The sequence below is a fragment of the Argiope bruennichi genome, chromosome 1, assembly GCF_947563725.1.
Source record: "Argiope bruennichi chromosome 1, qqArgBrue1.1, whole genome shotgun sequence".
Lineage (NCBI taxonomy): Eukaryota > Metazoa > Arthropoda > Arachnida > Araneae > Araneidae > Argiope > Argiope bruennichi.
This window is the reverse complement of record NC_079151.1, coordinates 84,540,916-84,765,444: the sequence shown is the minus strand read 5'-3', so window position 1 is coordinate 84,765,444 and position 224,529 is coordinate 84,540,916. Positions and strand designations below refer to the sequence as shown.

At 27.0% G+C, this 224,529-nt stretch overlaps 10 protein-coding genes across 12 annotated transcripts; 4 read left to right on the top strand and 6 right to left on the bottom strand.

Annotated features, from left to right (window-relative positions):
• Positions 1 to 6,155: 6,155 nt before the first annotated feature.
• Positions 6,156 to 26,392, bottom strand: LOC129957388 (tyrosine-protein kinase CSK-like). The gene is made up of 13 exons (XM_056069726.1): positions 25,978 to 26,392; positions 24,257 to 24,311; positions 23,238 to 23,348; positions 21,296 to 21,396; positions 19,768 to 19,987; positions 17,692 to 17,860; positions 16,144 to 16,246; positions 14,859 to 15,020; positions 14,035 to 14,134; positions 13,096 to 13,191; positions 11,781 to 11,867; positions 8,329 to 8,513; positions 6,156 to 6,714 (listed from the first exon to the last, which is right to left on the bottom strand). Coding segments are annotated over exons 1-12 (1,383 nt in total). The 5' UTR covers positions 25,980 to 26,392; the 3' UTR covers positions 6,156 to 6,714; positions 8,329 to 8,336.
• A 277-nt stretch (positions 26,393 to 26,669) lies between these two features.
• Positions 26,670 to 48,475, top strand: LOC129957205 (uncharacterized). Of its 3 annotated transcripts, none has more exons than XM_056069464.1 (14): positions 26,671 to 27,031; positions 28,251 to 28,374; positions 36,610 to 36,708; positions 36,801 to 36,866; positions 37,102 to 37,167; positions 38,422 to 38,513; positions 40,510 to 40,604; positions 40,880 to 41,010; positions 43,141 to 43,197; positions 44,694 to 44,768; positions 46,094 to 46,204; positions 46,351 to 46,485; positions 47,437 to 47,567; positions 48,092 to 48,474. In XM_056069464.1, exons 1-14 carry the CDS (start codon positions 26,916 to 26,918, stop codon positions 48,201 to 48,203), a joined length of 1,410 nt encoding a protein of 469 aa, XP_055925439.1. In that variant the 5' UTR covers positions 26,671 to 26,915; the 3' UTR covers positions 48,204 to 48,474. The 3 variants fall into 3 exon arrangements, with proteins under 3 accessions (XP_055925516.1, XP_055925439.1, XP_055925586.1); XM_056069611.1 differs by having other exon boundaries at positions 26,899 to 27,031; positions 28,219 to 28,374; positions 48,092 to 48,475; XM_056069541.1 differs by lacking the exon at positions 36,801 to 36,866 and having other exon boundaries at positions 26,670 to 27,031; positions 48,092 to 48,475.
• A 4,352-nt stretch (positions 48,476 to 52,827) lies between these two features.
• LOC129968762 (E3 ubiquitin-protein ligase CHIP-like) lies at positions 52,828 to 87,026 on the bottom strand. The gene is made up of 7 exons (XM_056082992.1): positions 86,723 to 87,026; positions 85,217 to 85,415; positions 79,361 to 79,526; positions 78,002 to 78,071; positions 60,238 to 60,294; positions 59,167 to 59,283; positions 52,828 to 54,369 (listed from the first exon to the last, which is right to left on the bottom strand). Exons 1-7 carry the CDS (start codon positions 86,822 to 86,824, stop codon positions 54,244 to 54,246), a joined length of 837 nt encoding a protein of 278 aa, XP_055938967.1. The 5' UTR covers positions 86,825 to 87,026; the 3' UTR covers positions 52,828 to 54,243.
• Positions 87,027 to 94,877: 7,851 nt separating this feature from the next.
• LOC129962811 (uncharacterized) lies at positions 94,878 to 112,344 on the bottom strand. Its single transcript, XM_056076811.1, has 6 exons — positions 112,104 to 112,344; positions 111,720 to 112,016; positions 107,376 to 107,678; positions 100,749 to 100,833; positions 98,231 to 98,433; positions 94,878 to 95,390 (listed from the first exon to the last, which is right to left on the bottom strand). Exons 1-6 carry the CDS (start codon positions 112,165 to 112,167, stop codon positions 95,122 to 95,124), a joined length of 1,221 nt encoding a protein of 406 aa, XP_055932786.1. The 5' UTR covers positions 112,168 to 112,344; the 3' UTR covers positions 94,878 to 95,121.
• A 237-nt stretch (positions 112,345 to 112,581) lies between these two features.
• LOC129964652 (histone H2A.V-like) lies at positions 112,582 to 116,426 on the top strand. Its single transcript, XM_056079118.1, has 4 exons — positions 112,582 to 112,763; positions 112,863 to 112,940; positions 115,602 to 115,715; positions 116,140 to 116,426. The coding sequence occupies exons 1-4, from the start codon at positions 112,761 to 112,763 to the stop codon at positions 116,332 to 116,334; spliced, it is 390 nt and encodes a 129-aa protein (XP_055935093.1). The 5' UTR covers positions 112,582 to 112,760; the 3' UTR covers positions 116,335 to 116,426.
• An 8,255-nt stretch (positions 116,427 to 124,681) lies between these two features.
• On the bottom strand, positions 124,682 to 130,791 carry LOC129967818 (rRNA-processing protein UTP23 homolog). The gene is made up of 3 exons (XM_056081913.1): positions 130,461 to 130,791; positions 130,013 to 130,182; positions 124,682 to 125,173 (listed from the first exon to the last, which is right to left on the bottom strand). Exons 1-3 carry the CDS (start codon positions 130,678 to 130,680, stop codon positions 124,814 to 124,816), a joined length of 750 nt encoding a protein of 249 aa, XP_055937888.1. The 5' UTR covers positions 130,681 to 130,791; the 3' UTR covers positions 124,682 to 124,813.
• A 300-nt stretch (positions 130,792 to 131,091) lies between these two features.
• Positions 131,092 to 137,370, top strand: LOC129980316 (protein CLP1 homolog). Its single transcript, XM_056090789.1, has 2 exons — positions 131,092 to 131,253; positions 134,707 to 137,370. The coding sequence occupies exon 2, from the start codon at positions 134,711 to 134,713 to the stop codon at positions 135,992 to 135,994; it is 1,284 nt and encodes a 427-aa protein (XP_055946764.1). The 5' UTR covers positions 131,092 to 131,253; positions 134,707 to 134,710; the 3' UTR covers positions 135,995 to 137,370.
• Positions 137,371 to 158,207: 20,837 nt separating this feature from the next.
• On the bottom strand, positions 158,208 to 160,394 carry LOC129954278 (nascent polypeptide-associated complex subunit alpha, muscle-specific form-like). Its single transcript, XM_056077842.1, has 2 exons — positions 159,696 to 160,394; positions 158,208 to 159,583 (listed from the first exon to the last, which is right to left on the bottom strand). The coding sequence occupies exons 1-2, from the start codon at positions 159,846 to 159,848 to the stop codon at positions 158,213 to 158,215; spliced, it is 1,524 nt and encodes a 507-aa protein (XP_055933817.1). The 5' UTR covers positions 159,849 to 160,394; the 3' UTR covers positions 158,208 to 158,212.
• A 7,673-nt stretch (positions 160,395 to 168,067) lies between these two features.
• On the top strand, positions 168,068 to 177,033 carry LOC129958710 (UPF0389 protein CG9231-like). The gene is made up of 3 exons (XM_056071732.1): positions 168,068 to 168,244; positions 174,883 to 174,970; positions 176,605 to 177,033. The coding sequence occupies exons 1-3, from the start codon at positions 168,112 to 168,114 to the stop codon at positions 176,783 to 176,785; spliced, it is 402 nt and encodes a 133-aa protein (XP_055927707.1). The 5' UTR covers positions 168,068 to 168,111; the 3' UTR covers positions 176,786 to 177,033.
• Positions 177,034 to 180,204: 3,171 nt separating this feature from the next.
• Positions 180,205 to 217,444, bottom strand: LOC129975954 (uncharacterized). Its single transcript, XM_056089264.1, has 27 exons — positions 217,254 to 217,444; positions 212,918 to 213,458; positions 210,475 to 210,618; positions 210,268 to 210,350; positions 204,173 to 204,267; positions 203,937 to 204,070; positions 203,548 to 203,630; positions 203,352 to 203,393; positions 201,043 to 201,103; positions 200,670 to 200,753; positions 198,450 to 198,526; positions 196,004 to 196,098; positions 194,964 to 195,097; positions 194,516 to 194,607; positions 193,778 to 193,838; positions 193,622 to 193,696; positions 190,496 to 190,572; positions 190,047 to 190,141; positions 189,683 to 189,813; positions 189,056 to 189,150; positions 188,629 to 188,725; positions 188,262 to 188,344; positions 188,009 to 188,105; positions 185,861 to 185,946; positions 185,698 to 185,781; positions 183,554 to 183,622; positions 180,205 to 182,898 (listed from the first exon to the last, which is right to left on the bottom strand). The coding sequence occupies exons 2-27, from the start codon at positions 213,285 to 213,287 to the stop codon at positions 182,839 to 182,841; spliced, it is 2,604 nt and encodes an 867-aa protein (XP_055945239.1). The 5' UTR covers positions 213,288 to 213,458; positions 217,254 to 217,444; the 3' UTR covers positions 180,205 to 182,838.
• Positions 217,445 to 224,529: the final 7,085 nt, after the last annotated feature.

The window sequence follows — 224,529 nt, the reverse complement described above, 5'->3', positions numbered from 1 at the left end:
AAGTGGCAGACTGAATTCGTTGTATTTGTTCGCTTTCATTGCATCAGCCATATTGAGTAACAGTACGAATGTCCACCATTGTGTCATTCTTAAAGTAGATCTTTATACTTCTGATCTTATACTGATCATCCCTCTCTTCTTTTCAGTGAGTGGTTTTCGCAAGCCTCGTCACTTATACTGTTGTTTAAAGATTGCATAACCAGCCAACAATTCTTAACATGTTCAAAAAGTATTTAAATCATGTAGTCCATCGCACGAATTCCTCCAATTCCCGATTCATGTTTCTGTTAAGCTTCTTCTTTTGCAGAATACAATCCAACTTGACTAATTGATTCTAAAACCGAAATTTTAAAATCTGACACAAATATGCAAGTCTAATGATCAAAACTGTACAAAATGTCATCCATCTAGTCTTTTTTAAATTTATTATTAGATTAGATTTAGGTAATGAGAAGATAAGTCTTTAGACGATTTCATCAGGGCTTGACTTAGCCTAATTGGGGCCCGGGGCGAAAACTTCTTTGGGTCCCCCCCCCTTTGTCCTTTTTGCTTTTGAAAAGCAATGTTAAAAAAAGTTCATTAAAGAAGGAAACGTAAAATAAACTTTCTATTTGATTTGAGGGCCCTCCTTTGATGTGGGGGCCAGAGGCAACTACCCCTGTCTTAGTCAGGCTCTGGATTTCATCCAAAACTTCATTCAAATTAATAATTTAGATGTACAAAAAAATACATTATAAATTTCAATCTTTTTTAATAAGGATAGCAGCATTTCAATTACAGTAGACTCCCGATTATCCGCGGGCGGGTTATCCGCGCCTACCGCACTAAGTTTTTTTTTTTTTTTTTTTTTTTTTTTTGCTTCCAAGCAAAGAGAAAATGCTTCCAAAGCAAGAAGCAAACACAAATGATTGATTTCTTCAAAAAGGTGTAGTTTTACAGTTATGTTTTTGTAATTACATAATACATTACAGTATTAAAACAGTACATATGTATTAATTTTTCTGTGTATCCTTGACGCCTCTCGTAAGTACAAAGCACTTTTCTGTTTTCATCAACAAAATCCATTTTGGGTTAGTTTTGAGTTATACTAAAATATTAAGCGTTAGTTAAACATTTCCTGCTGTTTATTTTACGTTTTATTGTACATAAAACGATTTTTCAAAGTTGGAATGACTGTTTTCTCTTTTACTATACCCGTTTTTAGCTTTTTTCGGATTATCCGCGGCGGCCGCGCCACCCAATTCCGCGGATAATCGGGAGTGTACTGTACTTTATAAAATAAGTTGTAATTCAGCCATTTATTTGATTCCACTCTAAGAAATTAACAGCCAGCTTAATTTTTATGGCTAATAAAATACAGTTTAATATCTCACTCCCCCCCTTTTTTTTAAATCTCTGAATTGAATGATGAATAAGGTAAAGACATTTTGAGCCAATACAATTACAGGTGTTTAAAAAATAGAATTTTATTTTCAGAAAGGAAACAATTGTTAATCTAATAGATTTATTTAGTTTCATAAAAATTTAATTATAATAAAAATATTACAAATTTAGTTTTTACTAGAATTCAAAAATATTTTAATTATTTCAATGTTAATGCAAATGTTAAATATTAAGAAATTTTTCTAATAATGCTATAATAACATAATTTTAAATTGCAAAAATACTGCTTGAAGTAAAAGATAATTATCGAAATGAAATTCTACTTATATGGTTATACAACTACATGAGGGTAATATTTATGATGATAAAGCATTATTTAGATTTTTTTTTGGTCCATATATGGATAATACAGGGCAAAGAGCTTTATATTTCAAATAAATTGATCACTAGATTTCAGTGAATATCACAATTCAGACGCATATTTCATCCATTTGTCAACAAACAAGCGCTGAAAAAAAAAAAAAAAAAAAAAAAAGACAAATAAGATTAATCGAATGTGCTTATGTGTAATTTGTTAGCTGTCAACAAGTCAGATTGCTTGATCTACAGCTATCAAATTCGACACATGTATATCCTGGAGGTCCGCATATACACCTCGGACAGATTTTTTTAAAAAATTTTAATAAGAATTTTAAGTAGTTATAAATTAAAACGCAATTTTTATGTTTTTCTATGACAAATGGCGAAAATATTACAGCACAAAAATAAATTTAACATCATCTTAACATTCAAAAAATTATCTCTTTAACGTTATCAATTTAATTGTCGCAAAAATACTTTAAAATTATAGCAATTAAAACATTTCTTTTTTTTTGCCTAGTATTCAATAATAGATTATATTTTTATCCTGATATTTAAAGCGTTTTCAATGTTGCATAAAATAATTAATCGCGTAATTTTCATAATTGAGATAATTTAGCGCGTGTTTAGAGCTAAAGAAGGATGATTTTAATATCAAAAGCCTAGTTGGTCTGGATAATGCCCAATGAAATTTTCCATTAAATATTTATGTAACCTGATCTCTAATACTTTCTTCAACAAAATATTTCTAAGCTTCAAATCTTGATATTCATAACGCATACCACTATAGAAACTTTAAGACGTTCTGTCCATTGTGCTATACATATCTATTTAATTTTCTGTCTGTTCCCGTAAGATTTCATTTTTAAATTAGTATGGAAGGTATTAAACTTCAATTAAACTGAAAACATTTTTTTAAAGCTAAACATGTCTTCGTTTTCTTTACTTAAATCGTTTTTTTTTAGAGTTGTTTTACAATACAGTTTTATGTGCGCTGTAGAATAATTTTCATAATTTATGCAAAATCTCAAAGAATTATTTAATAAAAATTCCTTCGGGTCATCATAAAATTCAATATTTAGTTTTATTTTCAAAAGGATTTAAATGGTGCAAATAAAAATATTTTGTTTCGTTCAATAAATATACTTCAAAAAATTATGAAGTTTAAATTTTATGCATTCCTTTATGGTCAGATTTGATAGTAGAAGATAGAAACGTTTATTTATTTATTTAGAAGTTAGGGTATCAATATTATTTCACAGAATATAACTTTGGACTAAAGGAATGCATAAAATTTAAACCATAATTTTTTGAAGTATATTTATTGAACAAAACAAAATATTTTTATTTACATCATTTAAATCCTTTTGAAAGTAAAACTAAATACTGAATTATTCTGCAGTGTACTTAAGATTTTACTGGAAAACCACTCTTAAAAAAAAAGGATTTAAGTAAAGAAAACAAAAACATGTTTGGCTTCTACAACAACAACAAAAAATGTTTTTGATTCAATTGAAGTTCAATACCGTCCATACTAATTTAAAGATAAAATCTTATGGGAACTAACAGAAATTAAATAGATACATATAGCACAATGGACAGAACGTCTTAAAGATTCTATAGTGGTATGTGTTACAATTATCAAGAATTGGAGCTTAAAAATATTTTGCTGAAGAAAGTATTAGAGACCAGGTTACATAAAATATTTAATTGGAATTTTTAGCAAGCATTAATCCTGGCGAACCATCCAGTAATTATATAAAAACAATAAAATATTTATAATTTGAAAAATCATTCTCATATTAAGGATAAATGTGAATCATGTTGTTCATTTTTGAGAAATTTCTGAATAAAAATGATAAAGTTTTTTTTTTTTCTTTCTTTTTTTGCTAATAACATATCGAGATTTACTTAATATACGGTCCCCTGCGTTTGGTGTATTCAGTAAACAAAACAGTAATTAGAATTCATAATTTACATTTCAAGAATTATTGCAAACTTTAAAATGAAATTTGATGAACATACTAAAAGAAAAAAAAAAGCCTATTGCATTGAGTTATTGAACAATGTGGATATTCATAGTATAAAAAAATTTCGAGATACCAGTTCATTAAATTGGCTAATCATTTTGTCTATCTAAACAAACCCGTCTCTTTAAGCAATTTCCAATAACACTAATTTTTTTCAGAGATGCAATAATAATAACAAAGTTACAGACGTGGACTATTTTTTTGTCATTGTTGTTAACAACTATACATAAAAGGGATCTACGACTGTATGATATTACTAAATTTTTAATGTAAGAAATGTGGTACATAAAACAAAAATTAGATGGCATTTTCAAATCCCATTATTATGATGATTCAACAATGCAAGTTTTTAACTTTAATAACAGCAATTATTATTTATATAGTTATAACCCTTAATATTCAGCTGTGTTCAAGCAGATATTTGTCAAAAAAAAAAAAAAAAAAATTGTAAAAACAGGAGAGTAAAAAGTTTCTTTTAAATTACAAATTATATATATATATATATAATGATATTTTAATATCTAATTTAAACCAAATTTATTTTCTAAATTTTCCCCCTAATTCGGCCCATGTCGGGGTCATTCTAAAGTGTTCTTTTGTTCCTTGTCCAAGGTTAACACATGTTTTCAATTGACACGAGGCCGGAAATCCCACGTTAATAAGACTAGTGATAATTTGTTTTGCGCTCTTTCTTATTTCTGCTTTTGTGCCGCACTGCACCTTCTAGTAAAGAAATCATACTTGTCTCCTCGGAGAGAATAAAATGAAATTAAAAATACAGTCTCTTCACTGCTTGTCAAACCTGCATTCTGCTTCAAACAAAATAAGCTTACATATATATACATAAATATTTGTAATTTAATTTTTTTCTTTCAAATTATTAATTTGTTCTTTGTTTGAATTTCAGGTTAGAATAAATAAAAACCATTCCAGAAAGCAGCTGTGATTCAATAAGACCATCTTCTAGTATTCATATTTAGGGAAAGATATAATTTGTATCAATATTCAATTAATTTTTTTTTTAATAAATGATCAGAAATCTGATGGCTAGATAAAATATAGTTTATGTTTCTGTATTTTACAGATGTGTAGAGTGATTAATATATCTCTCTGGAAGGTATATAAATGAACGACTGCAGAAGCCCTAGTCATTTGTAAGATGTAAGTGAGAAGAGTTTTAAGACAATGATGAATAACAAAAGGCATTTCAAATGCCTTATTAAATCCTGATAATGACATTATTGTATAACTATTTGGCTATATGTAATAATTTAAGTTCATTGTACTTTTCCTTTTGTGAATAAAATGTTTCTGTTTTTAAAGTAGCTCAAATACAAAGCTTATAAATATATGAGTTATCTCAGGAAAATTTAGAAACATGATTTTAATACACATTAAAAACAAATTTATTTGAATTCACTTGAGATGAAAAACACAGTAATATGAATTTGGCCTTTAATAGAATAAGCAAAATACAGACTTCCACTGCATAGAATCAATACGAATACATAGTTCTGAATCTTACAATTGTATAAAGTAATGACCTAATAATGAAAATTGATTATGGAAAATATTTAAATTTACCCTATTGCCTTATTTTAATTGAAATACATTTGTTCACATAGGCATAGTCTATCGTTAATCATATCTAAGCAAATTTTAATATATTACAGATCAAAGATTTTATTTTTTTATGAGATAGTAATAAATTTTATGTAGAAAACCAAACATGCTACTATATAAAGACAGTTTCTGAAGATATCAACTGGAAACTAAACATTTGAAATTTTTCTTCCTTCTTCGTTTTACTGAAGTCTAGTAACTACTATTTTATATAAAATAATTAAAGAAATAGATTGTTCTATTACATAGGAGGGAGAAAAGCAATTACATAAGGCACAATGCTCACAGAAACTTTCAAAGACACATATGTTTTTAAGTACAAAAATTATAAATATATATGCTGTGAAAGCAAAATATTTAAAAACATTTTATTAACAAATTTCACAACTGAGAACTGCAGAAAATTCCTTATCAAATATTTTACAAATAAATAACTGAAAAAAAAAAGAGAAAGGAAACATTAACAAAGAAAACAAGACAATGATAAAGAAATTTTAGATTTGAAAGTTAATTTTGATAATTGATCAATTTAAAAATAATTGGTTGATTACATAAAAATTATTAAATTCAATTGAATTCATAGCAGACATATTACATTTTTAAAAAAATAAAACTTCCATGTAATTTTAAGTAGTAAACATTAAAAAAAAAAAAAAAAAACTTCAATACAAAAATACTTCTAATAGTTAAGAATTTTACTAAAATAACATGAAATCAACATTCTCTAAGAATTTTCAAGAAAAAATATTTAAACATATAAATTTACAAAAAATATCCATATAAAAATTGATTTAAAAATTTTTAATCTGCAAAGACATGAGCTAAAATTTTTCTCTCAAAAGGTAATTAAAAACATTCACTTTCAGAAGGAAAAAGAATTTTTCCTTAAAAATATTAAATCTACAAAACTTTATGATTTCACAGAATGCTCTTAAAAAAATTTCAGTCACGGTTTGTAACATGTTGTATAAAACACCAGTCGTGCATATCAAATTTATCAACGATGGAAGAAAAAAAAAAGCATGAAAATATTTTGACCAAATATATGATATGGCTCGGTATAATGATGCAAACTTCCGCACAATGGATGAAGTAGGATAAACTTTCATAAGTTAAATATTCTCTATTCATTCTTTCAACGATATACACTCACACAGTGAAGTTGCAGATGAGGCCTTGTGATAATAGTTGCTGTTGGAAGCACCAGCAGTATAAGTTTACTTTTTATCTCTCCTTTTAAAAAAATTCTAAACACATTTCACCAAAACTGGAAGGCACTGCAAATCTACATTACATTCTTCATAGAAAAGGATATTATCTAGAAAGAGAGAAAAAAAAAATTGCTTTTGGAACCAAATGAAATAATTAAGCATATGCCAGAAATCAAAATAATCAAACATATAAATTATATAAGTACACAGCAAACATTAAAATAGAATGCAGCACTTCTATAAATTTATATCACTACAAATTGAACTATTATATATATATTTTTTATTTAATGCTGCACATACCATAGAAAACAATGTATATATTTATTAAGACACTAATAACCTCTGGCGACCAACCGGTTCACTAGGAATATTAGCTGTGTTTAGTTTCTAATTAATTTCTTATGCATAAATATACATTAGAACTGTGCTATTTTAATAGAATTTTATTCATTCCCTTCATACATAAATAAACTCCCTGATAAAGCCAAGTCCTCTGACAGCATACTGCTATTAAAAATGTAGCCGTCAAATTCATCTGTCTTCTACTTTTTTTATCACAAAGTTTCACTTTATTATTCCTCATGTAAATTACACAGGACAAACAATCTTCCATTGATTTTCACAGTGTAAGAAATATGTGCAGTTAGATAAAACAATGAAAGTGGTTTGAATCACTGCAGCAATAAAATATAATCCAGAAAAATCATTTAAAAATTATCAAAACTTACAGAAAAATTATATGACAAATTTATAAGGCAAAAAGGGTAATTCTCTAAATTTTAAAATGAAAAAAAATAAATTATTATGTGATAATATTTTTGCGAGTTATCACAGAAAAATGTCAAAATTTAACAATTTTAAATTAAAAAAATTTAAAAATAAATCTTTAAAGTATGTAGCCACAACCTTTAAAATGTATCAACCAAATTTAGTAACTGAGTCAAACTGTCTGTGTTTACAATGCAATTCACACATATACAACCCACCTCTATAATTAGTAAAAATAAAGATTAATAACAAAGGTATAATAAAAAAAAACACTTCAGTATAAGTTTTAACTAATTAGCAATGGAATAACCTAAATTATCCAATAAAATACTCACTATTTTCTAGCAATATTTCAATAAGATTTAAAATTATCTTTTTTTATATTCATTTAAAAGTGCTTTGTATCAGAATTTTATTGGTTCAAGAATGCAAATTTTACTGCATGACTACATTATTTGATAATTACTATGAGTAGAGTAATCCAATGGTAAATCAATAGAAATGTAAATATAAAATACAGCAGAAATAGTTGCTATATACATATTAATTATGCAAAATTCAAGCAAGCCACTTCATTGAAATGACTAGTTGGTCATATTATACACAGAGAACTGCAATTCACATATAAATATTCTTCCCACTGGTTACACTAAGCAATTACCATTTTTGGAAAATAATTTGTAACATAAACTTCAAGGTATATTTATAAGTTTGTGAGAAAAGATACAATACCATAACAAACAAGGAAAATTATGAAAGATCAGTTTTATTCTTATAGCTAAACAATTAAAGTCTACAAGTATTACTATTACCCATTGTAATTTCATATGAAATATAAATATATTTAAAAATAAGCACTCAAACATAAATATATCAATCATTTAAGAGAAATATATCAATTTCTATAACTAAACTCAGCTATAATTGCACACAAAAATTGTTTGATATACCTATTATGTCAATCTGTAATTGCCCTTATCTGTTCAAGTCTCTTTAAGACATCAGCAAATGTAGGCCTGTTATCTGGTTCCAAATCCCACGCTTGTTTCATAATATCATAAATGTCTGAAGGACAGCCCTCAGGAGCTTCCATCCGATAGCCTTTCTCAACATGTTTCACAACATCAGCCAAAGGCTAAGAGAAAATCAACTAATAAATTACTGTAAAACAAAATTTTTCAAAATATTTTACATAGATATTTTTAAATTAATTGAAATCATTGTAAAATCTAATTAAAAAAATTCATTTCTGCAAGTTAGAAGGCAGATTTAGTCCTTTCCATCTATGTTACTGTTTTCATACTCTTTTCGACACTTGAGCAAAAATCAGCAAGAACATTCTCACATTAATCAATTAATCTCCCCCCCCTCTGTCCTTCATAAAATTGTGGACTAAAGTAATCATGGATAAGGTCATGATTACTTTGCAAGGTATTCCCCGTTGTCATGCAAAGTAGTTACAAAATACAGATCTTTGGCATGAATTTATCATTTTTACTGAACCTATCATGTAATCCTTGAGAAGTTTTTTTTGTTTTTTTTTTGACGATTGATGATATGTGGTGAATAGAATATGAAAATTGAATTTGTGCTTTATATAAATTTTTCCCCAACCCCAATTAACACCAAAATTGAAAATAGAATTAAAATTGTAGTTGCAAAATCAAGGGAATTTTTTGGACGATTGATGATATGTGGTGAATAGTATAAGAAAATTGAATTTGTGCTTTATATGAATTTTCCCCCAACCCCAATTAACACCAAAATTAAAAATAGAATTAAAATTGTAGTTTCAAAATCATACATGAAATTTGATATATTTAAGTCTGAGTTTTTGAATTATGGCATTTATATGCATCTGAAAATACAGACCAACTTACCATCTTTTATTGGATTTGGTTCAAAATTGGATATGTGTCAACACTATAGATGTTAAATCTGTGAACTGAAATTTATTTATCTAGCTCTCTACATTTTGTAGTAATTGTATTAACATACATCCAAACAGCTGGACAGGCAATCTTCATCTAAATAAATTTGACTGAAATTTTCCAATTTTGTGCAAAAACCATACACCATATTTCATTCATATGCTCACTCATATTGTTTGCATTTAATTAAAAGAATATTGTAAATTATGGTTAACCTCTTCAAATATGTTTAAATTCCAGAAAGTGTCATTTCTTGCCGACTTGTATAGATTTTTGGCACTAGCTAAAAATTCAAAGATTTTCAATAATATAAACTATATTTTTTCATACTTTATGATATAAAGTTATGAATTCATCATTTTATTTTTCATTTATATTGGTAGGAAAAAAATCCTCTGCTCTTCTGAATTAATATTGAAACCAAGACCTTATCTCTTGCGCATTTAAATACTTCAGTTATAACTATTAATTGGAGTTAAAAAAATTTATCCTCAGGTTTATATATATATATATATATGTATGTGTGTATTCTTCGGCATTTGCGCATTAAATGAATGTCATTGGCGAACTTAGTCTATTCTATTGACTATGACAATAGACTAATATGATATCCTTGCATATCTTTTTTTGGTAATTAATCACTATTAGTTGGTTAATAAAAGTGCCCATATTTAGGTTAAAATCATAACAGTTGTCTTTTATTATTATAATATTTTAATTGGGCAATTCTCTTAATATAGTATACTGTCAGCGACATGGAAGATATCCATCCAAAAGACCATCAAATTAACAAAAGCTAATTAACAAATAATGAGATTTTATTTTCACCAATATTTCAAATAATTCCGAATCACCACTGTGCAAAATGAGGAAATTCATTAAAAAAACAGAATTTATGGAAATTTTTAAGCTGACCATTTTCATAAAATGTTGCTATTAAATTTTTCTTTCTTTTTATTTAATTAGTTTTATTCAATTTTCTAATCTTTTGTCCACATGCATTTAAACAACTTCAAAGTACAAAAGTGAAATAAAGGTTTAAGTTTTATCTCATTTTTTTTTCAGAATTGGCAACATAAATTTTTGATATTAGAAATAGTCAAAATTAGAACATGAAAATCATTTATTAGCTCCTAACATCAAAACAATGGCAGCTATAAAAAAAACACACCCTTAAATGCAAAAGTTGTTCAACTTAATGAGGTGCTAATTTGATTTACTTTTCTATTTTCAATATTAAAGAAGTTATGCCAAAATGAAGTTTTCTAACTCCCAACATTTTCATGCAGTTCGAGTTTGATATCCCATCTACAAACTCATCTAAGAATTTTACATTTCTTACAACATATTCTGAGCTGGTTCAAATCCAAACAAAATTACTCTGGTAATCTTGTTAATAAAATAACATGGGCAAAGCATTACAGATGCACGCACACACAAGTTAAAAAAAAAAAACTTGTTTGTAAATAAGACCTTTCTTAACATTTAATGTTTAAGTAATTTTTAAAATCAAATACATTCAAAAATTAGTGATTAATAAAAATACAAAATGACTGTTAAAAACTTTAGATTTCACTGTTATTACTTTTTATTAAAGTTTTATAAAAGTCTATTATTATATAACTTATTTTAATTATTAATAATATTTTATTACTATTCTACAGTTCTATATGTTTATATTTAGAAACTTAAAAAACACACACACTTTTGTATTGATGATGGTTTTGGGTTCTAGAGTTCAAAATTGATGAATATCTACAGAAATTCTTCCAAGGTCGTGTCATGAGAACTACTGAAATAGGTAGTCTTCCTATAAGATATATAATCTTCCCATAAGATATTCCTTGATATTTTAGATCAAATTTTAGATAATTAAGTCCACTGATAATTCTGGAATTATGGCTGTAAAGTTGTATATTAATAGCAAACCACAAAAGTACAAGGCCAAATTAATAGCATAATTATTTATATTTAAAACACTACTAATTTGCAATGGAAAAATTAGCAATTGCTAAGTTGATATTCTAAAGATGTCAGCTATGCTTTCTGGAAACAAGCAATAAACTAAAAGAGGAAAAATTACAATAGCTTAACATTAATAAGTGTAATTCAAAAATTACTTAACACACAAATACCTTTCTTAATTCCTCTTAAATTATATTAGAAGCCTTTTGATTTTTGCTATTTTTTAAAATTATCAGAATGCAGATTAACATCTATAATTTCCTTCAACAAAAATATTTAATATATAGGAAGGCAGTGAAAAGCATGAAAAATTAATTGCTGCAATTTTACAAGAAAAATATTCAAAAAGATATTAAAGTATGTTTTTCGGCCAAATTAAAAATATTGCAGAAAGCAAATCACAAATAAAGATGTTCTATAACTATGAAGCAAACCAGAAATTAAATAAATAATAAACATATTTTAAAATTTTTTGTAAAACTAAAAGAACCACAGCATATACTTACAATCCTTGGATAAGGCACTCTGCCAAATGAATATATTTCCCATAACAAAATTCCAAAACTCCACATATCAGATTTGTTAGAAAATTTCTGAAATTTAAATATGAAGTTTATTAAATATGTAGGCATGACACAGGTAAAATTACTACACAAAAGAAAATTAATTGATCTTAAGAATGATAAAATTCAATTTCAAAAACATTGAAGACGGCAGAAATGTATTATGTCTGAATATAGGAGCTAATATTAAATATATATTTAAAAATAATATAGCAGTATAGCATGGTATTTATATTATTCCATAATAAACGTGAGATTAAAAATACAGCACAATAAAATTAAAACTGAAAAAATTAAGAAACAATAAACAAATTCGAAACCATATATCTGGCACAGGTTTTTTTTAAGATACAGGAGATTGAAACTGCATGTATATAAACATAATGGATTTATTATATTTTTATATCTGTGAGCAATTTAATACACAGGAGGCTTCGAAAGGCTAACTTTTCAAAGCAAAATACTTGGAATAATGATATTGGTCTTGGTATCTTTCATGATATATAAATATTTCAAAAATTTAATAATGAATAAATGAATTATAATGAGTAAATGAACATAAAACAACTTTCCTTTCTTTTTTTAATTTGTGATAATAAATTGACTGTGTGTATGTTTGTTTTCAGGCATCCCTATGATACCTTATAAAAAACACTGTAGTAGTACTTTATATTGTTTAGCATTTCAATACTAACACAGTTTTAAAAAATTACAAAGCTACATGCTTTTAAAATTAATTATTGAGTTGTATGCCTATTATACAGTTGATTCCATTTTACAAAGAAAACCCATTTTTGATACAGTTTTCAATAACCCGAAATCCATAAAATCATGATTGATTCATAAATGTATATATGAAAATTGTTATAAGCTACTTTTTAATGCAGAACTTTAGTGAACAGAAGGAATTTTAAAGAATATCACATTTGTCATTTAAAGTATGTTTATATTTTTTAGTACAATCAAAACTGTAATACTTTTTTTTTTTTTACATTGAGGCAGGACAGAGCAGAGCAGAATATATATATAAAAAAACTTCCATAACATTATTTTCTTTAAAATTTTTGATTGAAGATCTTAATTTAAAGTGGCTTCAAATTGACATAAGCAAAATTTTTCGGGAATCCCAGGATAGATTAGTGACTTAAAATTTAGCATGTTTAATAGCTAATATTGAATTTTTGTCATAAATGTTAACACTAAAATAACAAGCATCAAAAATTCACTAAAAATTTCCAAGAGAATTGAAATATCTTACACTATGCCTCAGGGCTTCTGGTGCAGTCCACTTGATAGGAAATTTCCCTCCTTCCAAATTGAATGACTTTTCTCGAGCTAGACCAAAATCACATACCTAAACAAAAATTAACTCAGATCTAATATAAGTCTAGACTTTTTTTTTAAGTTAAAAAAAATATAGTTCATACAAAGCTACAAAGAACCTCCCAATATTGGATACTTATGCTTTTAACTTAATTTCTTTACATGGGAGAAAGCTTTCATGCTTAATCTTATAAAACAGAATACGTTTTTTTAGGGGGGGGGGTGATAGATTTGTAAAAATCTATCATCAAAATCAAAGTAACATTATTTCAAATTTTTGAGAACTATCCAATAATCTTAAAACTAACATCAACCGTAGTCCTGCAATTCAATATTAAACAAGTGAAATGATTTAAAATTCAGATTGAAAATATTAGCAGAAAAACAATTTTTCAAATTTCAATGTATAGCAAAACATATAAACTTTGACTTTCATTCATTTTTTTCTAAGAAGGGAAATGAAGGAATGCTGCTTTCATAAAATATTTCCTTTGAAGACAAAAAGTGCAACAGATATTAAAAAAGACATTTGGATATTTAACAATGCATATTATTTGAGCAGAAATATATACAATGACAAAGAAAATTATTAATGTTAAAAAAACAATTGAGGTAAAGAAGAATCATGTTCACTCCTAACTTATTTTATAAACGGACTATATCTATAAATAATATTTATATGAATATAACAGCATTAATATAGGGTACACTAATAATTAATGAGGAAATAAAAATTTTCCTTTTTAATGCAGCTATAAAATAAATTATAATTGAGAGTGAAATAAACATTAGAGAAAAAGGTATCATATATATAATTATTTAAAAAAAAAAGAATTTGACAATGAACCTTTTCTAAACAAAAATAGTTTCATACCTTAGCTACATTTTCATCTGATATTAAAACATTTCGAGCTGCCAAATCTCTATGAACTACCTGGCGGGACTCCAAATATTCCATGCCAGCACAAGCATCTCTAAAAAAAATTTTTTTTTAATGTTAATTAATCTTTAATAATTGAGCAGAAGTAATTATATACACAATTTTTTAAAATATTAAAATGCTTCTTAATTTAAATTGTCAAAGGAATACAATACAATTTCAGTTAAAGTAAATATTTTATATTATAAATTTCACCCAAACATTTTTAATGTAATCAAGGAATTAATTTTCTTACAAGTTAAAAGAAACTGTTTAAATTTCACTGGTGCTTTAATCTACTAAAGAATAAAAGTTAAGAAATGATTATTTACATGTAACATTAAATTTCTAAATATAAACAACACATAGAACTGTAGAATAGTTATAAAGTATTATGAATAATTAAAATAATTTATATAATAATAAAGTTTTATAAATATATACATATATATAAAACTTTAATAAAAAGTAATAACAGTGAAAGCTAAATCCAAACATTTTACAGTTATTTTGTATTTTTATTAATCACTAATTTATGAATGTATGGAATTTTAAAAATTACTTGAACCTTAAATGTTAAGATCTTTTTTACAAGCAAGTTTTTTTTAAACTTTTTTTTAGTTTACAAAAATGACATTATAAAAATGAAAGTGCTGTGAGCTTTGATTGGAAAGAATATATTTTGCATAACAAATTGAATATATGGCAATGTAGGAGTCATCAACCAATATTTTGAATTTTTTTGAAGACAGAAAAGGGGGAAAAAAAATTGAACTTACGCTGCAAAGTTTATCTGGTCTTTCTTTGTAACATGCAATCGTCCCCTTGATCGTAAGTAATCTACTAAAGACCCTTTTGACATATATTCAGTGACAATATAAATGGAAGGCCAGTTAAATACCACACCAAGAAGCTGAACCAAATTTCTATGGGACAAGGAACTATGGGGAAAAAAAAAAACAAAAAAAACATTAAATTTTAGAAATTTTTTTGGTAATAAATTTAAAAACCAACATTACAGAAATACTAAATAAGCAGATGAATTGACTAATGACAATGATTCAATTTTTGCTTGATTTTTTATTGAGTTACAAACTTCCCCCTTAATTTTCATATTAAAATTTTCTTTCTTTATTCATCAATTTACACAGAAACTTCTTAGGATATTTTTAAAAAGTATTTTTTAAAAATAAACTTCATAATTATTTTAGAGATTCTTGGGAAACTATGATAAACTTTTTTAAAAAGATGAAAAAAAAATCAAACAAATTTAATTGACAGTTTGATCTTGTTTCTTTATACATCTGTATTTAAACAGGTTCAATTAGTAAAGATATTTTCAATGAATAATTATACTATTATTATAATAATTATTATAATAATCACATATATTATAATAATATACTATTATCATAATATACATGAATTATTATAATAAAATTCAAAATATTTGTTTTTTTGAAGAGGAATATTTCAGGCATTCAGGAAAAACGGTTTTCTTAATTTGAAAACTGGTCTTCAAATGTGACAAATTTACTTTAAAAAACCGAGTATGGAAAACCGTCAAACCCTATGCATGATCAGATATAAAAATACATCTCTGATTATGCAATATCTTTACACATTTACAATTAATAATAAATTCATGTTTACATATTTACAACTTTAGAAATTAAATTATTCCAAGTAACATATAATAATTCCAAAGCAAAACTTACATCAGAAAATATAATATATGTAAACATTTTTACAAGACGAATTAATATTTATAATTATATAAATAATTTTATTGTCTTCATAAAAGTTTAAAAAAATGGAAAGCACTTGAACTGCTTTAGTTCTTTTAATTTATTTCTTAAATAAAATATTACAAATAACTTATAGTTTTAAAATTTTGTTTCATTGATTTCACTCATGCAAAAATATATTCACACATGATTTACAAGAAATCGGTATTTTAGAATTACAAAAAGAGGAAACATAACTTAATGACATTTTTTTCATTTATTTCTTTTAAACAATAAACTAATAATCTAGAAAATGCATTAAAACAGAAATACTTACGTCATGACAGATGCTTCGGCTAGGAAAGTTTGGGCAGCTTTACTATTATCTTTCAAAACTTTCACAGCCACTTTTTGACCTCGAAAGCAGCCAAGAACAACATCTAAAGAATGAGATATAAATCTGATATATTATACTATTATTATTCAAACAATTGTTTTGGAAATGGGAGTTGAAATAAAAATGATCTTCACAATTACATTCTTTAAAAACTCATAAAAATATTAGGTGTACGAATTTGCCTCCACCATCTTTTTTCTTCTTCAAAATTTGAAGCCTTATTCTTAAAAAGTGATTATCTATTAATGATTCAAAGTAATGCCTGTCACTAGCTACTACAACTTATTGCAACTATGGATACCAACTTGAAAAACAATATATCATTTGAAGCGATCCACGAATCGATCCATTTATTGGACTTCATAAGAATGGAAATACTGATCACCCAGGCCATGTGCAATGGATCGAAACAAAGGTAATCAGAAGGAGTAACACTAGGAGAGGATGACACATGGGGCAAGATCTTCCATTTTAGCATTAACCAAGAATATCTTCATCAATCTTGAGACAAGTCGAACATTGTCAAACTGGTGTATAATTTCGTTCTGTCTTTCTTGGTCTTCAACGCTCAGCTCAAACAAATCAATCGTGTCCAAGACAAATCCCCTATAATGGTTTCACTCAATTTTAAGAGTAAAAAATTTATTACACCTAACTTCTCCTACCAAATGTAGAGCATTAATTGGGCACTGTAAAAATATGGCCTAGACGCCGACACGTCTCGGCATTCTCCTCTGATCTTCTGCACATAGGAAGATCATAGTGGACCCATCTTTCATCACCATCAAGATACAGTGTAGAAACTCCTTCAAATTCTGTCTTTTAAGCAGATGCTTACACACACAGAAATGTTATTCAACATCTTTCAGCTTCAACTTGTACAGAAAACAATTCCCCTGTTTCTGAATCCTTTCAGTGACTCTGAAGCGTTTTGAACCAGTTTGTCGAGTCACTTCCAATAATTCTGCCAATTATCCTTCCATCTAGCATGAGTCTTTATTATCATGTCATTCCAATTTAGAATCTTCCAAAATTCTCTTTAAGCACTATGTCAGTCCTTGCTGTCAAAATCGCCACTCTTGAAGAGTTGAAAATACAAAAAGTTCTCCATCTAAGAGCAGACTCACAACATGTAATCAAAATCCTTTAATTTACCTCAGCCACAGGTTTCTCCAAATGGAAGCAGAGAATCCTGTAAATGATGAGAATTTTGTTCAATAACTAATTCTCCGATTCTGAATAAATTTTTTGATGCAAAATAAATTCACTAATGTAGTGCTATCATTATGTTACCAGATGTCCAAGCTTACTATATGACATTTTTGAAATACCTATTTCAACCAGCACTTCCGCTGCACAACCTACTTAAAAAATGATGGAAGCAAAGTTGTATACCTATAAATTACTACAATTATAAACAAAAATTAAGTTTAAATCTTTTACACAACTGATGTATGAAATCAACTTATTTTGAAATAAAGAATATACCACCAAATTCCCCCTTTCCTAAAACTTCTCCTAGTTTTAAGTCATCTAATTTTATTGTCCATCCAGCCTTTTCAAATTCCTGTGAATCCACAGAAAACTCTGGCCCTCCTTTCTTAGGAACAGAAAGCTTTAGTCTTGTACAGAGACCATCAGCATCCTTTTGATAATGCTGCAGAAAAATAATAGTCTTAATATCAATTAAAAAAAATGAAATAAGGCATTATTAAAATGTGACATATGATTTCACACACAAATGCAGAAGTCATTTTGTATTAGTAAATATCAAACAAAATAAAAAATTATGAGAATCTATTTCAAAATTAATTTTTTTTTTATTTGGTATACTATAAACAGAATGCTTAATAGTTTATCAACAAGGATAAATTTTTCTAAAAAGACAAAATGCTTCAGACAAAAATAATCATTTTATACAATTGCGTTAATTTTTAGACCAGGAATATCAAAATCATTTTTAGGGCAAGAGAAAAGCTCCTTCCCACAAGAATTTTCACACCAACTATGCTCAGCACACAACTTTTAATTAGGACCGATTATATTTTCTTTCTTCATATAAGTATTATTAATCTTTAACCTTTCTTGGAAACAATGTTCACTTTCATATAATTGAAAAAAAAAAAAAAAAAAAGAAACTAAGACATCAGATTCTTGATTACTCTTTCAAGATTGGAATTTATATAAAAAGTTATAAAAAAAAAATTTCAAGATACCAAATGTTGAGAATACCCAAATCCAAAATTTTCGTACTCAAATCAGAAGTCAGATTCTGATTCAAGACACTACATACTTGAAGGAGCAACGATATTTTTAATACAAAAAATGCACAAGAGAAAGATAATGAAATGCATATTAGCATGAAAGTCTATATTATATATATATATATATTCATGGGTGTTAGTGTTTATGTTGTATTGCATGTTTTAAAACAAACTTTGCTATTATCTGTATTCTTTGGCCGGATATTTTTATAGACTAAATTCACGATTAGAATATTAAGTTTATGGGGTGTAGAATAGCCGAATTTACTGAAATTCAACCAAGGATACCATGAATTTAGCCTAATTAGCAGAGACTAGTAAAATTTATTTCAGTTTAGCCAGCATTTAAAACAACTGATCTTATCTAAATTGATAAGCTCAATACCGGCATTTAAGCATCCCAGTTAGATGACACTGAGGTTGTTCTAAAGGAAAGGAATCTATGGCAAATTATAAATGGTACTGAAATTGCTGCAGATGAAACACTGTTTTCAAAGAAGTACAATAAATTCCAAATCCACAAGAAGAAAGCCTATGCAATCGTCTATTTAAGTATTTAAATAAATGAAGAATTTGGTTTTCCAAGGCAGATGCATAAAAAATCTTGCAGAAATATTCTCCACTGGATTAATATGCAAGAATAACTCTCTGATCAAACACGATTTTATTTTGCAAGATACCAGAACATGATGGCATCAAACTGTATACAGGAAGGTAGAAAAAAATCATAATCAACTTAAAGGATGCTGACAAATAGCAGATTGGTATCAAGCATTTCAGTTAATAAGCTATCTACATGCAGATTAATAAAGTATTGAGCCAATAATTTTTAAATGGTTTCATGACCATTTTAAGTTGATATCAATGTATTAAATGAATTAATTGTTGAAGAAGCAAGACTTAGAGTAAAAAAAATTGGACGTAGTAGCTTTACATAGTGTTTATAAGAAATTAAAAAGCTGAATTAAAGGTTTGATTAGAATATCAAATTGATCACAATTCACAACAAATAATTTAAAATAGTGGTTGACTATAATATAAAGATCCTAATACATAATATATTAGAATAGATAGAACAAATTCTGTAGAAAAGAAAAATTACCAATTTATAAATGCTGTCTTGAAATAACAAAATGTGACAAAAATCTCTATTTATAAAATTACATCTTAGTTTTTGTAACTTTAAAAAGATAAGTAAAATCTGATGTTATTTGAATGCATAATCTGATAAAAATTGAATTTCATGATAATTTAAAAATAAATTTTGAAATAATTAAAAAAAAAAAAAAAACATATATACCTCAACCAATCTTGACAAATTTTCAAAATACTCTTCTTCATCTATTGTTAGCTTATTCTCTTTATAGATGACTCTATAATGTTCCACCTTATTTTTGTAACAGACACATAGAGTATAATCACCAGGGAAGTTGGTACTTTCTCGCACTAGAAAAAGACCATCTTCCCTCGGTTGTAGAAGTTGTTCAGCCTCATCTCGAGTAATTTTACCATGAAACCAGCTGTAGATATATAAATAACAGATTATTAATTATGCTTCAAAAAATAAAAAGATAAAGAAAAGCACTTTAAAGAAATATTTGAGTAATTTTTTTATTAAGAGACATTTTGTTTGGAGATTTTTAATAAATAAAAAGGTAGAAAAAGTAAAGAAAAATCATTTATAATATTATTTCACTAATTGGATGCAATTCAATATTGATTACTACAGTTATTTTTCAAAATTCTACTGGAATTTGGTCTTAATAGTAAAATTTCTTCTCAAAATAAAGCACACACACACACAAAACAATAGTATACTTTAATTAAATATATAAAAAGAAAAAAGATGATACATAGCTCAAAATAAAATGATGCATAAATCAAATTTGTATCTTCATATTATTGTAAAAGATCTTCACATGAAAATTCTATCAGTTAGATTTAATAGTAAAGCAAGTATTAAAAACAAAACTTTTATACAAAATATAGTAAAATATAATAATGTTAGTGCATTATAATAAAAATGCACCAATTCCTACAAAGCAACTAATTCCTCATTGACTTGGATAGTTTCACACACCAGATGGATTGGGATTTAAAAATATTTCAAGTTCTATCAAGACAATATGCAATATTTCCTGTATCAAACTATAATGGTTATAAAATTTTTTATTACTGAATACTAGGGAGAATAAATTATTAAAGAATCTAGTAAATATAACTTTTTCTTGTTTTTAATCTCCCGATGACTCTATAATGAAAGAATAAGAAGGAACAATACAAACACTCAAAATCCAATTTTTATGACCTAGTATATATTATAACTTAATATGGCCTTGATATTTTCAAATTAAATTATAGTCTATTAGATACATAATTTCAGTTAATTTGAACTACTCATTTCTTTTGGCTTACTGATTTCCTACTTCACATAATTTGTAATAATTTACATTAATAATAAACATAATTGTATAAAATGACATATAAAAAATTTTTAGTTACTGGTTCATATAGTTGAGCCTAAACATTGCCTTTAACATTTCTAAAACATTGCTTTTAGAAATTTCTTTAACAAATGGTCTAAAATAACTTTTAGTATCAATATTTTTAAATTATTAAATCTAGCTGAAATAAATTTAAAATGTTAAACAATGCAAAAGTAGACATATAAGGAAATAAATTTTAAAAAAATTCTAGATGTACAAAAAAATAACAATTCCCTAAAACAAATTCTAAAAAAACTGAAATAAACAAAAGAAGTTCCAAACATCATAAATAAAAATTTACAAAATGGGATGAAAACAAACATTAAATGAGAGATAACTTACGGCATAGCATGCAACTTAACTTCTGATCGCTTTTGTATATAGTTTGCAGGAATAAGCCCTTCCCTACAATCCACATGCCGAGCTTTATACCAATTTGGATCCTTTAAAACACATATAATATACAAATCATAAAACACATATATTATATACAAATCAAATATTCAAAAAATAATACTTGCTATAAGTAATTTTTTAAATTCTAATAAAGTCCGATTACTTAAGTTTCCAATTTCTAAATCTAAATTTCTGTCATCTATTCACCAAGATGAATAGATCGTAAATTGTCTTTTACAGGGATGTGACTGACCAAATTTTTAAAAAAGAGAAAATACAGAAGTAAGACAAAAATGATGTGTGAAGGTAAAACATGTAAAAAGTATGAATTAAATAATCAATGCACAGAAAAAATTATTAAACTGCAGCCCAAATGGCTTTTATATTCATTTCAAAATATTTATAAAAGTAAGAAATTAATAGCATTTAGTTTTCTCTTTTTAGCACTTTAAGAAGTATATTGTCCAGAACAAATTAAATGTATATAGAGCAACAAACATGAGAGAAAAGCTAATACTTTATTGTAAATATATCTTACTAGCAGATTCTAGTACACATTTCTTTAATGCTCAATAAATCTTTTGTGGTATATCTCTGACACATTATTGGCCTTTTGTATTTTTTTACAGCTCTTTCATTGATATGATTCAAATGGCATTTTATAGTTTTCTTTTGAACATTAGTCACATTGGTACACAATAAAGCTTCATTTTGTGAGCAAGATTCAAAAATGGAAGAAATTTGCGACCTGGGACTTAATTTTTTTCAGATGAATATTTCTCTGTCAGCTTTTCTAGTTATTTTCTTTGAAGCTCCCTTTGACACCAGCTTTCACCTTGGACTTGATTTTTTTTCTAGAACCTATGCTCTGTATTTCTTTGTTGCTGAATTCATGTTTTGACAGAAATTTCTGATTACTTTATCTTTATGATAGTCCTTTTTATACAACTAAACTGCATATTTCTTTTGAGACATAAGCTCATACTTCACAAGGTGTATTCAAGTATAGAATGGCATCAAATGTTTCTACACTTAATCTATTTGCTTCAGAAATGATGACTGAGTTCATTATAATAAAATTTGACTCAATTTTAGATTCATGAAAACAGATGAGCAAGACATATGTTGTTCTTGATACTAATAAAAATTGTCTTGAATTTATAACTTCTATCCATCAGTTATCTACTGACTGCTTCTGCTGACAGCAGGATACACATGTACCTCCAAGTCATAAGCATCTCTTTCTGCAACATGAATGATAGTTACTGGATAACGAAGACTTTTCATTAACATCAAAGAGCTTGTCTCTGACAAACAATCAATTGAAGACACAGACAACAACAGTAAATTATCTAAAGGCATTTTCTTCTGCAATGTTCATGAGCATTCAACATACGGTTGCAATACATTTTTTTTTGGGGGGGGGGGATTTTTTCATTTTAATCTTGGAGCTGAAGAAAAAATTTTTTAGCATCACTTCCCATAAATATAGATTTTGTGGGAAGATGAGTTTGTGATAAATTGTGTTCTTTTTGCGTGTTAGGAAATCGGAAAAAGATAAGAAAATAAAAAAAGAAGCGAAAAAACATGAATCAACGAAAGAATCACATCCATGTTTTTAATAACTAATAACTGTGTTTTTTTAATATTATAACATTTTTTTTGGATTCCAGTACATTAAGAATACTATACAAATTGCCACAGCTTGACAATGCACCTTTAACACAATGATTGCAATTGACTTCACGATCTTTTCATTTTTTTTTGTAAATTCGTAAAATTTGTTCATTCTTTACTTTTGAAAATGAATAGCAAAGTAATGAAATATTAAAGTTTAATAGCAAAGTAATAAAATATTAAAGTTTAGTTTAAAAAAAGTAAAACTTACTTTAGTTGGAGTAACTATGGTCATTATATCTCCTTTCTGAAAAACTAAATCTTCTTCTGAACTGCCTTTGAAACTATATCGGGCTACAACTTCAGTACCAGGTTGCCAACCCTGAAAATAAATAAATTTTTATTACTTGAAAACAAGAAAAAACCAAAATAAACATAAATGTCTAATTGTTACATTTGACATCAAAATAACTAGTAATATCAAAATAACAGTATTTTTAAAAGATTCATATTTAAATGTAAAATTTAGTCTTTTGAGATATGTATTGACTTAGTAAAAAGAATGTGCAGGCTTAAGAAGATGCAGACAATTATGTTCTTATTATTGTTTTTTGTGATGACAATGCAATACTCAAATATATACAACAAATGATGAAGAAAAACATGAAAGATGCAGATGACACACAGATCAAGAAAGTGAAATGGAGAAAAGTAAAGGAAAGATGATTGTAGACATTCATGATTTTTACCAGGTAAATTTTGTCTACCATGATGTCTGCATTACAAAATTTCACAATGAATTTTTAATTAAAAGGCCAACATTTGAAGTCATTACATTAAGATATATATAATGTTAATATGTATAGTAATTTCAAAATATTTTTTTTAAATATAAAACATTGTGAATATGATTTAACTTTAAATAATGCACACAATTTATAAAATTTAATTATAACTAATAAATTAAAAAAAAAAAAAAACAGATTTCACAAGCTACAATTTCCACTGATGTACTCAGTACATTGGGACATATTCATAGGCAAGTTCTACAAGTATATATTCACACCAAAAAAAAAATTCTTAATTCAGCATTAACTAGGTTTTGCCATTACATGTCACGAGACATTTTACAAACACTTGGAAGTTTTCAGAAAACATGCAATATTTTATTGTTAAAAATCAAAAAAAGTAATAGATCAGTTTCAGAAAGATCAAACATTTTAATGAAAATAAGAATAAAGATTACATAATTATTAAGTTTTAAGGGAAAAAAAAATCATGATAGCTTACCCTTTGAGATGTTCTTTCCTGATTCATATTATAATCATCTACCTTAGAAGCATGCCTGAGGAGAGAAGGAAATAAATAAAAATTTTCATAAGCTTTTAATATTTATTTTGAAAAATATATTTAAAAAATTTATTGTTTTTTTTTTTCAAATTATCAGATAATTTTCACATCTTAATATTTCACTCAGCCAGTTCAAGAAAAATACTACATTAAGGAGAAGCAGACATGTCCACAAAATAACACTTACATTTCAAAACAATTCCCACAAAACTTGTACAGTGAAATAATTTTTATCATGAAATATGTAATAAACTGTTTCCTTACAAGCAGTAAATTATTCCCTTCCCTTTTTGATTAATTTCTATTCTAACTGCACGCCTAACAGTTCTACTGATGTTCCATTTAGTCACCTCAGATAATATAAGCAAAAGGATGATGATGATGAAGAAGATGCCTTGAAAAAATTGACTGCTAATTCTGATGATAAACAATTTTACAAGCAGCTGAAAGAGACATATCTACCAATTACATGAAACTAATGGAAATATTTTCCCCATTTCTTGTAAGTTAAAATCAGTTCATCTTTTTCTCTAATTTATCTTAGATGTTAAGATGCAGATATAGCAGAATAAATTTCTACAAATTTATGTCTTTTGTTTACAGAAAATAATGAACAATCACAATGAAATGTTCTAATCATGGAACTTTAATTGTTGTATTATTACATTTCATCAACTCAATTTTCAATATGAATTTTTCTACAACGTTAAAAAATCAAGACTTTGTGCCATCTCATTTATTTGAATCATTAATAATTAGCATATAAAATAATTGTAAGATTAATATGAATGTTTTAACTAGGATTAAATTATTTGATATAGCTACATATATATATATATATATACACTAAGTATTATATGTCAAAGAAAATTTACATTTTTAAAATAAATTTTATTTAAAGCAACTAATAAGTGAGAGTTAATCTCTGCAAGCTAATTAATGAAACTTTTATAAATGATGAAAAGATTTAGAAAATATAAAAGAAAAACATTTAAAATAATCTGGAAAATAAACATGCAATTTTTAATATCATACTGATTTAATAATAAATAAGTTTAATGACTAACAGAATTAATTATATTATTAACTATATTAGACTATATAGTTAATAATATATATATATAATTAATAATATATTAGAATTTCAAATTGAGTTATTCATAATCTCTTTATAATAAAACAACTATTTATGTAATGCAGTATAAAGCAATATCAGTACAAGTTGAGAAATGGTGCAGTGATTTTGAGATATATCAAATACTGTTACTCCTTTTATAAAAAGTTAAATTTAGAAATATATTTGAAAGAACAAGTACTTTCAATCTTGTTTAACATATTTTCTCAGTTAATATTATATTGATAATGAAATATCCATCACAACTTTAAGTGTTTGTGACCCGTACTAATTAATTAAAGAGTCATTTATAGCAAATACAGATCTTTTGCTTGGACAGCAGATTTCATCTGTGCTTTTAAGATAAAATTATCGCATGTCAACGTTGTTAGTCACTTATATGAAGATTAACAGGCTTATAAAAAATTGATTATATTAACATCTAAATACAATAACAAAACAGAAAAATAAAAGCGTCCATATTTCAATGTTTAAAATAATATACATATACCAAACTGCAAGTAAATGAAAGTTTTCGAACACTTACATTCCTTACAATTCAACTGACTCCGCTTAAGTACCTTCAAGAATAAAATTTGTCCCCGAATAGCATAATAGACGGTAAGCAATTAATGCTTACGAATAAATGAAAAAAATAATATGCTTCAGAAGCTTGTACTTTTCATATGCACATTAACACAGTAATTTCAAATATGTATACATTGCACGATATGCATTTGCAAATGCGTCTCTACACTTCAAAATCCATTATTTAGTAAAGATGTACTATAATTGACTAGGTTTTAATCTTTTTTTTTATATCACCATTAAATACTGCAAATAACACTCCACTTTTTCAGGTAAGAATCACGCATTACAAATATACACAAACACGTGAACCGTATTCAGAAACCATACACAAATTCATAGACCATTAAAATAAATGTAGTTTCAAGAAGTTCATAATATTATGGGTGGCAATATGAGCGCTCCGCCACCTGGTTGTAGATAATAACAACAATGTAAAATGTCAAAACTCTGAAAAATGTTGTCAGTGAATGGGTTAAAAATAAATGCTAGTTAATGCTTTGATAATTATTTATCTTTATTTTTATTCATAATGATTGCTGAAGTTGTCTAGAAAAATATCGGAAATTAATGAATGCTGTTTTGATATGATCCCTACAAATGGTGTCTGATGTCACTTCCGCAATTCTGGCACGTGCATTTCTTACACACCTACATTGTTTACTACAGTTGTACTGAATCTGACGTCTGCTTAAAAGTTTGGTCCAATGTTTTAGAAAGCTCATTTAAAAGCTATTTATTTTGATGAGATATATTTTATTTGGATGATAGAGCAAATTTTAAATTAATTATTGTCTTACAGTTCAGTCTTTTTTATTAGAAAAAAATCTATAATATAATGAAATTCATAATAATCAGAAATGTTCAAGATTTTTTAAATATAATTAATCTTTGAAAATGAATCCTTTTGGTTCTGCTGATAATATAACAGTTGATGGAACATCTGTTAAATTGCCTATTTCTACTGGAAACCCTGCTTCATTATCCCCAACAGCAACATTTCAGAAACCATAGTAATTCTAATATACTTATAATGTTTATCTACAAGAAATTTGCTTACTTACATTTGTAGAAATTTTTGTACGAATCAAAATTATACTCTGTGTACTGAAGAACTAATTACTGTACTTTAATAAAATTCTTTTTACTGCACTATTATACTTTTATTTACTATATTTTCATATTGTTTTTTTTAAAGTGATTCTTATTCATTCTCATTTATTATATAGCACTGTAATCTGAAAAGCTTTTTTCCTCACACTCTTATTATAGCTTCACATGAGGTATGCTTTAAAATGAAATGTTTGACAATCTGTTATTTTTTTTAATTAGAAACACTATAAAAATGTTTTAACCTATTAACTGAATAAAAACATTTGTTTTAAATGTAGCCTTCAGTAAAAGTGATTCTTAAAATATGGAATATTCGTTAATTTAATTCATTGAAAAATGTAACTAAGAAAAAATCCGGGAGTTAAATAATAAAGTTTTTTGATAAGTAAAATTTTAAACAGTTAAATATTACATTTTACCACCAAAACTAAATTATTTCTTGCAATAAATATTTAAAAAATATTCTTGAGCTGTGCAAAAATAATTAAATTCTAAACAATGATTGACTATCAATATTGTTCTTGAAGATTATTTAATGAGATTTATTAAAATGTATACAACAATCTTACTTGCTAGAAATTAGTTGATGTCATATTATTATATTTAACTATTTGGATTCCAAATTCCATTAAAAAATTATTTTCCATCTCCAATAAAATTTTTTTCAGCAAATTTTATACATTATTTGCTTTCAAAAGAATAATTTGTAAATATTTTTGGGGGGATTATAAATTGTGAATGATTAGTAATACATTTTTCTTTAATGTTAAAGTAACAGTCTATATGTTTGTTTGTTTTTTTGAACATGCTAGATTTTATAATATATTTTGTCTTATATATATATATATATATATGGTATATGTCTTCCTTTATAACATATTCATAGAAATATGTAAGGAAATAACTTTAAATATTCATTTTTTAGTAATTTTCCTCTTTTGAAAATTAACAAAAGGAATAGCTTTGTTGAAAAAGTAATAATCAATATTTATTTTTTTATTTGGAATTATCAATAGAAAAATGCAATCAAAGTTAATTTCTTAGTTCTATTTTTAAAATCATCTTATTTTGTTTTTCTTTATTACAGACTATGCAATATAAATCTTTTTTTCAATATAGTTGGATGCCTGATGAAGAAGCAGATTCTTGTTTAAACTGTGGGATGAAATTTTCCCAATTCAGACGTAAACATCACTGCAGGAATTGCGGAAAAATATTTTGCAGTAAATGTTGCTTAGAAAAAGTAAGTTTTCCTTTTTTGTCATTTTTTAAAATTTAGATTTCTCATGATAATATTAGTATATAAATTAAAGAATTTGCTTGCAAAAAATAAATTATTTTATTGATTATATATTTTTGTTCTTATCTTACAAATATGATATATTTCATTATCATTTATTTTTGAAACATTAAAATAAGCTAATTCTATTTTTATAATAATACGGAACATAACTTAAGGTGACTTGCATCGTGGGTGCAGTGCCTGCTTAATCTTTTAAAATCTATTTACTAATACAATTCCTGAAGGCCATGGCCATTTATTCTGAGCATTTTTTTATGTGCAAACAAATATTTATGTCCATTTTTTTTTGTGTGTGTGTGTTTTTCCTTCCCTTTTTTAATAAGGTTAAAAAAAATGGAAAGAAAAGAAGCAAACTTTAACTTATTCTTTAGATAATAAACTGTTACATAAAAATTAGTTCGACAAAAAAATGAACCTATCATTTGGACGTTACCAGACTACTGTGTAGCATTTTCTGCCTAAAAACTAATGATTTTGAAAATGACATAACTATTAGCTTTTCTGAGATTTGCAATGTTATTTTGCTGTCAGAAATGACAACTCATGAATTGCTTATAGTATAAGGCTATATTTTTAGAATGTCTATAAATTAAATGTCTATATATTAAAAATACTAACAAAGGAAATGAATATGTATGTATAAAAAAATAATAATAATAAGTTGGGTAGAAGCATTTGTTGGGCTATAAAAATGTTTTTGGCATTCTTTTTGAAGCAATTATATAAAATCATGCTGCTATAAAAGACAATATTATTGTAAATAATGTAATAAGAAGAAAACAATGTGAGAGAATGATCACCATTATTTATCCTTGAGACTAGGAATTCTCTGTTTTAAAAAGTATACATTTAAAAAAAAATTTTGAAAGAAGAATTCTTAATTGAAATAATTCATTGTAATTACAGTTCTCTAGACATCAGTTTATGGAAAAACTTATTCAGCTTGAGTGATTAAATCTTAACTATCAGAGAGTATAACACATTTCTTACTCAGTACAGCTAGCCCTATTTTGTATCTTGAAAATAATTTTGTGATAATCGGTCGCTATATTTAATATTTCTAAAAATAAATTTACAATACAAGAATTTTTTGTTCTTTTCCTTAAAAATATTTCTAAATATTAAATTTTTAAAGATTATTAATTTACAATATATTTTTAAGGAAGCATCATTTTTATATAATGTAGAAGGTGCTATAATTTTATTGTTTAAAAATTCTTAAATAAATTTAAGTGTGCTTTTAATTTCCAAATCTTTTGGAATGTATGATTTCTACATTTATTTTAAAGTATGTGGTGAGTAAAAGTGCATGGGAAGACTGTTCCGTAACTTTTTAATTCCAATTGCTGATAATATCACTTTGTGCATTGTCGCACAGTGTAAATATAAGTAATGAGGTTTTCTGTTAATTTTTGCGAGGTATTTTAGGTGCAAAAACTTTTATTATATAATAGGTCTCATTACATATATATATATGTATATGTATATATAATTTTAAAAATAAGCAGTCAATGGAGGATTAAAATTGACTTTATATTGCCTTATTATTATTTTAATTAAACCATTGAAATATTTTTGCACCAAGTAATCATCATTTACTATACAGTAATATTTGTTTGGAATTAGAACTAATCATAAATAGTTCTTTTAATCTGAATTGTATAAATAACAATATATAACTGATGTACCATATTTTAGTAGAAATAACATCATGTTCAATTATAATAAAACATACAATTTTAGAGTGCAAGTCAGCAAATTAATTGGATAGCTGAAAAAAATATTATTTTAAAGCCATATAATTTGCTACTTAGGTACTAATGATAAAAGCCCTAAAACATCTCTTATTAGTTTGATCAGAATACAATATTGTGTTTAATCATCATTTTTTATTGCAAAATAATGGCATCTTTGCTCTTAAATGCTGAAAAACAATGAAATTTTCAATTGAAAATCTTATGAATTATACCAGGGTAAATGCATATCAAATATCCTTATTTAGAATTTATTTTTGAAGTTGTAGACTGTTCTAACTTCTCAAAGTGTTTGTAAAATTTAAAATTATTGACATTTTTTGTGATATTTTTAAAAATAAATAATACAATGTACATAATTTAATTTTCGTCCATTCTGAAAAAAAAGAAAAAAACTCTTGTATTTATTGTATATTAGTCGCCTTTGGTGACCAACCGGTTCGTCAGTATTACCGCTCGCTACAATTTTCAATTAAATATTTTAAGTGACTGGTCTCTTAATAGATTCTCAAACAAAACATTTTTAATCTTCAAGTTTTGATAGTCATACCAAACTTATACTGTTGTTTAGATCGTTTCGTTCAATTTACTATATATATTTTCCTAATTTGTTGTCATTTCTGGTAAAACTTCAACTTTAATTTCAAGTGGAAATGATGAAATTGCAATTAATATAAAGATATTTTTTAATAAAACCAAGCATTTTATTTTATTTATCATCCTTATTGTATTTATTTATTATTATTATTATCGAATATGAGTATTGCAAACAGAATCGCTCAGTATTTAAGTCTTATGTGAACTACAAAATATTTTTCATAATTTATGTAATATCTCAAACAATAATTCACAAAAATTCCTCAGATCAGCATAAAATTCAGTTTTTAGTTTTGCTTTCAAAAGGATTGAAATGAAATCAATAATAATATTTTGTTCCGGCCTATAAATATATTTCAAAAATTATGAAGTCTAAATTTAATGCAGTATCATATTCTGAGAAATATTCTGGACACAAAATTTTAAATAAATCAATGAATGTTTCTATTTTCCACGATCAGCTAAGACTTATTTATGAAGTTTTGAATGTTAAAAATTTAGAAAATCTCAACATTTTCATAATCTTAGGCCAATTAATCTTTAGAAACCTGCGCGCTGATTGGTGTATTTTCTTTGAAACAATTGATGAAAAATCTAAAATTATCCTTTTTTTATTGAATAGTGATATATAAATTTTCATAAATCAGTCAGTTTAAGTGATTGGTTTAGTTGATTGGAAATTAACTCTTTTTATTTAAAATATTAGTGTTTCAAGAACACTTTGTTATTCGTCATTTCCACAGCAGAAGCTTTATGTAAAATCAAAAATTCGTTATTTATTAGAGCATTTATTGAATCAAGTTACATAAAATATAATCATTTTCCATTTAGACCATTTTAGCAGATCTGTGTCTTACTAAAGGTTTACAAATTAACTGTGTGGCCCTGATTTGAATGGATATCCTGTTCATATTAAACAAAACGTGCCTTAAAATAAAACTGATTTATTGCGTTAATAATATAGAAAGTGTAAAAGATCATAAAATAATTTTTCGTTAATTAATTTTTTTAAAAATAATATTTCGTATTTGTTTTATTTCTTACAGACACATGTCGAAAATTATATTTTTGCAGATTTCAATTCCAAAAAGATTTAATTTATTTTTAGTTGGAGCTTTAATCAATGTGATGGCAACACTTTGAAAAAAGCTAATTTTTTCCCATGAATGCGAAACATTAAATTTTATTTTTATTTTGTACAAAAAAAATTGTTGAAAAATATAGTTAAAATATTTATTTAAAAATTTATTAAAAATAGAAATTTAATTTTAAGGTTAAATTGGTATCATTTAAAAGATAAATTTTTGATCTTTAACTTCATGTAAAAATCTTTTTTGTGCGGTAATATTTTCGGAAGTTATAGCAGAAACACGTCAAAATTTCGCTTAATTTTTTAATAAATAAAATTCTAATTAAAAATTTGAAAAAATAACCCCCAGGTGCACATTCCCGGCCTCCAAGGTATACACGTGCCAAATGTGGTAGCTGTAGGTTGAATGGTCTGGACTGTAGAGCGCCAAAACACACACACACATTGAGCTTTATTATAAGTATAGATATATTGTATATGTAACTCTTGTATATATGTATTTATTGCTATATCTGCTAGTTTTATCAAGCAGTGTGATTGACAAAAGTTTCAGTTGTGCTTACCTGTTTTTTAAAAAATTTAATTTTGCAAAAATAATTGATGAGTTAAATATGTAAAAATTGAACATGGAAAATGTGTTTTGCATAAATGTAACTTCACAAAATTCCATTTTCTTTCTCTTATTAGTGACTGCAGAGAGTGGAAATAACAATCACTGAAATCTTTTTTTATAATTCATGACATAGATTAAATGAAGGAATTCAGATTTTATTCTATTTAATTTTTTATTCTATTCTATTTAATTCTATTCAGATTTCAGTGAAGTTAGAATGCTTGGAATTTCCAAATATTTCCCAGCATATTTTGAAAACGCCCAATAACTGGTATAAGAGATTATTCCATGTTTAGAAGTAATTATTGGTGTAAGCAATTAATTTCATTTATGAAAGAACTATCTCATGTTGTAGCCAGAATTGGCTTTGAATTGGTTTTGAAATGCTCAAAAATAAAGGTGTTTTTTTAAAATTCATTAAAAAATGCTTTGCATAGGACATAAATACATTATTTTGATAAGCTGTATTCTAAAATAACTTATAATAATTAATACACCTGGAAAATTATAAATAACATTTATATTCCTGTTACTTTTTTTAAATGAATCAATATTATGATATGTGTATTGAAATCTGATTTATCTCATGATTATCATGAGTGCTATGATGATTTATGGTTTGATTGTTCAAAGTAACTCAAAATAAATCTAAAGCTCAGATTTAGTAAACAAATGCACTCAATATTAGAAGAAATATTTTAATATTTTATTCATATACCCTAGTTTAGTAAGCATGAAGTTATCTTCTACCATAATTAAAGTTACTTTTTGTGTGTATTTTGTTTGGGGAAAGAATAATTCACAGATTCTTAAAATTTGATACTTACATAATATGCCCAGTCCTAGAGCATCATGTTATAGTTCTATCAAAAGTTCAGTTTAATTTTTAATCATATTTTTTGTCTAAAAATAATAATCATGTTTAAATGATTACAGTTATTTACTTAATTTTACAAACTTATTAAATTAAATACTGATAAAAAAGCCCCCACTTAAAAATTAATGTCTAATTTGTTAGCCGTTCCATTGATTTATGATTTTTTTTCTTTAAATCTAACAAAGAATTTCTCGCTTATTGCTATATTTTTTAATGACTTTGAAATCTCATTAAAGAAGTCAAATGGAAACATTCAGTGGAATTATTATCCTCAAAAACATTACATAGCAGCTAAAAGAAAGTAATAACTTTCTTAAGAAATGACAAGTGATCATATATGAAAACTTTATATAGGGATATTTCATTCCACATAACTTTCAGTTAGTTTAAAATTTATGTCATCATAAAAAATAGCTGAAATTAAACATAACTGATTAATTTTGAAAAATATAGGAACTCTGTTATTATTACTTTTTTTTTTTGCACTGCCTTAAGAGAAAAATTAGTAGTTTGCATTAATGATAAATTATACAATGATACATACAGAATTTTGTTAAATATTATGCATATATTTAATCTTTCTTTTTCTTTCAATTCTGACAAAGGAAATTTGCAATGCTGTAAATTTGTATGTGATAAAAGTTTCATTTATAGTGCCTTCTTTCTTCTGGAAATTAAGACCTAAAACAAGTTTTGCATACGGATAAATTCACATCATCCTATTACGCATGAAATTAGAAAAACAATTTTAAATAAGATATTAAATAATATAGCATTAAGAAATTATATATATGAGTTAGAATAATTAAAAAATTTTATGTAGTATAGTAACTTTTAATTTCTTCCTTTGTTGTAAGACAACATATTGCAATTTTCATAAATTAATCGTAATTAACTTAAATGTAATCTTATCTCAAATATTAGACGAAACACACTGATGGAAAATCTATCTGTTCATGTATGTGTGTACATGATACCCCAAAGTGGGAGCAACTAAATAAGTTAAATGTATCATGCAATTTTATCAAAGTTTATATTTGTATTAATTTTTGAATATATGTCAAAGGATTGATTATCTATCAGAGTGTCTATTCATAGGTATTTGAATAATAATTTAAAATCACAAAAAGAAATAGATAAATGAAATTTGGTTTGTTGTTTCGGCATTATTATTAGAAATATTTGTCGAAATTTTGCTCCAATCTAGAAAGATAGGAAGGCGTACAAAATTCATACTTGATTCTATTCAAATGTACTAAGAAATATGGATAGCCTTGCATTGGGTAAGCATATGCATACAAGAAAGTAGTGAGGATAATACTACCATTGACCTTTATCTTGATTGTAAATCCTTAGATTGCTTTTAAAAATAATAAAAAAAATATTGATAAAAATTGTTTTTCAATTTGGGCTCTACAACTTTTAAGGTCAGCCTTGCACAAATGTGTGCAGATTATGAAGTTTTGCACCATAAGCATCAGTAACAAAATCTGAGTGAAGTAATGTAAAATCATTTATTTGATACAATTAAATAACAGGTTGTGATTTCAAGACATAACTATGAATGCTATACTTTTGAATATTCAAAAATAATTTATTGTCCATGCACCATTGAAGAATTTATCTGCATTATTTTGCATTAGAACGCCCTTAAAAACATGTAATTAAAATTCATGCTGCATTTCACATAAGATTTGTCAAAAGTTATCTCATTTACTTACTCAGATTTTATCATCTTTAGAAGAATGCTCATTAGCATATCAATAAAAAAGCATTGCTTTAAAGCGCTGTAAAATAAATACAGAATTTTTGAACTTCCTATTTATTTTTTAGAAATGTTTTAAAGATCTATAATTTTATCTAAGAAATATATCTATTTTGATTAACTAATGAAAAAATATCTTAAGATAATTTATGGCATTAAGATTTTTACTATGCCATCAGTTTCTTAATATTCCTAACAAAATTATTCAAATGTTTAGTTTTTTTTTTTTTTTTTTTTTGCTATTTGTTTTTATCTACATGAAGGTACATTAAGGCTAAATGTTAATGATTTTCCAAATAGAAATAATTTAAAAAATAAATGTTCTTCTTATTTTTTTTATGAATTTGAAAAAAATTATTTTATTCAGTTCATTAAAGAACTTTAAAAAGGAGTTCCATTATAAAAAAAAACATAATTCCATGTTTTTATACACGTGCCTAACAATCAGAAAGTTTTTTTTTTTTTATCAACACAATATTAAACAAAATAATTATTATAAACTGAAAGTATGAATATAAATCTAAAAAGAGAAACAATATAACAATATATTTTATTATATTCTTTGAAATTTAGACTGCTTTAAGATGCAAAATTCAGTTGCATCTATTTACTTTGAGCAAAGAAAAATAATTAGAGGTAGATATTAGCATAAAACGTATAAATCTGCATTATAAAAATAGTTGAACTAAGAATGAGAAATATATTTAATAATATATTTTCTTAATATTTTTAACTGTATATCTATAGCAATTTTTCACCTATATCCCTTCTGAGTTCCTAATGCTTCAATGCAATGTTTAATCACAAGTGAGCATAAACCCTCATTATGAATAATAATTTAAATAATATTTCGATCAAATAAACTATATCAAATTAATACTACTTGAAACCGAATGCAATTTCAATCTAAGTCCCCATAGAGCCATTATGGCACACACAGTTGGGGAAAAATTCCTTTCACTCTTTTCTTGAACCAACCCTTCCCCTTCTCACTCTTCCTTCCTTCCTAACACAGACACCAATTGAAGGCCCTACACGTAAAGGAATCTGGGCCCTCAGATCCTGTGACATCCTTAAATGTCCATAAAACATTCATTGTGTTGACTTACCCTCCAATTCATGAAGTTATGAAAACTTGTAGGGGTAAGAAATACTTTAAAATGCATCTGAAATCTTCTTCCAGCAGTATATGCTCTAAGTAATAATCCGTGCAAACCAAATTTCCGTTAAAATGTGTGCAACATGCTTTTCAAGACATCTTGGTGTTGCATCGAAATACCTGTTTTGAGGATTAATATGAAATATAGTAAACTTACCATTTATTGTTGATGAACATGCATGCTAAAAAGTTAAAATCTTTTTTTTTTATGAATTTATAATCGTACTTTTTAAATAAATGTGATGTATTCCAATCTTTTTTATTTTCTTTATTTTTACACCTCTAAAATTAAATCATTTTCTTTTCATTTTTTTATATAGATTTCTTTACCTCATTTTGGTATTAATGAACCTGAAAAAGTATGCAATAACTGCAAGTTAACTGTAGAATTAATGAACAAAGCAAAGTCTTCTGATATAGTAAGTGTGAAGTTGATATCTCTTTTCTCTAATTTAATATGTAGTTTTTCATTTTTGTGATAAAATATTTTTATTTTTATTTTATTTTAAAGGAAGTGAGGTATGAAGCAGTTATTGGTCTATCTAGTATGCTAAAAAATACTGCTGGCTTAAGCAAGGTAGTAAACAAATAATTATTAGATAAATTTTCAAAGAAAAACAAATATTTTCTGAGTAAATTGTGAATTTAAAAAAAAATAAATATTACCATCATATTTCTGTATGTATCCAATCTGATTGGAATTTTAAATTATACAAAAATATCTTCCTTGTTTTATGATATATCTTATGCTATATTAATAAAATGCATTATTCCTATTATTTTAATATCTGAAAACAAATTCAATTTTACAGGTAGTTGAATGTGGTGGAATTAACACTATGTTATCTATAGCATTAAATGGAAATGACAAAATTAAGGTGAACTTTTATCTTATTAGCCCATATTATAATTTGTTGGTGAAAAAAAATTAAATTTTGACTAATACTTAAATATTTTATACTTAAGTTAGGCATTAAGTTATTTATTTCACATAAATTAGACCATTAAAATCTTTCATTATTAATTTGCATATATTGATTATTAAAAGCAAATTTTTCCAATAATGCTAAACAGCATCAAAAGGCTTGAAAAGTTGCAATATGAAATAGAATTTTTAAAAATTCTTTATTTCTTATATTTTAAACATTATTTGCTTGTTGAAAATAGCTTAGTTATTAAATATGCTTTAAAAAGGAACAGAAAATTTAGATTAATGTTGAAATATATTATCTGAATAATAATCTTTTGCTTATATATGCTAAACTAGACTCAAAGATCTGCTGTTATTAAGCCTGTATATTTTCTGATTTAAAAAAGACAGTAAATTAAGAAGTTGCATAGATTTGTCAAAAACTAATTGTTGTTGCTGTTATTTAAATCTAGCATATGGTTAACACATTGCATACTGCATAGAAATCTCTAAAATATATGTAAAGGGGTGCATGTTTTTAGACAATTTGTCTATTATTTAAATCATTATAACTACCTATCATAATGCTCTTTAGGAAACAAAATTAGAGCATGAAAACGAGAAAACTCATGAGCAGCCTTTAACAGATGGTGCACGAAATACAAGGAAACTCGTGAATGGACACAATGTGTTAAATTATGTATGACCTTAAGGAGTTACAATGAACACGAATAGTTTTCCTTGTTATTACATATTTAAAAAAATAATTCTGGAATTATATGAGAATTTTTATAAATTATTTATAGTTAAATGGAAAAATTCATAAATTGTTTGATTAATTTTTATGCATGACAAATAAATGGCAAAAAAGGTATTACAAGTGTAGCTTGGTTAAAGTATTTCCCTCCATTCGTTTTTCATATAAACCTTGAATTGGCTTGTATATTATATATTTACTTTCAATTATTTATATATATAGTGAATGAAAAAAGAATTCTTCTTCTTTTTCTCTGATTTACTTTTAAAGTAAATAAATTATTGCATAATTTATATTATGCTATGTAATATGTTTTCAAAGTTATAATTATATCAAAAATCCTGCATTCAATATTTATTTTATGTATGATATAAAATAATTGTTTTAAATTAATTTAAATTGCTATATTCTTTAATATGAGTTTGTTTTGAAATATTTAGACAAAAAAAAAATCTTTATATATAGATTGCAGTAGCATCTGCATTGCATTGCTTAGCTCAGAGTATGATGTTCAATTCATTTCTTGTGGAAGTAGGGTGCTTGAAGGTTCTGAAAAAGTAAGTTATTGAATCATATTTATAGAGGTATTGATTTCTGTATTCAATTTATTTATTCTATAGTTTCTTCATTTTATTTAATGCAGCTTAAAAACAATTCATGGCCTGCTTAAATTTCATAATTTTTGTTTTGAAAAAATTAATTTTACGACTAATTTTTAATGTTACTATCAATGTTACTCCCACTTACAAATTAATATTCAGAAAGTAATTATTTTGATATTTTCTTTTTTTTTATTTGTATTTTATTGCTATTTTGCTTCAGAGTATCTTTTTACAAACTTTTATTATGGTTGATTAAAGAAAAAAAAATATTTTCTTATATAATTTCAAACTTAACAAATTAGGTTTTCCATAATATATTTTTTTATTGAAATTTTTAGATGTTACTTAGAATGTTTAGATTTTACTCCAATATTGTTAAGAGTGTTGAAAAACAGTTATCAGGGAGTAACTCTTAAATTGTATATTGATCTTTAAATGAGTTTAGGAAATGAGTAAAAAATTCTACTTTAAATACCATAGTTTGAATGAAACAATGAAGTTTGCATTGTTCCTTACTTATATGATGTATTGATTTTACTTATGACTGTAAATGTAAAAAATAATTCTAAAAAAAATGCTGCTCATATGAGTTGTATTTATTACAATGTTTTCTTCAAGCATGATCATTTTATAGATTGCTTCTTGAATATAATAATGTCAGAAAAATTTCTTCTTCTGCCATAATAAACTCAAACAGAGACACCTGCCTTTTATTTATTTTTTTAATTTTCAGAAGGAAGTTTTTATTAATTTTCCCATTCAGATTTTTTTTTTTTGTATGGTTCCAATTTTAATGATAATTTTTTCTAGAGATATGCACCTTAGTCAATTCTGTTTTCAATTAGTAATTAATTTTATAGTTAGAGATATGCAAATAGTAGTATTAAATTATTACAAATTACTAAAATTTTATATATATGGCTTTCTGTTTGGTCAATTATTTTTATGCTAAATGCAGTTTTCAAAATAACACCTTTGATTTCTGTAAAAAATAAACTTATCTGATTCACAAAATTAGAATTATAAACAGTCCCTCCCCATTTTTAGAAAATCACAAATCTATTATATGCTTTCTAAATATCTGTTGCAAACTAGTTCTGATTTTTCTGCTATGCATGGAAGAAAACCTTTGCAATAAATATAAGATGTTCAATAAAATTGTTAATCTAGGATGTAATTTCAAAAATAGTATTTATTTCTTTATTTTATAATAGTCAATTGAATCACAACATGTTTTGGAAAATTCCATAAAGTTATTTGTTGAAAATAATGTGAGCTTAACAAATTAAGTTCTTAATTGTTATTACCATGTAAACTAATAAATATGTAAAGTATAAATGCAGTGCTCGTCCAAATGAGAACCCTTGGAACAAATTTCTGCATAATTGTCGACATTTATCTCAAACCTAATTTCCAATATGAATTCATATTGTTAGAGTTAGTATAGCTGTAAATGGAAATTATATTCCTTATTACTTCTCCTTTTTAATTTTCTTAAGCATTGTAATTATTGTTTAGGCATTCCTATGCTGATAAGTCTAGTTATGTACTAGAGCTCTTTTATGATGTTTATATATACATAGTACTAATTTCATTAAAGTCTGTCCAGTAGTTCTGGTGATAATTAATTTAAAGTAAATATTATTTTAATTTTAAACAATAGTGTTATAAGCATATTTTAAACCTAAATATAATAATTGTGCATTAAAAATTTGTCAATTTATGCATTTGCCTAGAATTAATGTGTCATGTATAAAAATTACATTTCAAATGATAAATTAATATTTTCATACACTTTTCTTAAATGCTGTTTAGTTATTTTTTTAAATATAGTTTATGTATTTTTTTATAATATAATATTTGAATAATGAATGTTTGGCAACTGAAAGGTGCAAATTGATTTTTAATTTCTTTCTTTCTTTCTTTCTTTCTTTTTTTTTTTTTTTTTTAGTTTCTTATCTTCTAATTCAGACTGCACTGAACTTATTAGTGACTCTTTAAGCACTTTGAATTTGCTTTGCATGGATGCAAACATAAGAATTGAAGGTATTTTTTTTAATTTTAATTATTTTTGCTATTTTAATTATAAATGTATAAATTACATTTACTTCTTTTAAATAATGATGTATAATTTGTGTTTTAAAATGATCTATTTGTTACTTTTTTAGTAATATGTTTTTTCTTCCAGTTTGGTAAGATCACATTGCATTTTAGCAAACTTAATATTAAATAAATGGTTTGAGTAGAAATGAAGTGAATATTTGTTGCTTTCTTTTCATTTTCCCCAATGAAATTTTTTGTAAATTTTTCTCTATCATTAGTGTTAAAAGAAGGTATGATTGAGGCTTTACTTGCTGTGGTTGTTTCTTCTTCTGGAGTGATTTCTGTATTTGCATCACGAGTACTTCAGTTATTAATGTGTAATTTTGAATATCATGAATTTATTTTGAAGGTCAGTTTACTTTTCTGTTCATGTTGTTGTATATTAAATATTACTGCTATGAATTGATAAAATTGCCTATATTTTAAACAATCATTTTTAGAATCTTTTTTCCTTTTTTTTTGTAAGTGGATTTCTATATTTTATTAAAAATTTATTTAGTTACATTTTGAACAGCTATAAATTATTTTTTTCTTTTGAATATTTTGTTCTGTTATATGATTTTTATAAAATTCAATAATACATTTTGTAATACTTTGTCAAATGCTGTATGTTCCAGAATTACAAGAAAATAAATATAAATTCTTTTTAAATTCTGATTATTTTTAATAATTGTATATTCTTTATAAAAATTTTTTAAAATGCATGAAATTTTTTTAATGAATAAAAACAAATAGTTTAATCCATTAAAGTCAACTAATGTCATCTTACTATATTTCTTTTTCATTTATAGTATAAAGTTTTTTTTTTTTTTTTTTTTTGTCACTTGAATTGAATTTTGTATATTTGAGATACTTTTTTTTTTAAACTTAAAAGTGTGTTTTGGATTGTTCTCTTTTTTTTAAGTTTTTGATTATTAAATAAGTAAATAAATTAGACTTTATTGTTTTGAATAAATTTCTATTTTAGAGCATATCTGTAAAATGACCACTTGATTTAAGTTCTTTGTAAAATATCTGTATTCGATTGATCTGATTGTCAACTTTTCTGATTTACACCTGATATTTTGACAACCATCATAATAGAAAGTTGCTTTCCAGATTTCTCAAAGTGGAATTTATATTGAAATTTATTAAAAATACACATTATAGAAATTCCCAAAATGTTCATTTTTCTAGGTATGTATATTGAATAGTAAGATTTGATAGAATCCTGTCACTTAATTTTTTGCTATCCTTTGCCACAATTGCTCATAGTTTAGCCTGTGCATTATTGAATAACAGGTTCAATTTGAATATGTAACAAACATTGAAATATCTCTGGCTTGTAGGCTCTGGATGCTCTTAGTGAATTATACCTAATGTGAAGAATATGTTAAAACCTTATAATGCTATAATGATTTACAAGCCTTAACAAGTTTTAAAGGATGAAGGAAAACTAATTTTAGCATAATTATTTTCAATACAGCATATAGCATTTTCACTTCTTTCATAGTAGAGTTTTTTTAGTTGTTTGAATTTTTTTGATATCTGAAGGTCCCTGCTCCCATTTTGTTCAATATAAAACAAAAGTTTTGAAATGTTATCTTATTATGGTTATCTTCTAATTAAGATTTAAAACATTTCAATTTTCTTTCTTTTTTTTTAAAAAAAAAGAAAAGTATTGATAGTTTAAATTTCTATTTATGTTTATTTCAGAATTTTGATTTTGTATTATATTCTAAAATGGGAAATATCTGGAAACATAAAGAGAAGTTATGAAACTTCATGGAACAGTGATGTTTTAAGCTGGAAATTATAGTATGTGTTATTAGGGTTAAATTAACTGCTAAATCAATTTTAAAGGTCCAGAATAAATTTATGCTAACTCTAAAATGGCATCATTCTTTTCATATCCAAAATTCACGCAACCAAGGTCACTTCCAGCAAGTTAATGTTAACACCTCTTTAGGATGAATCAGTATGATTAATGCCTACTGATTCATTTTCATGGACTAGAGGGAGAATCTTTCTTGTTATAAAAAAAGCATTTTCTCATAAAGTGCCAGTTTAGTGATTAAAAAGGATGGTGAATTATTTTTTTCTCGGAGTTGCTATCTGCATTCAATCAGTTATTTTTTACAGTTGCCATGTCAGTGATGGGAATTCAATTAATTTATTGTTCATTGAACTACTATTACAAAGAAAACCACATGGCACCTTAAAGCTGTAGATATATGTGAATGAGAAATATTTAATTGTATTGAATATTTTCCTAACTGAAACCATCTGCTATAAAAATTGCTAAGACAGATTGACTGTGAAAATTAAATAATTCCTTGTCAAATTTATAAAATAGATTTTATTCTACTTATATTCTATATATATATATATATATATATATATATATATATATATATATATATATATCATTGTTACTTCATTTTTCCAGGCTCTCAATTTTGAGAATTGAAAAGAACCTAATACGTTTTTTTTCTTGCAGAATCATAGAGGAATCATTTCAGAACTTTTTGATGCTTTAGAAAATGAAGACTTACAAGTAATATTTGTAGTAGATCCTTGAACTTTTGATTGATATTTTTAATAATTTATAATTTCATTCTAAATGGGAAAATTGAAAAATAGACTCAATTACAGTTATTAAATGAATTTTAATAGTAAAATATACATGTTTTGTACTTTTATTAATTCTATTTGAAATGTCTGCATTCATTTGATGGTAAAAACAGCAATAAATTTTTTAGATTATGTTGGTGGTATTACTTTATAAAAAAGAAGGTTTATGAAGTTTTTTCTTTTTTTTTTTTTAAATTTTTGTAAGTTTGAAAATAATGGCTATTTACCATCATTCTCATCTAGTGCATTGAATTTAAATTTTGAAAATAATGTATAATATTGATTATTTTAAATTTCAAATTGAATTGTTTAAACTAAACAAGCTAAATGAAGGTGTAAGTAAATATGAAAGTTCAAATCAACAGCAACTATAAACTAGATCAAATATAAATATTTAAGTAAATTTATGTTTTTTAACATTTGCCTAAATAATTTTTTTAAATATCAAATACAGTTCCCATTAAGCTGAGCAGTGAAGAGGTGTGACTGCTGATTAAAATAAATATGATTTGGCAATTTGCTCCTTCCCCCTCCCCCTTCAAAATAGAATGTGATCTAGATTCTGAGGTTAATATTATTTGTCTTAGTATTTATTATTACTTTTCTTATTTTGCCAAAACAGCTTCTGAATATCATATGTATACACATGATGCAATGATTTTAACTAGATAAGGACATTTATCAGTAAATTGCATTGTGTAACATGCATAGTTAAAAAAATATTTTTTAAATTCTCTGCGGGACGAACCATTGAATAGAAAATTTGGCACATGGCTAATTTTTGGATAGTAGATGCTCATTAAAAATGTGTTTTTCAAACTTTAATTAGATTTTAAATTTAAAATTAATCAAAATTTTTATATTTTTTCTTTAATAACTTTGAAGTATAGTATTGCACAAAATCTCTTTTACTATGGTTTAAAAATTAAAAATATATATATATATATTATTTCTAGTGGTGCCAATCTCATTTCCATACATTTTTTATAATTTATAGAAATATATTTTACAATTATTTATTACAAGAGTATTTGTTTCACAAAAATAATGTGTTTTACAACTTTTCATGATTTTAGTTCTAGATTTATACATATTGTGATAATATTATGCATTTATTTTTTGTGTTCACTTTATTGCTGATATATAATTAAGAGCAAATTTTAAAAAAAATAAATTGATGAATTAAATCTAAAATTTTATGTTACAGTTCTTCAGGTGAGAGAATTCAGTCACATTTAGATTTCCCCTTTTCTTTTTTGCTGTCTTTGCAATTTTGCATAAGCACAAATTTTATCTAATTAACAATATTTAGAGGATAATATTTAACTTTTTTATATTAAAATTGATCAAAATCATTTAGTATTTTTTATTAAAGTAAAATATTTAAATATTTGTTTATTTTAAAAATTTTAATTTCAGATGCAAGCCTGTGTTACCAAAATTTTAATGTATTTTTCTGCTGGATCTCTTCCTTTTAGGGAAATGATAATCAAGGTAAAAGAAGTATATCCTAAATCAATTAACATTTCTGACCCTAAATATATTATTTTTCCCCCTCAAAATTATTTTAATTTTTTTTATTGGATAGGTTTATAAATTGTTTTTTAAATATGTTAATTCTTATTTTCTTGTTGGTACTATTCAGTATTTATTATTTCATTTAAAAAAATAATTATTTAATTTAAGCTGAGTAAAAGTTTTTTCTGGGCATGGCTTTTTTCTTCTTTCATTTAGATGACAGACAACACAAGTCTGAGATGGAAAGGCAATGTAAAGAGCATGATTTTATTAGAGTAGCTTATCCCTTATTAAATACCATTTATTCACATTTTTTTAAATTTTTTTTTATTTTGTTCTTTGTTTTATCAGATAAAGAATAAATACCACTATGAATTTGTAACTTCTAGTTATCTCATTTAAAGAATGCATTTTATAGTTGATTATCTTTACATAGAAAATCAATTATAAATCATGATGTTTCTTATAATTTTTTGGGAGGGAGGAGCAAGTATTTTCAAAAAATTCAGTGTTGCCTTTATTTAAAAATTAAATATTTGCCTTCATCCATGATTTTTAGTTCAAGAAATAAGATTAATGTCTTTTTTTATAGGACCTTTTGACATCAAATGCCACCAGTTTATCAGTGTATCAACTATAAATCTCTTTATATTCATATTGTTATAAATCTTGAAATTATTATAATACAATCTTTAATATATAATATGAAAAATTCAACATGATAAAACAATAATTAACTTGTCCTCTTAAAGAAGAAAAACAATGTAAGCCTCTGTATCAACAAGAAATAAACAGAACAATGAGATATTTTCATCCATTTGTATACATGTATATTGAATTAATGGAATGCTTAGATATGTAAACAAAATATTGTGCTTTTTTTCATAATTTATAATAATTTTATTTTTTTTCCCATAATTTATAAATTAATTTCTTAAATTTTATTTAAGCTGAGGAAACATGCTATTATAATCAAGTTTCATTCACAAATTTCAGAATAATTTTGTCAAAAAGTTGATGAACTTCCTATACTTCAAATATTATCCTGGAATGTTTCATTTTGATTTTATATTCGCTTATATAACTTCAGTTCTGCGGTGTTCAGTTTTGCCTGAACCATAAAAATTTCATTAGCTATATCTAACTTTAATTATATTCAAAAAATTATAATTCAAAAATAATTTTGTTCTCATTAATTACATGTAACAAGAATTATGCAATATTATTCATTGAAATTAATTTAGAAATTTTTAAAATTGTATTGAATCTTTGATTACTAATTTATTTCTTTTTTCTCTTAGGAGGATGTTTCAAGAGATTTTCCTTTATTATTTTTATTAAAAGGTTCTAGTCAAGGTGTTTTAGTTCATGTTGCCTGTATTGTAGCAAATCTTGCTATATCAGTAAATGAGGTGATTATGATATGTTATTTCTTTTTTTCTTGATATAGAAATAAATAATGTTTGCAAACATTAATTGCACTTGTGTAATTTTTTTTAGTTATTCAAAAATTTATGAAATAAACTATTTGTTATCATTTAATTATTTTCAATCACAGAATTACATGAATCATTACATAACTGGGATGTGTGGATTGCTTGCATGTGTTAAGCAAGAAAATGAAGAATTGCTGTCTCAGATTGGAAGAGGCCTTGCAAATTTTGCAGAAAGTTCTTCAAGTGCCTTACATATGGTAAGTATTTTATTTAGTTTGAAATTAATATTTATATCATAAATTATGTTACTTTACTATAGTTCACTAAACTATATTTGTGTAAATAAATCTTTCTCTTTGAAAAAAATCTTTTTTATTATAGAGAAACAGAAACATTTTGACAAGAAATTTTTCTTTGATTTGATAATTGTTTAATGTATAGATATCTGAGATAAATTCAAATGACTCTCATCTGTATGATTTGATAAATTCATAATGAAAAAAATTGCCAGTCTTATCGTTATATAATATTTAATGTAAAGGAAAAAAGTGATTATTTATCTGTTTCTTGATGCCAATAAATATATAGAGATAAATGCTGCTATATAGTTTGTAATGAAACTTATTAAATACTTAAAGTTATACTATAGCCTTTTCATTTTATTTTTATGGTATTTTTTTAAATGAATTGTAATTACTAAATCTTAAAAACAGAGAAACTAGAATTTGGAATAATTTTTTAAACTATATCTTAAAATATTTTAATTTTTACTCAGAATTTTAATTAGATTTGAAAATGATGGAGATAAAGTAATATTTGTTACTCACATCATAACTGTAAACTTAATTTATTTTCAGATATGCGTAAATATTACCCTGCAGATGTAGGCTTTCTTTGAGTTTAAATAAAATGTCAAAAATGAGCATTAATCGATAAATGCTATATAAATAAAAAGTTTTATAGGAATATAAAATGTTTTTTAATGTTATTTAATTCAAACTATTTTCAAAAATATTTTTTTCTACTGATTTACTATTATGTATTTTCTAATTGAAGTTGTAAAATTATTTTTCAAATTTGTATGTGATTCAATCTATTATTTATAATTCAAGCTCAATGTATTATGCATATTGTATTTGGGATATTTTTTGTATGAACTGTTTATTAAACAATAAATTTTTAGATTAATAATTGTATTTTCTTGTTAGATTCATCATTTGCCAGTTATAGTATCAAATCTTCTAAAGTCATCGTTTGAAGCACCAAGGGTACATGCATGCCGTTTAATAGTACTTCTTTTTCAATCTGAGCTTCCTGTTGCTTTAGATGTTCTTTCTCAGTATGTTATTGATTCTGTATTCTACTTAATGTTAAATACTATAGCATAAATACTTTATTATTCCACGCCCTTCAGATTTTTAATAATGCAATTCCCCTTTTGTTTATTCTTGTTTAAATTAACTAAAAAAAAAAAGTAGTTTTTAATAACTACTAAATATTTTTTATATATTCTTAAATATGTTTTAAATTAGTTTTAACATAAAAACTAAGTTGGATTTCAATATGCATCCCTACTTTTTACAGTTATCTGAAATATTTTTCTACAGTTTTTTTAATAAATAGAAACAAATTGTATAATTATTTAAAAAGAGAAAAAAGAAAAATTCATTTTATATTCAGAATGTAAACTATTTACTGCAATATTAAATCGAATACGAGTGCAATTTCTAATATATACTTTTATATTAGAAGTTTATCTTTTTTAAAATAATATTCCAATGAAATTATATTTATATATACAATGAATATAGCATAGCTTAATAACTGTATGTTAAAATACGTATTTTTAAAAATTTCTTTCAGATCAGGCTTGGATGAATTTATAGCAACAATATTTGATTTACCAGGTATTACAGATACTATAAACAATTTGTTTTTAAGAAAAGTTTCTCGCCTGTCAGTGTGTAAAAAGTAATTCTGAGAAAATGCAACAAAACTGGATAAATTTTCAGCTTCGCTATGATTCTCTTGAGACCACATTTATACAATAAGGATAACTATTTGAGAATTCTGTGATATTCCGTTATGTTAAAATATTTTTGGAAATTTTTAACTTAAATTATTATTTTTGAAAATATATATGATCAATGAATAGTATTTAAAGTTATGTTACTTATTTAATATAAAAGCAGCAATTTCTTTTTGATAAAATTTAATTTCATGTTATATAGAGTTTTGCTCCTTTTAATTGCACAAATGGAAATGTTGAATTTTTTTGTATTGGTTTTGTAAATAAAATTATATTTATGTAAATTGTGTAGTTATTCTTTTAGCGAAGTAATTAGTAAAAACTGACTTTGTACTACATCATAATTGTGTGAAAATAATTATTGGATTCCATATCCTAAACTATTTTTTAATGCCTTATACTTTCATTCTCTTCGTCAAAGAATAAACCATAAAATCACCAGAATTTTAATTGTTTGATAAATAGTCTTAAACAATCCATCATTCAGTGCAATTTAACCCTTCGTTAAAAAAAAAATGTGAATTTTACATATTATCTGTTTTAGAAAAAATATTTAAAATTAATATTTCATAACCCTTATGTGTTAAAGTCTCTATAAGTTTTAAATTTTACTATGAACAAGAAAGTAAAAATTAGTGACCATTAATTTTAAAAAAATTAAGATTAATTGCATATAATAGTACTTGTTTTGTAGTAAACTGTAAAATGAAGAGATATAATTATGTTTGTTTTAAGATCTATATCTTATCAAAAGTTTGTATTTTTTATTTTTAAAATTTACTTAGATTGATTACGAAATAACTTTGAATCATTTAAATGCCACCAATGCACACATATATATTTAGAGAAAGAATTAATCTTAATTTAGAAGTACACTAAGCATGTCTAGATAAGATTCAATGTCTGATAACAATGTGTTTACATATTATTATAATTGATAGGTTTATTTTTGTTTTCCTATTCCAGTTAACTTGCAAAACAAGATAAAATTACAGAAGTGAAAAATTGCTTATCACCCAAAAATTATGTTGAATATTAAGCGAATAAACAAAAGCCAAACCATCAAATGTATGAGAGACTACGCCTAAATGATGAAAGAAAATCTGAGTATGTAAGATATGAAATTATAAGCAAATATTATTTGGAATAGACAGAAGGAAAACAGGCTAAATATTTAGCAATGTATGGAAAAAAAAGTCGGAAACGGTTAAGATATGTTAAAATTCATATTAATTGGAAATTAAATAATGGAGGATATTATTTGATAATGAAAAATATCGAAGTAGGACATTTTGACTGTATAACATCTGCAATAAAAAAATTGTTTTTGATTTGAGATGTGCGATATCAAATAAAGTGTAGATAAAATTAGCATGATTAATTTATAAATATATATGTATATCAGCCTATTAAAATTCTACTGAATTAAGAAATTTGGTTAAACTGAGTTTTTAGCATATTTCAAGCTGCAATTTGGTGGTGGTGGTTGTTTTTTCTAACCCAGGTGTTATAGCTGCACTATACACCTCCATAAAACCTAAGATCTTTAAAAAGTCCAAAAAACAATAGCGGATCCTTTAAAATCTCAAAAGTCCTAAAATTAAAAATTTAAGAACACAATTTGGTATATAATCGTACAAAATATCTTAATTCTAATTTTTAAACTATATAAAAAAACAAATTCAATAATATTTTATCTTCCAAAAACGCCTTATAAAACTAGACCTTATATAGGTAGGGAAGCTAAGGGCTAATTGTAATAACAATAAGTTGTAACTTACACTTTACTCAGTGATTATCAAAATTTTGTTAAACATGATTTTTATGACTAGAGTTATTAAATAAGCTGTTACTGCTCTGCCGAAATAGGCAATGATAAATTGTGCGTATGTGCTATATTTTAGCTGGTTAATGGAATTCTGTTTTCCGTAAATTTGGACTTAAGACAAATTGATCTCGTAATTTTTTTAAAACTTAGTTGTTTTGTTTATATATCATATTATAAAATACAATTTTACCTTGTTTTATAAATCCATACGATGGTAGGCTGTAATAAAATTTTGGAACAAATTGTAACTCGCATTTCCCTCGTATTTCGATTCGTGTAGTTAGACTTCCTGTTTCAATTGATACTATGCTAATTACTTTATATTTGTTAAAATAATTCATAAACAGTTGTAGATCGTAAGAAAAAAATAAATTATTATTTGCAAAGAAATGATATGTTTCATCATATATCGGACAAAGTAATAAAGGTGAAAGTGAAAGCGATTACAGAACAAATTATAAATCTGAATGATTCAATCTAGTTGTTTTCTTGTTTTAGAATGAAGACCTATAAAAGGAAATCTAAACGGCCAAAAATTGGAGATGTATAAGAGTTAATTACGATTGAATTCTTGGGGGGGGGGAATATAAGTATTCAAATGCAGTTGTGTTATTCGATATTTGTCACGTGTTTCTGCATGTTATATTAAAAAGAAAAACGTCCATTTATTGGTTATGTTACCCTTCCAATTGGGTATGTTAAGCCAAGGTTAGTATTTGCATTTTCAGAAGAAGAGAAAATATCTTATTTGCTGAAATATGTGGATATTTACTTTGGATTGCTTTTATCGAGGATGAAAAAGCTGGATTATCAAATAATTAATTGCATTTAGGATATACTTTCTTCCTGGCATAAAAATGAAATGGTTGGTCTTGACTGATTTAGTAAATCCAGAAGTGTCTTTGAGAACTACTGAAGCAATGTTTCTCAGCCGAGCAGCGACATTCAACAAAACAAACATGTAATTTTTTTTTAAAATATCAAGTTTCTATAAAAAAAAAGTAATCTCTGTTTTACGTCATCATATGTCACAGACCACTCAAATCCTAAAAACATTTTTTTAAAAAAATCTGAAATTGTTTATGAATAGGCTCTTAGGGTTTTGAGTCTTGAACTGCTATAATCATCGGATCTGTTACTATCGGATCATCATAACCGAAATTTCAACATTCCACCCTTAAAAATCCTAACAAAGGCCGGCGAAGGGGAAAAAAATCTGCTGTCCTAACAGACATGCCCTAGAAAGATGCATTAGAAAAAGAATATGAGCAGATAATTAATAATAAACCGACACAAGAAAAAAAAGGAAAGCTTAAAAAATATTCAAAAAGGAAAAAGACTATAAAAGAGGATTTTGAATTCAAATCCAAATTCTGGAGAGAAAAAAAATAAGTTTTACATAGCTTGTGGAGATAACCGTATCGATTTTGATGATGAAAAATGAATATACTTCAAATTTGTGAGAGGTAAAGATCTGGCATTTGTTTGTTTTTATATTGATTATTTAAATGTTGTTTTTTTTGTTATAAATCACTTGATATCATTCATTGTCATTAGTTCAAATAATGATAATAAGCAGATGTCTGTTTTATTTAAATTAATAAAAGAATGCTAGCGAAAAAAATTATTTTTAAATGTTGTTGCAAGTTATCTCAGGGGTGGGTCAAATTATAAGCTGTTTTGTTTTGAAAAAATATTTATTGTGCAAAAATCATTAAAACTGCCAAATATTTCTTTTTTTGCATATATTAAATGAATAATTATACTATATAAAAAGTAATTATAAGTGAGAAATCTTTTAACATTTTTAAAAATAGAAACATTTTTCCAAATATTGTTACAACTAGTCCCTAGATCCCCTATATTTTATTTACTGCAACTTCCAAGTTAATATACTTATTGGCATATAGTACATGATTTGAATCAATATTCTGAATCAGTTGCCAGTCCAGTCTATTGAGTTATCAGTTTTTTGCCAAACTGATAATTCAAACAATACCTTAATTACTGATGCAATTGCTAGTCTTTAAGTAATAAAATTTTATATAAAAACAATTATTTTTAAATGAATCCAGAGAGTGCAATCTTATTAAGGTTGGAAGATTTGCCCCTATGTAATTCCATAAAATATATTCACTTATTGAGGTATAAAGGCCGCGGTGGCCTGGTGGTAAGGTCTCAGCTTCAGAACTGAAGGGTTTCAGGTTCGTGTCCCGATTCCACCGAAGAACCGTCGTGTAAGGGGGTCTGTTGCACGTTAAATTCGTCATGACCGAACGTCCTCCCGCTGGTGTGGAGAGGGAAGTACCAGCTGAGGTGTCGTCCTCGTCATCTGACCGAGGCTCAAAATTACAAGGTCCGTCCCAAAATAGCCCTACTGTTGCTTTAAACAGGGCGTTAATATAACTAAACTAAACTAGTGAGGTATCATTTTAGATTAAATGCATTTTTAATTCATAAATGTGTATTAACATTATTCTTTTATTATATTAATTTTTCTGATACTTCTTAAATATTTTTAATCATTAAATTAGTATTTCCTATTTTCCCCAACATGATGTAAAATCAAGCATAACTTGGATGACTTGGAAAAGACATTTAATTCTCTTTACATGTAAAATAGTTAATTTTTTTCGTATAATGTATCTAATAATTTCCAGACATCTTGTATCATGTAATATCAATTATGCAAACATGCTTGACCAAAAAAATAAAAAATACATCCAGTTTAAAAATATAAACCACAGAATACAATTTTTTTTATTTATACTAAATCAACACGAAAATGACTATAACATACACAAAAAATTCATTTAAAAAAATGAATTTTACAAGTCCTCTCAATATTGTCTTTGCAAAACTCCAAATGTAGTATCCTGAGAAATTTTTAATTTAAAATATCAGGATTTTTTTTATTATTATTTAAACCATCCTGATAGGATGGTTTCAAATAGTAGTAACATATGGGGGGGGGGGATTGCAAATTTTGTTTCTGACAGTCTTGAATTATTCTCAGAATAGTTATAAAAAATAGATTTTATGCGGTTTTCACTTAAAATGTAAAATAATAAAAAAAAATTAAAAAAACAACTTGCTTATGTTAATAAGCATAATACTTTTAAAATGAATATTCTGCTGATTCATTTAAGAGTTTTCATATGAATAATAAGAAATTTTCAGTAAAGCTTATTCATTGATAGTTTCTTAATACTGTAAGATAATTAATCAATAACAAATTATTTCTATTAAGCAAATAATTGTCATAACTTTATAAGCAAAAATTTAAATAGAATCTATGGAAAAAATAATTTGCAAACAATATAAAAATTATTGTAGAAAATTAAAATAAAAACTCTATTTTTAATTTTATAAAAAAAATGATTTCACTACCAAAATATTTTAGAGTAACAAAGTTTTTTTTTTTAAAATAATGTTTTGCATTCTTAATTAATAATATAAAAACTGGTTATAAGCAACTATGAATACTATGATCATTCTATAAAATATTTAGATTATTTAAATTGAGTAAATACATGAATCCTTCAGCAGAATATGCACATTTGTAACTTCAGCATATATATATTTTTCAGAAAATAACTTATATTTGACCCACAGGAAATGATTTCTAAACAATATATTTTTATTTCAATCTATATAGAACATATATTGCAATTTTTTTTATTGTAATGCATAGATTACTTTCACTTTTAACATCATTCACTGAAAAATTATATAGAAACTAAAAATTTAGAATAGCATGTATAGAAAGTTATGCCAAATCATTTTTTAGAAAAGACGATACTGCGAATACCAGTTTAAAAGAAAGAGATAATGCACTTTTTCAAAAATATACTTTCTATTTACAAAACATTTTTTAAAATCAATAATAAAAGATGAAATAAGTACAATTAGAATTCAAGAAATTACCAAAAATTATGCACCATGCTTGTTATTTACTGAAAAATGATATATATATATATAAGCAAAATGGAACATAATTCAGAACTCTTGCATATACAACACAAATCAATTACATAAAATAACTTCACTAAAAAATTAATAATTTTAAAAATAATTCCATATTTTACATAGATATAATTGCCATTAATCTTTTCAAATCATACAAATGGTTCATGAAAAAAAGAACAAGATAAAATTTTAATAGTCAACAACCCATTCATTTTCAGCAATAAACGCATCAACAACTTCTTTCAAAGCGAGATTTGGGATCAATTGCTCTTGAACCAAAGGAGTTCTAGTAACTGGATCAAAATGGCCAACTCTCTGAAAAAATTAGTATATATATATATATATATATATATATATATATATATATATATATATATATATATATATATATGAAATAAAACTTCTATAAATGAATAGAAAAGGTTTCAATAAATAATAGCTTTAATTTTCTTATGATTAAAAAAAATTTCATTTTTTAGCATCCTTAAAGGCAGAAAATAGGGTGAGTAAAGATGCGGGAAAGCATTCAGATCTGATACTCGTTCAAAAGATTTTAATGGAATTTAATTGAGCAGGTATTTATTTCAGTCACATAATTTTCACGTGATAATATAACTTAACTATAAATGGATTAAGTCACAGAAACTAGAACTTGAGAAGTATAGAACTCTGTGCAATTCAAAAGTTGAAATTAAAGTGTTCAAACTTCACTTTCAGTAATTATAAAATAATTTTTCAAAAAGTGGATAAATTGAATTTCTTACATATTATTCTTGAAATAATATAAAGTTTACAATTTGCACTCTTAGTCATTCAAAGCAATAGGATTTTATTTTATTTTCCCATTCACTCAATTCATTATTTTGTTTCATATTATCATTTCAACAACACAACCTAAAATAGTGTGCGAAAATCTTTGAAAATGCCACTAATGCAAAAAGGCTAATAAAGAATAGTATAGAAAAATAATGACTTTTATAATTTTCACCAAGTTATAAATAGTCATAATTTGATATTTTTTCTTTGCAAATGAATTCCCAATTGGATGATTTACACAAAACTTTACTATCTTAAACTGGAAAGGCAAAAATTGTAAAAAGGCTAAAATTTGCAGTTTCTTTTCATAAAACATGAAAATTTTCAAGCAAAATGCCTAATTATGTAAAAACCAGCTTGTTATGTTTTTTTTTTAAAAAAATGTTCTTATTATTTTCTCTAATATGGAACAATAACTTTCAAATTATTTTAAATCATTTTGTGATATCTAAAATGTTTATATTAGTTACAATTACACTTAGTAAAAATATCAAAAGTAATACATTTTGCAATATTATTTTAATAAAGGAAACCTGCATGAGAATCCTAAAGAGAAATAATACTTTTCAAATGGTAAAAGATGCAATCAATATCTATACTCATAATGAAGCTCAATGTGTACAGCGGCTCAAAAAATTGAGAGTACACTTTACTTTTACTTGATAAATCTGACTTTCAATGTAAATAACTTATTACTTTGAAGTGCAAACATGTTTTTATTTTTATACATAACAAATGGTTTAAGTAAGAGTAAAAATAAAGAAATATCAACGAAAAATTTCTAAATTGAAAAGTTTCAGAAACATTTTAAATAAACATGTGTAGAATTTTGCCTCAAAAAATTGAGAATACACCAATAAAATTTTTGCAATATCACGCATAGAAACAAAGTGTCACTATTAAGTTGCATGTCTTTTAGCTCTTAAAATGGCCTCTTAACGTCATGATACTGATTCTACCAATTTTTGGTGAATCTGAAGATATTTTACCTCATTCTTCCTGCAACACTTGTTTTAAATATGGTTTTGTTTCTAATTTTGTGTTTTTGGACCATTGCTTGAAGTGTGGTCCACATATATTCAATGGTATTGATATCGTGGTACTGAGGTAGTGTATGTAACTGCTGTTTACGATGAAAAAGACATCATATTTTGATGTTACATGCATTCTGTTTGGGGTTGTTGTCCAGCTGGAAAATAAAATTTCCATCTAAACCCAAATTTTTAGCACTTTTCTTTAGATTGCTGTGAAGTATATCCAAGAAAACCATATCGTTTATAATGTCTTCTATAAAAATTACATTTCCTACCCCGGATGAAGCCATACAACCTCAAATCATGACAGAATCACCATCATGTTTAACTGTAGGATGTAAATTTTTTGGATCCAAAGCAGTATTAGGCTTTCTCCATACAGTACGATGGCTGTCACTGCCAAAAATGTTGAGTTTTCTTTCATTACTAAATACAGCTTTCTTGAAAAGGTTATTGGTCTTCCATTGATAGTTTTTGCACACTTCAAATGCTTTTTCTGAATCTGCAAGCTGATGAACGGTTTCTCTCTAACAATGCAACTTTTAAATCCAGCTTGTCTAATGGCATTTCGCACAGTTTCAGCACCTACACTTCTGCCTGTGATTTGAAAAGTTTCTGCAACAAGTTGGATGAACCATATAGTCGCAGAAATCTAAAGGAAAGTGTTAAAAATGTGGGTTTAGATGGAAATTACATTTTCCACCAGGACAACGACCCCGAACAGAATGCACAGAACATCAAAATATGGTGTCTTTTTCATTGTAAACAGCAGTTACACACACTACCACAGTATTCCGACATCAATACCATTGAATATCTCTGGACCACACTCAAAGCAGTGTTCCAAAAACACAAAGAAACAAAACCATATTTAAAACAAGTGTTGCAGGAAGAATGGGGTAAAATATCTTCAGATACCACCAAAATTTGGTCTAATCGGTACCATGACATTTAGAGGCCATTGTAAGAGCCAAAAGACATGCAACTTAATAGTGATACTTTGGTTCTATGCGTGATATTGCAAAAATTTCATTGGTGTATACTCAAATTTTTGAGGCAAAATTCTATGCATATTTATTTAAAATGCTTCTGAAACTTTTCAATTTAGAAGTTTTTCATTTATTTTTCTTTATTTGTACTCTAAATTGAACCATTTATTATGCGTAAAAATAAAAACATGTTTGCATTTCCCGGTAATGTGTTATTTATATTGAATGTCGGATTTATCAATTAAAACTAAGATGTACTCTCAATTTTTTGAGTCACTATATGTGTGTGTGTTGGCGGTCTACAGCTACTAAATTTCGTACATGTATACCTTGGAGATCGGAAATATGCACCTGGAGTTCCGTTTTTTAAAAATTTTTAATTGGAATTTTAATTATTAATTAAAAACTAACTTTCCCGCCCAAATAATCTTTTCATTTTCCCCACCGCCAAATGAGTAAGGTTTCAGTTTTTTTTCTCCCAACAGTAATGAGGCTAGGGTTAACATTTTTCGACCGATTATTTCAAATGATTCTGCTTATTTTCTTAATGTTTGATGCATTTAAAATCAAACATTGTTAATGAATCGATCTTTCAGATTCATTCTGAAGTCCTTTTGAATTAAAATAAAACAGAATAAAGGAAATTAAAAATTTCTAATCTGCATAGCGTAACCCCAACTGGCGTCAAAAAATTCACGTATTTGCGTTACCATAACTGGCGTTGAAAATTCACGCATGCGCATTGTGTTCTGATTGTTGACAATTATTTTCAACAGATGCGGACTTGATTTAAATTAATTTTAGGTTAGTTGTATGCTTTTGTAATTAAATTGGATTTATGTTAGTTATATATTTTTTGTATATGCTTATAGTTTTAAGTACATCATTTTTTAAAGTAGTTTTTTTAAACCTGTTTTCGACCGATTATTTTAAACGATTCTGTTTATTTTCTTAGAGTTTGATGCATTTTAAATTAAACATTGTTAATTAATCGATCTGCTCGTGATGAATGTGAGAAAATTTTGTTGACAAATTCTTGAGATATTACAGAAATTAAAAAAGATATTCTTTAGTGCCCATAAAGTTTAAATGCTCAGTGACTCTGTTTTCAGTAATCATATTATAAAAATAAAAAAAGCTTTGTTTGAGCAAAAAATATTATTATATTAATTGCAGATTAATCATTTCAACTTTAATTTAAAGCATGAATTCTAAAGGAGCTAATAGAAGATTTGAGGGATACATATTACGTTATGACTGAAGGCCTTTATAATATTATGAGTGAATAATATGACTATCAAGATTTGAAGTTTTAAAATATTTTGACGAAGAAGCTGTTAATGTAGGAATTACATAAAATATTTAATTATTAAAATTTTGATGGAAATTAAGATTGGCGAACCGGCTGCTCGCCAAAGGCGGTTAGTATTTATATAAGTACACAACATATTTTTTAGTACAATAAATTTCTAAATTCATTTAACTTTTTACAAAACTGGTGTTCATTTTTCTTTATTATTTATTTAAAAAGATCCCTTTGAATCATTCAAAATTTATTCCTTTGATGAATTTGTAAAATTTATCAAATCATTCTTTTAAGAAACAAGTTAATGAGATAAAATGTCTTTACAGATCAGAAAGTTAATTATTTCAATTCCCGAAATTTCGTACTTATATATATATATATTTATTTACACACACACACATAAATAAAGTATATATATATATGCACACACACAAATAAAGTAAAGTTTTATGTTAATATCTTAACCAATTTATTACTAGTGTTCTTATTTGAGGACATTTGACATTTCATTCTTGTTGATCCTTTTGTATTTCCTGTTTGCTTTTTCAAACATATCAATACACATTCCTAAATTCTTAAACAGGTTCCCAATGGGACCCATCAGTCAGGTTTTGAAATCAAAGTCATCATTTTGAAATTTTTACTCTGATTTAGGTAATTTTAATTTTTATCCTTCTATTTTAAAAAAATACAAGGAGAATTTGAATAATCTCTATGTTTCAATAGTTTATGATACATTAAAAGTGTTTTAATATCTATCTATAAAAAGGTTTGTAAAATTACTTTCTACTTTTTTCAAAAAAATATTTTTTAAAGAAATTTATAGAATTTAATTTTTATCTTAATTTTGGGTTTTTAAAAAAGTATAACTTTTGAATTAAAGAAAAATTAAATTTATATGTGAAATTAAATTGGACATTAATAGCTATAAGCAGTAAAAAAAATACATTGTCATAGAAAAACATACTTGTAAATGCTCTTCAATATCTTTCCTATCATATGTTATTCCACTAGGAGTGATAACAGGTTCTCTCATTATATCAAAGCTGATTTTTCCACATAAATAATCTGGAACATCTCTTTTCTGCACAAAACAAATAAAATTTTTAAAAATTAACGATCTCACAATAAGTAAAAAATTATACACCTTTTAGATGAAACAGTATAAATATTTTTGCCTTTAATTTTAAAATCGTCACTAGAATTCAATCAATGTTCCATTTCTTGATTTTCATAAAACACAGAAAAGTGCTTGAAAATTCAGTTGTCATATCCATAATTATTTTAAAATTATTCCTAATTAATAATATCTATCTTAAATATTTATTTATTCATATTTTAAATTTTTCAAGATATTTATTATTATTATTTGTACAGTTACAAAAATCTTTGATTAGTTTACCAGAAAAATATTAAAAATCTTCTTATCAACTTATTCTTTGTTCTTAAAAAAATATATAATTTCAATCTTGAAACTGAGAGTATGGTTGAAAAATGTATGGAATAGTGAACCAACTATCATAATATGAATTTGTTGAGCACCCCACTGATTTGGTACACCCACCCCCATGAACACATTGATTTGCTTAGTAAAAATGTTCTCGAGTCCCCCTCCCATTATAAAAATTGTACAAAGCTCACACTTCATATATATTGAAAAAATTTTAGTAAAAATATAACAAAAAAAAGACTATAATAACAAATATGATAAAAGTGGAATACAAAGCCATACCATAATTAAAAAAAAAGAAAAACAGACTGCATTTATTATACGAGAAACAAGGTACAAATTTCCCAATTGTATTTATTTTTATTTTAAATTTAAATATAATGCAAACACATATTTTTTAGAATTGGTGCTTTTTTTTAAATTTATGTATACATAATATTCATAATAAGGGTTGTATTGCATATGCATAAAACATTTTCATTACTTATTGCTATCAGTTTAAAGCAGCATACAAAAGGAAAGATAAAAAATATATTATGTAATAATTTTGAATGATAAAATAAAATAGTAATTAAAAAAATAACGTACCATTCTTCTTTCATCAATTTTATCAAACATACTATTCAAATCCTTTTGATACCGATCCTACAAAAGAGTATTCAAATATTTTTAATTCATCACAAATAAGTATTTACTATGAAAACAATTAAGACTAAAAAGTATGTAAAAATTAATACATGCTACAGTGAAACCCTTTAAGAATGCCATTTTTGCCATTAAAGTTGCCACTATTTCAAAAAATATATATCATCAAAATATATAGGCATTTGATTATGAGTTACTTAACTTAGAATTTCTAACTCACCAATCCAATTTTTAATTCAAACAAAAATAGTTGCATAGATTTGTTTCTAAACAATAAGGTAGGTTTTTAAATCAGAAGCTCAATGCCTTCTGACAAGAAAGCAGTGGTCTGATAAATGAAGACATGTTATAGCTGAGGATCATAAATCTATGAAACAAATTTATGATCCTGCAATGTTAACTAGCATTATTCAAAAACTGGTAGATTTATACATATTTTAGCAATGAATGGTTGCAGTAATTTTGATTTGGTGAAGGTTTTCCTTAAAGTGAAACATAAGTGAAGACCAGTAACCAATAAGATAGTCGCAAGAAGGCAACTTCCTCCGCACATGCATAGTAAGTCTGCCTTCCACCCCAAGAGTTTACTGGATGATCTTTTGGTTAAAAAAAAGCACACATTTCCCCTTTTATGGAGTCTTTGAATGATGATCTTTCTAGATATATCAGAACAAGAGGGATCAGAACTACCACTTTCTCATATAGAGTAAATGATTGTTCAGATGGGATGTAAAAATTGCAGCATAAAATTATATAGATAATAAATTTGTTTTTTTTTAAAGCTTTAAGATATAAATTTTAATGATTTAATCTCTATTAGTACTAATGAGTTTTTAGGTGAAATGAACAGACAGTTAAAGAAGTTTACAGCACAACAAACATAACTGTATAAAATTATTAAATAGCATGAATTTTATGATTCATGCTATTTATATTATCAGCAGAGCATATTAGCATATTATCAGCAGATTTATATATCAGCAGAGTATTTTTTTTTAAATACTCTGCTGAGAAAACCAATAAGTTAGCTACAAAAAACTCAATCAAAATTTTAAGTAATCAATAATTTCATACTATTCACCAAAGGTGATAGTATGAACATAAAATATAATAACATGAACAATAAAAAGTAACATAACTTCTTTTAAATAAAACAAAAATTTGGTGATTTGTTTCCTCACAGTCTTAATTAAATGGAAAGGAATGAACAAAAATAAAATTTTATAAAAATGGCGGCCATTTTAAATTCTATCAATTGTATTAATTGGCCTGAATTATTATGGTGTTTTCAATAATGTTGATGTGTAACAGGTGATAGAGTATTTAAAGGTTCTTCACTTTTAGACAATGTAAAATAAAGTAAGAAAGTTGCATTGCAAATAAAGTTATTTAATAAACATGGAATGATATCTTCAATAACAGGAATTATATTTTATTGTTAATACTAGCCGCCTTTGGCGACCAGCTGGTTCGTCAATTTTAATGTTCGTTTAAATTTTAATAATTAAATATTTTACGCAATTCCTACTTTAATAGATTCTTCATCAAAATATTTTAAAACTTCAAATTTTGATAGTCATATAATTCACTTATAATATTGTAAAGGCCTTCAGTCATAACGTAATATGTATCTCTCTAATTTTCTGTTAGCTTCCGTAGAATTTATGCTTTAAATTAAAGTGGAAAGAATTAATCTGCAATTAATATAATAATAGTTTTTACTGAAACAAAGCATTTTTTATGATATGATTACTGATAACAGAGTCACTGAACGTTTAAACTTTATTGGCACTAAAGAATATCTTTCTTAATTTATGTGATATCTTAAGAATCTGTCAACAAAATTTTCTCAGATTCATCATGAACAGATCGATTAATTATCAATGTTTAATTTTAAATGCATCAAACACTAAGAAAATAAAATGAATCGTGTAGTGATCGTAGCGCCATCTTTCATTCATGTTATTCTAAAGCGCTACTTATCTACTTTCCCTAATACAATCTATGTTAATACTTCGTCCGGGGAATACCCGTTCTATATATACGTGAGCTAAGCAGTGATGTTCCGATAGTTGTTAGTGAAATAAAGAGTTTATTTTTCTAATAGCGATGAAATGCTTTATACAACACTCTACATGAACATCACCACAATGGTGACCCGGAAAAGAGATCACACAACACGCGCATATAAGTAAACTTCAAAACTTTCAACGCCTGCCATTGCTGTTCTGAGCTGTTTCCATTTCAAGTTCTCCAACATGGAAGAAAATTCTGCCGTGAAGATGCTTCCATTTAATTTTGGAGACCCTCAACTTTGGTTTATAATGGCAGAGGCAACATTTCAGCTTCCAGTTCCGAAACCGATAACTGCCAGTGCAACCAAGTACAACTATTGTGTAGCTAACTTTTCTCTTGAAGCAGCAGCTATAGTTCGAGATGTTGAAAGAGGAACTTGTAAAAAGATGCGATGAATCGAAATCTCAAGAAATTAGATGTCTTCTTGCCGGCGAACAGTTAGGTGACCGAAAGCCGACTGATTTACTACGAGTAATGCAAAGGCGTGTCGAACATCATCAAATTTTGGAATACTCTTCTTCTGGAGTTATTTTTACAACTGCCCAAAACCGTCTAGTCTATACTTCTAGCAATTAGTCCTCTAAATGCCACTAAAGCTGCGGAAATTGCGGATAGAATCATAGAAGTTATGCCCCCCGAGGTAAGCAACATTTCAAGCTCTAATTCCTGTGCAAATGTAAATAATACCTCTCAGTCTGCTTGAAGAAATTAAAGCACTTCGCGAAGAAGTTGCTTCTTTAAGCCGATCAAGAAGTGCCAGTCGCAGACCGAGAAATAATTCTCGTAAACGAGCTGACTTTCGGTTTCGGCAGCGTGGCTCCTCTCAGTCGAATGGTGTTTGTTGGTATCATCGGAAGTACGACTCCAAAGCGCATAAATGCATTCCGCCTTGCAATTATCAGCCAAACCACAACGGCAAGGAGTAGCGGCGACATACGCTTCGCCCAGTAGTTCTCGTCGCCTTTTTGTTCGCGATAGAAAATCAAATTAAATTTTCTCGTTGACACTGGCAGTGATTGTAGTTTGATTCCTGCGACTAGAAATGATAAACTGTGTATTCCGATTCAGATATTCTTTGCAGCAAATGGTTCTATCATAAATGTTTACAAACAAAAGTTATTATCTTCAGATTTAGGTTTAAGAAAACAATTTGTTTATCCTTTTTATGTTTGTGATATTAAAACTGCATCATTGTACTTACATCATTTTAACTTGCACCCTGATTTAAGAAATCGTCGTTTAAATGATATGTGTACACATATAAATGCTCATGCTATTCTTAATAATACTGATGTTCATGTAAAATCTGTATTTTGTAATGATGATTTTTCAAAAATATTAAATGATTTTCCTAATATTGTAAAAGCTCCATATGCAAATCAAACTGTAAAACATTCTGTTATGCATCATATTGAAACTTTTGGTTCTCCTGTTTATGCAAAACCTCGTAGGCTAGCACCGATCGCTTACAAATCGCTAAAATAGAATTTCAGCATATGTTGGATTTAGGCCATATGCGGCCATCCAACAGCAATTATGCCTCTCCTCTACATATGGTTCCGAAAAAAGGAAGTGACGATTGGCGTCCTGTTGGTGATTTTAGAGCTCTTAATGCTCAGACCAAAAAGGACAAATATCCTATTCCCAGTGTTTTGGATTTTACTAGCGAACTTCGTGGAACCACAATTTTTTCTCATATTGATTTAGTTAAAGCTTTTCATCAAATTCTGATTGCTCCCGAGGACGTTCATAAAACAGCTATTTGTACGCCGTTCGGACTCTTCGAGAGCACTCGGATGCAGTTTGGTTTGTGCAATGCATCAAATATACCTTTCAGAGATTTATTGATGAAGTTACTAGAGATTTAGATGGTGTGTATGCTTTTATTGACGATTTATTAATTGCTTCAAAATCAATCGAAGAGCATAGACAACATCTCAGAGCTCTCTTTTCAAAATTAGACCATTACGGACTTACAATTAGATCTTCTATGTGTACATTTGGTGTTCCTACCCTAGATTTTTCAGGATTTAAAGTTTCCAAAGAAGGTATTTCTCCAATTCCAGATCGAGTTATTGCAATTCAAGAATTCCCACGACCCTTACTCAACTTCGTAGATTTTTGGGTATGTTTAATTTTTACCGCAGATTTCTTCCCAAGGCAGCTCACATATTATCACCTTTGATTAAATTTCTTGAAGGCCATACTAACAAAAAGAAATCACCACGGCCAGCAAAAAAAATCTGAAACTACTCTGCAATGGTCTGAAGAAGCTGACAAGGCATTTTCTAATGCTAAGAAAGCTCTTGCCGAAGTTACCCTACTCAAACATCCGATTCCTGGAGCTTTTTTAAGTCTGTGGACTGATGCATCCTTATTTGCTATTGGAAGCTCTTTAAATCAACTTTCAAATGGAATTTGGGAACCCATTGCATTTTTCTCAATAAAACTTTTTAAAACAAACTAATTGGTCAACATACGACAGAGAACTTCTTGCTATTTATGCTTCATAAAAAAATTTCGACACATCCTTGAAGGTAGGGAATTTTAAATCTATACTGATCAAAGACCCCTTACTGAAGCCTTTAAGCAAAAGCCGGATAAATGCTCACATCGTCAACTGAGACATTTAGACTTCATATCCCAATTTTCTACCGATATTCGTTATGTCAAGGGTACAGAGAACATTGTTGCAGATGCATTGTCTCGCATTGAAATCCATTCAATTTGAAAAAAGAATTTAAATTTTCATGACATCTCACTTGCACAGTTAAATGATTCTGAACTTAAAGAATATCTGAAGTCTTCAAATTGTAAAATAGAAAAGCAATATTTTCCCTTAGAGGATGTAACCTTGTATTGTGACTTATCTACTAATTCACCTCGTCCATACATTCCAAATTCTTTTCGTTCAATAGCTTTTGAAAATATTCACAATCTTTCTCATCCTGACATTCGAGCAACAAGAAAGCTGATTACTAAACGTTATTTTTGGCTAAACATGAATTCATTTATTAAAAATTCTGTTCAATCTTGTCATAATTGCCAACGTTCTAAAATTCAAAAACATACAAAATTTCCTACAAGCACTTTCGCTTTGCCAGATGCTCGATTTGCCAAAATAAATACCGATTTCATAGGATCACTCCCACTATCTGATGGTTATAAATATTGTATGACAATAGTTGACCGATTTACCAGATGGCCGGAAGCTATTACTACTTCAGATATAACTGCTGAAACAACATGTAAAGCCCTAATTCATAATTGGATATCTCGTTTCGGTTGTCCAATAACTATAACTACAGATCAAGGTAAAAATTTTGATTCACAACTATTTAGACATTTGATTAATATTTTGGGTACAAATCGAATCCGCACAACGTCCTACCATCCCCAATCCAATGGACTTGTAGAACGTTTCCACAGGGATCTTAAGAGTTCTATTATAGCCCATTGTCCACCAAACTGGACAAACTATTCCAATACTTTAACTCGGAATTCGATCTGCAATTAAACCGGACATAAATGCCACATCTGCTGAATTAGTCCTTGGTACAACCCTTAGATTGCCTTCTGACATTTTAACCTCAAAAGTAGATCTATCAATACCAACAGGTACTTATGTATCAAAATTCAAAGCACTAATGCAATCTATAAACTGTATATCTACAGTATGGACAGTGTTAAACCTCCTCTTTCACCTCTTTACACTGGTCCACACCCTGTAATGAGCAGGAAAGATAAAACTTTTGTATTAAAAATTAATAATAAAAAATGTCAGTTTCCATAGACCGTGTCAAACATGCATATGTGTTGACAGGATGTAATGACTCGTTACCTTCTATACCTGCATCTATTCATAAAACTCAAGCTGAATTTTCTTCTAAAAATGAACAATTACAGACAAAACCAACTACCACTGGTAGTGGACGTCATGTCTATTTTCCAACGAGATTAATTACTGAGATATAAATTGTCGTGTATATATATATTGTAACAGCAATTTTATGTATTTCCTATATTATTGCATCTATTTACATCAATTTCTATTTACCATTTGAAATCATTATCCTATATTATACATATTGTATTATGTGATGTTTTATTTTTATGCGCGTATATTTATCTTGTATTATCACATTTTGTCGTTCTCCTTGTTCACTAGGAGGACACCCATGTAGTGATCGTAGCGCCATCTTTCATTCATGTTATTCTAAAGCGCTACCTATCTACTTTCCCTAATACAATCTATGTTAATACTTCGCCCGGGGAATACCCGTTCTATATATACGTGCGCTAAGCAGTGATGTTCCGATAGTTGTTAGTGAAATAAAGTGTTTATTTTTCTAATAGCGATTAAATGCTTTATACAACACTCTACATGGACATCACCACAATCGGTTAAAATAATCGGTAGAAAACAGCCTTAAAAAAAACTACTTAAAAACCGATGTACTTAAAACTATAAGCATATATAACAAATATATAACTAACATAAATACAATTTAATTACAAAAGCATGCAACTAACCTAAAAATAATTTAAATCAAGAATCATCGGTTGATAATATTGTCAACAATCAGAACACAATGCGCATGCTTGAAATTTCAACGCCAGTTACGGTAACGCAAATGCGTGAATTTTTCTACACCAGTTGGGGTAACGCTATGCAGATTAGACAATTTTAATTTCCTTTATTCTGTGTTATTTTAATTCAAAAGTACTTCAGAATGAATCTGAAAGATCGATTCATTAACAATGTTTGATTTTAAATGCATCAAACATTAAGAAAATAAGCAGAATCATTTGAAATAATCGGCCGAAAAATGTTAACCCTAGCCTCATTACTGTTGGGAGAAAAAAAAAACTGAAGCCTTACTCATTTGGCGGTGGGGAAAATGAAAAGATTTTTTTGGCGGAAAAGTTAGTTTTTAATTAATTAAAATTCTAATTAAAAATTCAAAAAAAAAAAGGTCATCAGGTGCACATTCCCGATCTTTAAGGTATACATGTACCAAATTTGGTAGCTGTAGGTCAAATGGCCTGGCCTGTAGGGCCTTAACACACACACACACATTGAGCTTTACATAAATACTAGCCGCCTTTGGAGACCAGCCGGTTCGACAATCTTAATGCACGTTAAAATTTTAATAATTAAATATTTTATAGAACTCCCATTTTAATTGCTTCTTCATTAAAATATTTTTAAACTTTACATTTTAATAGTCATATAATTCACTCATAATATTATAAAGGCCTTCAGCCATAACGTAATATGTATCTCTCTAATTTTCTATTAGCCCCCGTAGAATTTATGCTTTAAATTAAAGTGGAAATGATTAAACTGTAATAAATATAATATTTTTTTTTAAATATGAGTACTGAAAACAGAGTCGCTGAGTATTTAAATCTTATGGGCACTAAAGAATATTTTTCTTAATTTATATAATATCTCAAGAAGTTTTCAACAAAATTTTCTCAGATTCATCATGAACAGATCGATTAATTAACAATGTTTAGTTTTAAATGTATCACACTAAAAAAATAAACATAATCATTTGAAATAATCTGTCGAAAACATATTGAGCCTTTAAATCCAAGTCCGTATCCGTTGTCAACAATCAGAACACAATGCGCATGCATGAATTTTCAACGCCAGTTACGGTAACCCAAATGCGTGAATTTTTCTACGCCAGTTGAGGTAACGCTATGCAGATTAGCGATTTTTAATTTCCTTTATTCTGTTTTATTTTAATTCAAAAGTACTTCAGAATGAATCTGAAAGATCGATTCATTAACAATGTTTAATTTTAAATGCATCAAACATTAAGCAAATAAATAGAATCGTTTGAAATAATCGGCCGAAAAATGTTAGCCCTAACCTTATTAGTGTGGGAAAAAAAGACTGAAGCCTTACTCATTTGGCGGTGGGGAAAATGAAAAGATTTTTTTTGGCGGGAAAGTTAGTTTTTAATTAATTAAAATTCTAATTAAAAATTCAAAAAAAGGGACCCCAGGTGCACATTCCCGGTATACATGTACCAAATTTGGTAGCTGTAGGTCAAACGGCCTGGCCTGTAGAGCGCCAACACACACACACACATTCTATGGTCTTCTGAAAGACATTAAAGAGGTTTTATTATATTTTACTAGCCGCCTTTGGCGACCAGCCGGTTCGCCAATCTTAATAATTAAATAGGTTGAACCGGAGTTTAACCCCCTTCTTCGCCAAGATGCGATAACGCTCCAAAGCTGGCAATCTTTATTATGCACTATAATTGAACATCCGCTCCTTTGCTTTTGAACAATTGGCGATTTTCAAAAAGTGCGCCAAGCAGGGGATTAAACTCCGGTTGTACCATTAAATATTTTACGCAATTCCAACTTTAATAGATTATTCAGCAAAACATTTTAAAACTTCAAATTTTGATAGTCATATAATTCACTCATAATATTATAAAGGCCTTCAGTCATAGCGTGATATGTATCTCTCTAATTTTCTGTTACCCCTCGTAGAAATTATGCTTTAAATTAAAGTGTAAATGATTAATCTGCAATTAATATAATAATATTTTTTACTGAAACAAAGCATTTTTTTTAATAATATGATTACTGATAATAGAGTCACTGAGCGTTTAAACTTTATGGGCACTAAAGAATATCTTTCTTAATTTATGTAATATCTCAAGAATTTGTCAACAAAAATTTCTCAGATTCATCATGAACAGATCGATTCATTAACAATGTTTCATTTTAAATGCATCAAACACTAAGAAAATAAAATGAATCGTTTAAAATAATCGGTCGAAAACAGGTTTAAAAAAACTACTTAAAAAACGATGTACTTAAAACTATAAGCATATACAAAAAAGTATATAACTAACAAATACAATTTAATTACAAAAGCATGCAACTAACCTAAAAATAATTTGAATCATTGAAAACAGATTAAAAAAAAAACTACTTAAAAAACGATGTACTTAAAACTATAAGCATATTTAAAAAATATATAACTAACATAAATACAATTTACTTACAAAAGCATGCAACTAACCTAAAAGTAATTTTAATCATCCGTTGATAACGGTTGTCATGGCAACAATCACAATGCGCATGCGTGAATTTTCTTCGCCACTTACGGTAATGCAAATGCGTGCATTTTTCTACGCCAGTTGGGGTAACGCTATGCAGATTATACATTTTTAATTTCCTTTATTCTGTGTTATTTTAATTCAAAAGTACTTCAGAATGAATCTGAAACATGGATTAATTAACAATGTTTAATTTTAAATGCCTAAAGCATTAAGAAAATAAACAGAATCGTTTGAAATAATACGCCGAAAAATGTTAACCCTAGCCTCATTACTGTTGGGAGAAAAAGCCTTACTCATTTGGCGGTGGGGAAAATGAAAGATTTTTTTTGGCGGAAAAGTTGGCGGTGGGGAAAATGGAAGATTTTTTTGGCGGGAAAGTTAGTTTTTAATTAATAATTAAAATTTCAAAAAAAGGGACCCCAGGTGCACATTCCCGACCTCTAAGGTATACATGTACCAAATTTGATAGCTGTATGTCAAATGACCTGGCCTGTAGAGCGCCAACACACACACACACACACACACACACACACACACACACACATTGAGCTTTATTATAAGTATAGATTAGCAAAGCATTAAAATTTCAACCAAACAAAATTTTAAAAAATTAATAAGGCAAAAATTAAGAAATGAGAATTTTTATTGAAATTATAAATATTCTAGCTTCTATGTGGTATTAAAATGTAGTATCCACTAATGATAAATGCAAATATATGTGTGTTTATAGATGCTTCAAATAGTAATTTGCTTAACTTAAGTTTATCAAATTCAGGACAAATATATTTTGGATTGTGAGAACTATAGAGTGATTTTTTTTTTGAAGTTTTAATTAAAAATTAAGTAAAATTTGAATACTTTTTGACAATAACTTCTAAAAGATATAATTTAAAATAAGTTTTAAAACTGAGCATAGCATGTTCAAGGATGTTAAGATTTTATAGAATTTCTTTCTTAATTTTTAACAAATTTTCAAAAATATTTCTAATTATGAATTGCAACAAAATTTTATGTAGCAGAAATGAAAATCAAACCTTGACAATAAGTTTTTCAATAAGTTGTGAGAGTGTGCATGTGTTTTTTGTTGCTATTTTGTCTTTTCTCTTTCTTTAAAAAAATCCAACCTGATTGAGAATTTCATATCACATTAAATTTATGAAAAGCTATAGAGAATTTTTAAAACTTATGGGTGTAATGTTTTCCTCTTGTTATAATTCTAAGCATAAGAAAATTTGTATTTAAGTTTTGTTATGTGAACAATTTTTATATGTAAAAACTATTATAGCTATTAAATTACTTTTATTCATTTTTAAGTGATAAATAGCATATGTATGCTATTCAGCTGAATAATGTAATTACGATAGTAATCCTTAGAAACATGTTTAACTTCAAACTTCAAAAAAACTTCAAACTGAAGTTTAAAACTTCAAAAAAAAAAAAATCATTCTATAGTTCTCATGATCCAAAATATATTTGTCCTGAATTTGGTAAAAGTATAACACTTAGATATACTTTTTTAGCTAAGGATATATATTTTTTTTCACACCTTGTAGTTACAGCTATTTGCTGTCTGTGGTTTTGCATTTTAGGATTACATTTTTATGCAATGTCAAATATAATCTTGTAATCAATGAATGATTTTCATCCACTATTCATTAACTTACCAGAATTATTTAGCTCTTCAATTCATAAGATAATGGCAACTTCATTTTTAGATTGAAAACACACAAAGAAATTAATAAGTTACTCATTTATGTGTTATAATTAGTTTAAATTTGCAATTTCTAATTGGGTAAATAATGTACAGGATGATCAAGAAATATCAGGTGTTGTAGCGTGTTATGTACTGCCCGAAACAACAAAATTTGGCCATAATACACATTAAATGCGGTATCGATGCGGTTCCAATTTGGGGGGGGGGAAAGCCGATAGGGAGAATTTTGGCACTGCGATCGAAAACTTCATTTGCATATACGGGTACTTTGTGACACGATAATCGGGAATAAAAGGAAGAATTGCGGAAATTCAAGTCATTCAATAAGAATTCGCTCATAGATGGCGTTGTCACTACATGAACGCGCCTTATTAGTCAAGCTATTTTACAGCAGGATGAAAATACTGGTTCATTAAATGGAAAATAGACATCAATGAAAATAAAACCGAAGCTATATACTTCACGAAAAATAACTGTAAAACAACCCCCCCCCCTCTTAAAATTAAAAATCAAATTATCCTGTGGTCTAAGGAATGCAAATATTTAGGAATAATACTTGATAGGAAACTAACTTGTAAACGCCACTTTATTTATACTGCTAAAAAGTTTATAGACCTAACTTGTAAATTATTCCCCTTAATTTCTCAAGACTCCAAAATGACTAGGCAAAATAAAATTCTTATTTACACAGCCTATTTGTGTCCAGTACTAACAAATTGTTACAAAAAATTTTTTCTACAAATACCGCTAATGAATCGCAACACATTTAATCGCTAGTTCAGCAGCTTGCTATCTAATCCTCTCCAAATCTCTTACTGTCGGCGACTCCGACTCTCACACACAACTTCAGACGATACACACGTCTTCTTCCCTGCAGCGGATGGTGGTGGTTTAGGAGAGCCAGCTTCATCCATTAGATCCATTTAGTTGCCAAAATCGTCGCCAGTCGCCAAATGATCGCCACGTTTAGCACGCACAGGATAGATTTTACAACGGTTTTACCGGTTTTTCCCACGCTGACACTATTCGTACTGGGTAGCAATTTACAGATTTGTAACAATATGCTTGCCCAGAGTGGGGATACAAGATATGCGTGGGCTGCCAAGACCAACTTAAGAATTTTAGAGCTCCAACAAAACAATCTATTTAGAAACATATATAGAATTACATATCATATGCCCAACACTAACATGTATAAAGCATTAGACTACCCATCTCCACTCAAAAAATTCTTTTAAATAACTTGCAATTAATTTCTTCAAAAGTATGAACAACAAAAATGATGCAATAATGAACATTCCAGAATACACCCCTAACGCCAAGACCAAAAAACCTAGAAACATCTTACTTTAACCCACCCTGTCGGAAACCAGGCCTTAACTGTAAAAAGTTTTAACTGTAAAGAACTTTCGTTTCTCGCCACCAGGGGCTTGTTGACTTCCTCTCGTTTTGGCGGCAACCAACGAAGCGTTTTATTCTCTTCTAATTTTGTAAATATATTCTTAATCATGTAACATATAGTCAAGTAACAATTAAATAATTTTCTTAAAGATAAGTTTCTCGTGTTAATGAGTCATAGTCACTAAACCTGCCACTAATTAGAAATTTGAGATTTTCAGCTGCAGCAACCAGATGGAGACAACAACATCAGTATGTTAAAAAAGAGATTCCAACCAACAAAACAATAAAGGTAAGCGCTTTTACTTGCCTTTAATTTAGAGATTGTTCGTGTTGGAATACACCCCTTAACTTAAATTAGAGATCTCATAACTCAATAGTGCCTCTTATCTTTGCCTTTTAATATGATCAGAATTAAACTTTAAAAAATGCTCACTTCTTCAATAAACTCTAAGTCCAAAGGTAGCATACCCCCGCACCCCACACCGCTAACCAACCAATCAGAGCGAGCCCTGACACACCCCACCTCACCTTTTCCTCTACACAAGTAATGATATTTCAGCAAGATCACCAGGCCTTCAGATCATTCATTTTCATTTTCATTTTGAGTTCGTCTCTAGCCATGGAAGGAGACAGACGCTCCGACTCTAGCAGTTGCAAGAGTGTTTATAGTAATAAGACTTTTTACAATGGAAAAGCCAGTTGCGCTTCTGAATTTATAAAAAGCATTGAAACTCACTGCTGGCTACTAAAGAATTTGAAGAGAGAACTAAACTCAGCTGATTGTAAAGCATATCAAATCAATAAACGGCTAAATGGAGATTGTAGCCCCTCTGAAAAGGCTGAACTTTTGAAACGTTTAGATGATCTAAACAGAATAATTAAATGCAATGAGGAAAAATTAAAAAACGCAAAACCATGCATCAATAAAGGCTGCCATGCTCATGACGAAGATAGGAACCTATGTGCATACATCTCCATGTCTCAGGAAAGAATGCTAAGACTCAACTACACTGCGTCGACATTTATAGACACATTACAACAGATGAAGGAAAATAAATTAGAACACACAGCCCAGTATCTTGATGACTACGCCAAATTGAAGGAAATACAAGCGGATATCAGGCATATCGCAAATGAACTAGGTGACGTGACCCCCTGCTCTATTGATAACTGTGAACAGCATACCCCCGACAACGTAAAGCAGCCTCCACAGGCAGAAAACCAAGAACACACAACAGAGAGAGAAATTGCTATCATGGATATTGATAACACACCAGAGAAAGACAAAAAGAAAAATACTAATTCTGATGAAAACTTCCAAATGGTTAGCCCGAGAAAAGCCGCCAAAATAAGGAAAACTGAGGAAAAGCAAGAAATTATGGACACATCCAATAGATTCGAATTACTAAATAAAATTCAGGACACCCAAGAAAAAATCACCTCTAGACCACCAGCCATAAATCTGAAACTAACAAATAATTACAACATCACATTGCAAGAAATCCATAGAAAATTCCCCCAAACTGAAAACAAGCTTATAAGAAATATGATAGCAATTCACCCAGCAACTGAAAATGAAAGATCCCAAATCATCGAATTTCTAACAGAAAAGAAAGAAGAATTTGTACTATCTGAAAATCAAGATGAAAGACCAATAAAAGACATCCTGAAAGGTCTCCCAATTAATGCAGAAAAAGAAGAAATTATAAAAGAATTAGAAGAAAGAAATTACAAGATAAATAGAATATCCCAGCTAAGAAACTTCAAATTGCAATCCTTCTACCCAATATTCCTCCTAGAAATAAAGAAGTCTGAAAATGTCCAAAATATATTTAATGAAAAATCCCTTCTTCATCTCAGAATCAAAATAGAAAGCTACAGAAGAAAAACGACTGCTACCATGTGCTACAACTGTGCTGGCTTTTTCCATGCAGCAAGAAATTGCAGAATGACACCGAAATGCATCAGATGTGGCGGTACCCACGCAACCAGGGACTGTAACATCACTGAAAAAATCAAAGATCCAGTGTGTGTAAATTGCAATGAAACTGGACACACAGCTGCATGGAAAGGATGCTCCAAATTCCCCAAACTTACAACCTCCAACGGAAGAATCTCCTACGCAGAAATAACCAAGAAAAATCAAGGAAATCAAGACCCAAAACCCATCTCCCCACCCAGCAAACAGAACACGGAGCCCACTTTGACGGCTAACGAAGAAATCCCATCACTCCAAGAAACCATGCAAATAATAAGAGAACTTAAAGAAATACTTCAGGAATTCCCCAAATTAATGGAAGCAGTTAAACTCGCAAGGAAATCAAATGATAAAGAAGAGAAAAAGCTGATTATCCTAAATGCGTTGATCAGCTAAGTCCCTACAGAAGTCAAGACATTCCACAGCAATAACCCAGCTTTCTGATTGGTCCCCCAGGTACAATAGTTTATCCGATTCCGGACCCTCTTCAAGACCAAAGTGCTCCATGCTTCACCCTCTCCTACTCCCTTGACCGTCTGCTTTGCTATTGGCCGAGACTTCACACCCACTCTCTCTCACCTGCCATGCGACTTTTCCTCATTTCTCCTTCTACCATCGCAGGAGACGAATTCAGTCCATGTTAAATTATCTGAAACCAGGTCATCTTATTTCTTACTAGGTTGGAGGTAGCCCATCTCGGGCGGGTACTCCGTTAATCGTTGCTATTTAAAGGGCCTTCAGATCATCTCCAGAGTGCATTGCAGCTGGCAACATCAACAGGTTGACTGCTAGGCTCTATGCAGACAATTATTAACAGGGCTAAGTGCCCCGTCAACCATATCCATAGTGGGATGAAATTGCCAGTGCTGCTCTTCATGAATACTGGCAGTTAAAACAGTTACACAAAGGGCTCATGACCTTAATTAACTTATGAAGAATGTTGAAAAAATTGAAACACAAGAAGTCTTGGTGTGCAATCAGGACAAGAACAATTTCTGGTTGTGGGGCTACTTGAAAGACGTGTATCAAGGACAGTTCCTGACGTTCCTACTTTAAAAGATCAAATAACGTTGCATGTAAAACGAATACATGCTGATATGCAGCGAGCCATCGTCGAAAACCTTTTGTATTGCATGCAATTATTGGAGCCTCAGGCTGGTGGTCACCTTGAGCCAAATTTGAAATTTGCTATTATAAACGTGGTTCATTGGCAATTGGTGTGTTGTTATTTACTGTTTCCATTAGCAGTTATATATATATATTTTTCACACATTGTGTGCTTGCAGGGCCAGAATTTCCCCTATTGGTGTTTTTGGGTACTTTTTTTTTTTTTGGCACATGGAAACAGCATACTTTAATGTGTACGGTGGCCAAATTTTGTAATATTTTGTCCAGTACATAACATGCTACAGGGCTCAGAACACCTGTTATTTCTTGATCACCCTGTATATTTATAGAATTAAACATTATCTAGAAAATTGTTTATAAAATCTCATTTTTTTAGAGCATCAATATCCCTAACCATATTTTACAAATTGGTTACCTAATGATTTAAATCATAATTGTAAAAATTGCAAAACATCCAGTATTTTTATTCTGTATGTGCATAAAAATTAAGTTGAATATTATTACATTTTTGTAAATATTTTTTTTTTTTCTTCATTTTAAATGACCAAAAATTGCAAATTTTAAAGTTGGTTGATATAATTAAATAATATTATCAAAGTAATGATGCAACATTTGCCATAAAGGAATACTAGAAGAATTTAAAAACAATTCTGGATTATTTTTTTAATTGTGCTTTTCTGTAATAAATACTAATAAATCAAAATTCAGAAATGCAATTAATTTATTTAACATATTCTATATACAGAATGAATTAAATAAAATTTCTCAGTATTTGGAAAGGAATCAAAATTTCTGAATGGAATAATTTTTTAAAAAAAATCTATGTCCAGAAAAGATCTATCATATTTAATAAAATTTAGTTATCTTTTTCTTATCATAACATGTTAATTTTAATTGCATTAAGACAAAAACATGACAGAAAATTCCATAAGCAGATGTTCTGCTTAAAAAAACTTTGAGACTTTCTTTTTGAGACCTTTATCCAAAAAAAGCATTTAAAATATATATAATTAATTTAATTGTTAATTTATTTATGTCTAAAAATAAAACTCTAATTATGGAAGTTTGATTTAATAAGATCTAGAAGCTGCACAAGCAAACAAAAAATTTAATGGGGGGGGGGGGTGACAAATATTGCATTAGTTTTGATTTACCTTTGAGATACAAATGACAAAAGTAAAAAAAAAATCTTTTAAAGACAGTATTACACATTTACTCGCCAAACTAATGTCTCATTTATCAAAATATTTTTTTAAAAAAGTAGAATACTAATACTGAATTATTATATAAAAAATATTACATATATATATATAGTTAATTCATATAAAACAAAGTGAAGGTTGCTCATTTCTTAAATCTTTATTAATAACAAAGTTGAATGTGTATGTATCTCTGTTTGTGGTAGTATTTTACAGACTAGACCGTTTGCCTAGTTACAAAATTTTGCACAAATATACTTTGGAAAGTGGGAATGTGCACCATAACTTCCAAAATTATTTTGCATAAAAATGATTTTCATGCATTTTTAAAATATAAATAATTGTCTTTTTTAATGACACTAATTTAATAGTCCTAATTTTTCCTAAATTTTGGCAATTTTTTAAAATTATTTGTTGGCCTAATTTATAACAATAGATTCTCCAGTTGCCTTGATATTCATATTGTTTTCATTGTTTCATCATATATGATTCTTTCTTTTGTTGAAAATTAAAGTAGAAGGCTTCTATTTATTATTCGTATAGTTTGCATGACAAATAAAAAATTAATTACAGTACTATGAAAGTTAAATGAACTGGATAATTAGTTTTCAATAGTGCTATAATATCATGGGACTGATTGTATTAAAAATGTTCATATACATAATGAAAAGAACATATGTCAACCTTTTAAAATAATATGATTCTAATATCCATGACAGTTTAAAATAGTTTGTTGACAAAATCATGGACATGACATTATGTGTAAGTTTATACTGATTTAGACACAACTAATATCCCTAGTGTAGCAGCTAGACATCAAAGGCCTGAAATAGGGTATAACTAAAAATTAAATTCTTCTTTCTAATTCTTTACTTCAAATTAAAGTTCAAATTTTAGATGAGAAGGTTGAAAATTAGGCAGATGCATGGCACAATGAATAGCTCGAGCAGTGTCATATGTCTATTGGAATTTGAAATGTAAACATACTTTACAGAGAAAAAAGATTAAGAGCAAGCTACATAAAATATTTGAGAATTTTATGACCATTCAATTCCAGTGAACCAGTTGACTACTAGCTTAATAAGCCTTTTTTTAAAAAATTAAAGGTACTTACAAATTTTTCTGTCAGCCGAACTATCTCATTTTGACTTCTGATGCCAATTGCTTCCAATTGTGCAATTTCTCTAAATAGAGGGAAAAAATTCTATATGTCCACAGTTTTTTTTTTTTTTTTTACTGCTTTCAAATCTTAAATCGTACCACATAAGATATAAATGTTCTGTACTCTCATATAAAAAGCTAATATTAAATGTTATGTTATATCTAATCTGTAAATAGTGTCATATTTGGTTAATCCACTACATTGCTAATGGCTTTATTTTACATTATAAACAAGAAACAATGTATATATGACACTATTGTAAATAAATATCTTTAAATGTCCTCACCCCTGAAAAATTGTATTAATTCTTATAATAATATTCTTTTATCAAAGACAAAATAACAGAATGGATTATAAAGTCTCATTTAAAATTCATCATCATTTTCTAAACTTCATTATTGCAATTTTAGCATTATGTATTGTAATATCCATATTTAATAAAAATATATGGCTTTTTTTATAATATAAGATTAAATATGTTAATGAATCCAAAAATTATTATTCAAGAAGTTTTTAACTAAAATAATAAGCTGTACTATATTTATCAATGAAAACATGATTAATATTATTTATAATAGCAGAATCCTAAAACTAAACACACAAGTTCTATGTGGTTATAAAGAAATCTGAAAAATAAAAACAGGTTGCCGTCAGAATTTCTCATTCACTTCATAAAAGGAATTATTTTACAAAATTCTCTGAAAAATGTTTTTGGGTTTATATGAAAAGTTGTTGAATTAAATATAACATACTTCTGCAAATTAAAATAAAACACTTCATACTTTTTGGTTCATTCAATAACAATTGTTGCTAAAAGTAAATAGTGAAAATATCACTACTCTTTCATGCGAAAATCATAAAAACATGCTAAATACAAAATCAAAATTCCCAAGTTATCACAAATTTTGCACTATAAAAGTATGTGTCATTTTTCTGCTTCTAATCATTCATTCATCTAATTATGTTAAATACATTCAATTTCAAACTAAAACAGAAGCTTATAGTCTTAAAAACATTTCTAAAAAAAAAAAAAAAAAATCTGAGTATATATATATTGTTTTTTAACCTTCTTTTTTCTATTTATTGTTGCAATCTTAAACCAAAATTCACATACTAGCACATTTCAGGTATAACAAATTTCCATTCATATTTCAAATAATTTATATCTCATCTTTATTTAAGGCTTCATTCTGTCATGTATACAAGATGCATAATAAACTAATTTTTTTTTTTTCTATTTTATCTTTCACAAGACAAATAATTTCTAAAAGATTTTTACAAGCACAAATTATAGAAAGAAATATCAAATACCTTTCTTTATCTTCAAGTATCAGCCTATTTAAGTAGGTCTGTAGTTCTATTTCTTGACCTATCCTCTTCTCTTCTTGAACTGTCCATCTTTTCTTTTTAGCTATTCTTAATTGGCTAGCAATATCATCTCCAAAGTTCAGACGTTGGTCTTTAGCCAGATCACTAGCTGAAAGAAGAATAAAAAAACTACTCATTAAAAATATACCACTAATACATAGTTAATGAAAATAAAATCTTTGCCTTCCTTTTCAATTTACACAAATTTTATCTGTTTAGCACTAATTCCAGATTTTATAAAATCAAACATATCTTTAATTTAAAAATTCTTATTTATAACAATATAATTTTTATTTAATTTTCATTCAAGGTTCTTCCGCATCAGACAGAATATCTTATCTATTTTCTATCTATATATCGATCAATTGATCTATCCAAATGATTAGAAATTTTCTTTCTTACTTTTTTTTTTTTTTTTTATCTTTCCTTCTTTTTGCAATTCTATGAGAATACCAACAATGTAAAAGCAGAAAAACATTATGGGCATATCAAAAACTTACAGCCTGAATTTAAATCCAGGCTCGTTTTTAATTATTTTTCCACATATTTCTCATTCTAATCCTTAATATCTGTAGATATTAATCATCAAGATGAAAATATTCTTGTATGCGAATTTTATAACAATCCCTAATAAGAATATAACCCACATCTGATAATGCTTATTACAATAAATAAAAATTTAATCTAGAAGATTTTTTTTTAATCCAAGCACATTTTAGTCCAATTTAAAATTTATAAGTAAAAAAAATATTTTTTTCAAAATATATATATATATATATATATATAAACACTATTATTGAGATATAATCAAAACCAAATAATTTTTCAGTTTAGTTCATCATCAAATTGCTGAATTTTATCTGACATGATACTGGTTTAGATTACAGAATTGTCAATCAATTTAAATTCCTTTTGATGTTTTCTATTCGTAATTTTCATTTGATTTTTTTTAATCTCATGACAGTAGGTAAAATATAAATAACCATACCTACTGAACTATTCAAATAGCAATTTTTTGAGGTACTAAAAGATATTTACTCAACAAATGCAATTCAAAACATTAAGAAAAGTTTTCTACTCTATTTGTTGGAAAATTAAATTGTCCCATTTTAAATTCTGAGAATTACATTTTAATATAATCCTAAGATAATTTTTTTAATTCAACTAAATCTTTTTCTGTTAATTCTAGAATTCATTCAATAATGTTTTTATATAAAAAGTTTTTCAGATTTTCTATCATTGATTCCTTCTTAATTAAAAAATTAACAGAAATACAAGAATCAGAATGTATAGTAATAAAATTGTCATCTAGGTTCTCTTCTTACAGTGACAATTATAGTTTGACAATTTCAATCTGGGAGTTCATCAGAAATATCAGAATCCATTAGACTTCTTTAGTTTTCAACAATGGAAGAAAGTAATGTAATTAAATATTTGATGAAGTAATGAAAATTATTTAAATTTCAGAGCAACAATTTTTTTTAATTTGCATGACAATTAAAATGGTATCGTTAAAAAGACATTTTGAAAAAAATTTTTAAACGTGGCAAAATTAATTTTCATGCAATAATATTTTTTGAAGTTATCATAGGAAAACACAAACAGTTCATTTAGTTTTTAATTAATTTAAATTTTTTTTTTAAATCATTCTAAGAATATTCCCATCCTTCACAGTACAACAGTTTTTTTTTTTTTTTTTTGGTCTTTTAAGCATTAAAACATACACTTTCATCTTTATTATTAGTAAAGATAATTTAAAAGCCCTTTTTAGAAGTATAAAATGCCTCCCCCTCCCTAGATAAATGGGAATGGATACAAAACATGCTGTATATTTGTTTGTAGAAAGTTTGCAAACAGCACATATAATCGATTAAGATTTATAGTTTGAATGTTATTTCAAACTATATAGTATTAAGATTTATAGTTTGAATGTTATTTCAAACTATATAGTATTAAGATTTATAGTTTGGATCCTATTTCTGCATTGTTTGCGCTTAGTTAAATTTAAAGTAGCCTTAATTCAGAAAACAAAGTTATATGATTTGAGGCTAATATTTTCAGTACTGAAGATAATTATTTCTTTCGAAATATGTACAAACAGAATAATAGGCTACATAGAATAAAAAAATTGTTTCTAAAGATTTTGACTTTATTTTTAAATTTTACTCTAACAATGGGTTAATTAAAAGTCAGGCATACATATGAGAGAATAATCATTAATCTCTTCCCTCTACTCAGCAGAAGGTGGCCTCCCATCATTAGGTAGACCATGAGCCCTTGTGGGACAGATTATAATGTGACTGCTGTTAACAATCCACAAAGAATTGAACATACACTAACTGTTATAACTATATTTAGATGGTGAAGATTAACCTTTCAATATATAACCTATTGTTGAAAATAAAAGAAGTAGAAAAGAGGTAATTAAACATTGTCTTAAAATATATTGCTTGCATAATAAATGTGCTGTCTAAATAAAACATGACCAGGATTTTAATCAAAAACAAAAAATGGTAGCAGTGTCCTTATGGTTCTTTAAAATTCTCAATGAAAAAAGGAATTTATGATTTGAAACTGAAAGTTTAAAAAATTGACAAGATAAATGCCTTGGAATTAAATGAAACCAACTACTTCATTTGGGTTCTAAAGATTCAAACCACTCATAGCTTAAAAAAGAATACAAGTGCAATATCTACTGTAAAACCAAAAAATCTTAGAGAAAAATATATAATTAAATGGAATCAGAGAAACTGGTGCTTTTGCATATATTAAGCTATCACTCACAGATTTACATGCACTATAGTTTACAGTTGAGGAAAATGCAAAAAAGCTATGAAATAAAATCAAAGTAACTTTCACGGATAAGGCAAAACATTGAAGCTGAAAATGAATTTAAAAAAAAAAAAAAAAAAAACCTATTCAAATCAAAAATTATGAATCAGAAAAAGACTATATTGCTACAGAAAGAGGGATTTTGACTAAGTATCGCTGTTTTGGATTAGATATCTCATCTAGAGTTTTTCAAAATACGATAGATATACTCAAAATACAACAAGATTAATTAATAGATGGAGCAATAGAAATTCTCTGTGAAGATTAATTCACTTGTAAGTCATATTGAAAGTGGCAACACAGAAGTATTTTATACTACAAAAAACATTAGTCCAGACACAAGACTTTGTTACATTAGCAAACATCCAAATCACATGGCAAAGGATTGTTTTTTACAGAAATAAAAATACAAGATGTGAGATATTCAATTGTTCATTACATTCTCTATTTCTAAACATCATGAAAAATTAATGATAAATTATGATTACTGGAAAGTGAAGCTTCTTATCATATAGCCAAAGACAGTATGTGCTTTAATTAAAATAATCCTCAAAATCAAAGATCTTGAGCAGGTAGAGCTTCAAAAATTTTGTCTGAAGGAACCAGGAACGTGAAAGCAAAAACTATAATAAAAAATATTATAATCCTATAAGTTTAACTATTACAAATGCAAATTATATTCCTCAACTAATATATCTGTTACATATTTAATGGATAAGGATTACAAAATTATATGTGATAATAATTAAGTATTGATATTTTATAAAGATAATAAGTTAATTATTAAAGCAAATATGAATACAGGTAGATTAAAAATATGTTCAGAACTGCCAAATAATTTTGAGTGTTATTTTTTCTAATTTATCTACCAGTAATTATGAGATTTGGTATAACAGATTATGTCACATAAATCCCAAGTATATATTTAAAATGAAAGAACCCATTGATATTGGTAATATAAATGATTTTAAATGTGAAACTTGCAATCTAAGTAAAATAACCAAAATACCTCATGCTAATGATGACATAAGTCAAAATTCATAAGTTCCTGAGTTAATTCATGCTGATCTACATGGTTCTATTCAACTTGATTCATTTGGTGATGTAAAATATTTTATGGTATAGGTGAATGATTTTTATAACAAACATTTTACTTATTTCTTTAAAAAGAAAAATGATACATTTGATATATTTTTCAATTTAAAGTTATACATGAAATTTAACTGACAAAAGAATAATAATAAAAAAAATTAAGAACTGATAATGGCTTAAAATTTGTAAATAAGCAATTTGATGCTTATCTTGCTAATTAAGATGTATAAGGGGGGCCATTCCATACAATAGTGAGAATAATGGTAAGCAACAATTCATTAGTTTAAATGTATTTAGTCTTGTAACAAACCTAGACACATTAATTTAGGTGTTCATCTTGTGATAGATTTGCTGGAAGTCAATGTAATTAAATAAGAATATTTTCAAACTGAAATCTTAAAATTTTCTTACAAAAGCTATCAAACATGAAAAATTAAAATATTCGATGGAAAACATTTCACTAGTTTTTGCATATTTATATTCTGCAAGTTTAGTATTAGAATTATTTTAAATATGCATTACTTGTAGGAGGATATGTAGAAATGAAGCGAACAAACTGTTTTATTTACAATGCCTTTGTGTGATTGAAAATCTATGTCATTATATTTCCCTAAGACAATTATACATTCTTTCTCTTCACACAAGCTGTTAAAGATATAGTACATGCTTATAATGCTGCACTGAAAATGCTGTATGATCGATATATCGATTATATTTGCATTTCCTATATGTATAAGTTTGTACTTATGTACTATATGTGTTGTCTAAAAGAACAATGACCAGGATCTTATTGGGAGAAAAATACTTTCAATTTATCATATTCAATATCTGGGGGGAAACAAATGAAGAACTTTTCTTTGTATTTATCTAGAAAATTAATTGGCTGGCTTTTTATAAATTTCTTTGAAATTTTGTTATAAATATGCAATGATAAAAATTTTTTGAAATATATCGATTTTTAAATAATTTTAACAAGAAAGATTTTATATTAGTTGAAATTTAATGCCTTTGTATTAATTAAAGTTCAAATTTTAAGTATGATAAAAGAAAATTGGAGAGATGCACAGCATAATGAACATAATGGTGTAAGGCTTCTAAATGGTACATTTTATATGTGGATCAACATTTGAAGTTTAAAAATGTTTCACTGAGGAAACTATTAAGAGCAAACTAAATAAAATATTTAAATGAAATGTTTAGCAACCACTAATTCCAGCAAACAAGTTAGTTACCAGACAGTATGTCAATAAATGTGAAAAAAAATGAAATGAAATGAGAGGAATGAAAATATGAGACAATTTTTTTATTTTAAACTAATGGCAGAATTTTTACAAGACAGATAAGGACTACTGACATAAATTGAAAAATGTCTAATTATCAAATAAATGACTTTATATAACATCCAAATTCTATAAATTATAAAATATTAAGGTTATTTCATTATATTAGGTAATAATATTAGTTATTATGTTTTGAAATATAATTGGTCAGTTGTTGGTTATCTATTTTATTACATTCACTTAGTTATTACAGTATTAAAAAACACCCAGAATCTACTTAAATATAAATGTATAAAAACATGAGCTATAGTGAATAAATAAAAACATATATATTTTCACAAAATTATCAAAATAAAAAATTAACCTTAAATAAACTATTAGCATGATGATTAAATAAAAAATATGTAATTAAATTGACCAATTTATAGAAAACGAAATTCATAATGTGCACTGCTAAGGTTGCAAAATGCAAAAATCTACCACACATTTCTTTAAATCATTTTTTTTAAATTTTAGATGTGAATTAGACTGTTATATCTAATGAATTAAATATCAAGAAGCTATGAATCAATTTTAAATGGAATATTTTCTATACCTCTCTGAAGATATTTAATAGCTTCATCATAATTCTCCAATTCCAATAAAGCTTGTCCTAAAAAAAAGTGACCTTTGACAGATGAGCAATCTAATTCAAGGGCTCTTCTACAGTCTTGACTAGCAAGTTCCCACTGATGTAACTTTAGATAACATAATGCTCTATTGGTGAAATATTGTGGAATTTGAGGATTTAATATCTGAAATTAAAATATATATCTTCAAACAAAAGACAATGTTTTTTTTTTTTTTTTTTTTTTTTTAAACAGATTTCTTTTATTTAATATACAATCAGAATTACAAAGTTAAATTTTAATCATAATAAATAATTAAAGTACTATCTGAGTCAAAATGAAAAGCATGTCAATTACATAGATTTAATCACTTTAAACTACAGTCGGTTAAAATTCAAGTTGACAGTACAGTGAAAATATAAAGTTTATTATTACGCTTAGTTAAAGTTAAAAAAAAAGTGTCTTCATTTATGAAAGTATTTAATTTATTTAAACATAATTAAGCTATCAGAAACATAATTTAGATTATTTAATCACTTGATCAATTACAGCTTTCTATACACTGTAAACTTAAATCGGTTACTCACTACGATATTTTACTGTAATATACTTTAAATAGATATCAATACATAGGTTTAAATCAAATTAGATTTTGAAAAACTATGACACAATTATCAACAAAAATTCAAAATACTTTAAAAGTGAAAAGAATTTCTTCTTTGTATTAAACAAAGGTTAATAACAGCTAGATGTAACATCAAATTTCAAGAGAAAAGAAAACTTATTCAATTATTCATATAATTCTAAAAAGCCAAAGAATATTATTTTTGTTAGCAAAAACAATTAACTATATGAAAACAACAACATATGTTTAAATATTTCGATAAGAACAATACAAATACCCAAGAAAAAATTATTTAGTTAAAACTGTTATTACAATATAACAAATTATATGACTAGCATATTGCATTAATAAAAGAAATCAACATAGTCAAAAATGAAAATAGAGATTGCTAGAATGGAATGGAAAAAGATATTACTAATCAAATTATAGATATACTTTTAAGACATTTATGTTAGTTTAAAAAGAGATACAAAATGAAATATAAAAATTAATGCTAATGAGAATCATTACATCAGGGATATTAATTACAACTAACAATAAAATGGATTCGCTTAACAAGATTGAATTTATCACAGACTACATCAAATTAAGCATCATATAAACTAAGACATTACCGAAATTTTAAATCAGTCTGAAAAGTATTCTGGTGAATTAACTCAAACTATTTAGAGTCAACAAAATATTTTTTTCAAATTTAAGAAATAAAGGACGCAAATATTACAAGAAATTATGTAGTATACTAATTATACCGTTATTTCGACAAAGAGGTCTGTTATTATTATTTTTTATTTTTCTGAATGGAGTTTAAAATTTTTAATTTCAATAGGCAACTTAATAATAAAAATAACAAGAACTATAATATTCTTACTATTGCTTTGCTGTAACATGAAACGGCATCATCGAATTTTCTAGCATTAAAAAATTTATTTCCTTGCTCTTTCAATTCAATCGATGACATGTCTTGCTTCATAATAAATCACTTTATAGAGAGAGAATACAACAAATGACATCATGTATCTTCATCAAAAGCTAGTTGAAGAAATGAAAATTCTTAAAAATTTCATGATCTCAAAAGCAGTGTCAAAGAATAACGTGAGGTATTACAATCTTAACCCAACGAAGTCGGATGTGCACTGTGTTTACAACTTGCAGATTTCATCAGCTTTCTTAAAAGTAGAAGTTTATTTCTGTGAAGAGAAAATTTGACGGTTGACTTGATTAAGAACGGGTGGATTTATTTTTCCAATTTTTGAAAATACTTTTAATATGCCAGAAGCTGGAAAATAAGAAAAAAAAGTCTTGGAAAATTTATGATTAAGGTTTAAAGACGGAAAATTTAATTTCTTCTTTTAAAAATATTTAGTTGGCAACTATTAAGTAGAATTTACATTCGTAGCCGTATTCATCAAACCAGTAGTTAATGGTATTTTTTAACTTATATCAAATATTTGTGTTTATACTATCAATTTTTAAGTATTGTGTAAGTATTATTGTTAAATTAGCAATTTTTTTCATTACAGTTATTTATAATATTATAATTAATTCTTATTTCACATTTCTCAGATTAAAGACTTGCCGAGATATGGAACAAATGGGGAACAGCCTTTTCCTTTTGAAAAAAATAAGAAAAGCAACAAACAAAGAAATCTTTTTCGTCTGTCTGGTAATGATTATACAGGATTGCTTTTTGTATTTTTGAAACTTTCCTGTATGACTCATTTCCATGACTATATAATGTTTTCACGTGGTTATATATATATTTTTTTTAGTAAATTGATTTTTTATGTTTTTATTTATTTTATAGAAAAAGAATTATTGCAGTTTTTATTATGATTAATAATTAGAAATTTAAAGAATTTACTTTTGTTATTCATAAATTGTGTAATATAGTAATGTGCTTAGTCACTCAGTATAGCTAAACTCTTTTACATTATCAGTTTGCTTCAGCTTTAATCTTCAACAATGTGTATAAAATTAACATTTTTTAAAGAGATCAAATCATGAACTTTGTTATCTGCTGAAAATGATTCCCAATTTTTAATAATGTTTTCCTTCTTATTACACAACAAATTTTAACATTACTTCTAATATTTTCTCTACCTAATTATTTTTTGAAAGATGTTATTTTATAATTTATCTGTATATAATTGAATCAATAATTCCGTATTCCCATCTTTGAAAATCAAATATATTTTTAATTTGATGTTGTTTTTTCTATATTTTATAGAAAATGACATACTTGTATGGCTCATATCTGTGTAGTTTAGGGATTGCAATACCATACCAAAATTTCAATACCGGTATTCGGTATTTTTTAGATTTTAATACCAGGATACCGGTGTTAGAAATTTTAGAAAAAGAAAGAAAACACAGGTGTTCCTTTGTTTTATTTGCCTGTTTTATAAGAGAGTGTAAATATCACAAAAAATAATATGTAACTTATAAATTATGACAGTATATAAAGAATCACAAAAAAGTAAAGGAACATCTTATTTATTTAAATCACAAAAAAAGTGTAAATATCATGATTCAGTCTGTGGTACTATTACAAATTTTTGAAAAGTAGTTTTAAAAGATATAATGCATCAATTGTACTGTCATTAAGCCTGAAAAGTAATTTTGGGTAAAAATTACCAGCTGTCGAAAACGCTCTTTTGGCATCGACGCTAGTTGGTGATACTGTTAGCAATGCTCGATATGCTTTTTCCAAATATTTACCTCTAAATCTCTCATCTTCAAATAAATCAATTTCTCGTTTTGGATATAGCTGACTACAGTATTGTATTTTGGTTCGTTGAATTTTTAAAATTTTTTTTTACTGCTACTTCTAATTTTTGTTCAAGAGACAATTCCTTTTCACTATCAACATTAGTGTCATCATAATCTTCGATAACTGAACCGCATTCTTCTGAATGTGGATAGGTTTGTGGGTAAAAAATTTTAAGAAAATTTACCATAAACTTGATCAGATTTGAATTGGTTATTTTCTTTTCTTCTTTTTCATTTTCATTTTTAAAATCATTATAATTATGTAAATACCATAAGACATTTTCTATTTCGGTATGCCTTTCTTCTGTGCGATTTTTCAATGTAATATATAATTCTTCAGATAGTGAAGTGTGCTGTTCTTTCATGACTGCAACATGAAATTTATTGTTGCATTAGCTGCTAATAAATTAAAATCTCTCCGACATAATGCCTCTATATTCAGTTTTATTGGAAGTAGAGCTGATATAGTTCTGGATATTAAGTCGAATTCACTATCTGAAAAATTCATTTACATGTTTGTCGATTATTGCTTTTTGGATTGGTCTTCTAAATTTCCAAAATCGTTCCATCATTAGGAGTAAACTGTTCCAATGTGTCTTAGAATCTATTATTAACATATATTCTGTTTTATTTTCAGTTAGTATATATTTTTGTAATATGGCATTTTTTGTAGGAGAATGCTTAAATATCTAAACAATTTTTTGAACTTTATAAATTATAGGAAGCAATTCTTGATGGGTTAATATTTCAACCTCATTAGCAATATCTTCTTCAATAATTATATTGTCATTATCTTCATTGTCAATGTCACTCTTACTCTCTTCAATGTCAGAATCCGAAGTTTCTATATCCACAGTATTTGGATTCCTCTGTTCTTTATTTTTTTTGGTATAGTACATCTATTACTCCTAATTGAATTCCATGAGCATAGCACAATTGCTGATTTGCAGCAATCAACTTTCTAACTTTTTTCATAACTGTTGCTCCATCAGTCGTTATGGATACAATATCTGCTTTCAGGGATAATCCATGTTTCACTAATTTAGATTTAAGCAATTAATTAAGCCTTTAATTAGCTAATTAATTTTGCCCGTTAGAGAGACATAAAAACAAAAACGTATACTATTTTGCTATGTTGGCAATCCCTGAACATATAGTGGAGATAATTTTAAAAATTTCTAGTAAATACCGAAAAACCGGTATTTAAACTTGCAAATACTGGCATTACAAAATTGTACAAATGGCTCAAAATACCGGTATTCGGTATTGCAATCCCTAGTGTAGTTCTTTCCTAGTGATTTTATGTGCTCATTATCTTATTACAATATGTAAATGTATTAGAGAAATAAAGACACATATAGAAGAATTTTGTATGAAGAATCAGCATTAATGTTGCATTTTAAAGCACCTCTATTGACACTTCCTTGTAATGCTTGTAGAAGAATTTTGAATTAATAATCAGCATCAATGTTACATTTTAAAGTGCCTTTAATGGTACTTTGTTTTAATGCTTGTAGAAGCTGTAGCTTCTCCGTCAGAATTTTCTTTTTTAATTCATATGTTACTTTTAGAGTCAAATTTGAATAAAATAGATTTTTGTATACAGAAGTCCTTTTTTCATTTTGCATATTTCAAGATATTCTGAGAAGTGTGTAAAAAACGAAGCAAAATAGATTAATTGGGATTTGAAAATATTTGGAATTTTAAAAATAAGTGTAGATAATAACTTATCCGATTTAATTCAGATTTCTACAAATTATGATGCAAATATAAAATAAAAAAAAAGGTTTTTATTTTAAAAAATTCATTAACTTAACTGACAGTTTAATGTTATCTATTAGAATAATATTTTCTTTACGACTGAAAGTTACTTTTGCAACAGTTTCATAAGAAAGCTATAGCAAGTCAGGGTAGCAAAATATGTTAATAATTTGCTTCGACAAAAGTTGCGGGCCGTGACATCTGGATATGTAATTCGACTTTAAAAGCCTTCGAACGATTGGTTAATATAGTGTCATTGTACTTTTTTTTCAAGAAAAGTTCATTAATTATATTATGAGTGCATTTACGAATTTTTTTTACCAGTTGATAATTATAGCATATTAAAGTGGATTCAGCTAAGAAATCAGGAAATAAAGTCAAATACTTACATTATTTAAATAAAAAAAAGTTAATGAGTTAAAATTACATAATAAAAAATTAAAGGCATTTTTAAAAATGGTCATATTAAAAAATTCATAAAATTTTCAAAAAAGATTTTTTTTTGTGTGTGTGTGTGTAAATTCATGAAGAAAAAAATATTCTTCAGAAATAAATAGAATGATCTAAGAAAACTCACAAAAAATTTTAAGATGATTTCAAAAAAAAAGTCAACAATTTTTTTTTTACTTTCTTGAAACATTTCAATTTAGATCATCATTCATCATATTTTAAATATGGAAAGAGATTCCTTGTTAAAATACACAAGATCCTGAGTTGAAAATTTCTCAAAGTTTGAGGATTAAACAAAGGAAATTATCCTGACGTAACAGTATTTAGTTAGATGGTTGTGTTCATAGATTTATGATTTCAGGAAGTAACGATTGTCATGAAGATATAAATAATTAAAAGCATCATTGATAATTAATGTAATAAAGTGACAGATATTATTCAAGTATTAGTAGAAACTAAATGTAAAAATATCAAAAAATTAATAACTTATTTGGTAAAGAATTCTGGGTGGAAAAAAAAGGCAAGAGCTTGTTGAAACAAATGGGAAATATCACATTTTTTTTAAAGATTTAAAATATCATAACTAGTTTGTGAAAGGCTAATCAAGTTGACATTTGTTGCTTTTTGATTAAGTTTGAATCATCAAGCAGAAAGTGTTAAAAAATGCATTGTTAATTGTAAATGTTTTGACACTCAATTTATTTATACAAAAGTGAATGTTTATGATGTTCAAATTAATCATTTATTTTATTCCGGGATATCAATTCTAAAATAAGTATGGTTCTCATCAATATTTACATTATTTTTATACTGATTTGTAATGTCAAGATTGTCAAGCTAACAATTAGCCCATTCAAATTTAAAGAGTTGTTAAATTCATTGTTTACAAAAAGTTTTAGATATGAGGTATAAATGAGCTTCTTCACTTCCACAATAACAATATATCATATAAATTTATTGCATAAATATTTATTTTGGTGAAATAGCTGTTGGTTTTCATAAGAATTCTTCAATATTCATATACAATTTTCACCTTCTATTTGCAGTTTATATTCTGAATGTATATATTCTAACATTTATATCTATAAATTTATATCGTTTTTAGCAATTATATATGTAAAAATTTAATATTTTGATAATTAATAAGCATATTTTTCCATATATGCTTTTCTTTAGAAATAAAAGCATAGCACAGAATAAGCATTTTTTACTTTTTTTCAGCTTTGAGGGGAAAAAAAAAATGTTATTTAGAAAACTACTGAAAATGTAGACAACTAATACATATTTAAATATTGACACCAAAAATAATATTACTATTTTTTTTTTTTCAGATATAACCTATTGTGGAAGTTTAAAACCTATTTGTTTAAAAAAAAAAAAAAAAAAAATGCCGAAAGTCAAATAAAGAGAAATTTGTAATATACATTATGAACTTCATACAAACAATTAATTATATGGGATTGTCAAAGATATTACTGCTTTTAATTGCAATTAAAATAACCTTTGGAAATTTAAATGTTTTGTGTAAATGAAAATAATTTACTAATATGAAAATCATAATACTTTGTAAGCAAGATTTTATACACTATATTTCCTCCCCCTTTATTATATTAAAAATTCAGGATACTAATCCATTGCTCATTAAAATGCACTCTAACAAAATAAACCCTTTAAACAAAAATTTTATTAACATTTTGTGAATTCCTTGCCAAAAGCACGGGAATTGCTTTGTTTTAACAATTTGTATGATTATAATTCATTACAATTTGTATTAAAGAACATGGAAAGATCATAAATAAGAACAAAGATAAATATTATGTTTTGCTGGTAATTCCATTCAACTAATAAAATTTTAATGTTAACAAATCAAAAAAATAAATGCCATATTTTGTAAAAAGTCTGAAAAAAAATCTACCAAGTTTCAAATTTTTAAATAGTTTATAATTAATAAATAAAGAAAGTTATGCTTTTTTTTTTACTTGTTCAGACATTTGACACATTTCTCAGAAATATAATTTATAGTTAATGATAGTTTACGCAAAATTCAAATTTTGTTAAATTTATTGTTTAGAAGAAACTTCAATGAGCTCCTCACTTTGAAAATCAGTTTGTAGCAGTTAGCTATTTGTATTATTTATGTATATATTCTATAGTTCTATATAAAATATTTCCATGTGTAAATGAACTCATTTTGGTTAATCTGCATTTCTTTCAGAAATTTAATTTACAGACAGACCTTTTGTAAGAGTTTAATTCATTGGAAAACTATTCAAAACACAGATAATGTGCATATTCTCAATTCAAAAGACAGCAAATGCTCAAATGTTTAATTACATAATACAGTGGAAATTTAAAATATGCTTGCTTAATAACGTATAGTCAGAGAAACAATCCCATGAAAAGCTTAATAATATCATGTAAACAAATCGATGAGATTTTCACTAGACAACATCACCTTTGTTTTCTCGTTTGATCGTCCCACATTTCTTGTACACATCTCGGAAAGAAACAAAATAATAACAAAAACACTAAAAAGCACCAACTATCAGTCGATAATCATGTGATACATATGGAAAAGCTGCCTTGATGCTCAGTCGTAAAATTAACGTTTGTGTATACCAATGATCATTGGTTGAACAATCCGTTGTTTAGCAACCGGTTTGATGAATACGGCCGTTAATGTCATTTCCTTGACCTGTGCTTTTAAAACCGCGATGTCATAGTTTAGCTCCTTCACAACTTTGCCTGATAATACCCCTCTTCGCTGCGGTGGGGGTAAGCCGAAATCAGCGAGACATTTTCCAGATATGGAAATAATTTTATCCTTCATCAATACCAAAGCATCGTTAATGATTAGGTCATTTGAGTGCCATCCAGCCTATGCACGATATCTTTTGATAAAGCATCCTTGTATTTATCCCATAGCTGGAGGGTGTTTGATAGTCCACAAGTGCTCACTAAAATTGCAAACAGGTCTTCTAGCTACTTTCATAGCCCAAGCTTTATTACTCCTCTTCAAAAGATTAGATTTGCGTTTTCTGGGCATTTCGAAAAACTATCAAATAATAATAAAATTTAAAAAAATTAAAACTAACCTACAAAAATGCACTTAAAACTATAAGCATATACGAAAAATATATAACATAAATACAATTTAATTACAGAAACACTCAACTAACCTAAAAACAATTTATTTACATAGTATACCTGAAATAAAACTAAACAGGAAATTAAGCCTGTGTTTCTTTAAAATCAAGTCTATTTTATTCATTGATTGAGATAGCTATGGGATGACAGCCTTTGTAGCTAAAAATCCCTTAATCGGCCTCATTCAAACAAACAAATCAAAACATTGAGATAACTACAACAGTATAATACTTGTAATTTTTAAACTTTTAATTAAAATGAAAACACAGTTGTCAACAATCAGAACACACTGCACATGCGTGAATTTTCAACTTCAGTTGGATAACGCAATGCAAATTAGAAATTTTCAATTTCCTTTATTCATGTTTTATTTTAATTTAAATGTACTTCAGAATGAATCCAAAAGATCAATTAATTTTCAATGTTTAATTTCAAATACATCAAACACTAAGAAAATAAATAGAATCGTTTGAAATATTCTGTCGAAAACATGTTAAGCCTATCCTGTTTAGCGTGGGGGGAAAAAAAAACTGAAGCCTTATTCATTTTTGGCGGGATTTGGCTTTAGATTTTGGCGAGAAAGTTAGTTTTTAATTAATAAAAAATTAACCACTCAATTAACCGAAATAAATAGTAGCCTATGTCTTATTCCAGACTATAATCTACCTCTGTGTTAAATTTCATCTAATTCCGTTCAGCTGTTCTGACGTGATTGACTAACAAACATCCATCCAAACTTTCACATTTATAATAGTAGTATATATATAAGTGTGTGTGTGTTGTATTTACAATATATAGCAATTTCTTCATAAAATAAATAGAAATTTCAAATGAGAAATATTTTAGTTAGCCAAAAATCTCTTACTAAAAATAAGATTGCAAAAATTAACAGACAATAAAACATAAATAATTTATTTACAATACAAAAACCAAAACTATTACAAGTATTTTCTCTTTTGTAATTCAGGCTATATATAAAAAAAAAAAAAAAAAAAACTAAAACTTCTTGAAATATCACAGAGCGTATTCATTTGTTATTACCCACTTTATAGGTAAAAAACAAAAGATTTTTAAGAGTATTAGAAACCACAGTAAACTAGTATTTGATGCAAATACATGTAAAAAGACATTAACGTTCATTCACATCAAGGGCTCAGCTTCACTTTGATTGTCACATGACAATCGAGAGCAGGTGCAACTTCTACAAGCAAAAGAATCAAAGAAGTTTTCAAAGAAAGTCTTTTCTGTGTATGAATTTGAATCATCTTGGAAGTCAAAATTTGCCACTTCAACAGCTAACTGGTTTCTATGCTGCACATAGTAGCTAATTCCAAAAGCAATGATTATAAGAGTTAGGAGGCTGCATACAATCGGAATGATGATGGTAGATAAGGTTGGTTTGATAGAAACTGAAAATGGATATTACATATAAATTTCAAATTTTCATTAAAAAATAATACTAATATATCAATAAGAAAACTGTAAAAGAATTTTTTCTTGTACTGTCCAATGTACCATCAATCACTAAGTAAATGCAAAGTCAATGAAGGATGATTTCACTTGGTAAGCTTGCTTTATAAAATAAATAAACAAACAAAAAAGAACTAAAATTAAAAATAATATTTTATAATTTGTAAAATAGTGTTGCAATATTAAATATTTTGAGATATCAGCTGAATACATAAAAATAAGGAAATATATATTAATTAAATGTAACAAATTACAGACATTTGATTCATCTAATAAATATTAAAATCATAATCTTCAAAGATTATAAATAAAAATTTTTAAAAGTTTTTATTAGCATATTAAAAAGGAAAAAAATAAGGAAATAAAAACAAAAACCAAAAGTGAACAGAAAGTTTCTAAGCAGAATCACATAATTTATATTAGTTTATGGATTTATATCCTTTTCTTGTTGTTCACCAAGACTCGTACTTATGCCATTTTTGTTTTGATACCTAGATTTTGGCTAAAACTGTCATTATGTCTTTTAATGCACTAATAAACTGCAAGAACAGTTTCCTCAAAAGTTTCTTGTAAATTCTTTAACAAAAGCGTTATTCTTCTCATACTATATACAAATTTGGATTTTGGGAAAGGTTGAAAATGCTTGCAGGCATTGGCAAACAACAATTATGAAATATTGCCACTTAGGATAAATTTAGCATTCTTATTAATTTTACTAATCCTTGGCATGCAGTTTTTATTAAAGTCACAAATCAAATTTGCGTTTTTGATGCATTCCCCCCTCCAGTCGATGGACACTACAATTTAACGCAGATCTACAATTATAGTCACAAAATCACATGCAAAATCTTATATATTTAAGTCATTACATTTTTGAGTTAATATGTTTACATGCTTGTGAAAGTAAAGACTGACATACAGTCAACCCCTTGACAAATTTGACTCCAATTCGGCAAGTATTGCAATTTTTTGTGAATGCAATCCTAAATGTCAATCATCAACAATTATAAGTTTATAGTCAATGATAATTTCGTTTAAGACATTGTGTTTCATCATATCATTGATTCAATAGCATAATATTAACACAATTTATATTAGTTTCAATTAAAACTAACTTCTAATATATAAGACAAATCTTTTACATCTTAGATAAACAATTCAACTTCTTAAATCATAATAACTATTTTCATAAACTTAATGCATTCTTATGAGACTTTAACTTTGTGTGGTACTCTAACTACAATCTTTATATTAAGTATGGGAAAGACAGCCCAAATGGAATAGGTAAACTGTGTAACAAAAACATACATGAATTATGACAAGATATTGATTAAGACTTAAAATTATTATTAGCAAAATGATGTGAGACGATTCTGTCTTAGAGCAGGCCAAACTAACAGTATTTAAATCTCCAGACTCAATTTGTGATCTATTTCTTTTTAAATGCCTTATCAGCAGAAATTGTCTTTTATTTTTTCAAGAGAATTTTTCAAATTTTTTTAATTCAAAAATTTAATCAAAGTATTTTCTTTAATGTTGATATAATCAGTTATGCTTCCTAATTTTCAATATAGACAAAAAAAAAAAAAAAAACCTTCTGGTTGCAAGATGAATGTTTACTTGTGAATTATGCCACTGATCTATCATTCTTTTATTATACATCACAGCAGAATATAAAATTGCTTTCTTACAATAGAACTAACTGCACTGGAAGCAACATTACAAATTCATAACATTACTAAAAATTCAAGTTTAAAGTTTTTCAAGTTGTAACAAGTTTGAAACATTAAGTATTTCGTACTGCCCCCTCGAGATAACCATTCCAATATTTCAGTAACCAGCAATGCCCTCTGTTGAGGAAGGAAACAAAGGAAAAAGGGGATTATAAAGCATTATCTTAGTATCTGTTGGCCCTTCTGGATCTGCCTTACTCTGGATTCCTTCTCAGAATTTTTCCCTTATGTTGGTTTCCTTTCTTGGTGCATCTGGTGAACAAAGTCTTACGATTACACTATCAATTTATCAAAATTCTGAGGGGAGGAAAAAGTATTTCTCAAGAAATTAAACACTTTTCATGAAGTTATGCACCCTAAGCAATGTAAATTCTGATATAGTCAAATGCAATCACATCAATTTTCTATGAATGAGATGGAACATATATTATCTTTAACTTACTAAAAAAAATCATCAAAGTATTATTAGATAGCACTGCTTAAGATGGCATTTTGAAATTAAATTTCTGCAACAGTCAAACACATAATCCTTAAATAATCATTTAATTTTTAATTTAAGACTTTTAAATATGACTAAATAAATGCTGTAATTCTTTCTCTCATTATTATCAGTTCAAATTGGAAAGATTCGAAAATATATGTAGAGAAAAATTTCCCTACATGTATTTTTCCCGTAAAAGTGTATGAGATTTCAAAACAATCATCCTATATATTAGAATGTTTGGCTAATTTGTTAACAAGTTAACTGGCTTTCAAATTCTCTTGATTTTATGTTTGCCAATAAAGAAAATTATTTTTCTAGACACCAAATTGCCTTTACTGTCAATGAAATGCAACTCAAATATATAATTACATATTAAGATTTAAACATACAATATATAATGTAACTCAATAGATTTCTTTTAGTTATATTTATAATTTATAATATAGCATAAAATTTGGTATTACCAAGATAATCAGAATCTGAATAAAAATACATAATTAATTTTTAATTCAAATATACTCTGAGTTAAGTAAAAATAATAATTAAAATCATGTTAACTTACCACTGTATACCATAACTTCAATTACTCTAGTTATTGCTTGAACATCATTGCTTACATATATGCCTATTTGATACATTCCATCATTTTGAAAATATTTGATAATTTCCATATGGCAGGTTGTAAATGTTGATGGATTCATGCAAGTGAAATTTGTAGAAGAAGCATTTCTCTTTAAAACTTGAAAACAGTACTGATATGGTGGCCTGTAGACAGGGAAGAAAATTTATTTTATTTCCAGCAAAAACATACAGTAATGTATTGGATAGTTATAGTTATACCCTCAGATCATGCAAAGATAATTAAAAATGATTCCCCCTCCCCTCTCTCTGTGCATGCATTTTTTTTTTTTTTCTTCCTTTTTCAAATTACTCTTTTTAAAACTAGCAATATCTCAATTTTAATAGTTACAAATTTAAAAAAAATGTTGCCAACCTTTAATATTAAAATGGAAACTAGTAATCTCTTCTATATTTTGTTTACTAAAAGTAAAAGTATATGAATGTACTCGTAAATATGATTTCTTGGATTTCTGATATTTTAACTACAATTCAAATTAAAAAGTAAAAGAATTTTTTTCATTATCAATCACTAGATTTATTATATTCATTACACAACTATTTACCATTTTAGTAGAAAGATTTTAATTTTTTATTATATATGTATTAGCATAATTTTGGTAGATGTGTAGCAAAAGGAAATCAAACTTTGAATAGAAGACAGCAGCAAAAAATGACAGAAATTTTTCCCTTAAGTTATTTCACTAAAAGATTCTGATAGGGATTTCTTTAACATGTGTAGATTTTGGAAAGGAAATTACTTGTATCTTTAAAAGAATGTCATTAAGTGCTTAGGGATCTTTATCCTTTTGCTCAGAGCTTGAGAACCACGATCATGACACCTAATATTTTCAGTTCTCCATTAAAATTTAAGATGGCAATTAAATATCTATATAAATCGACATTGAAGAGGATCTGAAACCAAAAAGAATAAGGTTCATGGAAAGAAAGGAGTTTTGATAAGATGTTATGGTTGGAAGATTTAATAAATTTTCAATAAAATCTTGACCAACAGTGTCTAACATAAATTTATGACTCCAAAATTTCATATATATTCATATATATTTTTTGTTTAAAGAAAATGAATAATAAATTACAGTCAACACAACATACATACTCTCCATTCTCAAAAATGACCATCAATTATCATATCACTCAAATAATTAAATGAACTTTAAAAAATGGCTTTGTGATAGAAAGTAAAACCCTTTTAACTAATTTTGTCAATAATAGATAGCAATATTCATTCATAGGTATTCATTTTTACATCTTCTTTGAATATACAATTTTCAATTTCTTTTTGAGGAAACCAAACAACTATTTAATAGTTTTTGATTTCTTGATCCAAAAACTTTTCATCAAATAAAAAAAAATATCTATTGTTTTTATCAAAGAAATAGAAGTTGTTGCTTCATAATGAGGAACAGAATTCAAATTGCTGTTGAAAATATTTCTTTAGAAATTGTTTTTTTAGTATGTAATCAGTTCACTTAATGCATATTTCTATGGAAAAGCATTTAATATTTTTTCCTAATCAATTGACCTTGAAAAGATTCCAAATAAGTTAATAAATATAAACATCAAAAATATAATTATCCTAATAAATTTTTAAAAATTGAAATGTCAGGAAGATGAGCCTTGAAATTCCAAACATAAAATAAATGCTACGATGATATATTTGTTCCAGATAGAATTATGCTAAGGCTTTATTCACCAAATTCAGGATACATTCTCCAAACAGCAGCCATTTTCAAAATTGTGGAAGAAGGAAGTGGAAATTTCGCTATTAGAATAATAGTGAAAAGAAACATTAAATTTTCATTTTTTAAGGATACAATGAAAACTACCTGAATTGTCCCATTTGGCAAGCTATTGTGAGAAAAAAAAATTCTAATCTGCCGATCATAATGAAATTTTAAGTCTAACTAGACAAAATTTAAAAGTTTGTGCATTTCAGTAAAAGAATTCAGAAATTCCAAATTTTAACAGAAAAAAAAAATCTTGAACACAATCAACTTTGATGTACATTCTACATTTTTCGAAAATCTAATTTCAAATATTCTATATAAGATTATATGGAGCTAACTTTTTAAATATTATTAAAATTTAAAAAATTTATTCAATTTGTAAAAATGAATAAAAACATCAATAATATATTATTATAAAGTAAGAAATTTTTCCATATAGCACATAATTATATTTTGATACACAGCATTTTGCACTGAAGGAATTTTAAATTATATAATTTATTCCAATTTTTCAGACAGTCAAATTAAGATTTATAATATTTGATTCTAGTACACCTTTGTTCGAGTGCATGAAGTTAAACACATTTTAAGTCACTTAATTTTCATTCCAAGATTTTTTCAAAATTAAAACACTAAAATTGATCAAATATATAGCTTAATAAGCCAAAAATAAACATCCATACGTATTATAATTGTATTCATAAAAATACTTACGATCCATTGCAAGTAACATTAAGATTGAGTTTATCTCCATGATATAGGAAAGGATTTCCAGATATATTAACATATGTGACTGGATCTGAAATAAAATTATAAAAGTAAATACGACAAATAATGAACAACAGAAAAAAGAGAGAGAGAGAGAGAATAGTAAAACTCAATTTTATCTAAAATTATTTAAAAAGATAAAATTTTAAGTTATGTTGAAGCTACCTTTGGCAATCAGCTGGTTCACAAGGAGTAAGGTACTCTAAAATTTTCAATTAAATATTTATGTATCTTGGTGTCTTAATAGCTTCTTCTCCAAAATATTTCTGTTTAAAATTTTAAAAGCTGCATGACTTATATTAGCATATAAATCTTATGTTATTTTGTTTATTGCATTATATGTAATTCTTATTTGCTGTCAGCTGCTGTAAGATTTAAATTTGAATTGGAAGACATAAAATTTCAATAAATACAAAAGATTTTTTGCTGAAACCAAACATAATTTTTAAAAACATGACTACAGAAAATTAAACCCTTCAGCAATATAATCTTATATGTACCAAAGTAATTTTTATTATAATTTATGCAATATTTCAGAGAATTGTTGAATAAAAATTTCTCCAATTCCGAATAAAATTCCGTTTTACCTTCAAAAAGACTTGAATGTGATAAATAATATTTTCTTTTATTTCAATCAATAAATGTAATTCTAAAAACAATCATGAAGTTCAATTTTTATATAGTCCTTTGATCCAATAAATTATATTCAGGAAATTTCACACATGAGCAAACACAAACATTTATCTAATAATCAGGCTTGGAGAAACTCTGGACGCTGATTGGCATATTTTCTATAAGACAGTAGTTGGAAAATGTTCTATCATGCATTTTTACAGAATAATGATATTCAAATTTTTATAAATCAGTCAATTTTAGTGATTGATTTAATTGAATTGCAACTCTTGTTATTTAAAATATTAGCGTCTCAAGAATATTTTGTTAATTAAGATTTACAAGGCAGTGGATCTATGTAAAAATTTAAAATTCATAATTATCAGAACATTTATTAACTCAAGTTACAGAGAATATAATTATTAACTTTATTTAGACAATTTTGTTAACAGATGTATATCTACAATTAAAACAGTTTACAAATTAGCTTTTAGACTCTGATTAGAGTGGATATCTTGTACACATTAAAAAATGTTTGCCTTAAATAAAACTGATTAAATAATTAATAATATAAATATTTCAAAAGATCATAGAAAACTTTTTCTTGCATTGATTTTCATTTCAGACAGGCATGTGTGGAAAATTGCAATTTCCTACGTTTAATCTGCAGTAATAGTGAACTCATTTTTTAATTTGATCTTTTGTCAATCTGATGGCAACATGTTGATAAAAGCTAATTTTTTCTGATGCATGAATATTATACTGATGTAGGTTAAATTTTATGTTTATTTTGTGAGAAATAAATTGTTGAAAATATGATTAAAATATTTTTCAATTGATTAAAAATAGAAACTTAATTTATAGGTTAAAACATTGATATTCAAAAGATAATTTTTTGAACTTTAGGGTGAAGCAAAATAATTTTTGTGTTGTAATATTTTCAGATGTTATTGTGGAAAGACTCCATAATTTTGCTTAAATTTTAATTAATGAAAATTCTAATTAAAAATTTTAAAAAAATTGCACTGAGGCATATATTTCCACCTTCTAAAGTATATATATGCCAAATTGGTAACTTTAAGTCAAATGATCTGCCTTTAGAGTGCCAACACACACTACACACATACATTCACAGAAAGGGCAAAAGTTTGATTTTTATTTTCAATTGATAAATTAAAAGGCTTAGAGAGTTAATTAATAAAAATATTTATAAGTCATGTAAAATTTGGATATGACAGACTAATGTTTTTTTCATAAAATAATAGTCTACTGTTGATGACTTGATTTGCTTCTAGTCTATGTTTTATGAACGAATTTCTTGAAACCATACAAAAAAAACTATTTCAATATTGAAATGAATTTGTTAGATCCATTTTATTTTGTATTTTATGAAAGCAAAAAATACTTTTGAATAAGAGAAAGAAAACAAAACAAAATTTTAAATAAAAAAAAAAGATTACAATTATCCAATATTCAAAAATATTATATATTTAAACATTACAAAAATAAAGATGCCTTTTATGTTAATTCCTAGTCTGTTGTAATTGTAGATGTTGAATGATACTTGTTTTATTAAACTTTAGATGGCTTTCTTTTTTTGTCCAACAATGAGATGGGATGAATGATGTAAGAATTATTATCCGGACGCTGAATTGTTATCCAGATTTCCAAATGTGTTTAGAAATTTTTGAGTATCTATTTTATAATTATTTCTACTGCTGGTGAGTGCAAAAGAATTTTTAACTTCTTTATATTGTTATCCCTGCTTCTTCCACAACCAATTCTACTTCTTGTTTACTTTAGTTAGTTATGAGATGGTTTTGTTACTGTTGTAGATTGTCAATTAATAAGATCTATGTAGTTTTCTACTTCAAAATTAATTTATGGTGGTTAGAGGACCCTTTATATTTGTTGAGGGGGAGGGGTTTGTACCTTTTGTTCATCAGATATGAAATAATTTTTCATGAAAAATTATTGGAGAAATCGTAAAAGAAATTTTTGGAATATATCATAAAAACTTTTCTCTGTTGAATTGCTTGAACAATAGTCTTGAGTTCATCTTGTACTTTAATATTATATTACTCTCCAAAAGTTTTGTGATACATAAATAATACTAGAGTAATATTTCATAGTAAGTCACATGGGAGCATAAACTTTCATGACAAATTTAGCTAATTATTTGTATAAGATAAAATCAAGTGATTTTATATATAAAATCACTTTCATTTTTACTTTTACATACAGGGTGATTCAAAACTTATCATTCAAATTTCATGGGTAAGTAGGGAGTAAGTACGTCACAAAACTGTTTTCACATAGAAAAGTTTGTTAACAAATGCATGGACAAAATGGTCAAGTGATATGAACACAAGGAAAGAGTACAATTAAGTGGTATTGAATGTGATATTTATTCTAACATGGTAAAATATAAGTGCACAGTTGGTGTTCAAAATTGCAACAATTTACACAAACACAGGATTCAAAGCGCCATTGCATTTTTTATGCAGTATCTTCCACACTACTAAATGAGAGTTCCCAAGCTGCAAAGCAACAGCTAGTGTGATTATCTTCAATGAACTACAGGACTTGTTCTGCAATGTTGACAGTTTATGTCAGTCGTTTTCTCTCTGTATCCTGCATGTTGCTGCGCAGTGAGATTGCGATGCACATGTGCAAATATTTGATATTGTGGCATTCTTCTGTTGGAGTAATAGCCTTCGTAAATTTGACGAGCAGAGCGGTTGCTTTCGCCATAACTGCTCCATATGCGAGATGCATATCCACTAGTTCTTAATGTGTCAAACTAATTCATCTTATCGCTAGTAAGTCACACATACACTAACGATAGCAGGAGTGGTCGGGCTAGCTGCACACTGGCTGGGTACATACAGCACCTTCTACATACATATGCAAATATACTTCCCTATTTGAATTCAATTTCTTGACATATTCCCTACCTTCCCACAAAATCTGAACAATAAGTTTTGAATCACCTTATATATAAAATTTGATTTGCCATTGTCATCATCTTGTATAGGAGATGTTTCCAGAGTTTCTGCTTATGAACTCTTAGAGGCATTGATTTGTTAGTACAGCATGACAGATACAGCAGAGATTTTCTAGCCTGTACTCAACTCGTCTATTTATCGGTGAGCTATTGTCTACTTTATTGTATCCAACAACTAGTACCAACAATCTTGAAAAATTTCTTAACATTTTTCTACAGTACCATTAAAGAAATTAGGTATAAAAGTTGAACTATTGTGGACAACCATAATTTTCCCAAGACATTAAAAGTAAGCATTTAAATGAAGAAAGCAAACCTTTGCTTATTTGGGGGAGAAAGATGTTAAGGCATTTTTGAACAATGGCATACATCTATTAAACACTCCAGTATTTGCTGCAGTTCTATGAAAGAGCTCATCTCATCAATTCTCATCAATGCAATTTCTTTTCATAAATTTTAGTACTGTTGATACTACATCTTTCTGGAGCTACATGTTCAAATTATGCTGAATCTTATTCTTCAACCAAAGATATGTATCTCTCTCTCATAGCTATTCAGACCATTTACAATTCCATTACTGATTTTTCATCTTTTCACAATCAAAATAAATCTGAGATATACAAGTACTATCTGTTTCTGAAATGCAAAATGAATTATTCTTTGCAATATTTTAAAATTTTGTGAAAAACATTTAATTTATCTAATGCCAGTAATTGATTTTCTGGCTTTCTAAAACTTAAATCTGGCAAAAGAACATGCTTAGAAGAGCTACTGAAATAGCTCTATGGTTTACATCTCAAGAAAAAGTTGGTAGATTATCTGGAAACTGGCTCTTAACGAAGTAGAGAAATGAGATAACTTATATATGAGATTAGCTATTCAGGTATAAGTCAAGTTATAAAGTATGTCAGGTATAAGTTTTTCACAAAATAAATTGTTTCAAAAAGATATAATGCAGTAGACAAACAAAAAAATTGATATTAATTTATACAATAAATTGAAAATTTTAAAATATGCTAATATAGTTTTTTTTTTTTTTTTTTAAAATAAAGTTTTTAAGTAGATTCAGGAGACCTAAATTTTACGACCAATATACTTTTTTTTTATCATTACTGATCGACATATTTTTGAACTTTAAAATTCTACTGAATTTCATGTAATAAATTTTTCTATCTAAATGCATAATCTTCATTGTGAATGATTATGGCATTTCATTACGAATTATTCATATATATAATCTTTCTTTAGTAAAATTCTTTTAAATTTTATTTGTCTTGCTCCAAAAATAAGTTTAATCTCATAAATTATTGAATAAAATGGATCTAGTGAACACATTTCAATTTTGAAATAGTTTTTATTTGTATGTTTTTAATAAAAAGTAGTCCTAAGAGTAAATAAACTTATCAACAATAGATTGTTTTTTTGTCAAAAATAAATAATTTCATAACTAATTCAGTACACCTACATTTTGCATGATACAGGTATTATTTTTTTTACTATTATCTAACATTCTAAACTTTATATTTTTGTATTGAATAACAAAAATTTACTTTCCATTATTTATTTCAAAAAAATTGAAAATCTACACTTTTAACAAAAAAATTTAACTTAAGATCAATTTCAGAAGAAATAAATATTTTTCAATTTGGTTAAAATTCCTTTGGCAAATATGGACCATAATGACAAATATTTTATCAAATTTAAATTTCAAACAAACAAAAATTGTGATATATACCTAATGTGCATCTAGAAACAATTTTTAAAACATTTTAATAATAAATAATTAATTAAAAACTAAACAAAAAATTTTTTCTTCATAACTTCTTAACTTTATCTTCATAATTTCTTCTTCTTCATAGTTTCTTCATAACACCACAAAAATGATTTTTGCATTTTAAAAATTATCTTTTCAACTTTTTAGTGCCAATTTTTTTCTATTGTAAAATTATTTTAAGAATATTTGGCAATGATATATTTCACTGTTGAAGTGAAAATCAAATTGCTTTCATTGTCATTATTAATATTTCATTATAGCTTTTATATTTCTCCATTGTTGAATGAGCAAGATATTCACAAATATAACTTCATTTTGCATAAACATTCAGATTTGATGTTAAAGATATGACATACTTTTTCATAGTGCCTTATTACAAGTTCAGTAGGGCTTCATACCTTATACTGAGTAGGTTTCAGAGTAAGGTATACTTTTAATAAAATTTTTGGAATGTTGCTGTTCTAAACTTGCTGTTATTGTTTAACTTGAGAATCAAAAATGCTGAAATTTTTCATAATATAGTGATTTTTAAATATCGCAACTTTTTTAAAAATATAATTAGAAGTATAAATTTACAGTCAGAAAGTTAGGAAAACATAATGCAAAAAAAGAACGGTGTAAGGCTTCTAAAATAGAATGAGTTATATATCTATCAAAACTTGAAATTTGATATTTTGCTGTGGGAGCCACTAAAACCAAATTACACTAAATAGTCAATTGAAATTTTTTGCAACCATTAATCCCAGAAAATGAATAGAGGTCTTTGAAGGCGGTTAAGGAAAAAATTAAAAGGAAACAGACTGTAAAGATTATTGAGGTTTAAATTAACAAAATATTTATTTATATTCAAATAATCAAGTAATATTATTTAAATTAAGCTTATATCAATTTAAGTTAATTGAACTTAAAAACAAATATAATGAACATAGAAATATTTTGAGACACTGTTCAGGATTTATAATAAAATACAATATATATAATACAAGGCAACTATATATAATGTGTTACTGCTACTAAAATAACCTACAATTATCAGTTTTTCCTCCTTTTCAATTCCCTTTGAATATTTTTACAAATTTGTGGAACTTTTATTTCACAAATGAAAATAGATAATTATTGTTTAATTATAGTGTTTGATATACTAATTACATATTCAGTATAATTCAACATTTGAACTCACCTTTAGCAGTTATTGTTCTCTCAAAAAATCCATATCTAAAATCATTATTTGGAAAAACTGCTGTTACAAAAGCTTTTATATCCTTAGAACCAACTTCAGTAAAGTTATATATCAGAATATTATCTAAAGTTTGATGTTTTTCAAAATCAATACTCCAACTATAATCAATAGCAGCTTTTTGTAGGAAGTTGCTGTGGTCAACGAGATTCACTACCAGAGAAACATTTTCACCCACAGCAACTTCATCAACATCAACTGAAGATTGACCACTGCGGAACACAGAGATTTCACCAATTAAATCCTCTAAAACAGGAAAGATAATCATCAGAATTTATTCTTAATTAGAAATATAAGGAAAAAATTATAATCTGTTAAAAAAAACATTAAAATCTCATATCTTGCCAAATACAGGGTTGCCACTCAAACTTGGAAAAAAATGCTCTGTTTTTACCTTGCATGTTTATTCAAGATACAAGGTAATGCACAAATAGAACTCATGTATAGTTATAATGTAATATGGTTTTAAGGAGTTATAAAAGCAAGTAAAGGAAGCAACAATTTAACATTATTAAAAAAATAGCATATTAAAAGAAGGTTTATATTTACATACAGAAAAAGAAAAAAACAATTTCTCTTTATTTATTATCTAGAATTCAGCAAGATAAAATTTATATATTAAGGGGGGATATTTACTTCTCATATTCTTTAATTGAAAGTTACACAAAATTAAGGATTCGGGAGGAATAAAACATTTTTGTTTTCCTAATCCAACACATTTAAGATCACTTAACAAAAAAACATTACAAAGCAAGATAACTTTTTTTACTTATTCCTTTTTGAAAATTCAAATATTTGAGCATCAATTTGTACAGAGAGATTTTTTCAACCACTAGTTACATGGAGCTAATAGAAAAGTAACAAATAAATTATAACATTTTTATATGGTCCCATTTTTTACTATCTTGGTATTACAGTACATTTTTTTAGCTATTTCACTTTCAGCGAATACATATGAAAATATTTCCGATACAACATTGAATGCATTAAAGGTCGAATGTGATCCAACAAGTTTTAATGCCCATAAAAATTCAGCTTTAAATAATTATTCTTGAACAAAAAAGTTCAAGACTGGTTTATTTTCAGACATTAAATTTGATTTGGCATCGTTTCCTATATTCCTTTGAGACTCTTTTGAACTGGCATTCAATCTTGCAAAGTTTCCTCTTTTGGCCTGACTATTAAGTGTCTGTTTTCACATATTACTTAGGTTATTTTTCTTTTTACAAAGTGAGTAATACCCGAAAAATGGATTTTGCATAACTTCTTAAACCAATTCGGCAATTCAGGATTTTTTTTTAGTTTTTTTTTAGCCATTCAATTCATATTAAATAAGGATTTTGTGCAACTCATTGTTTAAAAAAAATCTCTTATCTACTTTGAATAAGCTTGCAGTTTCTCAAATAATAAACAAACCATTCAATAAATTCAAGTACGGTAGACTAAACAATACCGCTCTGCTTCTGCAGCTTGAATGTTCCTTCCGGAGAACTGTATTTTATTCTTTCACGCAGTTACAGAAATCCTACACATGCTCATTAACTGAAATTTGGGAATCTCATGGAAAAAAAAACAATTATCTCACAAATCAAAACTGGAATGATCTACACAGAAAAAAAAAGGGGTGGGGAGAGAAACGGGTAAGTTTTTGCATTATACAATTGTGAATGGTATTGTTTTGCTTTTGGAAGCTATAAATTCATGCTTTTATTTTTGCAATCTTTAGAGATCAACATTTCTTTAAATGGGAAAAAAATAACCGTGAAAATTAAAATTCTCTATATTTTCCTGTTTTTATGAAAATTTTAAAATTTCCCAGCATTTTCCTGTTTTTTTTAGATAATTTCTAAATTTCCAGATTTTTCCCAGTTTTCCGGGATTTCCCAATGGCGTGGCAGCCCTGTAAATATCATTCAAATAAAGAATGCAATTATTACAAAAATAAGTAGTATAAAATTTACAAGATATTATACAGATTCTTACATGATAGATATTATACAGACAAGCATATAAGTTATAAGAAATATTATATTCATTTTATATTATCATTCACACATACCTATACTATATAGGAATCTTTAAAACATTAAAATACACTCTGAATTCTTCCAAAATAAAAACATTTAAAGTATTAATTATAAAAAATTTCAAATTGGAAATTTCTTAGACAGTAACAAGACATAATAAGTATATTATATGTATATGTTACATGCAATGTATGAAACAGTAGCATTCTGTACAATAACTAGACATTTTATAGAATGCCTGGATATATATATATATATATATATATATATATCCAGGCATTCTATAAAATGTCTAGTTATTGTACAGAATGCTACTGTATATATATATATCAACATAATTGATAGAGTGGTATTTATTATTATTTGTGTTTCGGCAGCAATTTTTGCAGATTTTCCAGTCATCAACTTTATGGAGCGAATCCTAAGTTCCTAATCCAAATAAGGTACAACATTTTTATATGGCTGAACATACATTTTTTTAGCTATTTCACCTTTTAGTGAACATTTGTGAAAATATTTCCAATATATAATTGAATGCTTTAAAAGACAAACGTGAAGCAGCCAGCTTCATCCCAATAAAAGGTCAGCTTTATATGATTGCGCTTTGACTAAAACATTCAAAACTGGTTTATTTTCGAAAATTCAACTTGATGTTTTCAGCAAATGTTTCCATATCATGTATGCCACCATGTATACTTTCCTCTTTTGTCAAGACTAGTAAATACCTGTTTGACCATATTACCTATATATTCTTATAGAGCGAGCAGTACATAACAAATGGATTTTGCGAAACACTTCAAATCCATTAATTGAAATCAGAATTGATTTTTTTTATTCAATCAATTCATATTAAATAAGGATTTTGAGAAGTTCATTGTTTTTAAATTGTTTTATAATTTACTTTGAATCAGATGACAGTTTCTCAATTATTAAACAAGCCATTCAATAAATTCGAGTAAGGTAGACTAAACACCACCGTATGGCTTCTGTTAGCAGTTACAGAAGTCTCGCATATGCTCAGCTGCAATTTGGGAAAGTTATGAAAAAAGAACAGTCTCACAAATAAAAACTGGGCTGGTAAAGGAAAAAGGGAGAGAGAAGAAAAGGGGTGAGTTTCAGCCTTTACACTACAGCAAACAGTATTATTTTGTTTTTGGAAATTTATGACTATGATCCTTTATTCTTGCAATATTTAAAGATCGACATTTTTAAATTGAGGGAAAAAATAACTAAGAAACTTAAAATCCCCTGTATATTTCTGGTTTTTAATTAAATTTTCAAAAAAACTGTTTTTAATTGTTAATTTTTCTTGGTTTTTTTCAGTCGATTTTTAAATTCCGTGCGTTTTTCCAGTGGTATGGCAACATTGCAAAAATAACACAAAAAAAGGAATTTTCTTATTGGGTGGGCAGATATATTGTTTATAAAGATTATAATTATAAATAAAATATAAAATATAGGTTTGTATTGGAAATATTTGTGTTGACCCCTGTCTTTGTTAAACTAATTAAACATCATATTGTTTAAAACACATCCCCAATAGAGCCCTATATTAAAGTTGTATGCAAAAGATAATAAATTTTAAAAATTAAATTATAGGTAGAAGCTCAACATTGCATCATAACTACAAAATGCAGTTTCTTGAAATTCTTTTTCTTTACAACCATATCATCACAGAATTTTTTAAAATTATTAATGGACTTTTAATTGTTAATTGACTTACAACTTAAGAGTTGAATAACATGAACAAATATAAAAGACTGATTGCAGTATTTTGACTAGAAAAAAGCAAAGATATTATCTATGTTTAAAGAAAAATATATATTTATCTATCTTTTGTAAAAATCTTATGTCTATGTCTGATCGCATTCCATGTCTTAATCAATGGATATTGTTATGCAAGCATATCCAAATTGTTTGAAAATTAAATTGAAAAAGAAATCTTTGCTTTTAATATATAGTTGCATGTCAAAGGTAAATAAATATAATTCACATATAATTAAGGAGTTGAATATATAAAGTATACGCACTTAAATAATAAATACATGAAGCATTTTTATATAGTGCATTGAAGTTTACAAAAAAAAACATTCAAATACAGTTGACTTAGTAAACAATTATCAATTGCTATGGTCATAAAACTCATGCGACAAAAACATGAGACAATGATATAAAATTCATGCTTAAAGAATGAATAAAACAGGCAAATCAAAAGTTGAATATCACCTTTATTAAAGTAGAATCGAATTCAGAAACTTACTTTTAAGTTCGAATCTGCTAAAATTTGATGCTATGGTCTTGTCATAGAAAAGGTTATCAATCAAAACACTCACATTCATGGAATAAAAATCTGCCTTATAAAGACTTGATGGAAATGATCTATTCAAGCTCACATTATGACTTCTAGTTTTCAATTCCTTCTTCAAAGTGCCATCATCAAATACATATGTTAACTGATTCTTAGGTTCATAATTAAGTAAGATTGCAGTAAATGTAATATTGGAATCCAGCATTGATGGTGCATTGTTAGAGATGTATAATTCAGGGGATGACCAGACTGTAAAATATAAGATGATAGCTTATATTAAATAGTCTATACAATAAAAATAAAAATCTATATTTAAAAAAATGACTTAATATTTACCGTTTTCTATAATATGTAGAATGATCAGCAGTAAAATTTTGAAACACTTTACTAGGTAATTCATGTTCAACAGCTTATTTCTTTGAATGACAAAAATTGAAAGCACATTTCTACCATTATATAGAAAAGCGTATAGAAATTTAAATTAAAAATATAAATCTGACTAATAAATTTCTTCCGGTAATTGTATATACTCTATTACGCTATACGATATAAATAAAATACGAAAACCTATTGAAAAACAAAACTAAGAACAAAAACTAATCACATGGTTTCAATTATTACTTTTAGTGCTTCAATATACAGAAAACTGGAGATTATATATAAGTTATACTAAACAATAAATTTTTTACTAAGAAGTTAATGAGTATTTCTTGAAGAAAAACATTTTTATTTAATATTGGATACTTTTTTTCTGGCCTCTTGAGTTAATAATTCAGAAGACTTTTTAAATAGGAACGGATGGCAACAGGATTATCAGAAAAAATAATTCCAAATGTCTTCCAATTTCCCATTGGTTACAGCATACCCAGTTGGACAAGCGCATTTTTAACTTTTCCCGCGTGTTGTGGAGTAGACGTTGGATTTACCATTCATTTGTCTCTGCTTTTTCCTGTAGTACCTATTTGAAAAGTTATTTCAAGTTGTTCTGCTGATATGGTTTGTTTACAAATATGATAACACCATTATTAACCAAGTTAAAGTTTCAAACTAGTCTCTTATGCCTTGCTCAAATTCGGATTCTTTTCTTTTTTTCAGGCTGGTGGTAAAGCAGGTAAAGATTCTGGAAAGTCAAAAGCAAAGGCGGTTTCCCGGTCTGCACGAGCAGGCTTGCAGGTATGTAATTCAATAGCAGATCATCTTTGTTTGAAATACAAAATACTTAAAATGAGTTGTGCCATTTTGCTGAAGTAATTTTGGTATGTCATGAAATGGCAAAATTCACCTCTTGATTTAACCGATTAAAGCTCTCAATACTTCCATTAACTCAATGTAAGCTCATGACATAAGTTCATTCAATTTTGTGTGTTATTATATGAAATAAGCTATTTATACAGTTAATTTTATGATTTCGGACTTAAGGTTTCATATTCATATAAGGAGAAAAATATTAACTATCCGATTTATCCAGTAATATGGTAGAAAGGAAGTGTTTATTTATAAAGTCAAAATTGTCCTGTTTTAATAGATTTATTTTAAAATTTGAATGAGAGCTGTTTGTGTTGCATGTTTAAAATTGTGTTAAGTAAATTTTTCTCATGAAGTTTCATTCTTTGAAATAATCATTAATAACATTATTTAGAATAGGTTGTTAAATATCTCATTTTATTTTTGTTTATAATCATTCCTACTAATTATAAATCTAAATTCTTCTAATTTCAGCTGAATCAAGAGTTGTGTTTAAAAAAATCTTGCAATTTGAGTTAAAAATTTGCAGTAGGTTTGCAATAAAAAATTTGCATAATTTTTTTAATGTAATTAATCATAAATTTGGTAGGTGTTCAATTAATGATTGCAGTTCTGTATTAATGGGAGCAATTAAAGGGGCATTGATTATATACTACCTGCATATCAGTTAAGCATTGTAGAGGTGAAATATAATGTGTTTATTTCCTGTTTTTTTATGTCAAGTATGATGAAGTATTGTTGTTAAGTCTTCATCGTTCAAACTTTGCATCAATTAAATTGAAGATCCTTATTATTATGAGGCTTGAATATTTGCATTATTTCATCAGCACTAGTATTTTGCCACTAAGACTGGCTCTTAAGAGTTGTTGATTTGTAGCAGATTTTTGTGTAGAGATTTGCTAACATATCAATATGTGCTCTTTCCACAGCTTATAAAATTATGTTAGTTAATATTTGGTTATTTTCTCATTCTCTTTATGTATAATTCTATTTTCAAATTGAATTTTTGAAATGGTTAGTCTGTCTTATTTTAATGCAGATGTTGGATGATATGAATTGATAAAATTTTTAACTTTAAACTGTTTAATTTATTTTGAAATCAACTAACTTAGCTCTGACATTATATCCATTAACGGTTTGTTTAAGTTATTTTATGTTGTTTGCTTATAAGAAAAGATTTCAACTATACTCTATTTCATCCTAACTTGGCAGTATTGTAAAAGGCAGAAAATGTGATGCTCCGCATTGGGAAAGAGTTTCCCATTAATTTTGACTTTAAAATGGCTAAAATGTGCAGAAATTTATCAAATAATATCATAAATTACAGAATCTTTTTTTTTTATCAGTATGTATTTAAAATTATTCTAAAGTTAGAAGTGCTTATCTGTTAAGTATTTTGTAAACTAAGCGAATGAATTAAACCAAAAGATTGACATAATGAATTCCACTTTGGCTAGAACTGGTATTCAAGGTCAAGTATTTGGTATGCTTTTCTTGTATGCCTCCACCAACTTTGCTTCATTTAATTTGCAACCTTTGTTATTATCACTCGTATTTTTTTATTCTTGCTTTTTTACCAGCTGATATTTTTGATACTGTTAATTGCATTGGTAGTTATTAGTTTTGATTGTTGAATATTTATTCAATTTGTCATTTCTATTCTAAAATGTCTGAAAAAGTGTTATCACCAACTACGTTGTACACACCTTCAAAACGAGTGAAGCCAACAAAAAGTGCAGCACACAGAAACATATTAAATGTTTATTCTCGACTCCGAGAAGAAAATCCTCAAGATTCTATCAATCAAATCGTCAATAAAGTTTCGCATCTTACACATGTTTTGCAAAAAACAATTTTCCGTTTGAAAAAAGAAATAAAGGCATAAAGTCCTTTAAGTATCCCTGGAAAGAAGCGACCAGGCTCAGTAGGTAAACATTCAAGTCTTGTAAAATATGATGATTTTACATCAGCCTGTATTTGATGAAAAATCAGTTCATTTTTTTTCTCGTAAAAATGAGATCTGAACATTGGGTAAAATTTTAAAAGATGCAAGCAATGATACAGATATCTTTTCGAAAAACATTAGCCAAACTATGCTTTACAGAATATTGAAAGATTTGGGATTTTCTTTGAAAAACAATGAAACGAAATAAAATAACTTGAACGGTTTATTAAAATGTATCAATAATATTGAACAAAATAAGAAAAAATCTGATTAAAAATGATAATATAATAAGTTAATAAACATTTACTATTTGGCGAAAAATTTGCGAGATAAAGATTTGCCAGCAATTTGCACTTCTAGTAACTTTGTACTTTAAAGTAACCCAGTTCCCCTGATGACTGCGGTTCGGCATGCCTAAAATATACACTACTGCCAAGTTAAGGTGGAACAGAGTATAGTGCCTGTAATTTCTTTTGGATGCCGAGGGTGGAGGGCATGTCCTGAGAAAGGAAATTTGTTTTAATATAAATGAATTTAATATTTTTTTTTTTTTTTTTTTTTTTTTTTTTTTTGTAATTTGAAAGCTATAAATTAGAAATTGCAATCTTGATACTTTTTTTTGCTCATTAAATTATATATTTCAGTTCCCTGTTGGTAGGATTCATCGTCATTTAAAGAGTCGTACCACAAGTCATGGAAGAGTTGGTGCAACTGCAGCTGTGTACAGTGCAGCCATATTGGAGTATTTAACCGCTGAAGTAAGTTATACTATCTGAAATTTATATTAAATAGATGTAATATGACTAGTTTATGTCGATAATATATTACTTAATTGTATGCTCAATAGTCAATTCTTTGATAAAATATCTTAACCTATAAAATTTTTGCATTAAGCAACTGTACACTTATAAATTTGTAAAAGCTTAAATTCCATTAAACTTTTATTTATAATTTTTATTTTTGAATAATTATTAAAAATGAGGTTTATGATATAAATTCAACCTAAATTCCTTTACTCATTGTGAACATACACTGTATCAATCACCTCTTTGATTTACTTCAAAATTGGTTGAACTAATATATAAAATTAAAATTTTGAGTATTTTAATTTGGATGTTTTTTAATATGATCCATTAAATTATTTCATTATACTAATTTAAAGATTTCGTTAATTTTTTATAGGTATTGGAGTTGGCTGGAAATGCCAGTAAAGATCTTAAAGTGAAGAGAATAACCCCTCGTCATCTTCAGCTGGCCATCCGTGGAGATGAAGAACTTGATTCCCTAATCAAGGCCACTATTGCAGGTGGTGGTGTCATTCCTCACATCCACAAGTCCCTTATTGGAAAGAAGGGCACAAACCCCAAAGCACCTTAAAGCAAGCATCCAAAATCACACATTTCATCGTATTCATTGCACTAAGTTTATGCTGACACGATTTTTTTTCAATAAAAAAATCTTTTATCTTATTCTTTTATTTTTTTGTTCTGCTTTGTTTTTTCATTCACCAAGTGTAAATTCATACTTGAATATATTTTTATGATAAACTAAAACTACTGGAATTGCTTTAAAATTTTGAAATAAACAATTTATATCTCATGCTATAACTTTTTTAATTCCTAATTATTTTTTCCTGTTGCCAACTTTTATTAATATTACATATGTTGTTTATCATTGCTTAAATTATTATTTGTCTTAAATTTTACTTTCCTAGATGTTTTATTATTGTACTTTTTTTTTTTTTTTTTTTCAAAAAATTAGTTTAATAGCTTAATGAAATCTTATTAAATCTATTTTCAATTTTCTGAATAGAATTGTTTTTGCTTATTTGTAAATTTTCCTTCTAAATATAAAATTCTATAAAGAAAAAAGATCATCCACTTAGTTTATTTTCACATATATATGTATTTATGCAATAAATTTAATTACATTAGAAATTAAATTTTTCAAAATATAATCCTGCTTTCCATGATTTACACAGCTTTAAAAAAAAACTATTGTACTATTAAAAATTTATAACATTCAAATTTTGAATCGTCTAGTTGAATTTCATAAAATATTCGTGATATAAAAAGATTTGTGAAAGAAAAATGTTCTTTTGTGACTAAAATTGACTAACTGGGAAGCTTTGAAATTTATTATTTTAAACCAAGTGGCTGGCTTAAGGCAGTTGTTAAAATAGTGATATTCATAACTTGATCAGTTTTGGTTATTAAACAAATATATATTTGGGGACTGTATAAAAACTTAATAAAATCATAATTTTTAAGCATTAAAAGAATTCTTTACATTATCAAACATAATTTTCCGATTCGATCTATGTGCTTATATAGAAATAAGTTATTGGGTCATGATTAAAATGCATTTAAGGATAATCTTTATAAAAACTAAAATTTTAATGGGACAGCCAATTTTATCTGTAATCTTAAAAGGTGTTTTAGATCTTGTTTTAAAATTTTGTAAACAAGAAAATTTTTCAGAAATTATTACCATATCTAAGTATAAAATAAATAGATACTGAATATTAGCAAATGCATTTCCTTGTCATTAAGACTTGCACTTTCAGACAGACTATGTTGAGACAATAATATTAATGTCAGAACATTCACATAAATCATTATCATACTTTCAGCTCGAATCTGGCTTTTAGTTTTGTAATTAGTTGTATTGAATAAGATTCAAACAATATGACAGGTAATATCAATAAAAGTTGCACGTGCTTTTTCCGAATGTTTTTCCTCCCATTTTTGAATCTTGTAGACCATAATAGTATTGTAAATGTAATAACATTTTTTTTACTGACGGCATTTAAAAGTTTATCGAAGTCCTATGTGATATTTCTCATGCTAGCTCGTATTAAGACCGAAATACAAGAAAGTAAAGAATTTTTTATTCTTTTAAATAAAGTGCTAAAATAAGAATTATAGATTTGAAAAAAAATGTTGAAGAAAGGGGTTCATTTTCGAAAAATTGAAAGAATAACAAGAAGAAAATAAAAGCTTACTATTTGAAGGATGCGAGTTCCTTCATATGAATAACGAGGTAAAATAACTCTTCTGAAAGTGAAAACAGTTCAAATAAAGAAAAATAAAGTTGATTTTGTTATCAACGACTCAAAAGAAGCAGTGGGAGAAATATTCTGGATAGTAATGTCGTTTCTCAGTACTGCAAAGATAAGTAATAGAAAAAATATATTATCTTAAAAACAGCATTTAAAAGTGTAGAATAATCCATCGGACTTCAGCAGAAATGATGTACCAAAATGGAAACAACTCAAGATTTTTTTAAAAATTTTCAAAATCTTGAAATTTTTTTCGTTTGACTATACACTGGAGCGGAAAAATTTTAAGACATCTTAGAAAGTAAAATTTCTAATTGTCTACCAATCATTATTTCAGGAAAAGGCTTTAATAAATTATTTTCAATACCAAAACTCCGATCAGAGACGGCAATAGCTACTGCGATTCAAAAGCGGTAAAATCTTGGCAAATTACTTTTTTTTTTTTTGTTACAACTTTAGTTAGCACAGGTTTGCGAAAGAAGTATGTGTCCTTACTGAGAAGTTGAAAGTGTTTTAGATAACTTGCGGTTTCAAAAGAGACAGACATGCTGATATTTAAATGATTCAATAATTCTTGAAGTCGATCAAAATTATTCCCATTTAGTTCCATTTGACGTTTCATATCATGAAAGGTTCCTCAGATATGAGTGAGTTTGTCAAAAATAAATTTAAGTAGTTTTAGCCTAGAGATGATTATGAAGAACTCACCGTCATATTTTTTGGACATATTCTCAATAAAGGAATTACTTAAGAGCTTCAGGGAGATTACATTGTGTCCAATGAACAGAAAAGGCAATTTATTCGCACTAAATCTGTTTATTCAAAAGTCATTTTAAATTGCCTGAACAAGAAGAGTATGGAATTCGGAATATTTTTTTATTTGTTGTGAAATCTTATGTCATCACCTGGTTTTTAAGCAGTATCTGCTTTTTTCATCCTGAGATGCGATTTGAAAAATCTAAAAGGATGCGAATATATCAATTATAAAATTTCTATATAAGCTATTGTGTGGCTATGTGTTTTTTGGACATTTGTGCTATCTGTCAAAGAAACTTCTTGACGTTTTGTTTTTTTAACGACTTTGTTTCTCAAAAAACGGAAAGAGAATCTTGAAGCGGGGCTAGATTGATCCAAATGAACATCATAAAAAGTATCGGCATGATTATGCATCAATCATTTTTTTTAAATCTTGGATATATCATCAAATTTTCTGCCAAATGATATGATAGAATGGAAAGAAAACGATAACAGTTGGCTCATTATAAATGATAATAAATCATGTAACAGAATGTGAAGCGACATTGATAGAAAAGAACCACAAACTTCAGATAAAAGACGAAGAACAAAAATTATATATGCTGCTATTAGCAAAACAATTTAGATGCAAATATCCAGACTCAAAAAAATATATATTAATATAGACAGTCAGATTACCTTTATACCTACTAGGTTCACAAGCTGATAAAAATTTAATATCTTGGCGTTAAAATCCCATACATACATCTTTCCTCTAGTTTATTGTCTTTTTGAGTTATTTTGTGCACAGATCGACAGAAATCATACCAAAAATGTGTATGTGTGTGTTTTCGGATTCTAAAAAGTTTGAAATTTAGCATCAAGTACTTGTGGTGCAAGTTTATAAGCTACGATACAGGAGCAATTGCTTTTGTATTGTGGTCATGTTACTCGGCTGCGAACCACAAGGTCCAGGTTCTATTCTCGCTCATACCAATCCGCTACATTGGTGACCTCGGACGACGAACCTTCAACCTTCGTATAGCTTCGTATACCCACAGCAAACCGAAGTCGCCAGATTCACTTGGCACAGCAAACCAAAGTCGTCAGACACACTTAACGCAACAACAAAAGTCGTCAGACTCACTTGATACAGCAACACAAAGCCGTCACACTCACTTGGCGCATCAGCAACAGCAACCACTCACCCACACACGCTCGCCATAACGCTTGACGCTACTCAAGTGGGTACAGGCGCATTAGACTCAACAGCTAATAAATAATACATCACCACTCAACAACAATAATACATCACCAGCCATATCGTTTAACTCACTGGAGGGAGAGTCTATGGTGAAAGCTTATAAGCCAGTTAACAGCTAAGCTACAGGAGCAATTGCTTTTGTATTGTGGTCATGTTACTGGACTGCAAACCACAAGGTCCTAGGTTCTATCTTCGCTCATCCCAAATCGTTATATGCGTTAATTTATTTCATTCCGCAGTAGTTTTCATTTGGGTAGTTGTAGACTTTAAGATATATGATCTCTGAAATTCTGTATCGAATAACGATATAACAGTTTTGCTATTCTCACCTGCTTTAACTTGCTCAATAATATTTGTAAAAAAAGACTTCTGGTAGACCTTGATTTATCAACATTATATTTTTGTCACTGGTGAGTTCTCTGTAGAGTAAGTCTTTAAATTATTAAAACTTTATAGTCTAATGTTTCTTCAGACAAATTATACATCGAGAATTAGCCTTACAGATTCGAGAATGCAGCCCATCAATCTTAAACATAAAAAATAAGCTTTATTCTTTTTTAAACTATCGTGTTTTTCTTTTAAACACACTCTCTGACCTTTAAAATAGCCCTAAAGATTTATGAGTTTCACCACAGAATACACACAATTTCAAATTTTTGATTCCATATACAGTAGACTCCCGATTATCCGCGCCTGCTGCACTAAGTTTTTATTTTGCTTCCAAGCAAAGAGAAAAGGCTTCCAAAGCAAGAAGCAAACACAAATGACTGATTTCTTCAAAAAGGTGTAGTTTTACAGTTATGCTTTTGTAATTACATAATACATTACAGTATTAAAACAGTACATATGTATTAATTTTTCTGTGTATCCTTGACGCCTCTCGTAAGTACAAAGCACTTTTCTGTTTTCATTAACAAAATGCATTTTAGATTAGTTTTGAGTGATGTACTAAAATATTAAGTGTTAGTCAAACATTTCCTGCTGTTTATTTTACGTTTCATTGTACATAACACGATTTTTCAAAGTTGGAATGACTGTTTTCTCTTTTGCTATACCCGTTTTTAGCTTTTTTCGGATTATCCGCGGCGGCCGCGCCACCCAATTTCGCAGATAATCGGGAGTGTACTGTATTAAATTATTAGCTGCCGGTTATGACATTCCGATAGCCAAGCATATTTGAATCTATCTTAATGCCGGATTTACTATCGACCAGTTATAAGACGGTCAGTAGGCAGCGCATGTGTAGAAAAATACTGATTTATGTTTGCCACGACTTCATAAGATAGATTCAAGCATTTCATGCTTAGCTATAAATTGCCGTTTTGGCGTCCCAGAATTTTTCTTTTTCACTGCGTATCGTATTAAAATTATGGATGGAAAAGAAACATGGTAAAATAAAAAGAAGGCCAAATACCTAAATCTGGAAAACTATAGAAAAGAAGTGGCAAGTAAAACAAATAAATAAATAAAAAATCGCATCAGAAAAAGCAAAAACTGTCTGAATTAATCAATGATAAGTTATCAATTTTTTCAAGCAAAATATAATAATAAATAATAATAAAAAAAAAACGCAAATTCTACAAACGCATGCGCAGTAAGAAAATTGTCCCGTTGCTACAATTACTTACCATCGACCGAACAGTATTTTTCAGCTTTTCTACGCATGTGCCTACTGGCCGTTTTATAACTGGTCGAGTGTAAACCCGGCATATGAAATTGTGGCAAACATAAATCATTCCCTTTCTACGCATGTGCATGCGTCTACTTGCCGTCTTATAACTGAACTAAATCTAGCATTATTTTAAGAAGTTTTACTTTTTTGGCATTCACTGATGTTAGCATTTTTACAAAATGGAGTATTTTCGAAATAAAATTTTGTTCGATCCCAGTTATATTTTCTAGTTAATATAAATTACAAAAAGCATCAAAATAAATTAAACAAAAATCACAAAGCTCCTGTGTCGTTCGTGGGAATTTATCACTTTAACAAACATGATTTACATCACAGCTTGACAGAGAAATCGTGATAATAATTAAACGTTGGACCATTTCCTTAAAATTATAAAGAATAATAATTCGCGAAAAAGTGATCTCCCTATAAACATACTCTAATAAAGGTTTATCACCTCTCCTCTTTTAAAAATATGGACCTTGGGTAAAGCAATGAATGTCTTGCATGATATTGATAAGCAATACTCAAGAAATATTAATCTTTAGCATGAATTTAGTAGTTTCCGTCAATCTATTTTGCGATTCAGGCTAATCAATCTCTGGCATTCTGCAACAAAAAACATTTTTACAATAACAACAATTTTGATTTTAGGTACCCGAAAATCGAATTTGTTTTAGACGCGTTGTTTCTAATCGATTGAAATTAAAATTTGACACAAAACTAAAATTCTTGTAACAAAAATCAGACACCAAATTTCATATACTATGATAATGTGCTTTTAAATTATTGCGTTCATATGTTTGTGAAAGAACAGATAGAAAGTTACCTCCTCAATGGGTATGGTTTCAAATTTCACAGGTATCCACACTTTAAATGTTAAATTTGTATATCAAATTTTGCCCATCTTTCTCTCTTCATTTTGTAGTTGTCTTTTTAACTTATATTCAGACAACCAAACTTCCTCTGGATGGATTTTACTCACAGTTTGATAGAAATCTACCAATTTGGATATATACTAAATTTAATCAGTCTAGTTACAGATAGATAGATATGTCAAAAATGCTTTTTTCATGCGCGTGCGTGCACACACACGTGAAAAATTTCTGTAAACACAAAACTACAACATAGAAAATTCTCTTTCAGATTCATATTGCGTTATATATTGAAAAGATTTTCAGGCCCTCCCTAAGATGTCGAGGCGACCGAATAAAAGGTAAATCAATTCAAACTGGTCTAAAACACATGTTATCTGGACAATGGGATAATTATTTATAACAATAAGGCTGAATTCTCCTCATTCGGTAAAGAATATTTAAAATATATTTGATTTGTTAATCACGCAACATGGAGAAAAGATATTAGAAATCTGAGTTAGTACAGTAAACGATTATTCATTGACGACTTATCCCCAATTCTTCAATAACAAATTTATTATTATTATTTTTTGCAAAAAAGAGTTAACTAAAGAATTTATACAAAATCAATTGCTTATTACCCTACAGTAAAGTAATCTATTATTTATTAAGTCACAACTATATTTGCTTGTCCCATATTCTCAATAAAAATTGTTTAAAAACATTTTCGCAATGATTTGCGACATTTTCGGATTACCTCCAACTGGCCTGACCCCCCCCCCCAATATGGTAAATAATCCAGAATTCAATGAATATTATTAAGGTGGGAGCAGAATTTGGGATTAATTGGGATATAAATGGCCACAAGCATGCAAATGATAATCAATCATAAACATCTCTTCTAATCTACGGATAAATCTAAATAACCTGATGCCACGATACCACAGGCGGGAACTAAGGTTGAATCCTAAGAGCCGTCACCGGCCGTAGTACAACCCCTCCCACAGAAGGCACGTCCCGTCATCGGTAAGAGATAGCTGACGCCAGACTATATCTATAATCACCAGGGTGGCGAAAACCAACCGAATCTTCTCATCCCCATATCTGAGGTGGGACTAAATAGTTACAACAGATCTGAGAAATTCCATTAAAATTATTTTCGAATATGTTTATGTATATATATATTCCAGAATTTAGTACCATTTAACATGATTAATGTGTGTAGAAAAAATGGTTTTAGAATTATTATATTCCACAAATGGAATAGCTTAGTAATAGTGTAGACCTTGAAAAAAAGTAAGGATAAATTTAAAAAATTACTAGTCCAGGACAATAATTAGTCTTACCCAGTAATAAAGAAAAATTAATAAAAGTAAATTCAAATCATGGTTTTATATTATGATAACTGTAAACTTGAGAAATATTCTCTGAAAAACTAACAATGACTAAAAGTTATCACTTAATTTGCTTTTATTACTATATTATTTTAAGATTGCTTTTTATAGAGAAGAAGGGTATTATTAACTACTAAAGTTAATATGTTATAATTTAGCTATTAATTGTACATAATATAATTGTCAGTTGGTGTTTCTGATGATACGCCAAAAACCACTATTAATCAATTAAAATACAGCCAAGTTGAAAATTAATACATTAAAATAATTAAACAAATATAATTTTCTTATTATTTATCTGAGAATAAAATAAGGTTTTTATTAATTATTGAATTTAAAAAACATCAGAGAAAAAATATCAACAAATTAAGTATACAAGCATAACTAATCATTAGTTTCTTTAAAAAAAAGTTATGATAATGTTTCAAAGTCCTGTAATTAAACATTATACATTTGTAATGAATAATTTTTTTATAGAGATGATGATCAGTGATTAATTTTGATTCCTTGATGCTTGAATATCATAATCTTACAGATTTTTTATTTAAAGTGATATTAATTTGACACATTTGCAAGTTCACTTTCTTTGAATTATGTTTTTTCTCCCTTGTTAAATTAATCTGGTGTACTTTCTTTTTAATATTATTTCCTGGTTCATGCATTAGGTATAAGAAAGAAGAATGATATTTTCAGCACAGATAAAATATAGCATAATTAGTGTAAAAAACAGTGCTAAATAAGGTGGATGTTTTTCAAAATTTTCTTTTTCTATTTTTTTATATTAGTTTGAAAACTCCATGAATAATAATTTACTTATAAAATTTCACTATACATTTTATATGTACAGTACATCAGTATTTATTACATTAATTTATATCAAGAACTATTCATAGAATTTGAAGCCTCAGATGAAAATGCAGCTTTTTTTGTTTTTTTATGTCGTTTCTTTTTTGCAGCTTTATCAGTCTGCGATGCCATAGGTACTTTCGGATTTGGTTTCATTTTCTTTTTCTTACATGATAATGGATTAGGACCTTTGGCTTTTCTTTTCTTTCTGATTGGAACTCTTTCTTCGGCAGGTTTTAATTGCTGTAAAGTTTTTTTCTGTTCTTGAGGAATTTCAACAGCCACTTTCATATTCTTGTTCGCAATTCCTATGCTTAAGTCTGATGGTTTTTCAAGATTTATAGCATTGTAGCTGATATAAAGTAAAGGCACACCAGGCAGTAGCCAACACTGGAAGAAAAAATACATAATATTATCAACAATTGCATTTTGATTAGCATATTAAAAATGATGGTAAAAATATTAAATTAAAAGGTAATTTTAATATGAAAAATTATTTTTGTTCTAATTTGTTCATTTTTTAAAGCATTCACTAGAGAAAATTTAACATGTAAGTAGAAAGGAATATGTAAATTCAATGTAACATTAATTTTTTTTACCCGATTTTTTTCCAACGAAAAAGGAAAAATTAAAGCTTTGCACTTTGTGACCAGTTTGTATATTGAATCATTCTCAATAAGGAGGATTGGGAATTCTATATATTTTTCAAAGAACTGAAATCAACTTACATTTTTAAATCTTTGTCTTCAATATGAACAAATAATTATGCATCTAATTAGTTTATCATAAGCAAAATATTTATTATTTGATGCTGGATTTAGACATTATTTTTTTTTTTTTTTTGGCTCAGGGCAGTTTCACATCATGAGGCAACTCTTAATAAAATGGTCCATTAAGCTCCAGATTTCAAAATATTTTCAAACTTAAACACAAATCGTTTCTAACTTAATAAAGTACATAAATTTTTTCAGTTATTTTGTAAAAACAGCAAACGCTTTTATTTATTTATTTAATATATCTCAAGTGTGCAACAACTGCCCAATTTTTGGGCATAATTCTATTTAATCATATATTTAGTACTTGTAATTGACTACATGAACTTATTCAAAGTAAAACAGAAACCTGAACAAATCTATATGACAAAGTGCTAATATTGTCAAAAATTTTGTAAATAAAAGATTTCATCATTTTTTATACTAATTTATTAATTTGACAACTAGATAAATAGCATTTTCTATCAACCTCCTTGGAGTAGAAAAATCAGAAATCTGCCACTGATTAACACCGTAAATATTTAGAGAAGATGCAATATATTTGACACACTTTCACTTTTTTTACGATCAAGATTGTTTAACATATACTTATGTTTACAATTTGATCTCACTAAATTATCACAAGCAATAATTCCATCCATTCAAAAACAATTAAATAAAAAAAAAACTCAAAATTTATTCAAAGTGTAGCATCTTTTTAAACACTTGATGAGAAAATTATTAAAACAAAAAAACAAGAAAAGTAAAAACAGTTGATATCTAACAATAATAAGTTACTTAATGTAAATCATTCATATATTACACTGAAAAACTGCAATAGCAATTTAAAAATGTAATATTTATCTAATATAAGTAAATGCATTAAAAATAATATTAAAACTTTCCGAGGACTTTTTAAACAACAAATTGAAAAAGAAAAAAAACAAAACAACTAAACTTTAATGATTACTGTATCTAATTTAGTATCTTTTGCCACATAATTTTATTTTATAGAACTTGGAGAAATAAATATTAATAGAATTATGCAAATTTTATGAAGAAAATGAAAAAAAAAAAAAAAGGTTTTATTTTTACCAACAGGAATCCTTCAGATAAAATTTGTTTAGAGTATTATACTGATTTTACACTTATTTTTATCCTTTAAATATTTTCCTTATTTTAAATTTATAACCAACAACCTTATACTAAGATGGAGATTAATCAGATAGATTAATTAAGACAGAGGATTAGATTTTATATATGTGTGTGTGTATAAACATTATTTTATGTGAAGCAGAATGCAGTTTCGAAGACAGTGAAGAGACTTTCAATTTCGTGCCGCCGTTTTATTTCATCCTGGAGAAGCACGCATTATATACAAGCAGGAGCGATGAACAATATATACAACACAGAATGACACAGAGAAATGAGGAAAAAACTCTTGAACATTTTATCCCTGGTCTTATATAACCTGAGAAATGATAGAGAAAATATTTCTTTACAGTGTTAATATATTAAGATTTCGATAGGGATTTTTACCACACACGTTGAGGAGGCAAGGAAAAAACAGAGATCTTTTAAAAAAGAATGTGCTTATTGGACATTTTTCTAGTCCTTCACACGGAGTGTGGGAAAGTTAGGCTTTTAGCTGATTCAGCAATTTTACAAAGCTCTCTTGAATTAATTAAGGAGAGACAGTGGAATTGGATCAGGAAATAAGAGAATATTTTAGAATGAAGTTGCTATGGGCTAAGTTAAGATAAAACCTTGGAAATTAATTAAACTGAAATTGGAGTTTAAAATATCATTACATATATTATATATACATATACACACACACACATATAAACAATGTTACCAACACATATTTGATCTTCTCAAGTAAGAAACTGTAATCTTAGATTATGATTCTTAATACACATTTGCAATGAAACAAAATGCAAGAAATTTCAATTGACTGAAGTAATTATACATGTTTCAATTTGATGGAGACAAATATGTAACAACAATCTTGAAAACGTTAATGTACAACAGAACCAAGTTAAAATAATGGATCATTTGTGATATCTCATCTTGAATTTGCAATTCTCTACATTGGAAGAACAAATTCAAGTTCTCACACTTCAAATGATCATTCAGAAAAATCATAAATTACAAAATTCTTCTTAAGGACAATGACAATGTAGTCAAGCTGATTATGGGTAGATATTGATTTTTCACCATGCAAATGAGTTCATGGTTGACCAATTTTCTAACCATATGGTGGAACTGAGGGTATAAATACATTTCTAAACTGAGCTGATAAATTGAAATAAAAGACCTAAGCAGCAAATTTCACAACATATTAGAATAACTGCAATAACCATTCTTTTTTTCTCAAAGTTTTCCCTTGTTTCTAATTAATTTATAAGAAATAAGGGAAGATATTTTATTGCAGATATTTGTGCAGTATATCTTATTTATTTGAGTGAAGGCTATTTCTTTAGTCGAAGAATACATTAATATTGAAAAAAAAAAAAAAAAAAGACAGTTTCATGAAATTTTGAAAGTATAAAAAAACATAACTTTGAAAGATCAATTTCAAGTTGATAGTTTATATTATCCTTAACTGATTTGAAATTTCATATTCTGATATTTTAAAATTATCAGAAGGGCATGCACAATTTGCTACCCACCTCCAAATCCAAATATGTTACTACTAAAATTCATGTAGGCACATGACAATATGAAACTTCTCCAGCTTATTTCACTTTTACAAATTCATGATATTTAAATGAAAAGGTTTCTACCATTACACAAATACTTTTATATTTGGGCTAGAAAAAGTTCTCTTCTGTTTACTAATAATAAACTTGCTATATAAAGATTAAAAATTGATGGGCTTAATGTTAAAATTTCTATCAGTTATAGTTTCATAAGAACTATACTTAAATATTATTTATAGTTCATAAGAATTATATATAATATTTAGTATATTGAACAGAAACAAGAACAAAACTGAACATAAGCACACAGAAATAATAGCACATTAAAAATAGAATAGAGGATTTCTTCATTTAAAGGGTTGAATGAACACCTAAAACAGTTCATAAAAAAAATACAACATACAAAAGAATCCTCCTGGCCTAGTTTAAATTATTCAACGATTCTAAATTATTAGGTTGAAGAATATAGTAATAAAGTACTGAAGTGAGTTATAAATTAGCCATCAACAGATAATGTATAGGTTCTCCCTTAGAAAATATGTTTCACGATAGGCAAGGATTATCCTCCCATCATTGTACCCTCAATTCTAATCAATAATCAAGTTAAATGCATATTTCATACAATTTATATAAATTTAAATATGCCTATAGTAACAATCTATTAAGGAATCAAGATTCCTTTAGTTATATTAGAACATTTTAAATTTTAGAATTATAATCAAGTTGAAGCAAAAGCTATAAATAAGCTAAAAATTGCTTTAAAAGAATAAAAGCATATTTATTTCCTTTTTTAAGTTTATAATTTGATAACGATATTGAAAGCAAGTTGGCCCTTTCTCTCTTTTTTCCTCTTTCCTTTGGATAAGAAGACAATTGTAAAAAGCTGCATCAAATACAAAAAAAAAAAAAAAAAAAAAAACCCTAAAGAAATGAAAATTAAGAAAATTGAACTACTAGTATATATGCACGTAAAATATTAAGATCTGGAAGGGGGGGGGAGAGGAGGAGACTTAAAACAACATCAAAATAATTGCATATACTGCCAATAAAAATAGACCAACAATGAACATATAAATATCCAAGCATAAATTATTTTCAAAGCTATTGATTGCGAATTAAATGTTCTTACACCAAAGAATATAATGAATTTCAAAAATTAAAATAAGAATATTTTCTGAGTAACATGAAAATGCAAAGGCTTCTGAATGATATACAATAAATAACATACATATATTGAAGGCAATGTAATTTTCGCACTAAATTGACACTTTAGTAGAAGTGAAAGTTTATTCAAGTATAAGTATAAATGTTTATATTTCAAACAAGGTGTACATTATATATAAGCATGAGGGGAAATAAATAAGAAATATTAAGGTAGGAACTAAAAAAAAGTATGTTTTCTGTTTTGACATTCAATATTTTTTTTATTTCAAATGTAAGTAAAAAGAGAAAACTTAAGTAAAATAAAAGAAAGAATTTAAATTAATGCTTTCAGCAAAGTACATTTTATCATAATTATATAATCAGTAAAAGTAACTATTTAAATAAGATACCAATACAAAAGGACTATCAATTAAATTATATCTTTCCATTTAAGAGACACGATTATATCAAATTTTATTACGATTATATCAAATCACGCATATCAAATTTTAACACTGAAATTTTCTAACAGAATTGCCACTGATAAGTGTTTAAAATTAAATTAAATATCAGAAAAAAGCAGTAAAAAAAAACTCTAAATATTTCTTTATCTATTAGGAACAACTTACTTTACTACTAAGCTGTGGATCTGTTGTAGCAACCATTAAGTGCTCAGGATTGTTGTCTCTAACCATAGAGAGAATGCACTCTTCAGCAGATATGGTCTCATTTTTTTCATGGCCACATTTCCTAACCTTAAACTGTTTGACAACACGCATCGCACCATATGCTTTTGGACCTTATAAAAATAGTACGAAAATTAAAACTACATTCATGTAATATGAAAAAAATTAGAATCTACAATTAAAGAATGCAATAAATCTATGATGAAGAATAAATATATATTTTATCTGACGACATATCTGTGTATATATAATGCAATGAAATATAAATTACTTAACCTTTAGCTATCGCTACAGTACTTAATCACACTGATTTCAATATTTTTCTTTTTGTTTTTTTTACTTGAACTTAGATGATTATAACTTAAACAAAATATTAAAACTTGAGACAAACCTAATCCTTCTGTTTCCATTACTACACAAGGTGTAGTATAGAGTCGCACATTTGGGTCTTCTAGATATTTAGGCATTTGTTCCATAATGTTCAATTTGCATTTTAAAGCTTCATGACAGAAAGTCGAATCTATTAAAACTTGATAAGGAGTTCTAAAATTAAAGTTATTTTTATAAAAATTAAGAGATTTTTTTACTCGCCTGTGGCGTTTAATCTTCATTTTGATATTCTAAAAAATCAGTATTTAAATTAAACAAATCTAATGGTGCTTTTCACTCGTAAATATGCATCCTACCACACGTGTTGCTAGTAAATAAAAAAAATAGTATTTATATCCCGCACACGATAAAGCGCAATAACTTTTCTGCGCAGGTTAGGGAAAAGTTAGGGGATATACAGTACGAATTAAAAAGAATAGGGGGGAAAAAGCTGAGTGAAAAACTCATATACTTTAATTTAAACAAAAAAAAAAAAAAAAAAAAAAACAGAATGGCCACATTTTTTATTAAATGATTTTCATATTTCTTTTGAAACAGATATTTTTTGGATATTAAAGGCTATGACTGACTTTAATAATATGAACTAAATTATTTTGTACAACTTTGTAGGGAAAATTCATTCTCAATTGTTCCTTTTTCTGCTTACATTACGCATGGGCATAAAGACCGCCACGATTTGTTTTATGCAGAATTTAAATACCAGAATGTTTATTTATGTTTTTCCTTTTCTTCGAAGAGTTAGTTAATTGTACAAATCCCAATTAGTGAATTTCAATCGAGTTCGATAATTCAAGGTAAGTGAGGTTTTATTTGTTTTCATTATTACTTCCTGGAATATATTTTCTCGTCTGATTTTGAAGTCCATTAATGTGTTTGCCGTTGCATCATTAATAATTTTAGAGATACTGTGATCATATTTTTGTTGTTATTATAATTGATAAAAAATAACACATCGCAATCATATATTGTGATTTTTAAAAAAATCTAATTCATATGACGAGGTACCTGTGATTAGTGTGAAACACTTCTGCAGTACTTGTCCTCTATAAATTTTCTTTACTCTTTGAGCTGAGAAATGCGCGCATGTTTCGCATCTGTAAATTGAAAATTGATTATTTATTGCATGTGTTGGAGATCACGTTGCGCAGTTCATAGTATACAGTGGGTAAAAAAAGTTTCGGTACGCAGCTGTGAATGTTAATAAAAGTTTAATTTTTGGCACAAAATATTTTGTTATGAAAATGAAAATTTTCAAATTGGTTTAACACAATTTCATTTTATTATTTATGAATATTATAAAGGAAAAACTATGAGGAAAATTAAATACTTTAATTGAAAGAATAAAAAAAATGCCACTAATAAGGAACAAAAAAAGTTTCCGTACAGTATTTACATATTACATGAAAAACCTTTTTCATGCTGACCAACTTGCATTTAATGATCGGTAGGCCTTCCTTTGGCCTTTATCACTTTTCTCAAATGTTGTGGCATAACCCCATCAATTTTTTTGTTGTTCCTGGAGAAATACTACTCCAAATGTCGAATGACCCAACCTTGTTCTTCGTGTCATATTTTTTTAGTTCACAACCGATTTCTTCCAATACATGTCCTATAAGGATTAAATCGGGAGACTGGGGAGGGCAATGAAGCTGTTTTTTAACATTATAGAGACATTACTCTTGACAAATTTTGGGAGGTGTGCTTAGGATCATTGTCCTGTTGAAAAGTAAAGTCCATTCCAAGGGACAGTTTATCTGCATTGGTTAAAATGTTTTGTATTAGAATGTCAAGATGTATGTACCTATCCATATTTCCATTTATAAAACATAAATATCAAACACCAGCAGCACTTATACACCCCCATACCATATTCCAACCATCACCATGCTTCACAGTTCCACATAAATTCTTAAGTAACATATGCTGTTCTGATTCCCTCCTGATCATAACTTGACCATCTGATCCACGGATATTAAATTTTGATACATTACTAAAAAGGAGCGATCCCCAAAAAGATAGAGGCTTGCTTAAATTTGCTTCTTTATAAACTCGAGACACTTTTTCTGTAGCAGTGACTTATAACAGGCTGTTTACAGACCCATTATAACCTTTTTTTTAAATGACATTTCTCACAATTTAAGATGTGAATTTAATGTTGTAATTAATCATTAAATCAGTTGCAAGTTGAGGTGCACTAATCTGAGGGATTATATTGCACCTAACACATGATATTTTTTTTTATGCAAGCGATTTAACTTCGGAGTACTTCCAAATCGATCTCTATCCTCAAATGTTTACACATCACAATATTTTTCAATAATATACTGCACTGTAGACTTTGGTTTGTAAGTCATTTCACTGATTTTTTTTATAAATAATAATTTTTTCACAACTGAATTGTTAACTCTCAAATGTATTTCTGAATTTCCGTTTTAAGACGATCAGCGATTGTCGTATTTTTCACTCTGACAAACCATCAAACTTCGAATATTTACTGTGGATTAGTTGTAAAGCACGTCAGGAGGAATTTGCATATTACGTACGGAAACTTTTTTGCATGATACTTCGTCATTTATCTTAAAAATTGCAAACAAACTTGATGAGTTTTGTAAAAAAGATAAATTTATTATTAAACTCCCTTTTAAAGACTCGTATTAACAATATATAAATATTTATAATAAAGCTCAATGTGTATGTGTTTGTGTGTGTTGGCGCTGTACAGGCCAGGTCATTTGACATACAGCTATCAAATTTGGTACATGTATACCTTAGAGGTCGGGTCCCTTCTTTTGAAATTTTAATTAGAATTTATATATTAATTAAAAACTAACTTTCCCGCCAAAAAAATCTTCCATTTTCCCCAGCGGCAACTTTTTCGCCAAAAATATCTTCCATTTTCCCCACCGCCAAATGAGTAAGGCTTCAATTTTTTTTTTCTCCCAACAGTAATAAGGCTAGGGTTAATATTTTACGGCGGATTATTTCAAACGATTCTGTTTATTTTTTTAATGTTTTATGCATTTAAAATTAAACATTGTTAATTAATCCATGTTTCAGATTCATTCTGAAGTACTTTTGAATTAAAATAACACAGAATAAAGGAAATTAAAAATGTCTAATCTGCATAGCGTTACCCCAACTGGCGTAGAAAAATTCACGCATTTGCGTTACCGGAGCCGGCGAAGAAAATTCACGCATGCGCATTCTGATTGTTGCCATGACAACCGTTATAAACGGATGATTTAAATTATTTTTAGGTTAGTTGCAGGCTTTTGTAAGTAAATTGTATTTATGTTAGTTATATATTTTTTGTATATGCTTATAGTTTTAAGTACATCGTTTTGTAAGTAGTTTTTTTTAACCGGTTTTCAATTATTTAAATTATTTTTAGGTTAGTTGCATGCTTTTGTAATTAAATTGTATTTATGTTAGTTATATATTTTTTTGTATATGCTTATAGTTTTAAGTACATCGTTTTTTAAGTAGTTTTTTTAAACCTGTTTTTGACCGATTATTTTAAACGATTCATTTTATTTTCTTAGTGTTTGATGCATTTAAAATTAAACATTGTTAATTAATCGATCTGTTCAAGATGAATCTGAGAAAATTTTGTTGACAAATTCTTGAGATATTACATAACTTAAGAAAGATATTCTTTAGTGCCCATGAAGTTTAAACGCTCATTGACTCTATTATCAGTAATCATATTATTAAAAAAAATGCTTTGTTTCAGTAAAAAATATTATTATATGAATTGCAGTTTAGTCATTTCCATTTTAATTTTAAGCATAAATTCTACCGGAACTAACAGAAAATGAGAGAGATACATATTCTGTTATGGCTGAAGGACTTTATATTATTATGAGTGAATTACATGACTATCAAAATTTGAAGCTTTAAAATATTTGATGAAGAAGCTATTAAAGTAGGAATTACATAAAATATTTAATTATTAAAATTTTTACGAGCATTAAGATTGGCGAACCGGCTGGTCGCCAAAGGCGGCTAGTAGTTTATAAAGATAAAATGCAAAGATTAGAAATTATGCTAGTTTATTTTTATTTTAGTCTTCCGTATGGAAACTTTTTTTACCCACTGTATATCCCATTGTTGTCTGCACACATACCAAAGTTTATGGTTTGTCCAAGGATGTGCATTTTCTTTTTATATATTTCATTGTATTATCTATAATATAAATTATCTTCTTTTAAATATTCTGTTTTCTTGTTTTTGTTTTTATCATCTAGTAATATGGCGGAAGAAACTGAAGTTGCTGCTGAACCCGAAGCTCAGGAATTTAAGCTAGAAGAGCAAACTGAATTGCGATTTGAAGTGGAAGCTAATTGCAAAGTAGTATTAGAATTAAAAAGTGGCACTGCAGAAATCTTTGGAACAGAATTAGTTAAAAATAAAAAGTTTAATTTTTCTTCTGGTGAAAAAATTGCTGTGTTCACTTGGCATGGTTGTACATTAGAGTTGTTAGGAAAGCCTGAAGTTGCATATGTAGCTAAAGAGACTCCTATGGTATTCTATGTAAATCTCCATGCAGCACTTGAACAAATGCGGATGAAAGCAGAAAAAGATGATTCAAAAGGACCCATGGTGCTTGTCACTGGCCCTTCAGATGTTGGTAAAACTACTTTATGTAGAATACTTCTTAATTATGCTGTGAGATTAAATCGACGTCCAGTGTTTGTAGATCTAGATGTTGAACTGTCATCAATATCAATACCTGGTACAATTGCTGCTTTACCTGTTGAAAGAGTTGCAGATGTTGAAGAAGGATTTTCATCCACAGCACCTTTAGTGTTTCATTATGGTCATACATCTCCTGGGATTAATATAATGCTTTATAATACACTTGTATCTAAATTAGCTTCTATAATTGATAGTCGTGCATCTGAAATTAACAAAAAGGCAAGAATCAGTGGCTGCATAATCAACACTGGTGGATGGATTAAAGGCGAAGGATATCAATCAATTAAACATGCTGCTAAAGCTTTTGAAATTAACATAATTTTGGTCATTGATCAAGAAAGATTGTATAATGAGCTGGTAAGGGATATGCCATTAGATGTAAAAATAGTTTTTGTTCCTAAATCTGGAGGTGTTGTTGAACGTAGTCAACAAGCAAGAACTGAAGCCCAAGATAGCAGGATAAGGCAATACTTCTATGGGCTCAAGACACATCTTTACCCTCATTCATTCGATGTAAAATTTTCAGACATCAAAGTCTACAAGATCGGAGCACCCTCCTTGCCTGACTCTTGTATGCCTTTAGGAATGAAACCTGAAGACAATAGAACTAAACTAGTTTCAGTACAAAATGGTCAAAATCTTTTGCATCATATTTTAAGTATTAGTTTTGCTGAAAGTTTAGAGGAAGAAGTTGTTAAAACAAATATTGCTGGCTTTGTGTGTGTTACAAATGTTAATACTGAACGCCAGACTATTACAGTATTATCACCTCAACCAAGGCCTTTGCCAAAAACTATTTTTCTAATGGGTGATGTACAATTTATGGATACGCATTAAAACATATCTATAAATAAAATATGATTTTTAAAAAATATCCAAACTTTGCTTTATCAATTTTTAAAAATAATTTAATGCATTGTGTCATTCATTGTTATTTGCTTTGTTGTCTTTTCTGTGTATATGAAAAATAATAAGGTACTTGTTTATTTTTATGACCTCCAAGTTTACTTGTCAATTTTCGGATTTTGTCAAGTTTCTTTATACATTATACATTTTAGCAGTATATCTTGTTTGCTTTATGATAAAATTCAGGGGTCATGAGAATATTTAAATATCTATAACAATTTTGGAGTTTTTACCTTTGATAAAATATACTTCAAAATTAAATCAGCTAAATATATTCAACTTTTGAATACATGACATAAGAACACTCTTAGTTATATTTTTTATATGATTTTTAGACTGCTTTCATAATTTGCTCTATTGTGAAATTCTGTTTAAATATATGTCTTAGGATTAAAAAAAAAACCTAACTTTTTCAAGCAAATTTATTTACTTTTACAGATGTACATATGATATATAGATATGTAGATAAGATGTACTTTTATAGATGTCAGATAAATTGCTTTATTTTGCAGATTTTCAATTTATTTTGAATTGCATTTGCAGAAAATTTGCTTACATTTTGAATAATTTTTATTTATTTCGATATCTATTCTTAAATAAATTAGGATATTTCAGATCATTAGGAAGTTCTCCAGTTAAATTCTTTTTTGTTTTATTTTTATAAAAATCTTATGTTCTTGTTCTTAATAATACAAATAATTAAAGTAAGGAATTTAAATTTACACCTCTAAATTTGTATCTGACATCATAGAAATTGCGCAGTAGCTTATATAACTGTTTTTTAATGATTTAAATATTATTTTATATACCATCATTTTATTAGCACATTTATACTTTTAATAAACAGAGATGTAAATATGAATATTAGAATTTTATATGTCTGCTTTTATGTTTCATTGGTTAAAGAAATATGTCTTAATTTCGGTCAAAAATCAGTACAGAACCCAGAACAAGGGCATTTTCAATAGTCTAGTTAGTAAGCTGACACAACTATGTTGTCAGAAAATGAAACTATTAGAAGGATTATGGCCACATTTAATAAATGAAATAAAAGAGAAAAATTGTATTTATTTAATTTTTGAAAATTCAGAATTTTTGTAACTTCACTTATATAACAAAGAATTTTCTCTTAATATAAGTTGGTGAATTAAGCTAACTTAACATTAAATTGAAAATGGAGAAAAAAAATTATAATCTTAGTTGTCTTTTTACTTTCCTAAGTGAATTCATGAATGAATATATGCTATCCATTAATATTTTCACTCGTATGATTGCATTAGATATATTATGAAGCATGGTTTATAATTATTCTCATTTTTACAAAGAAAATTGAATGTTATATATAAAATGAGAAACTAATAATGGTATAGATTTGAAATTCTTGTAAGTTTCTGTTTGTAGAACTGTTGTTTCTGCTTGTAAGTTTCTGTTTGTGAAAATTTTTGTTTTGAAATAAATCTGAAACTTTAGCAGAAAAAAAAAATGTTGTGCATTCATTTTACATTTGTATTGTAAATTTTACACTTATAAAATTCAATTTATATGTATATTATATATTGTTACCAGCTTAAATTATCATTATTATTTATCAGAAAAATAATAAATTTTCATCAGATGATTAATTTTTATATTTCTAATTTTTTCAAGATTTTTCCCACTTTTCTTGTTATGTTTTTTTTAATCCAAAAGTGTGGTTGTATGAAATTGTGAATTTCTAATTTTTAAAAATAATACATGGTGCTTTCCATTTTTAAAGGAATCGTTTTACTGGATAAAAGAGATCTTCCAAATAATTTTTTTTTTCTTATTAAATCAAACTTTGAATCTTATTTAAAACCGAAAAGAAAAAGAAAGAAAAGTGTTTTGAGAGAAGGAGAAATTTTTCACCAATTTATGAACTAAGAAACAAATTCAGAATTAGAAGCACTATTCTATTTTTATTTTTTATTTAACTTCAACAAGCAAAGTTAATAAAATTATTAAATAATGTGAAATTGTCTAAAAAATTATTATTTTTATTGCAATTCCAAATAATTCAATGCATATAATACTATTGTAAAGTATTAATTAAAACTATTGCATAAAATATAGATTAAGTGAAAAGGTTTTTTTCACTCAATGACTTGGATAAAAATATAGACTTTGAATAGTTCTCATACACAAATCTAATATAGTCTTTTCCTCTTATGATTCTACTTGACTTCACTTTTGTTTATAGATTCAGTCTCTTTTATGGTAAATTTTATCACTTTTTGTTACATCATTCATGTTGCTAAATACTAATTTTAGTAGCAACCTGATGTAACCAGCTGGTTCACTAGAATGTTGGTTGTGTTTAATTTCTATTAGTTCTTTTATGTCTAACTTTTATTGTGTTCATGATTCTCTCAAAAGAGTATTTGCAAGCATGAAATTATGATAAGACATAATTTCAATAATCTTATACTTGTACTGTTAATTATCTTCTTAGTAGAGTAATTCCATAATGGCATTAAACTGTTGAGGTAATTTATCTTCTTATTAAACATCATTTTTTGCTATACTGCATTTTTTTTTAAATTCTTTTAGTAACCTGTGAAGATAATAAACATTTGATGAAACAATAAAAGCAGATTTCACTGTAACAATGAAATATATTGTTGAAAATTATGAAATTTTTTTAAAACAAAATTTGTTGCAATTATGGAAAAAAATTAATATCATGTAAATATTTTTTTTATTAATTTTAAAACTGTGCTAGTTTTGTGCAATAGTATTTTTAGAAGTTATGGAAAATCTTGCTTAATTTTTATTTAATCAAAAATTTTTTTTAAATGTTCTGAGATGCACGTTTCTACCGTCCAAAGCAAATTTGAAGATTTTTGAGAAACATTTTGTAAATGCCAGATTATTTTGAAAGATAGCATGAAACATATTTGGTCTAGGAATTAATTCGTGCGGTTTTACAAGAGATGGCATAACTAGCTTATTGTCCCATAGTTTCGTTTGTTCAAACATGCATTTAAAACTACTGTTATTGTGCATCTAGTTTAGTATATGCCATTTGGTTTAAGCTTAAACAACAACAATTTTTATTCAACTGAAAATGTCAAATTTTGTGCCTGGTAAAGTGTTTTTGCGGGGGGTTCTTCTTTATTACTTTAACATGAAGAAAAGTGCTACCGAAAGTCATCGTATTTTGGTGGAAGTTTATGGTGACCATGCTCTAGCTGAGTGAACGTGTCAGAAGTGGTTTGCACGGTTTAAAAGTGGTGATTACGGCTTGGAAGACCAAGAACGACCTGGACAGCCGAAAAAATTTGAAGATGAAGAATTGGCAGCATTGCTCGATCAGGATTCGTGTCAAACGCAGGAAGAACTTGCAAAATCAGTAGGAGTTGATCAAACAACAGTTTCGAAACGCCTCAAAGCAATGGCAATGATTCAAAAGATGTCACATTGGGTTCCATGTGAATTGAAAGAAGAAAAACCGTGTGCGAAATGCTGCTTCAAAGACAGAAAAATAAGGGATTCTTGCATCGGATTGTTACTGGTGATGAGAAATGGATTTATTACGAGAATCCTAAACGAAAAAAAGCCTGGGTAATGCCAGGTGAACTAGGTCCATCACAACCGAAACGAAATATTCACTGTGCAAAGTTTATGGTGGGATATGAAAGGTGTGGTGTACTATGAGCTTCTGAAACCTGGTGAAACTATTAATGGAGAACGTTATCGACTTCAGTTGATGCGTTTGGAACAAGCTCTGGCCAGAAAACGACCAGAATGGGATAACAGACATAATAAACTTATTTTTCAACATGATAACGCTCGACCACATGTCGCAAAACCGGTCAAAACATATTTGAAAAATGTCGGATGGGAAATGTTACCCCACCCGCCGTATTCACCAGACATTGCTACTTCAGACTACTACTTGTTTGATTGCATGAATAATGATTTGCTTGGACAGCGCTTCACTTCTTCAGAAAATATTGAAAATGGATCTCTGATTGGATCGCTTTGAAAAGTGAGGAATTCTTTCGACATGGAATTCGTAAATTGCCTGAAAGATGGGAAAAAGTAGTGGCTAGCGATGGACAATATTTTTGATAACGTATTTATGTATTTTGCTTTTGAAATAAAGCTTTAATTTTTTATTAAAAACCGCACGAATTAATTCCTAGACCAAATATCTTTTTCTTTTCATTCAGTAATGAGTTTGGCATCAACCAGTGAAACTTGAGGTATCTCATTGTTGTTAATTATTAGTGATGGGAAATCTCGTTCATTTGAAAGATTCGGCTCAAAATCGTTCGTTCACCAATTTGACCCGTTCGTTTCAGGTCGTTCGCGAATGATTTCGACTCTTCGAACGAATGAGTTAGGCTCTTTCGTTCGAGAACGAAGGAACTAGGCTCTTTCGTTCGAGAACGAAGGAATTAGGCTCTTTCGTTCGGGAACGAATGAACTAGGCTCTTTCGTTCGAGAACGAACGACTTTGTTGCTTTTCACTCATTACGTCACTGGCCAAACCGGAAATTTCCGGTTGTATTGAGTCTCGTAAAGAAAGGTGACTTCTACTGTAAGTGTTTACTTCTCGGCGCATGCGCTGTTATTTTGCCAGCAGAGAATGGGGAATTCATAAAGTCTAATGATTTTTTTCCCCTCTCGCAGGTGGGAATGAAGGAACAGGCTTTGTAATTTTGATCATTTCTCAGTTATTCTACTGCCTGAGATTACAGTGTTAATTAATGGTTTTTTAAAGACGGTTTTTTTTCCGTTTTTACTTTTTATTTAATTATGAAATATCTTTCATGATTGGTTATTTTGGCAGTACGGAGTTTCCTATTACGTTTAGATAATTCCATAAAAAATTAAGCTCTGTTTACTAAGTATAAAAGTATTTCGTTTTACGAGATATTACATCATTTTAATATTGCTCAATAAATTTTAAAGTAACATTATAAATCATCATTTAGTTATATATTTATTTATTCAGCTTTTATTTTTATTTTTAAATTTTATTTATTTATTTTTACTTCCTGGAATATATGCCAATAGTCGTGTCTACGTAATTGAGGGCAGGATTCATTTAGAACTCGAGCTTTTAGAATTTTGATATTCCTATTGTTTTATACTTGCACAAATTTCATTAGATTTTTATTGTTTAAGAGCTATACTATTACATTTATTCTTATATGTGGTTACTTGCATCTTTTATGTTCACTCTTTAGTAGAAAAATATATCTTAAATTATCATTTAATAATTTATAATATGATAAGTAAAAGATTGTTCTTGCCTTACAGGGTGCGTAGTGACAATCTGCTGCAAAAGTAAAGTACTTTTAAGCACCTTTGTATAAGTATGCATATGTAAACTGCATATTTTCTAATCATAGAATTTTTTTTTAATTTTATAACAATATATAGTTTTTACTGAAAAAATCTTATTATTAAATTTTAATATTTATTTTTCTATTTGCACAATATCTTCTATTGTAAAATTATGCTTTTTTGGATTTGACAAAAACATAGAAATAATTATACAAATGAAAAAAATATTAATACTAAAAAATTTAAGTAAACTTTTATAAGATTAACAATAAAGATTTATGAGCTTTTCCAACATTTCTTAAAATTAAAATAAAATATACATAAACATTTCTGAAAATGCCGATAGTGATGTAGAAGCACAAATGACCACAAATGATGCATTTTCAATATGACCACAAATTTTGTGTGTGATTTTTATAGAAGCAACAACTATTACGATCAAACATGGCTGGGATAGAAAGAGTATTAAATAATCATTCTTACTCATTCTATTAAGTAAGTAGTGCTCGTTCAATTAAGTAATTTTATTTGCAATCTTATAAAGCTAAAAACTAAAGCTTACCTTTAGTTTTAGTTTTAGGCAGTCATATGATCATCATACGACTGCCTAAACTGCCATGAAATTGTTTATAGAAAAATGCCAAGTTCTAAATAAGTTTTTAAAATCCTTTTTAATAGAAATGATTAAAACAAAATTTTTACTCAAAACTACACTTATAGTCACAAAATTACATACCAAATTTGATTATTTTAGTTCAAATTAGTTATTGTTGAGTTATCGCGTTTACATATATCTGAAAGTACAGACCGACATGCGGTGAATCCCTTGTTGGTTTTGGCACAAAATTTGACAGATGTTTATACAATAGATACTAAATCTGTGTACCAAACTATCTAGCTCTCTTCGTTTTGTAGTTACCATGCTAACTTATATTTGAAACAGTCAGATAGACAGATTTCCTATACACAGATGTTGCAGAAAATTTGATCGAAATCTACAAGTTTGGTGTGAAGACCGCATACCAAATTTCATCCATCTAGCTCAAAGTGCTTTTGCGTATAACATAAAAGCAATTTTAACCAAATAGCAATAAGAATAAAAGCCTTTTTCTTCTTTTATAATTATTTTAACAGCAGCAAAATAATACGATTCAATGATTCGAAGAAGAAATATCATTTTGAATTTCATTATAATAAAAGTATTTGTTATAAACTGTGTTTACTTATTTCTCGGAAATTATTTTTAAAAAATTACATTCAACCAAACAAAATTTTTATTATTCAAATGCGACTCTTTTTTAACCTTTAAAACGGTGTTAAAATAATTTTTATGCGATAACATGCTTTGATGTTTTGATAAAAAACACATTAAAATTCTATTTTTTAAAGTAAATTTTGAATTAAAAGTTTGAGAAATCCGTTTTTAGTATGCCTCTAACGTGCAAAAAATAACTTCCCAAATTTCATGTTCCTAATTTCAATGGCTTTATGCTAAGCATCGATCAGGACAAGACTTTATATAAGAAGAGAAATTTAATACAAAATTTAATAATACTTTATAGTTTTACCTAAAGATTTTCCAGACGTTCCATTTTTTTTATCGCTGTGTTTGATTATAATTTATTAATTACGGAAAGACGCGTTTGATGTTAAAATATAACATTGAAATAGTATATTTCCATATTTATTAAAATCATTGCTGCATCAGAAAATTTAATCATTCAAGAGGGTTTTTTTTTCTTGTTTTTTTTTTTTCGTCTTTTTTTTCCTTGTTTATTTTAAAAGTTATTGATATAAATAACTTACTGTAAGTACTTAATTCTTATAAATTTTAATTTTGTATTACTTAATTCCCAAAGTAATTGCTTGCATTTATTTATTAGAATATAAAGAGAATAATATTCTAATGTTGAAAACTTATTAAGATATATGTAGATTCAAATCTAAGAAATAACTTCATTAACAATGTAAATTTTAAAAAATTACTAAATTTATTCATTTAAAATGATAGAATAGTAACACAGGGTAAATAATATTTTATGGAAAAAAATATTATTTTTTTGGTCGATATATACCAATTAAAATTTGCAGGTATCCTCTCAAAATTATCCAAATCAAAACCTCTTATTTCACTTCCAAACGATTCTGCATACCCACAATAATAGTTAGAAGAGAACGTTTGTTAGCATTTTTTTAAAATTATGTTCGTTGATTTAAGCAATGCACAAAAGATATATCAGCCAATTTTCAAATGATTTACAAAATTCTTTAAGGAAGGAATATTTAATTTGTTATTTTATAATTAAAACTGCTTCAAGAACTGGTAGGGAGAAGATTGAGCCTCGAAAAATAATGAATACTATTTTAAACACAGTTTTCTGAAACAATAAGCATTTTAATTCACTTGTTTTTTTAATTTATTATTTTTACATACTTTCCGATATTTGTAAATTATGTGTTGGGCCTAAAAGTTGGTCGAATTTCGGAATGGAAATAATTTTTTTTTTCTATCAAATTTGATTTCTATTCAATAATCTGTCCCGAGTTATCTATTTTCAGAAACTTCAATATAGTCCTCGCTATCAGAATAATTTTCTAACAAAGTAGAAATATTTTCTTCTTGAAAAGGATTTGAAATGTCAAATTCAGCATCTTCCTCATCACTTATATCAAATCAGATTCATCTAAATCTTCACAGAGTATTTTATTAATTTCTTTTTGAATTAAAACTTTCCGATAACCCGGCATTTTAGCAAGAGATTTTAGTAGCTGCAGAAAGCGTACTGTAAATTAAGCATCTACCCTCAAATAATTTTTTGAAACACCAATCAACAGTGACAGGGGGAACGGAAGCAACCACTGTTAAAAAGACAAAATCGCCCCCACCGTTTTACGATCCTATTGAGAAAAGGGGAAGAAAATAAACAGGTGCCATTTCCGCCGTTCCCGCATTTGTCTTCTTATCTGTAGGGGGTTCACGCATGAAATTAGCAAGTTCCACACAGTCGTTCGCGAACGGAATAGCCAGGTCCACACAGTTAATGAACGGGAATAGCCGGGTCCACACAGTCGTTCGAGAACGGAAATAGCCAGGTCCACACAGTCGTTCGAGAACGGAAATAGCCAGGTCCACACAGCTAATGAACGAAAATAGCCGGGTCCACACAGTCGTTCGAGAACGAACGACTTACTCAGAAGATAGCGACCCGATTCAGTTCGTTCACTTAGAGGACCTTACGTTCGCGAACGACCCACCTCTATTAATTATATTTAGTTGCTGAAATTTGCCATAAGAACATATTCATGATAGAACATCTTTTAGATTTTTGAATGATAATCTGAAGGAGAAAAAGACCAAGAATGAAGTCAGCATTGTAAGGTTTGTAATTCAAAAGCAGAAGCTGGGTATGCATAATCTTGAGACTTCTGTAGCTGCATGTGACACAATAAATAGAATTCATTGCTTCATCTCGGCTAAAATTCAACACAGAATTTTCAAAAGCCATGTACTGGCGTCAACTTTTTTTGGCAAGAATTGCAGACATATTCAATACATTTACACAAGTTCTATATTCTGTACCATGTAGATTTTTTTTCTGATATTTGTTAAGTAGATTACAGACATTTTCTTACTATCCAGTGGCAGCTCATCCATTTGGGCTGCAATTGTCCCTACATTATTTCAAAATCTTATTAGTTTATTTTGTAGTATTTGTCGATTTCTTCCTTGTATTAATTCATGATCATTAATGAATGCAAATTAAACTATTTTTAATCCATACTCAACCTACAAGCATTGTGGCTCGTGGAAAATAAAACCCATGGGCTATCAAGTCCAATAAAAAGTATGTTTCATTTGTACTCAAAGCTGTTGAATTTGGGCGATATCTTGGCAATTGGAATCCTATCTGGAACATTGTTGAAATTTATCAGGTTATGTCAAGAGTGTCATAATAATTTTGAATAGTGAAAAATGTCATAATGTTTTTGATTGTGATTTTTTTTTTTCAAATTTATGTGGTAATATGACAATGACAAAATATTTTTTCTCGATTTATTATGTTTGAAAAGATGCAGGTAAAGAAATTACCAAATGATAATGGCTTATGTACGTTCCATCAACATGAAATAAACACTGTTCTCCGTTTGTGTCTCTCTTTCTGGGCCACTGATTTCTTGATCATATATGACTTAGAGCATAGAACTAATCAACATTAGAAATTTGAGTTTCAGTTTCGCCACTGACCACTGAATAAATTTTCTCTAGAAAATTAAAGTGAAAACATAAGGTAGCATCTAAAACCAAATAATATAAACCAAAAATGCTGCATATGTTTATCTAAATGCTAAAAATTATCGCAAAGTATTACAAAATTTCATAATTTTAAGCAATAAGGCTCAAAATTTTAATCATTTTTAACAAAAAATTTTATTAAATACTTCTTATTTAATAATTAACAGAAATTATTAATGTAATTAATGGTAGGACCGGAAATTAACCCCCTGCTTGGCGAAACTTTTAAAAATCACCAACTTGCCAACATTGGTCTTGCGCCGTGTTTTGCGAAATGTTCAAAAGGGAGGGAGCAGATGTCCAATCATAGCGCATAATAAAGGTGAAAGATAATAGTTTTGCCAGTCTAGAGAAGAGGTTCTCAGCTTTGGCGCGTTATTGCAACTTGGCGAAGAAGGGGGTTAAACTCCGCATCACCCGTAATTAATTTTAAAATAATAATAATAATTTGTAATGCGTAAAAACATTTAAAGACAATTTCAGCCAAAAATTTTTATTTGAACCTCGCATCCGGAGCCGCATTTCGACCTGGATCCATAGAACGAGGAAGATTGGAGGAAATGTGTACCCCAGAATGTGTACCAAAATTCACTTTTCTTTTGACCAATCCCAGCTCGCGGAAGAAAGCCGCTACGTATATCCATGTATATGAGCAATGCAATCGTACATGTGATTTTCTAACGTGCAAACGTGATTGATTGTGTATGTTTACATTTTGGAAATGAACAGAAAAGTGTGTCAGATTCTGTCTGGTTAATCTTTGAAAATTTACAGGTGGTTTGAGACACAGAAGTGTGAAAGAATTTATGAGCAATTGTTGATATATGTGGGATAGTAAACATAAAAATATAGTTCTTTTTATCATGTACATAATGTTATTCCATTTACATTAACTTACAAATCTTCAGTAACATGTGGGATGATTATGATTTAAAGTATATTTGTATGTATCACCAAATAAGTAGCATATTTAGATAAATGATTTTTTTAAAAATATATTTCAAAGATTTTATTTTCTAGTGATTTTTTATTTTTCGTGCAGAACATGCAAAGAAGGCTTTCTATTAGTATCATGTTTTCACAAGTATTGAGTCATAATTTTTAACAATGATTATCATGTTCATATTTAACTATCAGAACTTTATTGCTGCAGATATTCATATTTCCTCAATTTTAAATACTTTCATCTCTTTACTTTTTGTTCCCTTTTGTTTCAATAATACTTAAGCCCAACTAATTATTGACATTCTTATTAAATACTAATTTTACCTAATTGTTACATGACAAGTCGTAATAAGCATTGCCCTTTTTTTGTTTATTTATTTATTTTGCATTGAAATGGAATATGTAGGGGAAAAAATACTCATATATTGAACATATTCAAAGTGAAAAGGAAAATTTGTTTTTTAAAAATATAAAATTGTTTTTTTTTTTTTGTTTTTTTTACTTCTTAAAATCAACTACATAGACTCAGACATTGATTTCTATTTATATAGCAATTTCAGCAGAATTAGTCAAACAAATGTCTTTCTCAAACTATAATGTTACGACAATTTGTGCAATTCTTAATTGCTATTCCTTCGATATAAATTATGAAGATCAAGCAACTCATATATGTGTGAATTTTTGAATTGTTTGTGTGTGAATTTACATTGAAATATTTTAATGCCATCTGCTTTTACTTTATTTCATATTAACCATTTTAAAATATATCCAAATTTCAATAAAAGACATACTTCTAATAACACGTTTTCTGTATTTTACTCAATATTTTGCAATACATATATATATATAATGTAATTTTAAATAGCCATGTTATATTTCTTCAAAAAAATTTCAGCATATTTTTTTCTGAATTGGTTTGAATTAGTTCTTTCAATAACATATATATCCAATACAAAAACTTTCATATTCCAATGAAGGTAAAATATGCCAATCTATTGAATATCTTTTTTCGTGTAAAGGTGAATATTTTAAAATCCTTTTATGGAAGGCTTTATACAGATGTATGAGGCCTCATATAATGCACTTACAATTTTAATACAATATTTTACTCGTTAAAGAAATGTAATGATCATCGTATGATATTAAAATGCATACATGTTACATTTTTTTTAAAGGATTGAGAAATTATGTATATTTAAAATAAGCTATACAGAAGTTTCATGCAAGCATAATAAATAGTACTTAGTTAGCTCCTAATGAATTTGTTTAATTATTAATGAATTAGTGAATTTGTTTTAAATACAATTAAAGTTGGTACCATTCAGCAACTACATTTGTTGACGATTATCTCAGTGTCAAATAAATGTTTTAAGATTTAAGTTCTTAAAATATCTCTAATTTTATATAAACCTTGTCCTGGTTTTATATTAATCTTCAGTTTCCAAACTTTTACATTACATTGCAACTTCATCTCTTCACATAATATAGTGAAGCAAAAAAAGAGTAATATTTATTTTTCATTCCTTTTAACAATTTGCTATTTTGTTAAAATTTGTTTTTAAATTAAAATAGCTTTCTAACAAATAAGATGCCAAAATTCTTTCTCTTGAAACTTAGCAAAAATTAAATGCTTTGCTATTTCATTTTCTGGAAATATTTAATTTAAACAATATTAATAAATAAATGTTGTATAATCCTGGTTCAATGTAAACTGATTTTATGAAATATCTCTGATATTGCAAATTCAAAAAACAAATACTTATTGTAGGGAAATAATTAAAATTCTTCCCATGAAATTGCAAAATTGCTGATATTTTAATGAGTAATTGATATGTTATTATTCATATACTACAGTTTAGAATTCGTTTTGTATTCAAAACATTTCAGATCCCCCTTCCCCCCCCAAAAAACTTGTATTGCTTGCCTATATGCCTCTACAGAGTTTAATTTTGACCTGCTATCCATTATTAGGTTCTAATCCATTCAATTTTTTTTTTTTCATTTACTGCTTATTGTGCTAACAAAGAATATAATATTAATAAAATAAAAATGATACAACATATAACACAAATTTAATGAACCCAAATGTGATACATAGTGCAAAGATTTGGATTATATTTCTAACATGATAGCGTTTATAGACTTGTGTACTGTTTATAATTTCACCATGCATGACAAAAATCATTCAAAATGGTTTACAGAACAGATCATCGCATCTGCAACTACAAAAGTTACTTCTTACGTTGCTGATGCTCATTAACCCTTTCAAGAGATATGGAAAATATGCTTCCTCCCAAATATTTCAATTTTTGTGTGAAGTTATGTAGGTTTACTTAAGTTCTGACTCGAATTTTCTATAGTATGGTATGGTATAGTTTAAGTTTTCTGGTACAAGGTACAATTTAGGACAAGTTGTGTCATCCACAAGGATATTTAAGCAGTTCCATCATAAAGGTGTAAATAAAACAAGGATACATTGTAAAACGTCAAAAGTTTAAAAGGTCTATGATTTATAATGATTTGGCACAAGAATAAAAATAAATTTTAAATGCTATGAAAGAAACCAGTAGGTTTTAAAAAGTAAAAAATTTTCAGTGAGGTTTCTCACCCACCAGGTCCTGTAAATTTGAAATAGGCGAATGAAAGTGAGTTAAACGATCAGAAGTAAAATTAGAACATTGAGTAAGAATATGTGCAATAGAATTAATCACTCCACAGTTCGTACAATGAGGAGCTTGTTCACCAAACAGCAAATGTCTATGTGTGTCCAATGCATAGACGAATTAATTTCACATCTGCGCATCGGTGTGGTAAAACTGACCACAAAAGTAATTCGGTCTGAGAACAAGTACATTTTAATGTTGAACTTATGGCGGCACTATAATAAGGCCAGGTTTGGGTGTTCTGTCTAAAACAAATTTTTTCGCTTCTGCGTATGAAATATTTCTTCTAACTTTCAGGTTTTGAATTACTTTTTCCATTTAGGACAGTCACGGGAATAAGCAGGATGGAGCCCAGAGCAGTTTAAACATTTGAAGGTCTGTGAGCTACAAACTGAAGTTTCATGAACATCAGCTGAGCATTTGGCCCATCGACGGTTGCCATGGCAAGTTCCCTGCGAATGTCCGAATCTCTGACATTTAAAGCAACGTAGAAGATTCGGTACATATGGTTTAACTTTGGATTGTATATAGCCAGCACGTATAAATTTCGGAAGTTCCGGACTACTGAAAGTTAGAATGACATGTTTTGTTTGGAATGAATGAACCATTACGTTTAATTTTTATGCGATGAGCTGCACAAACTTTTTGGGAATGCAATTCCCGAATGAGTTCATTCTCCGAACAATCAAAAAGATCTAAATCAGAGATGACTCCTCGAGAAAAATTCAGTGTCCTGTGAGGAGTTACCTCTACAGGGAAGTCTTCAAGTTTTGTTAATTTCTGCATCGTAGCAATCTGTGTTTTTGATGAGGTCTCAATAAGAAGATCCCCGGATGGAAGTTTTTTAGTAGATTTCACATCACCAATAAATGAAGAAATCAATCTTTGTACTATGAAAGGTCTCTGGTGTGTGTAATATTAGAAATCTAGTATCTTCAGTGATAGGTAAACATGGCAAAGTGTCTGAAAACCCATGCAAAAAGGGGGGAAAAAATTCGGGCCACGACGACACCGCCTTCCACGGAGCCCAACAAGGGAAGGCAGCCACTGGCTCTGCCCATTCCCAGCCTTAGCGCTTATCATGGCGCTAGCTGGAACCTATACGCTGAGAGTCACCCCCGGGGACAGTGACCACCCTTAACGCCAAGCCCAAGGAGTAACCCCTTCGCTTGATCCTCCTGAGCAGCCCAGTCAAATATCTGGGATACCGGCCGATTGATGCATCAGAGACCGAAATGTACCACCCGTTTAGACGGGTGGTACATTTCGGTTTAGACCCTTAGAGGGTCGCCACGCACGGCGAACACGTGGGGTTTTTGGTTGTCCATGCGAAACAAGAAGCAAACAGAGCGGCGACAGCTTCTCATGGAGAGCTCCCTCGCTTACCGTCCAGAGATGGAAGAATGAAGAAAACAGAAGGGGAAGGGGGGATTTTAAGAGAGAAGGGGATAAAGAAGAGAAAAGGGATAGAGGAGTAGGAAGAGAAAAGAAAGAGTAAAGATCCCTGGGTACCTCGGGATTGGAACACCTGTACCCACCTAAAGAAGGTGAGCCCCTGAGGGGACAAATTTTCTATAAGACAGGAACTTAGATGTTTCAGTTCCTTATTTCACATAAAATAGTGTGTCTTGATTTGTTACTTAATTATCAAGAAATCAAATTTAATTAATGTAATTAGCTAATTGAGTCACTTTTCTTAAGCCAAATTCAATCCTAAAAATATTTTAACAAATCATGGTTGTGTAAAAAAATGACCTTTTAAAGGATTAAGAAAGAGATTTTCAAAATTTGAATTAGATTTTTCACCTAAACATTATTTAAAACTTTAAATTTTTCCTTCAATAATTTTGAAGCATATCAGACACAAACCATTTTTTAAATTATTTTTAAAATACAAAAATGAGTTTTCCGATGAAATTTATTTTATTGCCGTGCGTGTTTTTACCTGTAATTTATATAAAATTTTAAAAATATTTTTTAATATACTTTCTAATTTTTTATCTGTAGTAACTGGATTTATACTCACACACATTCCAAAGATATTAAGTATATTCGTTAGTAATTATTTTCGGTACAATAAAATCAGAGGAATCAAACATAAAATATTCCAGTCGAATGATCATGAAAAGTACCAAAATGTGGAACAAGTTCGGGAAAAAAAAAAAAAAAATTAGGAGCAATAATCCCCTCTTTTTTCAACACGTCTCTGATCACAATGTATTCTTAAAGTCGAATTAAAGGACTTATTTGCAATTCTAAAAAATTCAATTGAAAGCGATTTTCTATCATTGGGGCAATTGTGTTCTTTAGTAGTCAGACAGAATAACGTTTAGAGATTTAGAATGAAAGTCTTTAAAGGAGTGCTATGGAAAAATAAACCCATTCATCATAATAAAAATTCTTATAAAGAATATTTCCAAGTTGAAGATCTTAAGTCAGATAGTGAACCGGACTAAAACGAAGTCTTCGAATGCCAATTATACCCTCAAGGGGTCGTTTCTCTTTTCCTCTCCTCAACAATATCTATATAAACAGTTTTAAGAAGAAAATTTCATCAAACTGAAATAACAAAAATTTTTATTGCGGATCACTTTCTAAAGTTCAGTATATCGCAATGCCAAATTAAATTTTCGAAGAATTCAACACAAAATAAGTTTTAAGACTTTTTAAAGACAATCTAAATAATATTTAATTATAGATTTGATATATTTATTTTAAATTATAATGCAGCTTTTTTTTTAATTATCGAACAAAAAAATATAAAACTTTCGGTAGAACAATGTTCTAAAAGTAAATAACGAACTGCTAGAAAAATATTCTAAAATTAATATCAATATTTATAATAATAATTAAGTTTGCACGGCTTTTGTACACTAGGCGACAGTACAAAATGAAACTATCGGAAGTACCACACACAAAAAAAAAATATCTAGAGGGACCTAAGCAGTTGTCTATTTAATAAAAAGGTCATATTCAGGCACTGCAGAATTGTATTCAGACTATCAACATATGCTCTGTTGAAGATATTTTTTATTAAAATGAACTTTTTTTTTACACGAATAAAAACAATGCAAGGAACATAAGTTGCTAAACTATCAGACGTGAAAAATTATTAAAAGAAATAACCGCATGATTGACTTCTTAAAAATAAAAATTGCTTAATATTTCAGTGACAAGCTATTTCATTCATCATTTAGATAAAAATAAATAGTTTGTCTTCAATATTAGGATATAAATTTCTTGGATAAAAAATTCATACAAGTATTAATTCTTTAGACTGTTTATGTGTTAAAAAAACTTGTCAACACTATAATGAAACCTCATTTCTTAAAAAATGAAAAATACCTTAATTTTACAGAGTTTTTTAGATCCAATATATTTAATTCACCCCAAAAAAATTGCATGCAATAATATAGCCTTCAAATGAAATTTGGTAAGGAAAAACTAGTCCAAATATAGTGTTCATATATTATGAGAGACTTCTTTTTACTACAGAATTTTAACACAGTTTAATTATTTTTTTTTCTATAAATTTGGTACTCATTCTTTCTGAATTTCACAGAAAAAACGGAAAATCAGCTCTTCCCTTGAAAAGAAAAAGAAGAAGAAGAAAAAAAAAAAAAAAAAAAAGAAAAAAAAAAAAAAGACAAGAACTTATTTTCTCAAGCTGAAAGTTTAAAAGCAGGAAGTATAGTCATAAAATCCAGTATTCACATTCTACCTTTCTTTTTTCCATTGAAATTTCCCACTCACACCCTATGAGCATAAACAATCAATATCAGCATTTGGTAGGAAAAGTTTTATAACTGAATGAGCTGATTTTTTAGTGATTCATTTGTCACTACATTTTAAAATTAAAATGTATCACATACCTATTTTGCTTATAAAAAATCTTAACTCATAATTAAAAATTTTACAATATTTAACAAATATCTTCATTACCTTATGAAAAAAAAAAGACTAAAAAGATGTTGAATATTTATTCTTAACTTCATAGACATGGCCTTTTACGTTGGATATTGGCAATAACCTAGTCACATTTTCCAAAAAATATTCAGTCAACTGACTCCAAGCAAGACACTGCAAAAATGTGCTGTGTAGTAAATTATATAAAACATAAAATCAGGAAACAGTACTTTTTTTCTTCTTTTTTTTTTACCTTGCAAGATAGTTTATTGCCACTGTATAATTCATTTTTTTAAAATACAAATCTTCAAAATCATAAATAATTTTGTTAAATATAAAATTTGTTTCTATTTTGACATTTTTATTTTATTCTTTCAAGTTATAAATATATGATATTCTCTCAGTACTCCAATGTGCCAAAGAAATAGATGAATTTTATTAAGTTCACTAATTTTATATACTATTCCAAGCACTTATAAATTTGTTTCATTTGCAAAATGAAGAAAAGAAAACTGTATCTGGGAGACATTTATAAAATTGATTGATAACCAAAGATTAATTATATTTATTAACTATGTAAAAAGAAGTAATAGGTATAAGTGGAAAAATAAAATAACATAGAATCATTAAAAATCTGTAATTTGTGAAAAGTAATAATGTAATATATTCTCATTGTTTTGTTTCACTTCAGAGTGTGAGAACTATACATCTTTATATGAGCTGAAAGAAGAAAAATCAAGCTCAGCAATATCCTTGCAGATTTTTAACAAGCATGGCAAAGTGATGAAATATGCAGACAATGAATAGATAATATAACATTATAAATTTCTACATATATTTCAACCATCTACATCTAAATAATTTTTATACAGATTTCTATGCCCACCCTCTTATAAGAATGTACACTAAACAAATGAAATATAATTCTTTTCATATTATCTATTTTAATTTTAAATACAACACAGCTATAGCATGGAAAATGTTCCATTTCTTAGCTGTCACTTACTGATTTATTTCTTGAATTCTTGTTTGGATACATTTGTTAGTTCAGAGCCAGGGTCACCAATGAGGAAGAGGAGCAAACTCGTGACGTTGGGGTTTGTAGCCGAGTAACAAGACCCCTGGACAAAAATGTACACTGTTTCCAGAGGCTGTTATCTGGCTTATAAGCTTCACCACAATTTCTGGTATGGATTTATCCTGATACTAAATTTTTTTTTTTTTCATAAAGGAACTTCCTAAAAGTTAAAAAGAAAGCCAGAAATTTCTGGACAATCTTTTCAGCTAAACCATTGGGAATTTGTTCCTTTATTTTAAGACAGGAGAAAATAAATAAACAGAAATATATACAATATAAACTGCAGTATAAAAAATTAATTTATTTTTCTTATAAAAATATATAATATTTTGGTCACAGTGAGCTTTTATTGATATACTGATTCAAATTACATTCACTAAATAACAAACAACATTTAATAAACCCATTAAAATGAGACAAGAACAATTTAAAGTAACACAATCATATACTTATATTAAGTCGTTTTTAGTATATTGCTTCCATTATGAGCTTGTTTCTTCCTGTTTTAAATATGTGATTAACTTAAATTTTTGAATTTAGTCACTTACCTTTTCTTGACACCATCAAGGCACTCCATTTCCAAAATTATCTATTCTCACTGAGATTAGCAATCATAACTTGCATTAAATCTTCCGTGAAACTAATAATAAAAGAACTTCCTAAAAGTTAAGCTTAAGAGAAAGCTAAAAAACTTGAGACAATCACTTAAAATTAACCATTGGGAATTATTTGTTTATGGTGTTTAAATTTAGAAGGGATAAGGGATAATTCCCATTAAGTAAGATTAACAATTAATCAAATTTATTATTTTTAAATTAATATCAAAATTAAAATTTTCACAATAAAAGATTTAAAAATTTAAGTTTTTAGTAATCTGTTCAAACATTAGGGCTCTAAATGAAAGTATGTTGAAGTCCTGAGTTAAAGAAAATTTATTCAATTTTTGATATGCATAAAAACTTATATAAACTCCACAATTAAAATCATCAGTTTGTTTTATATGAGGTGGAAAAAGTATCTGCCAGTGGCTTTCTGAATTAAGTAATTTATTTAAAATCTTAGACCACTTCCTAATCAAAATTGCAGTATTATTATCTGGTCTGCCACCAAGTGGATCAAAATATTCAAATGTTTTAAGTTTTATATTAACAATAATCAAAGTCCAATGACAATTTAAATTGACAGGGATAATTAATAAATCTAGATTTGGCAACTCTTGAATCCAAGAAAATTTAAGAATATCCTTCTGATTAAAAATTAAAACTGATTGCAAGGATTCTATTGCTTTACAATTTTTGAATTTCTCGGTTAACAGGAAAAGAAAAGCATCAATAACAGAATCATAAAGCCAACCCTTTTTAAAGCTCGGTGACACAGACTTTAGATAATTCTCTTCTTTCCGAGTAACAAAAGGATCTAAAGATTTTAATATATAAAAAGAAAGATTGATATTATTAATAGTTACTACTGTTGCAGTAGGATTATCCGCATTCATCTTACTAAATTTATTGAATATATTAAGGCTAGTACATACAGAATTTTCTCTAGCAGAATAAGCTTTTAAAGGAATAATTTCCTTTTTATGACCATCAGGATCATCATTACTTTTTTCATCACGACTAAAGCATTTAGAAATTTCTCCCGCAGGATACGATTGTAAAGGTGCAATCTCATCTATAATACTGTCAGGTTCATCAATATTTTTTTCATTTAATTTTTGCCGTTTCCCCATTTTTTTCCTGAAATGATTTTCTCCTCTTATGTCTTTGAGAAGTTTTATAAAATTTAATCTGTGGGGGAATTTTTTGATTGGGAGCAACATATAACCGAGGCGTGACAGGAGCAGGATCATCTTTGTGACAGACAACTCCACGCATACCAGATACTAAAGTATTTAAACAATTTACTACATTAGTTAGCATAGTTTCTTGAATACGAGGAATTTTAATTAATTCCAAAATCTCGGAGCATAGTTTTTTGCATTCAGCTTCTTTTGTGTTAAAACATTCAGACGAAACATTACCTTTCAATTCCAAATTTAAGATTTGGGGGTCAATTCCTTGTGCATTTGTTTCATTTTCAACAGCATAAAAATCATCTGTTATGCATGTTTTTATTTTAGAATACAATAAATGTACTTTATGAATATGTTTGCAAAGGTTACTATTGTCTTCACAAGAACACACATACAAATGACTACATAGTACAGTACAGTTAATATCAGTACATTTAAAACAGCAATGATCTAATAAAAGACAAACATCTGTAATTTTTTTTACTGAGTATACTATTCCCTTTTTCGTCTGTGAATTTACTAACCATTGATCATCATGTTTAACTATATCATTAATAGGAATTTTTACACCCATTTCATGCTTTTCTTTAATAGTTTTATTGAAATTTGAAATTAATGGAACATTATTTACAACATTAGAAGAATATTTTAAAAACCTATCTGTTTCCATCTTTAAAAGAGTTAAAATTAGCTCATCTATGCGCCTATTAAATTTACGCTCAAAATATACAGTTTTTAACTGATTATGAAACGATTCACAGTAATTATTTGTATTGGTATCACCATGTGGAAACTGTCTATAGCAGGTAGCCCATAATGCTTTTCTAGCAGAATAATTTTTTACAAAATAATCAACAAAATTTTGGCATTCATTTAATTATTTACTAATGAAAATTGAAACTTTATTATCAAAATCCTCTAGAGACTTTTCATTCATTATATTTAATAATTCATACGACATCTTCATACGGAGACATTTATCATGGACTTTAACAGTCAACTGCCTTTTCCAAGCACGGTATACATGCCATTGACACAATAGATGCTTGATATCGGGACCAAATACAAAATTAAAAGTAAAACCATCATCATCAGTCATGACTGTATGAACTTTCAAATTAGGAATGCGACAATGTAAACTAGAAAACAAAGCCACTAATGTAGGAAAATCTAAACCATTTGTAATAAAATGCGCAACAGGATATCCCTGACCATATTCATCTTGCACATGCAATGAAAGAAGAAAAAAATCATAATGGTTTGTGCCATGGGTAGCATCAATACAAAGGATTTTATGGGAATGTTTCATAAGCATGTCTTTTTGAGCTTCAGTTTGAAAACCTAATGCAAAAGAATTTTCACAATTTGGTAAGCTATCCAAATAAGAAGGTCCAAAGATAGTATCCGACTTTTGTAATTTGAAAATTAAAATGGGATTATATTTTTCATTTTTTAATTTCTCCACAGGACAGAAAACAGACATGGCATCATTAATCGGCTTTATTGTATTATGTAGATGCCTTGAATAAGACTGTATAGTCTTCCGAGAAATAAAAACTTCTTTTGTTGGGCAGAAATTTCTTTTATCCCGACAGCCTGCATCACCACGAATTAAGCTTACTATTTTTGAAACAGGAAATGATAGCAATAAATAAGATTTAATTAAATTACGTGTATTTTCTTTAAGTGGGTGGTATCTTGTATCTTCATACCCAGTATGATGATTGTGAACTGGATAATATGTTACTGTCACTAAATTTTTATGTTCGCACACACAAATTCTAACCGGGCAATTCAAATGGAAAGGTATTACTCCTTTTCTATTTTTACGATTAGCATGTCGTTCTAATCTTGATTGAATCCTTGACAGATATGAAGGATAAAAAAATTGGCAAACATAATAATGAAATGTTTTATCACCCAAAACTTTTTTGCCTGTTGATTTCCGGAAAAAAGTATAAGTAGAAGAACTTTCAGCTTCTAACCAAATCTTAAAATTTTTAAAAGAATCAAAAGAAAATGTTTTGACATTCTGAATTTGATGCACAGCACTATGATATTTATTTAAATGCCATAGATTAGAAAAGACTTGATTGCACTCAGATTGTACACAAAAAAACAGTTCATTTTTCTTGGTAAAATTGCAGGTTTCTTAATGACCTTTAAAAGGTTTTACAGGAATAATGCTACCACATTTTAAACTTTTTGGGGATTTTTCATAATTATTACTGATAAATTGAGAATTATGTACATTTTGATTTATTCCCACATCTGCAATGGGGTTTATTATTGATTCCTTGTGAGAGTTATTATCCAATACAATACAGTCACTTTTAACTGGCAAACATGATACAGTTTGAACTGCAGATTTACAGCGATGCTTAAAATGATAGCTAAAAGAGGATTTAGAAGAATAAGACTTTAAACATAATTTACAAATTCTAGGATATGTATTTTTAACTTTCGAAGGACTTTTAAATTTTTGACAAATATCTGAAACTGAAGATGTTAATTTAATATCTCTACTTGCTTGTAGATCCTTTGCAGGTCCTGCCACCAATTCTGTTAGACATGCATTTGTTTCCAAAACCCTACTGTAATTTTTTCCAGATGGGGATAAGAAAACACGAGTTTTTGATTTGTTGCATTGATTTAAATGGTTTGAAAAAGAAGATTTAGAGGAATAGGACTTCAAACATTTTTCACATAGTTTAGGATAACAGTCTTTGACAGGTTGAGGGCATTTAAATTTCTTCAGGTGATTTGAAAACGAGGACCGCGTAGAATATGTTTTCCCACAATAAACACAGTTTTTAGAATAGGAACAATTTTGAGGGCCTCCACCATGCAATATTTTACAATTCGTTGCCAAAACTGAAAATTTATTTGATGTGGGAATACTACTAAAAACATTTTCACTGAACTGATTGAATGGAATGCATGGGATCACAGGCAGTACAAATTGAGTATTACCTTTAGAAGATGGCAGGGAAGAAATATCTTTCGTCAGCAGAGCAGCTGACTGTTGCACGGGCCTAGGAACTGGCTTGGCAGACTCTTGCTTTGGCCTAGCAGGTTGCACGGGCCTAGGAACTGGCCTGGCAGACTCTTGCTTTGGCCTAGCAGGTTGCACGGGCCTAGGAACTGGCCTGGCAGACTCTTGCTTTGGCCTAGCAGGTTGCACGGGCCTAGGAACTGGCCTGGCAGACTCTTGCTTTGGCCTAGCAGGTTGAACGGGCCTAGAAACTGACGTGGCAGACTCTTGCTTTGGCCTAGCAGGTTGCACGGGCCTAGGAACTGGCCTGGCAGACTCTTGCTTTGGCCTAGCAGGTTGCATAGGCCTAGAAACTGGCTTGGCAGACTCTTGCTTTGGCCTAGCAGGTTGAACGGGCCTAGAAACTGACGTGGCAGACTCTTGCTTTGGCCAAGCAGGAGAAACAAATGCTGCGGGAAAAGATGACAATAGAGGAAACTCTGAATCATCAAATGAAAAACCAGAGTTGGAAGACTGAGTCTTTACAATCTGCGAAAATAAAACAAAAACCAATTATAAATTATCGACTTCAGGCTTGCATAAATTTTTAAACTCATTGTGAAAAAAAAAAAAAAAAAAAAAACAATGTATTCATACATACCTTTTTAGATGCTGTATCTGCTGAAATGCATCCTATTAAGGATTCAAGAAAACAACTTGCAAGCAGCTTATTACCCCATCCGTTTAAATGCAAGCCATCTCTTGCAAGATAGTTTTTCCAAGATGGCTGGTAAGAACTGCAAAAGAAATACATTTGAAAATAACATAGTTCTTTTAGTGCAGAGTTTATAGCTCGAATCTTATAGTTTAGTGTCTGTAAATAATACTCCGATTACTTATACTCCTTTCTGTGGAAATCAAAATCTCTTGGAACAATACTCGAGAAAATTATTCTTGCACCTGGGTTATGAAGTAATACCTCAGAGGCCAAAGCTCTATATTTTCTAAGTATTACTTCAATAGTATCCAAAGATGCATTATTTGTGCCAACATGCACTAAGACCCAGTCATAATTTTTGTGTACAGAAATATTGCTAGCTAATCTTTCAATAGTTGCACCAGGATAGGAAACAATGTCCAAATGAAAGTCAAGTGATTCAATAGATACATACTTATGCAAGTATTTGATCATGGAATCGCCAATAAAGAGAGCCCTCATTGTAAAACAGTGAGATAAAATGGAAAAATGGAATTCTTTCAAAAGCTAGTAATAGTAACAAAATTCTGTACAAACTGCCAAAAAAGCACAGAGCAAAACAAAAAACAATTATAAGATTCAATATACAGAAGATGTTCCAAGATTTTTATTAGATACCACAAATAAATTTGAAACTATCAAGTTCAATACACCACTGAATAATTAAAAAATTGAAATAATACACAAATTAAATGTAAAAAACAATCAAACAGTTTCCCAAGTTAGCACTAATCTGGAAATTAAAATCTTTCAGATTATAGATAATAATAAGATTAATTAATCTAAGGAAAAACAAATAGTAAAATTAAATATAAAAGTATATAATATAAAATACAAGCACAAAGAAACTTTTTTGTTTCCTAGCTAACCCTAATTAGTATGTTCAGTGATACTAATTCTAATTAAGGTAAGTAAAGTAAAAAAAAAACTCTAAATAATATGAATAAATAATGAAAGATAAATAAACAATATAGATTAATAAGATATAAAAGAACAAAAAGAATTCTTATCTCCACAAGCAAACAAAAGGTGTAAGAGATTCAATACACACGTCTCACGTACAGCAGAGCAAAAAGAAAAAGGATTAGTCATTAAAAATTGCTAGATAAAGACCGCGCTAAATGACCAGTATGACGTCAACAAAGTGTTACGTCATATCCGATGAACTTTGGTTCACATCCGGTAGAATCAGGGGTATACTTCCGGTGGCAACGACTTACTCCAATCTGTAAAAACCGGATCCATATATCAGGATACTTGGTTCGATTCGACTTCCGCTGACACACATACGTATTAAATCCATTTAAATACAGTTTTTGATTTTATTTATTATAAAGAAGAAATTAAATTTTAAAAATTTGAATGAGTTTTAAATTTTAATTCTATTAGCTTCCTGAATTAGAGCATTATTTTTTAAATGATACAAAATTTAATCGATTAAAACAGTTTTCGAAGTCGAATCAATTATGCTTTTGTTTACATTTTTTTGACTATTTGAGTATTTTTTACTAGCGTCTCAATCGCAACGTAATCCCTATAGGATGGGCGAATCCATCATGAACCGTACTTTTCACAGGTAGGTACGTTTGCCCGAGAGGGGCAGCAGGGATAAACGTTGGCTTTTAAATGTTGAGTTGTAGCTCAACGATTATCCCGGTTCAGTTGAATCGTTTTTCGTGGATCACGAGGGAATACGTTGTCACTACTTTACCATGTGAATGTGGATATAGTTTTCCTCTCTATTAATGTCTATTTTTAAATCACTATTTCTTATCTTTGAAAATGTTTACAAATTTGTTCTTGTGTTGCATTTCATAAACGGATCATATATAATTTTTAGAAATGTATAAAATTACATTGTGAATGAAGAGGTAATGTGATATTTAAGTTTCATAGTATGTAATATGGAAATAAAGCAAATCATTAACCATTTCATTTTCATACTTGTTGATTTTTTTTGTCATTATATTACTCTTGTGCTTTGTAGTTTTAAGTAAATGCATGTTAAATTCTTGTAAAGGTAATAAACTAACAGGAATGAAATAACTTATTGTATTTAAATAACACGTTTTGTGAGTAGAAGACATATAACCAAAACTTAATGATCTAGGTCATCTTTATTTTTAAAAAAATAAGAAACAACTTTTACATAAATTTAGAAAAATAATTTTATAAAATGCTTACTGTAAAAACAACTTTATCACAAAGTTTATTTCCTACTTGGGGATCATAGTGTAATAATAGACATAGCATGTTGAGTAGGTATATATTGTAATATTTATTGTATATCAAGTCAAACCCTTATTCAAGAAACAATTTTCTTAAATGGATTCTGATTTTATTAATGTTTGATTGAGATTTATTTTACTATATTATAAATTTTTACTATCACAAGTTATTTTCCTCTTCTCAATAAATAAAACAAATTGTGTTTTATTACTTAACAGATAAATCTCATTAAATGAGCTGTAAAAATATGAACCTTTTTAAAGCATGAAATAAAACTATTTTCAATTCATGTTTTATTGATAATTTAAGTTCTTTTGTAATTATTGATTTTTTTTAAACATAGGACTATTTAAATTCAATTTTCTTATGATAAGTATAAGATTATATTCAATTACATAAAAGTATTAAAATGTAACTCCCTGCGAATGTTTCGGAGGATATAAGTTTTTTTTTAATACTGGTTTTCTTTAAATTAGGGTTTGTTTTTCTAGTTATTAAGAAATCAATGTTATATAGAGTTTCATGTTCATACTTGCAGCTTCCTCAGTATATTTCAAAATATAAATATTCTTGAAAGATTAATATAATGGTCTTTTAAAAGATGTTCAGAATATTCACAATATTGCAGCCTGTTACTGACATTCTGAATATAGGAAATGAATAAATCTCTTATTTTTAAAAAATGAAACTACTAAATTTTCCAGTTAATAACTGAAAAAGAAGTGATATTGAACTAATATATTATACAAATATAGAAAGCCTGAATGTTCAGCATGTCACATGTTCTATTTCTAGTAGCACCAATATGTTTCCATGTGAAAACTTTTTTAAAGAGGGTTAGTGGAATTTGGCATCATTCTATTTAGTTGTAGATGCCTCCAAATGGGGAAAGTTATTTTATGGTCACCCTGTAGTTTAATTACACAAATTTTTTGAAATATGGCAAAATGAAGTTTTAAAAAAAGTAAAAATTGGAGCAAAATAATTATAGTTAGGAAAGAATTAATTTTACCTGCTAAATCATGCAGCAGTTATTTTTTTCATGTTTAGGAGTATGGAATATAATATCCTGAAAATTCTACAATTAAATAACAAGCTAATTTTGAATTAAGCAATAACACTTGGAAAAATAGAAATATAGTCAAATATCAAATTCTTATTGGTTTAACAGTATAATATAAACAAATTAACATATGAAATAAAAACTAAAGAAAATAAATAATATATAGCACTGTATTAAAAAAAAATTTTGACTCAACTTTAATAAGTTTATGTCATAACTAGGCAGTTTTTAGAGTGATGAAAAATATAACGTATCGATTGTTAGCTTTATACAGCTATAAAATGTAAATAAATGTGTTCATGGTAATTTTTTTCAGATTGTTGTTCTGTGACATAAAATCATATTTACAGTGTTTGGGAATAAAGTAATCGTGTTATTTTCCTTTTGTGAATAATTGCAATACTTATTAATTTATTTGAAAAATCTTGGTTGGTTTCATTATAAGAGTCATAAAAAGAAATAGTTATAATATATGTAATCCTTATCATGAGAAAGGTTTTATTTGATTTGTCAAAATTTTTCTCATCTAAATCTTAATGCTTATCTTATTAAAATGATAGTGCAAGTTTACACATTACTAAAGTTTCTACTATTTTAATGACAAAATAAGATTCTCATCTTACTGTTTATCAAATAAAATACAAAGATATCCTTACCAAATATGAAATCATGATAAAAAGAATTAAATAATGATTAGCAAGTTCACTTGAATCATAACAAGGAAAACTAAAAGCTAAATTTAGAAGAGCCTACAGAAGCAAACTGTTTTTTGAGATGTAATCTAAATGACATTGCTCACAAATGGTAAAATGTTTAGTATGTAATAAAGTTAAATATAATAAAAACGTAAGACATATTTATTACGAAAACATTGTGTAATGAAACAAACAGAAAATGGATTAATAAAGGACAAGGGAATACTATGCAATATTGAAACATGACATTGTTTTCATATTTGTTATAGTCTGTTCCATCATTCTGTTATGCATTTCATAGTATATATATTCATATTTGTCACTTCAGGTGACCAGTTTGTTCATCAGGAACATTGGTTGTATTTGTTTTTAGATAAATTGTTTAGATATAACTTCATATCAATGAGTCTATCAAATAGTTTAACATTAAAATTGTGATTTTAACTGACTTACTTAAATATTCTTATTTACTCTGTGTATTGTGATCATAAACTTTTCTGATTGAGACTGTTACTTGACATCATGGCGCTGTTGAAAATGTAAATAACCCTTTCATCTATCTTTTAAATTTGAGGTATTGTAACTTCCCTTTTTCTATTTGTTTTATAAATTGCTCAGATATTAAATATAATACTTCTTTACTTGATTTTCAATAATAGGCAAAAACCATGCCATTAATTACATGATGAAAAAATGAAAACGATTTGGATTTCAGGGTAATAATGTAACATTAAATGTAGGGGGGGATATTTTTAAAAAAAGCAAATATTCGTACTACAATTCAATCGATGTAATTAAAAAAATTTCAAACAATGTAAAATTTATGTTTGTGCAGTGATATTTTCAGAAATTATCGTGGAAAAACAGCGAATTTCAGCTTAAAATATTATTTAAAATTTCCAAAAAATCGGTCCAAGGTGCACACATCCACCATTCTACATATGTGTCACATTTGATACATGTAGGTCAAATATTTGGCTTGTAGAGCACCAAAACACACACATTCAACTTTATTATTAGTATATAAATATATTTGTTCCACTTTTTTTATAATTAAATGTTTTGTTATTCGTTCGTTGAAGCAAGTTAGGTATGGGGTGGATTAAAAAATGATTCCATTTTTATCCTTATAATGTATTAAAATAAAATAGTTAAATATAATAATACTAAAAAAATATGCAAGTGATACAATAAATGAGTTTTTTTTTATTGGTTAGATAATGCAGACAAAGATATTTACATAAATACTACAGACAACAACTCTGTGCACGATGACTTGCAATTCTATTATTTGGTTAAATGTTACAAACTGTATTTTGGTTTATATATTATAATTATGCTAAATAAACTAGTGAATCAGTAGAACTTCAGCTCTCAAGAATTGAATAAATTTGATGATAGTTAATAGATATTTTATAAAAACTTTTAATTTAATAAATTTAAATAATATTTTATAAACTTTCTATAGCAAACAACTTTTTTTTTATTATCTTTATTGAATATAGAATAAGAAATGAAATACTTTCTTTACTTAATATACAAATGAATCTAAATTTTTCAAGGCAGATTTTTTAAAAATTTCAAATGCAATTTAGTTTCTCCATTGGTATATTGTATCTAATTATTAAACAATATAGCATTGTAGTTTTATTAGAAACAAAGAATTTTTCAAAAGCATACAATATATTTCATCATTTGAAGAACTTATTGTGCTATTTAACTATAAGAGGCAGAAAAAAAACTTAACACAAATTAAAAAAATATAATGAAAATAGTTATTTCCATTTTTTATTAGTATTTATATAAAAATATGTTCTTTTCTATGAGAAGAAATATTATATTTCTATAATTTTATATTATTTATTTTATTGTTTTACAATAAAAAAATAATAAACACAAAATAAAGTTGGATGGACACTCTAGAAACAAAGTAAACAGAATGAAAGTAATTTGATTAAAACTTGTTTTTAAATATTTACATAACAGCTCATTTTTGTGAGGCAGTTAAGAAAATAATATATTTGTTTTCATTAGGTTTGCTTCAAAATCATTAAGGAAACCAAAATATGAATGATAAGCATAGATAATATACTCTCAATTAGCATTGGAACCATTGTGCCTGCATATTGTGCATTATATATGTAATTTTCATAATTGTGCTATAGGTATAGGAAAAATATTTATTCACTTAAAATATAGAAATGTTACAGTGTTAAAGAATATAGTAAAAATATTTACAGATTGGTTACAGAAGGCTACACTTAGCTGAATGCCTGCTAAAAATGTCTTTGGTAAGTGGTTAGTGATTAAAAAAAATAACTATAATTTGTTATTTATTTTACTGAATTATATAGGCAATTCTCCTAATTTATAAGACTAACAATGAAAAACATTTATACATGAATATTTGACCGAGTTAGTCCAACAAACATTGATATTGCATAATAGGAGATGCTTTGGATGTAGAATATTTTACTATATAACTTTCAAAAATCAAATAATAAAAACAGCAAATTATTTAGCATGTAACTAAATTGAAATACTAATATGAAAAAAAAAATTGTCTATTGAATTGATATATTTGGCTCTAATTTACAATGTAAAATTTTAATAAAAGGAATTAACATTATCGTGAGGGTTTTGCAACGAATAGACACATATTAAATGCACAAACTACATATAAAATGCTAAGCAAAATGTGTAAACTTTATTAAGAATGAGAACAATGCATAATATAAAAAAAAAAATATTACAACTGAAAAACATAGATACCATAATTACAATTTCAGGATCAATAAAGTAAAGAAAGCGACAAGAAGGAAAAATTTACCTAAGTATTTTAAACACTAGTATATCTTCTCACAAATCATGTGATGTGTCACATTTTATCGTCAAAAAACGTTCCAAGATTCAAATTGCCAATACTACAATTGATTTTGAATAATCAATTTTTGAATACTTAGTACATTCTAAAAGAGACACTATGAATCTATGTATGCAATATTTTACTTGGATTTTTTTCTTTTTAAAAAGAATTTATCATTGCATAATTATTTTTAGAAACTATATAACTGCAACTGGCTAATGGAAAATAAATGTAAAACATATGAAGTTCCCAAATAATGTCTTAAATTGTCTTTTTATGATATGAGAACATGATACAGTTTTGGGAATGAAATTTTTATTTCAGAAAAAAATTGGCCAGCTATATCTTTAAATTGGGACTGCAGAAAATGCAAAATATCAGAAAACATTCTAAATCCATTCCAAATTTATTCTGTTTGAGTTTATATTCTGAATTAACAACATTCTAATCATATTATAGAAAATACTTCTACAGAAAGATTATATCAGGAAGCATATTCTATTTAAAGTATATATATTTCAGATGCTTCAATTTGTCAATGCCTTTTGTGACTATCTATGGTTTAAAAAATCCAAATTTTAGTTTATATTACAAAATTGAAATGTTCTCATGTCATATTTTAAATTTAAAAATAGCAGTATACATTTTTTTTTTCTGTTCATGGTAACATATTAAGACAAAAAGAAATGTGAAATTTAGGAATTATAAAAAAATAGACATACACTGTTCTGGGAATGTAAAGGCAAATATAACCATTGGCAGAATATTTTCTTTTCTCGGACTATAAAGATATTATATCCATACAATCATATAATAGGCACATCTTTTTTACTTACTGCAGAAATAGTACATGTTAGATGTAAATAAAAAATATGTTTCCAAATTATTCAGAAATTTTTCTGTAAAGGAATGTTATCATATTACAATTAAATTTTTTTCAAAATCAGTAAATTACCAGTTTTGAAGATGATGTATTAATGGAAACATTCGTCGGGTCAAAAGTACTTTTAAATGATTTCAAGATTCATTAATATCAGGAAATTCAGAACCCTATAAAAACAGAATTAGTAATAATAATAATAAAACAGTAGAAAACAAGTAAAAGCCACCTGAAAATGAATTGTCTGAAATATTGCTTTTGGTAAAATAAATGTTATTTGTATTAAATATCCATTGAATAAGATGAAGGTCACTGAAAAATATGTTTTAAGCTAATATGTCAACACCTTGCTTGGAAAACGCATCCTTCCACTCCAGCGGAAAACTATTCAATTGAAGCGGGATAAGCGTTGAGCTACAACTCAACATTTAAAAGACAACGTTTATCCCTGCTGCCCCTCTCGGTCAACGTCCCTACCTGTCGAAAGTATGGTTTGGGATGGATTCGCCCACCCCATAGGGATAGACGTTGCGATTGAGACGCTAGTGTATTTTTTTGTGGAGGTCGGTCAAAGGAAAACATTTGCAATGGCTCTCAGATTGGTGTTCAATCAGAGGGCTGCCTTTAGTAAATTATGTTGCGATGAATTGATTAATAAATCTCTTTCGCCGCAGAAAGTAAATGTGCCTAGCATATTATGGATGTCAACAAAAAGAGAAGGTGAAAAATAATTTATTGATTATTACACATATTTTTACAAAATTTCAAAGATGATATGTTTCACATCAGTAAATATTTAATAAATTATAAATACAGGTAAAATATTTATTATCTTTTCGCATAATGATATTATTGCTTAAAACTAGAAAAACATTCTGTAAGATTTATGTTAAAAATGATGAATTTAGGAAGACATTCATGAAAGAAATATGCGCAAGAAAATATTTATTTTCTTGCACATATTGCAATATTAAATTAAGAGAGAGAGAGAGAGAGAAAGACTAACTATTTATATAATAACAATTCAAATTTTCTTAGCGAAATATGTTCTCTTCATAATCAAAGTTTTGCTTTAAATTTAGAAAGATTTGACATTTATAAAATTGTTTCTATTCTAAAATTCAGGTGTTTTGGATTTACTGCCATGTTAAATATATAAATGAAATTATTTATTAGTGTCTTTAGTTGGATTTTTTTTAAACTTTATTTCTACTGTTTTTAGAGAATTGGAACCAATGATTTGATTTCATATTTAATATCTCTGCCACAGCCATAGAACAAAATTTAGTAGCCAAAACAAAAAGAGAGGGGAAAAAAAAGGGGAACAGTTTTGATATACATTCATTTTTGTCAAAAAAAAAACATTTATTGCCAAATTGTAGTGAAATGGCCGAATGTGGCGTGAGCAGCAGCAATAAAGCCACTGAAAAATTGCTAAAGTCGCAAGACGTCAGATGACTGTATATCAAAACTTAGCCCCCCCCCAAAAAAAACACTTTTAGATTATCCTTTTTATTTATCACAAATATCTTTTTAAATCTCACAAATTTTATCATATAGCAATGTAAAAATCTTAGTAATGACCAAGACAAATTCAGTGTAAAATTATGAGTCAAGTTTCAAAATAAATATTTTGTTATAAGGAAATTATCTGAACATCATGACTCACACAATTTATTACTGATTTTATTTTTATTAAAGCCTTCACAAAAAATAATATTGACAATGAATTGTCAAAGAAACTTGTAAATTTCAGAAAAATTATTCATGTCGAAAGTCTATGCTGGTATTTGAAAATCATGGTTCAGTAAGATATATTAAGTAGTGGAACCTCACTTAATAAGCTTAATTCAGTCTCAGATGAGACTCGTAATGTAAAACACACATTAAGTGGAACAATTTTTCCGTAAGAATCCATGAATAATAAAACAATGCTTTCTATTCTGAAAATAATAATGATAATAATAATAATGTCAAACAAATTTATAATAATAAATTATTTATAAATTTATTATTCTTGGTTTTTTTTACAAGAAAATTTTCTAAAGATATTTAGAAAATTTTCTTAATTTCAATTAGCTACATTTCAAAATTTGGCAAAAGTGAGACACAACATTGTTGTTAAATGAAGTTATAGGGTGCATAGGTGTACTTCTCAATACACAATCAATTCTCATGGATGAAATAAGAAGGAAAATTCTCATGTTTTCAGCATCTTCCTTATTTCACTGAAATTTTGTTATTCTATTGTATTTTACAATTGTTTTCTTTAGTGACCAAATTGCAGCTTTTATTGAGATGCACAACTTTTTGCAACTTTTTACTGTGACTTAGAATATAGCCCCTTGGTAGTTCTAATTATGTTCTTCCATTAACTCATTAATATTTTTTTCCACCTTTCTAAGAGCAAAAGAGAGCACCTCTACCTTTATAATTTTGATTAAGGACAAAATTATTGATTTAGGCTCCACAAGCAATTGTTCAAATCCCCTTGGAGAACAATACTATCCAGGAAAAATTTCCTTTATATAGATATAAGAGATTTCTTTAAAAGAAAACTCAATATAGACTGATATAGATCAATCCAGCATGTGTCATCAAGATGTCTTCTCACTGCAGTTACTGCAAAACATTGCTCATCAAGTGAATGACTTTTTTATATTTTGATTTGCTCATTATGTGAATAATTCTTTATGCAAAGTACTTGTTAAGCATGGTTTGATCATATCTATTAACAAAACTAACAATTGCTTCAAATTTATTACATTATTAATTTTAAAATTTGTGAATTTCTTGGTAATTATATAAGTGAAATAAAACTTGTGTTTCTAAACAAGCTGAATCCCAAATTGATGAGAAGTTATTTCTTCTGAAAAAATTTACTTTTAGTTTTTATCTTTTATGAAATCTCTTGATAATAATTTTGATTTTTATAACTAAAAAATATTTCTATTAAAAAAAGAATAGATGTCAAATTTATTCATGCATCAAATAGTTTCAAGCAGTTAGCTAATTTTTTAATCTGTGTCAATATTAATTTGAAATGGAATAAAAATAATGCCATATATATTGATTAAATTTATTTGGGAGAACTTATACAGCTTACATTATTTTATTCTACCATTTTTATAAATCATTTTTACGCCTCTTAGAAAATTTACTTAATCACCCAATAATCTTTCCCATCAACAAAGGAAAAAAAAAATAGTATTTATAAGTGTTTGCTAAGGGAAACATTTACTTATCTTAATGTATCTTAATATAAAATATGTCATTTCTTGATACAGACCAATAATAAATTAAAAATCATTAACATTCTCAAAAATTTTTGTTACTGAAAACTCCAACCTGAATTCAGATAAAATGTTCAGGATTTTATATATATATATATATATATATATATATAATGATTAAATTTTTCAAAATTTTCAGATATAATACTATACAATCAAGAACTAAAGAATAAATGAAAGGACTTTGTTAATCTGACAGAATTTAAAAATAAATATGTATAAAATGATTATATGATAAATGTATATAGGATAATGACATATTAGATTATGCTTGCAAAAATTAAAGAACATTTGAAATGATTTTGCAGGCATTTGATTCATAAAGGAATTGAATATGATATTTATGAATGTAAAGCATATTATTTATAAAATCAATAAACTAATGTGTAGGTTACATTTTTTTTTATTTCTGAAATATATATCCATTGTTGCATAGGTTGAAAAAGTTTTATTTTTTGAAATTTATTTATGATAGAAAATTTTTTCTTTCTTTTTTTGGTGTATTTTTCTGAGACCAAGTTCAATGTTGCTACTAATGAAGATTTTTATATATATATATATATATATATATATATATATATATATATATATATATATATATATATATATATATATATATATATATATATAATGCACTTTTGAAATCTTAGGTTTATTATATTTGTGCTATTATTGAGGAAAATTTGGCATCATAAATTAATTAATATTGATTAACACTACTATGAAAACACATTTTTCATATTACATTTTTCACATATCAGTAGCCCTTGTATACATATAAAATTGATTTTTTCTGCCTTTCTTGCTCCCCTTTACTTTAAATGAAACATCAGTAATCAATAAAATATATTCTTCTAAATCATGTTATGATAACATCACTTTTAAAACAGCACAGCAGGATCCTGAAATAAAAATAACCAAACTTTAATTCTGTATTTTATCAACTTTTTTTTTTCAATTTATACTTCTTGCATGTCTCTTAGTGATTTGAAAAAAAAAATTATATTCATAAATCACAATTATTAAAACTTACTCACTTTGTTTCTGAAAACATGACTAAACTTTCTGTGTAATATTAATATTTTAAAGATATATCACCAAAATTATATTATATATTTACAAGCCTAGAGAATAAGCCATTATTATACCTTTTAATTTCAGCTACCATTTTTTGTGCCATTTTGTAACACAGAGTTCCCGAATATTTTAAAATTTTATACTATATAAATAAAAATATGTGCACCATAATAAATGCAATTTTCATTTAAATATCAACACATCCTAAAGTATTTATAATTTCAAAAATAAAAGTTTTAAAACGTATTATTCAGTAATATTAATAAATGGAACTGTCACATCTAAATATGCTGTATAGTTTATTAAGCACCAGGCATTAACACATTGTAGCATATAAGTTGCTGAACTGTTATGAATGAGAAAGACAAATGAACAAGATAATTTATTATTAGTTTTAAATTTAGTTTAAGGTTTTGACTGTATAAATAAATCATTATTTACTAAATAAGGCTTAATTTATTAATAACACACAGATGCATAATAATAAAAAGTACAATTTATTATTGATTATGATTAATGCAGTGGATGAGCATATTTCATTGTAATCAATCTCGCATTCTCTATTTCAAGTGTATGTTGGATTTAAGCTACAACTGTGTCCTAAATGTAATTAATAGCATATCAGATAATCTTGTTCCATGAAGAAATGATACAATAAAAGACATTCAAATATTAATCATTTTTTTCAGAAATATACTTTTATTTTTTTTTCTTCTTTTGAACCAAAATTTGCATTATTTCTGATTTGAACTCATTTATTAGATTTCTGGAACTGAAATATTATCTGATACAGTACCAAAACAGAAAATGAGTGCCTTAACCAACTTACAATTTCTTTTTTTTAGAGTAACTATTTATTTTATAGTTATAATTAGCATATGGTCATTGCCATAAGAACATTTGAAGGGATAGGAAACCACAAATGGATGTATATATTTATATATATGTATGTAATGATATATCTTAATTTAAATTCTAATTAATTGCCAAATTTTTATCTTAAATTAGCCCATGTTACTTTATTTCAAAATTTTTATCTCATTTCCGGATCTAGTTTCTATTTTTTTTTTATTTAATTATTTCTAACATGTGCTTTAAAAAATTGTTGACTCTTTGTTCAAATCTTAATTTTTTGTGATAATTATGCAACCAAAATTAATATATTGTGCTATTATTAATGCCTGTACCATAGTTTGAGAAGCCATGGGATAATATTTATATTCATTTACTAAAATCAATTTCAAATTAAAAATTTTTGCACTTTATACAGTGTCAAAATAATTAAAGCAATAATGAAATTTTAATTATAGGCAGAAGAAAACTTGACATGCATTTAATTAAACAGTCAGAAATTTAATTAATTTACCTGTGTTCACAGGTGTTTTTGTGCAATTAACAATAACAAAGAATGGAGAAACAAATACTGAGCATTACAAAAAATTTTGATTAATATGCTGCCTACTTTTGATACTATAATTCTTATTATGTTCTCCTCAGTTCATATGTTATGGCTTACCCATTTTAATTTAAGGCAAGTTCAAGGACAAAAGTTGAATCCCCATTTCGAAACTGCACTTTGTGTGATGAGATTTTTAATTTATTTCCTATTTTTTAATTTAGGTATAGTTGATTAATATAGATATCATGTGATAATTTTCAATTTCTTCATTATTATGTAAAGCATAAATAATAAAATATGATATTAGTATGAAAAAGTAATCTATGATTAGGCATATTACTATGACTTTTTTTTACTTAATTGATCTCACTTTGATTAAGAAAATGCAATTCTGTTATATACTATTGCATTTACACTATTATGTATACATTTATACTATTTATATATAATTATATTGTATTCAATTAAGACTATTTCTATTCATTACTAATTATTATTTAACTATTTCTATTTCTAAAACTATTTCATTACAAATTTCTTCAAAATTTATTTAACACTTGTCGCCTTTGGTAATGAACTGTTGCCAGAGATATTAGTTATAATTAATTTCATTTAAATCCTTTAGTTATATATGCATGATTCCTTTAAGTTGCCAGACATTAAAGCTGTATTATTTTAGTTTGTCTTACATAAGTTCTGTGCATTGTGTATATAAACTTTTCTAAAGGGGGCCAGTCCCATGACATCATAGCTCTATTAAAATCATAAATGTATGATTCATCTATCTTATAAATTTTATAGTATTATAACTTCACTTTTTTATTTGTCTTGTAAGCTTACATTATATATAGATATTTAATAAAAAGAATACTTTTTCTATAGCTTTCAACAGTGGAAGAAAAACATGAGATTAAATATTTGATGAAACAGTGAAAGAGGTTTGAATTTCGGGGCTATAATGCAATTGATTGTTGGAAATTAGGTAAAAAAAACTAATTTTATAAAATTGGCAAAATTCAGGAAGAATTTGCTTAATTATTAAATTGGAATCATTAAAGATGATTTTAAAAAGCTTTTAAACAGTGGAAATTTATTTTTGTACAATAATATTTTCAAAAGTTATTGCAGAAAATGCTAAAATCCAGCTTAATTTTTAATTAATTTAAATTATGATTGAAATTTAGAAAAAAAATAGCTCTGATGATGTACACATTTCCACTCCCCCATATATATATATATATATATATATATATATATATATATATATATATATATATATATATATATATATATATATATATATATATATATATATATATATATATATAGTAACTGTAGGTCAGATGATCTGGCCAGTACAGCATTACACATACACACAAACATACTCATATTCATCTTTATTATTAGTAGAAATTTTTGACTACATAGAAATATTGATTGTTTTTAATATTTTTTATTATTAAAAATAAGATTAACATATGTGAGTGTTTGAATCATAATTTATATTTTTATGTAAACTATGTGCAAATTATCTAGTTAGGAAATAGTAGTTCATTTTTGAAATTGATAAAAATACTTTTTAATTATAGCTACACATAGACCGAATCTCTTGGAAAAGTATCTTTTGGTATGGATGAAGAAATATCCTTCTGTAGCTGAAGTTCCCAAATATGTAACGTAAGTTTCTTCATTTAAATGATTTTTTAAGAATATGTGTGCTTATATAAATAATTTTCTTATGTCATTCAGGGACATATTTTGATTTTTGATTTTAAGTGCCTTTGATATTGAAGTGAGATGAAGTAGATAATTAAATAAAATGATATTAAATATTTGTCAATAAAAAATTTCAAATTTAAATCAATAATTTATCGTAATTAACAATTAATTAGTAATTTAATTTTTTTTTCATATTTCAGCTGAAAACACAAGATTTATTTTATACTTTTTCTACTTATTTTAAATTCTTATAAACAAGTTCACTTTTCTAGTAGATGATAAACATTTCATATTCATGTCTGGTTGAAATGGAGAAAATTTTGGTGCATTGGAATGTGCTGGATGTTCAGTCAGTGTTACAATATTTTAAAATTATTTAGAGAATCTGCAAGTTTTAAAGACTGTGTACATGTATAAAATATTAGTATACTGAGAAATATATTCTACATATAAGAAAAATTGTACATCATACATGTGATTATTATATGAAATTGTACATGTAAGAAATATATTCTGTTTAGAATCTATATTATTTATACTATAACTAAGTTTTATTTAGGCTGTAAAGATACTCATAAATGTATTTCATTCTATTGTAGAATTTGAATGATTTGAAAGTGACATTATTTAGCATAATTTTTTTATATAAAAAAAGAAATAAACTTTTAAAGTGATTTCCATTTTTATTATGAAAAATATAGTTAAGATATTTTAGATCTAAGTAGAGCAGTTTGCATCAGTAAAAGATTTTATTCTGAATAAAAGTATTTAATTGATTAACTGATTTATTGCTTGTTCATTATTTCAAAATTGATTGAAGTTTAAAACTGAAATAATCATCTGAGGTAGTTATCTTATAATCATTAGGATGAATGATTTTAAATAAGCATTTAAGATTTTGAAAACCATCTGAATTTACTGCAATTTTAGATTAGCATAAATAATTAAATTTAAATATGTGTGTGTGTGATTCAAACTGTTTTGCATTAGTCAGTAGATATTAAATTATATGTAATGATAAATAAAAAAAAAGAATACTGCGCATAAATTCATTTTGATGAAAATGGGTATATACTGTATTCATTTGTAAAAGTAAAACATGCCATTTTTTTCAATAATAAGCAGATGTAGGGCTATTAAAATAGTAGTTTTAGTTTATCAAAATGTGATAGTTTTAATGTCTATCACATTTTGATCCATAAAAATACATTTCTAGGGGAATTATAAGCTTCAGATAATGAATAATAGTCGTAATAAAAATTAGAAATAAAAAAACACAATCAGTATTCCTAGGCAACTAGCTTGATCCCAAAGTAAAAACGTATATGCATATCTATTTAAAAGAAAAATGCAAGAGTTTGTTCAAAATGAGTGGTAATTTTTTAAGAATTACTTCCTTTAATGGAATTTTTTTTTTACAAATTTTTAAGGAATTTAGATTTAATTTTTAGTGTTATGTGTTACTATTGTTTCATTATTTATAAATGATTGTTGACCTATGTTTTCCCTCAGAATAATTAAAATGTTTTTTCTAAATAATAAGTAGTAAGCATATATTTAAGTGTTTATTAATTATTATTTTTTTATTACAGACCAGATCTAATGGAAAAGGTTAGAAATAAATCCCGCATAAAGCTTAATATCATATTTTGCTTCATCACTGCATTTGTTTGCATCATTATGGTTTATCGTGGAAAGAAAGCTGCTGAACGTGGTGAAAGTTTAAGAAAGATGAATATCCAGTGGCATGAAGAACAAAATGCTAAAAAATGAATTTCTTTTTATGCATTTTAAAAGACATACTAATTTGTTGATTTTATAGATTTAATGTTGTTCCAGATTATTTCGTTTAACTTGTAATTAAAGATTGTTGATCAGATTTTGATGCAAATAAATAAACAAAAGTGTTGTACGAAAAGGATTTTTTTTTATCCTACATAAATTTTTTTTAATATCAATTATTTTGTACTCTCTTGTAGTAAATTATATAATAAAAAGCAAATTATTTGTTTTTTTTTCAATATATTATTATAAAATCTAGTGCATAATTTTTGAAAAACCTGTTTATGTTCGCATTTAATTTGAAGACAACATAAATAACATTGATGATTCGTCTATTTAGTTTAGAGATAAAAAGTAATTGTGACATATCAAGATTTCTCAATTATATATTGTTTTAAATAAGAAAATTTAGATTTTAAGGTTTATATATTCATAGTGCACATAAGTTGTGTTCATTTTGTGTAATTATGATCCAGATTTATTTTACATTTTAAAAAGAATACTAATTGAAATCTTTCTGACATATTGAAATAAACAAGTTCATATATTTAATAATTTATATAAAATCTAAAAAGAATTTTGAATTACGAGTAAACTTATGCAAAACTTTCATATATTCAACTCCTGCCCCCCTAATAAAGCCTGATTAAATATTTTGATGGGGGATTGATTAAATACCCTACACAAATTAATAAAGGAAGTTTATTGATGTGAATAAACTTACTAATTACAATATAATTCTTTTTACAATATTTTAAATCTGAATTCAATCATTTATAATGGATATAAAAATATTGTTGGACTAGCCTTTTTTTTGCGACCAATATTGCTAAGAATATTTGTTGTGTTTAATTTTAGATAAACCCCTTATACATAACTGATATTCATAATTCATTCAACAAAGTATTTTTAAGGAACAAATTGTGATGGACATTAAAATAGTGCTTTTTATTAGTACTCTCTAATAGGTTTGTCTTGTAATGTCATTAAAAATGGAACTGCTTGGTTAATCAAACTTCTGATTGGATATTGTCTTCATGGTATTTCACTTTTTTGTAGTTATTATAAATTCAATAGATAATAAATCAAACTTTTCTTTTCAAACATGGCAGAAAAGAATCAATGAAAATGGTTTATATTTCATTGTAACAATAGTTTGGAAATTAAAAAAAAAAAACATGAACATTCAGTAAAACATTGAAAATTAATATTTTAGATAATTATTTGAAATAGCATAAAAATCCTTTTTTCAATAATATATTCTTAAATTATTGTGGGAAATGTGAAATTCTCATTTAATTTTAAATTTCCAAAAGAAAGAAAAGTGTTTTGACATGCTTATTTCCATTTCCTAAAGTAGCACATATTTATTTTCATTTATTATTAGTAAAGATTTAATGACTCTTCAAAAAGTACTTCGAATTTTCTATAAATAATGCTATTCAGCAAATGTAATCCAATTCTTTCAGGTGTTTCTTCGTAGTATTTACTGACTGTCATTGCAAAGACAATTTTCATCCGAAAATACTTATTATATTTGGTGAACTTAATTTGTGGTGTAACAGCAGTTTTTCCAGTATCATCCACGTAGTGATAGTATATTTACGGAGATGGATTATTTTTTTCAGTTATAATAGATAAGCTTAATTAACATTTATGTAAGCGTTAAATAAAAAATTTAAAACCATCTAATTGATCCTAAAAGTAAAATTTACGCCTTTATGTATTTTTATATACACATATTTAAGAAATGATTAACTTAAGAATTTCAGTATAAGTTCTATTGCAAACTGTAGGAAGCTGTATTTTTTGTGTCATTTAATGTATGTAATTGTTTCCAGCTAATTCTTTTTTATACAACTTTTGTTATAAATCAAATTTTTTTGCATATCAAAATATATCAGTCAAATAATTTAGACATCTCTATGATTAAAAGAAATGTCTACAATTTTTATGAGAAAAACAGTCTTACAATGGTTTTGTTTGTTCAAATAAAATGTTCACATTAGAATAAATAAAATATAACTCATAAATTCTATATTGAATGAAACATAAAAAAAACGTCATAATTTCTGACGAAGATTTATTGGCATCTTCCTAAAAAATTTCTTTTATTGAAAAATACAAAATTTTTTATCAAATATTACTTTTTTTCTTTCGAATATCTTTAAAAAGCAGTTACCATAATAGTGAATTGCTTTTACAACAGTTGAAAAATTATCCTTATATATTTAATTAAACTAAGATCATTTGTTAGAATGGCAAGATCGACTTTTTTTATCATATGTAAATTCAGTATTTTGCATTTAATCAATTGACAAAATTTCGATGTCATTCTTTGCAAATTATTTTTCATCAATAATCATTTTTCCCCAAAATTCTTTCATTTTGATAATTAATGTATACATATTATTACCTCAATATTTCTTCAGTTCAATTAAAATAAGCTGATCTTAATTTGTAGCAGTCTTACATTTTAACAAATTCCAAAATAATTATTTAAGTTTTTTTAAAAAATTCCTTAGCTTAGCTTTGAAAGTTTAAAGATAAATTTTTATTCGTTATACAGGGTGACCCAAAAGGATTGAAATGCAGTTTAATTCTTCACCCAATAATGATAAGTGGAGAGTGTAAATTGCAAAAAGTATATCTTTTGGAAAATTATCAGGAATTTTTTTATAATCATGGTCTTATTTCATACCTTACTTTGCAATTTACTTCATCTATTTACCTCTAATAGGTAAAGAATTAAATGGTGTTTTAATCTTTTTGGTACACCCCGTATATTCTAGGATTTGGTTAAAATATTAAATATTCATTAATAGTTTTATTGCAAACTTGAGAAATAAAACATACTTTTATAAAGAATAAAAATCAATCCATATGGACATTTGATAAATAAAAAATAATGGAATGCAACAATGTCTGTCTGTAAAAATGCTACAATAAAAATAATAGGGGGAAAGGTTTTTTGCATCACTACCCTTCCCACCCCTATCAACAGGAGAGAAGAAATTTATTATAAAGATCTTACTCATTGAAAATTGAACTGATATCAAAATTAAAGATTTATTTACTAAATTTTAATGTTTTTTTCAGTTGTGCATAATCTGTAAAATACCACCATTTTAGTTAACATTAAATACAATTTAAAAAAGAATACTATTCTTAAAATAATAGATAAAAACTACAAACATTAAAAAACATCAATTTATTATGAAATAGAAAAATCATAACAAAATGAAACATAATATAAGCATGTGCAAAATTGGTCAACATTGTTTAAAATTTATATCTGACTTAAAATCTTTTTATATGAAATGTATATTTTTATGAAACAAGCATGAAAAAAATTTGGCATTTTTTGTTGGAAATCAATAATTACACGTCCAACTTAAAGAATTATTCATGATTTAAAACACATCTCATTTATTGTAGTTAATATAATTAAATATTGCTTATTGGACATATAATTATTACAAAAATGTTCATCAATCATTTCAAAGTAAAAATAGAATAATTCCAATCACTTAAGTAGCATAAGAAAAATATATGTAGTCATGATTAACAAAAATTCATTTTTAATTATAATTATTTATAAAAGATAATTAAAAGCATAGACCATTCTGGACAAAGTAATTCAAATAAAGAAACGATCTTTTTTAAAGCAATAATTTGCCCTGAAAACATTTGTTCTAAAAAAATACCAACTAAAACAAAATATAAATGCTATTTTTTTTTTCTTTCACCCCCTTGAAAAATTTAAAATTGTCAGTGACAGTGAAATATAACTGATTGCTTCTTAATATTTTGATCAAACGGGAAAAGTTACCTTGCAATAAATTATCTGAATTCATTTATTTTACACACACAAAAAAAAAAAAAAAACAAATATAATATTTTTATAGGAATTCAGAAGAAGAGCAATTTTTTTATATAATTTAAGAATGCATTCGTTTCTGAAATAGATATAAAAGCATAAGTACAAAAATTTCCCAAAGAGCTATAGCCTTGAAAAATCTGTAATATTATAATATACAAAATTCAGATGTTCAATAAAGTTAAAAAAGTATGTAACAAAAGAATAATAAAAGGAAAATGGTTTTAATAGCAGAAAAACTTAGTAAATGCTTTGGAATTAAAAGTAAAAAAAAAAAAAAAAAAAGAAATTGGCTAATTTACAGATTTCTTTCAGCATAATAATTTTCCTTACTATATTAATATTTTAAGCAAATCAAACGTTTATATCATCTAAACAAGAATATAAATATTTAAAAAATTAGATTAAAAATTTCTTTTATATATATGACTTACAATTTTGCTAGAATTATTATGAGCTGAAGACAAATTTACTATTCATGAACAACTAATCCATTTTTCTAGGATAGTTGTGAACAATCAGCGATTGGTTAATTTTTTTATTAACCTCCAATGCAATTTAATAGCTCTAACTGACACACTTTTAAAATCACTTATTCTATATATTTTGATTTATTATCACTGACCATAATAAGATTGAATTTAAAAGTATTCTTTCAAACATCATTAAAAAAACATTAACTATGGTGCTAAAATTTCTGTGATAAATAGTATTAAATAATCTTACTTTCATTTGGAGATAGATTAGGATGAAGATGAATGTTAATAGCTTCATTTGATTACTTTTTTTTCTTCAAGCTTTAAATCAGCAGGAACACATATATTACATAGTTCCCACAGTTTTAAATGTAAAAATGAATATAAATTTTTTCAGATAAAGCATAAATCAAATGAAAAAGATAAGATTCTAAATCTATCAAAAGTGCTCTACATGATACGAAGAATACTATCAAAAGAGACAAAGCTGAAACATACAAATGCAATTTTTATTACAGATGGGTTGTGCGCATCCAATGTAACACAAATGATGAAAGCATAAATGATAAAATTTGATGCAATTTCAAACACTACCATCTTAATGGTATAACAAATCAGTGAGATTTTCTATTACCAATATGAAATGGTTTTAACAATTTGTATGATATATCCATGATACAAGCACAAATTATGCAAATGGAGGATGGCACAGTTCCTAAACGTTTTCTCTTGGAGATTAATATGGCTACATAATGACTAAATCAGCAACTGTTTTGAACAGTGTGAAATTATCACAATTATATTTTATTAAGCATGATATAAATACAAAACGAATGACAATGCAATGAATACTCAATTTATATAATGGTTATGATAGGAGGTAAACATATCCAATTAATGAAAATAACAATAAGACATAGAATATGTTTTCTGTAGTATAAGCCTTCCTTAACTTATGATTGAATTCTGTTCTGATTAGTTTTGGCTCTTGCGCCATAAAAATCCAATATCCATCCATCCATCCTGTTCTGATTAGTAGTTCTAAGGCAAATGTTGCCATATGATGGATTAAAATTTTTCAAAATTCTTTTCATTTTAATGGGTTATAAAAAATGACACATTCAACAAACAAAGAAAAAATTAAATCTGTGTTTACATATAATATCGATGTAATGCAAATAAAATTAGTCTGAAATTATGTTTTACTTTGAAATTTATTTTCTTTTAACAGTAGATGATTGAAGGTAAAAAAATATATATGCAATAATGTAATTATGAAATTAACAATTTATTAACACTATTAAAGATAATTTTTATATACCATTAATGAAATTTGTCACTATGATTTCCCAGTATTTCATATGCAATCATTAGTTTTTGAAATAATCATTAGTTTGGAATCTTAATTGTATTATCAAAGTGAATTATTATTTCTTTTAGAAGTTGAAATAAAAGTGAATGTGTCACTAAAATAATAGCGACTTCACTGTAAAACATATTCTATGTTAAAAATTCAACATGGATGTGCAAAACTATTGAAAATGAGATTCACTGTATATGTATAGTGATTAAAAAATAAATGCAAGTAAAATGACATATACAACATCAATCAACACAACACACATGGATCACATATTAGCCAAGAAGGCTAGTAAAAGAAGTTAATATTGGACACAAAAACATAACAGTTAAATAGTAATCACTGTTGTTGTCACAGAACAGCTCTGATCATCCATTTGAGATAAGATCTACAAGTAGAAAAACATATAATCTTATTTATTTAAAATAAAACTAAAACATTGTATTAAAAAAACGTTTAAAAAAAGACACTAATGATTTCAAGAAATTATTAGTATATTTTTGAAAATCAACAAAAGAACAATATCGTTTTTAAGTCTTAAACATTTCAGAAAATTAATTCCATTACAAACTTTTCATTCCATTTTGTCTTTTAATTAAAAAAATATATTGTTTTGGTTGTTGCTGTTGCAATAAAATGTTGGCTTTCTGGTCCATATTGGCAATCTGTTAATTTTAAAAAAAATATTACAAAGATTTTTATTTCAGATTTTGTTCAATGTATATTTCCTATAGAAGCTAGAAATGAACTTTAGAAAACTAAACTGTTTTCATTCAACATGAATAACTGAATTGGAAACTCGATTATCATATTTTCACACCTTATAAAATGAAGACAAAAATTTGTTCAAAAAGAAAAAAATCACTGCTATTAAATAATTAGCAACAGTTTATTAATAAAAAATATGAGCCAGAATAAAGTTGATTACAATATTATTTTCAATTTTGATCAATGAATAAGCATGAGATTTCAAATTCCAGTTTATTTAAGTAATTAAAAAAAAACTGCAGTATGCTAATTATAAATTATGTTGAATGACTTACTTGTCTCACAATGGATTTTATAAATTCTTTTCTATATCCAAGATCGAAATTTGGATATGCATCAAATACCTAATAAAAATAAAATGAAAAAGAAAAGATTTATTTCATACTATGATAAATTCTTTGTTGAATTAAAAATATATTTCACAGTAAATATAATTAATTAAAAAAGATATATAAATATATATTTTTCATTACAATAGCAAAATAAATGCCTTTCATTGCAATAAAATTTATAAAATTTTCAATACAAACCAAAAATTTATCTCAAATATATACTGTTAAGAAAATGGTGTTTAGTACAAAAAACATGCATTTTATAAAGAATAAGAGCTAAGAATACTGAAAGTAACTATTGAATAAGAATTGATATATATAACTTTCATGTAGCTGCATCATTCTTTGCCCATTTTAATTTTTTACATTTTGTTTCGCTTGATTACAATTTGATATTATTAAAAAGTTGATTATTATTCGTTTTATTAATTACAATTAATATTTATTTTTATAATATAACATTCTGAAGTGTCAAAACACTTGTTTTAGAAAATTTGAAAAAATATAAAAATTAAAAATATGCATAAAAAATAAGGAAAAACATTTGCACAAATGCATGCCTAAAATTCTGATAATAGTGAATAGAATTATTCATTACATGTAATTAATTTTTCAAAATAGAAAAAAATATATTCTTAAGGGAAATCCAATGAATTGTTACTTCACAACTCCTATTATTCAAATGTAAACAATATATTTTAATTCTCAATTTAAAATTAGATGAAAAGGAAACAATTGCATTATATAAAGGTTGTAAAGTATTCAATATTTTAAATACAGGGTGTGTTTTTTTAAACTGACAGTACTGAGAGACGTCTGTAGCTTGTATCATCAGCCACAAAGCCATCAAATTTTGAAGAGGGACTATTGACAACATGGGAAAAAGGAATCCACGAAAAAAAAATTTAACTCCAAAAGTTGCTGATAGGAAAAAATGTGGCGCTTTACACTTTAAGGCAGCTAAAATTTTGCATAAAACATGGGGAAAAATTGCAAATAGCAAAATTCCGATTACGTTGTCAACACCAGCGCCAGTATCTTGAGTTAAAAAAAAGAAGCGGGCCTGGAAAATCATTTCAAGTATCAGTTGATTTGTAAAATGCGTCTGACTTAGCACAGCGTGCATTACATGTGAAACTCTTTTATCTTAATCAATCCAATACAGGGGCCGCTCTTCATGAATTTAGAAGTCGAAACAATTTACATAAAGGACCTCTATCAATTAATGCAGTGAAAGCAATGATTAAAAAATTTGGGAGAAAAAAAAAAGGTTCTCTCGCAACTTGGCCTGGTAGAGGACGGAAACCAGTATTGGAGGATACGATCACAGATGTTGCGATTGCAATTGTTGAAAGAAATCAGAACGAGCACTGCTGGTAATAACAGCACAAGTGGAGTTGTCCAACAACTAGATGTTAGTGCTTGAACAGTATGGAAAGTTTTATGAAAAATTCTTTATTTTTATCCATATAAAATTAGCCTTTTGCATGAATTAAATCCTACAGATTATGATCTTCAATTAACCTTTGCTTTGATATTTCTTGCCAGAATGGTGGTTGACGAGGCTTGGCCTTGAACAATTACAAAAAGTTATTTTTTAGCACATTCATGAAAAAATTAATTCTTTGTTATTCATTTAGCTTTTTAAAATTTTATAATGCAGTTAAAATTTAAAGTTAAAATTTAGATCAAAACTGCCACATTCCCCCATCGGCAACTTTTCGAACTAAAATTTTTTTTTGTAAATTCCTTTTTCCAATATTGTTAATAGTCCAAATACTAAATTTGGTGTCTTTCAGGCTGATAGTTCAAGCTATAGAGGTCTCTCAGAACCGTCAGTTTAAAAAAAAATCATCCTGTATATTTACAATGTAGCTTTAAGCTATTTTAAACAAAAAAATTAATTGAAATATATATTACTTATAACTTATATATATTAATAAATAATTAATATATATAAATATGCAAATTAATTAATGAATATGATACTGATTATCTTACATATCTTCAAAATATAATTAAAAAAAATACTACCTACAAAAGATTATTGGAAAAATGTTTTATATTTTAGAAACAAGGCATCTTACTTTTCTAATAACAGTTTTCATAGTTATATCTTCAAGTTTGGACTCTTTAACAATCTTTGTGACAAGAGCTCTTAACTGGTCATCCTAAAAAATAAAATTTCAATTTTAATATTTGAAAACATATAGAATTCACAAAATCTTTCTAAAAAACATAAATGCTTACATTTGGATGACCAATCATTTTAGATAAAGGTTTATCATCTTCATCATCACTATCAACATATGGCATTCGTGCTGGAGTAATTGATACTAAAAAGAAGGAAAAAAAGAAGAAAAATTTAACAAAATTAATACTAATATAAAAAGACAGAATAAACCAATCTCCTTTCATCCTGAGGCTTGTAAAAATAAAGGAATTTCAACCTCTAAAAAGACCTGGGTAACAATATTTTTATCATAAAATATCAGCACAGAAGTTTCAATAATTGGCAATGAATTTTTCTGCCTAATTCAATGTTTTATTCATTAATTATGTTACTCAGAAATTCTCTTGTAAAATACATTACTCATAATTATTCTTACTTCATAAATAAAAAGTTTAATGCTTTCTAAAAGAACTTTAATTTTAGCTTTATAGTTATTGAATGCAGAGACTTATTGGATAAAAACATGCCAAAAATACATCAGAATAAATAAACTTTTTGAATTTCAAACATAAAGGTTTTATTTCCTCATTAACTAAGAACTGAAACAGAGCAGTTACAAGGTAAAAAAGCATCCTTTTCGATCAATTAATTTTAAAAAGTAAAATTTCCTAAAAAACAGTCATGACGAATATGTTCTACTTATCCAAATAGCAATCTTCTTAATATCAAATGTGAGATAAATAAAAAAATAAATAAAAACTGAATGATAGATTTAGAAATTCGAGTTTATTTTCAAAAATTTAAAAGGGAAGATTTTCCACTAATTTTTATAATTGATTAACCTCTAAATAATTAATAAGCTACCAAAAGTATAGTATGCTTTTGATTTTAATCTCCAGTAATGAAACGGTTAGTTCTGGAGACAATCTTCAATTGAATATTTACATAGTATATTGAAGAGTTTGACCCATTAATATTCATATTGTTAAAAACACAACAAATATAGCCTCAAATGTTCTGCCCATGCAATAAGTTTTTAAATCAGTTGAAAAACAATTTTTAATATTATATTTGTATTCAATTTTTAAAAAATATATAATTTAAGAAAGTGTAAAGAAAATTAAATGTTCTAAGGATAACAAAAATCCATTAAAAATGGTGCACTAAGTTTCTGAAAGGTAGAAAATGAAAAAGATAAGACTTTAATTTAATGGCGATTTATGGAAAAATAGAGTAGATTGATGCCTAAAAATGATACATTAAGGATGTAAAATAGTGAACGATCACAGAAATTTCTGCCATGTGTGGTAGTATAAGTTTTAGAGAAAAATTTTGAAATAACGGAAGACAGAGATGCTTGAATGCCCACCACTGAGTATTATATTATATATATATATATGTAATGATATTTCAAACTCTAATTTCAATTTAATTAATTTCCAAAGTTTTATCTTAATCTAGTCCATAGTAACTTCATTCTAAAATATTCTCTTATTTCGTGATCCAATTCCACTTTCTCTACTTAATTAATTCAAGAGAAGCTTTGTAAAATTGCTGAACCGGCTAAAAGCTTAACTTTCCCACACTCTGTGTGAAGGGCTACAAAAATGTCTAATGAGCACATTTTTCTTTAAAAGATCCCTGTGTTTCCCTTACCTCGTTGATGTGTGTAGCAAAAATCCCTATCAAAATCTCATTGTACATTAGTACTGTAAAGAAATATTTTCCTTATCCATATCTCAGGTTATATAAGACCAGGGATAAAATGTTCAAGAGCTTTTTTCCTCACTTCTTTCTGTATTGTTCAGTGTTGTGTGTGTTGCTCGTCGCTCCGGCTTATAAATAATGTGTGTTTCTCCACGATGAAATAAAACGACTTCACGAAATTGAGTCTCTTCACTGCTTGTCACACCTGTATTCTGCTTCACATAAAATAATGCTTACATATATATACTTCTTTACAAAATATTTAATACTGCCTTAAAAACAAAATTAATAAAATTATTCAGAAATTAAAACTGTTTTCAAACAATTGATATTTTAAAACATGCATATCTCTAAAGAAAATGTTTTACTATGAAATGTTACATAGATTTAAAATATTTTCTGGAAAGATTATCTGTATAAATTTTTTATAAATAAATTCTTAAACAGTTGAAGAAATTTTAATGATAAATAGAAATAGGGCAACAAAAATTTTAACGAAAAAAGAATACATTATTTACCACTGCTTTTCACTTTTGATAATGGTTCATCAGTTTCATTTTTTTCTTCTTTCATATCTGTACTCTTAGGTAAAGGTAATATTTGAATATCATTTGACTGCAAAAAGAATGAATATAAAATAATTCAACACTTTTCCCATTTGATATAAATCAAAGTTATAAAAAAATTACTAAAATTTTATTAAATGATATCTTAGAGAAAAAAGACTAGCAATTCAATATAAAAGTGGACAGCATTAAAAATGTTAAATACCAAGGAAGCTGTTATTTTCTTGAATTCTGGAGTTGATATCACATTAGACTCTACGGTACTAGTTGCAGTACAACTGCTGACAACTGAAACAAATTTGTTAACTTTCATTACATAATAATATCAAATAATAATGATAGATAGAAAGAAAGAAAATATTTAAAAATACAGAAACGAATTACAATTTAAAGTTGCATTTTTTATAGATTTTATACATTTATTCAGGAACTATATAAAAATTATATATGTTAAAAATTATTAGAAAATGAATAATATAAAATATTTTAGTTATGATTAATTTCTTAAATATGTTTGCTAGAAAAAAGTTATTTCCAGATTAATAGAGAAATTGAATGAAATAAAAACAAACCATTTTTACTACTGTTGACAGAATGTGCTGGCTTATCTTTATCATTAGCCAAAGTTTTCACTTCAGATATCACAATTTCTGGAAGAATATCATTGAGCTGTAGTAGGAGGGAAAGAGTAATTACTAAAACATTAAATGTTTAACAATTCTGTACTGTGAGCGATAAAAATGTATATGAACAGAAAAAAGTTATTTCAGCATACAAAGAATGCAATTCATATACTTAGATAGATATAAAAATATGATGTTTAATAATGAAAAAAAGAAAAAGAATTATATTGCAATTTTGAGATCAATTATCAATAAAACAAATAATTAAATCATAAAAAAGAAATATCTAAAATTTTTTTATACTAATCCAAGCTAATTTACCAAAACTATGAATTTCATATGTTCAGCTTAATGCTAATAAATAAATCATTTCTACCTGTGGAGTTTTGCTAGTGCTAGTTGCTTTCTTCTTCACAACAGGTGAACGTCTAGAAATAGGTGCAGAAGAAATAGTAGGCATAATGGTGCTACCTGTTAAGGGGGGAAAAAAAAAAAAAAGATTTAAATTGGGGGAAAAAAATTGGTAATGTTTTAGTGATGCCATATTTATTGATAAAAAAGATCATAATAAATTTCTTGTTTAGTAATTAACTACTTTTAAATAATTCATGTAATAAAAAGTACAAATATATAATCATAAATACAGAAACATAAAAGAGTAAAATGAATAAAGTATATTTCTACTTCATGCATAAACTACATCAACAAGTAAAATAATAATAAACATAGAATAAAATGTGATAATTTAGGGAAATGATGTAAAAAAATCAAAAAGTAAGAACAACAAAAAATAGCACTACAATAAAAGGAAAAATTTCTTTTCTTTCTTTCTTTTTTTTTTTTTTTTTTTTTTTTTTTTTAAGTTGGGATAATGATTTTTTGTAACATTCATCAGTCCAACTATTGTAGTGGAAGCAATGCCAAAACTTTATAAAGGATAAATAAAATTTATTAAATAAAGAATTCCTTATTACAGGATTATAAGAAAAAAAGAAAAACTTACTGTTAAGTAAAGCTGATGGTTTAAGAAGAAACTTCAAAATTGCATCAATCAGACTATCTTTTGATTCATCAACTATGTATTGTGAAACGCAAAGGACAGTTGCAACAGTTTTCAAGTCATCTAGACTCATTCTAACAAAAGTAAAATATTAATAAATGAAAAAAAAAAAAACATTAAAAATATATACTGTGCATTGAAGTATATTAACACAGTTATTTCATACTTTTCTTTAAGCAATAATTTTGATGATCAATATTATACATTTAAGAAATATCGTACATATATTGTTTATTTCTTATTTAATTCACATCAAAATTTTAATGATGCACATAATACGATTTTTGAATATTTATAAATAACTTACTGTTCCATAAGATTTCGACGACATTGGTATTCTGTAGAAGATTCATCAAAAGGATAACCAGAAAATTCTAATATATTTCTACGAATATTGTTTTGCTGAAAAACAATTACAATAAATAAAAATAGACCAAAAAAATTGACAACGAAAATTTAAATGAATTTTTAATCAAATATAAATAGCTACACCATAAAATAGTCCTTCTTCATAGGAATAATGTTAATAAAGCAAAGAAATCTTTTAAAATTGAAAATTATGATTACAGTTCTATATACAAAATATGATTATGTCTAAAGTGAACCTCAAAACTATATATATATAAAAAGAAAAGCAACTTATTTTTCAACATTTATAAATTGCAAATATCTTAGATTATTACAGTAAATAACAAAATATTAATATAGCTAAAATTATCAATAATTTAATACTAAAATAAAAGCTATAATACTCACAGCACTAGTTGTGAGATACAATATCATGTGGACATCATTTAATTTAGCAGCTGGGGTACTGATCACCTGGTAGTGAACTGAATAAACAAGCAAAATACATTAAGAAAAGGGTCATAGAGATAACCAAAAATTCTTATATAATATAGTTATCTTATTCTTATATAATATAGTTTTTTCAGTGGAAACATTTATAGAAGTATGTACAATATTGCAGCTTAACTTGAAGTCCATTCAATAAATATGCAATTAATAATATTTAATCAGAGATAACTAACTAAAATGGGAAATAATAATTTTTATCAAAAGAATGAATAATGAAAATATAATAAAAACCAAACAGTAAACACTACTTTTGAAATTTTTATATTAAAAAAAATCCAATATTCCATTTATATATCTGTTAAAACTATTTTAATTGTTTTTAAAAAGTGAAAATAGGTAATTTTTTAAGAAGTTGCTTATTTTCTCTATATTATATAGATTTTTTCCCCCTTAGAAACAATTTGTTACAATAATTTGCCTTTTCATTACATATTTATTTCTAATCATTACAATGAGAAAAGTTAACAGTTATGTGCACATGTAACAAATAACACCAATTTTGCATGTCCCAAACAACCTAATAAAACACTATTGGTCAAATAAGGGATAAATTATGTTATTGTTGCTTATGCACTTGTTATAGACAAGCCCGCTGACAAAGTCAGTGATTTAAGCCAACTTTGTGCAGTAGCTTCTGAGGATAAAGGTCCCTAAGCAACTGAGGGCAGAAGTTTGACTTCTAGATCATATGAAGATGACACTCACACACTTGCTTGCACAACCTCTTTTTTACAGGGGGGTGGGGGCTCTTTCACACACCTCACAGATAGAACACAAGGGGGAAGAACAACCATGCCTGAACCGGGATGCCCAGATCACATGGAAAACGCACTACCCCTTGGCCAGGACGCCAGTGGGATAAATTATAACAATCAAATGGTGTAATCAATTTATTTAAATGTCAATAACATAAAACGGCAGAGATTTCAATTCAATATATTGTTAAATGCATTAATTAAACATTTATCAAAATCAAATTTAACTAAAATATATGCATGTTGGAGGATCCAGAGAATGCATTTTTTCCATAAGCAAAATTACTTTAAAAAGCTGAGCATTTTGATACTCACCAATTAAGTTGATAGATTTATAACTACTAAATATTTATTAAATGAAGAATGGAAAAAGCAGAAGATTAATCCATCTCCCCTGAGAGACATTTATTTAATCCTTTGATATGTACGCACATAAATTTTCTGATTTTTTTTTTTTAAATTATGCAATTAGTTTACATGAATAGGGTCTAAGTAGGGGTCATTGGAATATCATCACACATATACAACATATTCTACTGATAAATAATTCATATTTTTAATTTCTTCTGAAACATAATTATTCATTATTTATTTATGAAAATATTAAAACATACATAATACATAATAAACATACATAAAAACTTACACAATTTTATAACTTGAAAAAAATTCAATAACCAATAATCCTCAAATAAATCTAGTGCCTCAGAAATGGCAAATTTTTTGCGATGCATTTAGATTTTAAATGTAATCAACATCTATACTTCAAACTAAGAAGAAATGTAAGTTTTAATTAACTATTTAAAAACTAAGAAAATTTTACTATATTAAAAAAATATATTTTAACATCCTTGGAATATGACTGATTGCTAATACAAAAAGAACACAAACAAAAAGAAAATATTTCAACCACACTAATTGTATAAACCTTACCTTGTAAACAAATTCCTCACTGCTTCACCAAAACAAATAAAAAAAACACACCATAAATTATGACCCACTTATAACCAAATCAATGGAAGGAAGAACAGAAGAAAAAGAACTATTTCACTAATTCATTCCAAGTGATAAAGAATCTAATGCCATAAACACAAGGTGTTATTAGTCAAACCACCAAAAAAAGTTCTTTCACTATTTGATTTGAAAAAAAAAAAAAATGTGTTATGTTACAAACAGCCTACATACAACAACACAACCGAGTATTAGATATAATATTTAGAAAGTGGTGATTTCCATGGCATTCCACCACACATTAAAGATTTCTGAAAGTTCAGGATGAGATGCAAATTCTTGCATCATGAAGTTTGGTGGAACATAAGAAACATGTAACCAATTAAGAATGGAAAACCAAAATTTTGCTGCTAAGTTTATCCATGATAAAAATGGAATTTAAATTATTAAATACAAAGCAATTATAAAATAATACACCAACTTTGAAAAGGAAGATTCATGAAATGCATGTGCACAAAACTATGAGGTGGTTTCCCACTTGCTGTAATTAGTATAGTTTAAAAAGTAATCTGTTTCTATACTTTTTTCAGATAGCCAAATAGAAAAATTTGAAATTTCCAGGTCATTCACTGAGTTGATTTTTTTCGCAGATAAAAATGCTTCCTGAATCTGTAGTGTAATTTTTTTTTTTTTTTTTTTGGGGGGGGGGGGGGACCAAGAAAATTAGAACTTTTATGAAGATATATTTTTATTAAGGTATTAACTAAAGAGCAATGTTTTATTTTTTGGGTACACGCAATGCATACTGCACAGTTTTAACCTATTCATTTAAAAGCAAATTTTTCTATTTCTCAAAACAGAACTAACAGGCCATTTATTTGATTCACATGATCAAATGCAAGTATAAAATCTGTCAAAAAAAATAAAAAAAATTATTAATTTTTCGCAAAACATATTTCTTTATGAATTGTTTTAAAAAATATCTGCATCTCCCATTGGAAATTATAATTTTAAAAGCTTTTTTCACATGCCTTAATTATACATTTTCTCTTTTTATTTATAACATGCAAAGATAAGTATTTTCCTCATATGTATGTATATTTCTAGGCGGATGGATTTTTATTTAAACATTTTTTAAAGGTAAAAAAAAAAAAAAAAAAAAAGTAAATGAAGAGAGAAAAATTATTTCTCTTTTTAAAAAGAAAAACTAAAGTAAACAGACTACCAACTAAGAAATATGACTTGTAAAAGGAAAAAAAGAAAAACCCAAACATTATTTAGCAACTTTATATGAAATCTAAATTAAATCACAACTTACTGTTTGAGAAATTTTTAAGCTTAACACCAAGATACTCATTTTCAACTGAGAAGTCATTTTCCAAACTTGGAGATCCTAAAGTTAAAGAGTATGCATTAATTAATTTTATTTCAAATCTGAAGCAAAACCAATTGTAAATAAGAAAATCTGTCTTACCTTCATCTTGTATATGTATGTCGGGAAATATTTCAATTTCTTCCAATTCATCAGACTGTAACTATAGTATTAAAAAAAAGTTTTAGAGGCAGTTTCATTCATTTTTTATGATGCTTTTTAAGCACTATAGGGAATTTATAAAGTGTTGGCACTTTATTAAAATTTAGGTGAAATTTTAATATTAAAATATCTGAATTTCTTATAGAAGGAGATGTTTGAGAAATACCAATTAAAAGCAAAATTTTTGTACATATTAATCATAATTCTGTACAAATTGTTTGCAGTTCTAACTTGAAATATTGATTAACAGTTTTTAAAGAAACAGAACCTTATGTATTTAAAAAAAAAAATTTTTTTAATGTAGAAATTGTAGAATAAAAAAAAATCATAATTTTATCCTCAGTTTGGTTGAAATTCCTCTAAAAAAATTATTTTATAAAAATTAATGATTCTAAATCTTTGGGACTAATAATGTAACTTTATAATAAATAAATAAATACTGGAATTATAATATTTGCAAGTAAAGTAAGAAAATTCTATTATGCATGTTAACTAATATCTAAAGATTCCCTTGTAAACAACATTTGCATTTTAAAGGATAAAACTGTTAAACTATTTTGCATAACTATAAATAATGTTAAATTACAACATCAATCGAGACAAATTAACAGTTTTGCTATTGACAGAAAGCTGGAGAGCATTAGAAACAGTTAGGATTCCCAGATTATGTTTTCATACCTCAGGTAAGGAGGTGTTTAGGAGGTCAGGTACTTTAGGTGTTTTGGCTGAATCAAATGTGAAAGTGATTTCATCAGTAAAATGGGGTGGAACTGCAAAGAATAAGAAAGATATATATAAACATTTGAAGGTGATATAATAATTTATTTAATTTTACTCAAAAATAAAATATTACTAAATTTAAACAGTTTGGTATTTTTATTGATAATAAGTACTAATTATGTAACTCCATAAAGAAACTTTTACAGAAAATTTGTATTGTTAAGGAAAAGAAACTCAGATTAGAAATATCAGAAATTATGCTTAATAAATGAAAAGAAACACAAAAGATCAAATTAAATTTTACAAATAAATATTTCTAAACACTAACAGAAAAGTTATGTATATGATTAAATATTAAATATATCTGTATCTTGGGTTTCATTTTTAAAATAAAAAACGCACAAACCCCTTTTTTTCATGACTGAAATTCGAGGTGCAGCCAAGAAATCTATAATTCCTTCTGTCAAAAGCTGCCTTGATCTATGCCAAGTTGGAAGACATAATACTTTGCAAATCAACTTAACCTGCTCCATGGGAAGGCTAAAGCAATGCATTAATAAGATAAAAGTTAATTTTGATTTAATACATTAAGAATTTCACACATATAAGTTTTAGAACAAGTAAAATATATTTTAAAGATCATATGTATTATATGAATATGATTAACTGAGATGAAAATAAATTAATAATACCTATTTTTATTTTGATACAAAGATTTCCCATCTTGTGTCAAAATACAAAGCATTAAAAATCTCAAATGTGAATGAAAACAACATAATATTTTTATATAAGAAACAGAATTAATAAAGAATTTGTATATTGAAAAATTATAATCATGAGAGACTGTAGAGTAGAAAATGCAAAGAAATGAAGACATAAATAAATGGAATTTTTTAGTACTTAATATTATTTATGATACTGCAATTATTTCCTTACATGCAGATTAAGAGAAAATAAATGTTTCAATAATAAGAAAAATCCATCCTAAATTTTCCCAATCTTCACTTTACTTTTCTCAAATCAAAATACAACTTTCACTGAACAAAAATCTAGCATGTTCTTGGCTTGAATAATTCTAATATATGGACATCACACTGGCTTTTAACAAAAAGATTGAACTTTATAAAATAATGACACTATGCATCAAGAAGTAAAAAAAGTATGATTAATTGAACAGTAAAATAAACAAAGTAATAAAAAAATATGATAGAAATATATTAATTGATTTTAAATATCATACATAAAATAAATTTAATTGATCTCAAAAATGATAATCAAAAATTCAATTTTGATAATGCTTAAATCTGCATTTCTATGGAAATATGTCACCTCTAAATATAATATCTCATAGGAAAATCAGAACAAGATTTTAAAAATAAGCTTCTTATAATGTAATGAATAAATGGCAATAAAAAATTCTATACAATATGACTTTAATATACTTACACAGATAAGATTCTCATTCTATATACATGGTTATTAGAACTAGGATGACATTTTAAACCACTGAACTCTAAAATATTTCTTTTCATATTGAGTCTCTGCAACAAAGTGCATATTTAAAAAAAATGTGAACACAATTAAGATAAATACTCACTATTTCAAATTACTACAAATTTATACATATATATTCATGAAAATTTATACATAATAAAATTAATAAATAAAACATTATGCAATTATGAATGAATTAATTTAATAAAATTAACATTCATTCTGAAGTTATAGAAAGCTATGGGAGAAATCCCATAATTCTACATTGTGATGAAATGAAGAGGACAATATTTGATAAGGCATATTCTTTCCCTCTAACCCATATATCAATAGATAACAAATGAAATTTAAAAAAAAAAAAACTTAAATAGGAAAGGCTGACTGTGCTTTATATCATAGTTATAAAAATTCAATAACCATCTTTAATTCATACTCATAGAAGTAATAAATGTAATTAAATGTTTCATCTTTATCATACTTAATATACTGTTTATTATATCATATAAATGGAATTTGCAAATACTGAATGTCCTATTTTTAAAGAATAAAATTTTGTAAAAATGGAGAACAAATTTCATAACATTGTATTAGACCCTTCAAACAACTAATTATTCTGAACTAATAATTTTAATCTTTGAGCAATTAGATAGGAATGAACTGCATTCTGTGACAAATTATCCAAGGAATATTATTTAAAGATTACTTAACAGTTTTTTATAGAAACAGTATTAATGAACATGAATGCATAACAAGTTGGAGCCCAAACTACAATTAAAAAAACAACAACTGCTGCTTGGAGAATTAAAATAATAGAACTGTAATGAAAAAACACATTTGAGAACAACTGAAAAATATATACTCCATATGAGTCGTTTATTTTGAAAATGGGGCAAGTCCATTTTTTGTTATTGCTAGATATTTAAAGGTTTGTATTTCAATAAATTTAAAAATACTGGTAAGTATAAATAGATATATTTTTTTTTGTATTTTGTGGAACCAGATAATGTAAGTTTATAATCCAATAGTGTTTACAGTGCTGGCTAAAAAAATAAAGAGTTCCATTATAACTAAATTGACTTGTCTCACTTTCAAAATTAAAGAATTATTGCAATCATTCATTTAATTGGGAAATAATATTTCAGTTGCATCAGCCTTTTTTTAAGAATAAAAACAAAATACTATTCAAATTTTTATAAATATTTATTTATTTGATAAAAAGGGAAACAAAACCAAGAATATTCTAATAGAAAATATAACATAACAACAAACAATTCAGTTTTATTAAGAATTTCAATGAAATTATATATTTCAGTTTATACGTAGGTATAATCAATTTGAATTTTATTCAAATTGATTATACATACGTATCACTTAAAAAAAAAATTCATGATGAACGGGAGATATAAATGGTAATAAATCCATCATATCCTTGTATTTTTTTCAGATGTAATAAATCTCCTTTTTTTTTCTTACATAAAAGACAATTTTATATTACTGAAATTACTTAGAATTATTTACCTTCCTCGTTGTGTTGACAAATCGATAATTTTAAATAAAAAATCTCGTTCTATCGAAATTTTTTTGAACATTTTGTATGGTAAATCTGTATTCTCTTGTAAATCTGATCCAGCAAATAGTTAATCAATTCACGGCTTCTCCATTGGTATTTTTTTTAAACCACTTTTTCCAGAGGTTGGGTTGAAAATAAATTTCCATGTTTAATTTCATGTAATAATAATTTATTACGCTTTCGACAATTTTGTATTATTTTATAGTAATCCTGGGGAATATGCAAGGAACTGGTTTCTGGAATGAATAGTTACTGGATAGTTCCACTCCAAAATCATGATCGTTCGGTAGAAATGAATGTCCTGACAATAAAAATTTGTGATCAATGATATTTATTTCGTTGTCACTGGACTGAATAATTGGTGATGGAAGCAAACATTATTACACACAAAATTAAGACATACTTTTTATTATTTATTAAATACTGTACAACCAGTTCCATCGATTTTCAATATCAAAAATAGATAAATAGAAACACCCTAGATTTCAGACATGATGTCAAACGGTCACATTTCCTTCACCATAGAGCAACCAGAGCTAAATTTTGCCATAATATATTCGGTCAAATATAATTTCATATCAAAGATGGACTTGCACCACTTTCAAAATAAACAGATTTTCAATACTGTTAAGAGCTAAAACTTCCATCTCCAAAATACTAGAATCTAAATATTTTTTTACTAAAATTTTTTACTCATAAAAAGATTATAACAAGTTTTATCTATAACTACCATTATCTCAATTTTTTTTAAAAATGGACTTGCCCCACTTTCAAAATAAACGGCTCATATATATGAGCAAATTGATTTTTATAATTAAAATCACCAACCTCATCAACATTCAAGTATAAAAGACGATGAAGCAATTCGATGAAATTATCAGATGATGCTTGGATATTTGATGCAACTTTAAGAGAAAAAAAAATAATTGATTACATATTAATACAATAAAATTTCCTAAAAGAAATAAAATTGAAATATAAAATTTATTAAGTATACGATGCATTTCTGCTGTTTGATTTTTCCCTCTTATTTCCAGGTTTTACACAAAATTTCCTTTTTTTTTCTCTTATATATTGCATAATAATTTCTTAATAGTATGTGAAAAATAGTGTTCTATTTTTTCTTACTAAAATTATTGAAAAATAAAAAAAAATAATTTAGAAAACAAAACAAAAAATAATTTTAAATCATTAGGTTTCAAAATAAACATCATTTTTGTAAACATTTTAACAATTTTTACAAAATATACAATATGCTAGAAGATGCATATTTATCCAGATAGGCTTTTCTCAGAACCGATTATGCAAATTTATTCATGAAAGATGTAATACAAAATCCCATACATATTGGCAAATTACTTAAGAATGAAATAATCTATTACCTTTAAGCATAATCTTCCCTATTTATACTGTTTACTAGCACTCAATTCAAAACTGAATAACAATACTACTAATAGAAAAATTACCATTATTACAAAATAAAAAATAGCTACAAGAAAATACTGACAGTAATAATATGCACTTTTCAAGGAAAAGGCGATATTGCAACAAAAAATATATATATATTATTTGATGACAGCAAATTACATGAAATCTTAATCTGCTAACTATAGTAAAAAATTACCAACATATGGGTTATTTACACCTACAGAATGATTCGCCAATTTGTATTGAATGAAGAAAAATGAAAATTTGCTTTTTGTCAATATTTTTATTGCATAAAAAAACTCATAAAAAATTTACTTTTATTAAAATATTAAAAAGGATGGAGTGAATGAATTATATAATTTGTTAAGTTTCATATACTCTCTGTTCTCAGATACAGGAAAACTTCTGTGCAAATATCCGTTTACACAGAAGTTGCACAGAAGAAGTGCTATTACTATTGATTTTACCTTAGTAGAGATGAATGATAGGGAGGTTTACTTTCTATTTAAATTTATGGCAACTTTTGATTATCAATGGAATTAGAAAAAGTAGCAATTGCGGATAAACCGCAAAAATGAATTAACTAATGAAGAATCAATACAAAAGTTTCGAAATAAAACAGTTTGCTTAAAATGCATTTGAAATAAAATAGGAATATATATATATATATATATATATATATATATATATATATATATATACTTAAAATGCATTTGATGGAACAAAAGAGAAGCCTAACAAAGAAATACACAAATGCTACAATATTATTCATTAATCAAAAATTAATAGACCTAAGTTACTGAAACAACCAATATATCAAATTGTAAAGTATTACATTTTTTAATATTATTTTGAGAAGACTGACAAATACTGAAATCTGAACTATATTTACCATTAACAAAATTCTTTTCATTTTTATGCTTCACTTTTTTGCTCATTTTCTTTTTATTTCATTTTATTTTTAAGTTCCTTCTATTGCAATTTAAATATTTTTAAATTTCAAAATAAATTCTACTATTATTTCAGTTCCTACAAAAATACGTTTTAAAAGGTCATTTTTAAGAAGCGCCAAAAGAAATTATACAAAACATTTTGTCAACAGTACCATATCGTAAGAAAATATTTTTATAATGAGAACAAATAATTATTTTATCATGAGAAACTGTATTGCGGGAACATTCATTAACAATAATTTAAATCAAATAAACCTATGTCAAATATTGAACTTTTAGTTGGAATTGATATTAAAGAGGTTGAACAGTTGCAATTAATATTAGAGTATGAATATATTAATCTTACAACAGACGAATTCTATTTTAGCATGCATCAATAAAACCTATATTCTTCTGTCAATCTTAAATGCTTTAAAAATTTATAATATTATTTAAATTTCTCAAACATATTTTTCTTGCAATTCAAAAATTCAAATTGGTATTACCATCTATATGTAAATTATTTGTTTATACCATTATAAATTTTATATATATTAATAAAGTACCACTTATAATATGAATATATATTTTAATATATTATATTATATATATATATATAAATAAAAACTGCTGAACACTAATATTTAAAAATGTAATTTAATAAAATTATTCAAGATTACACCATTACTTGCTCTAATGTACTTTAATTTTACACCATTTCCCTCAGAAAAAAACGCAGGTTTCTTCCAAGGAATATTATTTATATCACCACCTAGAAAGAAAAAATTCATTTGTTTAAAACAAATTTTTAAATTATAATAACTAATTAAAATTAATTAGATTCTGCAACCAATGACTAAAGATGAATCCTTTTTAATAAAATATCCTTAAAAATTAAATAGCAATTAAAATAGCCATTATAAGTAAAAATTAGAAAATAAAGTCCCTTAAAAAAAAAAAAAAGGTTCTGCACTACATTTTACAATTCTCTGAATTACATAATCACCTATGAAAAAAAATTTAAAATATTTTTAAAAAAAAGCTAGTTTAAAAAAAAGTACCATAATTTCCAGAGTCCACTGCATCTTCCTGTGAAATGTTGCAAATATCTTGAATAGCTTCCTAGAAAAAAAAGAAGATATTAGCAGCTACTTAAATATTATAAAAGGTATAATAACACTAAAATCTAATTTTACAACTTTTTCCTCTCTAGTAATTAAAATGTTTTTCTTAATTTGAGATGAGATTATAGTAACAGGAAGTGAAATAAATACTCTGATCAAATTCTGCCACCATAATTTTAATCTGAAAATTTTTTATGGCCTTTATGTTTGTGAAAATAAAGATTACCATGTATTTATTTATTACAAGATTATTATTAACAAGATTAAATTCGAAGTAAGTTTAACTTTTCTAAAATTTCGAATGCAATTAAAAAACATAAAAATTCTTATAAAATCTCAAGAGGAAATGGAAGGACAATAAGAGAAATTCTAATAAAATTCGTATTCTATTACCCTTATTCTAATCTATTATCAAAGAGGTATTTCCAAGAGCACTGAAGAATGCTGCATCCCACTTTAATTAAAATAATTGCTTATGGTAATTATGAATTATATGAAAAGTGGAAATAAACAGAAGAAAAATATGTACAAAGTAAAATATTGACTATAAATACATTTTTTGTAATTTAAAAAAATAATAAATTTTTTAAAGTGTGTAGTTATCTTTGCATATATATATATTGCAAATATATATTTGCATATATATTTGTATATCTTGTAGTTATATACATTGCATATATCTATGCATATGCAATGTAATAAAATATGCAAACATATTCTATTACATTTCATATACTATGTTTGAAATGAAAAAACTAGAAATCATGAAATTATTATAATTTGAAAAATAATCACCAAAATGTGAACTAATTAATAGAAAGTAGAATTTCAGATAATGCTTAAAGTTATATTTTGAATTTAAAAAAAGTACTTTAATATAGAGCCGGAGATTTTTGCATTAAAGTAAACTGAGATTATAAATTTAATATTTATTTATGTCGGAAAAATTAGATACCAAGTTCCATTCAATAATCAGCTTCATTTTAGAAATTTCCAAAATGTAAACAAGAAAATATTAATCTAAACATGGAAACATCTATAATAACAAGAAATTATTTTGGTCATAGACTATCTTCGTAAATACTTAAAAAATCAGGAGTATTTCCCCATTGACTTTCTGGAGTAAGGATGAGTTATAAACTGTTGTGAAAAATAATTTTATCTAGGTGTAATGCAATCAAATGACCTCCACAACAATCTTAAATATGTTTCAAACATTACTTTTCTCACCAACAGTTTTTCAGTACTGGTTTTTTGATTTTAGAATTCTAATGTTTTATGGTGATGATTTTGCAAAATATCCTGCCCCCCCCCCCCACCACCACCAAAAGAAGACAATACATTTTTGCCATTTCATAAATGATCAATTGTTTAAAGCTTTATGGCAATAATATCATTGAAAACTATACTTAAATACGTAATGTTTTTAGAATCACTTATTTAATGATGCCATGTGGATTTGCTATACTAGTTCTCTAATTTTTACAATATTTTTTTAACTAATTTTTTAATTACTACCTTCAAATCATCATGTTTAAGGTATTGCTAGATTTCAATATATGAATTAGCTAGATTTATAAAGAGGAAAACATTGTAGTTGATGGCAGATGGACTTTTACCCCCATTTCTGGAAGAAAAAAAAGTGATAGCACAATTCATCAGAAGGGGGGGGGGTCATCTAAATAAATGGTCACCCTTTTTTTCCCTAGATATACTTTTAAAAATATTTTTATCCAAATAATTTTCTGCAAATATTATTACTTCAGTGATATATTAAAAAAATGGGATGGGATAGAAAATGGGATTTAGGTATATGTAATTAGTAAAATACTACAGACAGAAAACTAATGGGAAGGGAGAGAGCTAATGCCATGCCACAGGCATAATTTATTCTTCCTAAATCATTAATAATGGCTGAAAGCAAAATGATAATAACATCATACACCTAGCATCTCTTCTATTCCCCCATCAATACTTTTTAAACTCAAGTTTGGCAATAGTGAGCAAACATTTCAATTGTCCTAACCGTATGAATGGATGTGACAGAATAAGATACCGTTTTGATTAACTGTAAATCACAGCAGCAAACAAAGTGAATAGTGTAGTGATTCAATTTAATAATATATTTCTTTAAAAAGGCAAATCAATAGTAAAAAAATTAAATATAAAACAAATATCTAGTAATATTTACAAAAAGATTATATCAATATAACACTTTATATGAACCTTGGAGCAAACAAACTTACTTGATTCTCTTGAGCCAATAGAAAGTGAAATGGATCTGGTCTCTGGAGAGAACAATAAAAATGAAAAATAGAATAAAATATCATAAAAATAAAAATATCAAATGTTTGAAACAAGATATAAATGAGCATATTAAAAAGCCAATAAGAAAAACATTTAAAACTAACAAAGTTTATCAAAATTTTTAAATTAACAAACCTGAGAAGCTGGCAAGTTTGGGGAACAAACAGCAGCTTTAGCACATATAATTTTTGATTGTTGTAATTTTTCAGCCATTGCATCTAGAAAGATAAAAATACAGGTTGATATCCAGTTATCAAAGTAATAATCACATTTGTTATTTATGATTACAAAAGAAGAATTCTGAGATTTAATGTTAATTACACATACAATATTTTTTCATTTAATAAAAATTGGCTTTTGATTCAGATTATCCAACATAATGCAAATTTTTTGGTTAATTTAAATAGTAGAAAATTTAAAGGAATCAAATAAAAATATATATTAGAGGAATATTTAGATTTTATTTGATATAAATTATAGAAAATTAACAGAATAAATTCCAGAATAATATATTTTAAATGCACCTTGTAAATAATTTTCCACGCTTTCATGTGTAGGAAAGAGTAAGAAACCAATAATTCTATCAATCATTACATCTTTGCTTGCTCGACGAAGAGCAAGTAAATCGCAAAGATTTCCTAAAGCTCCAACATTGGCTCTATGGAGGAGAAAAATACATATTTTTGAATGCTTATGAATATTTTTTAAAACATAATATAACAACCATAAATATTTCAAATTATAATCAAAAGTTACTAACCTTTCTAACTGTTCTCTTCTTTTTCTAATTTCTGGATGTGTCCCATCAAAGGGGAAACCAGTAAATTTCACAACACTTCTCCTTATATGTTTTTCCTTTTAAGAAAACATTTTAATACTTACAATTAAAATTAAGAGTCACAGAACACCAATATATATATAAATTGATTTAAATATAATTTAAGTGTTAAAAATCTGCTTTATTGAAGTCTTAAAAAAATAAATTGAAAGGCATGAATAAGTGAACAAAAAACTAAATACAGGCTAGTTAATAAATTACTGTTTGTTCACCAGGAGAACCTTTCTTACCAAACATCTTCATCTATGACAGACATTATAGAAAAAGATTTTGTTAAGGAAAAACTATTTTGAAAAGGAGGAATCTGATTAAAATCTAGGGATTTCATTTTTCTCTTGGTATCAATTTAAAGTGATAAAAAGCTGCTGATCATTTGCTTTTTCGTTTTAGCTGCAGTTGCACATCTTCATATTCACTTAGCTTATTTCTTTTATATTTTATAAACCTTTTTACTGATTAATATTAATTGCATTTTTTATGCACATTTTTTTTCCCTTGCCTCTTAAATTTTGACTTTCTTTAAAAATGTCCTTTCAATCTAAGTAAGGAGAGACTTTAAAATCACAAGCACATAAAATAGTGCATAATTTTGCAGAACTTTGCTCTGAGCAAACTGCAATGTAATCTTTGAAGTTTGCTTTTCCACAAGTTATGAAAAGAACTTCAAGTGACTAGAATGGCAAAACTCACAAATTAGAAAAATTAAAAATGAAGTTTTAACATTGGACAAAATGAAAGTTTTTAGAACACCTGGAAATACCTATAAAAGGCCTAGTCACCAAAATTGTGAAATTAATGACTTTGATAAATATGTTGTTTAACAAAGAATCCAAGATTTTTACATCCAATAAAAGGCAGTGCCTTCTCTAAGAAAATTATTTCCTGTGTTGTAAGAGAAGTTAAATTTTCATTGGAAAAAGGAATCACTGAGGGAAGTATTATACTCCATAAATTTTTGACAGAGGAAATGCACAAATTAAAGAAAACTATTAATCAAATGATCCAATCTTGCATTTTGGAGGAATAACTAACTACTTGTGAAAAATGAGGCAATATATAAAAAAATAGTTGCCAGATAGTTTTTACTGATAAAATGTAGATAAGCAGTTTAACATTTAGAAAATGTTGGCAAATTGACACAATTTCAGGGGCCGAAATAAATGTAAATTAAAAAAATTGATTGATTACTATACATGCTGGTTCATACATGGGATCTATTCTTGGTGCTGAATTAATCTACAAAGCATCAACCAAAAGTGGAGACTAACATGACCAAAAATTTTAAGAAATGAGTGTTGGAAAAAACTCATTTTAAATTTACAACTGAAAAGTGTAGTGTACAAGGGCATTGCTCATCACATGAAATTTGCAAACTGATGCCTACAAAATACAGCACAAAGGAAGAAATGATCACTTGCCTGATATATAATGGGAAACCTTGTGGCATGAAAATGCAAAAAGCAGAATTGCATACACTAGTTTTGATAGGAACTGTACTAAAAAAATCATATATAAGATTGAAGTGTAATAAATGAAAACGGGCATCATGTTTTATGACTTTTTCCTTACAACTGAGATCTAAGCACTATTGAATACATTTGATTTACACTTAAAAAGTTTATCAAAGAAAGAAATATCACTGGTGATTTGAGTTTGGAGATTTTATGAAGACTATTGTGCCAAGCTATGGGCAGAGTACTTCTAAAGAATGGGAAATACATTGCCATTAAGTGAAAAAACTAAGAGGATGGGGAATTGAATTATTGAGAAAAAGATGGAATTTTAGAAGAGCTAATGGATGAATTTGTGATTAAAATTGAGAGCAGTGATTTCAGATTCCAGTTCAGAAAAAATAGAATCTTGAAACAGTTTTTTTTTTTTTTTTTTTTTTAAGAAATTGCAGGATTATAAATTTCAATATTTATAAATGCTCTTGCACAATTGTGTTTGTGATTGTAGTTTCAATGCTACACAAATTTTTAATAATGATAATATTAAGATGTAGGAAGTATGTAGTATAAGCAATACTAAGATTCTTGATCTTTCCTAAATAGTTTTGACATTTTGAAATAAAATAATTTTTGCATTTTTTCCATCATAATAAAATATACTTTCTGAATAAAAACTGAGTTTTATAATTGCTTCTTTATTTCATTTCGATTAGTTCAATCAATATTTATAGATGATTCAGGAATTTGATTTGATTTATTTCCTGAAGCTATGAAATCTGTTTTTGATACATTTTTCTATCATCAATGTGCTCTTCCTTATTTTTACCATTCAAGTTTGTGTCGATAATCAAAAACTTTTCACTTAACATTCTTTTGATTGCCCCAATTTTTCAATTTTCTTTAATTTTTTTTCTTTTTAATTAATAATTTTTTTTTGGCAGGTATGACTTAAAATAAAGCATAAAACCATTTGATCAGTTAATTTTTTTAATAATTGTTATGATTAATAATTAAAGTTATACAAAGTGAAATGATGGAAAAAAACAATAGATTCTAACATTCACAAATATTAACTGATAATTAACTGATCAGATTTATAATTCAATTCTAGAAGAACCATTTGTGTTAAGAATTTAATATGGTCAAAACATAAACATGATTTTTATTCATAACATAAGTAAATGAATTGTTTAATTTTTTTTTATTACCTGTTTTTTCTCAATTTTTTTTAAATATGAATTCAATATTTTTGTTAGCAATGAAAATACAACATAAATAATATTTAAAGTGTGGTAGATAACAACAAATAATTAAATCAGACAAACTGCAATAAAATACATCTGTTTCTGAAGTGCCATTATTGTTTTTAAAATAAAATTAAAATGTGCATTAGACAACAAAATCAAATTTTAGCTTCATTTACATTTAGGGAATACTTCTGTGCTGTTTTGCTTTTCTAATTTGCTGTGAAATTTTAATAATTTTACACTGAATGCCACAAAATGCAATTCTAAAAGTATTTTTAAGAGGATTTTCACTAAAAGAAAAAAGCCCATTCTTTGAAAAAAATTATATCATAGTACATTTTTTATAGCTTTTTCTAAATATAAAACATATTTAATGCCTTCAATTGAAATTTAAGGAAACATTTGTCGTAAACCAAAAGATAGATAACTTTTTAACCGATTAAATAAGATCACCATTTGAATTGTTTAACACATGGAACTTTAAAATACCGAAATTCATTTTTAGAACATATTTTCAAAACAATAATCATTTCAAAGTTTTTAAACAAATTATATTCAGCTGTTTTTAATGGGGGAAAAAAAACTTCACTGATTACTGATTTTAAATTATTTTTATTTGGAAATTGTGCTGAAGATTTTAGTTAGAGTAAATTCTTGCAGGAAGTTTTGAGTTTCATTACTTCTAAAGCAAATATATTTTATGAATTCAATACTTTATTTTGATCAATTATTTCATTGTTTTGAATAAATCTACAGCTATAATTTATTTATTTCTGGCCACAATCATTGTCAAAATTTTTAAAAAAAATGAGACAAGAACACAGATTTAAGCTTTTGCTCTACTAAATAATAATTATAAGAAATTTTAGTGAGCTGCATTAAAAAAGAAATAGAAATCACATTGAAATTATAGTTAGCAATACTATTATGCTGTATGAAAATATTTAATCATTTGTACAATTTTATTTCTTTTTTTGGAATTCAATGAACTTATGCAGTAGTAGAGAAGTAATTCCATTAAACAGTTACAGCCAAATATTACCCAACACTATGATGATAAGAAAACTACATTACATTATAGGAAGTGCATTGCAAATAAAAAAAAAAAAAAGCACAAAAGAAATATCAGCATAGACTTATTTTCTTATCATCCTGTGGTTTGAATAGCTTTATTTCTAAGATGTAATTCCAGGATGCTAAAAAATTAACCACATTAATGTGAATTAGGAGAATTAGAATATTTCATGAGATTTCTGCTACTCAAGTGTCTTGACTGTGATAATAAAATAGCAGTTAACAAAGCTGAAGGATATTCTCAAATGACAATAAAAGGGCTTTGAACAAAAATGTGAAAAAGAAATTGAAGGAGTGAAGAATTTTCAACCCCAATATGATAAAATGAATACATGGAAACAGGAATAAATACATTCATTTAGAGCAGAATGCTTTACTGCTACACTGCTTTTGACTACTGATATTCAGAGAAAAGATAAGCCCATTTTTCAATCTACAATTTAAAATGGTAGTTTAAAAAAAAAAAAAAAGGCTTTTTTTTTTCTTTTTCAAACTGCCATTATTTGTGGGTGTTTTTTTTTTTTTTTTTTTTTTTTAAATAATTGGAGTGAGTTTTTTTTTTAAACTTGGAAAATTGAATATATGGTCATTTGGAATACTACTTAAAATAAACTTTTACATCCTTTTTCATAGAGATAAAGTAAAAACATTTAAATCATTTTTTTAAAGGCTTCTCATCTGGGATGTCTAGCATGCAACACTTGAATAAACATTTAGACTATTTTAAAATTCTGAATATTTTTGCATTTAAACTTTGAAAAGTTAATTATATTTTATACTGCTAGTGAAAATTGAAAATAAGTCAAAAATCAGATTTAAATGTTAAAAAAATCTAAAAACTATAGTATGAGAGTTATTAATTTTATGTTTGTGAAGGTATATACTTCAGGAAAAATAAATAAATAGAAATTTCAAAAAGGTTTCATGCATGTTTAATAATAAACATTTTACTTTTTATTAAAATAACAAGCTTTTATAAAAATTATGCAATAATTATGATTAATTATACTATCAATTGTATATTAGACAGATTATCTCACATTTAAAACAAACGAAATGAAGACAACTTATTTTTTGGCATGAATTGGTTGATATATTTTTAATTTTAGATTTCTTAATTGTTTTTTTTCTCCTTATTATGCAATTGTTAGACATACAAATAATTACTTAATTCCTACTTTTGATTTGTATTGTTCTTTATATACATATGGCAGGAATATTAGATATTTTCACGCTTTCGAATTGTTCAAATAATTTTGAGTTTAGTTAAATTTTTTTTCAAAAGTAAAATGTAATACCATATATCACCAATCTGCATAATCATGCCAATGTAAAAGACTTGAAAGAACTTCTGCCTATTCAAAATGAACTCTTACTATGATAATCTGTTTATTTAGCTATTGCCATAAATGAAGATATTTGGTTTTGAAGTGTTCTCCTTTTGTCAAAATGTATGATGTGAAGCAAAATATTTTAAACAGAAAAGGAAAAAAACTATTATGATATTCCTTACAAAGATAAAATATCACAAAATAATTTGCAAAACAGATGCAAAATGTTCAATTACAATTTTATTTCATTATAGTGAAAAGAGGTAGTTACACAGCCTAAATTTTAGCTTTATTACTGTTTTATTTTTACTTCTTCAAGTCTCAAATTTCCAGATTTTCAAAAAGGAAAAGAAATTATTATTCTTGAACTATGTAATAAAACAAATAACTGATTCCAAGACTATATAATTTTGAAATTTTCAGACTATATAAAGTTTTATAGGTTAATCAATTTTCTGGTACTACAAATGGAAAGTTGTTATCTATATCAAGATGCCATGTTGATCATATTGAAATTAATAGGGTAAAATATAAATAACAGAGTTTTCAGACCACTACTCCCCAAAAGCAAGTTAAATATAGCAATTATTTTTTTATTGTTAAAGTTTCCTCCAAAAATAATTTTGATCAACTACATAACAAAACAATCTTTTTTCAAACAATTTTCGCTTTGCTAATAAAACAGACAAAAAATATGCCTGTATCACATTAATATCTTGAATTATTTAAATTTATGTCAGATTTATAATCCATAATAATTTTCCAGGCTTTAAAAAAAGACTGAATTCACATTCACAGTTAGTTTAATGTTAAGACACAATTTAACTATCAAAATTATTCAATAAACTTTTAAAACAGCATTCTAAAGCTATAAATATTGTGTTTAGTTTATTGTTGAAATTTAAAATACTTACAGAAAACATTCCTTGCTTACGATAAATAGTTCTGTGGAGTAATCGCAAAGTATATATAGATGCAGTTTGTAACTGTTGATGAACTGAAAAAAATGACGGCTCAGAGACACAGAACTACGTTATTCAATAAGAAATAGTAATTAGAATTTGAGAGTAAAACTGTTACTACTTTTTAGACACAAAGAATTTTTTTTTTTTAATACTCACTCCAAGGAATATTTCCTAGAGCTTCTCCTCGTCCTTGACAATCGTCCATGCAAGATTTCCGCTTGTCAACTGGAACAAGTTCAAATCTTTGTGGGACTTTTTTTTGCCTTTTTCCACTCACATCAGATTCTTGATTTAGAGTCCCTACAATTATTCCAGATTAGTGGATAAATAAAATTAGAATCGAAATAAGTCATGAATTGAAATCATTTATTAGAATTAAGTTCAAAATAATAATAAGAGAAAGTTTTACAATGAAAAGAAATTAGAAAAGGAAATAGTTTAATAGGTTACAGTTAATTTAAACATTTGTATTAATATAAAAGGCAGAAATAAAACAAACACAAATATAAAGCATGTGTTGTATTTTGGAACAGTCTTATTGACAAAAACATTCAGTTTTAATGCTGGACTTTAGAAAAAAGTTTTTTCCTTTCTCTTTTCCTAAACTATCATTATTCAGAGCCATCCATAGCTTGATCTATCAGCTAAATATCACAAAAATTTGTTAGGGAAATTATTTATGACATGAAAAAAAAAATTATGCGAAAAAAAAAATTAGTTCCAAAGATTGAAAATAGGGGAACACTATTGAAGTCTACAGAATTGAGAATTAGATAAATGAGTGATAGAGAAAAAATCTCAATACAATATTACTTTATTAAATTAAGTATTAAATGAAATTCCTCCAACAAGTATTACAGAGATGATATTGCAACACACCATAGCACTTCATCAAAAAAACCAAAAAAAAAACCCACCTTCTTTTTAGTGAGGCTATAGACCTTTTTCAATACGACTACGTTTTTCTTAGACCACATATTTAAATCCTATACACAACATTTTCAACAAATGAATATAACAGGTCATTAGGAATGTTCAGCATAACCTATAATATTTTGTCCTTTAAGGTTGGGACGTACCAAGATCTAACCTGGTTTTTAAATAAACTTGCAGGAAAATGTTAAATGGAATTATATTTATAGAATAGAGATAGCTATGCAAAAGGAGAAAAACAACTTATGATGCAACAGTCACTATACTAATTGGCCACCGTATAATACAACTTCAACTTGTATAAAAGTTATTTGATTTAGCAGCTATTTCTGCTAAAGTTGTAGACTAATAAATCTTGTCAGGATATCATATCTTTGCCTTGTAATGGTATAAATATGTGCCTTATTTACATTAATTTTTCAAAAAGGAATCCCTTTATGATGATATCTGCAATAAAGCCATAGCAAAAAACAAGTTTTAATGAAAGCAACAGGATTTTCTGAGAAGCACGAGATTGTTTCGATACCAAATGCAAGAATTGTGAACATTACCAGTCCTCTTTAGATGGAAAGCAGTCTCATGTCTCCACAATTAAGCATCAATGATCTACAAACCCACAAGAAATGTAGAACTTTCTACAAAATACTAAAAGTGAAGAAAAGAACTTTCTACAAAATTTTCTATACCATTGAAAGATTTGAATGCAACTTCAGAGCACCACTTCCCACACACTGTTAATATCAGCTCTGGGCACCATCAATCATTGCAGTTTCAATATCAATAAAAGTTTGCTTTTGCATCAATTTCTGCTTTCATTCAGACCAAACTACTAAGAATCTTACACCATCAAACTTCCAAGTCTTACCTTTTAATGCATTAATTGATTTAGGTGTTAACATAGGTCATATAAACTAATGAAGAGCAGTGGCCACATTCTATTGGTACAGATAAAGCAACAACATACCTAACATGTGCTGAGAGAAAGTGAGATACATTTTGGAGCACAATTTCATGTCCTTTAGTGTCCCCCTCCCCCTTTTTTTTAATAAAGTAAATTACTTGCACTGCTGTTATTAAGTAAACATGCATTTGCATTTGCAAATTTTATCTGTTTCATGCAAATTTTCAGATATATAGACTACAACAATGCCAAATTTTTCTTTATTAATAACTTTCTGAACTTTTTTTTAGACAATCATTTTTCCTTCTTGTTGTCATTAATCTTAGTATTGAATTTGGTTGCATTCTAGCTGAGTGATTGATCTAAAGATAGTTCTGAGTAATATTAATTAAAAAAAACACTTGTATACCAGGCAAATATTTTTTTTGGATTTAAAAAATAAATATATTCAGGTAAAACAGATAAGATACTACCTTCAAACTTAATTTTCATATAAAAATTACTTTTTTTTTTACTTATATGCTAATCATTTATATTACATATTATTTTCAGTATATATTTCAAGAGATCAAGATACAAATCTATTTGACAAAGAATGAATTAAATAAGGTACAAGTAACAAAAAGGTTATCTAATTTTTTCCACGAAAAATGTATAGAATTTTTTTTATGAATTATTTCATTATTTCATGAATGAAAAATAGAAAACAAAATAACATGAAAATTAATTCCAAAAATAGAGTATAACAATATTAATTATTCTTACATTTCAAATTCCTAAGTTTTAGTTCTACAGCTCGTTTTTTCCTTTTTTCTTTGATAGTTTCAGGATCATCATTGTTGTCATATATTTTTCTCCTTCGACCACGTCTTCCTGAAGCTTTAACTTCTGCATTTAATGGCTTGACAGTAATATCTTTTTGTTCCTTACTTAGTGCATTAGTTCTTTCAGCTGATAGAACTGGAGATTTATTTGTTTCTTCTTCTATAGTAATTGAAGACGCAGAGTCAGATGTTTGTTCTTGGACTTCTTCTTTAACAACCATATCAGCATTGTAATTAATAGATTCTTGTTCCTGTGGTAATTCTTGCTTGATTTCTGTCATACTTAAAATAGGACGTTCTTCATGTGCCATTAGATCAATTAATCAGTAGCTGAATTTTTCCTAATGGTATGGAATGCCTGATGTTTGCATTATCACATACTCTTAATGAAAATGTTCCTCGATTTTAACAGCTTGTTATTTAATACATATAAATCATTAGAAATGATTGTAAAATATTCTGAAAGAAAACAATTCCACAACCTGAAAGAATATATATAAGCATATTAGTATGCAAGATAAAAAAAAATGAAAAAGCTTGACTTGAAAATAAATTAATAAATTATTTTTAAATTACTTATAAAAATCAAAAATTTTTTTTAGTGTAAACTCATTTATCTTCTTATTAAACATTACATGAAACCATTTACTTTAATCTTATTTTATCACAAAAGTCAGCTTTTTAGCCCCAAAAATATTTTACTTTTTTACTTCTTGTATACAAAATATTAAAAAAGTATTGTAATCATCAAAAAATTTGAAGTCGAGATTCTAAAGAATTTTCACTTTTCAGATTATCCGAGTTTGAGAAACTTTTTTTTTACATTATGACTGCAAACAAGATAAATATAAAATGCTTTGAATTAGATGGATAAAATTTGGTACAACCAAATTTGTAGATTTCAATCAAATTATGCATAAAATTAATTAACAAGAAGTCTGTATAACTATTTAATTACAAGTGAACTCAATAACTTCAAAACACAAAGAGCTAGTAAATAAAATTTGATACACAGGTTTAGCATCTAAAATATAAATTCTCCTTAAATTTTGAAAAAAATCTAAAAAAAAAAAAGGTTGACTGTATGTTGGTTTATACTTTCACATGTATGTAAATGCAATAACTCATATATGGAATGATTCAATTAATGAAATCCAGTATGCTATCTTGTAACTACAAGTATAGTCGCGAGTCAAATTTTGGTTTCATTTTCAGCAAAAAAGATGGCTAAAATATAAATTTGTGCAACATATTCCATAGAAATGTTAAGTACATACCAAGCTACTATGTTTCATAACTATTGTTCACTAATGACATGCAAAATATTTGTACCTTACAAAAGGTCAATAATTTTATGTGGAGGGATAAGATCATAATTGGAAAGCAAACCTAAAACATTCAGGGAGACCACACCTGCCAATTTTATAATCTAATTAAATGACATCCTCCCTTTCAGGAATGTACTGCCTTGCTGATATAATTAAGAAACCATGAAATACTTCAGATGTTTATGAATTCTATTTAATTAGTGCCTTTGGCAGCCAGTTTGTTTGATCAAATTACTCATTTCACAGATTATCAAATATTAGTGCAGAATGCATATTTTTAAAAAAATTTCAACTTGTTCATTCTAAAAGACCAGAACACAAATTTAATTAAATAGGTAAAACAAATTATAATGTGTGGATCTTCAAAAAGTGTATATACTACGAAACAAAAGCAGAAGTGAAAATCCTATTTCAAAATTAATATTCAAAGAATGTATTTTTTAAATTTCATTTTTAACTTCAGCAAAAGTACGAATGATTAAGGTTAAAGCGAATTAAAAGGGAACGATTACGGTTATTTCAGCACTCAATTAAATTGCTTAAGACTTATTTCTTTTAAATCTTTTCTTTGAGTAAGTTTTTCTGGGCTTTATGCAGAGCATTTCTAATAACATTTTCCAGCTTTCTTAATTAGCAAAGTACTGAATTAATGGCAGCTGTAAAAATGCTCTATGATATAATTTAAATTAAAGCTTCAGTCTAGTTCGAAGTTTTTGGTGATTAAGGCTCACTTCAGCTGCTTTATCTCAAATTATCCAAAAGTATATTGCTAAGACATTCTAGAAGTATTTTTGGATGATATATATATATATATATTCTTTTTATAAGCAAACATAAAAAAAGATCATGTAAAGCATGAAAAACAGGAAAGGTGAATAAATTTAAATTTGTTTAAAGAAGTAGTCTAAAACATCCTTATCTTATCCTTAAACATCTTGTCCTTAAATAATAATTAAAAAGAGACATTTCTGAGAAATGCACATTAGTGTTTTATATATATGTTTTAAGATCAAATTATAACATCTTTAAATGATTTAATTTCAGCTTAATTAGTTTGGGCAATGATATGCTTATATGATAATGAGCATGATATTTAAGAAGTTAATTGGACAAACAGCTCTTTTTGGCAAGTAATCAAATTTTTTTAATTGAAAAAGACACATCCTCACATATTTTTTCAAAGTACTTCAATTTTTCTGGAAAATTAGAGTTAAGTTATCTAACAATTACAAAAATGATTTAAATAGAACACTTGGCATCCTTTGATGCTCAGTATTCTACTACCCTTTACATGGAACACCTAACTTCACTCTCTTCTAAAATTGTTAAATTCAATTATAAATGAAAAAAATTTGTTCAGGACTCACATTTAACTTTCTTTTTTAACAATAAATACCAGTTTAAATCAAGCACATGCTTACTTTTCTGCTATAGCACACTATGTAAAAGCCTTTTTTTTCTAAGAATGTTGTTAATTTTTTCAAGTGAAAAAAATTGTTTAAAAAATTTTTAACATTATTTTGCTGGCTGTATTTTAAACTATTTATTCTATATTTTTTAAATAAAAAAGCATATGTATAATTATTAGATAAAATCAGGTGTTCGATCAGCTGAAACACTGTGTCGATCCTGTTATGTAGCGGGAAGCTATGACGGAAAGACAATACCTATGTTTTTAGTTCCTGTTCTTGCTGTTTCTCATAGAAAATTAATTCAATACAAGGAACATTGTTTGAAAGAGTTATAATTCTTGGAAATTAGTGTCTCTTACTCTGAGTTTCTGAAATTTGATGAGTGTTTGTTTTTTTATCAGTATCCTTGTTCATCTTTACTTAGCATGGAGTTTTCTGCTTTTTATTTTGAATTTTGTTAAGATTCGTTCATTGCATCTTTTGTATATATATATATATGTAAATATTTTTAAATTATATATATTATAGCTTTCTTATTTTAAATATTATTATAGTTATATTATAAATTAATTATACTGAAAATTGACACTGTAACGAAGTAAATTGTAAATAATTGTAATGAAGCGATCAACTAAGTCTTTCCAAAGCTTCAAAAATGCTTAAAGCATTGTCCTCAAATTGAAAATTTGAGCATGTCAACTTGTAATTCACCTTGAGTCATGTGGCATTTTCTATACAGTTATAAAGTAGCGTTTTCATCAAAATCTATATAATTCTCTCTATCTATATAATTCTCTAGCATTCAATAAAGTTTTAGAGTTTTTTAAAAAATACCTGATGCCCATTTTAAATGTCATATAAATCACAGATAAATATTCCATTACAAGAAAAAAGAATATCAAACTGTCAGTTCCGAAAATTTCAGGATTTAGAATGTCAAAGCGAATTTTCTTCAGTGACTTAAATAAGAGCTGGAGTTATAAAATCATCAAACATAGTCCCAAGAGTAAAAAAATATGCATAAATTAAGAACATGTAGAAGTAGCGATTTTAGGAATACAGTATAAAAATATAAAGAAAATACAATAATAAATATTTCAGATTGGATGGTTTAAAATTTTTTCAGATTGATAGTAGACTTTACAAAAATTAATGTAGGAAATATTTCTTTCAATAAAAAATTTATTGATAATAGTGTCATTTTAATATTTAACTGCCAAATGACATAATGGATCATTGTTTCACCAGATTATTACTGAAACAAACAAATCTTAAAAATGATAAAAACATAATAAGTGGAAAAATAATAGAAATACATAATAATTTTGTCAAATAAAATAATAATAGATTTCTTATTGCCCATTTTTAAATAAACAGTACGATATTTTTAAAGCATTTAAAACAAGACAAAAGAAACTTAAACCAATAACAAAGAAATAATAATAAGGCAATTAATTACATTTATTGAAATGATCCATAAAAATTCGAGTCAATTTTTAAATATAAAAATTTCCAACCGGTGTAAACAATGACTTACCGATGCTTTAACATTGCACATTGAAACTACTCACTAAAAAAGGATTGAAATGAAAATTCATGCGAAAAGAAGTTTCTTACATATTTAAAATTTTACTAGAATTTCAACTACAAACAAATTATTTCAATTTGTTTTATCATAAAAATTAGATAGAAACTCTCTAGAAAGACTGCTCGAAAAACGAACAGAAAGTTTCGAATATATAAACAAAAGAAGCGTCTTATTTACTGTTGCCAGAAATGGAAAGAGCTGTTATGTTAGTGAAATGTCTTTCAATTCGGACTGGAGGGTTATTGTTTCGCAATCCGATTCTGTACATTAAACTTCAAATCTGATCTCTCCAATCCTCTTCTGCTGCATAGCAATTGATGACAGACTCAGAAATCTTGAAAACTCAACAAGAAAATGAAGTGTGTGCTGAACTGATTAATTTTATTAAAAAAAAAAGGTTGCCTTAAGAAATATAAATTAATTAACCATTTGTCAAGACACTGGGAATATAGGCGTTCTATCGATACTAATCATTATTCATGATGAATGCAAGATTATCCCCGAATCCAGGAGATTTGAAAGTAATTCACGAGAGTCACCTAGTTACAACCGAGCGTCTTGCAAGAGCGGGAGTTTTTAATAGTGAAGCGGTATGGGATGCGCTAGGATAGAACCTGGGATCTTCTGGTTAGCACTCCAGTAACTTAACAATTATACCAAAAGCTGTTCGGGTAGAAGCGCTGTTACTGGCTTATATGCTATTCACCACAATAGCCTGATCTCTATATTCAGATTGAACGATAATATTCCTTGAGATTCGTGTAGTAAACATTGTTTATCATACATAACTGATGATTAAGTCGGAATTTAAAGAATGGAAAAGGTAGAGAGTAAGTGTAGATTTACGGAAATTAAAAAGCAAATGATATGCCATAGACATGTATTATCCAAGATTTTTTGAATAATATTTTTTTTAAATATTTGTTCCAAATGCTTGCTATTAGCTTGCAATAGTTTCGAGGGAAATAAGTACTTAACCACAGCTTTTATCTTAAAGTTAGCAAACTTTTCCCTTTATTCTATACTACTAATAAAGACAAATGTGTGTGTCTGTTTGTATATGTATGCGTTGGTGCTGTATAATAGTGCGTAACGAAAAAAACTATTTTAGATTTTTAATTTATAATAGCACGGAAAAGTTACCTTTTGGTGTAGATAAAATAAATTATAAATATGAAAAATATTGGAGTAGGTCTTGAGGTGCCGCAAGGACGTTAAAGTTTCATAAAATTGAAATTTTTGCTACATTCTAAAGTTTTTTTTACAAAATAATCAACTTTTGATTTTTAATTTATAATAGCGCGGAAGAGTTGCCTTTTGGTATAGATAAGATGAATAAAAATTATTAGAATATATCTTGAGGTGCGCAAGGGCAATAAAGCTTCATAAAAACACACTTTTTGCAACTTTTTAAGGATTTTTGCGTGCCTTGATTATGAAATAAAAAGCTGTCATTAGGCAATGTCATATGAATAAAAGTATAAAAACAATTTTACTATTGCTCTGGAATGGCACTGAGACGTCGCGGTAGCGGTTGCTGTTGAGGTAAGGCGGAGATATGTCTGTATCCGGCGACAAGGACAGAGCTGGTTTCAAATCAGTAGCTTTGCCGAGTTCAGTTGAGTTGGCGTCTCCCCTCTGTCTATTGTGTAACTGATTAACGTAACTGATATGTTAGTTTGCGCTCTGTTGTGAGTAAAAATAGAATAAAAGAAGACAAGATAAATATCGGAGTGATCTATTTTTGGGAAATTTAGTGATTTGCTTGAAGCTGAAGGCACTACTGACGAGTCTAGTGCTACTGTAATATTAGACATAACCTCAAAATTGCTTCAGAGACGGGTCCTTCTGTAAGAGAAATATGTGACACTTTAGTTCCCATAATAGAACAGATATGGTCAAGAGTTTCTATTCCCGTTGCTCCTAACAAAAGAATTTCACAAATGATAAAAGCTTATTATACTAAATACAGGAATTTATTAAAGTCTAAAAGTAGAAAATGTTCAAATAAGTTTAAATCCAACCTCACAGAATTTAAAGAAGCTAGACATTTATTTGAAATTGCTGACTTGTATAAAAGAAAAAAAAAAGTGCCAGTTATGGAATAAAAGGCTCTAAATGATCAATGCTCTAACAGGAAAATGGTTATAGGTAATATTGATATTGCTACCACAAGCGCTTTAAGGAAGAAAGAAGCAAGAAAGAGTAAAGAACTACAGAGAATAGTTAAGTTTTATTATGAATGGGCAAAAAAAAAAAAAAAAAAAAAAAAAACCTAGTGCATCAGAAACGATTACTGGTGACAATGTCAACGCTGAAGGACAACGGTGTTCTTTACAAAAAGAGGTAGGTTAACCAGATCCATCAAATAGTCAAGAAGAATAAAATAGACATCAAATAGACATAAAGCTACCATGTGCCTGTGCGATTTAATATTAAGTTAAAACTTTATACAGAAGAGATCTGAAGCTGAACCAAATAGTATAGGAGACTCGGTTATCGACTTTCCTCGGCTTGTCACATGCAAGCAGTGGAAAGATCTGTGAGATTGGTGGCCGAATTGGCTCAAAATGTTTGTGGTTCAATCGCAAGAGAAATAAACATAAGAGCAAAAATTGACGCATGTGTGAATATGCAAAAATTAAATTTTAAAAAAAACACACTTTAATGTGGCAATGAAACAGAAACAAACATTTTGCAGCTGTAACATTTGCAATCATTAAATATACAGAAGTAAAAAACGCAAAATTAGACATAAAAAATATTTTTTTATTATTATATTTTGTAATTAATAATTTTTTCCAACTGTAATGCTTATATATGTATTTAAAATCATCTTTTGTAACATTATATAAACGAAAAATTCATAAAAATATTTTATATTAAAAATATATTTATATTAAAAATAATTTTAATACCTAAAATAATTTTCAAAGGAGGATTGAAACAACGAGCTGGAATTCATATGTTTTTCAAATTCGTACGATTTATTTCGTGTAAGTGCGCGTGTTCAAAAATTTACTGTAGTTCGGACACAAACAATATAAAATGCGAAAAGGATACAATAATGTTGTTTCTTAAGAAAGATGTGTTGGTGCTGTATAATAGTGCGTAACGAAAAAAACTATTTTAGATTTTTAATTTATAATAGCACGGAAAAGTTACCTTTTGTTGTTGGAGAAAATATTTTGTAAATATATGTACAAACTTAATATTTTTATGTAAGATATGAAAAATGTTCTCGTTAAAACTGAACTACTTAAACATTAGACTCCCCATGTATTTATTTTCCAATGTATATTTAGGCTTTACAAAACCAGCGCATTATATTAAAAAAAATTATATCGTGAATATGAACTCCCCTATCTTCATGCTTAGGCCCGCGTTCTTACGGTTAAGTACTTTTTTCCCTCGAAGCTATTGCAAGCTAATATTTCTCCCCAAAAGTGAGTTTTATCCCCTCAATTACGTGCGTTGGTGTTTCTTAACACTTTCATATACAATGACAAGTCTGATTCGAGCATCGAATTATTAAATCTTAAATTTACAATTAAGTGAAAGTATTAAGTAATTTTAAGAGGAAAAATCACTTGAAAACGCATTACTTCAAACGCCCTTGCATAATTCTGGGGATTAAAATAATAATAATTGTCCCAAATAAGATCTGCCATCTAATTAGGAAGTTAAGTAAATTTGTACGTCAAAGTATTAATATGTTATATATGGATATTCTATTAATAACGATCTTAATCATCCTTTTATCAAGAAATCTTTATCAAAAGTCTATTAAAAATTTAGAAGTTCTAATTGTATAGTTTTTGCAGCTAAATATAAATGAAAGAGAGAGAGAGAGAGAAAAAAAGCTATATTCCCCGATTACATTTACATTACTAAAGACAGGATCTGAAGAGTTTAGGTAGTAATTTATTTAACAAATTTAATGAATACTTGAAAAAAACTCTTTTAGTGTAACTAAAAAGCTATCATAGCACATATATGCATTTTTTGTCATCAATTGCAGTCGGTAATGATTCTTTAGTGTAATAATTGCAGCATGTTAAATTAGAATTGAAAGAAAAAAAAAAAAACCCACAGATATTTTACTATTAAATTAACTTAATTTACGATTATACAATTTATTTACTCCAGGAATTGAATGAATCAGCATGATTTGGCTATAGCAAAATAACTCTTCTTAGCATGTATATTGCAGAAGAGTGTTGAGTGCTTTATTAAATTTAATATAACCATTAAATATATATTAATCAGAGAATTCTCATAGTGAAATAAATAGAATAAAGTTACCAATTCGTTATCGAGGAAGTAACTATTAGATGAATAAGATGGTGATTAATTTTAGAACTAGAATTTTAATGAAAATAATTCTATCGCCCTATTTATGTATAATATAAAAACCTTAATTTCCCTAATAATTTCACTGGTAAATAATCGAAGTATTCGATGAAAACATTTTTTTTTCTCCTTAACCTATGATAACATTTTAATTAAAAGATAAAAATTAGTCGGTAAAAATGCGGCGTCCTATTCACTTGCCAGTTTATTGATTATTCTTCTAAATATTGTACAAATTATAAGCTAAATGAATGGATTTGAATCAGATGTCTGAAATCTGCGAACGTAATGTCTTCGATATCCGTTGCTTTTAGTTCTTAGTTGATTTATCAAAAATTGTTTGCAAAATACGGCATCTTATTGACCTGGCAAAAATCAATTATTTTACCGAACAGTCAAACCACTTTAACCTTTACTTGTATATTCCGACAGTTTACATTAACTTTAAGGTGGATTTTAAATAATCATGTTCGGTAATGCGTGGCTCTTTACAACCATCCTGAAGTGGCGAAGAATTCTGGCGACGAAATTCTCAATTTCTCGCCGACTGGGGGGGAGGGATCAAACAGTTGCCGAAAGCGAGGCAATTGCCCTCTCTGCTTTTTGGCTGAGTACATTGTTTGAATTAGTTTCAGTAGTAGTTTATATTAAAAAGTTCGCGGGTGCTTTTACATCAAATATTATATAATCGGATCGGGGTCAATTCACGGTCTAACACCAAAGAGCTTTAAATTTGACTCCTCTTGACATTATTTAATCTCTTAAAATAAAATTTAAGCTTTTATAAAAACCAATATGAATCTAGAAACTAAATGTTTCACCGACAGTCAATTAAATAATGTTAGCTTCAAATAGTCATTTTATATTTGCGCCAAAATTGAGATTAAAAATGGCATAATCTCCGAAATCTTTTGATTTGTATTTAATTGCGGTTGACGGTCTTAAAGGATAAGTTATAAAATTTGTACGTCGGAAAAGTAAATACGTTTTACTTTTTTTTTACTTGCACATAAAACAAATAAGTGCAGGCGAAAAAGATCAATGCGGATATAGAGGCAAATTTGTTATAATTTTGAATTTTATAAAATTCTTACTTTTTTTTCCTTTTGGAATTGAAAAATCAAAATAGACTTTTTTATTTTTATGAAAACACACAAAAGAATACATGCATTCAATTTAATAATAACGCAGCAAGTAAATTTACTCTATATAGAAACTCTAAAAAAAGTGCAAAAGAGTCGTAAGGGTGAAGATCCGGGGAGTAAGGTGGCCACTCTATACTATTTCCTGTTTTTGTAATGGAATCCAACCCGATCAGACTATCGTGAAAATGCTCTTCTATCGAAGTTTTGCTGAGTGCGACGAGGCCTAGCACCATCTCGCAGAAACCAATAATCGCTTATCTTGTCTATGCAGCGCAAGAATGGGATGACGCCGTCATTCAACGCGTCAAAATAAGCTTCACCGGTGACATTTTCGATAAAAAAAAAATGGGTCTGCCTTAGGCAAATAATGCACGCCAAACTGTGAGTCTAAGTGAGTGCAGTGGTCGAACTATTGTATGATGAGAATTTTCAGTGGCCCAGAGCCTCCAGTTCTGTTTGTTAACGTATCCTTGGAAATGGAAGTGTGTCTCGTCACTGAACCAGATCCGATTAAAACCAATTTCGCCACATTTAACCTTATTAATCATCATATTTGCAAAATCAAACTCCTTCAACCATCCAAATGGGTAATGGATTGATTTGAATTTTGTAAGGAAGCCGACTGAGCCGCATTCCTCCTTATTATCCGATGCATCGGGCTTTTCGACATGTCGTGCCACCTGTAGTACCGAAGTTTACTTTCTGAGCATTAGCTTCCGTTATTATACGCATCTCTTTTTTCCCCAGCGCTAGCACATTGTTCAACACAGTGCCAGTCTCCGTAAATCTTTCGAACGTTTTTTTGATCGCCGTACCATTTATGTTGTGGTGATTGCCGAATTTTTTCACCACAGACGCGGGTGATTGCATTTCATAAGTCAGCACCATGAAAACACGGCACTCAATCGAATAGTTGCTCATTTCAGAACCACAATGATTACGTTCAGTACAGAATATTTTCTTAGCGAGTAACGCGGGACTCATTCTCATCAAATCTATTTTCTAGCCTGGTATAGAGGTGCATAATCCACGATTTTTTGAATAACAAATAATTTTGCTATTGTTATTTTTAAATATTTGTTCCAAATATCTGTTATTTCAATCATATTATTAATTAAAAATTATTACTTAATATTAAATATAAAATTTATTAATTGTAATTAATACTTACTTTACTAATTTAAGTAACGTGTGATTGAATTAATTTATCTATTTCAGCTTACTTCTTAAATTTGATTTTTTTTCAAAACTATTTATTTAATTCCTTTATTGGAGTACACCATTTTCTGAAAAATTTGAATTAAATATATATGTTATTTCTTTAAATTGTTTACTTTAATTCTATATTCTATCAATAGATTGCGCCAGGAATCTATTGATAATAAACGGAATATATGCAAAGTCAAGTCACAAGCAATTAAAAAGGATATGTATGGAATAGAGCATCATCAAATGCGAATATCGGAAAATCAAGGTTACTCTCATGAAGTGGAGCGGCGACTTCACACTTTCCAGTGAAGTCACCGCTCCGGTAAATTTCAGTGATATCGTATCGATTGTTACTTTCTATCGTGATCCAAAACCTGTAATCGAAATATCACCAGTAAGATGGTATCAAGGATTTGAATCACACCCCTCTTTGAAAAGTATTGATCCCTGATATTTGCGACTTTATGATATTGGTTACGTAATGACCGCTCGTAAAATATTCGCCATCCCTAGCCTGG

Excerpts from the sequence above, each read along its gene's own strand:
- LOC129980316 (XM_056090789.1), top strand. The coding sequence starts at position 134,711 with ATGGCGGAAGAAACTGAAGTTGCTGCTGAACCCGAAGCTCAGGAATTT.
- LOC129967818 (XM_056081913.1), bottom strand. The coding sequence starts at position 130,680 with ATGAAGATTAAACGCCACAGGCGAGTAAAAAAATCTCTTAATTTTTAT. Across the intron at positions 130,183-130,460 it reads AATGGAAACAGAAGGATTAG|GTCCAAAAGCATATGGTGCG; the intron begins GTTTGTCTCAAG and ends TATTTTTATAAG. Across the intron at positions 125,174-130,012 it reads ATCCACAGCTTAGTAGTAAA|TGTTGGCTACTGCCTGGTGT; the intron begins GTAAGTTGTTCC and ends TTTTTCTTCCAG.
- LOC129962811 (XM_056076811.1), bottom strand. The coding sequence starts at position 112,167 with ATGAATTACCTAGTAAAGTGTTTCAAAATTTTACTGCTGATCATTCTA. Across the intron at positions 100,834-107,375 it reads GAGAACAATAACTGCTAAAG|ATCCAGTCACATATGTTAAT; the intron begins GTGAGTTCAAAT and ends ATTTTATTTCAG. Across the intron at positions 95,391-98,230 it reads TGAAGTTATGGTATACAGTG|TTTCTATCAAACCAACCTTA; the intron begins GTAAGTTAACAT and ends ATCCATTTTCAG.
- LOC129957205 (XM_056069464.1), top strand. The coding sequence starts at position 26,916 with ATGAATCCTTTTGGTTCTGCTGATAATATAACAGTTGATGGAACATCT. Across the intron at positions 37,168-38,421 it reads ATGGAAATGACAAAATTAAG|ATTGCAGTAGCATCTGCATT; the intron begins GTGAACTTTTAT and ends CTTTATATATAG. Across the intron at positions 46,486-47,436 it reads CTTCAAGTGCCTTACATATG|ATTCATCATTTGCCAGTTAT; the intron begins GTAAGTATTTTA and ends TTTTCTTGTTAG.
- LOC129957388 (XM_056069726.1), bottom strand. Across the intron at positions 19,988-21,295 it reads GTTAAGTTGCATGCTATGCC|CTGGTTTCATGGTAAAATTA; the intron begins GTAAGTTATCTC and ends ATATATCTACAG. Across the intron at positions 8,514-11,780 it reads GAGTGCCTTATCCAAGGATT|CCTTTGGCTGATGTTGTGAA; the intron begins GTAAGTATATGC and ends ATTTTCTCTTAG.
- LOC129964652 (XM_056079118.1), top strand. Across the intron at positions 112,941-115,601 it reads CTGCACGAGCAGGCTTGCAG|TTCCCTGTTGGTAGGATTCA; the intron begins GTATGTAATTCA and ends TATATATTTCAG. Across the intron at positions 115,716-116,139 it reads TGGAGTATTTAACCGCTGAA|GTATTGGAGTTGGCTGGAAA; the intron begins GTAAGTTATACT and ends AATTTTTTATAG.
- LOC129958710 (XM_056071732.1), top strand. The coding sequence starts at position 168,112 with ATGGCTCTCAGATTGGTGTTCAATCAGAGGGCTGCCTTTAGTAAATTA. Across the intron at positions 168,245-174,882 it reads GATGTCAACAAAAAGAGAAG|CTACACATAGACCGAATCTC; the intron begins GTGAAAAATAAT and ends TTTTAATTATAG. Across the intron at positions 174,971-176,604 it reads GAAGTTCCCAAATATGTAAC|ACCAGATCTAATGGAAAAGG; the intron begins GTAAGTTTCTTC and ends TTTTTATTACAG.
- LOC129968762 (XM_056082992.1), bottom strand. The coding sequence starts at position 86,824 with ATGAAGCAAGACATGTCATCGATTGAATTGAAAGAGCAAGGAAATAAA. Across the intron at positions 78,072-79,360 it reads ATACTTGAAGATAAAGAAAG|AGAAATTGCACAATTGGAAG; the intron begins GTATTTGATATT and ends CCCTCTATTTAG. Across the intron at positions 54,370-59,166 it reads ATATTGAAGAGCATTTACAA|AGAGTTGGCCATTTTGATCC; the intron begins GTATGTTTTTCT and ends TAATTTTTTCAG.
- LOC129975954 (XM_056089264.1), bottom strand. The coding sequence starts at position 213,287 with ATGGCACATGAAGAACGTCCTATTTTAAGTATGACAGAAATCAAGCAA. Across the intron at positions 193,697-193,777 it reads CATACATATACAAGATGAAG|GATCTCCAAGTTTGGAAAAT; the intron begins GTAAGACAGATT and ends CTTTAACTTTAG. Across the intron at positions 185,947-188,008 it reads ATCAAAAGTGAAAAGCAGTG|TATCAATTACTCCAGCACGA; the intron begins GTAAATAATGTA and ends CCTTCTTTTTAG.
- LOC129954278 (XM_056077842.1), bottom strand. The coding sequence starts at position 159,848 with ATGTATTTCTTTTGCAGTTCTTACCAGCCATCTTGGAAAAACTATCTT. Across the intron at positions 159,584-159,695 it reads CAGATACAGCATCTAAAAAG|ATTGTAAAGACTCAGTCTTC; the intron begins GTATGTATGAAT and ends TTATTTTCGCAG.